This window comes from Budorcas taxicolor, chromosome 1, assembly GCF_023091745.1.
Source record: "Budorcas taxicolor isolate Tak-1 chromosome 1, Takin1.1, whole genome shotgun sequence".
NCBI lineage: Eukaryota > Metazoa > Chordata > Mammalia > Artiodactyla > Bovidae > Budorcas > Budorcas taxicolor.
The window spans coordinates 68,935,559-69,223,916 of NC_068910.1; the positions used below are offsets into that span (position 1 = coordinate 68,935,559).

Here is a 288,358-nt window from a genome sequence, read left to right on the forward strand (position 1 = left end):
CGCATCATTCTTGTGTTGGTGGCTCCTTGAAAGGAGTTAATGTGCTAGTCACTCAGTCGTGTCTGACTCCTTGTGACCCCGTGAACTGTAGCCCACCAGGCTCCTCTGTCCATGGGATTCTCCAGGCAGAAATGCTGGGGTGGGGAGTCATTCCCTCCTCCAGGGGATCTTCCCAACCCAGGGATGGAACGCACGTTTCCTGCACTGCTGCTGGTTCTTTACTGTCTGAGCCACCAGGGAGGCCCGACGGACCCTGAGGCTGCTTCCAAGTCTTGGCTATTGTGAACAGTGCTGCACTGAACATTGGGTGCGTGTGTCTTTTTGAAGTATAGTTTCTTTTTCCCCGGGGGTGGGATTTTAGGATCATATGGTGATTTGTTCTTTCTTTTCCTTCTTTCCTCACCGTTTTCTTTTACCAGGCATTTTTTAAAATGTGATTTAGCATTTAAATCAGACATTGAGTTAAAGCAGGTTATCCTCCGTAATGTGGGTGGGCCTTATCCAATCACTCGAAGACCTTAAAAGTAGACTGAGGTCCTCTAAAATGAAGGGATTCTCCTCCTGGGTCGTGTCCGACTCTGTGCGACCCGATAGATGGCAGCCCACCAGGCTCCCCTGTCCCTGGGATTCTGCAGGCAAGAACACTGGAGTGGGTTGCCGTTTCCTTCTCCAGTGCATGAAACTGAAAAGTGAAAGTGAACTTGCTCAGTCGTGTCCAACTCCTAGCGATCCCACGGACTGCAGCCTACCAGGCTCCTCCGTCCATGGGATTTTCCAGGCAAGAGTACTGGAGTGGGGTGCCATTGCCTTCTCCCATCCTAATAGAGGAGAGGATTAAGACAAGTTTTCAAATAACTGATTACTACAGGGATTCAGAGGAGAAGACTGATGAAGCATATCTTGAAAGAACAGAGCTTTGCAAAATTTTGCAAAAAAATGCTCCACAAAAAGAGAATTGATTTCTAACCACTCCATGTGCCATTTTATTTTGGGAGGAAGACGGGTATTTCATTTTAGAAAATCATCAGTTCACTTTAGTTCAGTTGCTCTGTTGTGTCTGACTCCTTGCTACCCCATGAACTGCAGCATGCCAGCCTTCCCTGTCCATCACCAACTCTCAGAGTTTGCTGAAACTCATGTCCATTGAGTTGGTGGTGCTATCTAACCATCTCATCCTCTGTCGTCCCCTTCTCCTGCCTTCAGTCTTTCCCAGCATCAGGGTCTTTTCCAATGAGTCAGCTCTTCACATCATGTGGCCAAAGTAGTGGAGTCTCAGCTTCAGCATCAGTCCTTCCAGTGAACAGCCAGGACTGATCTCCTTTAGGATGGACTGGTTGGATCTCCTTGCAGTCCAAGGGACTCCTCAAGAGTCTTCTCCAACACCACAGTTCAAAAGCATCAATTCCTCTGCACTCAGCTTTCTTTATAGTCCAACTTGCACATCCATACATGACCACTGGAAAAACCATAGCCTTGACTAGATGGACCTTTGTTGGCAAAGTAATGTGTATGCTTCTTAATATGCTGTCTAGGTTGGTCATAGCTTTTCTTCCAAGGAGCAAGCGTCTTTTAATTTCATGGCTGCAGTCCCCATCTGCAGTGATTTTGGAGCCCAAGAAAATAAAATCTGTCATTGTTTCCATTGTTTCTCTGTCTATTTGCCTTGAAATGATGGCACCAGATGCCATGATCTTAGTTATTTGAATGTCGAGTTTTAAGGCAGCTTTTTCACTCTCCCCTTTGACTTCCATCAAGAGGCTCTTTAGTTCCTCTTTGCTTTCTGTCATAAGGGTGGTATCATCTGCGTATCTGAGGTTATTGATATTTCTCCCGGCAATCTTGATTCCAGCTTGTGCTTCTTCCAGCCTGGCATTTCGCATGATGAACTCTGCATATAAGTTCAATAAGCAGGGTGACAGTATACAGCCTTGTCGTACTCCTTTACCAATTTGGAACCAGTCTGTTGTGCCATGTCTGGTTCTAATTGTTGCTTCTTGACTTGGATATAGGAGGCAGGTCAGGTGGTCTGATATTCCCATCTCTTTAAGAATTTTCCACAGTTTGTTGTGATCTACACAGTCAAAGGTTTTGGTGTAGTCAATAAAGCAAAAGTAGATGTTTTCCTGGAATTCTCTTGCTTTTTCGATGATCCAATGGATGTTGGCAATTTGATCTCAGCTTTCCTCTGCTTTTTCTAAATCCAGCTTGAGCATTTGGAAGTTCATGGTTCACGTACTGTTGAAGCCTGGCTTGGAGAATTTTGAGCATTACTTTGCTAGTGTGTGAGATGAATGCGATTGTGCGGTAATTTGAACATTCTTTGGCATTGCCTTTCTGTGGAATTGGAATAAGAACTGACCTTTTCCAGTCCTGTGGCCACTGCTGAGTTTTCCAAATTTGCTGGCATATTGAGTGCAGCCCTTTCACAGCATCATCTTTCAGGATTTGAAACAGCTCCACTGGAATTCCATCACCTCTCCTAGCTTTGTTTGTAGTGATGCTTCCTAAGGCCCACTTGACTTCACATTCCAGGATGTCTGACTCTAGGTGAGTGATCACACCTTCGTGGTTATCTGGGTCATGAAGATCTTTTTTTGTAGAGTTCTTCTGTGTATTCTTGCCACCTCTTCTTAACATCTCCTGCTTTTGTTAGGTCCATGCCATTTCTGTCCTTTATTTTGCACTTTGTTGCATGAAATGTTCCCTTGCTGTCTCTAATTTTCTTGAAGAGATCTCTAGTCTTTCCCAGTCTGTTTTTTTCCTATAGAAAATCATGCACATTAACAGTTTGTATGCCATTATTAATCTACCCCAACGCTCCTGTTCCCCCTAACCTCCTGAGTAGATCTTTGAGTAAAACTGACTCTCGTGCCTGTTGTTCTTTAGTCCTTTGGTTCGTGTCTGCTGGGTGTGCCAGGGGTGTGTGCATGTCATTTAGCGGTGCAGGACTGATGCAGTGGCATTCTTGAGGGACGCTGAGTGTGTCTTGCGTGTGGGCTTTCATGGTTGTAGCACCTGGGCTCAGTATCTGCAGTGTCTGGCCCTTGGGCACACAGGCTCAGTAGGTGTGGCTCATGGGCTTACTTGCTTCATGGCATGTGGAATCTTCCCGGACCAGGGATCGAACTCATGTCCCCTGCATTGGCAGGTGGATTCTTACTCACTGTGCCACCAGGCAAGTCCAGAGATGAACATGTATGAAGCCCTAAGTAAGTACAACTCGTATCCGACTCTTTGCAACCCCGTGGAACTCCATGGAATACAGTCCTTGGAATTCTCCAGGCCAGAATACTGGAGTAGGTAGCCTTTCCCTTCTCCAGGGGATCTTCCTAACCCAGGAATCGAACCCAGGTCTCCCACATTGCAGGCAGATTCTTTACCAGCTGAGCCACAAGGAGAGCGCAAGTAAATACGACAGAAGGATGTCTCTCACACATGGCCTCATTTTGTCCCCAGCACAGACCTACAAGGTAGATTTCCTATTTTGCAGTTGGAGAAGGTGGTCCATGGGGATGTTTATTGTTTCATTCAAGGTCATGGGGACATTAATGAGCAGATGAAGGCTGGTTCTGACTGCATCTCAACTCTGTTACATTTATGAATCTTGCTGCCTTTTGGGAGGGATCGTCAGTGTGGAAAGTTTTGATCCTGAATGGTGTGTTAGATTTGAGCTCACCCTATGGCTCACCCAACAGGCTCACCCTATGGAGGTGTCCAGAGGGGCTTAGGAAGAGGGATTTGTACTCAAATGGAGATGAAGGTAGATGACACTGTGGAAGGAAGTAAAGAAGTCTGTTAAAGAGGAAAGTACTCGGTCTGGAGAGTTAGGTAGAAGGCTGAGGGTAGAAACTACAGTTGGGTTGAGGAGGACATGTGAGAACTATATAAGGGAATCCACGGGGAGGGAGCATGGTTTTTACTTTTTAAAATTTTTTTAATTTTTTAATTTTTTAGGGGAAGAAATCAGCGAGGTCAAATGCTGATGAAGGGCCCCCAGTGAGAACTCCTTTTGTTACTTGTATTGGAAGCTAGAGAGAGAGAGGATTTCTCCCAGAAGAGGAAACTTTCATTTCCCACTTCAGGATGAAACTTTTGTTTAAAAATAATTTCAAAAATTCATTCATTGATTTCTTTTTTAAACTCTTTATAATGGAGTACAACAGATTAACAGTGTTGTGATAGTTTCAGGTGGACAGCATGGTTTTTATTTTTTTTTTAATTTTTTAATTTTTTAGGGGAAGAAATCAGCAAGGTCTAATGCTGATGAAGGGCCCCCAGTGAGAACTCCTTTTGTTACTTGTACTGGAAGCTAGAGAGAGAGAGAATTTCTCCCAGAAGAGGAAACCTTCATTTCCCACTTCAGGATGAAAATTTTGTTTAAAAATATTTTCAACAATTCATTCATTCATTTCTTTTTTAAACTCTTTGTAATGGAGTACAACAGATTAACAGTGTTGTGATAGTTTCAGGTGGACAGCACAGGGACTCAGCCATGTGTAGACATGTATCCATTCTCCCCCAAACTCCTCTCCCATCCAGGCTGCCACATAACGCTGAGCAGAGTTCTCTGTGCTGTACAGTAGGGCCTTGTTGGTTGTCCATTTAAACATAGCAGTGTCTGCCTGTTGATCTGAAACTGCCAGTACATGTATCCCTTCTCCCCCTGGCAACCATACGTTTGATATACAAAGGAATATTACTCAGCCCTTGAAAAGAATGAAATGCTGCCAATTGCAGCAACGTGGATGGACCTAGAGGTTGTCATACTGAGTGAAGTGTGTCAGACAGAGAAGGAGAAGTATCATATGACTTCCTTTTTGTGCAGAATCTAAAAAGAAGTGATACATATGAGTTTATTTACAAAATAGAAACAGACTCACCAAAACCTTTTTTAAAATAATTTTCCTTTGCATGTGTTATTGCTAGCCTTTATTCTTCCAGACTATATAACTGAGATTTCTTGGCTCCTTACCCTGGCTGTGTCTGAGAGTACTCACACTGAACAATGCAGTGATGGTTGCAAATGTGTTTTTGCTTACTGCTTCTTGGCCCATCGTTATATTGTCTTCCAGGGATTGGGGATGAGGAAGTTGCAAAAACGAGATCTTCCTTTTTATATCCTTCTCTTTTTCTGCACATGACATTGTTTTATTGATGACTAGTGAAGGGATATTGTTAACTGTCTTGATTGTAAAAACACAATTTAATGGGTCGTCTAGAGCTGGTGCTGTCAGCAGACAAGTTCAGAGCAGGCGTCAGTTTTCCGTATGTGTCTACTGACTTGGTCTTCTGAATGGTTGCATTCCCTTCTTGAAGATTCTGGGAGGTTTTGACACTGCTATACTACTGCTTCACAGTAAGCCTGAGATGTCGGTGAAGTTCAGGAGGCATCCCTATGCGTTTTCCACTGTCTTTCCTCATTTTTTCTTAGTTTCCAGATCGGCTTTCCCTGTCCCACAACAGTGGTCTTTACTACTGGGTATATGTGCAAGATGATTTCATGAGGGCGTAGGAAGGGAATTTCAGAATTTCTCTGTTATGCATTTAAATTTCTGCGTACTTCAGTTCAAATAAATGAGGAAAATTACAAACATACATAGAAACTGAAAATGTGCGTAACGTATTTGCACAAGAGCACATACATGTAATTTATGTGTTGATTAAATAAGTGACGACACACACTCACTCTGTTTTGGGGGGGGGGGCGTGGTCGGAATGGCTTCATTGGATGAGGATTCCCATTAGACCTTTTACACGTTAGTGCCCTGGATAGGGGAGAAGGCAATGGCACCCCACTCCAGTACTGTTGCCTGGAAAATCCCATGGCTGCAGGAGCCTGGTGGGCTGCAGTCCATGGGGTCCCTAAGAGTTGGACTCGACTTCACTTTCACTCTTCACTTTCATGCACTGGAGAAGGAAATGGCAACCCACTCCAGTGTTCTTGCCTGGAGAATCCCAGGGACGGGGGAGCCTGGTGGGCTGCCGTCTATGGGGTTGCACAGAGTTGGGCACGACTGAAGCGACTTAGCAGCAGCAACAGCAGCCCTGGATAGGAGTGTCCTCATTAATTCTTAGAAGGCACGGCCTGGTGTGTGTTTCACTCGCCTGGTGTGTGGTCTCATAGATATTACTTGGCAGTGAATGTCAAGCTTTTTAAGCTGGTTGCTGTCATACAGGGAACAGATTTACTTTGTGATTGTGTGTATCGGTTTTTTCTGGGGACTTTGATGTATCATTGTTTTAGAAATGTTCTCATGACCTCCCAGGAACCGTCTTTATGTTGAAAGACGTTGATTTATCCTCTTATGACTTCAGGGAGGGGCGTACGTGCTTTTTTTAATTCTTTTTCTTCTGCTTTCAGAAATCCAGTGTGCAATGACTTTGGCTGCTTTTTATTTCTCTTCCAATTTGTTATTTGGCTGGGATGAATATTAGTCATTATTCAGCCAAAAAGATCTTGAGTCAGCCTTTAAACTCAGAATTAGGGGGCTTCCCTGCTTGTCCAGTGGCTAAGAATCCGCCTTGCAATGCAAGGGATGTAGGTTCAGTCCCTAGTCTGGGAAGGTCCCATTTGCTACAGGGCGACTAAGCCTTTGTACCACAACTGCTGAGCCAATGCTCTAGAGCCCACCAGCCACAGCTGTTGGAGCCCTCAGGCCCTAGAGCTGCTGCTGCTGCTGCTAAGTCGCTTCAGTCACGTCCGACTCTGTGCGACCCCATAGACGGCAGCCCACCAGGCTCCTCCGTCCCTGGGATTCTCCAGGCAAGAGCACTGGAGTGGGCTGCCATTTCCTTCTCCAGTGCATGAAAGTGAAAAGGGAAAGTGAAGTCGCTCAGTCGTGCCTGACTCTTCGCGACTCCATGGACTGCAGCCCACCAGGCTCCTCCGTCCCTGAGATTCTCCAGGCAGGAGTGCTGGAGTGGGGTAGAAAACACTACAATGAGAAGCCCGCATAGTGCGACTGGAGAGTAGCCCTCGCTTGTCAAGACTAGAGAAAGCCTGCGTGCAGCAATGAAGAGCCACCATAGGCAAAAACAAACTAGTAAATAAGTCTTACAGAGAAAATAAAGTAAGGATTTGTTTTCTATCTTGAATTTCTGAAGTTTGTTTCACTGGTACTTGTTGCCTTAATTGAATCACCTATTTACTGTAAAAAGAATGCCCAGCAGAGAAAATCTCTTGATGGTTCCCATTATGATATTTATGGATTTTGACTTAAGCAACTTAAAGACTCGTGCAGTTCTTTTTAAGTATAGGGACCGTAAAAACTTCTGAATGATCCTCTTAGTTAAGTCGGATCGAGTTCTAAAGTTAGTAGCCCCATAGTTCATTGGAAGGACTGATGCTCAAGCTGAAGCTCCAGTACTTTGGCCACCTGATGCAAAGAGCTGGCTCATTGGAAAAGAATTTGATGCTGGGAAAGGTTGAAGGCAGGAGGAGAAGGGGTGACAGAGGATGGGATGGTTGGATGGCATCACCAATTCAATATATATGAGTTTGAGCAAACTCTGGGAGACAGTGAAGGATTGGGAAGCCTGGCATGCTGCAGTCCATGGGGTCTCAAAAAAAATGGACATGACTGACTGACTGAACAACAAATTAGTGTCTGTCTTTCCTGCCATCCCTCTGTCCCCTTTGCCATGTGCCCTGCTTGCGCCGTCTTTATCGTGGTCACTAGCAGAGCGTAAGCAACTTGGAACCTCACCTGAAATCTACCTGATGTTCACAGCTGTCAGCTTCTCATCTCACTCACTCACAGAAAGGTGAAGGGGTTGTCCTTAAATGCTACCTTTCTTGGAAGTGGTGCTCAGCCACACTTATTTATACAGTCCAGGCACATTCCACTGTGGTTTGTACAGTTTTGGAACATCAGCGTTGCAGTCAGTGATCTTATTTAAACTATAACCCCAATCCCAAGGTGTGAGTAGGGAGCATAATGGGTGTTCCTGCAGCCCTAGGGAGTTTTGGGGGCTGCACTCAAACCTGATTTACATTTTAATTTTGTGGTACCAAATCTGAAGCATCAAGCTTTTACTTTTGTGTGAAATTGTCTATGAATCCATTTATTATTACAGATCCTGGCTTGGTCAATAAAAGTATAGTGTGATAGTGTTTTTAACCTGTTGCCTCTCATAGGTTATGAGATATGTGGGTTTTGTTGTTGTTGTTGTTGATTTTAAGGTCTTTGATTGTAGTATTGGCCACTGTTTGTGTCTCTGTTTTGGTATCCTTCCTGATCTAAGCATTTTGGGAGGATATTTTTCTTACTTTCTTTAATGGCTGCATTGGTGTGTTCCAAACTCAGTTCCTTTGGGCTTGAGGCCTTGTGTGGAATGGACACCGAATTTCCTGTAGGACTGCTGGCAGGGACTTCCGGCCTTTCAAGTGTGTAATTTTGAATTGGATGTTCCATTTGTTCTCACAGTGGAAGGTGTTGTTGTCATCTTCTCTTTTGTCAGTTACTAGACCAGAAATGCCAGGAGTGTCTCTTCCTTCTTTTTCTCCTTCCCTCCTTATTTCTCACAGGGGTGTGTATGGTCACCAAGTCCTAGTGACTCCATTCATAGAACACAGTGACTGAGCAATGGGATACGGAGCAGCCTCATTTCTTATCCCAAGGCTCACCTGCCCATCCTAAAGGAAATAAACCCTGAGTATTCGTTGCAAGGACTGATGCTGAAGCGCCAATATTTTGGCCATCTGATGCGAAGAACGGACTCATTAGAAAAGACCCTGAGGCTGGATAAGATTGAAGGCAGAAGGGGAAGGGGACAACAGAGGATGAGATGGTTACATAGCGTCACTGATTCAATGGACACGAATATGAACAATTCTGGGTTATAGTGAAAGATAGGGAAGCCTGGTGTGCTGCAGTCCATGGGGTCACAAAGAGTCAGACATGATTTAGGGACTGAAAAACAACTTAATTTCTCCAGGCACTGCCTGATGCTTTGGTTGCAACAAGCTTCCACCTTCTCTTTCGTGTTACCCCAGAGGGTAGGGAGGGATTGGGGGAGAACATATTTGACCATGTAGCTCCCCTAATCAAATCCTATCACAGACTTCATTACACTTAATAACATCTAATTTCTCTGTGTTGCATCCATAACCCCAGCCTATCTTTCTAAAAGCCCCATCGCCTCCAGCCCCTTTCCATGTACTTCTGTACGACGTTGGGTTAATGCTTTCATGCCTGAGTCTTTGCGCTTTTTCTGGAACATTCTGCCCTTTTTTTGCAAGTTCTCTCCTATCCCTGTTCATTTCCTCCCATCCTCACAAGCCAAGCTAAATCCAACGAACCTTTCAGAACCAGATTGGACCCATAGCTCCCCTTGCAGAATTCGTCTGTTTCTTTCCATCATTTGCTACTTTAAAAAATTATTTATTTTTAAAATTGACAGATAGTTGATTTATATGGAGAAGGAAATGGCAACCCATTCCAGTATTCTTGCTGGGAAAATCCTACGGACAGAGGAGCCTGGTGGGCTATAGTGCATGGGGTCGCAAAGTGTGGGACATGCCTGAGCAGAGCACACAGTTGATTTGCGATGTTTCGGGCACACGGCACATTGACTCAGCTACACACACACACACTCTCTTTTTCAGATTGTTTTCCATCATAGGTTATTAGAAGACATTGAATGGAGTTACCTGTGTTATGCAGTAGGTTCTCGTTTATTTTATATGTAGTAGAGTGTATCTGTTAATCCCAAATATCCGATTCATCCCCTCCCCTGTCATTCACTGTTAATGAAGTCTGATTAGCCTTTATAACCCTATCTCAGAGTGGAAAAGTGTCCACCATTTCCTTAGGTTGTGGGGATATAAAGAACTGTCTGGTTTCCTTATCCCAAGCATCAAGTGGGTGCTCAGTAAATAACAGTTGAGTTGACCTGAATTGTTAACAATCAGTAGGTTCTTATGTAGGCACTCTGCCGTACCCCTGTAATTCACCAAGCAGTTATGACTGTCTATCTGTTTAAAAACCTGTTTTTATATCCTCTCTTTCATGACTTGCTAACCATTCTAAGACAAACCACTCTTATGTGCCACCAACCAAGAAAGAAAATGGTGCTAATTTTCATCACACCTTTGCAATCGTAAGATATAGTCAACTTCAGAGACATTCAACATGAAAAATGTATTTGTTAGAGTCAGCGACATAAGGACTTGTGTTTTTCCTGTTAGAGCTGTAGTCTTGAATGCCTAACTGGAAAACAATTTGAATTGATTTGAAAATATAAAACTGAGATCACTTTAAAAGATGTTTTTCGTTATAAAATGAGGAGAGCGTAAAGAGTGTTTTGGGTGAAGTACTCGGGGATTGACTTGGGAACCGTGGGCTGTCATTCTGGCTTATGACTGAGACTTAGTCTCTTTTCTTTGAAAAGATGAGGACTTACACGTAGAGATTCATCCCAGTTTTGAAAATCTTTGGGAGGAATTTCTTTAACATTTTTGTAAAAATTATTTTATTTGACTTTCAAGCGGATGATTCTTTCAGCGGAAGATTGAAACTTGATTAAAATCCTGTCTTCCCATGCGTGTTCTTTATGTCTGCATTTCTCTTCCTGCCCAGCAAATAGGTTCCTCTGTACCACGTGGATACAATGGGGGAGGGGAGGGTGGGATGAATGGGGAGATATATACACTACCATGTGAGTCGGACATGACTGAGCGGCTGTACTGAACTGTTGTGTGAAATAGATAGCTGATGGGAACTTGCTATAAAGCAAGGGGAGCTCAGCTGGGTGTTGTTCTGTGATGACCTAGATGGGTAGGAAGGAGGAGGGGTGGGGATGGGAGGGAGGCCCTTGAGGGAGGGAGCGTGTGTAAACACAGAGCTGATTCACTTTGTCATACAGCAAAAAGTAATACCACACTGTAAAGCAGTTATCCACACCCCGCCCCCCCCACTGCCCCCCTGCAAATCCTATCTTCCCACCAAAACACATACCGAAATTGAAGTTCCTAGTGTCCCCCTAGCAACAGTGTTGCAGGGGACCCCATTACAGCTTCCGTTTTTATGTCTGGTGGCTCTGTTTTCCAGCTGTCATACTTGCTCCTCGACTTTTAGTTATTAAATCCACTTGCTATCAAAGAGGCACACGTATGCACAAACTTATTGTTTCTAGCTGTTCTTCCTTCCTCTCCCTCCTTAGCATCCAGTCTACCAGCTCTCTCTGTAACCTTTTCTCCTGGAGAATTTTGCCATCTCACATACACCTTCCGCCAACACAGATCGCACAGTGGCAGGAACAGAACCCAAGGAGGATGGAGCAGGCATCCCGGGGGAGACGGGGCGTGATGCCCTCTGGGGGGCCCTTTAGCCTCAGAGTGCCAGGGATCAGCAGCACGAGTCGGACGCACCCTGGCCTGGTGGCCTCTCCCCTGTCCTCTGACAAAGACAGTCCCAGCCCTCCTTGCTGGCAGGCAGAGTTGCCACACCAGCCACCTGCATGCGTGGCCTCAGTCCAGGGAGCTCTTGTCTGATTCACAGAGTGATCCTCCCATTCTTAGTGGGAAAGGCAGCTCCTGGGCACACAGCGGTGGCTTGTGCGGTGGCGAAGGGTTGAAATCGCCGGGATGATCGGGTCCCACTCTGTTTCATGATGAAGAAAAAGAGGACTGCTTGACGTCCTGACTGTCTTTTGGTCTGAAAGACTTCCTTCTTGGCTGCTGGAGAACAGGTGAAGGGAGAGGCCAGGTTGTTAGGGGCTGGAGAGCGTCACGGAAATGGCCGTTTTCCTACGTTTGGGTCCTCTTGAATGAGCCTGGGGAAGAGTCTTTGGAGGCAGGCAGCCGCTGCTGGGTGCGACCATCCTTTCTCTTGTGGTGGTGCCCTTCCTCTGCGGGGCTCACTCAAGGCCAAGGCTGTGTCCTTTAAGATAGAGACACCCTGTCTCTGTTCAAGGTGCAACTTTTGCCTTGAAAACCAGATTCTCTCCCCTTGAGCTTCCATCTTGGATGGTGAAAGAGTAGCTACCCTCCCCCACTCTGTGTGGGGGTCTCAGGAAATGTGCCTGGAGAGGCTGATGGGGATATGGGGGTCATGTCTGCTGAGTGGCTTGGAAAAGATGTTGGTGATGCGATTGTATGTTGCAGTCTCTTCCAAACTCAGGCATTGATGTATTTTCAAGAAGATTGTTGGGGAGTGCAGTTTAAAGGTGAAACAGTCTGATACATTTTGCAGGAGTTACAGAAGCAGTTTCAACAGAGTACCATCCCCTCTCACTGTCTTCTATGGGATGACCTCCTTCTCTCACTAGGAGCTCTTAAGCCACGACATGGTGAAGTCGTGAAAGAAGGATTTCAGCAGTAGAAGTTAGCTGCAGTCAGGCAGCTCCATTCCCAATTTCTTTTGAGATCAGTTTTTTTCCGTGCTCTCTTACGATGACCTGGGCGTGCTTTTTTGATGTGACTCAGACTTGAAATTGAGCCGGGAGCCGGGAGTTGAGCTCTCTCAAGTCCTGTGGTCACTCCTCTTGGAACGTTGGGTGGAATTCTCAAGGGTTCAGTAGCTTCATGGCTTCCGAGGAGGAATGATGCTGCTTAGAATCTTGAAAAATTACATGATTCTTGGGGTCTGTCCTGAAAAAGCTGATCCATTTCAGTAAGCTGGGACTTCACTGGAGCCCCTTTCAGAGCCAGGCTGTGTGGGGGCGTTTGGAAAGGTCTGATGACCAGCTGTGTAACTCTGCCCTTTGGGACTGGTGGTTTCCAAACACTTCGTAGTGGGTGATGCAATGCTGGAGTTGAGTTGTACGCATTGGCAGTTGTCCGTGTCCAAGTATAGTCGCAAGATGATAAATACCAAGAACCAAGGGAAACTTAGAGAGTAGTATTTTGGTCTAAAGTCACTTACATGGTGCCAGCCAGATAGTAAGCATTCCATAAATGGTAGATCTCCCTGAGCCGGGGGAGAATATATTACTTCACTTTGCAGTGCACTGCCTGGACTCCTAGGAAACCACAGTCATGTCTGTTCCAGCTGAACCTGTTGGTTAAGTATTGCCAAAGATTCACTGTTCTAAAATTAAAGTTATCATTTCAGGGGAAATTTCCCAACTGACTTAGCTGGCTTAAGAATATCAATTCTATGAACATGTTTTTCCCAGTTACCTTGGGATGCATTTGGATATGCTGAGAAGTTGCTCAAAATCAGGGCAGTCTTTGGATAGGGGAACTTTTAGGAATTTTGTTTGGCCGATTTGGATGTCTATTTGTTACTCGCCTTGGAAAACATGGTTGGGCTAAAACCATTTCATCCAAACTTTAGGGAGGAGGAATTTGGAAACCCTGTCACGATTCATTCATCTCTGTTGAGATGAGGGGGGAGATGTGTGCTCAGCCGTTTCTGACTCTTGGTGACCCCATGGACTCTAGCCTGCCAGGCTCCTCTGTCCGTGGAATTCTCTAGGCAAGAATACTGAGGGGGTGGCCATTTCCTGCTACAGGGGATCTTCCCAACCCAGGGATAGAACCCCGGTCTCCTGCGTTGGCAGGCGGATTCTTTACCACTGTGTCACCTGGGAAGCCCTCCCATCTGTGTGGAGGGATTAGTTTTTCATGGAGAATCCTAGTCCTGCTCCAGGCACCCAGTAGTCACAAGGTGTACCTGATAGAGAAGGTGGGTTCCTCCTCTCTGTTCAGGAGTGCTTGTTGAGTCTTGGTGGGTTCCTCCTCTCTGTTCAGGAGTGCTTGTCGTAGTCTCAGTTTTCAGACAAGCTCACCCCCGATGGAATCGTCCCTTTATGCCAGATGAGGGGTGGCCAGGTGGCAGTAGCAACCTGCCACATTTGGGCACGGGCCCCCATCTCACTCAAGTTACCCCTCCTCAGCCCAGTACTCTGGAGAGCAAGCGTGCATCCCAAGAGATTTTGCTGGTAAGCAGCTGCTGCAACTCAGCAGGATCATACCTCTTCAGCCTTTCTGTCCCTGAACTGTGATTTTTGGTTTTTTTTTTCTTGAATCAATTATCAAGACAAGAAACAGTCATATGAAGTTTGTCTTTGAAAGGATGTGGTTCTAAAAATCTGACTCAGGGACTTCCCTGGTGGTCCAGTGATTAAGAATCTGCCTTCCAACGCACGGGATGAGGGTTCAATCCCTGGTCAGGGAATTAAGATCCCACAGGGTGTGGGAGCACCTCAGCCCACTGGCCAGAACTCTGAGCCTGCTCTCCAGAGAAACAGAAACCTGTGCACTGCAACTCGGGAGAAGCCCCCAGGCGCTGCAGCTGGAGAAAGCCCACACGCTGCAGCGAAGACCCAGCACAGCCAAAACCGAAAACCGAAACCCATGGCTCATTGTATCACAGTGGTCTCAAAGGGCCACTGGTGGAAGTTCCTGTCTGATCTTAGCACCTGGAATGTTTGTCCTTTTTCTGACAGTTGATTAGGACCTTGTGAGTCTTACAACTACTCTTTTACCCATCTGATTGGCTGTTACCAAAACTTTACAGTCCAGTTGAGCCAGCTGGGTAAATTGATCACCCAGGTACGTTCATTACCCTTATTCTGTTCCCTAGCACTTTGTCTCAATCTTTGGGTCCTTTTATTTTTCCAGTGATAATGTCTCCTATTCGATTTTAGAACATGCATCTTTGGAAGTCACTGCTAAGTCTTTTCTCTAACATGATAATAGTTAAGAACTGTCAGCAAAACAAAATGACTGATGAATTTTCTTTACCTTTAATTTCTGAACCAATAAAAAATTTTCAGTGTCCTAGATTCATCTCTCCATCTATTCACCCCAGGCTGATTTTTGGACTAAATGTCAATATTAAAATCTACATTCTTTTGGTGCTTATTGCATATAAAAAATATTCAGGATTTCTGATTCATTTAGGATTTTGACCCAGAACAACTACTCCCTTCCCACTTTAAGTTTCAGGGTGAAGGGAGATATTCTGATTCTCATTCATTTAGTAATTATGAAACACTTTGGGGGCACTTATTCATGATGAACAGAGTAAGAATGAACGTACTTCTGTGGTCTTTTATAGTGTTTCATGTTGAATCTCAAATTTCTGTTTTAAAACAAGCTTTTCAGGTAGACGTTAAGTAAAGCAGATAATATTATGCATCCTTCTTTTTTCTATTAAGTTTTGGAATGGGTAGTTTGCTTGCCCAAGATCACATAAGTTAGTAAGTGATAGAGCTTGGGGTGTAGATGTGGGTATTTTGATGGCAAGTACAATATCCTTTTCTCTGTACACTTTGATTCCTGGAACTTGCAAGGACTTAAAAGTGACAGGATGCCTCTCATGAGTGTTTTCTGAGGTGAAAAAGAAAGTTCTGTTGTGGCAGACACTTTAGGGAAAGCCATGGATTAACTGCCATGAACACAGTATTTCTGACGCTGTCCTATTTCGTCTCGGGTTGGAGTGATGAAACTTCTGAGCCCTGTCTATTTTTGAGGTATTTGAAGCCTGGGATTAGCTTGGTAATTCCCTCCCCTTCTCCAGCACAGACACTTCCCTGTGAAAACTGGTTATTTGACACCTGATGCAGAAATTGACTTTATGAGTTGAGATGAATCAGAATGAGACTGTAAAACTTGGCACACTTATCGTTCACTTCACTGGGGGTCATCTTAATGCAATGCAAGCTGTCCAACTGGTCCTGCCAGATTTTGTCAGCGTGGTTTGCGTGTATGCGTGCACTGTGGCAAATTGAGTCAAGCATGTCTTCCAGCTGGGTTAATGAATTCCCCTTTGGTCTCATGGCACATTTGAGGCGATTGGTTTCATCCAACTTAGACTGTAGACCCGGTTCAGTGAGATAGGTACCATGTTTTAAGGAATTCCCCTTCATAGTGGCCCTTCTTGTAGCATCTTCCTTATGGTTTACAAATGTTGCATGACAGTGAAAATAATCTAGTATTTTTATTGAGAGCTGAGCAAGGAGTTGGCACTGAAATAATCATGTCACATAGATGGTGTCATTTAACGCTTATTTCAATAGAATGGTTTAGGAGTTCTTGTCCCTATTTGTAGAGGGGTAAACTGATAATTAGCGTTTGCCGCAAATCACCTTGCAAGTAAGTGACAAAGCTGAGTTTTGATCTGAGTGACGCATGTAGTGGGACTCCAGGCTCAAGCTCCCATCACTGAGTTAGCTGTTTCCCTGCCGCTTGCTTGTTTATTTGTTTAGGCTGAGCTGGGTCTTTGGTGCTGCGCGGGCTTTTGTCTGGTTGCAGTGAGCAGGGGCTCCTTCCTCCTTGCAGTGTGCGGGTTTCTCCTTGCGGTGGCTTCTCGTGGGCGTGCAGGCTCGGTAGTCGTGAGCCTCTGGCTCAGTTGCTCCGTGGCATGGGGAATCTTCCCAGACCTGGGCTCAAACCTGTGTCTCCTGCATTGCCAGGCAGATTCTTTACCACGGAGCCACCCGGGAAGCCTGTCTACCTCCTGTTGAAGGTGGATTCTTTGCGGCTCTTAAGGAAAATCCGGAATCCTGATGGTTCTCAGGTTGTTGTGGTGTATATTCCTAAGGCCATGGTGGAGTTAGTCAGTCCACTGTGAACACTTGATACAGATTGACTCCTTGGTGACTCGCTGCAACCTTAGCATATTTGCTGATCACAAAGAGCAAATGTGTTCTCTTCATCTGTTTTACATCATGGGGTCAGTTCTACAGGTCACAGGTCAAAATAGTTTTTCCATCAGAATCAGCGGGAGAAAAAATGATCCCAGATCCCAGATAGACTGGGTTTTGTCTTCCTACATATTTTTTAAACAATGCCTGACAACTTTTCACTTTCTTCCCCATAGCGTTTTTCTGCTCAGGGAATAGAAGACTATAATAGAAAAACATTTCAGTTCTGGTAGCAGAATATGTACTTTTTTTGTTTTTTTAGTATAAAAAATGTATTATCAGCCTCTATGTGCAGGTGGAGGACAGCCGCCCGCAGGCCTGGTTTGCCAGCAAGAATCCAGCCCTTGCAAATTATTGGCAGCTGGCACCGTAATGAGTCCATTTCAATGTAAATGGGCTGTTGCTTATTAATTTCTGCCAGTTCCTAAGCAATTCAGGAATCGCTTTGAAAATTTTAAACTTTGCAGAGAGCAGCTTAAGGAGGATGCCTGGGAAAAGCAGCAGTTGGGGGAATTATGGCGAGGACATGTACTGGAGGGTAATAATGGCATATTGCTGAGAACTGGTGTTCCTCTCCCGGCAAGCGTGAGTCACCAGGTTCACGGCAGAGTAGCATATTTTCCAAGATAGGGTGAACGGTAACTTCACTTCCTATGCTATCTTATATGGATATGGATATTTATTTATTTACTGTCTTGATGTGACCACCTTCCACAACAGTACACAATTTTCTCTGTGTTTCTCTGCAAGCTGTTTGTCATCTTGAGTTCCGCCTTAATGAGGCTACCAGTTATAGGTGCTAGTCGTGGGCAGCCCCACAGGAATGACCTGTAGGAGAGGAATGAGAGGCAGCCACCCCCAGGAAGCCCTCGGGGCTTTCTCCTGTCTTATAGTTTAGTCATTAAGTTGTGTCCGGCTCTTTTGCGACACCATGGACTATAGGTGTCACCAGGCTCCTCTGTTCATGGAATTTTCTAGGCAAGAATACTGGAATGGGTTGCCATTTGCTTCTCCAGGAGATCTTCCCGACCCAAGGATTGAACCTGCATCTCCTGCACTGACAGGTGGATTCTTTACGGCTGAGCCAAATTAGAAGCCCCTCTCCTGTCTTAGCATCTCCAGTCTCACCAGAAGCCAGGTTTTCGAAAACAAAGACCACTCACAATGCCTGTTCATGGAGCTTATTTTGAAAACATGAGAATTCGTGAGCACGAATTCTCAGCAACACCCCGTGTATACGATGAGAAGGTCTATCATATTGAATTCGGTCTTTTGTTTTACCGTCTTTTAGCATCTTCTTCAACTTCTGTGATAGCTATAGCTCCGCTTTGAGAGTAACTGAGACTCCCTGATTTCCTGCCACTCGTTGCTGTTTGTTGAGAGGTTTGAAAGATTCAAAGGGAATCACGAGTGTAGGGGTGCAGGTACCTTTTGGAATTACGGTTTTCTCCAAGTCTCTGCCCAGGAGTGGGATTGCTGGGTATGGAAGTTCTAGTTTTAGGCGCTCCATGCTGTTCTCCACAGTGGCTGCCCCAGTCTGCGTTTCCACCCACCAACACCCCTTTTCTCCATGCCTTCTCCAGCATTTATTGTTTGTGTACGTTTTTGATCATGGCTCTACAGCAGAAACTAACACAACATTTTAAAGCACCTGTACTCCAATAACACTGTAAAAAGAAGAGAGAGCCTTGAAACCATTCTACCGGAATTGATTTCTGTTACCTGATACTTTCATCTGCAGAGACAGAATAAAATGATAAAATATTACTGAGTTTATAGAGCGGTTTATTACTGTAAACGTAAGCATGCTTGTGTTTATGGATTTATGCCTGTCATTTTAGACCTGTAGCTGAATGTTGTGTTGTTTGATCTGGGGTGTGCTATTTCACATGAAATGGATGTTGGAGAATTTATGTAAATGGGTTTGATGGAAAATTCCTGTTTCCTGTGTTCTGGCTGAATAGTGGCTTTCCTTTTTCTGCCCTCTCCAGGTTTTTGGCACAGCTGCGTAGACGCAGATGAGACTGTGATGGCCAGCTCCAGGGGCAGTTGCTGAGACACTTCCCAGCCACCGTCACTGTTCATCCTGACATCATCACCAGGCTCCATATCTCAATGCCACAGTGCTCTTGGGGCAAGTTGGGCTGGGAACCTTTGTTGCCTTGTAAGGTAAGTTTGTCAATGTGTGCTTGAGCCTGTGTATACCTCCATGAATTAAACATAATGCTTCAGAGGTGGTGAGACAGGTACCACGGCGTTGCCATGGTGTATGCAGCTTGTGGGAAAAAGAATTTGGACTCACTTTTTTGCATTAAGGTTACGCCCATCTAGCAAGTCAAATGTATTAACATTAAAACTTAAAAAAAAAAAAAGAAAGAAAAGAAAAAGCAGGTACCTACCTTTTTCCCTCTGTGAATTGCTCTCAGGGATCTTTGAAATTTATTCCCAAGCTTTACCATCTTTAGATGGGATTATGTTTGCAAAAGGTAAACCCGGCTTCAAAAATCTTCAGAACAATGATATGTTTTGTTTCTGGTTTGGATAATCTCTTAAAAAGCAAAATAAATGCAGTCAAAATAATAATCTTTCTAAATCAAAGATCATCTTTTATTTGTTGCAAAACTTTCCTGTTTAGTCTCCTGTGTTAGGGGTATTTGTGTGTGACTTGGCAAAACGCTTTTCATGGGTTTGTAAAGATTTAGCTAAAACTTTCAGAACTTTGTCTCAGTTTAATCTTAGCTTTCCTCCCCCCGTCTCCCCCCAACCCCCTTACCCTATCTTCAGGCTCAGCCTCCAGTAGCGAAAAAACAGGCTTGAAACCAAGCCCTCCCACTAGAATCTAATTTTAAATTTGCAATCTGTTGTCTTGTGATTTTTGCTTCAAATTTAACTTTGAAATAAATACATTTCATCCTTTCTCCTGCAATTTTGGAGGTCTGTTTTCAAATCATAGAAGGGTAATCATTACGTTTATTTTAATAAGTTCTGAAATACCTCAGGAGGGAGTGAAAAATTTTATTATTAACAATTATAATTTGTATACATCATTAGATGCCTTCTGCTCATATTCTACAGCACCCTTACCGACAAGAGAAACCTTGTTTTAATAGTTAACTTTGACTTGAATATAAGTTGGGTCATCTTGTGCCCACTTATGGGCTCTAATGTTTTATATTTTTGAAATAGTCTTGTTATAGACAATCTGAGAGATGAGCATCCCATTGAAAAAAGCAGTACTAAAACTTCAGTTCACTTAGATGGCCAATATAATAATGAGTAAGGCATGGTCCCTGCCATTGGGAGATTGTAATAAAATAAGAAGGGATTCATGCAAAGAAAGATAAGTGTGTCAAATAACCATGCCACAGATGGAATGGGAGGAGATCAAGCAGAGTGCCATTGGAATGTCGAGAAAGGAGGGTTAAATCCAAGCTCGGTACTATTTTCTTCTTTATCTTGGGTGATTTTCCCAAGTCATCTGCTTTAAGTTTGGGCTTGGTGCTTTTTTGCTGCAGCTGTCAGCCTGGTGTCCCCATCCTCACTGTCCGAGAGTTATCCAAGAAACCTGGGGACTTAAAGCAGTTATTCTTTTCTTTCCCGTAACGGAATTCTAGGTAAGGGACCTGCCTGGCAGTCCATTAAGGCTCTGTGCTTCCACTGAAGGGTGTGCAGGTTCTATCCCTGATCAGAGAACTAAGATCTCACATGCAGCATGGCCAAAACAGTGAATTACAGCTTTAGTGTAGTAGCTTAGGAAGATACGAAAAGCAAAGTATATTTTTGAAAATTAAATTACCCCATAATCTCTATCTAGGATGCTAACTTTAAAAATGTTTACACAGGTCTATATATTCTCTGTGTGTGTGTCTCTCTCTCCCTCCCTCCCTCTTCGTGTGTGTGTGTGTGTGTTTATGAGAGGGAGAGAAAGAAGGTAAAATATTAACATCTTTAGAATTTTAATCTCCTCAAAGCCAGTATCTTGGATATGCATCTCAAATGTAAGTTTTTACTTCCTGAGAATAAGAGTTTTGCTCCAGAGGTGATTGACCCTAATAATATAATTATCTTTTTGATTATCTACTTCTGAACAGGGCAAGCCCCAGCAAGCTGACCCACAAGGCTGGGCTTTAATCATGTGGAACTTTCCTGTTGTTCAGCTAAAGGGTGGGGCATTTTGCTGTCTGGAGTACCGCTTGAACTTCTGGTCTCATCTAGAGGATTAGACATCCTAAACCATAAAAATATTATCATAACCTCCTTAGTCTGCAAAGTGATGAGGTTATTTCTTGTTTCCCTTGTATCTTCTTTCTTTCCCCCTTTTTTCCTCTGAACAATCTGTAGTTATAGGAGTGTTTTTCTTTGTTCTCTCTGCCCAGAGACTTTGACCATGGGTGAGTTTCTGTTAACTCGAATGTTTTCTCATGCAATACCAAGAAAACTTCACATCTGATGATTAAAAAATGCAGCTTGTTTTGTATTTTGGATCAAATTAAAAATATTTTACCTGTCTTTTTAATTTGTATTCTTCTTCTCCACTCATGCATAATAATTGATGTTCATGGTGATCTTGCATGGATGTTCCAAGGAGTTAAAATTTTCATTTATTTCAGGAGTGTTTACCATTACTCAGAGAACACAGTTATACTAGTTGCTTTAAAAGCTTGATAATTCCAACATCTGGGCCACTTTGGGGTTGGCATCTATTGATTGTGTTTTCCCCTGAGAACTGATTAGATTTTCCTGGTTCTTTGGAATGCATTGTGGACACTTTGGAGTATTACATTGGGAGAATCTAGGTCCTGTTCAAATTATCTGAAGAATGTTGAATTTTCTTTTTTTCCTGTTTTAGTAAGCAGTCAACCTGGCTAGGTTCAGATGGCAAGTTCTGTCTGACCTCCTGTAGGTGGTAGGTCTGATGTCAGTTCAGTTTTCAAAGCCTGTGCTCCAGAGTTGTGGCTTTGTCCACTCATGCACCACCTGGGAGTTAGACTGTGAGGTGAGCTGTGTTTTATGTTGCAGCTCAGTTCGCCAAGCCTTTGCTGTCTCCCTCTGGGGCAGTCCCGGCACATGCGCCTGAGGAGTGCGCCTGGGGCTTGGGTAGGTTTATACACGGCATTAGCTGGTCTGCTCCTCCAGCTCTGTCTTCTCTGAGCTCGCCCTCACTCTGGCTTGCAGGGGTCACTACTCTCGATGTCTTTGGCCAGAAGGACAAGGCCTGTCTTGTGAATTTTTGCTGCTTTTGTCACAGAGAGGTGTGTGCTCAGGCTTCCCAGGTGGCGTCAGTGGTAAACGACCTTCCTGCCAGTGCGGGAGACAGAGAGATGAAGGTTCGATCCCCGAGTCAGGAAGATCCCCTGGAGGAGGGTATGGCCACCTGCTCCAGTATTCTTGTCTGGAGAATCCCATGGCAGAGCCTGGCGGGCTACAGTCCATGGGGTTGTGGTGGGTTACAGTCCACAGGGCCGCCAAGAGCTGGACACGACTGAAGTGACCCAGCATGCATGCACGGACTGTGTGCTCACCCTCCATGCAAGGCTGGAAGAGAAATGAGAATACTAAAAACCGAAATGGGAAACCCACTCTTGTTAGAGTGGCTTCTTCAGTTTTATTTGCTTATTTATTTTTGGCTGCACTGGGTCTTCATTGCTAGTTTCCACAGGTGGGGGCTTACTTGTTGCCTCTCTGCACGTGGGATCGTCCCAGAGCAGGTATTGAACCCATGTTCCCTGCATTGGCAGGTGGATTCTTAACCACTGAAGCACCAGGGAATACCTTGTGTTTCTTCTGTTTTTGATTCCCATCCCCAGCTTACCTGCTTTTGCTTACTCTTTGGAATCCTCAGGTAGTTGCTTTTTACCTTGGTTCAGGGTTTTTAAATCTTTATCATTGGAAGAAAGACCAGCCACTGTGTCTTACTTCATCTTGGCTGGCACCAGGTACCATAAATAGTATTTCAGTTTTGGTCACTACTGTGTTAAAGACAGAAGCCCTGTCCCTAGTTAACCAACCCTACTTCTCTAGTGAATCTTTCTTTGGACCCTTGTTTTGTGTTTGCTGTCTGTTTCCTGAGGACATTGTGCTAGATACTGCCCAGTGAGTGCTTGTTTTCTTTTGCATAATTTGTTGAAAAAGAGGATTCAAAAAAGCTTCATTTGGCAGCATCGTCACTTTTAAACAAAAATTTGCCTTCACCAGAAACTCCCAGTGAGTGACAGCTTTAACTTTTTATTTTGAAATAATTATAGACCCACGTGAAATTGAACAGAGTAAGCATACTCTTCACCTAGCCTCCCTTAATGGTTGCATCTTACTTAATTTCCACAAATTACCAAAGCCAGGGATTTGACACTTTTTTTCAAAGTGTGTAAATAGTTTTATATCATTTTATTACATAAGGCTTAGTAGGCTAATAAATCTATAAAAGCGGTCCCTGAGAATCACCTATCTGATGTATCTACAAACCGCCCTAATGACTGTACTTTCTTTGGTGTGTGTTAAATTGTGTTAGTTTAGGGTGTACAGCATAGTGGTAAAGGTATATTACTTTTCAGATTCTTTCCCCTTAGAGGTTGTATCAAAATATTGAATATAGTTTCCTGTATTATACAGCAGGTCCTTGTTGGTTATCTATTTTATGTATATATTCATCCCAAACTCCTAATTTATCTTTTCCCTCCTTTCCCCTTTGGTAACCATAGGTTTATTTTCTGTGTCTGTGGGTCTATTTTGTAAATAAGTTCATTTGTATGTTCTTTTTTCAGATCCAGCATACAAGCAATAACATAACATTTGTCTTTGTCTGGCTTACTTCCTTTAGGATAATAATCTCTAGGTCTGTCCATGTTGCTGCAAATGGCATCATTTCATTCCTTTTTATGGCTGAGTAGTATTCCATTGTCGGAGGAGGCAATGGCACCCCACTCCAGTACCCTTGCCTGAAAAATCCCACGGATGGAGGAGCCTGGTGGGCTGCAGTCCATGGGGTCGCTAAGAGTCGGACACGACTGAGCGACTTCACTTTCACTTTTCACTTTCATGCATTGGAGAAGGAAATGGCAACCTACTCCAGTGTTCTTGCCTGGAGGATCCCAGGGATGGTGGGCTGCCGTCTATGGGGTCGCACAGAGTCGGACATGACTGAAGCGACTTAGCAGCAGCAGCAGCAGCAGCAGCAGCAGCAGCAGCAGTGTTCCATTGTACATGCCCACCACATCTTTATCCATTCCTCGGTCAGTGCACCTTTCACCTGCCTCCATGTCTTGTCTCTTGCACACAGTGCTGCCTGTACTGACTGATAAAGTTCCTTTAAGTACTTTCACTGTGCATTTATTTTCATGGGAGTACTTTTTTACTCTTTCGATGTGTATTTACTTTGATGGGATTTAAAGGAAGTTGCTATGAAAAGTTTAACTGATGACTTAAGGAGAAAGGCCATGGTGTTGGGAAGAATGGAGAATTCATCCTCTCTCTCCTGTCCTTGGTCTCTGACCCTAAGAATCTCTTGATTTGTTTTTTTGGACCGCTTCTACTTTCCAATGATGCCTCCCCATCATGTCGCTATGTCTCCTTTGCCTGCATTTTCTCTGAATTATCTCAGGCTGCCCAGTCCTGAGCTGTCACCCCGACACGGAGGAGAGGTAGTCTCTCAATTCCAACCCCCTTTCCTAAACCTGCAAAAGGAGGACGGATGTAGGAATTAAGTGAAGTGAGACAAAGGCAAGGCCATGAGTCTCTGCCTAGGTGGTTGAAGGTTGGGGAGAACAGTGGAGCAGGGCAGGCCGAACCCATTAACTCAGCTCACAGAATCAGGGTGATCCCAAACCCAGTGGCCTGGGCTGAGGGACCTTCACCAGTCTGCAGGTGGAGGAGGCCTAGAGAACAGCACACAGACTGGAAACGGGTGCATTTTCTAGGCACTCTCAAGTAGGAGAGCGGGCATTTTTAAGGCCAGTGTATCTTTTATCTAGTTCACATTATGCTAACACCCTCATCGCTTTTCTCTTGCAGTTGTGTGAGTTTGTGTCTTTACATTCTAGGTTAAATTTTGTCATTCATTCATTCTGTATTTTCCCACTGAGCACCTAGTGCCTTTCAGGCAATGTTTTAGGCACCAAGAATATAGCAATACACTGGACAAACTTTCTGCCTCCCTGATGCTTCATTAGGTTCTAGTGGGGAAAGATATTGAGACAGTGATGACAAATGTTAAGGAGCCGGGGGGCGGGGGGAAGCAAAGAAGAAGGGTGGGAAGTGTTGAGCTCTGAGGGGTCATTTTGGACAGAGATGCTAGGAAAGATCTCTTTAAGAAGGTGACATTTGAGTAAGATCTGGAAAGAGCGAGCCAGGTGTAGATGCCTGAAGGTTGGAGAGTTGGAGGCCAAGGAAAGAGCATGAACAAAGGCTGTGGGGAAGCCGGGAAGCTGTATCTTAGAGGACTGGAAAGAAAGTTTAAGATTTGAGGTTTAAATTGGGACAGTTGTTCCTGTATTAGTCTTGCCCACCACCTCCTGCTTAATAATATGCCTCCCACTAACTACCCTCTGCAAGTACAAGCTGTTTGAGGCCACTCACATTTTCCATAAGGAAGTCAATAGGGAGTTGAATGAGTTTAAAAATGGGAACATTTTCTAGCTTGCCATCATGGAACCTGTATTCTGAGGCTCTGCTTTTCAAGTTGTTACAAATTGAGTTTGTTACAGTCTTGAATTTGTTACCATATTTCTTCTGTTTTATGTTTTGGTTTTCTGGCTTCAGAGGCATGTGGGATCCTAGCTCCATGACCAAGGATCAAAACCCCACCCCCTGTGTTGGAAGGCAAAGTCTTAACCACGGGACCACCAGGGGAAGTCCCTGCTTGTCCATTTCCAGCCCAGTTTTTGCATTTCACCCTGTCCTCTCCCGGCTTAATCTTTCACCTCTTTCCTAGTGACTGTGTGGTGATTATGTTGCCCAAGTACTGATCACTACCTCGTACTTTTGTTTCTAAAGTGCATGAGCATTTTTTGACTCCTTATGCATAGAACACTTCTAGTCTCTATGAGTGTGAGTGTTCACCGCTCAGATGTGTCTTGACTCTTTGCAACCCCACAGATTATAGCCCAGCCAGGCTCTTCTGTCCATGGAATTTCCCCAGGGAATAATAATTGGAGTGGGTTGTCATTTCCTTCTCCAGGGGATCTTCCCAACCCAGTGATCCAATCCAGGTCTTCTTTTACCTTCTGAACTATCAGGCAGGCAGATTCTTTTACCTTCTGAACTACCAGGGAAGCCCTCTCGATAGAGGCTTCAAAAAAGAAGTGTAAACCACTTTCTGCCGAAAGTTGCTTCCAGACTCAGAGAAACAAAGAAAGACTGTGTAAATGTAAAGTATAAACCAGGCTGTTTTGGTTTGTTATAAGTAATGATAAGGGTTAGGTAGGAGAGAGCCGGGGAGTGTGAAGATGGTGAAAGTAGCTGGCATCTGCCATTTGTGTGTGGAGAGGATTAGGGCTTTCAGGTCACCAGTGTTCTGGGGGTTGCCTGTGGGATGGGGTTGTCCCTGAAAGGGGAGACTGTGTCTGTTGTATGCAGTGAGCAATTTTCATTTTTCATGCTTGTGTTGTTTCAGGGCCCCCCACTGGCCCCCCACATGGGCCTTCATGAGTCTCACTGACCTTTGGGGAAAAGCTCTTAAAGGAAGGGGTGTTTCGGCAGTCCCTAGGAACATTTTTCTCCTAACTTGAGTTGCTTCAAACTTCCTGCTGACTCGACTTAGATCATCCCTTGAGAATCGCTCTTGGTAGGATTTAAGAGATTTGGCATTCATCTCTAAATTCTAGTTCTGAAGATAAAAATGGCTTCTTTCCTACCTTGGCTGGCTGAAAAGAATCTTGCTACTAAAAATGCTATTAATATAACAGACCCATCAGAGCGATGCAGGGAACGCTGTAATTCTTGAAGGTTGGCGCCATTTGCTTTAGGAAACTGCTCCTGAGGCTTTTAACTTGATTAGTTTTCTGTTGGCAGAAACAAGGCTAACCAGAAATTTGTTGTTGAGAATATATCTGTCAATTTATATTTGCAAACTTTTGTATACAGCAGAAGTGGGGCTCCATCCGAGCATATTGGGGGGGGTCCATTCGAGCATATTTGGGGTGACAGCTTTGCCTTTGTACACTGTGGTTTCTGTCACCTCCATTCTTTCCCTCTTTTGAGTTTAAATCTATGTGATTCTTAAAATGGGACTGTGGCTAATACTTTTTCTGAACTTTTAATTACTCTTTGGCAAAACATATGGATACATAGACACATTCAGGTGTCTCTCTTTTTTTTTCCTCCAGGTACGCTGGGTCTTCTTTAGACTGTGTTCAGGCTTTCTCTAGTTGCGCTGAGTGGGGGGTGCGCTTCTCTTCTTGCGGACTCGAGGCACGCATGCTTCGGTAATTGTGGTATGCAGGCTTCGTTGCCCCGCTGCATGTAGAATCTTAGTTCCTGGACCAGGGCTGGAACCCGTGTCTCCTGCATTAGCAGGCAGATTCTTAACCACTGGACTACCAGCGAAGTCCCCATCTATGTATCTTCAAGTGAAAGTCACTCAGTCGTGTCTGACTCTTTGCAACTCCATGGGTTGTAGCCCGCCAGGCTCCTCTGTCCATAGGATTTCCCAGGCAAGAATACTGGAGTAGGTAGCCTTTCCCTTCTCCAGGGGATCTTCCCAACCTGGAATTGAACCAGGGTCTCCTGCATTGCAAGCGGATTCCTTACCAACTGAGTTTTCAGGAAAGCTGTACCTTTAAAAAATCAAGAACCCTGAGACACTGGTCATGGCGTTTAGCCTTACTTTAGATGCTTGTTAAAATATTTTACTTGTAAAAATGTAGCACATGATATTCTTAGGAATATAGATCACATAAGTGGTCACACATGGACCATGAATCTTTCCATTTTCCCTGTACTGAGTTGAGTCTCTATTTTTTTTCTTTTTTTTTTTTTTGCTTCTTAAAGGTACCAGCCAGAGAGGTGTGAACTTATTGCTTTGAAGTATATTTGCTACTAGTAAAAGGACGATTCTCTTTCTTGGAAACTTTGCTCTCAGAATCATATGATGTGTGACCTGGTAGGGAATATTCCAGTATGGGAATAGCTTCACATCTGGTGTCTGTATGAGTTACCTCTGAACTCATCGGAACATTCAATGGAGGTTTTTCCCTTCTTCTTGCCACAAATTTCATTTCAGTAAAGATGTGCTTATAGGAGTTTAAGCAGCCTTTGAGACCGAAGAGTAGGACTGTAGAGTGGTCCTGGAGCATTGGGAAGGAATATATTATATTGCAGGGGGTTTCAAACTGTAATGGGTCCAGTAAATTTGTTCCTGTTTCCCTCTGTACCTTTTGCTTTTTTGTTTATTGTATCCCTTCCCTGGCTTGGAGTAGCAGTTTCATGAGAGTGGAGAATGTGTATCTTTTTTTCTCTGCTGTATTTCTGGTTTCTGGAACATGGTAGCTATGCACTATTTATTTTCTTTCTTTCTTTCTTTTCTTCTTTTAAACAGTTTTCAAGATTGCTCAGCCAGTCAAGGCAGAAGCTTGCATGAGCATCAGGGCTCCATCCCCACCTCTCTGTTTCAAAAAAAAAAAAATTATTTATTTATTTGGGTACATCAGGTATTCAGTTTTGGCATTCTGAATCTTTTAGTTACTGGCATATGGGATCTTAGTTGCCACCTGTGGGATCTAGTTCCCTGTGAAAGTGAAAGCGTTAGTTGTTCAGTCCTGTCTGACCCTTTGTGACCCATCCATGAACCGTAGCCTCCAGGCTCCTCTATCCATGGGGATTCTCCAGGCAAGAATGCTGCAGTAGGTAACCATTCCCTCCTCCCAGGGATCTTCCCCACCTAGGGATCCAACCAGTGTCTCCTGCATTGCCAGGGAGATTCTCTACCATCTGAGCCACCGAGTTCCCTGACCTGGGATCAGACCCGGGCCCCCTGCATTGGAAGCATGGAATCTTAGCCCCTGGACCACCAGGGAAGTCCCAGTATATATATTTTCTGAATGAATGACCATGTAGATGATTGTACACATCAACTCGGGGATGCGCTCAGCTATTCTATTTTTCTTCTCTCCTTTCTGACCTTGTTCATGTGTGTATCCTAAGTGTATACAGTTGAAATGGTCTAGAGAAACCTCACTGCAGAGCAAGGAGAATAAGGCTAAATAGAGTCATACTTGTCGAGCTTTGAGGATGTTTTAATTTCTCACTGTGGGTAACAGCCCTCAGACTAAGGAGAAAGACCAGAAAAATGTTAAGGAAAGGACTTGAATTAACCTGGGTAGCTCCAAAAGGCTGAATCACATTTAGTGATTTCATCATGTGAATTTCTGTGTGCAGGGCACTCTGTACCAGATTAATGTTCTTGGGTTGGATTTGCTCCCAGAAATGAACCCGTTAGTTTGCTGCTGGGCAGAGAGTGGGGTTTCTGTTTTGTTTTGGGCATCTCCCTCTCCCCCTCCCACTTTGCCTCCCCTCCCCTGTTAAGGTTTTCAGAAAGCTGTGGCATCGAAGGTAAAAAGCCCCTTTTTTTTTGACTTTATCAGGAAGAGTTAATTGGACTTCACCTCTTGAGCTTTGTGGGTTTTGATTGATTTTGAAGTGTAGATGAAGTCAGGATGAAACGGAAACCTATGGAGAGGAAGCGCCTTTATCCACGGCACCTCGGAATTTCGCCTGGTTTTTTGAAATATGTCATTTCAAACAGAACGTTACTCATTTGGAGCAGACACCTTGGTTTGTACTTTTTAGAGTTTTTAGTTGGTGGAGAGGCGTAGAGCTTTAAATAGACAACTCTAGAGATTAGGGAGAAGAAAGCAGGTGTTGCCAGCTTTAGGGAAGCAAGTCTGTGCCATGCCTGGAGCGCTGCTCCCCTCCCCGGGCAGAGACCCCTGTCATCCCCCATGACTTTATTTATGTTCTTATCTCCCATCTCTGCAGGAGTAGTCTCAGCAGGTGATGTTAGTTCTCACCTGCTGCCGCGTTGAGTCCAAGCGCCTGCCAGATGCATATAGGTGCCGCTGTTACCTGCCAAGCTGTCTGCCCTCCGTAGGTACCGAGCTTTCCCCGTTAACCGCCCGTACCCATGGGTGACTCAGTGATCCTCTCCTTTTTTTTTTTTCCTTGCTACAGACCATAAAACCATGGGAAACGCAGAAAGTCAAAATGTCGTGCATGAGTTCTATGGAGACAAGCACGCTGTCCTGGGGCGCAAGCACACGTCCCGATCCCTGCGCCTGTCACACAAGGCGCGGCGGACCAGGCACGCCTCCTCCGGCAAGGTGATCCACAGGAACTCCGAAGTGAGTACCCGATCCAGCAGCACCCCCAGCATCCCCCAGTCCCTGGCCGAAAATGGCCTGGAGCCCTTCTCCCAGGAAGGCACCCTCGAGGACTTCGGGAGCCCCATTTGGGTGGACCGAGTGGATATGGGCTTGAGACCCGTGTCTTACACTGATTCCTCCGTCGCTCCCAGCGTGGACAGCAGCATCGTCCTCACAGCAGCCTCCGTGCAGAGCATGCCAGACTCGGAAGACAGCCGGCTTTACAGGGATGACGCGACGTACTTGGCGGAGGGCGGCAGGCGGCAGCGCCCCTATGCCTCCAATGGGCCCGCGTTCATGGAGACGGCGAGCTTTAAGAAGAAACGCTCCAAATCCGCAGACATCTGGCGGGAGGACAGCCTGGAATTCTCACTGTCTGATCTGAGCCAAGAACACTTAACAAGCAACGAAGAGATCTTGGGTTCCGCTGAGGAGAAAGACTGCGAGGAGGCTCCGGCGATGGAAACCCGGGCGAGTCCGCGGCAGCTCAGTGCCTGTCAACGGGCCAATTCCCTGGGGGACTTGTATGCTCAGAAGAACTCTGGGGTGACGGCAAACGGGGGGCCCAGGAGCAAACTTGCAGGCTACTGTCGGAATTTGGTGTCTGACATCCCCGATCTCGCGAACCGTAAGATGCCACCAGCTGCAGCTGAAGAGGCTCTCCCCTACAGTAATTATAACACACTCCCCTGTAGGAAATCTCACTGTCTCTCTGAAGGTGCCACCAACCCACAGATTAGCCATAGCAGCAGCATGCAAGGCAGAAGAGCAAAAACCACTCAGGTAAAGTGCCTGGAACACGTTCTGGTTTTTTGGAAACTGGTGCATGACCTGAAGTGCATGATTGGGCTCTTAGAAGGTTCCCATCTTGCAGCTGCGTGTTAGCCACAGCTTTGCCCGGGTGGGTGCTGGCCTCTCTGAAGATTCGTCTGTCTGCTGCTTCGCCCCTCTTGCAGTTCTGTTGTTGAAGGGGTGGGAATTCAGGAAGAAGCCTCTGTGTGTGTGTGTGTGTGTGTGTGTGTGTGTGGGTGAGGTGACAGGAGTGGGAATGAAGCTGATAAGTTCGTATCGGGAAACTGCCTCTCCAGTTCAGCTCTGAGCAGCATCTCACCGGCTCTGCGCTTCCTTCCTAACGTGGCTTTCTCTCCCTGGACAGATGGGAATGGTGGGCTGTGGACTCTTGGAGCTTATTTCTTCTGCGCCGCAGGTGGGAAGAGGTTAGTCGGCAGGCGGCTCCTTGGAGGAAGCCTTTTTTGATTCGGGGCCGGCTCTGGTCATTTGTCAGCTTCCGTCTGAGGTTGGCAGGCTAACTGCCTTCCCGGGAGCTATTTCAATTTCCTGTTCCTTTGCGATGCTGGCCAGCCCTCTCTCTCTGGATGGAGGTGTTGCAAGGAATAACATGGGTGGGTTCCAGGTCTGCTCTGCAGCCAACTGGCTTCTGACCTTGGGCAAAACCCTGACTTCCAGGTGCTCTTCGGAACACTGGGGTGAAGATGCTTGACCCACCTGCTTCAGGGTCTGGGGCATGACAGTGTGTGTGTGAAAGTGTTTTCAAAGATTTAAAATGCGTCTTGCTAATGAAACGAAGACTGCCCTCGCATTCCCTAATCATTACTGATAATTATTGGGCGGGCCAAAAAGTTCATGCGGGGGTCTGGTCACCCCTGTACAAACTTTGTGACCAACCCAGTGTCATGAGGATAATGACATGTCAAGTAATCCTGCCTGCGTCAGTCCTTTTCTGGTCCTGGAGCAGGGTTCCAGGAGTCCTGGCTCGTGTTGAGGATGGGTTGGTAGTTTACAGGATGGTGTTTCAGATCAGGAATCCAGGTGGGGCTCCTTTGCCCTGAAAGGTGAATTGGTCCCCAGAGTGAGCAGTGAATACCACTGAGGTCAGCTGGAAATCAGCAGGCGTGCTCTGACCTGGCCAGCGGGGTGATGTTGCGCCTCTGGTCTTGCTTCCGTGCTGGTCAGGGGGTATTGTGAGGTTCAGCTGTCTTTGGAAGGGTGTCTAAGTATAATGGGCAGATGGTCATCTTGACCATTTTTCAGTGCGTGGTTGAGGGGTATTAAATACATTCACATGGTTCCTATAGCCATCCCTGTGCTTCATCTTCAGAACTCTTGTGGAACTGAACTTCATCCCCCTTAAACAGTGGTTCCCCTTTTACCCTCTCCTCAGCCCCTGGCAACTGCCGTTCTACTTTCTGTCTCAATGAATTTGACTCTAGATACCTCATCTAAAGTGAAGTCTTTTTGTGACAGGCCTATTTCACGGGCTTGCCTGGTGGCTCAGATGGTAAAGCATCTGCTTGCAATGTGGGAGACCGGGGTTCGATCCCTGCGTTGGGAAGATCCCCTGGAGAAGGGCATGGCAGCCCACTCCAGTACTCTTGCCTGGAAAATCCCACAGACTTAGGAGCGTGGTGGGCTACAGTCCATGGGGTTTCAAAGAGTCAGACACGACTGAGCAACTTTACTTTCACTTATTTCACTTAGGTTGATATCCTCAGGGTTCACACGTTGTAGCAGGTGTCAGAATTTCCTTCCTTTTTCAGGCTGAATAATATTCCACTAACACTTCACTTTCCCCAAACAGCGGCCCCCACCCCGCTGCCCCCCAGCCATTCATTTGTTGAAGGACAAGTTTGGCTGATGTCCAAGCTCTTTTTACCTGAGTTAGTTTGGGCACAATTTTTTAAGTCTCGAAGCCTTAATTTCTTAATCTGGCAAATGGGCAAAGTAATAAGATTTTTGAGGAAATGGAAGGTAAAGGCTAGTGCTTGGTACTTTAGAAGCCACTGGTAAGGGACAGTCTGTTACTTGTGATTTTCAGTATCCTGAATGGTGTTCTGTGAGTTGAGGACCCCAGGTAGTTTGGTGTTTGTATCAAACTTTGTGTCTTGGAAACAAAATGATAAAAAAAGGCTGATTCAGAGGTGTGAGAAGGTGAGCTGTGGATATTGCATTCAGATGCCCTCCTTGAATTTTGACCCATCTCTTTTCTTTTTAAAAAGTATCTTTAATTAATTAATTTATTTTTGAGTGTGCTGGGTCTTTGTTGCTGTGTGCAGGCTTTCTCTAGCTGCAGCGAGGGGAGGCTTCAGTAGTTGTGATACCTGGGCTTTAGTAGCTCAAAGGCATGTGGGGTCTTCCTGGCGGACTAGGGATCGAACCCGTGTCCCCTGCATTGGCAGGCAGATTCTTCAGCTCTGGACTCCCCGCAGGGGAGTCCTGACCTGTCTCTTTTCTGAAGCATGATTATAATGATAGAAATAACCCTGCTATGGTCCTTCTGCCTGCCCTGGGCAGGACTCTGCTTGCACTGGCAACTTGATGGGTCAGGACACAGGTGAGATGGCGGTCCTGTTAAAGGATCCCCTGAAAGGCACCACAGGCTTTGTCCTTTAGACATCATCAGATTGGCACTACAGGCCTGATTTGCAGAGATGGGCTTGGCAGCCTCACCAGCCTTCATTGATCCAGACTCTTTTAAAAGAAACCTCGCCTCTGTCACTTTTACCTGGAACAACGCTAAGTTAGAATCCATTCTATATAAGATTTGAGGGGGGTGCTGGGTAGCTCTCTGTCTCCGACCCTGGGGGACAGTTGGACTCCTGCTTCCCCCACCCCTCACTGATGGCACTGTGAGCCTTTGAGCCTTGGCCGCCCCCAGGAGAGGGGCACTGCTGGTATCCCGGGGAGTTCTCACGTGTACTTGTTGCATGCCACTTCCACTCTTTGGCTTGTTGCCTTCTAAAATTGTTAATATATGGAAGTGAGATCATTTCAGAGTGCTGTCTCGTAAAGCACTCTAGTAGCTTAACGTAGCACAGAGTACAGGGGACCGGGAGTCCTGAGAAGCACATTTGCTTCTGGCTCAGTCCTTATCGGCCAGTGACCTTAGATGAGTCATTTCATCACTGGCTCCTTGTCTGTCCAGGGTGAGTGACACCAGCCTCCGATGGGGCCAGGAGGAGAACCAAGTGGGATTCCATACAGAGAAGCCTTCTACAGAGTCTATAAAATGAACGGAAGTCTTATTTTGGTCTCAACATTACGTGTTGAGTGAGGATCTTTAATGACTTGAAACAAACCCCAGAATTATGCACAACACTCTCCACCCACCCACGCTTCCTCATCTTAAGTTTGGCGTGTTCATCCAACGCGATTTTTTGAGAACCCACTATGTTCCAAACAGTGTATTTTAAGAGACAGTGGGTGTGGATGCTTCTTTGAAAGTAATTCTTTTTTCGTTTTCTTTTGTTGGTGAAAGTTTCTGACCCAGGGGCCCTCTCCCGTGAGTTTGGATCATAGATATTAACAGTCTCCTTGTTTGCCCTGGTGATGTAGTCGAATCTGTAATAGTCTTGTCAGCAGTTTTTCTCCTCAGAAAAGAGTTCCTGGCAGGCATTTGGCCCAAGGGCCTGGCCTCTGAGCCTGGGAGACAATGTTTTATCTGAACAAACATGAAGAACATATTTTTATTTGCAAATGATCAAAACAGAGTTGGGAGCCATTCTTCCTACTTTTGTATTTGAGTAGTAGTTGGACATGTTCCTGAGCTATGAATCTGAAGGCAGCGGGGTTCACATTGCGGTTTTAAAAACTGGCGCATTTCATGGGTTTGCTACCCAGTAAGTGCTGAGGAATTCTATCTGTTGAATTCAGTACATGCGAATATGTGTGTGTGCCGTGTGCATAAGACAGTATCTTGAGAGTCAGACTGCTTCTCATTTGTTGAGGGGATTTACCCAGACTATGTAAAACAGTTTATTTGTATTGACTGCTGTGACATCCCAATAGATTGCCTCTTGATTTAATGAATGCCTCTCTGGTTTCTTGGCCTCAACTATACTCTCTATGGTTAAAGGATAGAGGAGGGGCAGCCTGCTGTTCTACAAAGAAGAGATTCTGAAGTCTGGCAGGTCTGAGCTTGCAAGTTGGAACCCTGTTCCTTGTTGGCTGTGTAACCCAGAAGGATCTCGGCGCCTCTTGAATAAGGCTAATGTGAGGGTTAGATACATGGAATGTAGAACTCCTGGCAAAATGTCTTGCATTTGATCAGTTCAGTTCAGTTGCTCAGGCATGTCCAACTCTTTGCGACCCCATAGACTGTGGCACGCCAAAGTTCCCTGTCCATCACCAACTCCTGGAGCCTCAAACTGATGTCCATCAAGTAGGTGATACCATCCAACCATCTTATCCTCTGTCATCCCCTTCTCCTCCTGCCTTCAATCTTTCCCAGCATCAGGATCTTTTCCGATGAGTCTGTTCTTCGTATCAGGTGGCCAAAGTATTGGCGTTTCAGCTTCAGCATCAGTCCTTCCAATGAATATTCAGGACCAATTTCCTTTAGAATTGACTGGTTGGATCTCCTTGCAGTCCAAGGGATTCTCAAGAGTCTTCTCCAACACCACAGTTCAAAAGCATCAATTATTCGGCACTCAGCTTTCTTTATAGTCCAACTCTCACATCCATGTATGACTGGAAAAACCATAGCTTTGACTAGACAAACCTTTGTCAGCAAAGTAATGTCTCTGCTTTTTAATATGCTGTCTAGGTTTGTCATAGCTTTTCTAACAAGATGCAAGCATCTTTTAATTTCATGGCTGCAGTCACCATCTGCAGTGATTTTGGAGCCCCCCAAAATAAAGTCTGTCACTGTTTCCATTGTTTCCCCATCTATTTGCCATGAAGTGATGGGACCAGATGCCATGACTTTATTAGTTTTCTGAGTGTTGAGTTTTAAGCCAACTTTTTCACTCTCCTCTTCCACTTTCATCAAGAGACTCCTCAGTTCTTCTTTGCTTTCTGCTTTAAGGGTGGTGTCATCTGTGTATCTGAGATTATTGATATTTCTCCTGGCATTCTTGATTCCAGCTTGTGCTTCATCCAGTCTGACGTCCAATGGAGTTTGGATATGGGGGATAGATTTCGTGTCTACTTAGGCTGTTTTTAGCCATCCTTGTCCGGAGAAGGCAATGGCAACCCACTCCAGTACTCTTGCCTGGATAATCCCATGGATGGCGGAGCTTGGTGGGCTGCAGTCCATGGGGTTGCAAAGAGTTGGAGACCACTGAGTGACTTCACTTTCACTTTTTACTTTCATGCATTGAAGAAGGAAATGGCAACCTACTCCAGTGTTCTTGCCTGGAGAATCCCAGGGACGGCAGAGCCTGGTGGGCTGCCATCTGTGGGGTCGCGCAGAGTTGGACACGACTGAAATGACTTAGCAGCAGCAGCAGTAGCCGTCCTTGTATGGCGATGGCTTCCAGGAATTCTCTCCCGTTACTCTTCCAATTTGCCCAGAATTTGTGACATGGATGTGCAGGAGCAGAAGTCACATCTCAGTGTGAATTTGCCCCATGGCGTCCAGAGTAGACAGTAGACACCACACTGTCTCCCCATGTTCAAACAGGTTTTAGCTCCTGTGCCTTCAGAGTTTAACATACAAACCCTCAGTTCTGGTACAGAAGCCCAAAGGGGTGGTGGGCTGAAAAGAAAAAAAAAGTAACTCTCTACCACCATGGCCCAAAAGAGTGGTTCCTGAGAGAGATCACCAAAGATGACTTCATTTTAATTTTTTTTTAATTGAAGTATAGTTGATTTACAGTTAATTTCTGCTGCTGCTGCTACTGCTGCTGAGTCGCTTCAGTCGTGTCCGACTCTGTGCGACCCCACAGACGGCAGCCCGCCAGGCTCCCCTGTCCCTGGGATTCTCCAGGCAAGAACACTGGAGTGGGTTGCCATTTCCTTCTCCAGTGCATGAAAGTGAAAAGTGAAAGAGAAGTCGCTCAGTCGTGTACAACTCTTCGAGACCCCATGGACTGCAGCCCACCAGGCTCCTCCGTCCATGGGATTTTCCAGGCAAGAGTACTGGAGTGGGGTGCCATTGCGTGCAGCAAAGTAATTCAGTTATATATATATACACACATACACACACATATTAGTTATATATTATGTGTGTGTATATATTTATATACATATTCTTTTTAAAATTCTTTTCATTATGGTTTATCATAGGATGTTGAATATAGTTCCCTATGCTGCACAGTAGGACCTTTTGTTTATCCATCATATATATAACAGTCTACACTGCTAACTCCTAATTCCCACTCCAGGCCTTACCCCCCACCCCAGCCCCCTGTCCCCCATGCCAGCAGCTACAACTCTGTTCTCTGTGTCCATGAGTCTATTTCTGTTTTGTAGTTAAGTTCATTTATGCCATATTTTGGATTCCTCGTATATCATACAGCATTTGTCTTTTTCCTTCTTACTTCACGTAGTTGGATAATCTCTAGTTCGTCCATGTTGCTGCAAGTAGCGTTATTTCGTTCTTTTTCATGGCTGAGCAGTATTTCATTGTGTATACACGACGTTTTCTATGTGCATTCTTCTGTCAGTGGATATTTAGCTTGTTTTCCGTGTCTTGGCTATTGTGAATAGTGCTGCTCTGAACATAGAGGTGCGTGTACCTTTTCAAATCATAGTTGTATCCGGATACATGCCCAGGAGAGGGACTGCTGCGTCATCTGGTAGCTTTATCTTTAGTGTTTTGAGGCACCTCCATACTATTTTCCATGAACTTACATTCCCACCAATAGTGTAGGAGGGTTCTCTTTTCTCCACACCCTCTCTAGCATTTTTCATTTGTAGACATTTTAATGATGGCCGTTCTGACTGGTGTGAGGTCATACCTCATCGTAGTTTTGATTTGCATTTCTCTAGTAATTAGTGGCCAGAGAAGGCAATGGGACCCCACTCCAGTGTTCTTGCCTGGAAAATCCCAGCAATGTGGGAGCTTGGTGGGCTGCCGTCCATGGGGTCGCACAGAGGCAGACACAACTAAAGTGACTTAGCAGCAGTAGCAATAATTATGGTGTTGAGCATCTTTTCACATACCTGTTCGCCCATCTGTATGTCTCTTTTTGGAGAAATGACAAAGATGGCTTTAGAAGGCTCTATCTCTGATAAGACTTTCTTGCTTGGAGAAACAGGTAATAGGATTGGTAATTTCAGCCAGACAGAGGGTGCAACATGGTCAGAAAGAGATCCTGAGTTCCCATAATAAACTGTGTTGGTGCTTAAAATTTTGACTTTGTCCTATACTTAGCTTAAATGGTTCAAAGATAATATGTTCCCTGAGCTGAGAATTGGCATCAGCTTCCAATAGATTCCTAACCTTTGGTCACAGATTCCTTTGAGAATCAGATGAAAAGAATGGATTTTTTTGGGTCAAACACAGGAACCACCCTGCTGTGTATCATTTCAGGGGATCCATGGGTCCTCCAGCATCCATCAAGAAGCTTCTGATTAAGAACCTCAGGTTAATTCTTCATGAAACAAAATATTTTTTTATACAGTCCACTTAAAACAACTTTTTCCTTCACTTCTCCTTTTTGATGCTTCTTTTTTCTTTTATCTTTCTTTTTCTGGCATGTAAGTTAAGCAATGAGATATTTATTTTGAAAAACAGCCCATCCATTTTCAACATGAATATCCATCTCCTTTGCCAAGATCTTCTTTTGAGGAGTGGGAGTAGGTAGCCAAGAGATGGCTTATATCAGCAGTTCTCAGACTCCTTTGTACTCTTAAAAAGTATTATAGACTCCAAGGAGTTTCTATTCATGTTTATATCTATAAATATTTATCACATTAGGAATTGAACCAGAAATGTAAAAAATACTTGTTAATTCATCTTAAAATAGCAGCAATAAAGCATTACATGTTCACATAAATAACTTTAATTGTTAAATTTTGTCTTCTAATATTAAGAGAAAGATCGAGAAGAAGGGCGTTGTTTCTTTGCTTTAAATTCATTTTGGTGGTGCTGGGTCTTTGCCGCTGTGCACAGGCTCTCTGTCGCAAGCAGGGGCTACTGTGTCGGGTGCGTGGGCTTTTTATTGCAGTGGCCTTTCTTGTTGCAGTTCCTGGGCTCGGCAGTTGTGGTGCCTGAGCTCAGTTGCTCCATGGCACATGGAATCTTTCCAGACCAGGAATTGAACCCATGTCCCCTGCACTGGCTGGCAGATTCTTATCCACTGTACCACCAGGGAAGTCCCTTTTTGTATTTTTGCAACTGTCTACAATTTCTAACCTATCAGAAGAGACTGGAGTCCTGCAGCTGCTCTGCCTTCACTCTTTCGTGATATTCTCTTTTGTTGGACTATTTGGGGAAAGTCTTGCTTAGAATAGGTAGTTGGAAAAGGGAGGGCTTTAGGGGCCCCCTGAAATTATTTAAGTAACCCCGATCCCCACTCAGAGAGCAGCTCATTTATGCTAATATAGCTTGGGGAGGTCCAAACCTCTGAAAACCACATTCTCTATTTAGTCCATGAGGAGAGGCGAGTAGGTGTCCCTCAACATAAATCGTGTCCTGCAATGCTCTGTAATTAATTACTGGTTTCTCAGTGTAACTGGGAAGGATAAAGTGCTGTGGTGGGAGCCTGGAGTCTCCCAACCAGCCTGCCTTGCAGCCCTGGGAGCGTCTCCACGGAGCCCGGGGCAGGGAACACCCACAAGCTTTTCACTCTGTGGTTGGGGCCCCATTTGCTTTGAACCTCCCGTTGACAGAATATCTAGTGTGGGCCATAAAACAGCCCAATATGTCTTTCTCACTTTCTCCCCTTTTAAAAAGATGAAAGAAAAAGCCATGTAAATGAGCTCTGGTTGTCTCCATAAAAGACATCATAAACCTGGATCTTTGCTGGAAGGTGGCGAAGTCAGGCTTTCCAGTTGTGACTTCAGCTGGAGTTGATCGTGAGCTGAGCCTGCAAATAACTAGATCTTTAAATCAAACTCAAGTGTATTCCATGAGAAACGATTTTCTTGTTGTGAGAGGAGGGTGGAAAATGAACAGCAGTGAAGTTGTTCAACAGTGTGGGTTTTTTTTTGTTGTTTGTTTGTTTTTAAAGTGCCTATGCCATGCCAAGCACTATTCTTGGCTCTTGGGAGGTGTCAAGAAAAGATCGCTGAGCTTAGGGGTGAAGTGCGGGTGTGTCCGCAGCAAACAGCACAACAAGTACAGGACATGCTATGGGAAAAGAGAGCAAGATGGGGAGAAGTGGGCAGTGGTGGACGTGGTGACAACTCCAGACCGCGCAGGCCCCCTGGAAAGGGCAGGCTTGGGTGGGGATTGGAAGGGGAGACGGGAGTCGACCATTGATTTGGAAACTGGGGTCACGCTCTGCACTTTTGAGAAAGAGCAAAGAGGCCAGTGTGCCTGGGGTGGTGGTGGGGTGGGTGTTGAGAAGTTTCATGGGGATAAAGGAGATTAGAAGAAGGCTTCCAGCTGAGCCTTGAAGGATCAGTATTCCTGGAATTCCTAGAAGCAAGAAGGGCTGGGAGCGTACACTGGCAGGAGTCGTTCAGTTTCACTGGTGGCAGGGTGCCTCCAAAGGTCTGGTGCTAAGGCTGGACACCAGTGAAGGGCCTTGATGGACAGCCTCAGGAGCCCTCCTCCTTGTTGCTGGGAGACTTACTGTACAGGATGGCTTATGGGAGGAAGGTAGTTAGAAAAGAGAGCTGATGACTGGAGATGTGAGATGAGGGGTGGGGGAGGGGGTGGGGAGTGAGAACAGGGACTGAGACACACACGTAGGAAAACAGATGAAAGGAGAGAAGATGACTCACTGACCTCAGCACAGTGCTGACTCCAGTCTGAAGTTACCTGGAGCAGCATTTCAAGCATTAGACAACTTCTGAGTCCCTTGTGAGCAGCAGTAAGAAATTCACTTCCAGCGGTTGTAATTGAGAGAAATTTTGAGTCACCCCTGTTGGGAATCATTAGCGCGGATGGGACTGAGTGCTGGAAACTTGAAAGGGCATGGAGTCTTTGCCTTGGGAGAGGAAGAAGTGGGAAATGGACCTGGTTTTTAGAAATGTCTCAGATGGAACCAGGACAGGTGTAAAGGGGTGAAGAGAAGGAGGCCCGGAGCTGAAATTGACAAACTTCTGAATCACAAACTCAAAAAGGCACTGGACATTTGTTTATAGAGTTGGGGCGGGGGGGGAATCTTACAATAATGGAAAACGGAGACTGCAATATTTTTGTAAATCAAGAAAGGTGATTATTGTAACAGTGCCTAGCAATTACTTGCAGCATGGGAAGCATCATTTTCTTCATTTACTGTGCAGTGTTATGAATGTGAAGAGGATTCAGAGGGATTGCATTGGCTCACGCCAACCTTGGTCTGCCTGTCTTTTTCCCCATAAGGCCTTGTTTTTCCCACATTCCTCAGCAACGCACTTTCTTCTGTATTAGTGCAGGAAGCTAGGAAGTGAGGTCAGGCAGTGACTTCCCTCCTTGGGCTGAGATGGACATGATCTGTGCAAGTGCTGTGTGCTGGGCAGAGTTCTAGAAAAGTGAGTTAACTCTATATCGTATCTTACAATGTGTCTTACAAAGTAGATATTATTGCCATTCCCATTATACCGTTGAGGAAACTGAGGCATGGATTGGTTCAGAATGACATGCCTAGACATGGTATTTGCTGTACTGAGATATACCATGGAGAGAGTGTTGGAAACCAAAGACATTGTGTACGTGTATGCATGTATTGGGGGGTGGAGGTACTCAGATTTGGGGGATAAGAAGATGATAAACCACAGGAGGAATATTTTAGAATTTAGTAAGTCAGAAATTGTTCCAGTTCAAGGCTTCCACAGGTCCACAGATATATGCCCAGGAGTGGGATCGCTTGATCATATGGTCAGGAAAGAATCTGCCTGCCAATGCAGGAGACCTGGGTTTGATCCCTGGGTTGGGATGATCCCCTGGAGAAGGAAATGGCAACCCATTCCAGTACTCTTGCCTGGGAAATCTGTGGACAGAGGAGAGAGGAGCCTGGTGGGCTGAAATCCATGGGGTCGCAAGAGTCGGACATGACTTAGCGACTCAACCTCCATCACCACCACAGGTCACAGTCTCCTCCCGTCACTGGAATCCCTTGAACTCCCCTCTACTGCGTTTACCGTCTCTATACAGGTGTATTGACGCAAAGCTGCATTCATCAGGGAAATTAAAGAAAGTGACCAACATAACAGTTTCTGATTGCATTCGACTTAAAACTTCTCCCAGGGCCCTTGAACTTTGTGGCTAATGACCTCTTCAGAATTGTGTCCACACGTCATTAGCACAGCAAACCTCTTCCTTTGGGTATTTCTGAGTCCCTGGTGGAAACGAGGTGAGCTTTGCCACAATGTGTCATTAGCCCGTGTTCATGCTGGGGGACCCTCTAGTTTTCAAGGCCATGCAAACAGGCTTTGAATTTGCCTCTCACTGCCTCTGCTTTAGTACCAGAGCTCATTTAAGCTTTGTTGCCTGGCTGAAATGACTAAGAAAACTTGCACTGTTGAATATTTTGGGCGACAGCTGGCCACTTGTACATCCAGTGGGAAAGTGCATGCGTTGATTTCGGCCGGTGGGATGGAAGCTGATGAGTGAAAAATCCGGCTTGGGAGGATTCATCCAGGAAGAGCAGGGCTTAAGAACCTCTATATTCCATGAATGTTATTTATAATTGGAAGCCTCTTCAGTGGAGTGGTTCTAACACGAGGAGTTTATTTTGAGCTATTTTCAGGAAATCTCTGTCCAGATCATGCATCATGCTGAGAGTTACTTCTCTGTTTAGCTAGGGTCTTACTATTTCCCTTGATCGCCTCTGACTTTTGCTTTAAATTTCAGTACATTTGGTTTGATATTCTGGCACTGATCATATGCTAAGGCATCTAACTAGATAAGAAGGAACATACCTTGCATTGGGAATAAAGACTCTTGTGCTTCCACGGAACTCTTCCCTGAAGTTGACCACTAAAAGAGTGGGGGTGGTTCACAGACACTTTTGAGTGTGGGGAGAATCAGATTTCTCAGGCATGAAGTGTCCTTGAGATGGAGGTAGTCGGAGGAGGAGCCCTTTGAAAAAATGCACCGGGATCGTTTGCATCACAGTGATGCTGTCTGTCTTCTGTGTGATTGGAAACCACAGGGCAGTGTATGCACCTGGCATTTGGGGAGGTTGGGTGTTTGGGGTGCAGCCTCAGAGTGATCTTGCAGTGTGTGAACCTAGAGCCTCTGTATCCGTGTATCTGACTTTGGTTTCTTCTAGAGCTTCTGTGACCTGTAGGCTTCTAACTGTTGTGTGGCACTTTGTTGTTCGTTGTTCAATTGCTAAGTGGTGTCCAACCCCATGGACTGCAGCACGCCAGGCCTCCCTGTCAACTATCTCCCGGAACTTCCTCAAACTCATGTCCATTGAGCCGGTGATGCCATCCAACCATCACATCCTCTGTCCTCTCCTCCTGCTGCCTTAGTCTTTCCTAGCATCAGGATCTTTTCCGATGAGTTGGCTCTTTGCTTCTGGTGGCCCAAGTATTGGAGCTTTAGCTTCAGCATCAGTCCTTCCAATGAATATTCAGGTTTGATTTCCTTTGTATTGACTGGTTGGATCTCTTTGCAGTCCAAGGGACTCTCAGGAGTCTTCTCCAACACTACAGTTCAAAAGCATCAATTCTTTGGCGCTCAGCTTTCTTTACGGTCCAACTCTCACATCCATACATGACTCCTGGAAAAACCATAGCTTTGAATATATAGGCCTTTGTCAGCAAAGTAATGTCTCTGCTTTTTAATATGCTGTCTAGTTTTGTCATTGCTTTTCCTCCAGGGAGCAAGCTGGATAAAACAGCCCCATTGTAGATGACTCCTTCATTGTATTGAAGTTGGAGATGGCTGGTATAGGGGATGTGGAGTCCTGTTGACCATTCAGGTCTTGAGTGATGCCTCTGGGGTGGACATCATTTTCCACAGTGCTAGAGGAAGGATTTCTGGGTATCTGGGAACATCCCATGCTTCATGGTCATATAGAGGCTGGGGCTGGACAGGCAGCATTTGTTTCCAGGCAGGCTGGGTCACAGATCAGAAGGGGGATGTGTACCACTGAGCCTGCTTAGCTGCTTGTGGAGACAAGGTGGAGCTGCCTTGGGTCACAGATGGGGAGCATTCCCTGGCAGTTACTCTCCCAAAGTATGCCAGCTCATCTGGGGCCAGCAGGCCTGTTACCTGGAGAAATCACTGCTCAGTTCAGTGACTGTCCCAGAGTTGAACATGCACAGCCTGAGCCACTGCAGAGTTGCAGCATGAGTTGGCATGAGCACGTGTTTAAGTATGAAAAAGAGGGGAGTGTCTATCGAGTCCTTAACTCTCAGTTCCAGTAGGGATGTCAGGGCATTCTGTAGGGGTTCATGGTTTGTGGGGATGTAGTAGATGTTAAGTGGAGAGGGGAGTGGCAATCCCATCCAGTATTCTTGCCTGGAGAACCCCACAGACAGAGGAGCCTGTCTGTCTGCAGTCCATGGGGTCACAAAGAGTCAGACACGACTGAGCAGCTAAGCCCAGCAGATGTTAAGAGACATGCCTGTCCATTCTCTGCTTGTTCCACTCAGATTCTTTCATCTCCCCCTTCCCCTTCCCGTCACTTTGGAGTTTGAGCTCTTTGCCGGAAGGTCAAGGCATACAGATGCCCACTCACGCAGCTTTGTTGGGAAACCCTAGAAGAGGCACTGTTGGCAGACAGAGGGGAAGGCATGGTGTTGACTGCTGAGACAGGACCCTATCAGGTGCTGCCTGCAGCTGAGCTATGGGGACGCCTTGTCAGAGTAGAAGAGGGCATTGGAGGCATGGGTTTCTCACCTCCAATCTGCCACCCACCAGGCCGTTGACTTTCTGAGTCTTAGCATCCCCAAGCATTCACTTTCTGAACCTTGCATCCCCATGCAAGGTTCCTTCCTGTTCCCCAGCTCTGGAAATTATCAGGTGCCTGCTATCAGTGTCTCCTTTTTTGTTCTGAACTCTTTTTCTTAGGACCCAGGGAGGTTACCCCTGTGTAGCTGGTCATTCCCTGTCTTACAGAGAAGCAGCTCATCATTTTTCATTTTTGAGGCAAATTTGTGGCTGATTTTTGTCCCGTCTCCCGGAGAAGGACTGAAATGTAAAAACGAGTCCAGATACTGGGGAGACTCATACAAACTCCTCATCTCCCACCACCCATGGTTATCTTGAATAATCGGTGATGACTGACTTTACTTATTATCATCAAAAGGGACATATGGTAAATGTTCCTGCCAGGAAGAAACGTGGGTTGGTAACAGCGCTCTCCTGTTTGTACTGGGAAGTTTTTTTACCCACTGGATCCCTGGGTTGGGAAGATCCCCTGGAGGAGGGCATGACAACGCACTCCAATATTCTTGCCAAAAAAATCCCATGGGCAGAGGAGCCTGGTGGGCTCCATGGAATCACAAAGAGCTGGACGTGCCTGAAGCGACTGAGTATGCATGCTCACTCAGTGGCACAATATATACATCGCATGCCTTCCATGTGTGCGTCCTTGATGACATTGGTGGTGGGTAACAGGCAGGCCAGCAGGTAGGATGACAGTCACAGGGTCTGCATCTTAGCTGTGTCCCTGGTTTCTTTGACCCTCTTGAGTCCCTCTGTATACCAGGGACCTAAACTCCATTGCACGTGTCATTGGTCCTTAGAAACTTGCTTCAGCACTTCCTGCTACTGTCTTCCCATCTCACCGCCCCCTTGTTTCTTCCTTTTTTTTTTTTTTCTAAATAAACTTTTTATTTTAGAACAGTTTTAGAATCAAGCAAATGTTGCAACATGGCACCAAGGGTCCCCGTGTACCCTGCACTCAGTTAACCTTGAGCACTTTGTCGAGGTAGTCCTCGGCCGGTGTCTCCACTGTCAACTTCGTGTGCTTTGCACACTGTACTTCCTTGTGTGTGTTTTTGTGTTTTTGAAGATGTACACTGTGGTGGTTTCAGTTCAGTCGCTCAGTCGTGTCCGACTCTTTGTGACCCCATGGACTGCAGCACGCCAGGCCTCCCTGTCCATCACCAACTCCCGGAGTGTAATGTATGTGTGTATTGTGAAATGATTGCCACCGTCAAGTTAATTAACACATCCATCACTCACGTAACCACTCCTCTCTTCCTCCCTCCCTCCCCTCCTCCCTTCCTTCCTTTTTCTTTTCTTTCTTTTCTCGTGGTGAGAACACTTACAGATCTGCCCTCCTAGCAGATTTCCAGGATACAATACAGTATCATTAGCTGGAGTCATCTGGCTGTATATCAGATCCCCAGGACTTAATTGATCTTGTAACTGAAAATGTATAGTCTTGACCAGGATCTTGCATTTCCTCTAGTCCCCTAGTCTGTCAACTACCATCCCACTCTCTGATTCTGTGGGTTTGGCGTTTTTACCTTCCACATAGAAGTGAATCCGACAGGATCTGTCTTTCTGTGCATCCCATGATGGTTTTCGTGTCTGGCTCTGCCCATGGTTTAGTTGCTAACTTAGGACCTATTCATGACGAAGGTGAACTCTAAAGGCCTTGGCTTAGAATTGACCACGTGAGATGTGCAGAGATGAGGGCACAGCGCCTGTTTGGGCCTCATGCAGGACAATGTGATTGGCTTGGCTGAGAAGTTCGTTCTGATGTTTCTGTAGCATCGTATGAAAACCTGGAATTAACGTTTTGGCCAACCCAATAGTTTGTGGCTTGGTTCATTCTGCCCCATTACCTGGCAGCAGAGATTTGAAAGCACAGCATTCAAATCATTTATATGGCAATTGGAATATCCTGTTAGCTTTTACATTTTCAAACCATAATGAACTATTTATGAGACTAAAGGCTTAAAACACGGTTAGGTCTCCAAACCACGTATTAGGTGCATGTCAGTTTCACGTTCCCATCCTTTCCCTTGGAGAAAAATCAGTCCCATTTCTTATCCCTGAGACTGTTTAGCTGTCCTGTTGAATTCTGCTTTCATTATTCTCCCTTGAGGACTACCCTTCTTTAATTATTGTTTGTGGAAATGCCTTTAGCACTTGAGAGCAATCCAGATTGTGATTTAAGAACAGACCTGTCTGTGTCCCGTCAAGCCTGAGAGCAGGGCCAGCGCTTTGGAAGTTCCAAATGTTTTTAACCGAGGGATGGATACCCCCCACATCTTGGCAGTTGCCTCGAGCTGTCACTTGGCCCCCGGGGCAGTGAGTAGCTTGCTCCGGCTCCTGGCATCCCAGCTTTGAAAGCGCAGGGTAATTGGAGAGTCTGCACTGGAGCCCTGGGCCCCACAGACTTGTTCAGCTCAAGTGCAGAGTGAGAAGCTGCTTGTTTTCAAGAAACAAAGCGGATTGGAGCATGAGGGCTCTCCCCTGCTCCTGGGCTCTGGGTCCTTGCTGGGTGAGTGGGTGGGGTGGTATGCTAGTTGTCTTTCTAGTCACCAGATCATAAATTAGACTCCTAACTCAGTGTTTTGTTTATTTATTTGCTTTTTTTTTTAAAGTACGAGCTACACAGACGTCATTATTCCCTTGGAACCCCCTCCCTCCGGAATAAACTACCTAATCAGCCAGCAGAGTTTCCTGGAGTGCCAGGCTGGCTGATGAGGACTAGGGTGCTGAGTTCTGTCAGCAGGGCAGTGGGGGGGATTCTGAATAGCTGATTTGCCCATTACTTAATTATCTAAGTCAGATCATTGATAAGTTCTTTGAAAAGTTTCTTGCTTTGTGTGTGTGTGTATTTTGAATGTTCTGAATTGTTGACATTCATACTGGGGTGGCTTCATGGTTTTCCTGAGCTGCTCAGCAGGCAAGTTGGGGTTGAAGGGTTTGGAGGTTGAGGGGTAATTGCTCCCGGGAAGGTGGGGAGCAGTGACACACTGCAGGTCGCCAGCGGCTCCACAGCCCCCGGCCGGAGCGACAGGAGCCCCGGGTTACTTCTCTGTGTGACGCATGTCTTCTTTCTTCTCCCTTTCGGCTACCAAGGATGTTAACGCAGGCGAGGGTAGCGAGTTTGCCGACAGCGGGATCGAAGGGGCCACCACCGACACGGACCTCCTGTCCCGGCGATCCAATGCCACTAACTCCAGCTACTCGCCCCCCACCGGCCGTGCCTTTGTGGGCAGCGACAGCGGCAGCAGCTCCACCGGGGACGCGGCCCGCCAGGGGGTGTATGAGAATTTTCGCCGGGAGCTGGAGATGAGCACCACCAACAGCGAGAGCCTGGAGGAGGCGGGCTCCGCGCACAGCGACGAGCAGAGCAGCGGCACCCTGAGCTCCCCGGGCCAGTCCGACATCCTGCTCACGGCCGCACAGGGCACGGTGCGCAAGGCCGGCGCCCTGGCCGTCAAGAACTTCCTGGTGCACAAGAAGAACAAGAAGGTGGAGTCCGCCACGCGGAGGAAGTGGAAGCACTACTGGGTGTCCTTGAAAGGTGAGAGAGAGAGAGCGCATCCTCCCTGCTGCGCTGGGTAACCCTGTGCTCCGTGGTAGCCCTTACACGTGATGCCTTTTAATTACATGGGATTTCTATCTCATGCTAATTTCAAAATTGTTATTTTATGGTGGTAAGAGTACTTAACGTGAGGCCTGCTCTCCTGGGCTTTCCAGGTGGCACAGTGGTAAAGAATCTTCCTGCCAATACAGGAGACACAGGAGACACGGGTTTGATCCCAGGATCGGGAAGAGCTCCTTCAGGAGAAGGTGGCAACCCACTCCAGTGTTCTTGCCTGGAGAATCCCATGGACAGAGGAGCCTGGCGGGCTGTAGTCCATAGGGTTGCAAAGAGTCAGACATGACTGAGCATGCACGCACACACACAACACACACACACACACACACACACACACACACCCTCTTAAAACATTTTTAGGTGTATGTTTCAGTGTAGTTGATGAAGGCACACGGTTGCACAGCACATGTCTAGAACACCTTATTGAGCTGAAACTTTATGTCCCTTGATAGTCACTCCCCATTCCTTTTCCCGTCAATGCTTTATAGTCTTTACTTTTTCACATGTAAGCTATTAGAGCCTCTCATGCCTTGTTTTCTTGTGTACAGCTCGTTGTGGTGACAGTTTCAGTGCCTTGAGTTCCAGAAAATATTTTTTTGAAATCATCCCAAAAAATGTGTCTCCCAGAGTAACTGTTTTGGAGGGAAAAATCAGTAGTTTGAATCTTATGAAATTGATTTTTTTTTTCATAAAGAATGATGCAATATTGTTAATTTCATAGAATTGACCTAGTGTTTAATGGGATGTCTGAGCCATCTATGTTTGTGAAAAAGTCACTGTTCTGCGGTCACACTTTGAATACTTGAGTGTGTGTGTATACATGTATACATGCATGTATATATATGCGCTGCCTTTTCATTGATGAGCACAATGCTTTGATGTGCTGCTGTTCATTAATGTTTTGCATACATTTTGGAAGTATGTGTGTGTGTTTTTGCCCATGTCTGCATGTCTTGATGGTATAGAAATTGGAACGTATTTGTGAGCTCTGTGTCTTAAAAGGAAAGACACTTCTCAAGCCTACTTAGAATCCTTAACAGAAGCTAGATTTGAAGCAGGTAAATGTATGGCCAGAGAGGTTAGAGAGGTTACTAAGCATGAAGGATGGGTCCCAGAGAAAGAAGCCTGAGCTTACCTGGTATGGTACACCCATTACACCATCTGATACTGGATTTTATCATCTGTGGCTGGTGTGGAATAACCAGTCCTGGAGGCACACAGCAGCCTAGAGCTCTGTGCAGTGATGTGCAGGTCAACCCCTGTGCAGGGTTTGGGTGGGTTGCATTACTTGTGGTGCCTACTGTTGCTTCAATACCTGGCCAGACAGGGAAGGAGCATATTAATTGGGCTGTAGGTCTTGTTGCACGTCACAGAGACCTATGGTGACAAAGCCTCAAGCAAGCCAGGACTTAAATTCCCTCCCACCTAGCAGAGGTAGGCCTTCTAAGGGTGATGGGGCGACTCTTTGCTGTGACATCATCCAGAAGCCAGGGTTCCTTTTGTCTTACTGCTTAACTGTACCCAGAGCATTGTTTTCATCTGAACGATCAGGAGAGCTCACTAGCAGGTCCAGTTCCAGTGGAAATATGGAGGTGTGGAAGGCGAATCCCTCTGTACTGAGAGTACAGCCTGGAAGTTGACTGAATCTCTTCTGCTTCCACTGCATAGGCCAGAAATGAGTCCAACCTAGCTGCAAGGGAGGCAGGGATGGACTCAGCCAAGCACTGGGGCTGCTATTACTGCAGAGGGAAGGAGGTTGGGCATGTTGGGGAACAACCAGTTGTCCCATAGAGGAGTCTTTGCACTTGTCAGCCAGTGCAGGGCAGTTTCCCCCTCCTTTCTGCCAGGAGCTTGTGTGTCTAATGTTCCTGCATGTTTAGCATAGGATGCTCTCTTTAGTCTTTAAGACTTGTTGGGTTATTACATCTTGTTGCTGCACTTCTAAGGATGTCTCGGAAAGAGTCAGGTTCTTCTTCTTTTCTTTTTTGATTAATTTATTTTAATTGGAGGATAATTACTTAACAATACTGTGTTGGTTTTTGCCGCACACCGACGTGAGTCAGCCACGGGTTCTTTTCTCATGTTCTCTTCTCGTTCTGAAAGTCTGCCTTAGTGATTTCAGAGTTTGACTAGATGTGGAATTCTGGTACCCATAGTATCGTCTGTGGAAAACCTCAGAAAATATTGATATTAAACTTTGAATTTTGGTGTCTATGCAGAATCGGATACCATACTATAGTCTACATAAAGTGCAGATACTTCACATCTGTGTTCAAAACACAGGAACGTTGGATTTGAGCTAATTTTACTGGGTGACACACACACACAGACACATACACAGAGCACACTTTGCTTTTCATTTTCCATTGTGAATTGCGAAAAGGCTATTTGATGTTGTGGTTCTGCTTGTGAAACACAGTTGTTCTTCCTGTGGGAGCATTTTGGAGACCTGCTACTGTTCTTTTTTGCATGAGACCTGCCTCGGCTTAATTTGAAGGCACTATTGGGTCATGTCTAAGGGGCCCTGGATCATATCCACTGTCCTGCTGTGAGGGATCGGATGAGATGACATCAGGGAGAAAGACCCCTTCCACCTCATTCTGCTCCCCAAAGGTCCACAGCACTGGACCCTGCAGCCTCTGTTCCCTTTAGCAGCCTGTCTTATCTTTCATTTTATTACTTAATGTTGAGTTTTTAACAACATGATTAGAAGACCACCTGCATCACAGTCGCCTGAGTCGCTTCCTGGGTTATATCCATACCTGCTGAATCTCAAAGTCTGAAGGTGGTTCAGTTCAGTTCAGTCACTCAGTTGTGTCCGACTCTTTGCAACCCCATGGACTGCAGCATGCCAGGCCTCCTTGTGCATTGCCAACTTCCGGAGGCTACTCAAACTCATGTCCATTGAGTCGGTGATGTCGTCCAGCCATCTCATCCTGTGTTGTCCCCTGCTCCTCCCACCTTCAACCTTTCCCAGCATCAGGGTCTTTTCCAGTGAGTCAGTTCTTCACATCAGGGGGCTGAAGTATTGGAGTTGGGGCCCTGTGTTAATTCCTGTATGGGACCTGCTATAACCAAGTGTCACAGGCTGGGTGGCTTCAACAGAAGAAATGGATTGTCTCACAGTCCTGGAGCCTCAAAGTCTGAGGTCAGGGTGGCAGCAGGTTTGGTGTTCTCTGTGTCCTCTGTACCTGTCTATGTCCAAATTCCTCCTTCTTATAAAGACAGTGGTCATAGCAGCTTAGTGCCCACCTGAACAACCTCCTTTTATTTTAATTACCTTGGTAAAGCCCTTGTCTCCCAATATAGCGAAGTTCTGAGGCCCTGGGCTATGACGTCAGCCTAGGAACCTGGGCGGATAGTATTCAGCCCATGACAGGCCCTGAATCTGTGGTTTAAACAAAGTTCCCAGGTGATGCTTAGACTCAATTTGAGAATAACACTGTTAATGGCATAGGATAAAAATAATTAGGTGATTTTTATTTTTACTTGGGACATGGAAGCGGGGGCTGTTTTGTTTCTGCTGTTCCTTTAGAGAATAAATGAACAAGGAAGGCAGGATGTGGGCACTCAGGAGCCCAGCCCACACGCCCATTAGAGGAGGGAGCCTTTACTTCCTTGGTGACCCAGATCTGAATGACACAGTCTGTCAGGATCCAGACGGGAACACACAGCTGCCGAGTCTTTTCCTTCTGGCTCATGACGGGTCCCATTATAGATTGACAAACTCGGGGCTTGTCCCTGCCACTCACAGGCAGGGCTCGCTGCTGACTCGGGCTTGGAGATGGAGAAATAAAAAGCAGGGTACTTGGAAACTGTGGGCTAGAGAATTCTTCAAAGATTCTTTCTCGTTCGACAGAATAATTAATCTTTTAAAAGTTTAAGAATTAGACTCTGGAGTGTCTCCATCCATGACGGAAAAACAAACAGATTACGTTCAAGATGAAGGTAAAGAAGATGTTACCAGAGAGCGCATAGTGCCCAGCCTTGCTGTTTCACGCTAGTCTTAAAGTTGAAACACATCGATAACTGAGGAGAAGCTGATTTTCAACCACCCACTGTCATGGGCGATTGTAAACCTAAGTTGAAAAATGATAGAAATGGCAATTTGGGGAGACATGAGTGTGTGGACGTTGCGCATCCATGATCCACAGGCTGCGGTTTCTGTTCTAACTATAGTAAAGCTGCACTGTCCCTTTTCTGTTAAGAGTCTGTTCATCATTAGCGTAATATTAGTCCTAAGGATTATTTAGAGTAAGGTTTCTCAGTAGCGGGACTGCTGACATTTTCTGGATAATTCTTTGTCATGAGGCTTGTCCTGGGCATTGTATGTTAGACAGCATCCTCGTCCAGTCAGTGCTCCCCAGCCTGTTTGGCACCAGGGACCGGGTTTCACGGAAGACAGTTTTTCCATGGGGAGGTGGGGGGGATGGTTTGGGGATGATTCAAGTTTATTACATTTATGGTGCTCTTTATATCTTTTATTGTATCAGCTCCACCTCAGATCATCTGTATCAGCTCCACCTCAGATCATCTGGCTTTAGATCCTGGAGGTTGGGGACCCCTGCATTACCCACCTACTTCTGTCCCCCACCCCCAAGTTGTGACAACCAAAAACGTCTCTAGACTTCACCAAATGTCCCTCATTCAGCAAAAATGTCCCCACCTCGGAAACCTCAGATTTCAAAGAAAATATCCTCTTCTTTCCATTTCTTTTCTGTCTCTGAATCTATGCTAGCTTAAGACGTGGAAAGAGGAAATTCAGGTTTCTGAATGTGAGCTCTGTGTTCCTGTAAAAACATGAGCTCTTCAAAATAAGAGGGATTATTAAAAAATATATATATATAGTGTTGGGGTAGTAGGTCTATAGTTAAATTATATGTATGTAACTTATACCCCCAAAACATAAAACCAAAGTAAAACCCTACTAAAATTACATAACACTGTATATTTCCAACAATAAGTGTCACAGAAAACATGGGGCTTTATCCTCGGGGTGGGGGCGGGGGAAAGGTGAATATAACTTGAATGGGTTAGAGGGAGAATTGAAACTCTTGAACTATGGATAGAAAGACAACAGTTATAAAATCGTGATGTTCAGCAGCACCACGCAGTAGACTCTTTGGCTGAGCTCGTGGTCAGGTGGTACCACAGGAAGCACCGGGAAACCAGCAGGGCTTGCCAGCCAGTGTGTGGTGTGCCTTTGTGCTGGAGGCACTACATCCAGCAGCTGTTCCATGCTCCTGTGAAATATTAGGTTAATTTCTTCAGTCGTATCTGACTCTTTGGCAACCCCATGGACTGTGTTCCGCCAGGCTCCTCTGTCCACGGAATTTTCCAGGCAAGAATACTGGAGTGGGTTGCCATTTCCTCCTCCAGGGCGTCTTCTCAACCCAGGGATGGAACCTGCATCTCCTGCATTGGCAGACAGATTTCCTTACTGCTGAGCCAGCAAGAAAGCTGTCCTGTGAAATATTAAGGGCTAGGGGAAAATGGCCTTTGCACTCGTGTGACTTTTCAATTGATCCCCATCATTGCACACTGTCAATTAGAAATTTGCTTTGCGGAAGTTCATATTGCAGCCGAAGAGATGGTACTTGGAAGGGCTTTGTGAGTCACATCAGCGGTGGCCCTTGCTTGTGGTAAGGAAGATGTTGAGAACTGACCAACTGGCTTATGTTGAAGTAAAAGAATTAGAAAGTTGGGCCCCAGCCTCCCCTGAAACTGAATTTGATGACTTGAGAGTAAGTCCTCAGTGAGTACTAATAAAGCGCACCTCACCTGCAGGCCATGGTTGGAGGGTATCTGTGGAACCCAGCTGGCCACAAATCTAGGCCAGGTTTCTACTCGTTTCGTAGTTTAATTAAGCATGACCCAGGCCTCCAGCTTCCCCTAGGCCTTCATGCATGTATCGTGTGTTTGTTCTTCCAGGAGGAACAAGCACTTGGCTCATCTCTAGGAAAGCATTTTATAGAGAAGACCTGAGACTCAAAAGTCCATCGTTTCTTTCCTTATCCCGAAAGCACCTGAAGTCAGTGCTGTGTTTTGTTTTCGCCAAGGGCACAGTCAAGAAACCCAATAGATGGTGTTTCCTGGTTGCATTTGCCGTGAGAGATATTGGGAGGAGGCTGTAGGGGGGCAGTCCCGACTGCCAGGCCTCACTCAGCACTGCTTGCTCTTTGGACCCATGGAGCTGAATTTGCAGCCACCCCGGGACCACAGAGTCAGGTAGTACCGAGCGACCGAGCGCATGGTACATGGTACTGGTCGGAGGAGCCTTCAGATCCCCGCATGCCTCTGAGGATACCCAGAACAAAACATTCTGAAGTGGAAAGTAAGATCGCGAAGAACTGGAGGGCACGTGTGATGACACAGATTTGAGTCTTAATGGGAGACTTCCCTGGTGGTCTAGCGGTTAAGACTTTGCCTTCCATTGCAGGCGGTGTGGGTTCCATCCCTGGTCGGAGAACTAGGAATCCCATGGTACCTCTGGGCCAAAACCCAAAACATGAAACAGAAGCAATATGGTAACAAATTCCAGGAAGACTTGGGGGGAAAAAAAAAAGTATTAGCACAACATTGTAAATCAGCTATACTTCGATTAGGGGGAAAAAAAAAGAAAGATCCTCTCTTAATACAAGCCTATCCAAGACTTAGTACAAGCACAGCCCCCTTCTCTTTACTTCCTCTGTTCCATGCTAATTTCCAGCTCTTTCCTAGTAACAGCACACAAGCCACAGTTTTCACTCCAGACTTTCTGTTGCACCAAGTACTCACGCAGACGCCGCTTTGTTTTCCCAGGGTGCACACTCTTCTTCTACGAGGGTGACGGCAGGTCCGGGATAGACCACAACAGCGTCCCCAAGCACGCCGTCTGGGTGGAGAACAGCATTGTACAGGCAGTTCCTGAGCACCCCAAGAAGGACTTCGTCTTCTGCCTCAGCAATTCCCTGGGCGATGCCTTCCTTTTCCAGGTGTGTGGCTCCTCCTTTGCAGAGCGTTTCAGATCGCTTGTCAGATACCTTCCTCTCCTGCCTGAGTATTTCATCCTGTTTTCTGTTGAGTTGGGTTGTGGGTGGTGGGGGGTGAGGGGGGTGGTTCTAGCTTTTGTACATTATAGAAGCAATAGGTGCTGTGCTCTTCACCACCCCATGGACCGCAGCACGCCAGGCCTCCCTGTCCTTCACTGTCTCCCAGAGTTTGCTCATGTCCATTGAGTCGCCATAATAAATGACGAAATAAACATCTCTGTTGAGTTCCAGGAATGATTGAACTCACCTAGAGGTCTCCTCGGTGAAGCCCAAGGGAGGGGTATAGATTGAAGGATTTTTCACTGAAATCTTGATATGATTTGTGTAGCACTTTAGAGCAAGGATCATGAATTCCTTAATTTAGACCTGATTTGCGCTGTCAAAATTTTTTATCATAATATGTTCTCTTCTAATATTACTCATAAAGTAAAATCATGACATCCTGGAAATAGTCTCTTCCCAACCAGTTTCTCTTCCTCATCTTTTCAGAACCTTGTACTTAAAGTTATTGAATTCTGACTGTTAATTGTATTAAAACATACTAACCTATGTATCACTTCAGGGTGAGCATTTGCTTTTATAGGGAATCCTTTGAATTAGGTCAGTTGTGATATACTTTTTGGGGTGTTGGTGCGTTAGGTAAGCTTTCTCCATTTTATAATTTAGGAATAATATAGGAAGTCCTCAAGCCTTTATTCCATGCTTCCTACGTCCTATGCATAGTGATATGGAAAATACCAAGAAGATTTTAGCATAGTCCCTGTGCTTGAAAGTGTTCACATATAATATGGGAGGCAGACACCGGAATACACGGAACTTTATGATGTGGTAAACCTTGACCATGAATGTTAAAGGAAAAACAGGGATGAATTGAGTGAAATTGATGGTGAGGATATGCCATGCGAGAGAGAGTTGAAATAAAGGCATGGAAGAGAGTAATAGGTTATTTTACCTGGGGCCCACCAGGCTCCTCTGTCCATGGAGTTTTCTAGGCAAGAATACTGGAGTCGGTCACTGTTTTCTGCTCCAGGGGATTTTCCTGACCCAGGGATCGAACCCGCGTCGTCTCTTGTGTCTGTGTTCATGATGCATTTGTCTGGATTTCTTTTGGTGTATACCCAGGAGCGGCAGTGCTGGGTCATGGGGTATGTGCACACAGTCAGGTGTACTAGATACTGTCCGTTTCCAAAGTGAACGAAATAGTCCTCCTTGCATCAGCAGCCCGGGAGAACTCCAGTTCGTTCTCATCCTTGTCCACAGGTGTTATTGTTAGATCTTTGTCTTTTCTTTTTTGAAGCTATCAGCATGAAGTTGAGCACCTTTTTCTGGATCTAATGACCACTGCAGTATCATCTTCTGTGAAGTTTTTAAGTCTCTCGCCTACTTCTCTACTGAGGTGTCCATCTCCTCGTGATGATTCACAGCAGTTTGTTACGTGTTTTGTACATCATCTCTTTGTTAATTCATTTCAGTTGAGTTCAGTCGCTCAGACGTGTCCGACTTTTTGCAACCCCATGAACCGCAGCACGCCAGGCCTCTCCATCACCAACTCCTGGAGTTCACTCAGACTCACGTCCATTGAGTCCGTGATGCCATCCAGCCATCTCATCCTCTGTCGTCCCCTTCTCCTCCTGCCCCCAATCCCTCCCAGCATCAGAGTCTTTTCCAATGAGTCAACTCTTCACTTGAGGTGGCCAAAGTACTGGAGTTTCAGCTTTAGCATCATTCCTTCCAAAGAAATCCCAGGGCTGATCTCCTTCAGAATGGACTGGTTGGATCTCCTTGTAGTCCAAGGGACTCTCAAGAGTCTTCTCCAACACCACAGTTCAAACGCATAATTATGTTCATCCAAATGTCATTTTTCCTCCCTGTGGCTTGCTTTCTACTCTCTTAAAGGTATTCTTTGTTAAACCAAAACTTTAATTTTAATGTAGTCTCATTTCTCAAGGTGGAAGGGAACTAGTGGGGAGTTCTTTATCCTATTGAAAAATCTCCATGCTCTGTCCCATGAACATACTCTCCTATATAACTTATAAACCATTGTGTTTCCAAATCTGGAATAGCTTGTTATTAATTAATTGGATATCTTGCAAATGATGAGATGCTTAACTGCTCTCATGATAACAACAGTAAACAAACATTTACTGAACCCTTACTGTATGCCACCATATTGAATATGTTTTACAGTGTGAGTCCACTTAAGTCTTACAGCAGTATCCATCTTTTAACCAGTTGTTACGGATTGTGTACCCCCTCTGTGGAAGCTAAGGCTACAAAGGCTGATAATTGGATGCCAGTTCATAGTAACTGAGTGTTGGGGCTAAATTCAAACCAAGCCTTTTGTTTCCCAAAGCCCCTTGTTGTCTAAGCGTATTACTTATCCCATTACTATGAATTTTTATGCTCAGAAGAACATGGGTGAGAATCAGTGATTATGATAAAAAGTGACTTTTTTTCTTTTTTATAATTGAGCCACTTACTTGGAATATTTGAAAGTTGTAACTTCATTTTGGCCATCCTTGCCTCACTGTACAAGTTAGATGATAATTTGGTTGATTTCAGGATGTTCTTCTTTTTTACCTACACACTTCTCATGTGAATTCCCTTTGAAAGGGCTTTCCTGGCCGTAAAATTGCTATTAGAATCTGAATACTCAATAAGTCACGTTGAATAAAATTCTTCTGTGGCAGCATAGGACCTTATTCATGAAAACCACTGTGTCCTCTTGATTTTGGTGAAATTTTTATGCTGCTTACGTGGGACAGAGCACAGAATGAACCTTTTCAGAGGAAATTGCTGCTCTTTGGGATCCATGAGGGCATTTTCCACCTTCTACTTATTGTAATCCACATGACTCTGGAGGGGCTGAATTTGAAAGGAACCTGTGTGCAGGGGGTGAGGCGAAAGCGAGGGAGAGGGAGCATGATTATGGAAATAATTTGTAGGTTATTTCAGCCCCGGGGCTCAATTCAGTGCACACAGTTTCCAGAGCCTGTGTGCTGCTGACCTGATGCTGTTATTCAGATTTGCTGCCCATGGAAAAGAGATTCGTGCTACCAGCAGAAGTAGAAAAGGGGTTTTGTGTCCAGGACGGGGGTGGGAATGGACATGAACGTTAGAGTTTATATAGGTGCTATGCTGTTTACAAAGGGGAAGCTAGAGCTTCTGCATTTCAACTATTGATATTTCTATTAGTGTTCTTCGCTCCAACTGGAAGCCAGAATCGGCAGCATCACCTACAAAGCACAGTTTCCTCTCGGCCCTTTCCTCATCCATTACTGGAGGATATTGCCTACCGTTCCAAAAATCTTGGTGACTTTTATGGTAACATATCCTAATATTAGTTTTCACCTTCTGTATTCAGTGCCTTGGGAACATAGTTAGCAGACAGAGTAAGAATGATGCCTGACTGGGTAGAAAATCATTTCGAATTATGTATCTGAAGAAGTGGCCCAGTGGTTAAGAATCTGCCTTCCAATGCAGGGGTGCTCATTTGCTCGGTTGTGTCCGACTCTTTGTGACCCCGTGAACGGTAGCCCGCCAGGCTCCTCTGTCCACGGGATTTCCCAGGCAAGAATACTGGGGTGGGTTGCCATTTCCTTTTCCAGGGGATCTTCCCGATGCTAGGGCCGTGGGACCAACCGCTTATGGGGAACTAAGATCCCATGTGCTGAGGGGCAGCTAAGCCCATGCGCCACAATTGGAGAAGCCCGTGCAGTGTGGCGAGGACCCAGCACAGTCAAAAGCAAACAGGCAAAAACCCAATGAACAAAAAAAGAAGTGTGGGAACTACTGTCTCTAAGGGGGCATTGCCTTTCCATAGAAAGTTTCTCAGCATCAGCATTTATAGTGTCTCTTGTATAGCATGCATATATATATTTTTTTTTCGATGCCAAACTCGTAACCTATAAAGCTCGCACAGTTTAAAAAGACTTAAAAAAAAAAATAGTATTTACACCTTATGTTGAATTGGGTATTAGATGTGGTAATGCAAGTCAAGTGTCTGATAGATAGCAAATGCTCACTAAATGTTATAGTTAGCAGTTTAACTAGAAGAAAAAGAGATTAGTTCCCTGTACTTCTCTAAAATAAGTATCTTTACAGAAGTTGAGTGTGGCTTCTCTGAGGAAAGACTAAAACTTTGAGTTTGATCAGCTTCTAAGCAATAATTACCTTCAAGTGCCCCATGTGACTCTGTGTATCAGACTCAGTGAAGATCAGTGTCATTTGCCCTGGACAAGGATAACCAAGTTAGAAAATGATCTGGAAATCACCTTTCACCAGGAGCATCAAGTGGACTTGTTAGAAGAGCCTGTAGAAGGGACTTCGTATTTGGACTTGAGTAGATGGAGAAGGAAATGGCAACCCGCTCCAGTGTTCTTGCCTGGAGGATCCCAGGGACAGGGGAGCCTGGTGGGCTGCCGTCTCTGGGGTCACACAGAGTCGGATATGACTGAAGCGACTTAGCAGCAGTAGATTGGCATCAGGCCTCCTTCTCAAGGCTGGTACCATTCCTACAAGGCTCCTGACAGCTGGCCAGTCTGGCCAGTCTGGACGGCTACCATCCCTGGGAAGCGCCCATCTACTTGGTTAGTTGGCTCCACGTTCTAGAGAGTTCTTCGTCGTGTCGTGATGATACATTCTTTCTGGCGACATTTGCCATTTCTGTTTGATTCCATGTTTTCCCCCAGAGTTTTAAGTAAGCCTTTCATGCTTATTCTTCCTGATAACTGTCTAACTACTTGAAAACCGCTCTCATTTCCCAGTGCCATGTCTCCTGTTTAGGTCCCTACCAGAGGTTTCCAAGCCAGGCTGCCAGTGGTCCAGCTCCTTTCCTGAGTGTTCTCCTAACTGTGACCCAGGACCCCACCCCCGGTCCTCGTGAGGCCCGCCCTGTGCCTCTTGCATTTCAGTCCCTGCTCTCTCATTTCTTCCATGATGCTGGTGTCAATTCCTGAATTTACTAGAAACCACAACAAACCGTTGACTCATACCCAGCTTGTGGTCTATAAACCCTCAGTGACAAGATCCTTGTCATCTTATTTTAATAGATTTCTGAAAACTCCAAATTGCAGAACTTAAACTTAGTTCTTCAGAATTCTATCTTTGTGGTTTTTGTCCTCCTAATGAAATCATCTAGAATGCTAATTTGATCTTCTGTGGTGTTTATATCCTTCTTAACTTTGAGTTAAAATATGCAGATATGACAGACTCCAAGTTTGGTCTTCGTTAAGTGTTGGCTTGGTTTCTAGCTAAGTCCTGTTCTCCCACCGCTGTAGATCATTTTCCTACCTCTAGCCAGCCACTTTAGGAATACTTCCCTTTGGTTTTGGCATAGGTTCGTTGTGACAAAGGGTCACTTCTAGCATCTGTGGATCCCCATGCCAAATTTTTTGAATCTTGGTGAAGGATTGTACCCAACTCAGATAAGCTTGTCAGTACTATTCTGGTGGCTCAGTGTCATGAAATCTGGTGAAAAGAAGAAATAGCAGGTATGACCTGAGCCATAGACTCATGTCCAAGAGCTCCTTGCTGTTGCTAAGTCACTTCAGTCGTGTCCGACTCTGTGCGACCCATAGACGGCAGCCCACCAGGCTACACCATCCCTGGGATTCTCCAGGCAAGAACACTGGAGTGGGGTGCCATTTCCTTCTCCAGTGCATGAAAGTGAAAAGTGAAAGTGAAGTCTCTCAGTTGTGTCTGACCCTCAGCGACCCGATGGACTGCAGCCTACCAGGCTCCTCCGTCCATGGGATTCTCCAGGCAGGAGTACTGGAGTGGGGTGCCATTGCTCCTTAGGGCCTCTTATTAATGCCCCATTTGGGATAGAGGGTCATAGAGCTCCCTGAAGGGGTGCCTGCTGGACCCTACCCATTTTATGCCCTGGGGAGGGGCCCTTTTCAAAGCATGAGGACCCGTTGGCCCAGCTCTAAGGAGAGTATTGTTGCAGAGTACGGGTGTTGAGGTGCAAAATAAGTGCACAGGCTGGCCACTGTTTACAGTGCATGCCCTGCTGTTAGTGTGTTCAGAGGTTTCTCCACATGTTAACAGCACAGAGGAGAGGTGCAGTTGTGACCGAGCTCCATTGCAGCCTAGTATACTATTATGTATCGTCCAAGGAATGTGTTACTGACCGTGTTCCGCTTCCTTTTTACAATATTTTAAATTTGTGTGAAGTTAATACAAACAGATAACTTTATTTATTTGAAGTATATTTAATTTACAATGTTGCATTTATTTTGAGTGCCAGCAGAGTGATTCAGGTATACATATGTATATATATGTATTCTTTTCCAGATTCTTTTCCATTATATTTTATTACATGATATTGACTACAGTTCTCTGTTCTACACAGTAGGACCTGTTGTTTATTTGGTATAGATGGTTTGTGTATATAATAGTCTGTACCGCAGACTCCTAATTTATTTTCCCCCTCCACCCTGCCTTTCCCCTTTGATAACCATGAGTTTGTTTTCTTTGTCTGTGAGTCTGTTTCTGTTCTGAATGCATAGTTTTGAAGAATTCAGTTAATCTTAAAAGACCTACAGTGAAGTGCTCTTCTTATCCTTCCTTACATGAAAATTTAGAATTCAGTCAGCAGTCCCTGTTACGCTCTTTTGACGTCCCCATGCTGTATGACCATATAAATAGTATTAGCTGCTGAGCCAAATAGTGTACTGTTATTTTATTTATTTGTTTGCTTGTAGTTGATGAATGTCTTTCTTTTTCTGCTTAATTTGCTTATTTTTTGGTTACTTCACTGTATTTTTAAAATTCTCCAGTTTATTGGGTAGCTGATGAATGCTGGGCTTTTCCCTGGAGTCTGCCCTCCCCTAGCACTTGGTCCTTTTGCTCTAGTCTTGTCTCTTTCAAGGCCCCATGCGTCACAGTCACCACGTGAACCCTTCCGTGTGCTTCGGTGTCTGCCTTTCATGCTGGAGGCTTTCATCACGTGATCCTTGGTTGTCTGGTCACATTTAAATACGAGGTACCAAAGAAGCACTTGGGTCTCATTGGTGCATGTTGACACCTCCTGGAGGCTTTTGCACCATGAACAGATGGGGAGGCTTTTGGTGAAGGGGGCCCCAGTTTACAATATTTGTTGGCCTTTCCTGAGGGTTACTCAGTTGGCCAGAGATGGATCCTGCCGTGGCCATTCACCGGGTCAGGTTTGCAGGTATTCCTCTGTTTTGCAGTAAACAGTTAGTTCCTTTGTCTTTTGGGGTCTGGTTTCCTGGGGCCTGAAGCCTTTCTTCTTTAAAGAGTTCACCTTGGGTGGGAGGGTTGCCCAGTTACATGACTTTTCTCCAGTAGATGAGATGAGCCTCAGGTTATAATTATGGGGTGATATCTATAATTTTCTTTATAAGTATTAGCAATGATAGTTTAATGAACCCTTATATAATAAAACTCTAAAATGTGTTAAACAGGAAAATCAATGAGAAAAAAGACTTTTTAGGAACTCACACAGGAACTTCGTTCCCAGTTAGCCTCTTAAAAATATGTAACTTTATTCTTTTTCCTTTTTGTTCTTTTAAAGTGGAAAAAGTTCAACCTACGGTACAGTTTTTCCCGCACTGCCATACACTCAAATGATGTGAAATGTCAGTTTCCTAGAGCTGGCGTATATTCTCGAGTCCTTCTCTTGTTTAGAATGAATTTCTCTTTTCCTGTCACTCACGTAAACCATTGATTATCTGAAATCACAAAGTATCCTCCATTCAGTTGGATAATTGAAGCTGGATCTTTTAAAATACATAATGAAGCCCTGAGCTTCATCTTAACTCTATGCTCAAACGGGGCTCTTATGCAGAATGCATTTTTTTGTTGATTATATTCCTCTTTTGGCAAGAACTCTACTATTTCCTTCATTGAACTTTATACAGTATTTATAGCATCCCCAGCAGGCAAAGTTTCAAAGCACACAGTTCCCTCTCTCTACCTGTCTGCTGCTGTTTGTTTAATGAGAGGTGATGTGTGTGGAGGGAGTTGAGAGGGTACCACTCGAGGGTCTCCTTCCTGCCTCTGATGGAGGGCTCTCAAGTGGACCTGGTGTCCCTGATTAAACTTGCCTGGTTCAAGAAGGTGATACAAAGTGAGCAGCTTTGGAAAGCTTTTTCTAGCATGTCAGAGTTTAGATCCTGGCGTGGCCACACTGGAAAATATTGGATCAAGTGAGTGGTTTGCTGTGATCAAGTCAGAAATGTTCAACCTGTAGTATGGCCAGAAACCATTTCCTTACTCTACTTAACTTGCTGTTGAGAGCGGTCAGCGTGGTCTGTGCCCACCCTCTCCTCCACATGTAGCCTTGTGTATGCCACTGCCAGGGACAGACTCTGCTGAAAAGCTCATTGAGTGATTGTCCTACTTAGAAATTGATTTGTCCTAATGATGGAGAATGGCAGAGACCACTGTTTTATTTAGACAGGACAGCAGGAGCAAAATTTCTCTCTAATGGAGCTTCCTTCCATCTCTGACAGCTTTCAAAAGCGGTTGGTGGCTTGAGCGTTTTTAATAGTTTAATGGGCTGCTTGTTAAATTTTTCATAAAGCTGTGATCGCATTTTCTAAACATCTTTCTCTAGATTATGAGATTTGGTAGGTTTTTCCCCCTTTTTTTAAAAATTTTGTCTTTTTTAGAAAAGCACTTCGGTTGTGATAGACTATACACAGAACATACCAACCGTTTCCAAGTGCCCAGTTCAGCAGCATTAGGTAATTCACAGTGTTTTGCAACCGTTACCACCATCCATTTCCAGAACTCGTTTCATCTTGCAGAACTGAAACCCTGTACCCGCTGAACTCTCCATACTCCCCTTTCCTGAACCCCTGGCAACCACCATCTTCTTTCTTTTAAATAAATTAATTCCAGGATAGCTGCTTTGTCAGAATTAAATATACACCTTTCAAAGGATGTTTGGCTTCATCAATTGGTGTCAGTTTCCTTCATTTCTACCTCTTAACTTGGAGGCAGATATAAACTCTCTGACGTGAGAATGGAGTGTGTTGCCCTTGACTGAGCTTGATGGAGAATCTCACATGTGGAAGGAAGATGGGATTCTCTTTTCATTAAGTGAAGAGAGTGAAAAACTGCAGAACCTATCAACCTATGGCTCCTCTTGGAGTATATGATACAGACTCTTAAAAAAAGCATTGGAATTGACATATATACACTACTGATACTATGTAAAGAATAGATAACTAATGAGAACCTACCATATGTAGTGATCTAAATGTGAAGGAAATCCAAAAAAGAGGGGATATATAGCCGAGTCACTTTGCTGTACAGTGGAAACTAATACAACATTGTAAAGCAACTGAATTCCAATAAGAAATTAAAAAAAAAAAAAGCATCACTTATTTCAAAATGAATTTCTTACTTTGCTAGTATATCAGTCAGGACAGGTTAGGTTATACTGCAGGAAGGAGCAACCCTCACATCTCTTACCATAACTTTTCGTTCTGCCATCTGTGTGATAAGACATTGGCTATGACGTTGTTCTCATCCTAGGCACTTAGACACCCAGGCGGATAGAAGCTTGTTCCTCCAGGACTTCCAGGACTGTAGGCCAAGGGACCAGAATAGGGTGAAGCAGGCTTTTGTTTACTAGTAACACGTTTACTAATAACGTTGCTTCTGTTGCCGAAACTCAGCCTCTGCTCACTGTTGCCGAATAGGAACACGGAAAACAAGAGTTTTGGGTGAAGTACAGGAGGAGCCTTTATTGCTTTGCCAGGCAAAGGGGGCCACAGGGGGCTAATTGCCTCGAGACTGTGTGACTCACCCTGGGGTGGGGAGGGGGATAGTGAGGAGGAGTTTTATAGTGTTCAAGGAGCAGGGTGTGATTAGCTTGTGGACGGTTCTCAGATTGGTTGATGTATCAAGGTGAAGTTTCAAGCAGCATCAGTCTTCTGGTTTCAGCCAGTCTTGGGTTTGCGTTTTTGTGTCAGCTATTTTCATCTGGAGGGAGGGTCTGCTTCCTGTAAAAACAACTTAGGAATGTGTGTCAGGCCTTTATCTAGATATTTCAGGGAACTGGGAGTTCGGGTGATTCTGTCCTGTGGCAGAATTTTAGTCTAAATTGTTACCAGTTTCCCCAGCCCAACAGCTATTCTTTGTTTCTACATTTTCCTCTTTCCCAATCATTAACTCATGAGTCAGCATTTTACTTCAAAAGACAAGGGTACGCTTCTGTTTCTGCGTCTCCATTACAGTGCTGAGTCACTTCCATTGTGTCTGTCTCCTCGTGAGCCTATGAAATGTAGCCCTCCAGGCTCCTCGGCCCTTGGGATTCTCCAGGCAAGAATACTGGAGTGGGTTGCCATGCCCTTCTCCAGGGGATCTTCCCCATCCAGGGACTGGACCTGCATCTCTTAAGGCTCCTGCATCAGCATGCAGATTCTTTACCACTGGCGCCACCTGGGAAGGCCCTGCGTCTCCATCGCTGCCCTGCAAATAGAGTCGTCAGTACCATCTTTCTAGATTCCATCAGTTCAGTTCAGTTCAGTTCAGTCGCTCAGTCGTGGCCGACTCTTTGCGACCCCATGAATTGCAGCACGCCAGGCCTCCCTGTCCATCACCAACTCCCAGAGTTCACTCGGACTCACGTCCATCGAGTCTGTGATGCCATCCGGCCATCTCATCCTCTGTCGTCCCCTTCTTCTCCTGCCCCCAATCCCTCCCAGCATCATAGTCTTTTCCAGTGAGTCAGCTCTTCACATGAGGTGGGCAAAGTATTGGAGCTTCAGCCTCAGCATCATTCCCTCCAAAGAACAGCCAGGGCTGATCTCCTTCAGAATGGACTGGTTGGATCTCCTTGCAGTCCAAGGGACTCTCAAGAGTCTTCTCCAACACCACAGTTCAAAAGCATCAATTCTTCAGTGCTCAGCCTTCTTCACAGTCCAACTCTCACATCCATACATGACCACTGGAAAAACCATAGCCTTGACTAGACGGACCTTTGCTGGCAAAGTAATGTCTCTGCTTTTGAATATGCTGTCTAGGTTGCTCATCACTTTCCTTCCAAGGGGTAACATGCGGTAATATGCAATCGTTGTCTTTCTCTTGCTGAGTGACTTCACTCTGGAGAGGGTGGGCCGAGTTGCGTGGAAACATGCATATTATCATGTGTGAAATACACAGCCAGTGGGAATTTGCTGTGCGACACAGGGAGCTCAGCCCAGTTCTGTGAGACCACCTAGAGGGGTGGGATGGGGTGGGAGCGGTAAGAAGGGTTCAGGAGGGAGGGGACGGGTGTGTACCTGTGGCTGACTCATGCTGATGTATGGCAGAGGCCAGCACAACATTGTAAAGCGATTACCTACCACAAAAAAGAACAAAAAGACGAGGGCACAGGGGCTTGTACTTTTTTCACTTCTACTCAGATCCATTGACCAGAGCCAAGTGATCTGACCACACCTAACTTCAAAGGCAGCAGGAAAATTCCATCCCCCGGTGTCCCTAAGGAGAGCTCAAAATAGGTGCGCAACAGCAAGGACCCCACAGCTAGGCTTTCAGAGCAATTGGTGAGAGCTGAAGGGGTCTGGAGTGGTGTATGTAACATGTTTAAAAAAAAAAAAAAAAGGATGGAAAGAGATCAGGGTTTATGATAAATGACTGTGTCATCCCTGCTTCGACCAGGCTTGAGTTTCTTCATCTGTAAAATCATCCCACGGACCCCCTTCTTGATGAATATATTATTTTAAAAAGTAAGGTTTGTAAATGGATTTAGCAGAGTTTGTATCAGGAATTTTAAGCTGTTTCTCACTGTTCGTTAGGTATTATGTCAGGGTTGTAGATATTTGCTTTTCTTCCTCTGGGGTGGGAGAAGGGAAGCAGAGATGTATGAAGATGGTCCTGGGGGAATAGATGCTGACCTTTCAGAGAGCACTGATGCACCAGCTGTTTTTACTGGAGACATGTCCTGTCCTCCTTAGTGACACGTGCTGCCTCTGCATGGATTCCATCTGAAAGAGCCCCACAATATCCTTTTCACATGGGTTAAAACGCCAGCTCCCTTCACATCTAAAAGCTCCTTGTTTCCATTGAGCTGTGCGTACAAAGGAGAAAAGCATGTTTTGGCTCAAGGGACTAGCTGTTTATCAGATGCTGCCAGGCACTTTGGAGGACAAAGAAGGTGATGCTGGAAAAGGTCATGCTGTTGGGAACTTCCATTACAACCCTCCAGCGACACTTTTTCCTGAAAAATAAGAATCGGAAGTGTGACATTTTTAGAATAGTTATAGAACAATTAGACTGCAATATTAGGGTGATATATCTGGGAAGGATCCTTTAAAATCTCTCTGTTAAAAAGTATAACGTATGCACAGAAAAGTACTCTTTTTGATGATGTTTCATGGGCATACCCGTGACATACACTCACATAACTGTCACCCAGATCAAGAAGCAGAATATGGCCAGCACCCGAGAGACACCCTGTGCTTCCTTCAAAATGCTACCTCCCCTCCGCCCCCCAATTCCCATCAAACAACCCTTCTGACTTCTCATAGTGTGCATTAGTTTTCCTGCGTTTGTACTTTATATAAATAGAGTATTGAAACTCTTTCGTGTTTAGCTTCTTTTCCTCAATCTTATGTGGGGCTGCCCTGGCGGCTCAGACAGTAAAGAATCCGCCTGCAATGCAGGAGACCTGGGTTTGATGCCTGGGTTGGGAAGATCCCCCGGAGGAGGGCATGGCAGCCCACTCCAGTGTTCCTGCCTGGAGAATCCCCTGGATAGAGGAGCCTGGCGGGCTGCGTCCATGGGGTCTCAAAGATGTGGACACGGCGACTAAGTGCACAGCACGCGTGGAACTTTACCCATATTGTAGCGCGTAATCACCGGTCTTTCATACCCGTGTCGTGTGTCACTGTGTGATTGTCCATGTGTTCCCTTCATTCTCCTGTTGACAGGTGTTGGGGTAGTTTTTAGTTTGGTCCTTTGCAAACTGAACTGCTGTAAACCTTTCAGGACATATGTTTTGGTGAACACAGGAATGCATTTCTCTTGAGAACATACCCACAAGTGCGTTTTGGGGGGTCACAAGGTGTGCAGACCTTCTACTTTAGGAGGTAGTGCCAAATCGTTTTCCAAGCCAGTTACACCACTTTAGCATCCAGCAGCTCATAAGAATATTCTGGTTGCTCCATGTCTTCGCCAATACTTGGTAGTTTCTTCCTGGAAATGTTTCTTTTCGAAAAGCATCCTTACTTGATTGTTTTCCCATCTGAACTGATTCCTTCTCTGCTGCTACTGCTACTGCCAAGTCGCTTCAGTCTTGTCTGACTCTGTGCGACCCCATAGACGGCAGCCTACCAGGCTCCCCCATCCCTGGGATTCTCCAAGCAAGAATACTGGAGTGGGCTGCCATTTCCTTTTCCAATGCATGAAAGTGAAAAGTGAAAGTGAAGTCGCTCAGTCATGTCCGACTCTTGGCGACCGCATGGACTGCAGCCTACCAGGCTCCTCCTTCCATGGGATTTTCCAGGCAAGAGTACTGGAGTGGGGTGCCATTGCCTTCTCCAGTAAAATGTTCTAAAGGGGCGGGGGTGGGGGGGATAACTGCACCTGCAAATTACCCACTGAGGTTGAGAAACCCAGAGACAGCAAACGTTTCATTTGCACTAGGCATGGGAAGCATGGTGGTTTTATATGTGGGAGGATCTTACACTCTGTTTCTCTGAAATAACTTTAAAGTGATACGTAAAGACAAAATGGAAGGTAATTGCTTTCTAAGAGGAGATTAAAGATAAAAAATTTGCAGCTCAGTCTTTAACTCTTAAAGAATTAAAGGGGGGAGTGGGAAGTAAAATGGAGAAAGGTAGTCAGTTACAAGCTTGCAATTATAAGATGGTTAAGTCCTAGGTGGGAATAGAAAGATGAATCTCATATACACACATTGCATTTTTCCCTTTCCCTACCTATAAGTATTTACCTTTGACTTCCAATATCTTTATCTCTTCTTCTTTTCCCACTGAGATGATTCCATTTGCTTTATCAGGTGCTGTTTCTTTAGGAGAATATCTAGCTTATTGAAGTCTTCCTTAGATACGGGCAAGTGTTTTGCTGTAAACATAACAACTGCCAGATTGCCTAGGTTAGCCTGGTGTGTGGTGTCTCTGCTGGCAGACACTGTAACATTTGATGCCGTTTCTTTTGTGGGATATGAATCTGATGAGATTCCGAAATAACATAAACTCTAGTGGTTGTGCCTTCACTTAAATTTCAGTTTTGTGGGTGGAGTCCTGTTAGTAGAATATATTTTCAAACCGTGGCTCAAATGAGTGAGAAAAGTAGGAAGATGCATCAGAGAGAAAATAAAAAAGTAACAATGTTTTGTGACTGAAAAATGATGCTGTTGGCCAGTTTAATATTGAAGTAGCCAAAGAGATCCTCTGTTCAGGCTGAGGCATGGTTGGGTTCTGAGCTAACTTCTGAGCGTTTACTAAACTTCTCTAAGGAGATGCTCATTGATTGTGTTCCTAGAGACTTAATCATAGCATATGGTGACACATGAGCTGTACCCCCAGCTTTTGCCTTTCAGAGCACCCGGAGTTACAGCAAGCCCACTTTGAAGTTATCTTTAGAGCCCCTTGACCTGGTCGCTCTTAGTGGCTGGAGTTCTCCTAGGTGGTCGCTATTTCTAGACTCTCCCCTGTGTTCCTGAGTTGGTAATACTTCTAGCTCCTGGATCTCTATCCCAGCCCTAGTTATGTTATGGCTTCTTGGCTTAGGCAGGGCACCTGAGGATTGGGGTCACAGCGGTTCACTGCAGACAGGGTTATCGCATTTTCCTTGTAATATCCCTTGGCTTCATTGTCGCCTCTGAACTGACCCATTCCCTCTGGGAACTGACCTTTGCTTCATAGCAACTGTCAATAAGAAACCAAGCTATCTGAAACACCTACTAAAAACCTTAATTTGTCTACTTATAAAAATAATTACATAGTGGAACTATGTGTCACTTTGTTCTATATCTTCCCAGTCTCCCATAAATGTGTTATCATACTTTCATTATTTAAAAAAATCAGAAGTTAAAAAAGAAACCAAAACTAAGCTCTCTGTATAGAACTGTCCACAGACTCAGTGGGCATGAATCGGAACAAATTTCAGGAAACAGTGGAAGACAGAGGAGCCTGGCATGCTGCGGTCTGTGGGGTCACAAAGAGGCGGACACGACTTAGTGATTAAACGACAGTGGCGGATAGAATTGTCACATATGCCAGTGCTTTGGTTTGGGCTGCTGTCAGAAACCACCCCAGACTGGGTGACTTCATAAACATTCTGGAGGCTGGAAGTGTGAGATGAGGGTGGGAACATGGTTGGGGTCTGATTGGGTGCGTTCCCTGATTCACAGATGGCAGTCTATGGAGCTCTGGAGCTAGCTAGCTCTCTGGCTTCTTTTTATAAGGGCACCGATCCCCTGTATGAAGCCTCCACTCCCATGACCTCATTACCTCCTAATACCATCACACTCAGAGAAGGAAATCGCAGTCCACTCCAGTATTCTTGCCTGGAACATTCCATGGTGGGCTTCAGTCCATGGGGTTGCAAGGAGTCAGACACGACTGAGCGCACAGCTCCATCACACTGGGGGTTAGGTTTTCAGTGTTTGAATCTGGGGCAGGGGGCTGGATACAACCATTCAGTCCGTTGCAACAAGTGAGCTCAATAAGTACATGAGTGAGCTGACATGGTGGCCTCATTCCCGACAGCCCTTGGGAGTGAGGGCTGGGTGGAATGGTGTCTGACCTGAGACGCCCTTGTTTTATCTGCTCTCTGAGCAAGGCGGTCAGAAAGGTTAGCCTTCCCCAGGGGGTGTGTAGAGCCGTCTGCTTGACCCCCAGCCAGGGCTTGCCTGGAAATGCACACCGGTTCTTCTCTGCTGACCTCCGTGGTGCCTGTTTCTTCTTGGGCCCCGCCCCGCCCCTCACAGACCACCAGCCAGACGGAGCTGGAGAACTGGATCACTGCCATCCACTCTGCTTGCGCGGCCGCTGTCGCAAGACACCACCACAAAGAGGACACGCTCCGGCTGCTGAAGTCGGAGATCAAGAAACTGGAGCAGAAGATCGACATGGATGAGAAGATGAAGAAAATGGGCGAAATGCAGCTGTCCTCCGTCACGGATTCAAAGAAGAAGAAAACGATATTAGATCAGGTAATTGTTCTCCTGTGTGCAGACGCGGGCCAATAATTAGGCCTTGAAAGGGGTGTTTCTGCTGCCTTGGAACCGAGAAACATCCTTGGTTATCTCCTCCTTGTCGGCCTGTCGCCCAGGCTGCTAGACTCTCTATTTTGACTGTCAGTTCTCCCCACCAGTGGTTCACAGTTGATTGTTATGAGCTGAAGGGAACAGTATTACGCTGGAGGAAAAACAGAAATCTAATGGAGGAGCCCTCCTCCTCCCTCCAGTGGCAAGCTATTCTCAGGGATCTGGGTAATTGGCATGTCTGCGATTTCATTCCCTGTGTTATCAGGTTGACCGCGTGCCCAACTGTGATGGGTCTAACTTCATCCCTGACTCCTCAATAAAGTTAAATTTCTATATTTAGTAAAGGTAGAGTGTGCTTTAACAATATGTGTATAATTACAGTATATGCAGGTAAGTGTATTTCATGCCAGAAAGGAAAGATTTAGTGAGATAACAGAGGACATTTTGCCTTCTATTCAGTTGTTTTAAAGTCAGTGATAGACTTCCCTGGGGGTCCAGACGTTAAGACTCTGCCCTTCCAATGCAGAGGGCACTGGTTCAATCCCTGTCAGGGAACTAAAATCCCACGTGCCATGTGGTATTGCCAAAAAGAAAAAAAAAAAATTAAAGTGATTGCCATTTAGCAACATTTTGAAACTTTGCCTAGTATGTAGGAAATAAGTATGTGAACTCAGACGGTTAAGCGTCTGTCTACAATGTGGAAGACCCGGGTTCGATCCCTGGGTCGGGAAGATCCCCTGGAGAAGGAAATGGCAACCCACTCCAGTACTATTGCCTGGAAAATCCCATGGACAGAGGAGCCTGGTAGGCTACAGCCCATGGGGTCGCAAAGAGTCGGACACGACTGAGCGACTTTACCTTACCTTAAATAATTGATCAGCATATGACATTCTGAGTTCCCCTCTGTCTGTTCTTTCCCTCGATTACCCTGTTCTTTGTATTTTTTAACCAGAGGTGAAATTTACATAACACAAACTTAACCGCTTTAAAGTGTAAATGTGTAATGCTGCTGCTGCTGCTGCTGCTGCTAAGTCACTTCAGACGTGTCCGATTCTGTGTGACCCCATAGATGGCAGCCTGCCAGGCTCCCCCGTCCTTGGGATTCTCCAGGCAAGAACACTAGAGTGGGTTGCCATTTCCTTTTGAGTAACCATTATCTCTGTCTAGTCCCAAATACCGTCTACCTCAAAAGGAAGCTCCGTATCTTTTAAGCTGTTGCTCCTTTTGCCCCTGGCCTTCTGTCTCTGGGTTTGCCAGTTTCGGATGTTTTGTATAAATGGAGTTGCATAATATGTGACCTTTTGTGTCAATGTCTTTGAGTTAGCGTAATATCTTACAGACTGGTCCACGTTGTGGTATGCACACTCCATCCCTTTCATGGATGAATTTTACTCCATCGTGTGTTTACACCACAATTTGTTTACCCATTCATCTTTTGATAGATATTTGGGCTATTTCCATTATTTGGCTGTTGTGAATAGTGTTATGAATATGTGTTCATACTAACACCGTATTTTAAGCTGAAGTAAAAAGGTAGCTGTCAACCACCGATTAATATCCACATCACAGCCAAGATCCCCGAGCCTTCACAATATAGCTGTTCCAACTCTTTCTCTTTCATTACTTTATTCAACCGTCACATCAGCCTCAGGAGGTGGGTATTATTTTGCCACTTTGAAAAATGTGGAAACATCTTGGATCTATTCTGTGATTGAAACTATGCGTTCCAGAATGTGGATCTTCACCATTAGTATTTTCGGTGGTCCCATCCTGTACTTTCAACCGCCCACCTGCTCCCAAAACTCTCGGCCTATTTGTCTCTGATTTGGAAATCACTTTGCCTTTCTTCTTCTCTATCTTCCTCTGAAAAACCAACCCTAGGTAAGTCATGCACTTCTCCAGGGCTGGAATTCCTCTGCTTTTTCACTTCTCCTCCCTCAGGTTTGTGGTTCTGAGCCTGGAGCTGATGGTCTGTCCTGGTTGCAAACATAGAATCTGTGATGGAAGGGAGCAGAGCAACTAAGGCTGTATGTTCTGTGTGTCATACTGAATGTATGACGTTAGCTCGCAGAAAAACAAGTCAGCTATGGCAACAGCAAAATGGGACTTGTTATTACCTAAGAAACGTAGGATACCTGCTGTTTACCTTTTAGGATTAAAATTAATACCTTTGCAACATGTGGACTTGTCACACTTACGAGGAATAAAAATGTTAACATTTGCCTTCTCTTTTTCTTCTTTCACTTTTTCCCTGTTTTCACCACTGTAGATCTTTGTCTGGGAGCAGAATCTTGAGCAGTTCCAAATGGACCTGTTTCGCTACCGCTGTTACCTAGCCAGCCTCCAAGGTGGGGAGCTGCCCAACCCTAAAAGGTTACTTGCCTTTGCAAGCCGACCAACCAAAGTGGCAATGGGCCGCCTTGGAATTTTTTCTGTGTCATCTTTTCATGCCCTGGTAAGTAGACGCTAATGTGTTTTTGATAAATATTCATCTTGACTATTAATCCTGAGCACGACTTGACAAGAGTCTCTGAAGTGGTTTTCCAGTTTTACTGTGTGGCTTTCTGATACGTCCTCTCTCAGCTGTGGATACAAATCTTCATTTGAATCTCTTTTGACATTTGTTACTAAGCTGGTCTCGATGGGGCCTAAATTATTGTGCAAAGAAAACATGAAAGGTATTACCTCAAGAGCTCTTCGCGTGGGGTTCTGGTGGATAACTCATGTCATTTTTAGGTGGTGTCATGCTTTCAACCCCAGTATGTATTTTTTCTGTTATTCTTGTGGCTATGATAAGTGGAGAGCTTGTTCCTTCAAACATGAGTGTGTTTCTCTCTCAGTTTTTCACATGAAGACACACACCACATATTGAGTAGATTTCTTTAAAAATCTTCCTTTTCACTTTTTCATCATAGTTTTGAAAGTGAAAGTGTTAGTCACTCAGTCATGTCTGACTCTTTTCGACCCCATGGACTCACCAGGCTCCTCTCTCCATGGAATTCTCCAGGCAAGAATACTGGAGTGTGTTGCCATGCCCTCCTCCAGGGGATCTTCCCAACCCAGGGATTGAACCCAGGTCTTCTACACTGCTGGCAGATTCTCTACTGTCTGAGCCACCAGGGAAGCCCCCATCATAGTTTTGCGTGACCATAAATACCTGATTCTTTTGTAGAAGGTCAAGACCTTTCTGTGTTTCTCAGCCCGACATAGGTCGTTGCTTGGGGAAGAGAATTTTCATCTGACCTCCAGGGCGGCAGATTGTGTAGCTGTATGTTTGCAATCTGTAATTTCATGTACTTGCTAAATTGCAAACAGCTTTATGTACTTTGGGTTCCTTTCTTCTCAAAAATTGCTATGCGAGCAACACGGTTTTTGCCTATCCAAATGAACACCCACTGAAAATGTACTGCACCTTAGCACATGTACTGTGAAACTGAATGTTAAGTCCCAGGTTCCAGAAACCGCCTTGGAGAAGCTTTCCTGTGGGGCTCTGGGCTCGCTGTGTCAGCTGCGCTCTTCAATTGATTCAGAGCTGTAATTCACTCAGAGGCGTTTGTGTTCTTTATAAGTAGATTAGCATCATCATTCAGATAATTAGGGTAGATTTACATTTTTAAAGAAGTCTTAAACCAATTTCTGGAGTTATTAGAACTGGCATCCTGATTTGTTCTACTAATTACAGCTCAGCTCTTGGTCTCCTGGCTACCACCTCTCCATACAGCTATTAAGTCTTATTTTTTTAGTGGCACTGGGTCCAAGGGCTGTGATCAATTAATTTTGCAAACGGTCTTCAGTTTGTGGCTCTTGGTCTGTTTCTGTGAGACCTGGACCCTGCTTTGTAACTTAACCAAATATTAGTTTGCTTGTTCTGCAAAATAATTGCAAGAAAAATTCTTGTTTACCACACTGTGAGAATGTCATCAATTGAAGGAGCAGTCTTATTAAGGAAAGGGCTTCCGTGGTGGTTCAGACGCTAAAGAATCTGCCTGCATGTTGGAGACTTCAGTTCGATCCCTGTGTCAGGAAGATCCTCTGGTGTAGGAAATGGTTACCCACTCCAGTATTCCTGCCTGGAGAATTCCAAGGACAGAGGAGCCTGGCGAGTTACAGTCATGGGGTTGCAAAGACTGGGACATGACTGAGCAACTAACACTTGATTTCACTTTCTTATGTAGGAAGTTTGATACCCATGATGGTGCATCAGGTTTATTACTGGGCTGGCCAAAAAGTTTGTTTGAGTTCTTATGGAAAAACCCTAATGAACTTTTCAACCAACCCAATACTAAATCCCAAGCCATCCAAATGGCTGTTTCCTTCTCCTGGGTTTGATAACCTTTGGAGAAAATAATCTTGCTGTCTACCTAAAACTTCTCTGTTTCTATTATTTTCTTCAAAGCCACTGAAGCTAACCTCTCCTGTGTGTGCTTAGTTGCTCAGCTGTCTCTGACTCTTTGCAGCTCTGTGGGCTATAGCCCGCCAGGCTTCTCTTGTCCTTGGAATTTTTCAGGCAAAAATGCTGGAGCAATTTGCCATTTCCTCCTCCAGGGGATCTTCCCACCTCAGGGTTCAAACCTGCATCTCTTGCATTGGTCAGGCAGATTCTTCACCACTAGCGCCACCTGGGAAGTCCCTCTAAAATGAGATGATGAAATAAAACCCACTAAATTATCCTTCCATAATTTATCTCCAGACCTTCTAATCTCCTCTGTCTCGATGTCTATGATTTGTGTGTGCTTTTCTTTTGATGGGCAGGCTTTTAGAATCTGACCAGCTGACAACGGGAGTGGAAGGGTTAGTGACTTTTAGCTCTATTCAGTCCATGATTTTAAAGGAGAATGTTTAATTCCATATGTGCCATTCTCTGTTCCTTTTTTGTTTTTGTTTTTGTTTTTTGCTAGCTACGTCTGTCTCATATATCTGGGTATTTGTGTGTCATTGCAAACTTCTCTTTTCCATGAGGGGTTTCAGTGGGACCAGACCAGTTAAGCAAGCCTGTTGGGTATCTGTTCCTATTTGTTGCTGTACGTTTTATAGAAGGTTCTGGGCAGGGAGTTTTTACTGTCTCATTTATTGGATACTTACTTTTTTTCCTTCTCTCCTTGTCTTTTGACCCCAGAGAATGTTCTTTTCCCTTGGGGTTGAAACACTCTTCAATTTAGCCTTTGTCCAGACTTTATTTTTTTTTCTTTCTTTTAAGTGGGGAGCATGGGAGGAGGAGGTGTCAGGGCAACGGGGCTAGGGGAGGAGATTCGAGCACAATTTAATTTCCATTGACCAGGACGACTTCACATCATGCTCAGCGATTTTCAGTAATTAACTGAAGGGTCCCCACTGTACTCTTTGAAAGGTTATCATTGTTCTTGTTTGCACAGATGAACAGAATGATAGAGTAATCAGGTACGGGCCACAAAGAGAGGCATTGTGTGAGCAAAGATCATTGAGAAACTCTTGAGCTCTTGTCCAACAGTTCTTTTGCCAGCTTTTTTTTTTTCCCCTTCCATCTAAATCTCTTTGCTCATTTTGAGTCATTATTGTCTTGGGAGTAGCAGTAACTTTCGCAGTTTAAGAGGTCCCCAACAGTTTAGAGTAGTTACTATCAGAACCTTAAATGAAACAGTCCATTTGTTAAACAGAATTAAACCAACTGGTCAGCTGGGAACTGAGCACACTTATGGTTATTTAGGTTTTTCTTCTGGACTCTGTTTGTCCAAAATTAGAAACTAGAGTTGCTGTTTACTTGTTGTAACTGTGTTATGTAGGATCTCTGCTTCTGCTTTTTCTTGTTTGTTTGTTGTTTATTTATTCATTCAGCTAACAAATAAATGGGAGTGCCTGGCATATGTCCGTACTGTCCTCTGATTAGGGTTATAGCGGTAAATGAATCCAGAGTTCTTGTCCTATTGGAGCTTATATTCTTGTGGGAAAGATGGATAATAAGTAAGCAATCAGATAAACACAACGGCTTCCCAGGTGTCTCGGTGGTAAAGGATCTGCCTGCAGTGCAGGAGACCCAAGAGTCGTGGGTTCCATCCCTGGGTCAGGAAGATCCTCCAGAGAAGGAAATGGCACCCCACCCTAGTTATTTTGGCCTGGGAAATTCCATGGACAGAGGAGCCTGGTGGGCTACAGTTTATGGGGTCACAAACGTTGGACATGCCTTAGCGACTAAATAGCAACACCAGATAAACACAAAAGTTCAGATATTGATGGGTGCTGTGATACATACAGACACCAGACACACACACACAAACACACACACACACAGACAGACAGACACACACACAGACACACACACACACACACACACACAGACTTGACCATTCGTTTCCGCAGGTTCTGCATCTGGGGATTCAACCAACCATGGATTGGAAATATTCAAAAAATAAATTCCAGAAAGTTCCAAAAAGCAAAACAAATTTACTCAACTATTTCCATAGCATTTACATTGTACTTACACCTGTTTACACAGAATATACATTATGTTAGGTATTATAAGTAAGTTAGTGATATTTAAAATACATAGGAGATGGTCTGTAGGTTATATAAGTACTATGCCATTGTATATAAGCTCTTGAGCATGGGAGGATTTTGGTTCCTTGGGGGTCCTAAAGAACCAGTTTCCCATGGATACTGATGGACAATTGTGTGTGTGTGTCCATGCATGTGTGTCTGCCTGTATATGTCCGTATATATATCTTTATATAAATATGAGACCACGTGAACATTTTTTTCTCTAGAATTTTTACCTTTCATACCATTTATTCAGTGGTTCTAAGCCTCATGTTGTGCCCATAAGCTTCACTGATTTTGACATAGTTATGTGAGCATCTTTGTATGTTAGCACATTATCACTTATTCCTTTTACAACTGTTGTTTACCTTTAGCTTAGAAAGCGATCAAATGGAGAAGAAGAAATGTTTGCATATTTAACATAAGAATGTGTCCTTTACGGTTGTGTGACTTTTGCTCCCCTAACGCCTTGAGTATATTTGTGGTAAGAGCTCTCTCTGGGGGAGTTTTCCCACCATTGTGTTGAGTGCCACATTTTTACCTGCCCCTGTCTAGGTTTGCTTCTGTCTGAAGCTGAGAAAATGCAAGACCTTTCAAGCTCCCTCGTCTTTTTTTTTGTTTGGGACCAAAACTTTCCCCCTAATACCCTTGCAGAGAAGGTGTTTTGATTCTTGTTTCTGATGGACGTTGGGGTCTTTGCCAATCTACTCAGTGGGGCTTCCAGAGTGTTTACCCTGTCAATGCTGAAAACCTCAGGAAGGTGTGCCTTGTAGCTAGTGTACTCACTGCTGAGGGGGCCCCCGGGTGTTACCCAACATTGTTCATCCATGAGAAGGCGGCCAGTTGGCAGCCATCACATGGGGAGTTGCCCGTGTGGGAATCTGTGACAAGTAGGTTCTGAGATATTTACCTCCAGCAACAAAGAGTGGGTGGGGAAGTTTCATTTCAAGCCCAACTCGCTGTACCTCCTGGCACTCCCTTGTTTGAAAGGAGGGCCCGTGGGTGGCCTCTTGAGACCTCCTGGCTTCTGCTGGGACTCTGCTCACCACCTGTGGGATAAAGTTCAAGCCTGAAGGATTGCCTGCAAAGAGCTCCTGCACCTACTGCTTGATGCAGGCGATCACAGCAGTGGATGTAGGTTTGGTGTGGCCCCTTTCTGAACATTTAAGTATTTGTCTGGGTTCCTGGCGGGTAGCTCAAGTGTAAGGAGTCTGCCTGTAATGCAGGAGATGCAGGTTCAATTCCCGGGTCAGGAAGATCCCCTTGGAGGAGAAGATGGCAAGCCACTCCAGTATTCTTGCTTGGAAAAATCCCACGAACAGAGGAGGCTGGTGGGCCACAGTGGGCTACAGTCCGTAGGGGTTGCAAAGAGTCAAACACAACTGAATTACTGAGCATGCACGCTGGCACCTTGCAAACATCTCAATGGAGGTTAGCTTCTTTTTTTAAAAAAATAAAAATACGTTTTCCTCTCCAAAGTTAAAGTTTGTTTTAATAAAAAGGTGAGTATCATATTTTAAGTGTAGATGACAGAATTGCCAAATGCTTTTAGTATGTTTCCATTTTTGTAAAAAGATGATATACATGTTTGCTTGGAAGTAAAGTCAGGAAGGATGTAACCAAATATTAACAGTGGTAGTTTTAATGTTTTGGGAAACATTTTTTTGCTCTCTTTTTCTGTGTAAAATATATCCGATAAAAATAAGGAGGAAAATGTCTTCTAGCCTTTTCTATGCCTGTTTGAAATTAAATATTTTACAAAATCATGATTGAGGAAATACAATCTTATTCCTCTTTCACCTAAACATAGGACATGAAGGTTATAACGTGGTTTCACCATCTTTCATGGACCTGGATCCTTTCCGTCTTATTCTGTAATCCTTGAAAATGCTTCCATCCAAATGTCCTGAACTAGCTAACATGACATTTCTGGAAAGAGTGGAGTGAAGGATAATGGAAAACCCCCTCCTTTTGCGGATCCTTCCTGGAAATTATAAATAACTTTTCTACTTCCCTTTGACCAGAACTTCATCAGTATCGCACACCCTGCTACAAGGAAAATAAGTCCACTTGGGGCAGCCAGATGCTCAACTGTTTTTGAGATTTCTCTGACTAAGGCCAAGGAGTGATTAATATTGGGGGACAACCATCACTTGCTTAATGAGGAATGTAATTTTATGTAATTCTGAGAAAACAAAATAGAAGAGATGGGTAAATTTAGATTCAGTACAAAATCACAGGCACCCAAATGTGCTGTTTTCACTGTTTTTGCTGACACTCGGTCACTATTTTTTGTTAGGGTATAGAAACAACTCTGTATCATTTAGAGAGAATCTCAAGAAACTATGGTTAGTTTAACTTGATGCTAGAGTTTGGGACTGTGACCAGAAGGATATCTGATTTCTTGGAAACCTGGTATACATTCTGTTACAGTTATTATGTATTTTTACTGAGCCGACTCATTGGAAAAGACCCTGGTGTTGGGAAAGATTGAGGGTGACAGAGGATGAGATAGTTGGATATCACCGACTCAATGGATGAAAGTCTGAGCAAAGTATGGAAGATAGTGAAGGACAGGGAAACCCAGTGTGCTGCAGTCCACAGGGTTGCAAAGAGTCAGACATGCCTGAGTAAGTGAACAACAACAGCAACTGATTATTTCAGACAGCGATCGAGTTTGCCAAGCTTTCGGTTATAGTTTGAATCTAGAAAGGACTCTCACAGTTCCCGTATATGTGAGTCATGGATGGAATGCTGTGGTTCGTGGGCTCAGTGTTGGCTGACATGAGACTCTTGGAGGGTGGGGCTTAGTGGGGACTTTGGGGAACAGGTCAGTGGTCCTGACTACCTCTTGTCGATGGCCCCTCTTGCCGTCCTCAGGTGGCCGCCCGCACGGGTGAAACTGGAGTCAGAAGACGTACTCAGGCCATGTCCCGATCCGCAAGCAAGAGAAGGAGCAGGTTTTCTTCTCTTTGGGGTCTGGATACTACCTCTAAAAAGAAGCAGGGACGCCCAAGCATCAATCAGGTGGGTTCCAGGGTGGATGAGAAGCAAGCGTAGGTTGCTTCCACGGACACGTCACTTGGGATGTGCATGCATGTGTGTGCTGTTCCTTGATTGATACCCAGTGTTACACCACTTCAGCTAGCTGAAGCAAAGAAGTTAGTCGTGCTAGGTGCTTTAAATAGATAATGTACACCCACAACGCTGAACTCTGCTATTAGTCTATCACCAAGCTCCCGTCCCCACCTGCATCCTTTCTAAGCCTTGCTTAATTACAGACGTACGGAAAGTGCACTTCTTCCTGAGTCTTCCGGAAAAAAGCAGGGCTTGATGATGAAGCCACGTGGGCACCTGACGGTCTTTTTATGCCTCCTCTGGCTTTGGATCAAAGGCCGCCTCCAGGGCAATCTGGTTATTTCTTTGCCCTTGACTGTTTGGGGTTGATGTTAAAATGGGTACCTACCAATATGAGGAACCAGGCGTCTGAGAGCGCCTACTCACCACCGTGACGTCCATCTCCCGAGGTGGCAGGGCTTGAAGGGGACCTGTCTCAGTGCATCCTGAGTGGTACCTCCTATGGTGCAGCATCAGTGGGTCTCTAATACCCAAATGCTCTGGCCTCATCACTTTGACTTTGACTATCAAAGACCACTTTCCTGCCAGAGTTACTTCTGGGGAACTCTCTTTCCATTGTCATTTCTTTTTGGCTTTGGAAAACAAGTTGCCCCAGAGCCACTTTGATGATAGGCATGGAAAGAACATAGGAGAGGAGGAGAATATCCAGTCCGTGAGCTGCAGAGGCACTGTGCGTTTTGAGGTCATGATTAGTATTGCCAATTTGACCTGTTCACTCTGAGCCCTTATGCAAAGTGAGACAGGTCTATTGACTGACTCAGTAAAAAAAAGATCTTGTTGATTCGGCTAGTTCAGCCATTAGTTTACTTAGGAGTGACGTTTAAAAGCGAAATCAGGCCTGAAGGCTGAGGTACTAAGTCCTTAGCTGCCCACCATGCTCATCGTTTCTACGATGAGCAGATGGGGAGAGCCTGAGCAGTCCTGCTCTTTGTTCTCTGGTCTTTGGGGAGCGAGGCGCGTCAAGTTGGCTGCCTGGGGTCTTGCTTCTGTGTAAATTCGAAGAATAAACTGGAGGAAAGTCAATATTTCAGCGGAAAAAGTCACACACAAGACTTGATGACTCTTGACTAAACGTGCAAAAAGGTGACCTTAGCAGTCAGCATTTCTTGCCTCGTTCTACGTGCATCTGTTGGCCTTACAGGTGACTCAGACCATCACTATAAATACCTGCCAGGAGTTGCAGTAGGCAACTCGAGTTGCATTTCTCTTCTGTTAAAAGCCTTATTTCAGGGACGTGGTCAAGACTCGGTGCTTTCACTGCAGAGGGCATGGGTTTGATCCTTGATTTGGGAACAAAGATCCCGCATGCATACGAGCAGCTGATAAATAAATAAAATAATAAAATAAAATAAACATCTTAAAAAAGGAGCTTTAGTTCATTTATATGCTTCTCCTTTATGGGTGCCCCCTTATGTTATAGTCCATTGCTGCTGAAATATATGCCTGAATTTAAACCAATCCAAAAGAAGTTTAGCTGGTTCTTTTAATCAAAGGATCATGTGGTGTTCTATAACCAATTCTTGTTATTCTCTCTTATTGTAAGAGTTTTAAAAAACCTCTTAGCCATAAGCATACCAACAGAAATTTACTTGTTAATTTAGGACTTTGAAACAGATAAAAATTGTATGTGTCTATGTATCTTACTTGCTTTGGAGCAAAACCTTTTTCTTAATTACATACTCTATACCAACAGTACACCATCAGTTGAGAGCCGGTATATAAAATTTCTCACGTTGACGTATTCAGGTTTTGACCACCTAGTGGCATGGGTACCCTGATGTGGTTTTAGTCATATCTTTTTAAATTGGATTATAATTGCTGTGCGATGGTGTATTAGTATCTGCTGTGCAACGAAGTGAATCAGCTAGATACATAAGGAGCTATATACATACGTATAGCTTTTGGACCTCCTTCCCATCCATCTCTCATCCCACCCATCTAGGTCATTACAGAGCACTGAACTGACCTCCCTGCATTATATGCCAGCTTCCCACTAGCTATTTATTTTCACACATGGTACTGTATATATGTCAAACCTCATCTCCCAATTCACAGTCATATCTTTAAGTTTGTAGAATTCATTAAATTTCCAAGGGTAGACAAGTTTCTATTTTTTAAATAAGAAACTTTTCCATGGTGTTGCGGTAACATAATTCTAAATGTATGTCTCAGGTTTTGCGGATTTTTAAGTTTGTTATTGATGTTTATTTTTAAATTCTTTGGCCACACCTCATGACATTTGGGACCTCAGATCTCAAACCAGGGATCAAACCCACGCCCCCTGCATTGAAATGTGGAGTCTTAACCGCTAGGCCGTCAGGGAAGACCCCTTAGTTCTGAGGATTAAAACATAAACTAATTATTATTGGTAAATATCTGATTAGATGTGTGGCACTGTAGTTGAAATTCTTCACTGTGAAAGAATCTGGTACATTGCATTTGTAAGCTAATTCATCTAAATTTATAGAAAAGAATCTAGCTCTAATAAGCCAATTTTAAAAAATCGTCTGAGAGTTGGGGAGTGATCCCGACAGAGGAATGGTTTTCATGGTCTGCTAGCCTGTAAATTGTTTTACCTACTTGAGAGTTTGATGTGAGAGCATGTGAAATTTTTGTAATGTTTTCTAATAGCCATGCCCATTTCCATCCCCTTCTCATGCTTCTTTTGCCCAAATTCCTTTTTAAGATGATACTTTTGTATATGCAGGTGTTCGGTGAGGGAACTGAGGCTGTAAAGAAATCTTTAGAGGGAATATTTGATGACACTGTTCCAGACGGCAAGGTAAAAATAAACACATGTTCCTTTTCTAAAAGTACCACAAATAACCTCAACATTACACAGTGCAATGGTTTCTTGGGATCCTAAAATTAAGTAGACTCAGTATTAGAAACTGAAATGATCAGTCCTTTAAAATTATGTAACTGGTCAGAAGAGATGGAAAACTTCTTTACAGTAAGACATTCACCCGCTGACATCACATTTTCAGTAATTATCATTTGAATGTTTGTTTCCATCTAGAAGAAGGGAGGAAAGTGGGGTTCTGGGTAGCAGAATATTTTATGCCATTGTAAGTTCCTCTCGTAAACAACTTCCTTCTCAAGAGGTGAGTTTGTACTGGTCTCCCTGTCTACCCACACGTGCTATTTGCTTCAATTAATTTCAAAGTACTATTCTAATGGTATGTTCTTTTAAAAATAAAACGTGCATTTGCCTCCCAAGACAAGCATCCAGTTATAAATCTCCAGACTTGGTTTAACCTTGTGCTTGGATTTAAAAGGATCTTTCAAACTGCTCTGATTGAAAGCCCATAAAGAATATTGATTTTTTTTTTCCCTCGGCTGCTATTTTCAGCCTCTAAATGAATGGACATCCCTCATTTGAAAGACCCTAATGGTGATACCAACAGGCTCTTTGTTGGGGGAAGGGGTGGGAGTTCTGATGTTGATAATGTGACCTTGGTATGATCCTTCCATTCCCTGACTCAGAATCAATATGACAGAGTTCAGCTTTCAGTCGCCATGCAACCAAGCAGTGGCTTGTCCCATGTTCTAGATAGAGCCGAGCCTCTGAAATCAGGGTTCTGTTACTGCGGGGAGTGGGGAGAATTGTGGTCACGGAAGGACCTTTTTCTCCCTTTGATGCCTAACTACTCCTGGATTATGTCATTGTGGATATCAAGATAGCTGTCCTTGGAAATACGCATCAATAACCGCTGTCTCTTTCTGATGAAATCTCATGAAGTTAAATCACTGTCCTTACGTGCAATCCAGGCACAGTTTCTGTGTTCATGTATTCATGTCTGAAGTTAGGTAATTCATCTTGAATATCATAATTAGTGCACTTTTAATGTAGGGATATTTTCCCCAGGCACACGAATCCTGGAAACTGCAAAAATTGTTCCATTGGATTTCTGTCACTTTTTTCATTTTTCCTAGATACCCTTTTATTTTTACTCCTTGGCTGGAATGCCTGTACTCAAAGAGCAGTTTAGATGCAAAATTTGGGCTGATCTAGTGCTAAGAGCATTTCTTTAAGGTGGCACGTGGGGACGGAGTGGGAAGATTCCAATTACAATTAATGGGATTTGGGCAAGTTTATTGCATTTTGACAGTGCCTTCCCTGGGGTTCAATTTATCTGTGAAAGCCAAGCCATTCAAAGGCAGAGCTGAAATTGTCTTCTCCATTGAAGAATTTAGGTTAGTAGCCTTTACAGAAACATGTCCCCTATTCTGGGATCTGATCTTTTTACATACAGAAGGTGTTACGTTACCACCTCTCAGGCTTCCGTTCGGAAACTTGTTTCTTCTTGTAATCTGCTCATGGCAGCACATTTTCAGTAATCTATGGGTACATATTTACCAATCCATGGATATAAACCAATATTCAAAGCTTTTTTCTTACCACCTGTTGAGCATCAGCATTATTTTTACCTTGCTAAAATCTAAAGAAATTATTTCTTTGCTTACTCCAGAGAGACTAGATTCCTAATATTTCATCAACCTGTGGAGTGTTTTTTGCTTTAGCTGTTTAGCTGGCTTAGCTATAACCCAGCTGCTGAGTATGTAGGTAGGGCATGGCTCCTCCCACTCTTGGAAACTTGGTACTATTCCCCGATTCAGAGATGGACTGATGGCAACCACCTGAGAAAAGGCAGAAAGCTCCCCTGTGGAGTTCTCTGCACCTCATAAGGGAAATGTAGCTCTCTGTCCCTCCCAGAGGTGTGCCAGAGGTTAAATGTGAGCACAGAAATGATGCTGGTTGTCAATAGCTTGTGTTGGAACACCATCTTTAAGAATTTCCTTGGAGCCTCCTGGTTGCCTTTGAAACTTATAGCTCATCAGGGTACAGAGTCTTGCCAGAGGACTCTCAGCTCTAAATTTGTAGTGGAAGAAATCATAGCAAGAAAGCCGAACTGAATGGATGGTCCATTTCTTTCTTTCTTCCAAACTTTGATACCCACTCAGTCATGCAGTGCCCACCTGTGGATGCCATGGGTCAGGTGTGAGGTCTGCGTCTCACCTGAGACATCTCGCTCACCCCCAGAAAGCTCCTTTCTCCATAATTTCTTCCTCTCTCTGAGAGTCCCCTCTATCCTTCACTCCTGCCACCACACTTCTGCCGCCGGACCCTTTTCTTCAGAATAGATAATCCCTGTGTGCTATCAGGGGGTCTGAGATCCCCAGAGACTGACTTGCTTCTCTGCTGCTAACTTTGTTTCTTATCCTAGAGGGAGAAAGAAATGGTCTTGCCCGCTGTCCACCAGCACAATCCCGACTGTGACATTTGGGTCCACGAGTATTTCACCCCATCCTGGTTCTGTCTACCGAACAATCAGCCAGCCCTGACGGTCGTCCGGCCTGGGGACACGGCCCAGGACACCCTGGAGCTGATCTGCAAGGTATGAGGCCACTTGGGGTTGTTTGCGTTCGAGGACTCCACGGACACTCAGCTGCGGGTGGCAGAGGAGGGTTCTTGAAAGAACACCTTCGTTTCATTCCAGAGTAGTGTTGGGTCCCCTTGTGATAATACGCTTAATGGATGGACATGAATTCTTCCACACTAGGAGGAGAGGGATTCTCTTAGAAGCTTCTTGCAACATGTGTTCTTGATAGATTTGTGCAAAGCCTATTACGTGCTCATTGCACAAGTTGTAGAGAGTTTAGGTAAAGAACAAAGCCGAAAATTAAGGCACCCTTGCTCACAAAATTCAGAAGTCACCTCGGTGAACATTTTGGTGTTTGTCCCTGCTTTCTGTTTGCCACAAGCACACACATACATGTATTCAGTGGCATCATATTATGTGCACAGAGCTTCCCAGGTGTCTCAGATGGTAAACAATCTCCCTGCAATGCGGAAACCCAGGTACAGTCCCTGGGTCAGGAAGATCCCCTGGGGGAGGGAATGGCTACCCTCTCCAGTATTCTTGCCTGGAGAATCCCATGGACAGAGGAGCCTGGCGGGCTACAGTCCATGAGGTTGCAAAGAGCTGGACACGACTGAGAGATCGACGCAACACTCTTGTTACGTGCACTATTTGTAACCTGCTCTTTGACAGTTTCTAATACACCATGGGCATCTTTAGGGTAGGAAAACGTTGAAATAGATGTCAAATTTGCAGTCCATGATGAGAAATTCTCCTCCCTGTGAACACACAATTAGCCTCTTTTTTCCTTTAAAGTGACAAGTGATTGAACTCCCTTCCTCTGCTTACACCTTAAGTTATAGAAACTTCGTGATCATTTTCACGGTAAGCCCAGTTTCATTTTTTTGATCCTCCTTGAGTGACAGCTAGATGAACTGGATTGCCTTTAGTGAGAGAATGGAAGGAGGAAAGAACGGGACTTTTCTTAAATGTCAGGCTTTTCTTTTACCTAATTAACAGCATTCATAATCTTATTTGGTAGTCATGTCGAGTCTGAGAAGAAATGGTACGTCCCCATTGTATAGATGAGAAGGTGAGGCTCAGAAAGCCCTTGTTCCTTGCCTGAGCTCACATCACGGTCATAGTTGCTTGCAACGGAGGTTTTTTTCTCCCCTTTCAGTACTTTTATTTGTTTATTTGCTGTTTGGCTGTGCTGGGTCTTCGTTGCTCCTTGGGCTTTCCTCTAGTTGCGGCAAGCGAAGAGTACTCTCTAGTTGCAGTGTGCGCGCTTCTCATTGCACTGGCTTCCCGTTGCGGAGCGGGGCTCTCGGGCTCTTGGGCCAGTGATTGCGGCTCCCAGGCGCTAGAGGACAGGCTCAGTAGCTGAGGCGCCTCAGCCTTGTTGCTCCGTAGCCTATGTGGTCTCTTCCCAGATCAGGGGTCAGACCTACGTCTCCTGCTTTGGCAGGTGGGTTCTTTACCACTGAGTCACCAGGGAGGCCCGCCAAAGGAGGTTTTTAATCTCTATCTGGCGGCTCCAAACTTGGATGGCTTCCTTTGTGCCAAGTAGATGGCTGCAAGAACTGTCAGTCATCTGGAAGGATGGTCCGTAAGGGGTGGAAGAGCCTAGAATATATTCTTATGAAGTTGCTCAGTCGTGTCCTACTCTTTGCTACCCCGTGGAGTATAGCCCACCACGCTCCTCTGTCCATGGGATTTTCCAGGCAAGAATACTGGAGTGGGTTGCCATTTCCTTCTCCAGGGGATCTTCCCAACCCAGGGATTGAACCCAGCTCTCCTGTATTGCAGGCAGATGCTTTAACCTCTGAGCTACCAGGGAATATTCTTAGGGGAGTGAAATTGCCTTCTCTGAGACCACTAAAGGGAAAGTGGAAACCTTGTCATAATTTTATCCTAGAAGAAGCTGGATGAATCCAATGATGTTTTGAACCTTCTCATTCAACATGCGCGTGCTAAGTCGCTTCAGTTGTGTCCAACTCTGTGGACTGGAGAGTCCTATGGGCTGTAGCCCGCCAGGCTCCTCTGTCCCTGGAATTCTCCAGGCAATAATACTGGAGTGGGCTGCCATTTCCTACTCCAGGGATCTTCCCGACTCAGGGATTAAACCCAACTCTCTTACGTCTCCTGCATTGGCAGGCAGATTCTTTACCACTACCACCACCTGGGAAGCCCTCTATCAATACAAGTGGTTTATAAATACGGTAGAACTTTCACTATCTCAACTAGTAACTCAGTTCTTCTGCGATCAGCAATTTTTGTACTTAACAAAAAGTACAAATGACTAGGACTTGGTAAGGGAAAAATCTGGCTTCATGTGAAGGAGAAATAGAACACTGTGGCTCAAATAAGCGTATCAGATCATCTCTCTGGAGGAAAAGTAGAAGGACCATTTGTTTCAGGGCAAAGCTGAAAATCAGCCCCCACATGGGTGTTAAAAATAAATGATACACCATTGCATGCTTCGCTTCCTTCATGTACACGAATTCTAGCTTTTTAAAGATAATGGCATTTCTGTTCACATTTTTTATTTTAATTACTTAACAAAATTAGTCTATTGAGGATTTCTGCATCCTTTTATTTATAGATTAGCACGATTCTTTAGAGACCCATTAATATTCTGCCGAGCTGTGGGAGTTATTCTCAGAACTGCAGCTGAAGGTGTCAGAAGTAGGACTCTGGGTTTTTCATATTAGCTGAACTCTGGAGGGGCCTTCCAAAGAGTAGCATTGCTCTGGCACCTCCTGTATGCACTGGCATTAGACTCCATCAGGAATTGGAGGGTGTGTTAGAGTTTAGCAATAAATATTGGTGAAAAATTAAACAGTGGGGAAAATAGTGATTTTAGGTACTTTTCAAGCTTTTGCTTTGATGGAAACTAAGGGAATGAAGGACAACTGTCAGGGCAACTTAGAGACCATCTTTAATTAATGAGTTAGACCAGCTGCCCTTATAAAGGGTTTTATCACTTGATGGGATTTTAATGGTGTCATTGTGACATATATCCCTTTCTCTAACAATAAAAGGGTTTTATTGTTTTTCTTGAATCCTCAGATTTTTTTTTTTCCCCCAAAAAAACATAGAACTAGAGATAAAAGCAATATGGTGTGGAACACTCTTACGTCTCTTGAGTTTAAAAACAGAAAACTTTGGTGTGTACTTCAAGAAATTGATGGTCCCCAGAAAAGCATTTGTGTAGGGTAAATTATATAGTGTGCCCAGAGCCAGGTGCCTTCTAAAGCTGAATGCTTCTTTAGGAGACACTTTATTGCAGTTAGTGGAGCTGATTTTATTCTTCAGACGGAAAGAGATAATAGAGAAAACAGTGCCACATGTTATTAATGATCTAATTAACATTGAGTGATGTCCCCGCCCCCCCCCCCCCCCCCCCCAGAGGAGGGTCCAAACAACAACGGTGATTGTCGGAATTGTCTGTCTTTTATTTCCTTATTGCTGTTCTCAGTGTTGGTGATGGGTGCTCTCGCTAATATTTAATAATCAATCTTTTTCCTCTGTCTCTCGCATTCAGCTCATTCTCTTTCCTATTCTGTCTGATCCACATCATTCCACATCAGTCTGTCATCTGCCATCCGAGCACCAGTCCAGTTCTGGTACAGTAACTGTTTCAAGATCTACATTTCATGTGCAGTTCATGCTTTGAATGTTATGAAAGTGACTGTTACTAAATCTAGCAGGAAGCATGTTGGCCTGTGGGTTGTGAATATATTCTGATCATTGCCATCACTCAAATAATTACAAAGAGATTCATTCATTCATACTCAGCTGTTACTATTCACGTGTGACCGTGGGCATCTTTCTCATGCCTTTACCATGTAGACCTGTGACTTTTTCCTAATGAATGTGGGCATTAAAAATAGAAAAAGAAAGATCATCTTGAAGGGCAGAATAAATATCCTTGGAAATTCTGCAGTAGCTCTGTGTGTGTGCACGCGCGTGCATGGATCTCTGTATGTCCTAACTGCATGCATTTATGTTTTCTGGAGAGGTTTGACTGAAATGGAAGAATATGAGCAGAAAAGAGCCAAACGTTGATGGATTTGAAGAGTATGGTATCTGTGTTAATGGGCTCAGATTACTTATTGAAAATACCTACCTTATGTTTTATATTTCATCCTTCGGAGGAGTCATAGAAACATGTAAATTTTTAAGAAGTATGCCAACTACACTAAATAATGGTATAATTTGCGGCTTCACTGTCTCAAAATGAATCAAATGCTAAGTAACTTAAGTAAGTAAATGTGGGAAAACTTCATGGGGTCTTGATCAACAGGAACAAATCCACTGGGAAATCTTATCATCATCATCAGTAAATATTTTGTGGACATTCCCAACAGAGCTGCCACTTAGAGAGTCTTCTGGAAACCAGACTGTTTAAATTTTTTCCTGTCTGAATTTCTCCCAAGTTAGGAAGTTTTCTCTTGAAAATTTTTTGAGTATAATACAGGGCACGGCTTAGTGACTGAAGAGGAACAACAACAAATAGTGCAGGCCACATCTTAGAATTACTGTCTTAAAATATTCATTAATATTTGGAATTCTTGCACATAGATGTGTTACAAACACGGTAAGTGGTTTTTTTTTTTTTTTTAAACACCTTGATATTGACTTGCAAATAGTGGAGGATCTTGAAATTCTTGAGAGTGCTGATAATCTTAGTTCATTAAGATATTCTCTTTATGTTAGACCAGCCATGACTCACTAGGGCTCATAATTGAGAAACATTTCCCAAAATGAGAAGACACACTGGTGTATTGATTGGAAGTCCCATTTTTAGGGTAACGATTTACTGATCGAATCACAGACTCCTGGGTTACAAGTAAGACCATTATCATTTTTGTGTTTGTTGTGTGTGCTCACTTTTATCTTTCTAAGTTATCAAGACGTTATTGTAACTCAAAGAAGTTTGAAAATACGGTGGAGGAGGGAAGGTGGTAAGAACCACCCTTTTACCGTCGTTCTGTTCTCTTTGTTAAACACTTCAAAGTGTGGGCTCTTGTTTATGGTTCTCTGTGCAACTGTATAAATGTTTTCAGCATGGTAGCATTTAAGGAATGGTGTCTCCATCAAAACCGCCTTAAGACCTTTGGTGTCTGCCAGTGGGCTGTCTCTCACGCTGAGGTTTCAGGAGTCTTGGATGAGGTTGCTATTCGGGTCTGGTTTCCAGAAGACTCTCTAAGTGGCAGCTCTGTTGGGAATGTCCACAAAATATATATTGATGATGATGGTAAGATTTCCCAGTGGGTTTGTTCCTGTTGATCAAGACCCCATGAAGTTTCATTTCTCTTTCCCTCCCACCTCAGTTGGAAATAGATGGCGAAGCAAAATATTTTGCTTCTATTAATAATTAAAGATTTCCGTGGGTGTCTTGGTCCATGGGAAGCATTTGCAGCTTCTGTCTCTGTGAGGTAAACTTTTCTTGCATATCACAGCTCTCTTAAGTATTATTACTTTGTTGTTTAACTCTGTGGCTCTCTGAGAAGTAGTAGCTAACACACTTTGAAGCTCCCCTGCCTTTGTTTCCTGGGTTTACCCATCCACCCTGGTTATTTTGCAAGAACAGTCTGGGTCTGGGAGTCATTGAGCATTTGCTTTTCAGCACCCACAGCAATGGAAAAGGAAATGGCACAACCCACTCCAGGATTCTTGCCTGGGGAATCCCGTGGACAGAGGAGCCGGGTGGGCGACAGTCCAGGGGGTTGCAGAAGAGTCAGGCACAACTGAGTGACTAAACTACGACAACCCACAGCAGAGCCCAAAAGCCTGTACATGGAAGGTGCTGGCTCCGTGGTGCGCGTGTTCAGGCTGTGGTTTCAAATCATCACATTATAGGAGGAGGATGCACACTGGAGGTTCCCAAGCATCACTTTTGAAAACATCTTTATCATTTGGCTAGGTGGATGCACGCTGGAGGTTCCCAAGCATCACTTTTGAAAACATCTTTATCATTTGGCTAGGTGGATGCACACTGGAGGTTCCCAAGCATCCAAGCATCACTTTTGAAAACATCTTCATCATTTGGCTAGGTGTTTAGCAGAGTCCCTCCTACTGTCTGTAACTCTGCTTTCTTGACGATGCAGGATCGATGTCTTGCGTGTATATTTATTTACGAAGCGAAGCCACCAGTGTCCCCACCTCCTATGTTCTGCATGCCCCTTCACACACTTCTGATGACTGCACTTAGGTTTTATTAATTGCCCTATTGGCATTGCTTCTCACGGTGTCTAGCACACTTCAGAGTTTGTTGGGTGTAATTGAATATTTATTGGAATAAATATCAGAAGTGTTCTTACTTTGGCCTTAAAGTTTTGGTTGAGTTCCATTTAGTCTCTCAGTCGTGTCCGACTCTTTGCAACCCCATGGATTGCAGCACACCAGGCTTCCCTGTCCATCACCAACCCCCGGAGCTTACTCAAACTCATGGCCATTGAGTCGGTGAGGCCATCCAACCAACTCATCCTGTGTCGTCCCCTTCTCCTCCTGCCTTCAATCTTTCCCAGCAAATTTTGGTTGAGGGAGAAGGTAAATAGAGTATTAAGCCAGTGAAAAATTAATGTCACTTACTTTGAAAGAATTCTCCTTGGTTGAATTTCTGTTGTGAAGAGATGATGTATTTATGAAAAATTTCAGACTTACAAAAGAGTACCCAGTCATGTAATTAACTCCTGGGTTCTAGAATATCAAATTATGTTTCATCCATTTACTCACTGACTCCCACCCCCTGCTTTGGATGGTTTGGGAAGCAAATTCCAGACATCATATCTTTATGTACTAGTAGTACTTTCAGATAAATCTCTAAAAGATAAGGATGCTTTAAAAAAGAAAGACTTGAGGGAAGCATTTTCTCTCTAGCAATACATTTTCATGTTGCCTTGTAACTTTTGAAGAACATTTTTCCCTCCCTTTTTCCTTCGCATCTTCTTGAATGTGAACTGAGGATGTTATTTATAAAACCAGAGAGCTACCATTGCCTTTTTCACAAAGTTCATTCACAAATGACTTTCTAGGTAGAGAAGAATGATTTGACCCATTCTGACCAGTGCAGGAGGCCTGGAGATTTCAATCCTGGAAAATTCGATCTGTTTTAGAATTGTTTTCTTTGGGCAAGTCATCCAGGGTGTTTCCCGAGTTGGACACACGCCTGTCTGCCGTGCCTGGAGGGAGTCTCACTTGGGGTGTGTATAAATAAGACTGAATCCAGATGCCTGTCTATACACTGACTCGCTTGCAAATGAACTGTTAACAACTATCCCCAGGGTCCCCATGTGGCTAAGAAAACAACTTTGCCTGGGCACAGCTTTCTTCTGTCACGGTAAATCCTCTCTGGCCTTTCTTGTTCCTTTTCTTCTCTAATCACCTATGTGTGTTGGAAATTATGTTTAAAAGCCTTTTGGACCTGATACATTTTCTCGCAAACCCGGTGTTGAAGAATGGAATGAATCAGATAAGCAGAAGTGAATATGTGGCTTATTTATTTCCAGTGAATGTAAGGTACTCATGAGATGTTATTAATATGTTCAATGAATATAATTTGGGTTTGGGATATAAACATTTTAATAAATACGGAAATGTTACTTCCCCCTCTAGTAATCAATCCCTGTTATTCTCAGGGATACATGACAATATGTCAGTGGAGAACTAATCATATCTATTTACTATTGAACAGACATTTTCTCTTCTCGTCTTTTTGGTTCTAGGCACATAAACTGGATCATTCTGCTCATTACCTGCGCCTGAAATTTCTAATAGAAAACAAAATGCAGTACTACGTGCCAAAGCCTGAGGAGGACATTTATGAGCTGGTAATGTTTATGACTGTTGTCCACGTACATTCTGTAGGAGACTATTTTAAAATTATATGTATGCTCATGCTAATTGTGGTTGGTGGAGTGGAACAAATTCTAAAATAAATGAGCCTCATTCCATGCTCTTATATTTGTGGAGATGGCCTTAACCTATCACAGTATTTTTTTTGCAGAGTGGAAATGCCACCTTAGTTTATGCAAGGAACAGTTCTGTGTTACCATGAAAAATTGAAATCCAGAACTGACTCTCAGAGAGCATTTTAGTTACTGTTCCTAGCTTTCCTTGCCGTGTTGACAGTCTTTTGTTTTAAATGGGTGACTCAAAGATGAGCTGGCTGTTGTCAGAGAAAAAGTCCTAGCTCCGATTTCGTATGACTTCCCCCTGCATGTTGAAATTGATGGGTAAAATCCTGTTAGGTGAAAAAAGCTGCTAACTAACTATATGTCCTGGCCTTCTGGAATTTCTGTAGCTTCTTAGGCATACTTATATAGGTTTGAGTTTCATGATGGGATTTGGGTTCTGAACTGGATCTGAATTTTTATTCTGGCTCTGCTGCTTAGTAATTATGTGGTCTTGGCCAACCCCCCCCCTCCCCCGCCCTCAACAAATGTAGTGACTAATACTTGGTAGGATTTTGCAAAGATTAAAGATCATGGTTCACATAGTAGATGCTCAGTAAACGGTGGTCATGGTTCTTTTTTTGTTAGTCGAGGAGTGCTTTTTTCAGTTCCAGAAAAGAAACATTTTGAGAGCCAGGCCCCTTCTCTTGGAGTTTGTTCTTTCCTGTACTTAGTCATTTCTCTGGGGGTCACTGAACTGCTTGCCATGGGTCTGTGAATGATAACAGTATGACTTCAGACAGCCTTTCACCACGGAAAACAGAACTGAAAATTTAGACCTGAAAAGTCTCCTTTTGAAAATGGGAAGCGTGATTTAAAATTTAGTCCCTTTAGTAGGGAATTGTGTTTCTAATCAACTTTTCTTGAGGTTTGCTTTCTCGGCAATAAAACATCAATTCTGAGCACATGGTTTGGTGAGTTTTGGCAAATGTATACAGACTGTTGTGTTTCCACCCCTACAGTCATAATTTATATTTCTGTCATCTTAAAAATTCCCCTTGTGTCCCTTTAAGTGTTTTTAATGAAATATAAGAGAGGGCGTGCTTTTTATAGCATTCTTATCATGTTATGAAATAGAAGAACAAAATGACCATTTTTCAACCATCACTTAAATCACGAAGTTTAATGCAGAGAAAGGTACTTTTAACAGGGGCTGATTTATTTTTTTTCTCTGGCATGGGGAAAGCCCTGACTTTGTGCTCTACGAGTAGAAGAAAGAAAACCCATTTTCTTACTTAAGAAAGGAAAGTGCTTTGCTGTTAACTCTGAAATAGCTGTTAGATCATATAGTTTGTATCTTGGAGTTAATGAATCTTTTATATCCTAAATGACAGGGATCAAGCCTAAGGAACTTCCATGTCCTTCATACCTTATACACAGGAGAGTGCTGAAGACATATCTTTTGAAATTATATTGACTTCCTTATTATTTTTAAGTCTTGGCCATTGTGTGGTCTCATCCAGTATAGGAGACTAACAAGCTTACTGTTTGTTAACTACAACTGCTATATACATATTATAATTGCCATTTAAAAACAAAACCCTGAAATACAGGAAGATCATGGTATTCTTTCTTGCCCAGTTGCAGAAGGTCTCCAGCTATGAGATTCCTGAGGAAGCAAATGCCATACTCTTACTCACTCTGTTGTTCAGACTGCGAGTGAGTACTGCTAATGGGCACCTCTATTTTTACCAAGATTGTAAACTTTTTGTTCTTAGGATATCTTTGGCAGCCTGGTACAGCCTGCAGATCCCATTTCAGAATAATGTTTTCAGTTCCATGAAATGGAGTACATGGGATTACCTATGGCCTAATTGTGTTGAATTAGTTATGAAAGATATTTAAAAAATTATAGATAATACACATGCTGACTTAATAGCTCATTAAATAATCAGACAGTGGTTGGTCTGACACCTGCCACTGTTCTGAAGTAGTGATGAGCATAAATAATATTTTGAGATATTAGCGGCAACTAGAATGTGGTGTAAAAATAACTGAGATTTCTGGCTGTGACAAAGTCACAGACACACTGCTCATGTTGCCGTGTTTGTTGCTTCCATTCATTAATAATTGAAGGAAATGCTACGTTTCAGTTACAGGTTAGTGAATATAAAAATTTCAGGCTTTTTCAGCTTCCCGGTTCACAGACCCCTTGAATTACACCCGTACATCCATGGTTTCCCATCTTGGCTTTTGGCCATTAAGCTGGGCGAGATGTCATTCCAGGGCAGAGGGTTTTTGAACACACGATGTTCTAGATGCTTTTTGAGATTTTACAGATATTTTATTTATCGACCCTTACTGAACAAGCATCAGACCACTCATGGCTAATTGGTTTCCATAACCCGCCTCCATTGTATTTCCCATGGATGAATGAAACTCACAGACATTTAGAGTCCTGTCCTGAAAAGTGACTCATTCATAGATGACTGTCCTAAAACATCTTATTCTCTGCTATTGTTTTGTCAAAAATTCTTAAGTTAGAAGATCAATATTTATTAGCAAAAGTGTGCACTATATTTTAAAGATCTTTTTTTGGGGGGGCATCTGGTAGCTTTATTTTCTGGGGCTGGGGATTCCTTTGCTTAAGAAAAGCCGTGAATAGTCCTCTAAGTATTATGCTTTGCTAATTGTGGGCTTCCCTGGTAGCTCAGCTGGTAAAGAATCCACCTGGAATGCAGGAGACCCCAGGAATTGTATCTGGGTCAATTCCTGGGTCGGGAAGATGACCTGGAGAAGGGAACAACAGCTACCCACTCCAGTATTCTGGCCTGGAGAATTCATGGACTGTATAAAGTCGGACACAACTGAGTGACTTTTGCTTTCACTTGCTAATTATGTTTTAATATAAGCAATACCTGCTTGGCTACTTTTTCATAATTAGTTGGTTATTGGGTCCAATCTGTAGACTGATAATGAATATGGAGGCACTGGGTTTTTTTTGAAAACCCATAATTAAATATGTTTTTCTTAAAAAGACAAGTAAGAATAGAGTTTGCAACAACCCTGATCAATCGATCGATTGATTCATCCAGCAAATATTTATTTAGCGTTTGTTATGTGCCTGGCACCATGCTAGCTGTTCTAGGCACTGAGAGCAACAGGAAAGTTTCTGCTCTTTATGGAAAATATATCCAGGTTGTGAAGACAGATATAAAAACATGTAAATATGTTGAGAAAAACAGGTAAATGGGTAGTCTTTCCGGGGATACTTAGTGCTGGGAAAGAAAAGGTTAGGACATAAATGGATAGAGAAAAATGGACATCTGAAAGTGATCATACCGCTCCTTTTCGACGTGATTTATGAGCAGGGTGGTGAGTGAGGTGAGAAGCTGAGTCATAGAGGTATTTTGGAGGAATGTGATCTAGGGTCAGAGAACAAAGCCGGGTAAGGCCTGGCAGGGGAAGGGGGTGGTGGTGGAGGTGGTTTACTGCGTTTGAGTAGCATCAGTGGGGACGGTGAGTGGGGATGGTGGTGAGGGGGTGTTGAATTCAGGAGGTGAGGGAGAAGGGGAGCAGGAGGGCTTGTCAGGCCCAAGTGAGAGGTGAAACCCCAAGAGACAAGGGCTTTATTTGACTCCTGTCTTAATAGGCTCACTGTGGCTAACGTGTGGCCCGTGAGCCTTGGGGAAGGGGCTGGGAGAGCAGGAGGCTGGTGAGCTGTTGTTTAGGCAATGCGTGATAGTGGCTTGGACCAGGCATCCCAAGAAGACCTGGTAAGAAATGAATGTGACATTCACTTGACAACTCAAGTTCCGGGGTAATCAGATCATTTTTTAACATCTGATGGTCTTTAATCTGGTTTTTGAAAAGAAGGATAATACGCATCATCGTTGATTTAATAGCATAGGGAATGTGTGTGATACTTTTTGCTAAAACTGTGGGATTTCAAAATTTCTGGTGTCAGATATTCTAATTGCATCAAAAATGTATTTAAAGTGCAGATCCTTCTTGGAATTATACATACTTTAGAGATTTAAAAAATCCAGTTTTTGTTCACCTGGCCTAAAGACCACACAGTGAAGGGCCTAGTGTTATATGAAGTTACTGTCTGAGACTGGTGAAAAAACGCAAAGATTTTCACACCAATTACAAAGAAGACTAGGAGGCAATATTATGAAAGAATAGGAGAGCTTATTTACGAAGCTGAATTCCCACTGGATCTGTAGAAAGCCATTTGGAACTTTTTGGAGATGGCTAAAACAAATGGTGATATAGTGCCACCTAGCGGGGAGAGTTTGGCTTTCAAGGAAATTGAAAAAAATCAAACAGGTTCCAAAGAAGTTGAAGTAATAAGTACATTTCACAACATTTTATTGAGCATTCCATGATACTGTAAAATACATCATAGCATTGATTACATTTGGTAATATATAATTTTGGTGACTGTATTTTCTGAACTAAAGATCAGTTGTTAGAACTGATGTTTTCTAAATGCAGAATGCATTGGTATGGAACTTTCTCTGAAGTATATAGATGGAAGTTGATGGAAGTTGCACTAAATTAGGGTGTTCTAGAGGCTCTGGGCTTGTAGGGTCAACATTTCCAGCCCCTCTCCCACCCCAGCCTCTTGGCTTAGCCTGTTTCCAGGCTCCTAATTCCTAAGCATTCAGCTCACCTCTCCTACCTGTCAACTGCCCTAAGAAAGTGAACAGAAAGAAACCTGTGGTTTTTTTTTTTCATACTTGGCATGAATGAAATTATTCCTGGACAAATGACTAAGATGGGAGCAAGTTTAAATAATCACTGAGACTTCTCCTCAGTGCTCAAGAAGAGCTTTCTCTTATTGACTTTGGCTCAAAAGAGATTTTCCTTTTGAAATTAAATGACAGTTTTAAGAATTCCATATGAGGCCTCTGACACATTTATTTGTTTTGGAACTTCTATCATAAATTTTCAGAGATGGCCTTTTGGCTTACTTACCTCGGGATTCCCTGGTGGCTCAGATGGTAAAGAATCTGCCTGCAGTGCAGGAGACCCAGGTTCGATCCCTGGGTCAGGAAGATCTCCTGGAGTAGGAAATGGCAACCCCCTCCAGTATCTTTGCCTGGAGAGTTCCATGAACCCTGGCAGGCGACAGTCCATGGGGTCACAAAGAGTCTGACACCACTGAGCGACTAACACTACAACTACTTGCTTACCTAAGAAATAAGATTTTGGGGGGGGGGGTATGGGGGAATATAATTGGTTTACAGTGTTATGTTGGTTTCTGCTCTGCAGCAAAGTGAATCAGCCATACGTATACACATATCTCCACCCACCCCCCTTCCCACCCGCCTAGGTCATCACAGAGCACCGAGCTGAGCTCTGTGTTACACAGCAGCTTCCCACCAGCTCTCTCTTTTACACACAGTAGTGTATATATGTCAATGCTGCACTTCCAATTCGTTCCATGGAAGTCAGGCTTGCACCCGTGACTGTGGTACCCCTGAGTTCCACCAGGAGGCAGTCTGCGAGGCATTATAGTGTAGCGGGGAGCACTTCAGTGCTGCTGCTGCTGAGTCGCTTCAGTCCTGTCCGACTCTGTGCAACCCCATAGACGGGCTCCCACCAGGCTCCCCCGTCCCTGGGATTCTCCAGGCAAGAACACTGGGGTGGGTTGCCATTTCCTTCTCCAGTGCATGAAACTGAAAAGTGAAAGTGAAGTTGGTCAGTCATGTCTGACTGCTAGCGACCTCATGGACCACAGCCTACCAGGCTCCTCCATCCATGGGATTTTCCAGGCAAGAGCACTGGAGTGGGGTGCCATCGCCCTCAGTGCTAGACAGTGAAACCTGCATTCAAATCCCAGCTCCGCCCAGGCTGGCTTTCTGATCTTAGGAAAGTACTTTCTCTGCACCTTTTTCTCTTCCTCTGTAAAATAGGGATCACATTTGTGAAGGGTGAGAACACGTGGTAAACAAAACCTCCGTAAGTTATGGCCCATGATGATGCTAAGTCCACACACTGAAGTGTGAAAGTGAAAGTTGTTCCCTTGTGTGACTCTTTGCGACCCCACGGACTATAAAGTCCACAGAACTCTCCAGGCCAGAATACTGGAGTGGGCAGCTGTTCCCTTCTCCAGGGGATCTTCCCAAGCCAGGGATCAAACCCAGGTCTTCCACCTTGCAAGTGGATTCTTTACCATCTGAGCTGCCAGGAAAGCCATTTATGGTTTAGATAACCCTAAAGAAGGCAGAGAGCCAAAGAAGTGATGCCTTCAAACTGTGGTGCTGGAGAAGACTCCTGAGAGTCCCTTGGACAGCAAGGAGATCAAACCAGTCAATCTTAAAAGAAGTGAAGTGAAAGTCGCTCAGTTGTGCGACTCTGCGACCCCATGGACTATAGTCTACGGACTTCTCCAGACCAGAATACTGGAGTGGGTAGCCGTTCCCTCCTCCAGGGGATCTTCCCAACTCAGAAATCAAACCCAGGTCTCCCGCATTGCAGGCGGATTCTTTACCAGCTGAGCCATCAGGGGAAGCCCATCGAAATGGGAAGTATCAATTAAATTAATTGAAATAAAATTTCTTAATAAACCACCAATTTCTCTTATCTCTTTTCCCATTTTTTTCTTGGGTTTCCAAGAGATTTGATTGATTTATATACTCAAGTTTTCTCAATACTTTTGTATAATTTAGTGACTAGGGGAGAATATTGTCATTTATATGATTTTCTGTCTGTTTCAGTGCTGTAATTTTTCTCTGCATGTTGTCGATTTTTTGAGCAAAAATGGCATATGAACAGAAGCACAGGGATTTCTCCTATTTCTGTGGATTCCATGTCAAGATCTTTATAACCTCTTCCTGATGTTAATATTTTTCCCTAGTATTGGAGATTTTTGATTACCTTAGCACTATTTTTCAGGTCTGTGATAGATATAGGGTGGGAAAAAATTGTATATACAAAGTATGCCAAGGAATCATTAAGAAACTGGAACTGTAGCTAAATTTGGGAATATAAGTTTTTAAAAGTTTCCACGTTAAGTCTTAATGGTGTCAGTTCAAGAAAAATACTGGGATGTGATGAGAATTTGATGTCAAGTGTCAGTTGTGAAAAAATAGATTTACAAATTGATGACTGTTTCTAATAAGTTATTTATAATGTAGTCCTAATTAGGTTTCTCTTTGTCATTTTCAGCTGTACAAAGAAATTGAAATTTGTCCAAAAGTCACTCAGAACATCCAGATTGAGAAGTCAGATACAGCTGGTGATAATTATGGTATGTTTATTTTTCTTTGATCTTTGGTGTTCTTCACGTGAAAATAATTCCTGCATAAACATGTACTTATTTACAATTCAATAAAACCTTTGGGGACCATTTAAAACAGATAACCCATCTGGCTTCTGTGCTTTGCAGCTCAGCCAAACTGAGGGGGGACCTAAAAAAGATGTTTACGCTCCATATGATGAAGACTTCAGCTTTAAATTTTGTAACTTTAATCTTCTTGGTTTTCCTGTCATAAAAAAGGAGTGGATTTATTGAGAATAGATTACTTTATATTATAACGTAGCCTAGTAATGAAGAAGGGCTTCCTAGGTGGCTCAGTGGTAAAAGAATCTGCCTGCCAGTATAGGAGACATGAATTTGATCCCTGGGTCAGGAAGATCCCCTGGTGATGGAAATGGCGATCCAGCCCAATATTCTTGCCAGGAAGATCCCATGGACAGAGGAGCCTAGTGGGCAACAGTCCACGGGGTCGCAGAAGAGCTAGATACAACTGAGTATCTGGACAACAATAACAAGTAACGAGGAAATTACCCTTTCGCACCTCTATCCCCCAGAAATGTCTTGTTCTCCATCCCTCACAGATGATGTTAAAGGAACTTCCTTTGATGTGAGTTGGGGTGCCCTAGACCATGGGGTCGCTAAGAGTCGGATACCACTGAGCGACTTCACTTTCATGCATTGGAGAAGGAAATGGCAACCCCCTCCAGTGTCCTTGCCTGGAGAATCCCAGGGACGGGGGAGCCTGGTGGGCTGCCGTCTCGGGTCGCACAGAGTCGGACACGACTGAAGCGACTTAGCAGCAGCACCAGACCACCCTTAGGTTTGCCAATTCACTGAGAAGACTCACTGCACTACGGTCGTGTTCATGGCCACGATTTGTTACAGCAAAACTCTACAAAATAACATCAGTAAGAGGGAAGGCACGTGGGGCGAGGTGCTCGGACACCAGGTGCAAACTTCCAAAAGTCCAGCCCCGTCACACGGCAAGTCCACAGTCCCCTCAGCAGCGAGCTGAGACAGTGCGTGTGAGCTACACTGTCTAGTAGGAGGTTTGTTAGGGATTCAGTGCCCAGCGTTTTGGTTAGGAGGCTGGTCACGTAGGCACCCTCTGCCTCGCATGTACCAGGATTCCAGCCTTCCAGGAGGAAAGCAGGTGTTCGGCATAACCCACAGTGTCTGTACAGATTTTTAGACATAGTGAGCCCCATCCCGGTGTTGGGAACCCTCCCAGAATCCAAGTTCTCAGATTTCAGGCAGGAGTCAAAGTTGTAAGCAGGCCTTTTTTCAAAGAGCAGCAGTCAGGCCCTCTCCGTCAGGGCTTTCCTACTCAGTTGTCCGATTCTGGTGGTGTTAAAAATGGAATATTTTCCATGGATTCAACACCGGTCTGCTTAGCATTACCCTTGATGACTTGGACCATAGAAGAGTTGCTGCTTGAGTATAACACGTAGGGAAGCCCATACTCTGTCGGGGTAGATTAGCCAGGCGGGGCGAGGTTAGCTGAGGCAGTGGCAGTCACCGAAGCTGTCTGGGTCCGAACAGCGGAATTCTCTCTCCTGTTCACCCTGCCGCCTCTGGGTTGGCCGTGACCCTTTCTCTCTGTTGTTCTCACGCCAGGACCTAGGTCTGGAGCAGCTGCCACCTGGGACATTGTCAGTTTCTTGGCAGAAGGCAAAGAGGGGAGGTGGTGAACCAGCCACTGGCTCATTCCCAGTATGCTCTTCAAAGCAAGTGACTGGAGCCAGGGATTGGGTGGGTGGGCAGAGAAGTGTAGGCCTACAGGGTGCTGGAAAGAAGGAGGACAAGGGGAGTTTCCTAGTGGTTAGGAATCTTCCTTGCAATGCAGGGGACCCTGGTCTGATCCTCGGACGGGGAACTAAGATCCCACACATACAGGGCAGTTAAACCTGTGTGCCGCTAGAGAGCCCACCTGCTGCAAGAAAGACCCGGTGTGGCCAAAGAAAGATATGCATGTTTTTTTAAAAAAGAGAAGGACTAGAAAACCATAAAGAAGGCTGAGTGCTGAAGAATTGATGCTTTTGAATTGGGGTCCTGCAAAAGACTCTTGAGAGCCTCTTGGACAGCAGGGAGATCAAACCAGTCAGTCCTAAAGGAGATCAACCCTCAATATTCATTGGAAGGATTGGTGCTGAAGCTCCAATACTTTTGACCACATGATTCGAAGAGCTGACTCACTGGAAAAGACCCCGATGCTTGGAAAGATTGAGGACAAGAGGAGAAGGGGGTGACAGAGGATGTGATGGTTGAATGGCATCACCGACTCAGTGGACATGAGTTTGAGCAAGCTCCAGGAGATGGTGGAGGACAGAAGAGCCTGGCGTGCTGCAGTCCATGGGGTCTCAAAGAGTCAGACAGGACTTAGCAATGAAGAACAACAGAATACCTGGTGAAAAGATACAAAGTTTACTGCATATGCTTGCTTACCCTTTCTCTCTGAATTAACTTATTGGGCTTTTTAGCGTTTGAAAATCTATAGACCCTTTACTAGGCAAGTACTTTGTCCTAATGAGAAAAACCTAACTTCCGACCCCTGGCCACTTGAGTTATACCTCCATGCTATTTTACTTCTTGACCTTAAAACGAAAGACATCATCAAGCTAGCAGATGTTTTTGATGGCAAGGGATAAATGTGTCTGAAAGGCCTATTATTGTAGCAGAAGCGTGACCTCAGTAGTAAAAGCAGTAATCGGTAGCAGTGCTACAAATAAATGTCTGGGTCCTTCGAGCTGAAATGCACCATGTCAGTTACTCTTTTCTCTCTGGTTTATTTGATTTCTCTTGAGTAAGAGAGGAACATAGCAAAAAACAAGAGATCTGAGTTTCAAAGTTCTTGGAGTCAAACTCCAAGATGGACTGGTTTGGGGGCCTCCGAAACAGAAACGGCCTAAAACTGCTATCTTTTTATGTTATTGTTCAGTTGCTAAGTCATGTCTGACTCTTTGCTATCCCGTGGACTATATAGCCCATGAGGCTCCTCTGTCTTTGAGATTTCCCAGGCAAGAATACTGAAGTGGGTTGCCATTTCCTTCTCCAGGGTATCTTCCCATAACAGGGATCAAACCCATGTCTCTTGCGCTGGCAGACAGATTCTTTACCAGTGAGCCACCAGGGCAGCCCATATTTTTATATTTTTAAAAATTTTATTTCTTTAAAGTTATTTCTATTTTTTTGGCCTTGCCACATAGCATGTTGGATCTCAGTTCCCCAACCAGGGGTCAAACCCACGCCCCTTGTAGTTGGAGTGCAGAGTCTTAACCACTGGAATGCCTGGGAGGTCCCTATACTTTTTATTAAAGTGACTGAAATAGTTACAGAACCTGTTTCCATTTCCATACTGAAGGGGCTACAGGACATCAGAAATCAACCCAGAAGGTATTGTCAGCTGTGCTTCTCCCATGACCTGACATAAGGAAGCAGGGGTCCTGTCCTGGACCTCCCCTGCTTTTGTAAATGACAGAGTCCCATGCTTGGAGGGTGTGGTGGTATCAAACGAGGAGTTTCTTGATGCTTAGTCTTGCTTTCCATCCTTGTGTTGCTGTCGGTTGCGTCCTGTCTGTACTACTTCCTGGACTTCACCTTGGACAGCCTCCAGTTCAGTTCAGGTCAGTCGCTCAGTCGTGTCCGACTCTTTGCAACCCCATGGACTGTAGTATGCCAGGCCTCCCTGTCCATCACCAACTCCCAGAGCTCGCTCAAACCCATGTCCATTGAGTCGGTGATGCCATCCAACCATTGCATCCTCTGTTGTCCCCTTCTCCTCCTGCCCTCAATCTTTCCCAGCATCAGGGTCTTTTCCAATGAGTCAGTTCTTTGCATCAGGTGGCCAAAGTATTGGAGTTTCAGCTTCATCATCAGTCCTTCCAGTGAACACCCAGGACTGATCTCCTTTAGGATGGACTGGTTGGATCTCCTTGCAGCCCAAGGGACTCTCAAGATGCATAGCTAATAAGCTCAGCTAACCCATCTACTCTCAGTGCCCGGTTCGTGTTGGCTTAGGTGTTTCCACAGAAGTTAAAGAGTCCCCCGGTCCTAAAGGTACTCAGGAGTCTAAAGTCAGCCCATCTTTCTCCGACATTTGCATCTAAGAGCAGCTTCCTGCTATATCAGTTTCAGTGTATGTAAGTTCCTAGCACACATCAGCATACAAAACCAGATACTGCTTTCTATTGTAGAACACTTCAGGGAGGAAAATATGACTTAATAATCCCACTGACGAAACAAATGGAAAGATTTAGCACTTGCCTAATTTCTCATCCTTCCCTCCACCTCAGCCCTCAGGAGTCTCTCAGACCTTGTTGTTGAAGTCAGTTCACATAGTTTTGTAATAGACTAAGCATGATCGTCTAGGCAGCCTTGAAGTGGAAGAATGCATCATTTCAGCAACTGAGTATTTGTTTTTCTCTGGGGACTTCTTAGACTATTAGATTTTTGGTCTTGCGTCCCCTCTATGTCAGCAGGCATGCCTGCTCATTGCTAAGTCATGTGCAGCTCTTTGCAACCCCATGGACTAGAGCCCACCAGGCTCCTCTGTCCATGGGTATTTCCAGGCAAGAATACTGGAGTGGTTTGCCATTTCCTCCTCCAGGAGATCTTCACAACCGGAGGTCGAACCCACATCTCCTGCGTTGTCTGGCAGGTTCTTTACCGCTGAGCCACCCGGGAGCCCCCTTTCTCTGTGTCAGTGGAGTCTGCATTTTTCTCACTTTCTCCATTTCACTGTGTCCTGGATCTGGTTTTGAGTCCGTCTGTTTTGTTTACTGTGTTGTCATGATTTTTCTTTGGTCCTCAGTTTCAGTATGAAGAAGCTTCTGGTTATTCAGGAAATGAGTCTGTCTTTTTTGGTTTCTTCACTTGGTTTTAATCACCTCCTTCATTTTCATGACCGTATGACATGCATGGTGCCTCCTGGTCTCTGTAACTCTAAGCCTTTCAGTGGGGTGGGCGCTTTGGCTTTACATGGACTAACTCCTGTATCCTGTGGCCGTCAGTTTAGACGGTATTACATGTGTTTTCTCGGAATTAAATTGTTGCTATCGGTAAAAACTAAAAATAGAACTACCTTGCACTGTGCTGTGCTTAGTTGCGCAGTTGTGTTGGACTCTTTGCAACCCCACGGACTGTAGCCCGCCAGGCTCCTCCGTCCATGGGGATTCTCCAGGCAGGAATACTGGAGTGGGTTGCTATGTCCTCCTCTGCGGGATCTTCCCAACCCAGGAATCAAACCTGCTCTCCCACATTGCAGACAGATTTTTCACTGTTTGAACCATCAGGGAAGCCCAAGAATACTGGAGTAGGTAGCGTCTCCTTCTCCAGGAAATCTTCCTGACCCAGGAATCAAACCAGGTTCTCCTGTATTGCACGTGGATTCTTTGCCAACTGAACTACCTGGGATCCAGCAATCCTACTCCTGGTTATATATATCTGGAAAAAATGAAAACTCTGATTCAAAAAGATACATGCACGGCAGTGTTCATAGCCGCAGTATTTACAATAGGATAGAGATACAGTGAAATAATACTCAGCCATGAAAAAGAACGAAGTATTTCCATTGGTAGCAACATGGCTGGGCCTAGAAAATATTATGCTTCGTGAAAGAAGTCAGAGAGAGAGAGACAAATACAGTGTGATATCACGTATATGTGGGATCTAAAAGCTAATACAAATGAACACATATTTCTTACTGTAGGAAATGGTTAAAATGCCCACCTACCCCACAGTGTGCAGACTGCTGACATCTTGAAATAGAGACTGCTCCTTGGGACTCTGGACACCTCTAGTGGTAAAGAAAGAAAGCCACAAGTGAATAGCTCAGCCTTCTGCTCTGACTCTGGTTTAAGGTGGCTTGCTGTAGGCTCTCAGCACATCACCCCTCCAGACAATGTGTTCATTTTATATTTAATAGAAGAAAATTTGAATTAGAAGTATAATTTAGAAATTTGGTCTCGGCATTTTATAAAATGATAGCATGTTAGATAGGAAATGCCTGTATTTTAATGGGTTCTATTCATCCTTTCCCTGATCCAGTCCTTGATTCAGTATCTATTCTTACAGATAAAAGGAAAAGAAAATCTCTGTGGAAGTACACATAAATACCACTGTGTTAAGGCTAATGTCATCTAAATGGCTCATGTCTAAAATGATTTTTATTTGAGGAGAACTTAGTGTTTTTAACATTCCTCCCTTTCATTCTGGCTGTGTTGGGTCTTTGCTGCTGTTCAGCTGCTTTCTCTGGTTTTGGAGCGCGGGGCTACTTTCTAGTTGTGATAGACAGGCTTCTCACTGGGGGGCTTCCCTTGTTGTGGAGCAAGGGCTCTAGGCAAGCAGCATTCTGCAGTTGTGGCTCCCAGGGCTAGTTCCTTGAGGCATGTGGGATCTTCCCAGACAAGAGATTGAACCTATGTCCCCTGCATTGCACGGTGGATTCTTAACCACTGGACCCCCGGGGAAGCCCTGAGTGGGACTTCTTGAAGAGTCTTCTGAAAGTTAGAAGTTGCTGTAAGAATGGAATTTAAAATACGAGACTAAAATAAAGACTCTGGAAAGTCCTCAGGGGTGAGCTTGTCTTGTTCTCTATCTGAGGGAGTTATGGTCCCCACGTGGGTGATGGCATTCGGCAGTTTTGCCTGCCTGTGGGTATCTATTTCCTGCTTCTGTGAATGGTACAAAAAGAAAACGTGTTCACTTGACACAGTCTGAGAAGTCTCAGTGAATCCCTGGGCCCCAGTCCCTTAATTAATTATTCTATTTTGTTCTTTGCTTTTTTAAAAAACCACTATATTTTTCTCTGCCTAAGCCTTATTTTTCACCCAGAGCAGAAACCATGTCCGATATTTACAGTTGCATTAATTTCCATTGCCCTTTTAGGCTTATCTGGCAAAGTATTTTATCCTGAGGGAAAGTAGGTTTTGGTTGTGGACTTTCCATTGATTGATCAGAAAGAGTTTTATATGAGAAACAGAAGTGACCAAGGCATGTAGCCATGGGATTGGGAGCACTTAGAACTTCAGGGCCTTGTTCTGCCTTATTTTTTGAAGGATGTCGCAAAGCCCAAGGTTAATTAACTAACTGAGCTCTGGAAGCCTGGATGAGTATAAGATAATCTTATGATCTGACACCTGGAGAATGTGCGATCCATCAGTTTCAATATGAAAAGGATTTGTAAAACGTGTCGCTACTTATCCCGTTTGGTGCTAGCTGAATTTTACTAAATTAAAGCAGTGTCCACACGGCACTATATAGGTGAACACACACTGTACAGGTGTTCTGTTCTGACATGTCCTGGGACATAGATTGACTAATAAAAAGGTCAAGGGGACCCAAATGAGATAAGCTAACTGTTTCTCTTTTGTGTGGCAGAGAGAACAGTAAAAAAAAAAAAGAAGCAAAACTGGCATTAACTATCAAGCAAGGCAAAAAACAAGGTCATTTTTTTCCACTTGAGTTGATAGTTGGTTGTATGGAGATAGATGTACTTGGTAATATTAATTTTTATTGTGGCTTCGTTTAGTTGTCTAAAAATACTTTTTTCTGCTTTGTGACACAGTACAAACAAGGAAAGACTATAACCCCAAACAGTGAGCATGCCAGGCTCACCCCGGATTCTCTCTGTGTTTGCTCCACACTCAGAGGGTATGAGTGTTACCCGCTGTCTCACCCTGCTGTCTCTGTTTCCCAGGGTTTTCACTTTCTTCTGTGGAAGAAGATGGTGTTCGAAGGCTCTATGTGAATAGTGTAAAAGAAACTGGCTTAGCTTCCAAGAAAGGTAAGTTGTTAACCATCTTGTCTTGACTTGTCTGTCTTCAATTCCCTTTTGGATTTCTCTGGTTGGTGAATGAGAAATATCAGCTCCTAATGTTCACCTCTGAAGAGTGTTTTATGAGTGTTTTTTCCATCAGCTCAATTGTGCAAGGAATGTTGCCTTCCTGAATTTTAAAGCTAATTCTGAGCCCATTTCCATGGGGTTGGTGGGAAATCCCCTTCGACTCAGAAGGGGTTGTCTTTCCCTACCATCTCGGGTGGAATGAAAGTCTTGGGAGTCTGGTTGGAGCTGCTCGGAAAGACCCCTTTGTGCTTTGGTGCACACTGCTCAAAGCTGACACTGATCTTCACCTTAGCTTGCAAAGCTCCTTCATGTTCTGTTGCTGCCATTCATGGGGGGATCTTTGTAGAAGTTGAGAATCTCGGGGTTCCAGATCCAGGCTTCCTGCCCTCCGTAGAGAGCTCTTGTCTGCTATGCCTGCCTGCCCCTCTACAAAAGCTCCTAGTACTGTCTGTCTAGGCTACTTGTGGAACCCCAGCACTCCATCCTTTTTCTACTGAGAAAATCTTTTCTTCCTAGATTTTCTTTTTTTTTTTTTTTGGCTTCCTATATTAGTTTCCTAAGACTGCAGGAATAAATTACCACAAACTGGGTGATTCAAAACAACAGAAGTGTATTCTCAGACAGATCACGAGGCTAGAAGTTTGAAATCCAGGTAGTGGCAGGGTCATTTCCTTCTGAGCCCCTGCAGGAAGAATCTCTTCCATGGTCCTCTCTAGATTCTGCTGGCTGCTGATAGCCCAGGGCATCCTTGGCTTGTAGCCGCATCACTCTGATTTCCTCCTCTGCCCTTACAGGGTGATCTTTCCTGCGTGTCTCCCTTTCTTCAGATGACATTCACCAGTCGTTGGGTTTAGGATGCGCTCTACTCTAGTATGGCCTCATCCTGACCTGATTACACCTGCAGAGACCCCCTTTTCAAATAAGGTCACATTCTGAGTGGACATGACTTTTTGGGGAGACATTCTTGGGCTTCCCTGGTGGCTCAAGTGGTAAAGCATCTGCCTGCAGTGCAGGAGACCCGGGTTCAATCCCTGTGTCGGGAAGACCCCCTGCAGAAGGAAATGGCAACCCACTCCAGGATTCTTGCCTGGAGAATTCCTTGGACAGAGGAACCTGGTGGGCTACAGTACATGGGATTGCAAAGAGTCAGAAACAACAGAGTGACTTTCTTCTCGCTTTTTCTTCAAGTCACTATGCTCATTGTAAATGGATTGGGCAGGTAGGTAGGGCTTAAACTCCACCTTCGCTTCATCTTGCTATGGAATTTTGCCTTCTTTCAGGCAGTGGCAAATTCACACCCACTGCTTGGACGTGATACCTGTGTCTAGTTCTTCTCAGGGATGGCTGAATGAAGCAGCTGGGAATGGATGGAAGGCAGACTGACCTTTCTCCCTCCTTCCACGTGCTGGGGCAGCTTAGTTCTGGGTGTTCAGCTGGCAAGGCCCCTGTGCTGCTGACCTAGCCCTGTGTTGTCAGCATCAGAGAAGCGCTCCCTGCAGTCTTGGCTCTGCACAGAGATGACAAGGGTGTAACCCATGGGAAATAAAGTCCAAGTAATGTACCTGCTGCTAACTGCCACGGGTGTGACTGTTCCTTCATTTTTCTTCCGTGTTTTCAAGACCAGAGGCAGCCAGTTTGGTTCCCTCACTGAGGGTATCTCAGCTAAGAGCAGAGGTGGTGGGGTTTATTCCCCTTTGAACCCCAAACTGATTTTTATCTCTTTCAGCCCTGCAGTGACTGTGCTGGGTGCGGGGGTGGGGAAATACGCTGCCCTGGTTTCAGTCACATCCTGTTTTAGTCCTTTGAATCCAAGAACCCTGGTGTTAGATGAAAACGACGGTTGAGTGCTGCAGCCCCCTTTTCCCCTATGACGCTCTTCTCTACAGATGCAAGAGGGATGTCCATTCGCCCACGTGGGTAACAAACTATCCCAATACCCAGCCTGCAGAGGACTGTGTTGGGAGAGAGATTTGGGGTTGTGTTGGTTGTTCAATTGTGAAGTTTTGTCCAACTCTTTGTGACCCCAGGGACTGCAGCACACCAGGCTCCTTTGTCCTTCACTGTCTCCTGGAGTTTGCTCAGGTTCGTGTCCCATGAGTCAGTGATGCTGTTGTGGTACTTGGGGTTTTTGATGTTAAAGCATAGCCTCTATGTGAAGGTGATGGAGAGCTCCCCAGTGCTGGAGAGCTCCCGGTGGACCGTACAGACTCTGATGATAAAACATCCTTCTCCTTCAGCTTCCATTCTCCATTTAGCCTCCTTCTTTATAGCCAGCCAGAGGAGTTCATGATATTTGTTGTGTTACAGCTGCTAAGTCTTTTCCAAATTTGACCCTTGCAGATCCTTCAACAATTCATTAGAAGGTGGAGTAAACTCTGGTCATTGCCTTCTGGACACCATCCTGATGCCAGTGTTTTTTAAAATGTCCAGAATGTGGTACACACCAAGGGGAGTCTGGTTGGTGGCTTGCAGACTAATTAGAACTGAATATTCTGTCAGTCACTGAGTCTACACTTTATTATTGTTAGCCACCATGGACTTTTGGCCTGGAATGGGCTGACGATTAGTTCCCATATTCCTGCTCTCTCTCTCTCTCTCTCTTTCTCTCTCTCACCCCCTGCTCCGTGTTGGATCTCACACTGACTGTCCTTGTAGAATTGACTTTTGAAATCAGAGTGCGTTTACCCGTGTCTCTGTTCACCTTGGGCCCGTTGTTCTGCTCTTGGAATCCTCTGAGGTTGGGATCGGGCATCTTTTATTGCCATCTAAGTGTCTTCCTGATGGCTCCATAAGACAGAACCTGGCTGAGAAGGCATTGCTCTAGAACTCTCTAGACAGATGGGACATTTCACAACTTTTACCCATGGGCAAGTGGGGAGTATTTTTGAATAGGTTCAAAGTGAAAAACAAAGTTTTCCTCTTTCTGCTACCAAACATTAATAATGAGAGTTACTGTCTGTTGAACATCTTCAACATGCCAAGTGCAACATGAGGAGTTCTACATGGATTATTTCGTTTAGTCTCATTTAAACCATTACCGGTATTCTTGCCTGGAGAATCCCCATGGACAGAGGAGCCTGGCGGGCTACAGTCCATGGGGTTGAAAGAGTCGGACACAACTAAGTGACTAATACACATTTTTCAGGAAACAGAACTGTTTTCTGCCACAGTTCTGGAGGAGAGTCTGAAGCTGGAGTGTCTGCAGGGCTGGGGTCCCTGGGAGGCTCTGGGGGGGCGTCGGTGGGTAGGGCCCTTTCTTGCCTTTTCCTTCTTCTGGTGTCTGCTGGCCTGTGGCAGCATCACTCGCTCTCCATCCTCCCCTGACTTTCTCCTCTACTTTCTGTGTCTTTCTTTTGTGTCTGTCCCACAAGGATGGTTGTCACTGGGTTTAGGACCCATCAGATAATCCAGCATGGTCTGATCTCAAGAGCTTTTACTGAAATACAGCTGCAGAGATCCTATTCCCAAATAAGGTCCCATTCCCAGGTTCCGGAACACGGACATACTTTTTCAGGGGTTGCCCTTTAACCCACTATACACTCATTCAGTCATACAAACCTAGAAATTCTTTTTTAAAAGTTATTTAAAGAAATCAATTTATTTTTTGGCTGCATGGCTTGTGGGCTTTCGTTCCCCAACCAGGGATTGAACCCAGGCCGTTGGCAGTGAGAGCGTGGCGTCCTAACCACTGGACCACCAGGGAATTCCAGCCAACCTGGCGATTCATTTTAAAAAACAAAACAAAACTTGCAGATGTTTTTAGTTTTTGTCCTTTCTTCTTTTTCTCCTTCTATTACGGTCTCTGATGCCTAACCAAAGGAGTTGTCTCCAAGAGAAGACTTCAAAGATGACAACTGCCTTTCACATGTGGAAGTTTGGTATTTTCAATTCAAATGTTGTAATGCCAGAATCTTTCACCCAGAAGTGGAATGGTTAGTCTCCTAGAATTCCACCTCTGGCATGGGGAGAAATTTTCGTTTCTCTCCCATTGCCTTCTCACCCATGATGTTTCCTCGAGTATTTTTATGACAGAGAGTTGATTTCAAGTGTTTTGGAAACCTGAGTAAAGCTGGCCTAGAGGTACGACCCGGGGAAGGTGGGAAGTGAGAACTTCTCTGCGGAATCAGAGTGAGACTTGCGGATGCCTAAGGGGCTGTGTGGCTTCACACTGGGTGAAGATCATCCTTTGCCTTTTTGCCCTTCGGTCACACCCTTTTTACAGATTTGTTTTTCCACATTAGTCTAGAAAATAAGAATCAACCTCTTTCCTTCTTCTTAGCTGAAAGGACCCCGTGTTTTGTCTCCCGTTCTTTCCTGACCTCTCCCTTTCTTACACTGCTGCAAAGTTCTTTAAATGTCAGGCAGACCTGCCCCGAGTCAGTCGCAAGTTCCTGTTCTCCGAGGCTAGACTGGTTCACGGCTACTCCTCTGGGTCCCAAGCTTTGGCAGCTCCCCAGAATGCTTTGCAAAAGTAGCAGAACCTTTTGGGACCTTCAGAAGGCCACTCACCCCAAGTTCCTGATGTAGTTTTATATGAAAGGTGGTGGTGGTGGTTCAGTCCCTCAGTCGTGTCTGACTCTTTGTGACCCCATGGACTGTAGCCTGCCAGGCTCCTCTACCCATGGAATTCTCCAGAAAGAATACTGGAGTGGATTGCCATTTCCTCTTCCAGGGGATCTGCCCGACCCAGGAATTGAACCTGAGTCTCTTGCATCTCCTGCATTGGCAGGTGGATTCTTTACTGCTAGCACCAGCTGGGAAGCCTGTATAAAAGGTGGTTGGAGGGGGGGACAGGGTGTGGGGAGCAAATATGATTGCATTTGGTTCTGTAAACTCTTATCCCTGAATGTATTTTGAATGAGATGACCTTCAGTGATTGCAGCCGAGGAGAAGCCTGCATTTTGTTTCCATAGCAACGATTTTTAGGCTTTAGCTGACTGTGCACACGTGTCCACAGTAGACAAGCATGTACATGGCACACACATTGCTGAAATCAGGGCGCGTTGCCACGTTTCCCCTCGAAATGGGGGGACAATAACTAGGATAGAACACTTGGGCTTCCCTGGTGGCTCAGATGGTAAAGAATCTGCCTGCCGTGCAGGAGACCCAGGTTCGATCTCTGGGTGAGGGAAGATCCCATGGAGAAGGGCGTGGCAACCCACTGCAGTATTCTTACCCAAAGAATCCCATGGACAGAGGAGCCTGGCGGGCCACAGACCATGGGGTCACAAAGAGTCAGACTAACAGTAGAGCACATAGATTCAAGAAGGGATATGGTTGTTTGATCAGTGTGTTCAGGGCAGCTCAGGCCTGCTGTGATATCCCAGTCTAGAACCTTCCAGAACCGAAGCCCGCGTGGTCACCCGAGGAGCCCCTTGGCGCACACCAGCCTGTGTGCAGCAGCGGCACCTCTAACGGGCAAGCTCGGTGTGCCCTTTAGAAGCCCGGCTCCTCTGCTGCTGCGACCTGATTCAACGCTGCCGCTGCTTTTATGTGTGTATGTGTGTGTGAGAGATTAAACATTTTTCCATCTCGCGTTGGCAGGCCTGAAGGCGGGAGATGAGATTCTCGAGATCAATAAGCGGGCTGCAGGCACCCTGAACTCCTCTGTGCTCAGAGATTTCCTCGCACAGCCGTCCCTGGGCCTCCTGGTGAGGACCTGCCCCGAGCTGGAGGGAGGAGCAGAGCTGCTGGAGAACCCGCCCCATCGGCTGGACGGCCCGGCCGACCTCGGCGAGAGCCCCCTCGCCTTTCTCAGCAGCGACACAGGTATGGCTGTGCCCTGGGGCTGCCCCTCGCGGCCTGCGTCTTTCTGTGGATTTCCTGCCCCTGTGAGATGCCTGAGGAAGATGAACAGATTACTGAGCTCCCACGTCGAGGTGTAAAGGGGCCGGGAACTTACATGCTGGTGGAATTGCCGCTTGGCTACAATGGAAAGCTCTGTCGTGCTGCTGCTGTTTGTCCTCTGGGGGAAAGACAGGTAGATGGAGCCCACTGTCTCTTGACTGTGGGCGGAGATGTAGAGATGCCGAAGTGCCAGGAGTCACTGAAGATGCTGGGCTTTGGTCCTGCCCCTGCTTCCGTGGCACATCTCCTGTGTCGCCCCGGTCCTGTGTCTCCTTGTGTGGAAGGGGAGAGGATGTGGACTGAGAAGCCCGGAGCGGACATGTGCCCAGAGCGGGCGTTCGGTCTGCTTTTCCCTGGGGCTCTTCTGACCTGGAGTCTGGAGATGAGCCCATTGGCAGAAACCCCTCCCCTGCTCCATCTGCTGTTTTTCCTGCTTATACCTTTGCTTCCACTCCTTCTGACAACCTTATGCTCGCTCTAGAAGGAGCAGCTTGGATGCTACCTGCCCCAGGAAGCCTTCTGGGACCCCCACTGAGCTCCATCCTCTGGCTCCCCGGACATCTTTCACGCGGGCTCTCTTCCTGCAGCACTGTTCTTGCTTGCGTCTCTCCATCTCCTGAGTTTGTTTCCCGGGACTGGGCTTAGAGCTTCTTCACTTTTAGGTGCTCATTCTTGTTCAGCAGGAGAATCTGGGAACAAGCCCACAGGTGAATAGATACGGCTCTTGCTTAATCTCGCCGTGATCTGTTCCAGAGCTGGGGTGGCTTTTAGTAAGCTGGGACTGGGGACTTATTTTTAAAAGTTGGGTTAAAAAAGGTCTTCCTTTCCCACTTCTGAGTGTAGGTACTATGAGTATTCTTGTTTTGCAACGTCCCTTCTGAAGCTCGGTCAATAAGAATAGATCACACCAGATGCCTGCTGATAGTTCATCCTCGTAATGAGTGGTTCCCTGGGAGAATTCGACAAGTTGAGTCTTGAGAGAATCAATCCCAATCAATTGTAGTACCCATATGCCCATCATATCTTTAGGAAAGCATTCCAGGGAGCTGTGTCCCTTTTTGTTTGTTTAATTGAAGTATAGTTGAATTACAGTGTTGCATTACTTACCACTGTACAGTAAAGTAACTCAGATATATATACATTTAGTGTGAGTGCTTAGTCCTGTCCGACTCTTTGTGACCCCATGGACTATATAGCCTGCCAGGCTCCTCTGCCCATGGAATTTTCCAGGCAAGAATACTAGAGTGGGTTGCCATTTCCTACTTCTGGGGATCTTCCCAACTCAGGGACTGAACCCATGTCTCCTGCATTAGCAGGCAGATTCTTTAGCATTGGGGCCACTTGCTGCTGCTCCTGCTGCTGCTGCTAAGTCGCATTAGTTGTGTCCAACTCTGTGCGACACAGATGGCAGCCCACCAGGCTCCCCCGTCCTTGGGATTCTCCAAGCAAGAACACTGGAGTGGGTTGCCATTTCCTTCTCCAGTGCATGAAAGTGAAAAGTGAAAGTGAAGTTGCTCAGTCGTGTCCGACTCTTAGCGACCCCATGGACTGCAGCCCACCAGGCTCCCCCGTCCCTGGGATTCTCCAGGCAAGAGCACTGGAGTGGGGTGCCATTGCCTTCTCCAATGCATGAAAGTGAAAAGTCAAAGTGAAGTTGCTCAGTCGAGTCCCACTCTTATCGACCCCATGGACTAGCCTTCCAGGCTCCTCTGTCCGTGGGATTTTCCAGGCAAGAGCACTGGAGTGGGGTGCCATTGCCTTCTCCACTTGGGAAATGTAAATATATAGGAGGCCTGGCGTGCTGCAGTTCCTGGGGTCACAAAGAGTTGGATATGACTGGGTGATTGAACAACAACATACATATATATATGGATACACATATACGTGTGTATATATATATATAACATGTGCATGTATATATATTCTTTTTCACATTCTCTTCCGTTATGGCTTGTCACAGGATATGGAATATAGTGCCCTGTGTGCTACAGTAGGACCTTATTGTTTATCCATTCTGCATATGCCCGTTTGCATCTGCTAGTCTGAAACACCCGCTCCTACCCTCTCCCACCCTCCGCCCCTGGTGGAAGATAACCACCAGTCTCTTCTCTGTCCCTGATTGTGTTTCTATTTCGTAGATAGGTTCGTTTGTATCGTATTTTAGATTCCACATATAAGTGATATCAAGTGGCGTTTGTTTTTCTCTTTCTGACCTGGGAGCTGTGTATGCGTAAATGATAGGGAGTGAATACCAGCAAGGCTGTTCTTTTACGTGGCCACAAGATGGCAGGCTCAACCCCATAAAACTTGGTTCACGGTGGTTTCTGTAAAATGACCCAAGTGAGGCATGTTGGGTTACATTAGGTTATTGAAAGGGTTTTATAAGGTCTGGGTGTACATACTACAAATCACAGTGTGTGCTCAACCATTTTTTGGATGTTTTCTCCTGTCTCAGTTTTTTCTGTAGTTTATGGGTAAAAATTAGGGGTTGGCAAATTAAGACGCACTGGCCAAATCCAGGCTGTGGCCTCTTTTTATAAATAAAGCTTTATTGGAACACCGTCACACCCATTCATTGATGTTTTGCCTCTGGCTGCTCTCCCATTTCAGCGGCGGATATGAGTAGTTATGACTGGGATGCATGGTCTGCAAAGCTGAAAATACTATCTGGCCCTTTACAGACCTCTCATATAAGGTGTGATTGACATTGCTCATGATTTGTTCCTTTAAACACAGTCACTGTTTTGATGTATTTCTTTCTTTTGAGAAAAGATTGGTGTTTGTCTCTGTGTATATGCATATACACAGTTTGCGAAGTTTTAAGACTTTTCATTAAAAATTTTTTTATTTTAAAGATGTGTTTGTACATAGGTACCTGTTTTGAGAATATCTGGGTATATTCTGGGTACACAGCCTTACCCTGTTGTAATCAGCATTTAAGTATTTGCTCTTAATAATTAAGCTGGTTGCTGAAAGTTATATTGTTGACTGTGACATGCTTCTGTCCTTATGGTTGAACATTCTAGTGTAGTTCTTCGTTCTTTTAACTGCTTCACCTTTTACTATTTTGTAGTGATCAAAACCCCTTCAGAATCAAGTGTGCTTGGTCAAGTTAGATAATCAACCTGGTTCAGAAATACAGCGTGAAGGTAAAGTCACAGTGTGGGTTTCCTGGATGTTTTCTAAATTGGTTTCAACATTATTAAGTTCCAGAAGCATTCTCAAACGCTCTCAGCAGCTGTAGCTCCATCCCCTTGGCCAGAGGGAAGCAAGACACTCAGGCCCCCACCTGGGTCCCAGCCTGTTTGCTTTCTGGTTGTTACCATTTCCTTGTCCACATTTGACCGTGGAAGATAAAAGAGGGGGCAAGTAAACAGGATAAAATAACCTGAAAGATGGTCCACAATGAAGCAGAGATAAAGCAGTGTCCACAGACAGCTGCAGTGACGATAGAAAACAACAGAGAACCTGTGTACAATGCGCAGGCTGGACTATAGCCTTAGTCTAAATTTAGAAGTAACTAAAAATAAGAAGCATCCTGAGTGACAGATTTGAGATTTGATGTGGAGACCATTTTAGGGTGGTCATAGTGAATGTGAGGCCATGTGGACAGAGGGCCTGGCCGTGTCCACAGGCACCCCGGCTGGTGCCTCTCTGCAGGAAGTTTTACCCAGCGAATTGCCCCTTGTAGCAAGTCCAAGTCTGCGAGCTTGGCCCTGATCCTGCCCTGAGAATTCTGATGGAAAGATGTGATTAACTTTCAGGGCTGGATTCTTTCTGAAGCCTTTTTTCATGGAGAGGTTTGTTTCTTTGATGTAGAAACCTCACTGCCTAATGGCTTAAGTGGGCTGTGGAACCAGGTTCCTTGGGAATGAGTCCCATGTTGATCTTTATTAGCTTCAGGACTTTACACAGATTATGGTTAAGCTGTGCTCCGTGCCCTCAAGCCTACAGTGGGGATCGTGCCACGCTGCTATCAAATGAGGCTGTTGTGAGGAATGACTGAGTGATTAAAGTGTTCAGAATAAGTCCTAGGAGGTGCTCAGTGAATATGCATTCAAAGCACAGTGTCTTAACGGTGGCGGGAAGGTTCTCTGACTTGTAACCAGGGGCTGCTGGGTGTTTTTCTCCTTACTACTCCACTCCACTTCTGCCTACACCAGGAGTATTGTCTGAACTACGTTTATGAAGTATACTTAGAGCAGTTTCCTTCCCTGGGTAGAAAGAAGTAGATTCTACTGTCTAGATGCTGAGACCGCTGGGCCCCTTTTCAGAAATAGTGATTCCCTTGGTCTGGGGCAGGGCTTGGGTATGCATTTGTTAGGGTGCGTGGTTGCTTAAAAACCTTCAGGTGATTCTAATGTGCAGTCAACATGGGAGGTTGCTCTCTTAGGTCACCAGCTCTCTCCTTGGTTCTTGGTCCTGTTTTTTGTCCGGGTGAAATGGTAGGATGATTGGAATGTTACGGTCCCATGCAGACCATAACTGGGGTGTTTGTGGATAACTTTCTGTTGTCTGCTTCATTGAGATTTTTGTAATGACAGCCTGCTAGGTGATCTTTATCCTCCTCTTCCTCAGTATGGGAAGGACACTTCCCAGTGTGGGTTGCTGTGTTGGTTTGGAATGTCAGGGACTGGAAGATAGATTCCATCCTCAGTTTCCATTCTTGGCCATTGGCCATCCATGTGTCCTTGTGGAAATCTGCCTGGGGCTATTGTTCGTCTTTTTTTTTTTTCCAACAGTTGTTGAGGTCCATACCGGTACGAAAATGGGGGAAGGAGGTCCAGACAGAAAGCTTGTTGCTTCAGTGGCTCTTGTTTTAGAAAGAGCCTTGAAGTAAAGGGGAAGCTGGCATAGGAAGTTGCAAAACTGTAGTTTCTTTGAGCTTCCCAGAAAGCCTCTCTCATGCTCCTGTGTGATTTATTTTGAATTGTGATCTCATCTGGTGCTGCTGCCGTTTTGGACCAGAAAATTCTTTGTTGTGGTGGGCTGTTCTCAGCCTTGATGTTAGTAGTTTTCCAACAAACCACTCTCAACTAGTCCTCATAACCCTCTTCCCCAAATTGTGTTAATAAAAAATAATCTTCAGACATTGCTAAATGTTCTTCCAGGGCGAAATCTTTCCAGGTGAAACCACTGGCCTGGTTTATTAGAATGTATACCTTCACTCCTCAGTTAGCGAAGTATTATATGAACATCAATATAGGAAAGCAAATCTAATCTAAAATAATTTTTGAAATAACTTCGATAAAACAAAAGCCCCTGATATCATGCCAGCTATAAGAATCATAATTCAGAGGGCATCTTTGATGTCTTTCCAAGATTTCAAAACATCTGTTTGTCTCTCTTACTTTAAGTTCTGTCCTTAAGGTTCAAGTACATTTGACTTTTGTGATGGAGGCAGCTTGGCTTTATCATCCCTAAAATTCACTTGACCAGTTGGCATAAAACAGATGCCCTTGCTTAGATCAGTAAATAGTTTATGATATTACAATGAAGGGCTTCCCTGGGGGCTCAATGGTAAAGAATCTGCCTGCCAAAGCAGGACACAGGTTCAAGCCCTGGGTCAGGAAGATCTCCTAGAGAAGGAAATGGCAACCCACTCCAGTATTCTTGCCTGGGGAATCCCACACACAGAGGGGTCTGGCAGGCTCTAGTTCGTGGGATTGCAAAGCATCAGACACTACTAAGCGACTAATCAACAGTTACGATGAAAGCTCAGTGAACTAAAAGTGTTAGTCACACAGTTGTGTCCGACCCTTTGTGAGCCCATAGACTGAAGTCCGCCAGGCTCCTCTGTCCGTGGGATTCTCCAGGCAAGAATGTTGGAGTGGGCTGACATTGCTTCTAATTTGAAAAATGGCCTTTCCAGAAGTTGAGCTGGGTGGGTTAAGTGGCTGTGGCCCGCCCTAGCCCCTACCTGTTAAAGGCAATTAGGGTGAGCCTTGGGTTTGGAGAGTCAGCCCCCTGGGTCCGAAGCTGAGTGGAAAGATGGCCATCTATGGTGGGCACCGGTCGCCCACCTGCAGGAAGTAGATTAAGCAGCCTTTGCTGTAACAGGAAAGGCTTCTGTGATAGCCAGGAGAGTCAGGGCATCTTGGTCAGAGTGGGGGAAGCCGTTCTTTGATTGGCCCAGCAGTGCAGGCTTCCCTGCTGTGCCCGTGAAATGCAAGGTTCTGTTTCTGGTTGACATTCCATGCACATTGTGTGCAGCTCCATTCTGCAGACAGTTGGGAGGGGCAACATAGAGAGAGGAGCTGCCCAGACTTGTCTTCCCGCAGACAGGCAGGGTCGCGTTCTCCAGACTCCCAGATAGCCAGGTGCACGTGGCCTTCTAGGTGTCTGTTGGGAAAATGTGGAACCGTGTGCGTTTTGTAAACTGCTGTGTGCGATGCTTACTGTCACCCAGCACAGGGCCCGCTCCCTAGGGCCCTGCTGGGGAAACCCCAACGCCTAGTCCTGCCTTCCGGCTGGTTCTGATTAATGACACCATCAAGTCCTGAGTGTGGAAAAACAGGGTTGCTTCGGAGATTAAAAGCCTCCATTTGTATAATTTTAAAGAACATTAGTGGATTATAGTTTGACTTTCACAACAAGCTGATAGGGTTGGGAGGAACTATATGTACAGTTTTTATGGATTAAAAAGCTGTTCTGTGTAGAGAAACAGACTCTGGGATTTTGTGAAACATGGTTGGAAAGAAATTGTCTTTCAAGTTAAAATTGCAGTGTTTTTCCTCCCCTGCCTTATAGAGTTTATATAGCTCTCCTGAGGGTTTTTTTCCCCCCCTTTATAATTGTTTTGATTTTATTTTCTTAGCTTGAGGGAGGGGTGAGTATTTATGTTGATCTTATATATTATGAGTGTTTTTATGGAATTCTTATATGACAGTAAAGTGGCTGAAAAGCAAAGCAAAATCATAGCGTAAGGATTGGGTTCCAGCTCAGTGTCTTTACTGTGTGTGTGTGTGTGTGTGTGTGTGTGTGTGTGTGTGTGTGTGTGTGTGTGTGTGTGCATCCGTGCACATGCACACTTAGTTGCATCTGACTCTGCGACCCATGGACTGTAGCCCGCCAGGCTTCTCCATCTATGGAAATATCCAGACAAGAATACTGGACTGTGTTGCCATTTCCCGCTCCAGGGGATCTTCCCAACCCAGGGACAGAACCCATGTCTCCTGCGTTGGGAAGCCCCAGTGTCTTTACTGGCCAAGTCTAACCTTTCCTTTTCCCCTTCCCTTCAGTTGTTTTTCACTCAGAGATCGAAACTCAGGTGTTAATAAAGACCTTTCAAAAGTCAGTTATGATTGGTTCTTCTTTGGAAATGTTTGGGGTATCTCTTAGTTCAACAAACATTGTTAATATATCTCATAAGGCAAAGATCTTTTTTGCCTTCCTCTGTTAAGTCTCTAATGGGCTTGAATGGAACCTGAGTGAATGTACCTCATCCGAGTAAATTAATAGAAATGTAAGCTTACATGCATGTGTTTGTACTTCTCCTAAGCTCATTGTTTTCTCTCCTGATAATGGTGAGTGGGACGTGCTAGCAGCAGAGGTTTCCTTGGTTACAGAAACAGTTCCATTATGATGTGAAAATAATTTTAAGAAGCAGAGAAATGATCACACCTGTTCACGACATTGAATGTTATATATGGCAGCTTTTGTGATGGCCTATGGGTTCTGTCCTGCTGGGCTCAGCTCTGCCCTGAGGTTCCCCATTCTCTGAGGCTGCCCTGTGCTCGGTCACTCTGTCGTGTCCAGCTCTCGCAGCTCACCAAGCTCCTCTGTCCATGGGATTCTCCAGGCAAGAGTACTGGAGTGGGTTGCTGTGCCCTCCTCCAGGGGATCTTCCCGACCCAGATCTCCTGCATTGCAGGCGGATTCTTTACCGAGCCACCCGCCCTGCTTATCCTGTGTTTAACAAGTGGGGTGTGATTGACGCATAACATCAGTTTCAGGAGCACAGCATAACGAGCCTAAGTTTGTATGCATCGCTGTATGACCTGCACTGTGTCTAGTCACCATCCACCAGGACACATACTTCCTTTTTTCTTTCCCTGATGATGAGAGAGGTTTACTTTCTTAAAATGCAATACAGTATTATTAATTAGTGTGTGTGTATGTGTGTGTGGCTTGCCAGGTGGCTCAGCAGTAAAGAATTCGCCTGCAATACAGGAGACATGGGAGGCGCAGGTTCCACCCTTGGGTCCAAAAGATCCCCTGAAGAAGGAAGTGGCAACCCACTCCAGTACTCTCGCCTGAGAAATCCCATGGACAGAGGAGCCCGGCGGGCTGCAGTCCACGGGGTTCGCAAAGAGTTGTACATGACTTTGCGACTAGACAACAACAAATGTTGTACGTCTCCATGACTTATTTATTTTCATAACTGCATTTTTACCTTTTTGCCCATTTCACCTACCTGTCCCACCACCCCCTACCTCAGGCAATCTCCAATCTGTTCTCTGTGTCTGTGAGGGCTTTTGCTTTTAGATTCTACATATAAATGAGATCGTACAGTATTTTCTCTCTCTGACTTATTTCACTTAGCATAATGCCCTCAAGGTCCATCCATGTTGTTACAAATAGTAGATTTCCTTTGGTTTTTAGGTCAGTTCAGTTCAGTCGCTCAGTTGTGTCTGACTCTTTGCCACCCTATGGACTGCAGCATGCCAGGCTTCCCTGTCCACCACCAGCTCCTGAAGCTTGCTGAAACTCATGTCCATCGAGTCAGTGATGCCATCCAACTGTCTCATCCTCTGTCGTCCTTTGGTTTTATAGCTGAATAATTCTCCATTGCCTACCCCCACTCATCCTTTGTCTCTTTAGTTTTGGCTCTGTTCCGTCTCTGTGGTTCCAGGTATCACTGGCATCTCCTTTGTGCCATGTAGTGAGGTGCTGGGTGCTGGGAAGAGTGAAGGTGGGACAGGCAGTTTCCCGTTCTTCTTGCTTCTTCAGCCTGCTCTTAGCCTGTCTTCAGTTCTCTGGAGCTGTCTGCATGCGCACTGGTAAGTAAATGGGGACAAAAAAAATAATTCCTTCAGTGTCTGCTGTTAGAGGAAAAGTCTCTTGTGGTGAAGGAAGCTAGAGTAGGAAGCTGCAAAATTCTGTTTCTATGGGGTTGCGTAGAAACTCAACAATGGTGTTCTATAAACCTCTTCCTCTGGGAGGTGTTCAGAGAAAACCTTGAAGTGTGGGAGCAAGAATGTGGCTTTTCCTGGTTTGATTCCCTGTTCCTGCCATGCTGGTATCTCTCTTCAGCTCTCTTAAAGGGCACCACTGTCAATTCCTGCCTCTCTGGCTTTCTTTGATGACTTAAGTTCCACTAACCACGTATTGGTTATCTACTGCCTTGTAACAAACCGCGGGAAACCACCATTTAATTTGCTCACTGCGCTCAGCACTTTGGGCTGGGCTCAGCTGGGTGGTTGTTCTGCTCTCCTTGCCTCAGTCACTCTCGTGGGCTGTGCCATTTGGGCTTGACTGGGACTGGGTTAAACTGGCCTTTCTGACATATTTGGTGATTGGCTGGCTGGACCCCCCTTTCTTTGAGGTCTTTCATTCTCAAGAAGCTCCATTGGGGGTTTCATCGTGTGATGGTCCAGCATTCCTGGGGGATCAGACCCGAAACTGTACAGCCACATAAGACCTTAGCTCAGAATTCACATATCACCACTTGGGTCGCATGCTGCTGTTCACATCAAGTCACAAGACCAACCCAAATTCATGGGGGTGTGGAGAGAGACACAGAGATCCAGGTTTAAAGGAGCAGGAAGAATCATCACTGTCGTCTTTGCTGACTGTCTAACCATTGCCTTTCTCTTCTTTTATTAATTTTTATCTTCAGTTAAGGGCAGAAGCAGAGCCAGAGGGGTAAAAAAGAATATATGTTTCAGAATCAGATAGACCCACACTTATTGAGTCTCAGGACTTCTTTTCTATTCTAGATATTCATACTTTTGCCAATTATATGTGTTGAAGATAACCTTTCTCAGTGTACAGTGTATCTTGCTGCCTTCGTGTTGCCTTTTGGCAAGGGAAGGTTTTTAATTTTAGTAAAATCTGATTTTCTGTTTCCTAGGATTTGTGCTTTTTTCTCTCTTGTTTAAGAAATCCTTCTCTCTCTCCCCTGGGTAACAAACATTTTCTTCTGTTATTTCCTGCTGAGAGATTTATATTTTGAACTTTTCCCTTCTTGGTTCATACCTCCCTGGCACTGATTCTTGCAAATGATGGGAGTTAGGGTCCTGCTCTTTGTTTCCCCACGTGGGTAGTCTGCTGTCTTAGCTACATTGTCAAACGTTCCATTCTTTTCCCCCGGATCTGCAGTACCACATCTGCTGTGCATCACACTTCCACACATGGGTGGGGCTGTTTCTGGGACTCTCTGTTCTGTTAGCCTGTCTTCTTGCTAATTCTGCACTGCTTTGTATTACTGTTAACTTTAAATGCATTCTGATATCTGGTAGGGAAAGTATCCCGGTCTTGCTTTTTCTTTCCCCACCCCGCCCCTCTAAAACTGTCTTTGGTATTACTGGCCTTTTGCTCTTTCATAGCAAATTTTGTTCCAGAAATAACGCTGCCAGTGTGGTCTGTCTGAATTCAGATCCCTCGCTATTTGTTGAGATTTATATTATAGCCTCATATGTGGCCTGTTTGCCTACACTGCTAATCTTTGGAAAAAACATGCATCCTCAAATTCTTGTGCATAGGGTTTAAAATACACTGGTGGGCCAGGCTCAATAATTCTTGATGTTTGCCGCTTCTGTAGTCTAACTAAGTCTATTTTGTCTGGCATTTGGAGAGCATTCTTTACATTTGCCTGATTTTCTACCCCGATACTTTCAGGCTTCTTTGTCTTTTTTGTTTAGTCTATTTCTTATGTATAGCATGTAGGTGAGGCTTTGTGTGACATTATTTCGGTTTTTATCTAAACATGAAGTATAATATTGAGTTTAGTCTACGTCACATTTATTTAGAAGACCCATGTATCTTGGCTCGTTTCTCTCATCATATTTTGCCGTCTTGATCTTGTTTATCCTTCCTGCCCTTTCTAGGCCTCTTTTGGGTTGAACTTCTAAATTCCACTTTCCCCTTTCAACTTATACAATCTATTCTATTCTATTCAGTGGTTGCCCTTAATTTTTGTTTTTTTTTTCCCTTAAAATTTTAACATCCCCTGAGGCATAAAAGGATCATGAAATGATTTAAATACAGTCACCCACCACTGCTTTAGTTTCATCTTGTGTTTTTGGAACAAATGCCTTGTGGGTGTGTGTGTGACGAGTTGTGACTTGCCTGTTTGTATTGTGGTGTTCAGCCGCTCAGTCGTGTCCAGCTCCCTGTGACCCTGCGGACAGCAGCACACCAGGCCTCCCTGCCCTTCGCCATCTCCTGGAGCATGTCCTGTGTGTATATCAGCTCTGATTTATCATTTCACCTAGTCTACCAGATTATGCGTGTGTGTGTATACGTATTTTCCCACCCAAAATACATCCTTTAGAGAATCTTTAAGGAAAGTTCTGTATTAGTAAGCTTTCTCACTCTTTGTCAAATGTTTCTTGTTGTAAATTTTTCTTCTTGAATACTATTTCGACTTGAAATTATGTCAGTTTTATGTTGACAGTTTGAGAATTTGAGGATGTCTATGCTTTAGTGAGGTAATGTCTTCAAATAGGCCTTTCAAATGTCTTTCTTCAGCTGTTATTCTTATCCACTGAGTGCTTAATTTCAGTGTTTATAGCTCTTATTTCTAAAAATTTTACAAATTTACCTAATCTTTTTTGAAAGCCTCTTTTCTGTTGTTCCTTTTTCTTTCTTTCTTTTTTCTTTTTTTTGAAGCATACTCATTTGACAGTCTGAAAATTTCAGTATTATTCCTAGGAAATCTCCTTCTCCTTGTTGTGGCTGCTGCATCTCCATCGTGGGGAGCTGGTTCTCCTTGTGTTCTATAATGATGGATTGTGGTTCTTGGTGGACCAAGCTTGTGCCTGACCATTAATATGAAACCATCATCAAGGGTGATTCCCTCCAGAACAGACTTGTTTTTTGCCTTTTGCCAGACGCTCTTGGAATACAAATTCAGAGAGACTTTAAGGCAATTTTTCATCTTGAGTATCGTGTACCGAATGTTTGCGTTCCGCCAGAATTCCTGCATTGAAGTCCTAACCCCCACTGGGAGGTTTATTAGGAGTTGGGAGCCATTGGGAGGTAGTTAGGTTCAGATGAAGTTACCGGCCGGGGACTCCCATAATGGGATTAGTGTCCTTGTAAGAAGAGGAAGAGAGAGCAGGGCTCACCCCTCTCACCTTGCACACACAAGGAGAGGTTGTGTGGGTACTGGGGAGGTGGCAGCCATCCGACAGCCAGGGGAAGGGCCTCGCCATGGAAGGAATCCACTGGCACCTTGCTCTTTGACTTCCAGTCTCCAGAACTGAGACAAATCACTGTCTGTTGTTTAAGCCCCCCAGTCTGCGGTCTTAGTTACACCAGCCTGAGTAGACGAAGAGGTCGGCGTCTCCAGAATGGAGGACATAGTGTACATTTGAATCTCCAGCACCCCTGGGGCCAGCCTGTGGCTCTCATCTCCAAGAAGAAGCCTCTCTCTCTCTCTCCCTGCTCTTGTATCCCAGCGTATAGGCAGAGTTAGATCAGCTTCTTTTTCTTTCTTTTTTCTCTTTCACATGTGAGCACTTTCTTTAATTTCTTATCTATTTTTAAATTTTTGTTGGAATATAGTTGCTTCACAGTGTTGTGTTAGTTTCTGCTGTATAGCCCAATGAAGCAGCCGTCCAGAAACATGTTGACATACCCCTCCCTTGTGTGTCTCCTGCCCACTCAGGTCACTACAGCGCATTAAGTAGGGTTTCCTGTGCTATACAGCGTGTTCTCGTCAGTTGTACCTGTTTCATACATTTGTTGTTTGTTGTTCAGTCGCTCGGTCGTGTCTGACTCTCTGCGATCCCATGCACTGAAGCACGCCAGGCTTCCCTGTCCTTCACTGTCTCCCAGAGTTTATTCAGACTGATGTCCATCAAGTCGGTGATGCCATCCAGCCATCTCATCCTCTGTCGTCCCCTTCTCCTTCTGCCTTCACTCTTGCCTAGCATCAGGGTCTTTTCCAGTGAGTCGGTTCTTCACATCAGGTGGCCAAAGGATTAGAGTTTCAGCTTCACTCCTTACAATGGAGTACACAGTACTTAGAAAAAAAAAAAGTTTTTCTGTCTTTTCGGGGTGAGAGTATAGCCCTTCTAGAGAACCCTATGAACGTGAGAGATTTGGTTCTAACTCTCTGACTTGTACTGACCCAATACCTGTTTTCTGTCTTATCAGTTCAGTTCAGTTCAGTTCAGTCGCTCAGTCGTGTCTGACTCTTTGCGACCCCATGAATCGCAGCACGCCAGGCCTCCCTGTCCATCACCAGCTCCCGGAGTTCACTCAGACTCACGTCCATCCAGTCCGTGATGCCATCCAGCCATCTCATCCTCGGTCGACCCCTTCTCCTCCTGCTCCCAATCCCTCCCAGCATCAGAGTCTTTTCCAATGAGTCAACTCTTCGCATGAGGTGGCCAAAGTACTGGAGTTTCAGCTTTAGCATCATTCCTTCCAAAGAAATCCCAGGGCTGATCTCCTTCAGAATGGACTGGTTGGATCTCCTTGCAGTCCAAGGGACTCTCAAGAGTCTTCTCCACCACCACAGTTCAAAAGCATCAATTCTTCAACGCTCAGCCTTCTTCACAGTCCAACTCTCACATCCATACATGACCACTGGAAAACCCATAGCCTTGACTAGATGGACCTTAGTCGGCAAAGTAATATCTCTGCTTTTGAATATGCTGTCTAGGTTGGTCATAACTTTCCTTCCAAGGAGTAAGCGTCTTTTAATTTCATGGCTGCAGTGATTATAGTTTCTTAGAGCTCAGTTTTACGTTTGAAAAGGATTCAGGGGCCTTCCCTTGTGGTCCAGTAGTTTCCACTCCCTGCTTCCACTGCAGGGAGCACAGGTTCGATCCCTGGTTGGGGAACTGCCCACGTGCCATGCAGTGTGAGCAAAAAATAATAATAATAAAAATTAAGTAAAAAGGATTCTGTTGTATTTTACTCAGCATTTGTAAGTGTTTCTGTAGAGTTAGGGTGGGGGGTTGCTTCCTTTTCCGGATAGCTGGCCTGTGTTACCAGTGAAAATCCTTTCGTTCATTTTCCCACAGTTTTGTGAGCGTCCTCTGACCCCAGGCATTATAATGTACAGTGGGAGCATGCAGGGTCACGGCATCTGGCTGTACAGAATGGGGGTTGCCGTTGTGCAGACTGCTGCACGAAGGTGACCTTGTGTGTCGTACAGCCTGACCGTCAGCTTGCTGCTCAGGGAGCCATGGTTCCTGCCATTTCAGAGCTTAATGCTGTTCAAATCTTCCCCTTCTCTCTAGCCCCAGCATCTAGATCATTGCCCCCGTTTCAAGTATTCAATCACGATTTTTTCCCCACTCTGGTGGTGACAGTATGACATCGTTGATGTCCACCAAGTTAACTGAACTTCTTTCTTTGGCGGCTTCCATTGAGTGGTGGTGGTTTAGTTGCTAAGTGGTGTCCAGTTCTTGCGATCCAATGGACTGTAGCTCCCTGGCGCCTCTTTCCATGGGATTTATAGTGAGTTAGTAATTAAAAGAAGTGCAGGAAAATTGTAGAGACAGAGCAAAGGCGCAGGAAGGGTGGGCACAGATAGCAACGTACAAACCACGCAAGCTCCGCTTCCTTGGTGCCGCCTTCCAGAGGAAGGGAAGGGGACCATAGGATGCAGTTCTGGATCAAGGTTTGCTCAGGGATTGGCTTCTTCCCTTAGTTTCCCAGTCAACCTAGAATCTGATCTGAATGTGATGCCGAACACAGGCTTATGACTGTGATGGTGTCACTGGAGTAAGGTAGCCTCTTTTCAGACTGACGCTTCCATCCCGGGAGTCAGAAAGTGGCTCCTTCTACCCATGTTTCTTCTTTCTTCCCTTTTCTCTTATCTGGTTACAGTATGGTGCTGTAGTCCCTTACCTAGTGCCTGGAATATTCTAACAGTCATCAAACCAATTTCTTATCAGACTAGTAGAGGTTTGTAAATATCCGAGAGACTTGTTGCTCCTAGTCTGGTCCATGGACCTGCAGTGTTGATTGGTATCATGGAGCGTGTAAGAAATGCAGAATCATAGTTCTGACCCTATTCTGTTTGAATCTGCATGACAGAAATCCCCAGGCAGCTCAGATGCTCTTTAAATTTGAGAAGCCTCCCAGAGGAAAGTGATCTTAATGTTCTCTTCCCCAGCACAGGGCTTACCATAGCCAACCATTGTAGTCAACGGTTTAGTCACTAAGTCGTATCCGACTCTTGCGACCCCATAGACTGTAACCCACCAGGCTCCTCTGTCTATGGGATTCTCCAGGCAAGAATATTGGAGTCGGGACTTGGTAAAATAGGAAAGAAAGTTGCCTGTACTTTTGCATGGACTATGGTGGAAAGAGTGGGTGTTATGTTTGAAATCTGCCAGATAATGTCTATGAAGCAGTTATTAGTTTTTAAAAATAATTTTATTCATTCATTTTTGGCTGTGTTGGATCTTCATTGCTGCGCAGCTTTTCTGTAGTTGCAGTCTGTGGGGGCTACTCTTCATTGCAGGGCACAGGTTCCTCATTGAGGTGGCTTCTCTAGTTGCAGGACATGGGGTCTAGGGCGAGCAGGCTTCATTAATTATGACACATGGGCTCAGTAGTTGCCACTCCCAGACTCTAGAGCGCAGGTTCCGTAGCTGTGGTGCATGGCCTCAGTCGCTCCACAGCACGTGGGATCCTCCCAGCCCAGGGACTGAACCTGAATCTCCTGCATTGGCAAGCGAATTCTTAACCACTGAACCACCAGGGATGCCCCAAAACAGTTATTTTTAAAATGTTCTTCTCAAAATGCTTTATTCAGTTGTCCTAGCAATTAATTGATCCGACAATTAATTTGTCAATTATAAATCAATCAAATCACCTAATTTAATTTTATTTAAGTTTTATTGTATGTGTTATGGGCTTCCCCGGTGGCTCAGTGGTAAAGAAGCCGTCTGCAGTGCGGGAGCTCCAGGAGACATGGGTTCTGTCCCTGGGTTTAGCAAGATCGCCTGGAGGAGGGCATGGCAACCCACTCCAGTATTCTTAGCTGGAGAATCACATGGACAGAGGAGCCTCCTGGGCTACAGCCCATAGGGTCGCAAAGAGTCGGACACAACTGAAGCAGCCTACCATGCACGCGTATATATTATATTGTCTTAGCTGGGCCTGTGGTGACAGACACCTTGGACTGAGTGACTTAAACAACAGACATTTATTTCTCATAGTTTTGGAGCTGGGAAGTCCAAGCCCAGGCTTGTTGCTGAGGGCTGTCTTCCTGGCTTGCAGGTGGCTATTTTCAGTGTCCTCACAGGAGAGGAGGGGAGTTCTGGTTTCTCTTCCAGTGACACTAATCGCATCACGGAGGTCCACTCTCAAGACCTCCTTTAAGCCTGCTTAGCTCCCAAGTGCCTCATCTCCGAATACAGTCCCACTGGGGGTTAGGGCTTTACGTATGAATTTGGCGGGGGTAGGGGGAGCGGTAAACATTCAGTTCAGTTCAGTTCAGTCGCTCAGTCGTGTCCAACTCTTTGTGACCCCCATGAACTACAGCACGCCAGGCCTCCCTGTCCATCACCAAGAGTTTACCCAAACTCATGTCCATTGAGTTGGTGACGCCATCTAGCCATCTCATCCTCTGTCATCCCCTTCTCTTCCCGCCTTCAATCTTTCCCAGCATCAGGGTCTTTTCCAGTGAGTCATTTCCTTGCATCAGGTGGCCAGAGTATTAGAGTTTCAGCTTCAGCATCAGTCCTTCCAGTGAATATTCAGGGCTGATAAACATTCAGTCCACAGCAAATATTGTGTATTATAAAATATATATTATAAATAATAAAAACATATTATAAAGTAATAATAATAGTGGTAATGATAAAGACAGCTAAACTAGCATGTATTGAACCAAGGTCATGGCGCCCATATTGGAGGGTTTAACAATCCATGGACACATCATAAGCTTAAAAGTCTATCCAGCTGGCTTGGTACCAGGGAGATGGTGGTTCCATCCGTAGGTCCAGAAGATCCCCTGGAGCCGCAGATGGCAATCTGCTCCCATATTCTTGCCTGGGAAATCCCATGGACAGAGGAGCCTGGCGAGCTGCAGTCCATGGGGTCGCAGAGTGGGACACGCTGAGCACACGTGAGCTTGACGCCACGCTCTCTTGCCCTGGTAGCGGTGGCTGTATGTGCTGACCCGTGTGTCCTTCTGATTTCATCTTGCAGGCCACAGCCTCTGCAGCGAGCAAGGCAGCAGTGCTGAGGCTGCTCCGGAGGAGGCTGAAGGGCCGGACTTGGAATCCTCAGATGATACTGATCACAGCAGCAAGGTGAGAGATTTCCATTTTCACATCCCATGTCTCGAACCACTAAAGAGTCACAGCTGACACGTCACCTCTGCAGCTGTGTGTGGCGGGAAGGCCCCTCCATGGGACAGAAGTGTTTCTACTTCTGAGAGGTCACTAAATAGGATATGGCATCCTAATGATAGCCGTGAGAACAAACCCAGATGTGACAGTATAAGCCAGAGCTCACTGTTAATGAACTGAAGTCTGTGTCCATCCTGTTTCCTTCTTATGTCCTCCCTTTCTGTCTGAGGAAAAGGCATCCAAAATGAGTGTAACTGGGTCAGTTATACTTTCCTGCTACTCAGGGTTTCTATAAGGAACTGCATTTGCGTGGCCTCTGTTTAGCTCTTGTGAAGGGCGAACATCTTCTACATTAAAGGGGAAGAGACCATCGATTTGTCCATCCAAATACAGCGTGCTCAGCTGGGTGAGCACCGTGACGATGTTCTTATTCTGACTCTTGGGTGCTGCTATGAATTTGTTTTCCATAATTCATCATGCTTTATTTCCACTTCCTAAAGAGTTCCATGTGTCAGTAACCTCTTTTTATCACAGTGTCACAATTTAAAACCTCTATTACCTATAGCCGAAAGACGCCTCTGCAGCAAAAAGCGTGTGTGATTATGTCCGTATTTATTCATCTTTTTTTGGAGAATGTAGTTGACGTATTTACGTTGGTTCCCTTGCTTATCTAATATTGCTTGACGTTTACCGTCATTTAACCTGAACAAATCATGTAACTTTAAATTATACTTTTGTTTTCTCATCTGCAATATCAGGGTGCTTCTTGCCCTTGTCCAGTGACTGGATGATGCAGTGGGTCAAAAATATAACTGATACTGTTAATGGAATTAGACTTCAAATATGAAAGATTGTTTTAAAAACCTGCATTTCTACGTGCATATGTTTGTGTCTCTTTTTGTCTTCATGTATCTTTGTAGGACTTTCTTTTTTTTAAAGATTTATTTATTTTTTAATTGAAGGATAATTGCTTTACAGAATTTTCTTGTTTTCTGTTGAACCTCAACATGAATCAGCCATAAGTATACGTGTGTCCCAGTAGGTATACATAAGTCCCACATCCATATAGAGGACTTTCTTGAGTGCCTGTGTCTGACTCTCTTGAGTATCTTTTTTTACCGATATGTTTCTCTTTTGCCATCCTAGGATCGAACACTGTAAATTTTAGTATTTGAAAGTAATTGTAACATTTATAAATTTAATATTTATAGGGTGAAAGCCTTTATGTTGTCAGTTATTAATTAAAAAGCCAGAGAACGGAAATATATGTTTCATTTAAAGCCAAAAACACAGACAAAGGCTTGTTTATAGTTCCTTTTTATTTATGTGGCCTTTCACCTACTTTCTTGGGAAGGTGGGGGGAGGGTGATGGCCTTTGAGAGAAATAGATATTTCCATGCAAGACATTTTGAAGGCTCTTTATTAAATCATTCTGTTATTAAGCTAAATATGTTCTTTTCAGTCTCTGATTTGGGAATACAGTTATTTTTCCTGTATCTAAGACATTCATTTTTGAAGACTTTTAAACTGGGATCGCTTTTACCTCGCTCCAGTAGCCCAGTGTTCCCCTGCCTTTGTGGATTTTAAGAGACTGTTTCCGTTTTAAATGCAGTGAGTCACGGAGGCCTTAGCAGGGCCCTCTGTAATATGACGTCCTGGCAACAGGGAGGAAGGAAGAGGCCCAGGGCTTTGTCGCCTCATCCCAGGTGCCTCTCTGGCTTCATGGCTCTCTCTCCTGAGAGCAAGGCCCTGGAACGTGCCTGGAGCAGACAGGGTCAAATAAAGCAGCAGGAGATGCTATTCCTGGAGTTCACTGTAGAAAGGCACAGTCGGCGCTCATAAAAGAGAATTTCTTCAAAGTTATTGACAAGTTTGGGTGATGATCTGAGTATTTTTAAAGATCATACAGTGGCCTCATTGACACCAGAGGTTAGGCTCATAGTCCTTTTTTTCCAGGTTGGGTGTAGGAAGCACCATGATTCTGTACTTGAACATACTACTTCCTAGTGTGGAGTTGACTTCAGATTTTATGTTTATTTGAACAGTTTTGTTATTAGTAGTAAATGAGAGCTAATCCATGGGATCGCAAAGAGTCGGACACAATTGAGTGGCTGACACACAATACTTACGTGTATTAGTGCTAGCTGTTCAGTTGTGTCTGACCCTTTGCGACCCTATGGACGGTAGCCCGCCAGGCTCCTCTGTCCATGGGATTCTCCAGGCAAGAGTACTGGAGCGGGTTGCCATTCCCTTCTCCAGGGGATCTTCCCCACCCAGGAATCAAATCCAGGCCTCCTGCATTGTGGGCAGATTCTCTACTGTCTACAGTATCTTGTATATATTGGGTGTTATTCTGTATTAATCAATCTCGTCCTCAGAATACCCCTGAGAAAGAGATACTGTTATGCCCCCTATTTGATAGATGATGATTTGGGAACAGAAAGGTTAAGCAACTTACTGAAGGTCACACAGCTCTGAGAGGGCAAAACATGGCTCTGTGTTGTTTACTGCTTTGCTGAAAGGACCTCCTGGCCAGATGGGCATGGTCTGCTGGTAAATACCAGGATTCAGAAAATGAAGGAAGTAGTTAATGGCTGAAGTAATTAATTAATTAATAAGCCAGTTTAGATACAGCTGAACCTTGAACAACACAGGGTTGAACTGGGAGAGTCTGTTTATAGGTGGATATTTTTCCAATAGTCCATAGTACTACCAATCGGGGTTTGATCTACAGATGCAGAACCGTGGATGCGGAGGAAAAATATGGATATGTAAGAACTATGTTTATGGGGGTGACGGGAAATGTAAGTTATATGTAGATTTTTGACTTTGAAGATGTTTGGCACCTCTAACCCCTCAGTTGTTCAAGAGTCAACTATATACTCATTAGCCACTGAAGTATTTTTCTAATGCTTATTAAGCTTTGTGAATATCTTCTGTCATGATTTAAAGTAACAGCAAGTGTATATTTTAAGTTTCTTGATTAAGGTTAAATATTCTTTTAATATAGCTCCTATAGCATTGTGTGATTTTTCTTGAGAAAAAAGCGAACATTCATTTTTAAGTTGTTGTTCAGTTGCTCAGTCGTGTCTGACTCTTTGTGACCCCATGGACTGCAGCATGCCAGGATCCCCTCCCTTGCAAACTGTCTCCTGGAGTTTGCTCAGATTCATGTCCATTTAGTCGGTGATATCATCCAACCAATGTATCCTCTGTCCTCAGTCTTTCCCAGCATCAGGGTCTTTTCCAGCGAGTCGGCTCTTCGTATCAGGTGGCCAAAGTATTGGAGCTTCAGCTTCAGTATCATCCTTCCAATGAATATTCTGGAGTGATTTCCTTAGGATTGACTGCTTTGATCTCCTTGCAGTCCACGGGACTCTCAAAAGTTTCCTGCAACACCACAATTCAAAAGCATCAAAATATAAGTTGTAAGCTGCCTAAAAGTGGAAGGACAACTTCGCCTTAACTTGAATGCTCCAGAATGGGTGCAGAATAGAAAAGTAAAGAGAAACAAACAAACGAACAAGTGAAATGAAACAAGTAATCATTTTTTGAAAATTCTGGCTGAATACATGAAGGCTGTTGATTCGTTTTTGCTGCTCTTCCTAAGTGAATTGTCTTAATGAAAAAGTGGGCAGGATAAGGAGAATGCGTGTTGGAGTTTTGTTTTTACACCTTTTTCTGATCGCAGTTATTGCTTTATGTGGTCTTTTGGGGTTGAGCAAATAGGTAATTGTGAGTTTTGTTGTTGAGCGGTGGTAACAGGGGAATGTCACATCCATGGGGAGGGGGAGTGGGACTTTCACACTGCAGGGGCAGCCTGGTGGCCTTTCTCTCTGTAAGCCGTCTGCTTGCTCTTGTGACTGTGGGTGACAACCTCAAAGGGCCTCCTCACCACCACCTCTGCCCCCCACTTCTTTCCCTGCTTCTAATCAAAAACTCTTGTCCCTTGAAATGAATGCTAATTAGCTCTGGGCAGTCCCGTCCTGCATTCCAGACGCCTGTCAGCTGCGATTTTAGTAACTGATGTATGAGAGTCATTCGTTTTCAGAGCATTTCCGATGGGAAAGCCTTCTTTTATCTTTTTAACTCACAGTGTGATTGTCTTGGAAATGTTTGCTTTTGTAACAAAGCGTTCAGGGAAAACATGAAAACATCAATTTTTTTTTTTTTTTTTAAATAATAAATTGGGGTTTTAGTGCCTGCTCCTGACTTGACTCTCTGAGGGGTGTCTTCGAAGTTGTTTGAACCGGGCGGGTTTAGTATTCCTGTGCAGTGCAGGCTGCTGGCCAATCAGCTGATCTCAGTCTGCAGAGTAGAGATGCTCACATGCCAGAGAGGCTTTTTTTTTTTTTTTTTCCATTGTTTTCTTGCCTCTTGGCGCTCCATTTCTGGAACTTCTGCTGTTTAGCCAGGTGAAATCAAAGCTTTCTCATCCATCGGGTAGCCTTTGTCACCCTCCCAGAGGGCACTGCTGGGCAGCGGGAGCTGCTGCTGGGACTGTGCTGCTGCTGTCCTCTGTAAAGAGATGCAGCTGTAGGTAGGTCCTCGTGGCAGAGCCGGCATGGGCTGTCTGGATGAAGGATGCTTGCTCGGGAGCACGAAGGCACTAGGTACTCTCCAAGTGTTTAAGAAACTCCTGTCTCTTTGCTGAACGTGTCAGGAGGTAGAATTATCATGAGAATACCTTCTTGATGATGTCTGCATTGTGGAAAATAAAGCGCAAGCCCAGGATTGAAAACAATGGCAAGTCCAGAGATTCTGTATACCGGACGCTTCATCTGGTGAGCACTGTTTGAATTCTGGCTTTCTTGCCAGCCTTTGTTTATGTTACGACTTTCTAGCTGGTCTGTTTCCCAGTTTGAATGATGGTGATACGCTTGTCCCATGTCTGCATCCTTCATCCTTCTGCCCTTTAGATCCCTTTGTTGAGAGAGAATTATCTCTTTTAGCATGGGGGTGGGGCATCAGTAGTTGGTGTGAAGTCAAGTTTGCCTGCAATCTTTACGTGTGTCTGGTTTTTCATTTTTAAATGATGGAAAGATGGATTGCTATTATTCGTAATGATCTCAATTGCTCCCTCTTTCTTTTGGATGTTGAGAGTTAGAAGATGTTTGTCTCCCTTTCCCCCCTTGCCCCCCATAAGTTAGCCTAACTATTCAGCAAGCATTTTAGAAGATGGATGTTCAGTTTGTCTCCTATAAAATTTTAAGCGATTTTGACTATTTCTGCTCACTCGAGAAGGAGGTGGATTTATTGGTGTTGGCTCAGGGTATGTGTTAATGATTTAGCATCAATTGACCTATATTGTGTATGCCAATTCCTATGGTAATTATTGCCTCTTTTCTAAATATAATTTATGTTGGAGTATTGTTGCTTTACAGTGTTATGTTAATTCTGTTGTATGGGAAAGTGAATCAGTTTTATACACACACACACACACATATATATCCACCCTGTTTTTTAGATTTCCTTCCATTTAGGTCAAGACAGCACAGAGTAGAGTTTCCTGTGTAATATAGTAGGTTCTCATTAGTTGTCTGTTTTATGCATAGTAGTATATATATGCCAATCCCAGTCTCCCAATTTATCCCACCCTTCCTTACCTCCTTAATAAATATTTTTGGTGTGTTAATGGGGAGGAATAACTTAAAATCAGATCAAGCATGGTAATGGTTTACTATTCATATCAGAGCCTACTGACTGTTAGATTTTGTGTCATGTACTGAAATGTGAACTTGAACAGTGAGTACAGCTGCTTTACTCAAATAAGCCTTCACCTTCTTGAATTTTTCTTCTTCAGAGTTTGTTCGAAAGGAGACGGAAGAGGTAACAGAGAACTCGAGGGACTATCATTGTATATGATGGTCTCTGAAATGATGGAGTATGTTACTTTGGTGTTTGTTTGTCACGAAAGCTTAAGTAAGGCTGCAAGATTTTAGGCCACCCTGGCCCCTTTTAAACCTGTGGGGAGTGTTAAATCAGGCGGACTCAAAGGACAGTTTTAGAACTCTGAACTCATCCTGAGATAGAAATTGCCTTCAGTGGTTGCATAACAGGAAGAGCTTTAACAGCTGGGTAGCCCAAGTTGATAGTGTGCACTTAAAAGCCTACCCCCTCTTTTTGTACTTTCTTTTCATCTCCCACAGGAAGAAAGAGATATTATAAACACTGCACTTCAAGCAGACCTCAGGAAAGTAGCCCGTTTCTTCCTGCCACTGTCCTGTTCATTTTCGTACCTTGGGTGGATAATTCTTCGTCCTGACAGTGGGGATGGCTCTGCCACCCTTTAACAGGTTTAAACGGGCAGCTTGGAAATGCCCAGAAGAGCTTTCCGTTTCTAAGGTGGCAGTCCTCAAGCAGGGGAGACAGGTTTGGATTCAGAGAAACCGTGTTTGTCTTCTCCTTTCCAGCAATTCTTTCACTACTTGTACCAGTTCTGGGAAACTTCGACTTTAGGGGTGTGTTGAAGACCTCACCTGGCAGCTCTCTTTCTGGGCTGTAGAGCTTGATGTATAAATGATCAGGATGCCACATAGCACTTAGCAACGGAGCGGGGAAAGCACCGCATCCGACTCCTCCTGCCTCCTGTGTCCTGGCTGAGCTACCTTCTGGAGAAGGTCCTATCAGAGTTTGATGCAAAGAAGTTTGACCCCAGTGTGGGGACAGGGAGACTTAAGACCTGGGCCACCATGTGGAAAATCCCTAGATTCAGTTCAGTTCAGTTCATTTGCCTAGTCGTGTCCGAGTCTTTGCGACCCCATGAATCGCAGCACGCCAGGCCTCCCTGTCCATCACCATCTCCTGGAGTTCACTCAGACTCAAGTCCATCGAGTCAGTGATGCCATCCAGCCATCTCATCCTGGGTCGTCCCCTTCTCCTCCTGCCCCCAATCCCTCCCAGCATCAGAGTCTTTTCCAGTGAGTCAGCTCTTCGCATGAGGTGCCAAAGTACCGGAGTTTCAGCTTTAGCATCATTCCTTCCAAAGAAATCCCTAGATTAGAGGTATTCTAAAGACGACCTGCAATAGGGGAGAACCCGGTTTGATTCCTGGGTTGGGAAGATCCACTGGAGAAGGGAAGGGATACGCTGCCCACTCCAGCATTCTTGGGCTTTCCCGGTGGCTCAGCTGGTAAAGAATCCACCTTCAATGTGGGAGACCTGAGTTCGATCCCTGGGTTGGGGAGATCCCCTGGAGAAGGGAAAGGTTACCCATTCCAGTATTTTGGCCTGGAGAATTCCATAGACTGTATAGTCCATGGGGTTGCAAAGAGTCGGACATGACTGAGCAACTTTCACTTTCAAAGACAACCTGCATTTCATACTTCCTTCTAAGGCTTTTTTGGAGAGTGGGTAATATTTTAGTGAAACAGAGTTCTCAAACTTGATGACATCCTTTGAAAATAATTGTTTCCAAGCAAAAATTTCACTAAGAGCTTTATAAATAACACCCCTTGGCAATATCTCACTACTGCCACCTGGGAAGCCCATATGTACAATATAGCTGGTTAGTCTATGTATTCTTATTTAAGTTTATTTTATTAAACTTATTATTTAGTTAGATAACCTGGAGTTGTATGGCTATGTTGACCCATTTCCTTGTGAGAAACCTGAGAGTTTATACCTTGAATCAGAGAATAGGGTTGCCAGTGGAGAAACTGTCCCCGTTCCCCCCTGCAGTCAACTTCAGAGACTCTAGTGGATAAATCTGTCTTAGCATAGAAAGAAAGTGTCTTATAAGGAAGGGACGCCTAAGGCTCTGAACTCTCAGAAGAGAACTCAAGGAAATTTGGAGGTGTCTTCTGGGATGCTAAAGGTATTTCCTTTCCTATTATAACCCAGGATCTGGCTCAGGAGGGGTGTGTCAGGAGGAAGGTGAGGAAGCTGGCTGTTTGAGGTGATATTGGTAGGAGATGGCTAGGTGTAGAGCACCAATGCCCTGGCCTACATGACCAGAGCTTCCCCAATGGGCTTGATTAAAACTCAGGGTACCAAGCCTTAGAGGTGGTGAACTTGACATAGGCCAAGTCAGGACCTCTACTCACACTCTTTCTTTTTTTTAATATAAAATAAACAGCAAGAATTTATTGTATAGCCCAGGGAACTATGGGATTCCCAGGTGGCTCAGCGGTAAAGAATCTGCCTACAATTCAGGAGCCACACAAGAAGCAGGTTTGATCCCTGGGTTGGGAAGACCCCCTGAAGGAGGATATGGCAGCCCACTCCAGTATTCTTGCCTGGAGAATCCCATGGACAGAGGAGCCTGGCGGGCTACAGTCCATAGGGTTGCAAAGAGTCAGACTCGACTGAAGCGACTTAGCATGCATGCACGCACATATATATGTATAATTAAATCAGTTGCTGTATACCTGAAACTAACACAATATAATTCCCTGGTGGCTCAGATGGTAAATTGTCTGCCTGCAATGCGGGAGACCTGGGTTCGATCCATGGGTCCGATCCATGGGTCAGGAAGATTCCCCTGGAGAAGGAAATGGCAACCCACTCCAGTACTCTTGCCTGGAAAATTCCATGGACAGAGGAGCCTGGTAGGCTATAGTCCATGGGATCGCAAAGAGTCAGACATGACTGAGCAACTTCACACACAAAAAAAGTCAATTTTTCATGAAAAGAAGATTATCGTGAGAGTGTGGACCATGGGATTGAGAAGGGAGATGGAAGTGAAGAGAGACAAGGGTACAGGTTACAGAAGGTCTAAATGGTGAGACGTGTGTCTTCTGATGACCTGCTGACAGTGGGTCTGCAGACCTGGGACCCAGGGAGCCTGGGGTTCGGTCAGCTCTACCGTCAACCAGCAAAGCCACAGCAGGCTCATCACTTCTACTCTCATCTTCTCAGTTCCCATATTGGTATGAGCAAGCTGACCCATCTCCTAGCAGCAGAGACAGGAATTCAAGCAACCTGGGCCCCCACAGAGCTCAGATGCGAGGACAAAGTATGCTGTTCTGCTCTCTGAAAAGCAGTCATCACCTGGATGACCGACCCTCCTTTAAACTCGCATTCCTAAAAATGAAAACCTCTGAGTATTTATGAAGAAGCGGAGGGAATGAAAACCCAGAAACTCCATGTCATGCTTTTCGTTATTATAACCAAATATTGCTAAGAATGGCAAGTCTGCATGGTGTGAATTGGGGGTACCAAGGGAAGTGTCCTGTTTTTGATGCGTGTCAGAGTCCCCAGGTTATAACTTGGCATGGGGCATCTTAAGGCCTGGGGCATCCTTGGTATAATTGATGAGGACATTGGATTTTGCATGACGACTTGTCTAAATGATTAAACTGCAGAAAGGTCTACCATGTCTCTGATGGGAATACGGTGATGGATTTACATATCATGAATAATAGCTAGGATATTAATTTGCATGTAAATGGCAGGCAGCTGCAGTTAGAGCTGGGACAGTTAGAAAAGCATTGTGTAAGCGAAGGTGCCAGTTATACATTTGTTGTGTTGGCGAGTGACGAATCAAAGTGACACAGGAGAGTTTGGGATCAGCTGGAGGGCATGGTACTTAAACTGTCAGCTGTGATCATTCTCTTCCCATGGAATTTTCATTTTAGTGAGGCTCACCCTCCCCCCTTCCATAATGTCTGTGTTATAATGCCTATTATAATTGCCTATTACAGTTACCATAAGATTATCTCAAAGATGTGGACATTTTTGTCAAAATGGATTTACTCGTTCCTTTTTAATTATTAAGACAAATCCATATTTTACGGTTAATATTTAATGATGACATTGAGTTTGTAAAATCCTAACATAACTAGATAAAACTTTATTTCTACTGAAACAGGCTTTGATGAAAAACTAGCAGTCTTTCTTTTTTTAACAGCCTTATTAGAATATAATTCACATGTCATAGAGTTCAGCCCATTTTGATGAGCTTTTCATCAGTCACCAAAGGGAGAATGCTTTGGGGCATATTCAGTGTTGGAAACATTGATTCCATAGGAAGCATTTAATAGTGCCCTTGACAGGTGACTGATATATCCTGGCATGTAGGACCAGAGTTTGTGCTATCAATAAATAAGCTATGTAACCTGAAGAGATTTGGATCAATAATCATGTGGATTTGGGTCCTGGCTCTGCCCTTTCCTGTCACAACATTGCTACTAATGCATCCTTGTTAGGTTCTGATTTCCCATGTCCTTGTCCTGTCTTTATTTCGGGCTTCCTTCCCGTTGGGCTGTGCTAATAAGCGGAAGGCAGTATGCTAACGAGGCAAAGGCAGTATGCTAATGAGGGGAAGGCAGGTTAATGTTAGCTGCTGTAGCCTTTCTCTGTGTTTAACAATTGTGTATATGTACCACAGCTTTCTTATCCATTCGTCTGCTGATGGGCATCTAGGTTGCTTCCATGTCCTCGCTATTATAAACAGTGCTGCGATGAACATTGGGGTACACGTGTCTCTTTCAGTTCTGGTTTCCTCAGTGTGTATGCCCAGCAGTGGGATTGCTGGGTCATAAGGCAGTTCTAGTTCCAGTTTTTTAAGGAATCTCTACACTGTTCTCCATAGTGGCTGAACTAGTTTGCATTCCCACCAACAGTGTAAGAGGGTTCCTTTTTCTCCGCATTCTCTCCAGCATTTATTGTTTGTAGACTTTTGGATAGCAGCCATTCTGACCGGCGTGAGATGGTACCTCATTGTGGTTTTGATTTGCATTTCTCTGATAATGAGTGATGTTGCCTCCATGGGATACACTTGGTTTGGCTCCTGTGCTCTCCACAAAATGCCAACCATGACTTTCAGCTCTGTGTACCCATGGTCGTTTTTGGAAGCATGTTCTTCTCAGAATGTTCACTCTTAGGAGTGAGTAGATGGGTGATAGAAAAAGTAATTCTTTATTTGCTCTATTGGAAATACTTTGTATTTCCTGGGGGTAAACTGGACAAGAGAAGCAGGAAAGAGAAGTCCAAGAAGGCAACCACCAGTTTCAAAGAGATATGCATCAAACATCTCTAGAGTGGTACATTTTGAACAAATGTTAATAAACTATCAATAGATTCTGTGCTACAAAATAATAGCCTGTAGAGTAATACCATGGAGAGCTTTAAAAGATACAAACACTTGCACATCCCATCCTAGAAATTCTGATTTTTAACAAAATTTTTGGCTGCGCTTGGTCTTCGCTGCTACACGCGGACTTTCCCTAGTTGCGATGAGCAGGGCCTACTCTCTGGGTGCGGTGCTTGGCCCTCTCATTGCAGTGGCTTGTCTGGTTGTGGAGCACGGACTCCAGGGCATTCAGGATTTCGTGGTTGCAGCACACAGGCTTAGTCACCTCATGGAGTGTGGGCTCTTTCCAGACCAGGGCACAAACCTGTGTCCCTTGCCTTGGCAGGCGAAATTCTTAACCCCTGGAGCACCAGAGAAGTCCCCAGAGACTCTGAATTGATCTGGAGGGTGTGCTGGGCATTGGGAGCGGTTTAAGAGCTCCCCAGGTGATTCCTCCAGCAGCCAAGGTGGAGAGCTACTGATGCCCTGGGGTTTTCAGTGCTCTGTCTTCGGCCCTTGCTTTGAAGAACTGTTTTGCCTAACTTGGAAACTTGGAATTTTCGAATTCTAGAATCCCGAACTTCTGCTTGACCCATCCTGGACAATTGGGTGGGGACTGAGCTGTGGAGGTCTTGTTCAGGGCCCAATGCCCCTTAGTTTTAGCTGGAGGAGTGGGGAGGCAGGGGGTGCTGGTAGCAGTAGTGGGGTTGGTCGTGGAATCTTTCTGCCTTGGAGAAGCTGGAGAGGTGGAAGCTTTAAAATACATATATACGAGTATCTATGGTTATCTTGGACTTCCCTGGCAGCTCAGACAGTAAAGCGCCTGTAGAAAGTTGCTTCCATCTCAGTTTTTAATAGAGACAGGGAGACGCCAAGCTTATCAAATCATCTTCCAGCTTTGCAATGTAAATATGTATAGCGCACTGAACTGAGAGTCCGGTAATGAATTAGCCTTGTATTTTGGGTGAAATGCCTTTGGCTGTATCTTCCTCTGGTTGGTGAACTTGCAGGGTAGTTAAGAACACAGACTTTGAGCCATGCTGCCTGTTTCAGGTCTGAGCTGTGCATTCTTAGATGAGTTACTTAACTACTCTGGACTTCCCTTGTCTCAACTGTTAAGTAGGTATGATCACAGCCCTTACTTATGAGCAGATTAAATGCATCAAACCAGTGCCTAATAGGCAGTGATCACTCAGTCTATGCCAGGAGTTGTTATTATGGTTGTTTGGAGCATTCAGTGAATGCTCAGATGTGTGGAGCAATCTGGGGAAATGGGCGCTGTGATTCATGAGTGGCAGTTCGTTAACCAGGCTGAACGTCGTCAGAAGGACAGGTGTCCGGCAAGTGTCTCCGGTGAGGAATGACTTCGTCTGTCTTGCCTTTCCAACTGTGCTCTGAAGAGCACGGAACAGGTGGCCGCGTTCTGCCGCAGTCTGCACGAGATGAAGCCCTCTGACCCGAGCCCGTCCCCCCAGGACTCCACTGGGCCTCAGCTGGCCGCCATGAGACAGCTCACGGACGCCGATAAGCTGCGCAAGGTTATCTGCGAGCTCCTGGAGACAGAGCGCACCTACGTGAAGGTGCGTCTCCTGCCCTCCCTCCTGCGTGCTTCCTGTTGTCACTGAGGGATGCGTGCTGGGTGTTTATACGCCGATGTCGGCTGATGACAAAGCCAGTCCACGGCCATGAAGGGTGTCTTGTCTCTCCTATGGAACTGGCCTTGATTCTGAATGTTACAGTTTCCTTCTGTGTTTTAGGGAGGCATGCCTATTACAGCAATTCATTGATGGAAGTAGCTGATTGATTGACTCCGAAAGGAGATAATGGTGAATATTAAGTGAACCTTCTGACCTTTCTAAATAGGCTGTTGAGCTCATACTAAAATTGAATTCAGTTTTGACAAATTAAGTAGTGGTATCTTCACAATCTACTTTGAGTCGAGGCAGAAGGGTATCAGGTCTCTTTTGTGTTATAATTTGTTCTGACATTTAGTTATACTCTCCGAACTAGATCTTGTGTTCCTATATAATTTATAATATATACAATGGTTGTTTAAAAATGATTAAAGAAGACAGCTTGTAAGTGATACAAACAAACTTTATTTAAAACTTTATTCATGAATTGGACAGTCTTTTGTAGAATTGCAAGATGGGGCAGAAGGCAAGATGCTTTTGTAACAAAGAATCAAGAACAAGGAAGAGAAAAGAAGAAAATATTTAATTGGCTAGGGCCACAAAGTCAACCTTGGTTGGGGTGAAAAGACCCAGAATTGGCTTGGCGTTTGGATATTGGTTAACTAGATATATACTACATTTCTGGTCAAGTGGTATATTGACAGGGACATAAAAATCATTTAAATTTTGCTTTACTGACATGGCACCCCAGGCAAGAGAGGCTCCATCTGGGGCTTAGAAAGTTATTTCAACACTATATACTGCAATATATTCCTATAATGATATAATTAACCTAACTATGATCATTGTATGATCATATACATATACCTCTGTATAATTTAGTTATGTTGAGTCTATGTTTCAACTGTGTGATCTATTTTTAATGATCTATCTTAGTCTTTAAGTCAGAGGTTAGCAAGTATGGCCCTTGGGCCAAATCCGGCTCTCTGCTTTTACAAATAAAGTTTTATTGAAACACAGCCACATGCATTTATTTATGTGTTGGTTTGGCCAAAAAGTTCATTTGGATTTTTCTGTAACATCTCATGGCCATTTTTTTGGCCAACCCAGTATCATTTATACTGCTTTCCTGCTGCAGCAGCAGAATTAAATAGTTGTGACAGAGACCATATGGCTACAAAGCCTGAAATATTTTGAGAAGAGGTTGGCTCACTTCTGCTTCAGTGAACCTCAGTGACCTAAAGACTGAAATATTAGCCTTTGGGACATAATTATTTATTTTTTTTCTTTTAGATTCTTTATAGACTTTCAGATGTGCTAATCTGATATTCTTTCAACCCTTAGGACTTAAACTGTCTCATGGAGAGATACCTAAAACCTCTTCAAAAAGAAACGTTTCTCACCCAGGATGAGGTACGGTGGCTATCATCTGAACGGTAACTTGACCTGGTGATGGGGAAGAATTGAGGACCTCACACAATACTGAGCATTTTGAATTCATTTAGTTGTAATAAATAGGTCAAGTTATTGCCTGGCGAGCTCTTGGCATGCACTCCAAGAGGAAAGAGTTGGCTCACCTTCTGATGGTGGGAGCATTACCATATGGGTAGAAAAACTTTTAAATCAGAAGCAAATGAAGGATCCACACACTAGTGAAACAGGCGGTTGATGACATTGTTTTGCATTTTCCAGCTTGATGTGCTCTTTGGAAATTTAACCGAAATGGTAGAGTTTCAAGTAGAATTCCTTAAAACTCTGGAAGATGGAGTGAGATTGGTACCTGATCTGGAAAAGCTTGAGAAAGTTGATCAATTTAAGGTAAGTCTCTTCCTGAAATAGTGTCAAGCTGCCTCCTAATGTCAGGAGTGAGGTATCCTGTAGGTCCAGTTGAATCTCCTGAAAACATATCACAGGAGGCATTGTTGCTGTGGTATTGGGTCTTCATTGGATATCCAGTGGGGTCAGTTCCTAAAGGGAGTCGGAGAGGGGAATGGACTGTGCTTGCTGGTCTGGCTAAGGTGGAACCAGTGCCATTGATTTCCATTTAACTGGAGTATCTACTGACTTCTATTTAGGAAGATGCACCTACCTTTTGTTCTGTTTATGTGGGGGCCTTCGACACTTGCTGTTAGCAAAATTCGACTAGCTGTCTTAGTTTTCCGATAAACAAATTAATTTATCTTGTTCTGGGGAACTGGTTAATAGAAATGCTTATCGTTATCCAGGAGGAAGACAGTCTTCCAGCACACAGCGTCCCTGTAGCCTTAATGAGGATTTATGACTAGAGCACTCAGTGATGGTGCTTACAGCAGGCTTCCTCTTCCTTGGTTGGTTTCCCCTTGCAGAGATTTTCTGCGTTGTGTTTCCAACCAACAAAGCTCATTGATTCATGCACAATGGTTTTGGCTTATGTGTCACCCTCACAGACGTTTAAAATGCAAAGGTATAATTGACATACAACACACTGCTTATATTTAAAATGTACAGTTTGATGAAATCTGACATGTGTACACCTCTGAAGCCGTCACTTCAATCAGGATAATGGGCATAATTATCACCCCCTAGTTGTCTTTCCTGTTCTTTTGTGATTCCTCTCTTTTTCTTCTGGCCTCTCAGCCACAGGCAACTGTGTCTGCTTTCTGTTACCATAGACGAGTTTGCATTCTGGAATTTTATATAAACGAAATCATATAGCCCAGACATTTTTTTTATGTGGCATCTTTTACTGCATAATTATATTGAGCTCCACCCATATTGTTTCATATACCCATAATTCATCCTTTTTAATTGCTGAGTAGTACTTGCATTGTGTGGATGTATCGGTACTGTTGATATACTTTGTGATCCTTTCTCCTTTCTTGGGAATTTAGGTTGTTTCCAGCTTTTGGTAATTACATGTAAAGTTGTTGTGAACATTTGTGTGCAAGTTTTAGTATTAATGTATTAAGAGACCCATGAAATTAAGAGATCCATGGAATTCTCCAGGCCAGAATACTGGAGTGGGCAGCCTTTCCCTTCTCCAGGGGATCTTCCCAACCCAGGGATCAAACCCAGGATTCCCGCACTACAGGCAGATTCTTTACCAGCTGAGCCATGAATATATGCTTTTATTTCTCATGGATAAATACTTCGGAATGGAGTGGTTGGATCGTATGGAAAGTATATGTATAACTTTTTAAGAAGCTGCGGAACTGTTTTCCAGAATGACTGTGCCAGTGTGCAGTTCCACCAGCTGTCCCTCCTCTTTCTTTCAGCAGGGTCAGGTCACTCTTTTTAAACTTAGCCAGTTTAGCAGATATGTGGTGACCCTTCATTATGGCTTTATTTTAATTTCTCTAATGATATGATGATGAATATCTTTCTTTGTGCTAATTTGCTTTCATTATAGCCTCTTTGGTGAAATGTCTGTTCAGATCATTCACCCATTTATTATATTGGACTGTTATCTTATTATTGAATCTTGAGAGTTCTTTGAAAATTTTGTGTAGAAGTCTATTACCATATATATGATTTGTAAATATTTTCTTTTGTCATACAATATCTCTCAAAGAGCAGAATTTTTTTTTCAAGTTGATTTCTTTTTTTAAATTGAGTATAGTTGATTTATGTTATGTTAGTTTCAGGTATATAACAAAGTGGTTTAGTTTATAAGTGAAAATCGCTCAGTCGTGTCCGACTCCTGCAACCCCATGGACTGCAAACTGCCAGGCTCTTGTGTCCATGGAATTCTCCAGGCAAGAATACTGGAGTGGGTTGTCATTTCCTTCTCCAGATTTAGTTTATATATAGACATATAAGGAGAAGGCAATGGCATCTCACTCCAATACTCTTGCCTGGAAAATCCCATGGACGGAGGAGCCTGGTAGGCTGCAGTCCATGGGGTTGCTAAGAGTCGGACACGACTTAGCGGCTTCACTTTCACTTTTCACTTTCATGCATTGGAGAAGGAAATGGCGACCCACTCCAGTGTTCTTTCCTGGAGAATCCCAGGGATGGGGCAGCCTGGTGGGCTGCCGTCTCTGGGGTCTCACAGAGTCAGACATGACTGAAGCGACTTAGCATAGACATATAATCGTTTTCAGATTCTTTTCCCTTATAGGTTATTACCATATATTGAGTATAGTTCCCTGTGCTATGTAGTAGGTCCTTGTTGGCTATTATTTTATGTGTAGTAGTATATATATGTTCATCTCAAGCTCCTAATTTATTCCTCCCCACAGAAGTTTTATTTAAAAAAATTTTTTTTTGGCTATGCCGCATGGCATGCAGGCTCTTAATTCCCTAATCAGGGATCAGATCCGCACCCCCCTGCAGTGGAAGCCTGGATTCTTAACCACTTGATCTCCAGGGATGTCCCCAGAAATTTTTGTTTTTCAATGAAATCCAATTTTTCAAATTTTTTCTTTTCTGGGTCATTCTTTTGGTGTCTTATCTATGAAATCTTTGCCTAAGGCAAGGTCATAAAGTTTTCTCCTAGGGAAGTTTTGTGACTTGGGGACTTATATATTAGTCTCTTATCTGGTGTGATGGGTGAATCTGAGTCAGTTTTTTGTATATGAATATTTAATTTTCTAGCACTGGGTTTTGAAATGACTGTCTCTCGATCTTTCTCCACTGAGTAACTTTTGCACTTGTGTTGCCTTGGGCTCAGTTGTCCGCTCAGGTGTGGCCCCCGTACTCTGTGACTGTCTTCTAACAGGTGCGGAAATCCGGCTGTGTCATGTTAGTACCCCTGATAGGTTTGTAGGGTGAGAGGAAGACTATCCTTCGATGTATTTTTGTGTGTGTCATCTCTTCACAGTCCCTCTCTGCAACAGGAGTCATTTAGAATGCACATACACTTTCATACACATAAGCTTATGGACCTATATTTATATATAGTTCTCTATTTTTATTTGGATATAATTTCAGACTTACAGAAAGGTGACAAGAATAGCACAAAGAATTCTAAGCTATCCTCCCACGTTTTCCAAATGGTAACATTTGACCACATTTGCTTTATCCTTTCTCTGGCTACCTAATGTGTATGTGTGTGTGTGTGTGTGTGTTGTGTTGTGTTGTGTGTGTCTGTGTGTACAAAAGGTATAATTTTTTCTCCTGAAAGATTTGAGTAAATTACAGGCATAATACCCCTTTATCTACTAAATATAGTTGGGTTTTTTGTGTGTGTGTGGAATTGCTTGGGTTAGTTCATTTTTTCTCTCCTCAGGGTGATTGGTGATACTGTCCATTTGAAATACAGCTTGGCTCATTGGTAGATTAATTAATAGGACAGTGTTAGAACACCATGATAAGGGCTAGTAGTTTGTCAGTTAATCAAAAAAGTTGCTTACTGTGGAACATGATAAAGATGCATACGGACCTGAAAATGCTTGGTTTTAATCTACAATACCTAACATTCATGGTCTTCATTCAGCGTGCTTTTACTGTGGCATCAGTTCTTTGTGTTTAGATTCTGTTGATCACTTTAGGTATGTTTAACTATCAGAACTGTGATACAAACATGATGGTGTCACAAGCAGAGGTGTTATTCTAGGGAGGGATTAGCGCATGATCCGTTGAGCAAGTTCACTCCAGAGCAGTCACTGTTGTAAATAGCATTTAAGTGGAACCCTCTTCTCCGACCTTCATTTCACTGATTTCCTGCATTATCTGACAGTCTCCACTCCATCTGTAAGACGTGACAGTTGATGCTCGCTGAATATTCTCGGCCCCAGGGCTGCTCTCTGGCACTTTTGAGTTGGTTTCTCAGTCGGTGTTCATCCCTAAGCCTGTTGCTCTTGGTTTCTGTGATCGCTGTTTCGTTTAAATCCTGATTATATATTTGCCAAAAATTAAAAAGCTTGTTAAAAAGGTGCAAATTGTGTTGCATAGAACACTAGCCCTACAACAGGATTAGTAAAAAAAAAAATTGGTTCTGAGATCAAATAAGTTTTGGTAAAATTTCCTCCTGGGAATTTGCAGTGTCTGTCAGCCAGTGAGAGGCTCTGTGTGGTCCTACTGAATAGAGACACAGGGTAAATGCAGTCTTTGTGTGCACACCCACCATATTTGTGCTCTGAGATTATTTTTTAAGGCTGGAAGAATAAATGAACACGTTAATGTTCTATCTGTGTTTCCTATATGGTAAATGCCTTGAATTTATATCAAGTTAAACAAATGAATGACTTGACGTGGCTAAAGTGAGGGGTTACATTTAGACCTTTTTCTTACACAACTTGTCTCATTTAATTATTGGATATGGTTCAAAGGATGACTGTCTGTACAGGGTCAGGGGGATGAGATCTGGGGAGGCGTGTAGCTGAAAAAGTAAAGGAGGGAAAGTAGAACATGTAGGAAATGAATTTAGGCCTCTAATTACCAATTATGTGTGGTTCATAATAAACCTTTGTTTTCTTTTAATTAGACTATCAGAATTTTCTATGTTGTTAATTAAAATAAATTGCATCTTGTGGAACTCAATTTATCACTCGAATCCAAAGTCTTATTTATTTATTTATTTTGGCTTGGAATCCAACTTTAAAATTCTAAACCTAAATAAGGCATACCTCTTTCTGAACTAGACTAGATCAGTGTGAAACCTATAGAAGATATTTTTCTAAGGCCTGTTTCATATATTTATAGAAAATGTGTAGGATAAAAAGTATCCCAGCTGAGCTATATTAAATTCCTAATAGGGAAGAAAGTGAAAGTCGCTTGCTCGTGTCCAACTCTTTGCGACCCCATGGACTATATAGTCCATGGAATTCTCCAGGCCAGAGTGGGTAGCTTTTCCCTCTCCAGGGGATCTTCTGGACACAGGGATTGAACCCAGGTCTCCTGCATTGCAGTGGATTCTTTCTCAGCTGAACCACGAGGGAAGAAGCCCAACAATGCTGGAGTGGGTAGCCTGTCCCTTCTTTAGTGGATCTTCTTGACTCAGGAGTCAAACCGGGGTCTCCTGCATTGCAAGCAGATTGTTTACAAATTGAGCTGTCAGGGAAGCCCTAATAGGGAAGCCCTCCACCTAGTTTTGATCCAGTTCAGGCAGAGGCTATGGGCTGGGAGATGTTACCTAATTCCCATAAGTGAGTCTGTTTCTCTGTTCTCATCCACTCCTGCTAGAAAAGAGTATGGTGTTGGAGAGGGTGGAATTAGTGATCAGGGAAAGGTGTTTTCTATTTTGGGGGATTTATGCATTTCTTGCCTTTGTTTGGTTTGTCACTTCTACATTCCAACAGAATCTAATGAGGGAATTCAGGAGATTTCTGTCTTTTCCAAAATGCCATATCTACTTTCCCGTTAACAGTCAGACATCCCAGCTCTAGGTCATTGAAAGACACAAGCCAGCAAAACCAGTGACACTGGCTGTGATTACCGAGAGAGCCAAATACAGCGTCTGTTACACGAATAGGTGAGCCCATAGACTTCCCAATAGGCCATCAGTGAGCAAAGACAGGCGGTGACGGGTGCGAATGGTGCCAATTTGTGGGGAGACTCGGGCAGCTGTGAGCCCCTGGCTCCATCCTGCTGATGTTCCTGGGTGAGGAGGACCGCAAACTAACTGCACTGTTTCTCACTGTGTCCAGAAAGTGCTGTTCTCCCTGGGGGGATCCTTTCTGTATTACGCTGACCGCTTCAAGCTCTACAGTGCCTTCTGCGCCAGCCACACGAAGGTCCCCAAGGTCCTGGTGAAAGGTAAGGCCTAGGAGGCCCGGGCAGCAGGTGGGCATGTTAATTGTCAATTCACATTTGTGTGGCTGACCATGGTCGGGGGCTTTTGGATGGAAATCTAAGAGTCATTGTTGTGCCAGATAGATATTCTACAAGTGAGAGTACACTTGTCTCTCGGTGTCTGTGGGGTATTGGTTTTAGGGTCCCCCATGGACACCAAATTTCCGGGACGCTCAAGTCGCTTATGTAAAATGCGTACTGTTTGCACATAACCTATGCATATTTTCCCCTATGTGTGTGTGCTTAGCTGTTCAGTCGTGTCCAAATCTTTTGTAAACCCCTGAACTGTAGCCCGCCAGGCTCCTTTGTCCAGGGATGTTTTCAGGCAAGAATACTGGAGTAGGCAGCCATTTCCTGCTGTAGGGGATCTTCCCAACCCAGGGATCAAACCCCCAAGTCTCTTTATCACTAGCACCACCAAACATCGCTAGGTTACTTGAAATACCTAAAACAGTATGTGCATGCATGCCAAGTCACTTCAGTCGTGTCCGACTCTTTGCGACCCCATGGACCATAGCCTGCCAAGCTCCTCTGTCCATGGGATTCTCCAGGCAAGAATACTGGAGTGGTCGCCACGTCCTCCTCCAGGGGATCTTCCCACTGCAGGCATCGAACTTGTGTCTCCTGCACTGGCTGCTGCTGCTGCTAAGGCGCTTCAGTCATGTGCGACTCTGTGCGACCCCATAGACAGCAGCCCACCAGGCTCCTCTGTCCCTGGGATTCTCCAGGCAGGAATAATGGAGTGGGTTGCCATTTCCTGCTCCACCCACATTGGCAGGTGGGTTCTTTACCACTAGTGCTACCTGGGAAGCCCTGATATAGTATGTGTGTGCTGTGCTGAGTCGCTCAGTTGTGTCCGACTCATTGCAACCCCGTGGACTGTTGCCTGTCAGCCTCGTCTGTCCATGGTGATTCTCCAGGCAAGAATGCTCAAGTGGGTTGCGATGCCCTCCTCCAGGGGATCTTCACAACCCAGGGATCAAACCCAGGTTTCCAACATTGTGGGCGGATTCTTTACCATCTGAGCCACCAGGAAGCCCAGTACAGTATAAGTGCCAAGAATATAGTTGTCAATATGCAGCAAATTGAAGTTTCACCTTTTGGAACTTTCTGGAATTTTTCTCCCAACTATTTCCTCTTCATCGTTGGTTGAATCCACAATGCAGAACCTGTGGATATAGAATCCTTAGATATGGAGCGCTGACTGCACTGAGAAATTAAATGCATTAATATCTTGAATTAATGATGGTGTCAATTTTCTTATTGTGAAAGTTTTGACTCAGCTCTTCAGGGCCAGAATTGATAAGTCAATTTTCCAATTATGCAAAAACATAGGGGATTTAGAAATTCCCTACTTTATTTGTATTTTCATTAATTTCATAATAACCTACCACACTTCATGTACCTTTTTGTGTCATTTCATCTTTCCCTCACCGATTTTTGCTTCCAGGTGAGTGATAATAGTTACCACCATCACTACTAAAATTCCTTTAATTATTTACAAAAGTCCAGCTGTAATTCTGTTTAGCACAGAGAAGAGAAGTTCTATATTGGCAAACTCCTGTTCCTAAGTGTTCTAAGAAGATGGTGGGTGTTCTGAGAGTCACTAAAAAGCTGTTTCTCTTCCATAGTTCTGCGTGTGACTTTGATAGGTTAAGGGACAAGGGAAATGTAGCCTTGGTAAACAGTAGAATCTATAGAAAGTTCAGTTTCAAAGGATCTCTGGAAATCAGCCTGCTCTTCCTTTTACACCTTACCAGGTGGCTGCCATGCAAACAACTGCTGAATATGTAAGTAATTTACTTACATTTGTGTTTGCTGCCAAAGAGAACTAGCTTGATTTAATTCAAAACTTATAATAAAGATGAATACAACACAGGTCTCTGGATAGCAAAAGATCCTGCCCCAGATAATGACATACTTAATGACATACTTAATGATAGTTCCAGTCCATGCAAAAGAGTTCTGCTTCAGCAGAACCTGGGAATTTAGTCCAGCTATATGACAAGGAAATTGTCCTGCTGTGTGGTTTTATATAAGCTGCACTGGTCATATAGTTCTGTGTATGTATTTCTTTTTAAACTCTAACTGAATGCTGTGTTATGAGAGTGTTAACAATTTCAGAGCACTTTGCTCTCTGGTAAAATTATATACTCATCACAGTCCTTAAAGCAGTTTGTGTTATTTTTACTCACTTGATTAAATTCTGCCCCTGTAGATTTTCAAAAATTCAAAATCATTATATTTTGCACCTGAAAAATCATCCCTTAAACCGTTAGGTATGACCCATATTTTTCTGATGGCCCAATGTGCAGATAGAATGAAGAGAACTCTTTGAGAACACGAAGTACCCGCCTGGGCTGCTTTGCAACCACTGCATTTCCAGTCTCCTTTCTCTTCATGGATTTGGTGGCTGGATCCATGGAATCTGATTCCTCTTGGTGGGCCTTAAAATGGCTGAGAAGATGGTAGTCTTTACAAGGCCTTTCCCCACGACTGCTGTTTTTCTTAATTGAATAAAGAGAGTGAGAAGACTCGCTCTATGATTTCACGATATCCTTTTACAGTCCCTTCTGTTCTTCTTTTCCTTCGGCTGTGCTGGGTCTTCCTTGCTGTGCGAGGACTTTCTCTCGTTGTAGTGAGCAGACTTCTCATTGCAGCGGCTTCATGAGTTGCAGAGCATAGGCTGTGGGTGAGAGGGCTTCAGTAGTTGCAGTGCGTGGGCTCAGAAGTTGTGGCCATGGGGTTAGTTGCCCCTTAGCATGTGGGGTCTTCCTTGACCAGGGACTAAACCCATGTCCCTTGCATTGCAGGGTGGATTCTTAACCATTGGACCACCAGGGAAGCCCTATCTTTTGTTCTTAGCTTACATTCCTAATTTTTGGAGATGGAAATATATTTTATCAGAAGCTTAAAAAAGTATATGCCTACAGTTAGCCATTTTAATATATTGTCCATTCTTCTTCCCATTTTTGCCCTCAGTTCAGCCTCTCTTTCCACCATTTCCTTGGAAAGACATGATGTGTCTTCCCGACTGTCCACTGGCAGATACCTTTCTGATTGTCTGGGGGCCCACAACTCCCCAGGGCTGATTTTCAGTCTAGCTGGGACACAGATAAAAGCCCAGCTCGTGAGGAAATTGCTGCCTGTGTTACTTTAGGTTGGTTGTATGTTTCCCTCTGAGATAAATCCTGATAGCTGGTAGCACTGCATTAACACAGAACAGATCTTAAAAGGCATTCCCTGCAGGAGACCAGCACCGCTCCACTTACCCGGCTGCAAGATACTGCTGCTGCTTTTTTTTTCCTTCCTCTTCTCAAAAGAGGTTCTATCAGCAATGAAATGATTGAAAGATTAGAAGAACTGGGGTAAGCAGTGTTGGAAGATGCAGGCTTTTGTATTATTCAGAGATGGCGAGGCCAACAGATCAGGAGACAATTACCATCAGAAGTTTCTGGGACTTCCCTAGTGGTCCAGTGGCTAAGGCGCTGCACTTCCAATGCAGGGAAGCAGGTTCGATCCCTGGTCAGGGGTCTAGATCCCACATGCCACAGCTAAGAGTTTGTATGCTGCAACCAAAGATCCCAGCACAGCCAAATAAATAATTTTTTTAATTTAAAAGAAAGATTGTGTGTTATTCACGGTTGCCAAGAGGAGAGGAGAGGGTCACTCAATGCAGGGCCATGAGATGAAGCACCAGGGTCCACCAGGAGGCAGAATGAGTGAAGGGAAGACACAGGCAAGATGCTCTGTTGTGGCATCTGCAGGAAGGAATGGGTGAAGCAGGGCAAGTGGGTTTAGGATTGGCTAATTTGAGTAATCTCAGCAGGCTCTGGGGTGGGAGAGCTGTCCTGAGTTCTCTGGGACCTGGCTCTGGGATGCTTAGGGCAGGGGCAGTATCGGCCTAGAGTTATAAAAGCCTCATAGAAGAGAGATGGAGGCAGAGGTTCTGGACTGGTTGGTTTATGTGTAAAAGGCATGCTTCCAGGTGATTCCTGGGCTGTCTGTAGGGACTGACTCGCTCAAGGACAGGCTGTCCCGGGTCTGTAAGGCCTTTGATGTCAAAATATCAGATTAAGAAGGCAATGGAACAGCAACCCTTGAAAACCTCCGTGCGTAGGACTTACAGACTCTGTCATCTCTCAGCTCAGGGGTCATCAGCCTCCAGGATCTAACGCCAGGTTATCTGAGGTGGAACTGATGTAATCATAATAGAAACAAAGTGCACAGTAAATGTAATGTGCTCGAATCATCCCCAAACCATCCCCTCCTCCCCAATCTCGGGAAAAATGGTCTTCCTCAAAATCAGTCCCTGGTGCCAAAAAAGGTTGGAGACCGCGGCTAACTCATTGGAGCTCTGCTCACTCCTCCTAAATAAACAGAGAAATCTGATGGGCAGGCCTTCTCTGACCACTCACTGTACTCTGAATCCTGTGAAAAGGCACCTTGGAATTAGTGAGTGAAGTTGTGAGAAGGGAGTCATTTGGATGTTCCGCTCAGTCTGTATTTAAACTCTTTCAGCCAAGACGGACGCAGCTTTCAAGGCGTTCCTAGACGCCCAGAACCCAAAGCAGCAGCACTCGTCCACCCTGGAGTCTTACCTCATCAAGCCCATCCAGAGGATCCTTAAGTATCCGCTTCTGCTGAAGGAGCTTTTTGCTCTGACGGACGCAGAGAGTGAGGAACATTACCACCTGGATGGTGAGCCAAGAGCCCCTGAGAACTGCCCCTTGTTCACATCTCTCCCAGAGCCTTTAAATGGTCTTTTCATTTATTTCATGACCTGTTTTCCTCCAGTGGCCATTAAGACTATGAACAAGGTTGCAAGTCATATCAATGAAATGCAGAAAATCCATGAGGAATTTGGGGCTGTGTTTGACCAGCTGATCGCTGAACAGACTGGTGAGAAAAAAGAGGTAAGGACCCCTCTTCTGCCCAGCATGCTTGTCCGTAGAGCTGGGTTGGTTTGTTTCTTTTTAAGGTGTTATTTATAAGTAAAATAGTAACAATGATAGTGTTTTCGTTGGTGGCATTTTTTTTTGATTGAAGCATAGTTTATTTACAGTATTGTGTTAGTTTCTGATGTGCAGCAAAGTGATGCAGTTTGCATATATATATTCTTTTACAGATTCTTTTCCATTATAGTTTATTACAAGATATTGAATATATTGCCCTGTGCTGTACAGTAAGACCTTGTCATTTATCTATTTCATATGTAGTAGTTTCTATCTGTTAGTGTCAGACTCCTAATTTATCCTTCCCCTTTCCCCTTTGATAACTATAAGTTTGTTTTCTATGTCTCTGAGTCTCTTCTTCTTTCATAGATAAGTTTATTTGTATCATACTTTAGATTCTACATATAGGTGATATCATATGATATTTGTCTTTCTCTGATTTACTTCAATTAGTATGATGATCTCAGGTCCATCCATTTTTGCTGCAAATTGCATTATTTCATTCTTTATTATGGCTAAGTAATAATACACTGGAATAGTATATATATTATATGAGTGTATATATGTGAATATATTAGAGAAGGCAATGGCACCCCACTCCAGTACTCTTGCCTGGAAAATCCCATGGACAGAGGAACCTGGTGGGCTGCAATCCATGAGGTCGCTAAGAGTCGGAGACGACTGAGCGACTTCACTTTCACTTTTCACTTTCATGCACTGGAGAAGGAAATGGCAGCCCACTCCAGTGTTCTTGCCTGGAGAATCCCAGGGACAGAGGAGCCTGGTAGGAGGCCGTCTGTGGGGTCGCACAGAATCACACATGACTGAAGCGACTCAGCAGCAGTAGCAGCATGTGTATATATATGTATACATGTCTTCTTACCCATTCATCTGTCAGTAGACACTTAGGTTGCTTCCGTGTCTTGATTTTTGTAAACAGTGCTGCTATGAACATTGGGGTGCATATCTTTTCAAATTAGAGTTTTCTCCACATATGTGCCTGGAGTGGACTTGCTGGACCATATGGCAATTCTATTTTTAGGTTTTTAAGGAACCTCCAAACTGTTTTCTGTAGTGGCTACACCAATGTACATTCCCACGTTGGTCGAACTTCTAAGTGTGAGAGTGAATTTCCGTGACCATGACTTGGACTCTTTCTCTAAACACTGTTAAAGGTCATGGCTGTATCTCCAGAGACCAGACTAATAATTGACATGTAGTAGGCGCTCAGTGAATATTTATTGAATGAGTGAAAGTTTCAAATGACTCTGAATCTTTTTTTTTTTAAAGTCTGCCTGAAACTGTGCTTAGAATAAAGTCACAGGAACAGATACACTTGAGAAAAATGTAAAATGAGCTCTAAGTTGTGTCTGAGCCACTGAGGAGAGCTGATGTGAGTGCAGTGTAGATAGTACTGAGATGGATCAGACTGATGTGCTGCGGAATGATACTCACCAGTGCCGCTGTGCCCCCTGGTTTGATTGGAGTGTTGTCCTCATTTTCCCTTCTCCCTCAAAAAAGGCGACAAGCCAGCAGGAAACTATGAAGAGAAACTCTCTTGCTATGATTGGATGGAAGGAAAGGCAGAGGGCTGGCGGGGATAAGACCTGGTTGTTTAGTCTGGAAAAGAAAACAGTCTTCTCTTTGGAGGTGTAAAGGGTTATTCTCTAACGGGTTCCCATTTATGTCCTTGGTGAAACAAAAGAAGTTTTGGACTGTAAAAAGATAATTTTCAGAAAAAGGTAAAATCATGACATCTCATAGAGATGTAAAGCGAACACATATGAAGATGTGTATTTTACTCAGATGATGTGAGGGAACCCGACAGTCAAAATAGAAGGTGTATGTACAAAGTGAAGAAATGGCGAGATGATTTGTAAATGCAGACAAATTGGTTTTTCCACAGCGGGAGGAATCAATTAAAGTCACTACCAGGCTGGAGAGAATGTACACATTTATCTGTTTCCTGCACCTTGCAAAGGAGTTCAAAGACACGTAGATACGGAGTTGGACTCTGATAGCCCAAGAGGGTGTGCTGTAAAGGCTGCTCAGTTTTCCACTGAAACACGATTTTTATTCACCATGGTATTGCAGAAAGAGTATGTGAATATTCTCTGTCTACCAGGCAGACAGTTTAATCTATCAGAATGTGGAAAAGACAGACGTATCTCTCTGGATTTTGTTTTCATTTTCTTGTGAAATTTTATAGTAAGAAAAATGCACTATGTTTATTAAAGAAAAGAGCAGGCTACAGAAAAAGGCAAGAATTAAAACTACCTACAATCTCAGAACACAAAACTTACCTCTTGATGTTTGGGTGTTTATTTTTTAAAAAAATATATTTATTATGTACTTGAATATAATTTCATATATGTTCTTGAATATTTTGGAAATTATTTTGTACCTTGAGTTTTTCTATGTTGAACAAAGAATTATTTAATTTTCACATTATTATAAATGATTCAAAAGGATCATTGAAGTGATTGTGTAATATTTTACTGTGTGATTGAACAATGACTTGCTTAATTCCTATTGTCAGGTACTTCTCTTGGCTTCATTTGACGACTATGAATAATACTTCGAAATTATAAGGCTTCTATCCTGTACTTTAGTTTATTTCATTTTGACAGAAGTGAATTTTATTGAGTCATGGAAATGAACAATTGCAGTGCATTTCATTATATTCCAAATTGATTTCTGAATTTTAATGATCTTGAGAGCAAAGGACTATTATGCCAAAGACTAGAAGGTAATATGGGTAGCAGATTGCAAAGACTTTAGACAAAAAGCTGCATATGATTCACAAGTCAGACTATAAAAGGGCATATGGCTTTGGTGGAACTGCCCAACCTCCAAAATGAAATTCTGTCAACTAAGTACGAAATCTTTCCAGCAGGGAACAAAGAGATGTAGTGCTATGCAAAACAGCCTCTTGTGAGCAGACATTTTGTTAGCGTAAAAATGTGCAAAAGATGAAGGAGGGACCTTTGACCACATACCAGTAGTTCATGGTGGGAAAGTCCTATATCAATAGTAGGATGTCTGAAGATCACAAAAATGAAAGCTTGGAGAAGATGCAAAGAGAGCAACAGAAGATTATGTCTTAGCACTACAGGAAGAATAAGAAAAAAAAAGACCACTACCGGGGGCTAGAAGTATCATAAGCAAAGACATTTGATGACCCAGAGAAAATGGCTCAAATCCACTTGATGTCTTTTTTTTCTCCACTGAAGAGAATGGTCTTCAAACTGGAAAGGATGGAGTGATCTTGAATCCACAAAAGTAAAACCCTAGGGAGAATGGTCCTGGGGAAATAGTGGGTCCTGCGCCAAGATCAGTGATAAGTCTGTAGCAATACTTAGAGAAAGCAGTATTGTTCCCTTAGTGGTTACTGCCCCCTGGGGGTGTGGTTGACTAGTTACTTAATATGAAGAAAGTAATATAATTGCTTAATGTTTTTAACCACTGACCATATGACTAATCATGTAGCTCACTAGTAATTAGAGTAATTATTATTACTATAATGATCTTGATCATTATAATGGCAATAGTACCACTCTGTTGTACACTGCCGGAGCTCCATTTCCAGCATTGCGGCCCAGAGTGGTGATTAAATGGCGCCATGCTCGGTGGAGGGCTGCTTGGTGGCTGGCATATCTAGAAACTCGGTCCGATCGAAAGCAGCAAAATAAACCAGAGCCATCTGTCCTTGAGAAATTCAACATCAAGTTTTCAAATATTCACATTGCTGCTTTGAGGGAGAAGGTCTCAGGCTTGCTTGCTGTGGACACAGAGTAAAAGTGAGAGGCTGGTGGCGAGGGCTCCAGGGAGGCATACTGGGAGAAGACCCTCCCCACAATTGATAGGGTTGCCCAGTGGATGGACCTTGGACTCTGGTTGTTGCAAAGCCTCGTCCTCTGACATGTTAGCACAGGGAGCCGCTTGGAGGGACCAAATGATCCTCGTACCTGTGATTAGGTTGCTCAGTGGGGAGGGTGGGATTTTGATAGGCGTGGAAGTGGTCAACAGCTCCAGTGAAAAAGACACACAGGACAGTTGTCGGGCACGGACACTGGTGGAATCTGAGGATTATCACGCTTCCGTAAGGAGAAGAGGACCTTGTCCATCTGAGATGGCTCAGCATTTGACCTTTGAGGCTGTAAGAATAGACCTTGCGGTTTCTAAGGACCCCAGAGCTCACATTGTAGAAGCTTAAAGAACAATCTCCCAGCACCTCAGTTGGCTTCTTTTTCCTCCTCTAAAGTGAAATGAAATCTTGGTTAAAATGAGTCAGAAGAAGAAGAAATGAAGTAAAGATTGCACTGCTTCCCAGAAGACCCTTGCTGCCAAGGGACTTAAATTCACAGGTGGCAGTGTCTGTAGTTTCCTGGATCTTTGTCATGGATGACCGTTGTTTCCCCTTGGGTAACTATCTATTTGAACACCAAACCTCTGTGATTTTATTCATCAGTTTTGACAGGTCTTTTGTTGTTGAGCTGCTAAGTTGTATTCAACTCTTGCGACCCCATGGACTGTATCTGCCAGGCTCCTCTGTCCATGGGATTTCCCAGGCAAGAATACTGGAGTGGGTTGCCATTTTGTTCTCCAGGGGATCTTCCCAACCCAGGGATCGAACCGAGCCTCCTGCATTGTGTGGGCGGATTCTTTACTGTTGAGCCACTAGGAAAGCCCTTTGAAAGCTTTACTGCAAGTGAATTTCAGAAGCCCTATTTGTATCTTTTGGCCACCATACTCTTGGAATTCTGATACGCAAACACAGAATAAAGGGAGAAAAGATGACCAGATGGAAGACATTATTTAGAGGCATTTTTCTTGAAGTCATATTGACACCAGCCTGTCGAATTTTAAAATGTCATGAATATCTTGAGTGTTTATGACATTACCCAGTAAGCTTTGCCCTGGATTTCAGGTTGCAGATCTGAGCATGGGAGACCTGCTGTTGCATACCACCGTCATCTGGCCAAACCCACCCGCCTCGCTGGGCAAGTGGAAAAAGGAGCCCGAATTGGCAGCGTTTGGTATGTGTCACCAAAGGGCTTGGAGGGGCAGAGGGAGGCTGGCTTATTTTTTGAAATAAGTTAACATTTCTTTTCCAAGACACAGTTTATTAAAGTATAATCATGTAAGTTATCTGCATTGTCTTCTTGATGTGGCCGCTAGCATGTCACCAATACTAAATTACACCTTCCAGCTAAGTACAACCAACGTGACCCCCCCTGTTGTGTTGTGTCTCACCCGGGTGTAGACACATAGGCAGGAAAAGATGTTTTTTAAGCTGCTGCTCCGAATATCATTTGAAAATGATGAAAGAAAAATCAACACATCAAAACTGTCTCTGTATCTGAGCCCCCCAATCCGAGATCTTTTGTTCTCTCCCTGACTCTGTGTTGCTGTTTGTGATGCCTGGGTTCAGGGCATGGTTCTCAGCTCATCTGTTTTGGCGCCACTGGGTGCCTTGATCAGTTGTAAGGTGCTTGTCAGTCACACTGGTATTATGAAGGATTATTTTCTTTTATTTATTTTGAATTGAAGGATGGTTGCTTTATGATATTGTGTTGGTTTCTGCCATGTTGTTGTTCATGACTGTTGCCTGGTTGTGTCCGACTCTTTGCGCCCCTGTGGACTGCAGCACGCCAGGCCTCCCTGTCCATCACTGCCTCCCAAAGTTTGCCCAAGTTCATGTCCATTGCATCCATCAATATGAATCAGCCATAGGTATACATATGTCCCCTCCCTCCCACATTCCACCTCTCTAGGTTGTCACAGAGTCTCGATTTGAGTTCCCTGAGTCAAGGATTATTTTGTCAATAAACTAGTTCTGATGGATGTAGTTGCCACAATTAGAACTCTCATGTTGTTGTACTGGAAAATGCTTTTTTGAAAGAGAAAAACAGTGAGTTAGCCCACTGTACATAATTCAGGAAATATGGCTCATTGTTGTGTGTAAATGCTTGCACAGCATGAGTGGTGTTCTTGAGTATAAAATGATCAGCCATGATCAGCGACCAGTATTCTTGCTTTTGTTTTAGGCTGTGTCATTTCTTAGCCTCCCCCTAGAAGATTCATAGGCGAGTAATAGTATAAATGAAATCTAATATTAATATTTCCATTCACCTTCCGTCTCTTATCTTTCTTTGGATGGAAGAGGGAAAGTTTTGCTGTTTACTTTTTTTTTTTAATTTTGTTTTTTAAATTTTATTTTTTTTAATTAAAAGATAATTGTTTTATAGGATATTGTTGTTTTCTGTCAAACCTCAACATGAATCAGCCATAGTTATACATGTGTCCCCTCCCTGTTGACCCTCCCTTCCATCTCCCTCTTCATCCAGCCCGTCTAGGTTGATACAGAGCCCCTGTTTGAGTTTCCTGAGCCATACAGCAAATTCCCATTGGCTATCTATTTTACATATGGTGATGTAAGTTTCCATGTTGCGCTTTCCATATATCTCACCCTCTTCTCCCTTCTTCCCGTGTCTATAAGTCTATTCTCTATGTCTGTTTCTCCACTGCTGCCCTGTAAATAAGTTCTTCAGTACCATTTTTCTGGATTCTGTATATATGCATTAGAATATGATATTTATCTTTGTCTTTCTGACTCACTTAACTATGCATAATAGGCTCTAGGTTCATCCACCTCATCAGAACTGACTCAAAGGTGTTGCTTTTTATGGCTGAGTAATAGTCCATTGTGTATATGTACCGCAACTTCTTTATCCATTCATCTGTCGATGGGCATCTAGATTGCTTTCATGTTCTAGCTGTGTAAATAGTGCTGCAATGAACAATGGGATACATGTGTCTTTTTCAATTTTGGTTTCCTCAGGATATATACCTAGGAGTGGGATTGCTGGGTCATATGGTGGTTTTATTCCTAGTTTTTTAAGGAATTTCCATACCATCTTCCATAATGGCTGTATCAGTATACATTCCCACCAACAGTGTAAGAGTGTTCCCTTTTCTCCACACCCTCTCCAGCATTTATTGTTTGTAGACTTTTTGATGATAGCCATTCTGACTGGTGTGAGGTGATATCTCATTGTAGTTTTGATTTGCATTTCTCTAATAATGAATGATGTTGAGCATCTTTTCATGTGTTTGTCAGCCATCTGTATGTCTTCTTTGGAGAAATGTCTGTTTAGGTCTTTTTCCCCACTATTTGATTGGGTTGTTTGTTTTTCTAGCATTAAGTTGTATGAGCTGCTTGTATATTTTGGAAACTAATCCTTTGTCAGTTGTTTCATTTGTTGTTATTTTCTCCCATCCTGAGGGTTGTCATTTCACCTTGCTTGTAGTTTCCTTTGCTGTGCAAAAGTTTTTAAGTTTAATCAGGTCCCACTTGTTTACTCTTGTTTTTATTTCCATTACTCTAGGAGGTGGGTCATAGAGGATCTTGCTCTGATTTATGTCATCAAATGTTCTGCCTATGTTTTCCTCTAGGAGTCTTATAGTTTCTGGTCTTCCATTTAGGTCTTTAATCCATTTTGGGTTTATCTTTGTGTGTGGTGTCAGGAAGTGTTCTAATTTCATTCTTTGACATGTAGCTGTCCAGTTTTCCCAGCACCATTTACTGAAGAGGCTGTCTTTGCCCCATTGTATATTCTTGCTTCCTTTGTCAAAAATAAGGTATCCATGAGTGCATGGGTTTATTTCTGGGCTTTCTATCTTGTTCCATTGGTCTGTATTTGTTTTGGGGCCAGTGCCATACTGTCTTGATAACTGTAGCTTTGTAGTATAATCTGAAGTCAGGAAGGTTGATTCCTCCAGCCCCGTTCTTCTTTCTCAAGACTGCTTTGGCTATTCAGGGTCTTGTGTGGTTCCATATGAATTGTGAAATTTTTTGTTCTCATTCTGTGAAAAATGTCATTGGTAATTTGATAGGGATTGCATTGAATCTGTAGATTGCATTTGGTAGTATAGTCATTTTCACAATATTGATTCTTCCTACCCAGGAACTTGAAATATCTCTACATCTGTTTATGTCATCTTTGATTTCTTTCATCAGAGGCTTATAATTTTCTGTGTACAGTTCTTTTGCCTCCTTAGGTAAGTTTATTCCTAGATATTTAATTCTTTTAGTTGCAATGGTGAATGGGATTGATTCCTTAGTTTCTCTTTCTGATTTTTCATTGTTAGTATATAGAAATGCAAGTGATTTCTGTGTATTGATTTTGTATCCTGCAACTTTGCTGAATTCACTAATTAGCTCTAGTAATTTTCTGATACTGTCTTTAGGGCTTTCTCTGTACAGTATCATGTCATCTGTAAACAGTGAGCGCTTTACTTCTTCTTTTCCGAACTGCATTCCTTTTATTTCTTTTTCTCCTCTGATTGCTGTAGCTAGGACTTCAGACTTCCAGAAATATGTTGAATAATCGTGGTGAAAGTGGACACCCTTGTCTTGTTCCTGATCTTAGGGCAAATGCTTTCAGTTTTTCACCATTGAGAAAAATGTTTGCTGTAGGTTTATCATAGATGGCCTTTACTATGTTGAGGTAGGTTCCTTCTGTGCCCATTTTTTGAAGAGTTTTAATCATAAATGGGTGCTGAATTTTGTCAAAGGCTTTTTCTGCATCTATTGAAATTATCATATAGTTTTTATCTTTCAATTTGTTAACATGGTGTATCATACTGACTGATTTGCATATATTGAAGAATCCTTGCATCCTTGGAATAAACCCAGCTTGATCATGGTGTATGAGCTTTTTGATGTGTTGCTGAATTCTGTTTGCTAACATTTTATTGAGGATTTTTGCACTATGTTTATCAGTGATGTTAACCTGTAGTTTTCTTTTTTTGTGTTGTCTTTGTCTGGTTTTGGTATCAGGGTGATGGTAGCCTCGTAAAATGAGTTTGGAAGTGTTCCTTCCTCTGCAATTTTTTGAAAGAGTTTTAGAAGAATAGGCATTAGTTCTTCTATAAATCTTTAATAGAATTCTCCTGTGAAGCCATCTGGTCCTGGGCTTTTGTGTTTTGGAAGATTTTTGGTCACAGCTTCCGTTTCAGTGCTTGTAGTTGGGTTGTTCATAATTTCTATTTCTTTCTGGTTCAGTCTTAGAAGATTGAACTTTTCTAAGAATCTGTCCATTTCTTTAGAATATCCATTTTATTGCCATACAGTTGTTCATAGCAGTCTCTTATAATCTTTTGTATTTCTGCATTGTCTGTTGTAACCTCTCCTTTTTCATCTCTAATTTTGTTTATTTGATTCTTCTCTCTCTTTTTCTTGATGAGTCTGGCTAAAGGTTTGTCAGTTTTGTTTATCTTCTCAAATAACCAGCTTTTAGTTTTATTAATCTTTACTATTGTTTCTTTCATTTCTTTTTCATTTCTTTCTGCTCAGATCATTATGATTTCTTTCTTTTTACTAATTTTTGGGTTTTTAAATTCTTTTTCCAGTTGTTTTAGGTGTAAAGTTAGATTGTCTATTTGATGTTTTTCTTGTTTCTTGAGGTAGGATTGTATTGTTATTAACTTCCGTCTTAGCACTGCTTTTGCTGCATCTCGTAGGTTTTGAGTTGTCATGCTTTCATTGTTATTTGTTTCTAGAAATTTTTTGATTCCCCTTTTGATTTCTTCAGTAATCTGTTGGTTATCTAGAAACATGCTGTTTAATCTCCATGTGTTTGTGTTTCTTACATTTTTTCCCCTTGTAACTGATATCTAGTTTCATCGCATTGTGATCAGGAAAGATGCTTGATACGAATTCAGTTTTCTTAAATTTACTGAACTTTGATTTGTGACCCAGGATGCAGTCTATCATGGAGAATGTTCCGTGTGCACTTGAGAAGAAGGTGCATTCTTCTGCATTCGAATGTTGGTGTGTTTGATATTGTCCCAGAGGTCTCTGAGACTATCCTCAGTTCTTTCCATTCTTTTTACTTTATAAGTTATTTCCACCATTTTATCTTCCAGCCCATTGATTCATTCTTCTGCTTCAGATATTCTACTATAGATTCCTTTTAGAGTATTTTTAATTTCAGTAATTGTGTTGTTTGTCTCTGTATGTTTATTCTTTAATTCTTTGTTAATTGATTGTTACATTTTCTCCATTTTGTTTTCATGAATTTTGATCATCTTTACTATCATTATTTGAATTCTTTTTCAGGTAGTTTGCCTATTTCCTCTTCATTTATTTGGATTTCTGTGTTTCTAGTTTGTTCCTTCGTTTGTGTAGTATTTCTCTGCCTTTTCTTTTTTTTTTTTTAACTTATTGTGTTTGAGGTTTCCTTTTCCTGGGCTTCAAGGTTGAATTCTTTATTCCTTTTGATTTATGCCCTCCTAAGGTTGGTCCAGTGGTTTGTGTAAGCTTCCTGTAGGGTGAGATTTGTGCTGAGTTTTTTTGTTTGCTTGTTTTTCCTCTGATGTGCAAGGCTGAGTGAGGTGGTGATCCTGTCTGCTGATGATTGGACTTGTATTTTTGTTTTGTTTGTTGTTTAGATGAGGTGTCCTGCACAGGGTGCTACTGGTGGTTGGGTGATGCTGGATCTTGTATTCAAGTGGTTTCCTTTGTGTGAGGTCTCACTATTTGATACTCCCTACAGTTAGTTTTCTCATAATCTAGGGTCTTGGAGTCAGTGCTGCCACTCCAAAGGCTCAGGGCTTAATTTCTGATCAGGAATGAAGATTCCACAAGTGTTTTTTTATGGCATTAAGTGAGATAAAACAGATACCCCAAAATGAGAGTCCAAAGATGAACCCCAAACAAATGGTAGTTACAAAATCAGGCAAATAATAATTTACATATACATATACACCCATTAGCAAAGTCAAAACAGTCCAACAAATGTAAAGTGCAATAGATTGACCTGGTGAACAAAGGAAACCCAAAATTATATATACCAGTTAAGAACAAAACTAACCAAAGCACAAACTGGAAAAAATAAAAACCAAAAACTGAAGCACGGTGCCAATTGAGGAATAAAGCTATGAAAATAAAGCTAACAAATATATTGAGAGGAAAGGAAAGAAGGAAAAAAAGGAATAGCTATGCAAAGTTAAATAGAGGTAGATAAAGAAGATTCATGGACAGTTATGACCAACCTAGACAGCAACCTAGACAGCAACCTAGACAGCATAGATCATGGCATCTGGTCCCATCACTTCATGGCAAATAGATGGGGAAACAGTGCAAACAGTGGCTGACTTTATTTTTCTGAGCTCCAAAATCACTGCAGATGGTAATTGCAGCCATGAAATTAAAAGACACTTACTCCTTGGAAGGAAAGTTATGACCAACCTAGACAGCATATTAAAAAGCAGAAACATTACTTTGCCAAAAAAGGTCCGTCTAGGACCTTCAAGGCTATGGTTTTCCCAGTGGTCATGTGTGGATAGGAGAGTTGGACTATAAAGAAAGCTGAGCGCCAAAGAATTGATGCTTTTGAACGGTGGTGCTGGAGGAGACTCTTGAGGGTCCCTTGGATGGCAAGGAGGTCCAACCAGTCCATCCTAAAGGAGATCAGTCCTGGGTGTTCACTGGAAGGACTGATGTTGAAGCTGAAACTCCAACCCTTTGGCCACCTGATGCGAAGAGCTGACTCGTTTGAAAAGACCCCAATGCTGGGAAAGATTGAGGGCAGGAGGAGTAGGGGACAACAGAGGATAAGATGGTTGGATGGCATCACCAACTCTATGGACATGGGTTTCGGTGAACTCCGGGAGTTGGTGATGGACAGGGAGGCCTGGCCTGCTGTGGTTCATGGGGTTACAAAGAGTCAGACACGACTGAGTGACTGAACTGAACTGAATATATATTAAAGATTAACTGCAAGGTGAAAAGCACAATAGGAAAAGCAAACAAAGGAATAAATGTAGAAAAAATAATAATAGGTTTAAAAAATTAAGAATTAAAAAAAGAGAGAGAAGAAAACTCCACAGAACTGCAAATCTCCAAAGTAGAGGCAGAGTTTATAAAAACAACAAAAAATGTGGCAAAAAAAAAAAAGCTCAAAAGCTTAGATTTCATAGTGCCAATAAAATTGACAGCTACAACAGAGAGGGGGGAAAAAAGAAAAAAAAAATCCTGAAGAATCAACAGAACAAGTAAAAACAGAAGAATAATAAATGTTTTTCTTGTCACTGCTGTCAGAGTCCTTTCCCTCGCTGGGGGTCACAGTCCACCTCACCTCCCCAGGAAGCCCTCCAGCACTGTGCTGATCTCTGGATCTGCTGTGGGGTCAGCTCAGATGCTAATCTGGTCCTACTCCTGTGTGTTCTTCCCTCCAATGTCCACAGCTATCAGAACTAGTGCGTTTTCTTTTGTGGGAGCTCTCAATGTCCTTTTATATATTCCATAGACACAGGGTCTGCCTAGTTGATTGTGTGGATTTAATCTGCAGCTTGTACAGCTTGTGGGAATGTTTGGGTCTTCTTCCTTAGTCACACTGCCCGTGGGTTTCAGTTGTGGTTTTATTTCCAACTCTGCATGTGGGTCGTCCACTGGGGTTTGCTCCTGCCCTGGAAGACTTGGGTGTGCCCCGTGGGGGCCAGCTATGGCGGTAGTGCAGCTGCTTGGCTCACAGGGGTTCTGGCAGCACCAGGTGGGCAGCAGGAAATATAGTGCTCTAAAAAGGTATGGAAACCAGTATTGGCCAGTACACTCTAGGATTCTTGCCTGGAGAACCCCCCTGACAGAGAAGCCTGGCAGGCCACAGTCTACAGGATCGCAAAGAGTTAGACACGACCAGAGTGACCCTACATGCATAGGCACGAGACTATTTTTGCCTGTGGCAGCTCTGCCCCGGTGAGAACTGATGAGCATGAAGGTGGTGCAGCTGCATGGCTTGGGGGGACCCTGGCGGCTCCAAGTGTGCAGGGACACAGACTACCTCTGCCACAGGAGTTATGGCGCTATCAGAGTCCTTTCCCAAGCCTGTTGTACCTGGTGATCAGAATGCTTCTTTGGCCAGTCTTTCCCCATAGCTCCACCAGTTCAGGCACTTAGAGGGTTTCCTTGCCTGGGGTCCTTCTCTGTTGTTTGGTGCATCAGGCGCATAGAGGGGCCTCCCTGGCTGGGGTCCTACTCTGTAGTTGGGTGTGTCAGGCACTCAAACGGGCACCCTTAGTGGGGTCCTGCTCTCTAGTTCAGCGCCTCAGGCGTTTGATGGGCCAGCCTCTCTGTTGTTCAGCAGCTGGCCTGTTGGGGGAGAGAGGCTGTAGTGATGGCTCCACCCCCCTACGCTGACTCAGCAGTATCGCCTTGCTTCCATGGCTGCCTGGCTTTCCTACACTGGCATTTCCCACCACAATCTCCTCCCTCACATCCCCTCCATCTGTCTCTGCGCAGTCAACAGCAGCCCTCGCCCTGCTCCACAGAGAGCAGGATCGCTCCACAATCCCTAAACTCCAGCTCCCAGCCGCTGCACCTTCCAGGGGACCTGCGTCCCTGTCTGGGGTATGCATGGCTGTGGAAGGACTGTCTGCTTCTCATTCCATTTAGGCTGCCGCAGATCAGCTGTTTCACTCTCACCCTTAAATGTTTCTCCTCCGACTTAGACAATTGCCCTGATATGAGGATCGGACCCCTGCCTCAGTTCCCCCACCCGCCAAGGGCAGATCCAGTCCTTCTAACGCTCCTGTTTTTCCCCCTAGTTCCTTCCTTCTACCGAGTTTTGCGTGGTTCTATATATTCTTTTCTGCTGGTCAGGTACTCCTGTCCGCTCTCAGCTGGTGTTCTGCACGCACTTCTGTGTCTGAAGGTGTGTTCCTGATGTATCCGTGGAGAGGGATGAACTCCACATCCACCAACTCCTCCGCCATCTTGTTCTCTCTGTTTACTGCTTTTTAAACTGAACTCTTCTTTTCTTGTATGATGTGAACAGCTCATCCCCAAGTGGAACATCCCAGTGGTATTAAAATCAGAACGTCTAATACAAAGATTAATTGCATTTCCCAATTAGATCCCTCAGCCTTCATTGAAAACCTTAGTGACATCCCTAAAAATTCCAAAGAGCCATTATTGTAGCTGTTGATGCCATCTAATTGAAAGTAATAGGCATATAAGTGTAAAGGAAAAACATGTTACTAAGTATGATAGTCAAAGGAGTTAGTGGGGTAGTTTTACATGCTGGCGTTTTTTGATAGGAGTGGGTATTTCTGGCAGGGGGAGGGATACTGTTTGGTTCATTTCCCATCCTTCATAGTTCTGTTTCTAATATTGCAGTTTCTTCCTTCCTTTTTTTTAAAGTGTTTATTTCTTTTTGACTGCGCTGGGTCTTTGCTGCTGTGCAGGCTTTTTCTCTAGCTGTGGAGAGCAGGGGCTGCTCTCTAGTTGCAGTGCGTGGGTTTCTCATTGCGGCGGCTTCTCTTGTTTCAGAGCACGGGCTCTAGGGGGTGCAGGTGTCAGTATCTGCAGCTCTCAGGCTCTAGACCGAAGGCTCAATCCTTGTGGCACGTGGGCTAAGAAGTTCCTTGGCATGTGGAATCTTCCTGGACCAGAGATTGAACCCGTGTCCCCCTGTGCTGGCAGGCAGATCCTTATCCACTGTGCGGAGAGGTCTGGGAGCTTTCTGATACTTCTTAGTAGGTCATTTATGGGATATAGGATTCTGAAGGAAACGACCTAAACCATCTCTCTCCCTGTCTGTGATTCTGGGCACAGATGAACCATACCAGAGGTTAGCATTGAAAATTTTCATACCTATCTCCTATATTTTACAGATTCCCTGCTGATAGAGCCACTTCCCTGGTGGCTCAGATGGTAAAGCGTCTGTCTACAATGTGAGAGACCTGGGTTCTATCCCTGGGTCGGGAAGATTCCCTGGAGAAGGAAATGGCAACCCACTCCAGTACTCTTGCCTTGAAAATCCCATGGACGGAGGAGCTTGGTGCAGGCCACTATCCATGGGGTCGCAAAGAGTCGGGCACAACTGAGCGGCTTCACTTTCTTTCTTTCTGCTGTTAGAAATAAACAGATTTAGAATAAGAAAATCATATGAGTGGGAGAAACCAGGAGATTGGCAACTTACTCTGTGAAAGGCCACAGAGTAAATATTTTAGGCTTTGCAGACCCAGAGGCCATATGTAGCCAGAGGCAGCCATAGACAGTATGTGAACAAATGGGCACCACATTGGTGGGCTGAGCAGAAGCGGGTGGGCCCTAGCTTGCCAATCTGTGATAGAAAAGGTCCAGGAAAATGCCGATTTTAAGGTTTGGGGCTTTTGTGACACAGGCCCAGGTCAGGGGCAGTGTGTGTGTGTTTGGCTCTGGAGGAGGGCATGGCAACCCACTCCAGGATTCTTGCCTGGAGAATCCCATGGACCAGAGGAGCCTGGAGGGTTACAGTCCATATGGTCACAATGAGTCAGACACGACTGGAGCGACTGAGCACGCGTAAACAGACTATTGTCATTATAATGAGCTATTTTTTTGTTACGATTCCCAGTCCTTAAAAGGTGATATGTTGGCAGTTTCGGTGTGATTTTTAAGTAGCAAGGCAGAACTAACAGAGCCTTAGAAATGCATTTTTGAAACAAGGAAGAGTTGCTATGAGGGAAGTAATTAGCACTGAGCAGGCAGCTTTGGGGTTAAAGCATGGTTGTCTTGTTTCCGTTGGAACCTCTGATCTCAGGAAATGGTGCTGCTTTTCTTCTGAAACTGAAGTTGACCGGCTGCCAACAGAGCACCTTGATGTTTTTACTCCCAGGAAGGCTAGTTTGTGCTCAGGGTTGATGATCATCACCTTTAAAAGAAGAACAGACATCGTCTGTTCAGGCTTCACCCTGGAAGGGTGTTAGATGCTCATCCTTTGGGATATGGAGCGAGTGTTTTAGGCTGGCCAGGGCAGCCAGGAGTTTTGAAGGTCAAGGCTGTGCCTGAAGGGATGGGCAACACTTGGAGTTGGTTGAGTGAGCGTCACCTCATGGATCAGGGAGGGATCGAGGCAGAGATATTCACAGGCCGGGCTGAGGTCCACTCTTGTCCTCCCACGATGATGCTAGATGGTCCAGGTAGACCAAGGCAGGCTGGTAGTATGGCAGCAGTTTCACTGAGCTCTGGTCCCAAGGAGGTGGTGGGTCTTTGGAGATGAAGGTCACTGGCACCCTCGCCCTCTCCTGGAGGGGAGCTCCCTCACTTTTAAAGGGACCTGCTGTCCTGGCCACTGTGATTTCTGAAGGTTTCGTGGTCAGGACCAAGGGCCTCCTCAGGCGCTAGTACACGTCCTCTGTCAGAGCTGCTGTGGCCTCCTGGGGTCAGTGGAAACCTCACGGTCTAGCCTCTGGGGTGTTTATGAAGTCAGGTGCTTAGGCAGCCCAGACTCAGTGGCTGGGATCCCTTTCTTTGTACCCTATCCCCTCTTTTCCCACCCCTGACCCGTCCGAACTGGGTAGGATGAAAAGGGAACCAGACAGATTGGGTTGGTCTGTAGAGAGCCCGGAGGCCTGTCCCTGAGAATTCTCTGTTTCTGGAACCCAAGGGTTCCCCCTCTCTGCGACTGACGGGGTCCCTAGTGTGACTCGGGGTCAGAGTGTGAAGGGAGACAGAGACCCTGATTCAGAGAGCCAGCGACGGACTGGGGTCACCCCTGTTGTGCTGGCCACTGGTTCTTCTTCCAGGAGGAGTTAGAATCACCGAGTGTTAAATGTGCTTGGCGTTGCTTAAGGTATTCTATGGAAGATTATGCATAACACCATTCTACCGCCTCCCCTCCACCTCGCCCCCAAAGAATATAAGAATAAAACAACACACTCCTAGCTTCTAAAAACAGCTTCGTTTTTTTTTTTTAATGTGGACAGTTTTTAAAACCTTTTTTAAAAGTTTATTTTTAATTGGAGGGCAGTTGCTTTACAATGTTTTGTTGATTTCTGCCATACGTCAACATGTATAAGCCATAGGCATACATATGTCCCCTCCGTCTTAAACTTCCCTCCCACCCCATCCCACCCCTCTAGGTTGTCACAGAGCATAAGGTTGAGCTCCCTGTGATATATAGCAGCTTCCCATTAGCTCTCTGTTTTACATATGGTAATGTATATATCTCAGTGCTACTCTCTGTTTGATCCATCTTCTCCTGTCCTCCATATTTTTAAAGTCTATTCAGTTTGTTACAGTGTTGTTCCTGTTTTGTGTTTTGGTTTTTTGGCCATAGAAGCATGTGGAACCTTAGCTCCCCTACCAAGGGTAGAACCTGCACCCCTTGCAGTTGGAAGGCTAAGTCTCCACCACTGGACTCCTAGAGAATTCCTGAAATGGCTTATATGATTCATCCTGTTTGGAAGAAGTAGAACTGCATTCTTCTTAGTAAACCAATTTTTATTTATTCAGGTCTAAAAGAATTATATTTTCTGAATTATGAGCACTGTGTAATATCATTTTGATTTACAGGAATAGAAATTACCTTAAGCACTATTATTATTATTGATGTTTGCATTGCTCCTTCAGCTGCTAAACTAGTACATTTTTGTTAAATGTGTATAAGCTGAAGTTTGAAGCTTGAAGAGAGAGCATAGTTGAAAGATATATTTACCCCCAAAGTTTCCAGTGGGGCAGGAGGGTTTATTTCCATCTGTATAGGCTTCCTGTATTATCTGGGACCTGGAAAATTTTGCCTGAACAGGCTTTTGTGTCTCTCAGATGTGCTGAGGGAGTGGAGGGTGGAAGGGGAACTCATTCATAGGGACTGTCTGTCCTCTTCATAACTGTAGTGTTTGTTACCACAAGTTATTGAAGTGAAGGGGAAAACCCAACGCCTTACGTGCCATAACCGCCTTCATTTTATGTTTTTCCAGTCTTCAAAACTGCCGTGGTCCTTGTCTATAAAGATGGTACCAAACAGAAGAAGAAACTTGTAAGACTTTTTCTTTCACCCACAGTTTCAAAGCATCTCCCCTTTCTATCTGCTTCTCAGTTGGCTCTGTGTGATTATAATTCTGAACCTGTGTCAGGCCTGAATGTTTTATGATCTTTTCTTTTTTTTGAGGTGTTAACTGAGCATTTGAGGAAATTGCCCATCCTGTAGGCGGCTCACATTTAGAGCATAAAATACTGGGTTAGCCAAAAAGTTCGTTGGGGTTTTTCCATAACATGGGGAAACCTGAGTGAACTTTTTGGCCAACCCAGTAAATAACTATTGAACCTACCTTGGCCAGAACTTTCCAACACTAGTTTTATCCCCTCCCTGTTCTTCCTGTCCCCCCTCTGTCCTTGTTTTGGGTTCCTCCCCTCCTTTTCCTTGTGTCTCTCTTTTGCCTGAATTTGGTTAGCAAGCTCATTTGCACACCCTCAGCAGATTTTCACCTGGCCTCTGGCTTGCTGCTGTGGGTGAACAGAAGTGCTTGTGGGCCTAGTAGGGCGGGCAGCCCAGGATTCCAGCATTGCTGTTTTTATTTTGAAAATTAAAACAATTTAATTTTTTAAATTAAAAAAATTTAGTTTTAGTAATGTTTTAAGTTTCATTATTTTTTGAAGTACAACTGAGTTTACAGTATTGCGCCAGTGTCTGCTATACAGCAAAGCGACTCAGTTATATGCATATAGACATTCCTTTTTTTATTCTGTTCCATATGGTTTATCACAGGCTATTGAATACAGCTCCCTGTACTATATACTAGGACCTTGTTGTTTGCCCATCCTGTATATAATAGTTTGCCTCTGCTAACCCTACACTCCTAGTCCCTCACCCCCTAACCGCAGGGCTGCTCTGTGTCTGCAGCGTCACTGGTTTAGAAAGTGTGCGGGTCTGGTCCAGACTGAGACATGGATCTCATGCACCTGGTTCCTTCTCTCCATACAGGTAGGATCACACAGGCTTTCAATTTACGAGGACTGGGACCCCTTCCGATTTCGACACATGATTCCTACTGAGGCTCTGCAGGTTCGCGCTTTGGCAAGTGCAGGTAAACTCTGAAGTGGGCTGGGTACATCTTTCTATGTATCAGCTGTTTCTCTGAATCCATGCTCTTGGCCCCAACCACTCCACTGTCCTTTTTCTTCTTTGCTTATGTCTCCTTTCCCTCAATCTCTTCATTGTCTCTTATTTGCCCAGCTATTTGTTAAACGATCTAAGTGAATGGACGTCATGCCTTTACTGCTGTTCCAAGGAATTCTATTTATTCTGTTATATATATTAATAACTTTACAGTGGCACACCTAAGTAGCAGTGAGTCTTGTACTTCCGGAAAGAATCTTTGAGACCATGAGCAGATAAAGCCCATGTAAATGACTTACTGGGACTTTTAACTGAGAGACCCCGAAAGGCCTCCAAAGCACAAAAAGAGCCATTGAAATACACTTTTTTTTTTCCCTGAAGCATTAAAAATCTTTATCTTTGTATAAGCATGAAATGTCACTTCTTCTTCTATTTCCCAAATATCCGTGAAGCCAGTTGTCAGTGATGAATGTATTGGGTTGGCCAAATGGTTTGTTCAGGTTTTTCAGTAAGATGCTATGGACAGTCTTGAACGTTTTGGCCAACTCAGTACTTGATTAGATGGTGCTTTAGTGCATGAGAAGAGAGGCGAATGTCAGCATGGTACTGACTTAGAATAGCAGTGTTTCTGTGACTCGGGGCCCATCCAGGGCTTCATTTGAGGCTGTATTAGGAAGGAGCAATTAGTGGTGGTTCTCCCAGGCGCACCCTGGAAGGAGCAGCTTTGGAGTCAAGTGGAAACTCTTGGAACACTCTGATCCCTGTCCCACCTGGACAGCAGGTACAGCTCTCTGGTGGTGAAGAGAGGCTGAGAAAGTGGACCTCCGCAGGTACACAGTCATCTGGACTTCTGTTTGGTGTTGCTGGTGTCGACGAAAAAGTATAGTCACAACCTGAAGGTAGAGAGTTATTTTATTTGGTGGGAAAGTTTAGGACTCTGAGCCTAGGAGACAGCATCTCAGTAGCTCTGAGAAACCTGCTCCAAGGAGGCAAGAGGGGAAGTCAGGCTATATACAAGTTTGCCACGGAAGCAGGCCGTCTGAACATCAAAGATCAGGTATCAGGTTAAGAATTTAGCATTCTGTGTATGGGAAGAGGCAAGCCTCTGGGCTCACTGAATGCATTCCTTTCCTATGCGCCTCAGCTATCTGGGGTCAACCCTGTTTCCCTGTCCACCTTGCTTCTTGCATTCCCCCAGCTCCTCAGCAGTCACTGTAGGGGCTGGCAGCATCCTCTGGAATGCAGTTTTGGGAGCCCTCATTCACCTTTGGAGGCCAGAAATCACTGATGGCTATGACATTTCTTGTTTATTGACATGGCAAGAGATATTTTCATTTCACACTGGCATCTAACATGAGCGCACAGTTCTTTGTGTCTGATTGGCATCACTCATCTTCTCCCCGTTTGCACTTGTCCCCTCCATCAGCCATAAAGTTGGCTCTAGTCCTTACAGAGGGCTTCCCTGGTGGTGCCGAGGTTAAAGCATCTGCCTGCAATGTGGGAGACCTGGGTTCGATCCCTGGGTCTGGAAGATCCCTCGGAGAAGGAAATGGCAACCCACTCCAGTATTCTTGCCTGGAGAATCCCATGGATGGAGGAGCTTGATGGGCTCCAGTCCACGGGTCGCAAAGAGTCGGACATGACTGAGCGACATCACTTTCACTTTCAGTCCTTATAGAACCAACTCTTTCCTAATCCAGTGTCTTGAGGACAAACCATCTGCAGTATTTGGTAAACCTTCAGTTACTCATTCAAGTTAAACTAGAAATCGCTTCCTTCACAGCTCTTGTGCGTCACACAAAGAGAACTCAAATGCAAAAACCACGACTGGTAAATGCATTGGGGGTGACTATTTGCCTTATGAATATTTGTCTGGCAAACCTTCTGGTCCAGACATTTACCCTGTTGCTTTTTCACTCTGATTTGATTAGTAAAATTGATTTACAGATGAATTTTCAGGAACCTAGAACTCTTAAGTCTACAAACAACTCTAATAGTATTTTGAAGTTTGGGCTCTTAAATACTAGTGTTGTCTTACTTTACAACCCTAGGTTGTGAATTTTCTAGTTCCTGTGTTTCCTTGTGCCTGGTTTATATCTGGAAAAGCCCATGTTTACAGCATACTATAAAGGCCCGTCTCAGGCAGGAATTTTGCCTTCCGTGAAGACTGTACGTGAAGATCATAAGTTTGGAAAACAAAGCCATCTTTGTGAATGTGACATTCCATTCTCATCCTCGGGTTTTCACTCAAATCAAGTTTAAAATCATCAAGATGAAGCTTATTTTCATGGAGTTGTAAAGACTAGCCAACACATCTCCTTATGAAGTACATGCCAGTGGATTTGAGAATCAGAAGATGGATATTTCTAGATTTTTGTCTGCATTTGGGAGAACTTGTGAAACTTAGTTTATATGGGTCCTGCTAAGTTGTTGCTGCTAAGTTGCTTCAGTCGTGTCCGACTCTGTGCGACCCCATAGACGGCAGCCCACCAGGCTCCGTGGTCCCTAGGATTCTCCAGGCAAGAATACTGGAGTGGGTTGCCATTTCCTTCTCCAATGCATGAAAGTGAAGAGTGAAAGTGAACGGTTGGGTTTAAATAATGTGGGTGTGATGAGGGTTTGTTGTGACCAAGGTGTGGAACCACTAGGTCAGCATGAGACTTCACAATGTGCAGAGTTCAGTGGGCCTGCAATGAACTGTCTCTTTTATAAACACTAATAATGAATAACATGGTAAAATAATATGATATTCAGGCACTGAAAGACTTAGAAATTACTGCTAAATATAGCTTATTCTTACCATCTCAGATACCATTTTTGCTTCACTCAGATTGGACTCTATGGGTAGACTGAGAGAGAAGAGCCCCATTTATTCCCAGGACATGCCTGTCCAGGGCACCAGGCCTGTTCACAGTGGGAAGGCTGTCCTGCTGGGAAAAGGCCTGCCTCTCTTTATCACTGGCCTAGATTGGAATCTTGGGCTCCATCTCATCCAACTGTTGCCAAAACAACAAATTACTTAATTAAAATAGTTCAGCCAAACGGGCGGTGAAGCTAAAGGGTCAGTTCTTCCATCAGTATGATTGACTGATTGTCCTTTTAGACCATCCAGAGGGAGATTTTAGCAACTGGAAATTTTCCAAGCGTTCTTTTCTTTTGCACCCATTAAGCTCTCAATCACTTGGCCTCTTGAGATCACAGGACAGGAATGAAGTTGCTTTGGTCTTAGGCGGCTCTGCACTATTTAATCTTGACACCAAAGCATGCAAGATGCTTTTATAAAAACGCAAGTAAATTTCTTTGAAACATACTCTCCTTCATCCTTGTTTTAATTTACCTAGATGCAGAAGCAAATGCCGTGTGTGAAATCGTCCACGTGAAGTCGGAGTCTGAAGGGAGGCCGGAGAGGGTCTTCCACCTGTGCTGCAGGTGAGCCTGGAGCCGTGAAGTGCGGGCTGTGCTGCTCAGGGGAAGGGGTGTGACTGTGCTTGGTGTCCCCAACCCCTCTGGGTTCTCTGGACCAGCCTGTGCATCCTTAGAAGCTATATCCTTTTTCCTGTACATTTGAGAAAGTACTTAACACTTAATTGAGTAAGAGTCATTGGATCAATTAATTTTATTAGAATACAGACAGTAACCTGGTCAATTTAGTATCGTTCTAAGAGGAAATTGGAATTTTCATACATATCCAACATTCGAATGAGGGCGTCCTTCCCGTGTGTACATTTGGCGGGTTAGAAGGACATGGTTGTCTTAATAACGCTTGGTTTTGGGGTTTGGGTGCAGTTTGTACTGTAACATCTCTGAGATGCAACAGGTGGGGGAGTCAGCGGGGAGGAGGGGAGTGTTACAGGGATTCATCATCACGCAGAGAAAGTTCAGCCTAGGGAGGCTGGCACAGGTGACTCGGATTCACCTGCAGGTCTGGAGTGGAAGCTGAGCTTATGATATGGGCTTCTACTTATTTCTTCTTATTCTTACTCGCCCCTCTCCATTCCCCTCTGCTCCTCCTTTTCTTTGAGCTCTTGAGAATTTGAGAATTGTACTCTTCTCAAGTGCAGCCCATACTGTCTACAGAATAAATATTTTATGGTTGTTAATAATATTTTACAGTGTGACTGCTGACATAGTAAGAAGACACATTTACCAAACACCAACTAGGCTAAGCACCTTTCCTGCATTATTTCAGTTAGTCAGCCTGAGGTATTTATTCCATTTTTATAAATGAGGTGTCAAGGCTCATAGAGGCTACTTTGCTGAAATCTTACAGCAAATGAACTCTGAGTTCAAGCTCAGTGCGTTTGACTTCAAAGCCTGTATTCTATATTTCTGCTTTACCTGTCTGTGTTGGATGACAGGGAACAATAAATCCAAATCCTGGGAACCTGCTGGAACTAGAACAGAAATTTTTTTCAAATAACCTATGTGTGGTTTAGCACCATCCTTACCACATGTAGCGCTCCCTTACCACATTATCTAGCTGGAACCAAGATTGCCGGGAGAAATATCAATCACCTCAGATATGCAGATGACACCACCCTTAGGGCAGAAAGTGAAGAGGAGCTAAAGAGCCTCTTGATAAGTAAAAGAGGAGAGTGAAAAAGTTGGCTTAAAGCTCAACATTCAGAAAATGAAGATCATGGCATCCAGTCCCATCACTTCATGGGAAATAGACGGGGAAACAGTGGAAACAGTGTCAGACTTCAGTTTGGGGGGCTCCAAAGTCACTGCAGATGGTGACTGCAGCCATGAAATTAAAAGACGCTTACTCCTTGGAAGAAAAGTTATGAGCAAACTTGTGATTTTGTGGTTTTTGTTGTTAAATCAACAGGGTCCAATGAGCCTGCCCCAGAGACGCCATATTCATTGTTAATAGGGAATACCAGGTAAAAACTTACCTGGGTAAAAATATTGAGATCTTAGCAAGAAAAATAACTGACCTAGGATGTACTTTGGGAATTGGGACTTGGGAAGATTTTCCAGTTCTTAACAATGTAGCTTTAATATTTTCATGTTGGCATGTGCCCTGGGAGGCATTGATATATTTAAAACATTACTGACCAGAGATGTATTAATAGGTCTTTTTTGTTGCCCAAATGTTATTGACTGGAGTTGTTTCAGTTTTTGCTTACATGATACTGAGTTGGCCAAAAAGTTCGTTCAAGTTTTCTGTAAGATACGATGAAAAACCTGAATGAACTTTTTGGCCAACCTAGTAAATCACTGGCCACAGATGTTAGGTTCTGTAGAAATTCCCCAGTCAGTAATGCGTTAACAAGGAGGCCAAATTAGAGGAAGCTCAGGGTGTTGGAGCATTATTTCAGGGGCGCTGCAGAGCTGCAGGAATCTCTTGGTTCCTTTGTCTGTAAAGATGCTATAGAATGAAAGGCTCTGCCTTAAGTACTGAGAGCAGAATCTGGCAACTCTGTCCATAAAATCCATCTCTCCATCAATCTATTCAGTAATGGGGTGCTCTGTCCCAAATTGGTTGCAGGAGATGAGTCACAAAAGCATAAAGGGAAAGGAATACGTGTTCTTTATCTCCAGCGATGAAAATGCTCCTTGGCAGTGAAATTGGAGTGGTGGCCTCCCATCTTTAACTTTGGTCCTTGGGATATTTGTTTGACTGTACCTGATAGCATCAGAAGTTCACCATGTGTTAAGTGCTGTTTCCCCAACACGTGTAAATCTTCTTTTCATAGCTCCCCAGAGAGCCGAAAGGATTTCCTGAAGGCTGTGCATTCCATCCTGCGAGATAAGCACAGAAGACAGCTCCTGAAGACCGAGAGCCTTCCCTCGTCCCAGCAATATGTCCCTTTTGGAGGAAAGAGGTTGTGTGCGCTGAAAGGGGCCAGGCCGGCCATGAGCAGGGCAGGTACTGTGGGGATTCAGACATTCAAAATCCCCGTCACCCCCGCTCCACTGTAGAACTGACGTCCTTGTTGAACAAGACTTAGATGTGGCCTTGTGGGGGCTAATGTTGGAGCACATTCCTCCCTGGTGTGAGGTTCCCTGCCTTTGCCTCCCTCCGTTGATTTAAGCCTTTCGCCCTCCCTCAAGCTCTCCCTTGGCTGCCCTCCTCCTCCTGGCTGGTGAGCTCCCCCTCTCATTTGCTGAGCCAGGAAGTAAGCACCTTCTCCTACTTGGAGGGGCTGTCTTAGCCTGCTTGCCGAATGAGAGTTGCTGCTTTGCATGACAGCCAGCTTTGTCCAGCAAAAAAAAAAAAAAGCAGTGTGTGATGTCTCAGCAAGGTCACAGCCCACCGTTCTGAGAACACGGTGGCTTTGTCCTCTAGAAACACAGCCAGGCTTGTTCTCAGTAGGGAGGCCATGTTTGGTAGATCAGATGACCCATCAGATGTTACCCTCACCTGTGCCTGCAACTTTAATTTTAGCTTCTGTGTTGATTTGGGGCAGCCTTGAGCTGCTATTAGAAAAGAAGAATCTGGAATTTAAATGGTCCCAGAGTAAATACTCTTTTAGGACTTATTATATCACCTTAAAGCAGTAAGGATCAATACTACCACCTGTAAATGGCATTAAAATCTATCTAGGAAGAAAGATATTTTCATAACACTTGGGTATTAAAGACATCAAGATTTAACATTTTTATCACTCCTTCCTTAAGAAGCAGTCCAAAATTTTGCAGGGAACATTCCAATAAAAGAGGCTTCCTTTGCATTCGCCAAAAGGCCTTCTGTTCTGGTGAATTTTCTGCCTGTTCTCAATTGTGTTGAAGAGGCAGGTATGGCACTGTGAATGGTTGAAGGTTTTCATAGGCAAAACCTGCCTAGCTTGATAGGGTATATTACATTCTAAGTACCTTAAGTTTAGCTGATGTTAAAGGGGCTAGTTACATCTAGTCTTCAATCAGTTGCCAAATGTTTATTGGAAACCTGGTACGGTGAACACCTAGCACTCTTCTGGGCTTGCCAGTATCTGTACTTCCCCATCCACGATTTCTGCTGGAGTCCTCATGTATTAAATAGCTTTGCTCATCCCTTTAGAGCTCATAGCAGAGAATTTCACCTTGGAATTATCTCATTTGTTTCTTTCACTTTCCAGATATATTTAATTAGGATTGGGACTATGTGTCCCAACCTCAGGAAAGCCCACCTGTCATTGGCCAGGTGTTACTTGTTAATTGATGAACCTAAAGTTAGATAGAGCTCCATTCACTTTGAAACTAAGCATTTGTAGTCTGTGGGACACTCAGGAGTTTTCTCGCTGAGATCCCTTTGGAAAGAAGACAAAGTTGCTACAACCTACTCTGTCATCTTGAAGATCAAGAGAGAAAGCCTTGATGTCAGAGCCTAATGGCTCATTTTTGGCTGAAGAAAGTCTTTATCACTTTGCTTTTGAAGTTCCTCACTCTCATCATTCACATTAGATGATTTGAAAATGGTGTTTGAGTGGGTCAGCACTGTACTAGCTAATCAGTCTTAATAGTGAATAATGGCAGTACTCAAGTCAAAGATTGTCTCTTGGAACCCCATAAGGCTGGCTAGGTTATTATGTATTCTTTTCGTAAAGGATCGATTCTTATGCTTCTTTGCTCATTGTTGTGATTCACGACACCCAGCTAGTTTATTTTTCCTTTTGCTCTTGTTTGAATAGAACAGTAAAGGCAAATATTCTGCCTCCCTTCACCAAATGTCTGCCAGTGATCCAACTACAAATTTTTTTGTTTTTCAACATTTTCTTATGGAAATTCTTAGACATATAGAACAAATGAAAGAATTATACACATTCCTACCTGCTGTCTGTAATTAACATTTTTATATATTTTCATTACCACATATCCATCTATCATCCATCAACTCATCTTGCTTTTGACACGTTTTCGGAATACAGACATTAGCACTCCTTACCCCTAAATACTTCAGCCAGCACATCCTTGACAAATATTTCCAGTATCCCAGTTTGGAATTAAGGTAGTTCTAATATAGTGATTGGAGAGTCAGGCTCCACTGTGATGATATCGAGCTAAAATTGAACAATAATTTTTGCTTCTTTCCAATGGAATAGTACTATTTTTTTATTCTTTCTGTTTTCTGTTTTTCCGGGAGTGCTTTTCATTCTCTACCTTGAATGAGAGGAATGATGTCGGAAACACAGGGATCTGAGACAGAGGATGGTCAGAATGGGAGCCAATTTAGACCATCATCCAGCTTACTGACCTTGCACCTGCTTTATTTGAAGTGAAGGCTATATTTGTCAGTAATTATGAATAGTCATCTTTCTTCTTGTAGCCCTGAAGCAGCTTAATGAATTTTGGGGCACAGATTTCAGGAAAGCAGCTCCTTATTGGTGTCTAGGCTCCCCACCCCCATGGGAAAGCACATGGTACATTTCACTGTTTGTGGAGGATGTGTCTTTAGTGTGTGTGTGTGTCTGTGTGTCTGTGTGGTTATTTGCTTGACTGGGTGGCATATTTTGTTTGTTTTTAGTAATACTGACTTCCTAGAGGGCAATGAGGTGAAAATACAGAATACAGAGATTTGTTTTTCTTAACTGTTAGTCACTTTATTTTGCACTTTGCTCATCAGCAGCTTGAGTGTTGTATTATTCCTTTCTCATTCCACTCAGGCACTAGTAGTTTAATCGCTTTGTGGAAGAGAAATTGGGGATACATAGAACAGAGTCAGGAAGGGACTAAGGCTCAAAGTTGCTTTAGCCTCAGTTTCACCTGAGGTTTTGTCAGAAAGAGGACTTGACGTCTCTGAGACCCAGTCTTTTCTGTAGTTTCTCCAGAAACGATGGTGCGCCCTTAAGGTACCTGCAGATCCTCAGGAAATGTGATGTTCAGAAAGCAATGTAACTTGGACCAGTATTTTTCCCTCCTTGGTACAACATGGTGATTTCTCTAAAGACAGTAAAATGCTGAAAGCATCTCCATCCTTGCTAAATGACTCTAGGAGAGCCCCCGGGGATCCTCAGAGCACTGTGCCGCAGGCCATGGTCAGGAAGGAGGGCGCTAATTAATCCCAGGGTCAGTGGTGGACTTGACAACAGCAGGAATCTGTATTACCTGCCTCCCAGATGCACTGGTAGAGAATTGGATTATTTCACAGGGAGTCAAATCCCCTTTTCCACATAACCTACAACCCACCCACGTCCCTATCACCACCCCCAACCTCCTTTCCCTTCATTCAGTGACTAGAATATCCTCTTAAGTCCAGACATCTGTCCCAGGTAAAGCCCCCCTCCCCGCCCCATGAGACAGACTGGACTCTAAGCCCCAAATGATACCCAGGCCCCAAATGCATATCTCGTAGTCTTTTCCTTTCCTTTAGCTTGTATTTGCTTTCTGGATTTTCATCACACATAAAGCATGTGGGGGTTTTATTGTTATATTTTTGTGTGTGTGTGCAGTGTCCGCCCCAAGCAAGTCTCTTGGGAGGAGGAGGCGGCGACTGGCCCGAAACAGGTTTACCATTGATTCCGATGCCATCTCCGCCAGCAGCCCGGAGAAAGACCCCCAGCAGACCCCCGGTGGCGGGGACACTGACCGCTGGGTGGAGGAACAGTTTGATCTTGCTCAGTATGAGGAGCAGGATGACATCAAGGAGACAGACATCCTCAGTGACGATGATGAGTTCTGTGAGTCGGCCAAGGGTGCCGCGGCGGACAGAGACCTGCAGGAGCGGCTTCAGGCTGCCTCCATCACTCAGCGGGAGAGAGGCCGGAAGCCCCTGGACAGCCACGCGTCCCGCATGACGCAGCTCAAGAAGCAAGCCGCCCTGTCGGGCATCAACGGAGGCCCGGAGAGTACGAGCGAGGAGGTCATTTGGGTTAGGCGCGAAGACTTTGCCCCCTCCCGCAAGCTGAACACTGAGATCTGACTGTGTCACATTCTCCCCATCCGTAGCGAGTCCGTGTAGATACGTCTCCTGCCCCCCCCACCCAACTCCACCGCCCCCCCCTCCCCCAACGGGACCCACGATGGGGGGGGGGGGGGCGGGGGGAGAAAAGCTCCCTGTAAGTCGCACTCTTGCACAGTTTTGGCAGCTGACTTTGTTCTGAAGCCATGTAGCCACCCAACTTGATCACTTTTAACCACATCGGAAAGAATTGTTCAAGAATTCCAAATCAGCTTGAGCTTCTGTATATTATTACTAAGGGCTTTTATTTATTCTCAATTAATCAGGGCCTAAAAGAGTTTAAAAAAAAATAAAGAAAAATTCTATAGCACTGGAAAGCAAATTACCCCAGGAGTTGAACTATGTACAACAGATTAGCTTAAGGGATAGCACACGAAAAATTAATAAGGACTCTATCTGAAATTAATCCAGGAGCCACTTCCTAGTTGGGAAAACAAAGCAACTGTACAGCTCGCAGTGTTCTTTCTCCTTTCCCTCTTATATGTCTGAGAATATCTGTGTATTTTAAGAATGTGTGAAGAGAGGGTGAAGCTTTATGTTTTGATGAGCCTTTTAAAATTCTTCCGTTTTTTCCTCTTCTGTATTAGTCTATGGCTGGTCTTACTTGATGTCGGTATTCGGAAGTTCTAGTTTTGCATAGAATTATAAAGATGCCAAACTCCTTGAAAAGAGATCCAAATTTATCACTTTAAAAAAACACTATTTTTTGTATTTTATCTGAGATGCAGGGGGTCACAAACAGATGAGACTTTTACAGTGTTAGTGTAACTCTGAGTTTAAAGAATGAGGATTTTACCTTTTACAGAGAGAGTGAGGTGTGGTGATTTTATATTTATATATGAAAGGCCAACAAGATGCTTAGGAGAAGCTTTTTTCCCAAGAAGCAGTTTTTCTTTTTCTTTTTTTTTAATGTTTGAATCTCTATTTGAGATGGGAGCTTGGTTGGATTAAACGTGACACCGGAATGGGCAGTGTGTGTGTCTGTTGCACATGGCGGGGGAGGGGAGACTCCTTTTCACGGGGTTGCCATGGTGATCATTGGTTTTCCCATCATAGTTACGTCTCCATCCATAGATGACCTACCCCTTCCCTGATAGTCCATAACCAAACCTCTTAACAAAACAACCTTTTCAAAAACATGTCTTGTATTTAACACTTTCTTCATGCCAACAAACAGGGTAAACATGCTAAAAAAAAAAACAGAAAACAACTAATGTTCTAAACAGATTTCCAAACAGGATGAACAAAAACAATTTAAAGCACTTTCAATTTTTTTTTTAAAGGTTTATAGCTTTTTTTTTTTTTTCCCATTTCACAATGTCCACTTCCTAAAAAAGGTTTCAATAATATGAAAACTTTCTTTTTGGGGAAAATATCTATTTGGTGTTTGACACATCAGTAGGTACTTTAAAGACCTGAATTTTATATAGCTTTAGGAATTATATTTTATAAAGATCAGTTATGAATTTATATTTCCAGACAATAGAGAGTTCAGAACATCACGCTCTTGTGCCCCTGCTTGCTTTACCTGCTTCCCCACCGTGTCCCTTCCCTTTCGGGTTTCCAGGGCTTTGAGCTTGATCTTTTGAGAGTTTTATTCTATTAAATTTTTGCTATATCTTCTGATTTTCTTAAAGAGCTTTAGAATGGTTTCTATACCCTTTGTATCACTGCATTGTTCCATATCATCTCTAATTCGATTGTGTCTGGGTGGAAAACTGAAGCGGAGGCTTCTAATAGGCCCACTGACCAGTCCCAGTGCAACGGGTTTGTCTGAAAATGCTGGAAAGTCTGGTGCTTGGAGAGGGTGCCATTGTCTCTTGTACATAAGGTCATGACGTGTCTATGTCAAAAGTTCTTATATATTTCTTTTATAAGCTGAAAGAAGGTCTATTTTTATGTTTTTAGGTCTATGAATGGAACGTTGTAAATGCCTGTCAAACAATAAAAAAATATTGAAAAGTGGACGGTCCTGTGCTTTTTTGGATGGAAGGATGGATGGAGTTTGTGGGAGAAAATACTTAAGGGTGCCTTTTTGTTTTCCTAAATAATTATCATGACCATCAAGGGAAAGCTGACTTGGGGTCCTTTAAGTTTTTTAGTGTATGTTTAAATTGAAGTTAATTGACGTATAACTTTATGTTAATTTTAGGTACAGAGCATAATATGTGTATTGCAAAGTGATCACTACAGTAAGTCGTTAACATTATCACCAGCTATAGTTATAAAATATTTTTTCTTGTGATGAAGACCTTGAAGATCCACTCTCCTAGCTACTTCCAGATAGGCAATATAATGTCATCAACTGTGGTCACCATGTTGTACAGTGCATCCCCATGACTCATTTTGCAACTGAAAGTTGTACTTTTTGATGTCCTTTACCTGTTTTGCCCATCTTCCACCCGACCTCAGGCAACCACCAGTCTGTCCTACGTATCCATGAGCTTGGTTTATTGTTTGTTTGTTTTTTAGGTTCCACATACCCGTGAGATGATAATGGCATTTATCTTTTGCTGTTGATAGAGCTCGAGACTTTAAAAAAAATTGTATTGGTGTATAGTTGGTGTTGTGTTAGTCTCCAGTGTACAGCAAAGTGAGTCAGTCATACACATATTCATGCTGTGTAAGCTTCTTTTCCCTTATAGGTTATTATAGAATACTGAGTGGAGTTCCCAATGCTTTACATTAGGTCCTTGTGAATTGTCTATGATTATGGGCTTCCCTTGTAGCTCAGTCAGTAAAAAAATCTGCTGCAATGCAGGAGACCTAGCTTCGATCCCTGGGTCGGGAAGATTCCCCTGGAGAAGGGAATGGCAACCCACTCCAGTATCCTTGCCTGGAAAATCTCATGGACAGAGGAACCTGGTGGACTGCAGCCCATGGGGTTGCAAAGAGTCGGGCACGACTGAGCGACTAACACTTAGTGTGTGTATGTTAATCCCAAGCTCCTAATTTATCCCTCCCTGTCACATTTCCCCTTTAGTAACCATACATTTGTTTTTGAAATCTGTGAGTCTGCTTTGTAAATAAGTTCATTTGTGTTATTTTTTTTAATTAGATTCCACATATGAGTGATATCATATGATATTTGTTGGTGGAGTCTGAAGCTTTAACAGGAACAAAAAAACATTGCAGTTCCTCAGCATCTCAAGTCTCCACATGCTCACATAGTGCTCATCTGTTTAGCCAGTTACTCTCAGGTCGGGCTTCCCTGGTGGCTCAGGTGGTAGAGAGCCCACCTGCAATGTGGGAGACCTGGGTTTGATCCCTGGGTTGGGAAGATCCCCTGGAGGAGAGCATGGCAACCCTCTCCAGTATTCTTGCCTGGAGAATCCCCATGGACAGAGGAGCCTGGCAGGCTACAGTCCATGGGGTCACAAAGAGTCAGACACGACTGAGCAACTAAGCACAGCACGGGGGAGGCATGGCACATGTTTAAAAACCTAAATCCAGGATTCTTCATATTTTAAAATCAGGAACCACCGTAGAACATAACCCTGACTTTTCATGTAGTTTCAATGTGCTCTGTACTCAGACCAGACCAAAGTTGGGTTTTTTAATCCAGTGGGATCCTAACAGAGTTGCTCCATCCTCTTTAGCTTCAGGACTTAATCTCTTTTTCTGAGAGCCATTTGGGGTTTCCTGGGCTGTTCCTAAGAGCTCCCTTATTTCTAATTTCAGTGTCTCCATCTTAAACAGAACATTCTGTGTTCTAATCTCTGCTGGTGTTTTCTGCCTGGTATCCTTGCCTTGAGCTTTAGACATTGGTTAATTATTACACTCTCACTTTCAATTAAGATGTTAGCATTTTGGCTTGTGAACTCCTGACTAGGTTCTTGAATATAAGCATGTATGCAGACACACATACACAGTGGGTTCATACTATTTATTAATTTATACTGTTTTATTAATCTGAATTTTATCTTTTATGATACAATTTGTGGACATTTCCCTATCATTATAAATAGATCTGTATCACTCTGAGTCATAACTACATAGTAATTCATCTTAACGGATGGACTGTGATTTACTGTAATTCATATACCCAATTCCCTGCTGAAGGACAGTAAGAATTCTAGTTTTTAATCACTAAAAATACCATGAACATTCATGTTGCATATTCTTTGTGCAGGAGTCCAGTTATGTCCATAGAGTACAGTCCAAGAAATAGCTTTGTGTACATTTATATGCATTTGAAAGGTTTTGATGCACATTTCTGAATTGTAGGACACTGTACACCTGTTTGGCTTCTGGTGAGTCTTCTAATCAAAATTCTAATTCCTACGTGGTGTCTTCTCTTCGTCACAGAAATGCCTATGGCTTTGTCGTGGGAAACTGGCTTTTTCCCCTGAGCATGTATTTAGATTCTTGGGCTGGATATGCCTGGTGAGCTTGACCTTCTCTGTGTTCCATCCTGCTTCCTCCAGCCCACATGCAGTTTTACTGGAATATTTGGTCATTAGTCTACAGGATTTGGGGTATTTAGGGTAACATGAGTTGAACATCAAAGCACTCCCCGTTTCAAAACCCCAGGAATTGTAAATATCCTTCACCCCATACATGCAGCTGCTTGTTTTACCTCCAGATTTAAATGAAAGTTGAGCTTTTATAGTGGTGATAAAATCAATTTTATATCACAGACATGCTTGGGCAGTCCATTCTTCCCAGCACATCCTAATGGATGAAATGACATTTTGAAAGAAACAAGGGCGTATAGACCTTTTCTTAGGTTTAAATAAGACTTAATAGTTGAAACGGAGATGTCACAGGATCAAGCTCTGTCTCAAGTGGACAAGAATCGAACAACTCATTAATGAATTCTAGCAGATGGGAAAGTGGTTACAACTCCAAGAACAAGATTCCTTAAGTTTGGGGAATGAATAGAAAATCATGGTAGGCATGGGTGGCCAGATGAAGTTTTTTTTCGCTTGCAACAAATCATGATGTCTTTTAAAAAGCCACTGTGGAAAAAGAAAGTTTTTGTTTGTTTTTTAGAACGGGGAAGGGGCAATAACTGGTGGATTTCACGTCTCAGGGAGTTTCTCACCACGAGAGACAGAAAGATGAATCTGATGCAACAGAGCAATGAGCAAGGCCTTTCCTCTAAGCATGTGTGAAGGGAGCTCCGTTTCTCTTCTGTTAGTGCCCTTAATAGGCACTGATTCTCTCACAAGCATCCCACCACCATGAACTAATCTAAACCTGATCACTTCTCAAAGGCCCCACCTTCTAATACCATCACTTTGGATGTTAGGGCTTTAGCATATGAATTTCAGGGGCTTGGGGTGAGAGTGGGGCTGCTGCTACAGCTGCTGCTAAGTCACTTCAGTTGTGTCCGACTCTGTGGGACCCCATAGATGGCAGCCCACCAGGCTCCTCTGTCCCTGGGATTTTCCAGGCAAGAACACTGGACTGGGTTGCCATTTCCTTCTCCAATGTGTGAAAGTGAAGTTGCTCAGTCGTGTCTGACTCTTAGTGACCCCATGGACTGCAGCCTACCAGGCTCCTCTGCCCATGGGGTTTTCCAGGCAAGAGTACTGGAGTGGGTTGCCATTGCCTTCTCCATAGATATTCAATCTATAACATATGGTGGTGGCCTCAGGGTTTCAAAGTGCATGGGGGCCAAGCCCCACTTGCAAGCCCCTTCCTGACTTGTTCGCTTCTATCCCATTGGCTAAAACAAGTCATGTCACCAAATCCAGAGGCAGGTTGGGAAGGATCTGCCCAAATGTTTGGATCCAGGGAGGTGAGACTCATTAGGGACCATTGCTGAAACAATCTACGTAGCCAGAAATGACATCCTTTGAAATGATTTAATAATGGAAAACATTTAGATGTCAAATAGGTTACATGAATTTTGAAAATTGTCTTGGGAAGCTGCTGTGAAAAAAAATTGAAAACAGTTGCCTGAGAAACTGGGATTATTTTAGAGGGCACTCCACGCTTTCTCACTCTTCCCTTTCCACTGAGCACCAGGGAAGCTGGATGGATAGAAAGTGATGGATTTTGGCACAGATGCCTGTGTGCTGAACCCTGATATTTTTGTCTACCACCTGTATCTTCCTGGGCAAGACACCAAACACTTCTGAGTCTGTTTCCTCTCTAATGTGGGTTAACAATACCTACTTTATCCTGTAACTCAGTTAATGGTCACTTTCTACTTCCTCCTTCTCCTTAGCCAGGACCTCAGTCAACCTGATGTACATAGCAATTTATCAATGAGATGGTGACCTTGTACCAGTGTGCTTTGAAACCTTCAAGTGAAAAATGATCTTTGTAGAGAAGCATCTGGAAAATGTTTTTATTAGGGATTTGTATTCACTTGCAAAGTTATTCATCATCCTGTTCAATATGTGAAAGTAAATTTAGACCAACTAGTATATCAGAAAGTTTTTATATAGAACTTAATTGGAAAAGCTACCTAGAAAGTGCATTTAATTTATGTACTTGATTTTTGAAACAAACACAGTAGCTTTGATCAAAATAGCAATTAGTGGATGTAACCTATGGGAAGATCCACTGGAGAAGCAAACAACTTAGAAACTAAACAAAAAAGTCCTATGCCACTTACTATATTACTCAGTAATTCATATTTGGATGGCTGAGTCTGATACACCCTGATTTTAAGGTTAAAAGAGAATGAAGACCCGTTGCACAATCTGTCTTATCTAGGATAGGAAAAAATTTACTAAAATCTTTCTTCTGCTTGACTTTTATATTACTCAGATAATTCTACACATATGAAGAAATCTAAAACACAAATATGCAGAGAATTCCACACACTAATGTTTTTCCTTCTTTTTCTTACTAAATCTTATCCAGGGCATATGTAATTTCTCTCAGTTAAAATCCTATCCTTGACTCAATTTTTATAAGAAACATATTTAGGAATTCTACCATAGTTTTATTGATACTTTGCTTCCCCACTTTTTTCCCCCCAAAATCTTCAAATCAGTTGATGGTTCTTGAAATTATTACTTTATAATTGATAGTCGAGTTTTAAAAATTGCAGTTGACTTCACTTCTACTCATTATTCCTAATAACCTGGAAAAGATGATGTGGTTTTGTTTATGGAGAGCTGTCTTCTGAAGACTTACCCCCTCCCGCAATATCTTCCCTAGTGGCTCAGAGATGGTAAGGAATCGTCTGCAATGCAGGAGAACTGGGTTCAGTCCCTGGCTTGGGAAGATCCCCTGGCGAAGGGAATGGCATCCCACTCCAGTATTCTTACCTGGAGAATTCAATGGACAGAGGAACCAGGCAGGCTACAGTCCATGGGGGTAGCAAAGAGTCAGACACGACTGAGCTACTAACACTTCTGGGAGTGGAAATTCGTGTGTGCCTGCACCCTCTGCCTTGGATCTTGTTTTCATAAGTAAGTAAACAGTAATGCCTTTCCTCTAGGAAATGTCCCTACTCTACCTTGATGGATAGTATATGTAAGAAATCTTGACATTACAAAAATAAAATTCCCTTAGGGAGGTGGAAAGAAAGCTGTATCAGGCTGGAAAAGGCCACATTCTTTGTTAGGTTCTAGAATGACAAACAGTTTTGCTTTACTAATTATCTGAGTACTAGATAAGAGACACACACTTGGAGTTTCTGAGAGGGAGAGGGATGTTCTTAAAAGTGATTTTTAAAAATTGAGCTATAGTGGATATACAGTCAATTGCACTACATAAGTGAATTGATTTTCTTATATTTATCCTGCAATATCACTGCTCAGAGACCTGGGTTCCACCCCTGGGTTGGGAAGATCATGTGCAGAAGGGAATGGCAACCCACTCCAGTATTCTTGCCTGGAGAGTTCCATGGACATAGGTGCCTGGTGGGCTAGAGTCCATGGGGGTCACAAAGAATCAGGCATGACTGAGTGACTGACACTCACTTTTTTTTTTAACCACTACTCAGAGCAAGATATAGAACATTTCCTGCACCTCATAAAGTTCCCTTTATCTCCTTCAGTCAAAACCTACCTCCTTCCTCAGGTCACCAATATTATGACTTCCATCATTGTGGGGACTGAGTGTTTGTGTCTCTCCCCCACCCCCTGCACCCAATCGTATGTTGAAATCCCAGTTCCCAACAGGATGATCTTAGGAGATGGGGCCTTTGGGTGGTGATTAGGTCGTAAGGGTGGGACCCTCATGAATACAATTAGTGCCCTTATTAGTGCCACAAGGCATGAGCTAGATCATTTCCACCACTTGAAGACCCAGCAAGAAGATGTGTGTGCATGTCAGTCACTTCAGTCGTGTCTGACTCTGTGATCCCATGGATTGCAGCATGCCAGGTTTCCCTGTCCTTCACCATGTCCTGGAGTCTGGCCAAAAGAATGGGCACAAGACTAATACAAATACTTCACTACAGAGGTACAGGGGCTTCCCTGGTGGCTCAGTGGTAAAGAACCCACAAGCCAGTGTAGGGAAATAGCCATCTGCAAACAGAGAAGGGAGCCCTCACTAGACACCAAATCTGTTGGCACCTTGATCTTGGGCTCAGCCTCCAGAACTGTGAGAAACAGGTTTTTATTGTTTAAATGACCTGGTCTCTGGTCTTTTGTTGTAGAAGCTGTCACAGACTAAGATTGTCATCATCAATTAGTTCTGCTTGCTTTTGAACATAACGTAAACAGGAGCAGATAGTGTGCATTCTTTGGTGGCTGGCTTCCTTCACTCATCCGAAGTTGGTGAGATTCATCTGCGTGTCCTAGTCGTACATTCTGGACATTGCTGCTGCTGGATTTTATTGTGTGAATAACCCCAAACTCTATCCATCAGTTGATGCGTCTTAGGCTGCCCGAGTGAATGGACGACACCCGCCATCAAGACTACAAAGTGACTCATGGGACTAGATTCCACTGCCTGCCTCAGAGATGCAATTCATCTATTTCACAAATATTTATTGATTTTTTAAAACCTGAAGTATAGTTCATTTAAAATATTGTGTTAGTTTGAGGCATACAATAAAGTAATTTGGTTACCTATATATAGTTCCAAATAGGAAAAGGAGTACGTCAAGGCTGTATATTGTCACCCTGCTTATTTAACTTATATGCAGAGTACATCATGAGAAACGCTGGACTGGAAGAAACACAAGCTGGAATCAAGATTGCCGGGAGAAAAATCAATCACCTCAGATATGCAGATGACACCACCCTTATGGCAGAAAGTGAAGAGGAGCTAAAAAGCCTCTTGATGAAAGTGAAAGAGGAGAGTGAAAAGTTGGCTTAAAGCTCAACATTCAGAAAACGAAGATCATGGCATGCGGTCCCATCACTTCATGGGAAATAGATGGGGAAACAGTGGAAACAGTGTCAGACTTTATTTTTTGGGGGGCTCCAGAATCACTGCAGATGGTGACTGCAGCCATGAAATTAAAAGATGCTTACTCCTTGGAAGAAAAGTTATGATCAACCTAGATAGTATATTCAAAAGCAGAGACACTACTTTGCTGACTAAGGTCCGTCTAGTCAAGGCTATGGTTCTTCCATTGGTCATGTATGGATGTGAGAGTTGGACTGTGAAGAGGGCTGAGCGCCGAAGAATTGATGCTTTTGAATGGTGGTGTTGGAGAAGACTCTTGAGAGTCCCTTGGACTGCAAGAAGATCCAACCAGTCCATTCTGAAGGAGACCAGCCCTGGGATTTCTTTGGAAGGAATGATGCTAAAGCTGAAACTCCAGTAGTTTGTCCACCTCATGCGAAGAGTTGACTCATTGGAAAAGACTCTGACACTGGGAGGGATTGGGGGCAGGAGGAGAAGGGGACGACAGAGGATGAGATGGCTGGATGGCATCGCTGACTTGATGGATGTGAGTCTGAGTGAACTCCAGGAGTTGGTGATGGACAGGGAGGTCTGGCATGCTGCGATTCATGGGGTCGCAAAGAGTCAGACATGACTGAGCGACTGAACTGAACTGATATATATATATATATATATATATATATATATATATATATATATGGTTTTTTTTTTTTTTACATTTTAAAAATAATATTTTCCATTATAGGTTGTTGCCGTCTATGGGGTCACACAGAGTTGGACATGACTGAAGTGACTTAGCAGTAGCATAGGTTGTTACAAGATATTGAATATAATTCATTGTGCTCTAGTCACTCCTTGTTGTTTATCCATTTTATATAGAGAGTAATTTGTATCTGTTAATCCCACACTCCTAATTTATCCCACTGCCTTTCCTCTTTGATGACCATAGTTTGTTTTCTAAGTCTGTGACTCTGTTTCTGTTTTGTAAAGATTCATTTGTATTATTTTTAGATTCCACATATAAATGATATCATGTAATATTTGTCTTTCTCTGCCTGACTTACTTCACTTTGTATGGTAATCTCTAGGTCCATCCGTGTTGCTCCAAATGACAATATTTTATCCTTTTTTATGGCTAAGTAATGTAATGGAACATGACTTAAGCATACGTAATTCCCTTATATATGTATATGGAATATATATACACACACACACACACACACACACCGAGTCTTCTTTATCCGTTCCTCTGCTGATTGGCATTCAGGATGTTTCCGTGTCTTGGCTATTGTGCTGCAATGAACTCTGGGGTACATCTTCTAACATACTTTTTAAGGGAACTCTCCTACACTGTTGGTGGGAATGTAAGTTGGTATAGCCACTGTAGAAAACAGTATGGAGGTTCCTCTAAAATCTGAAAATAAAATTACCATGTGATCCATCAGTCCCACGCCTGGGCATATATCCAGACAAAACTGTAGTGCTAAAAGATACACGCGCCCCTGTGTTCATAGTGGCACTATATCAATAGCTAAGACATGGAAATGACGTATATGTCCATGGACAGATGAATGGGTAAAAAGACATGGCACATGTATACAGTGGAATATTAGTCATTAGAAAGAATGAAATAATGCCATTTGCAGCAACATGGATGGAACTAGAGATTATTATACTAAGTGAAGTAAGAAATGCAAGAAAAAGAAATGCAAAAAAGCAAAATGGTTGTCTAAGGAGGCCTTACAAATAGCTGAAAAAAGAAGAGACGCTAAAGGCAAAGGAGAAAAGGAAAGATAAACTCCTTTGAATGCAGAGTTCCAGAGGAGAGATAAGAAAGCCTTCCTCAGTGTTCAGTGCAAAGAAATAGAGGAAAACAATAGAATGGGAAAGACTAGAGATCTCTTCAAGAAAATTAGAGATACCAAGGGAACATGTCATGCAAACATGGGCTCGATAAAGGACAGAAATGGTATGGACCTCACAGAAGTAGAAGATATTAAGAAGAGGTGGCAAGAATACACAGAAGAACTGTACAAAAAAGATCTTCATGACCCAGGTAACCACGATGGTGTGTTCACTCACCTAGAGCCAGACATCCTGGAATGTGAAGTCAAGTGGGCCTTAGAAAGTATCACCATGAACAAAGCTAGTGGAGGTGATGGAATTCCAGTTGAGCTATTTCAAATCCTGAAAGATGATGCTGTGAAAGTGCTGCACTCAATATGCCAGCAAATTTGGAAAACTCAGCAGTGGCCACAGGACTGGAAAAGGTCAGTTTTCATTCCAATCCCAAAGAAGAACAATGCCAAAGAATATTCTAAGTACCGCACAATTGCAGTCATTTCACATGCTAGCAAAGTAATGCTCAAAATTCTCCAAGCCAGGCTTCAACAGTAGGTGAACCATGAACTTCCAGATGTTCAAGCTGGATTAAAAAAAGGCAGAGGAACCACAGATCAAATTGCGAACATCTGTTGGATCATTGAAAAAGCAAGAAAGTTCCAAAAAACATCTACTTCTGCTTTATTGACTATGCCAAAGCCTTTGACCGTGTGAATCACCACAAACTGGAAAATTCTTAAAGAGATGGGAATACCCGACCACCTGACCTACCTTCTGAGAAACCTGTATGCAGGTCAGGAAGGCACAGTTAGAACTGGACATGGAACAACAGACTGGTTCCAAATTGGAAAAGGAGTACGTCAAGGCTGTATATTGTCACCCTGCTTATTTAACTTATATGCAGAGTACATAATGAGAAATGCTGAGCTGGATGAAGCACAAGCTGGAATCAAGATTGCTGGGAGAAATATCAATAACCTCAGATATGCAGACAACACCACCCTTATGGCAGAAAGTGAAGAGGAATTAAAGAGCCTCTCGATGAAAGAGGAGAGTGAAAAAGTTGGGTTAAAGCTCAACATTCAGAAAACTAAGATCATGGCATCTGGTCCTATCACTTAATGGCAAATAGATGGGGAAAAAAATGGAAAGTGAGAGACTTTATTTGTTGGGCTCCAAAATCACTGCAGATGGTGACTGCAGGCGTAAAATTAAAAGATGCTTGCTCCTTGGAAGAAGTGTTATGACTAACCTATACAGCATATAAAAAAGGAGAGACATTACTTTGCCAACAAAGGTCCGTCTAGTCAAGGCTATGGTTTTTCCAGTAGTCATGCATGGATGTGAGAGTCAGACTACAAAGAAATCTGAGCACCCAAGAATTGATGCTTTTGAACTGTGATGCTGGAGAAGACTTTTGAGAGTCCCTGGGACTTCAAGGAGATCAAACCAGTCCATCCTAAAGGAAATCAGTCCTGAATATTCATTGGAAGGACTGATGCTGAAGCTGAAACTCCAAACATTTGGCCACCTGATGCAAAGAAGTGACTCATTTGAAAAGACCCTGATGGTAACGATAACCCTGTATTCGAGACAGCAAAAGAGACACAGATGTATAGAACAGTCTTTTGGACTGTGGGAGAGGGAGAGGGTGGGATGATTTGGGAGAATGGCATTGAAACATGTATAATATCATATATGAAACGAGTCGCCAGTCCAGGTTCGATGCATGAAACTGGATGCTTGGGGCTGGTGCACTGGGACGACCCAGAGGGATGGTACGGGGAAGGAGAAGGGAGAGCGGTTCAGGATGGGGAACACGTGTATACCTGTGGTGGATACATGGTGATGTATGGGAAAACCAATACAAGAAAAATAAATAAAATCAAAGGGTAGTTATAAACCAAAAAAAAAAAAAGAAAGAAAGAAAAAGAAAAGACCCTGAGGCTGGAAAAGACTGAAGGCAGGAGGAGAAGGGGACGACAGAGGGTGAGAAGGTTGAATGGCATCACCGACTCAATGGACATGAGTGTGGGTAAGCTCCGGGAGTTGGTGATGGACGGGGAGGCCTGGCGTGCTGTAGTCCATGGGGCTGCAAAGAGTTGGATGACTGAATTGAACTGAGGTGAAGTAAATCAGACAGAGAAAGACCATAAAGTATAACTTACACGTGGAATCTAAACTATGACTAATGAACCTATGTATGAAACAAATGGCGATCCACGCCAGTATTCTTGCCGGGGAAATTTTCTTTCCCGGGAAATTTGCCTGGGAAATTCTTGCTGTGGACTCAGGAGCCTGGCAGGCTATCGTCCATGGGGTCGCAAAGCAGCTACTAAGCATGCATGTATGCAACAGAAACCGATTCGGAGACACAGACAAGAGACTTGTGGTTGCCAAGGGGAAGAGGGCTTGGGGGAAGGATGAGTTGGGAGTCTGGGGTTAGCAGATGCAGTCTGGTATATACAGAATGTGTAAACAAGATCCTACAGTATAGCACAGAGAGCTATATTCAATATTCTGTGATAAACCGTAATGGAAAAGAATGTGAAAAAGTATACGTATGTATATATAACGGAGTCACTATGGTGTAAGCAGAAATTAACATTGTCCATGAACTGCACTTCAATAAAAATACATGCATCATATACTTTTTAGGGGTTATAAAAATCTCTTTTGAATGGTCACACCACTAATGCCCTCGAATACTTGCTGAAAAAAATGAGAGTCTCTAATTTGATAATTTTGGATGTTTGAGTTGTTTATGTTTTGGCTAATTGTAAATAAAATATTGTGAAGTGACCTTCACCTCTAAAGTATTTTCATCTGGCATTTGCATTCCTTTTATACGTTTCAGAGCATCTTGTTAGTTGTTATTCTGCCTGACCTTTGCAAAAAGTCCTGTGAGATGGTTTGGGCAGATATCTTTACTGCTTTATTAGAAGTGAAAAAGAAAGCTCAAAGGAATTATGACTTGCACCCTAGCAGCTTTTCTGTTATGTGTTAATGACCAGGATTAGAACCCACAAAGAAAGACAGATAGGCAAATCCATGGATTTCCAGCCAGAAAATTCATTGACTGGCTGTAATAACAATAATAGAATTACAGCGATCAAAGCCACTGTTCCTGCTTTTTGAAAAGGAACAAACAAAATGTTTTAGCCTCTTAAAGTCTCCAATGGCATTTTCTTTATGGGTTTATCTTGTTAATAAGGATGATAACAGAACAGGGTCTATAGTAACCCCCTTTTAGCCAAAGCAGCTTTGAATGTCCCATGTATACACCACTGCCCCCTGCTGGAGACCTGCAGAATGGTCTCAAATTTTTCTTTTGTAGGATCAACAAAGGGAGGAGCTGAACTTGATTTAGCAACCAGACTGTGAGATTGAAGGAGTGAGGTAGGGGTGGGGGAGTGAGAGGTGATTGAGGGAGCTGGAATGTGTCCCAAGTTCGTCTTTCAGCTGAAGGGAGAGCTGTGTCTTTAGAATGGGTTGCTGTTGCTCTGGGTTGGGATTCAGTTCAGTTCAGTCGCTCAGTGGTGACTGACTCTTTGAGACCCCGTGAATCGCAGCACGCCAAGCCTACCTGTCCATCACCAACTCCCAGAGTTCACTCAGACTCACATCCATCGAGTCAGCGATGCCATCCAGCCATCTCATCCTCTGTCGTCCCCTTCTCCTCCTGCCCCCAATCCCTCCCAGCATCAAAGTCTTTTCCAATGAGTCAACTCTTCGCATGAGGTGGCCAAAGTACTAGAGTTTCAGCTTTAGCATCATTCCTTCCAAGGAAAGCCCAGGGCTGATCTCCTTCAGAATGGACTGGTTGGATCTCCTTGCAGTCCAAGGGACTCTCAAGAGTCTTCTCCAACACCACCATTCAAAAGCATCAATTCTTCGGTGCTCAGCCTTCTTCACAGTCCAATTCTCACATCCATACATGACCACTGGAAAAACCATAGCCTTGACTAGACGGACCTTAGTTGGCAAAGTAATATCTCTGCTGTTGAATATGCTATCTAGGTTGATCATAACTTTTCTTCCAAGGAGTAAGCATCTTTTAATTTCATGGCTGCAGTCACCATCTGCAGTGATTCTGGAGCCCCCCAAAATGAAGTCTGACACTATTTCCACTGTTTCCCCATCTATTTCCCATGAAGTGATGGGACTGGATGCCATGATCTTCGTTTTCTGAATGTTGAGCTTTAAGCCAACTTTTTCACTCTCCACTTTCACTTTAATCAAGAGCTTTTTATTTCCTCTTCACTTTCTGCCACAAGGGTGGTGTCATCTGCATATCTGAGGTTATTGATATTTCTCCCAGCAATCTTGATTCCAGCTTGTCCTTCTTCCACCTCAGCGTTTCTCATGATGTACTCTGCATAGAAGTTAAATAAGCAGGGTGACAATATACAGCCTTGATGTACTCCTTTTCCTATTTGAAACCAGTCTGTTGTTCCATATCCAGTTCTAACTGTTGCTTCCTGACCTGCATACAGATTTCTCAAGAGGCAGGTCAGGTGGTCTGGTATTCCCATCTCTCTCAGAATTTTCCACAGTTTATTGTGATCCATACAGTCAAAGGCTTTGGCATAGTCAAGAAAGCAGAAATAGATGTTTTTCTGGAACTCTCTTGCTTTTTCCATGATCCAGCGGATGTTGGCAATTTGATCTCTGGTTCCTCTGCCTTTTCTAAAACCAGCTTGAACACCAGGGTTCATGTATTGCTGAAGCCTGGCTTGGAGAATTTTGAGCATTACTTTACTAGCATGTGAGATGAGTGCAATTGTGCAGTAGTTTGAGCATTCTTTGGCATTGCCTTTCTTTGGGATTGGAATGAAAACTGACCTTTTCCAGTCCTGTGGCCACTGCTGAGTTTTCCAAATTTGCTGGCATATTGAGTGCAGCACTTTCACAGCAACATCTTTCAGGATTTGAAGTAGCTCCACTGGAATTCCATCACCTCCACTAGCTTTGTTCATTGTGATGCTTTCTAAGGCCCACTTGACTTCACATTCCAGGATGTGTGCCTCTAGGTGAGTGATCACACCATCGTGATTATCCGGGTCATGAAGATCTTTTTTGTACAGTTCTTCTGTGTATTCTTGCCACCTCTTCTTAATATCTTCTACTTCTGTGAGGTCCATACCATTTCTGTCCTTGATCGAGCCCATGTTTGCATGAAATGTTCCCTTGGTGTCTCTAATTTTCTTGAAGAGATCTCTAGTCTTTCCCATTCTGTTGTTTTCCTCTATTTCTTTGCATTGATCACTGAAGAAGGCTTTCTTATCTCTTCTTGGTATTCTTTGGAACTCTGCATTCAGATGCTTATATCTTTCCTTTTCTCCTTTGCTTTTCGCCTCTCTTCTTTTCACAGCTATTTGTAAGGCCTCCCCAGAGAGCCATGTTGCTTTTTTGCATTTCTTTTCCATGGGGATGGTCTTGATCCCTGCCTCTTGTACAGTGTCACCAACCTCATTCCGTAGTTCATCAGGCACTCTGTCTATCAGATCTAGGCCCTTAAATCTATTTCTCACTTCCACTGTATAATCATAAGGGATTTGATCTAGGTTGGGATTAGGGCATCAGTATATTTAAAAGCATCCTAGGGCTTTCCAGGTGCCACTAGTGGTAAAGAGCCCGCCTGCCAGTGCAGGAGACCTAAGAGACACGGGTTCCATGCCTGGGTTGCAAAGGTCCCCTGGAAGTGGGCATGGCAACCCAGTCTAGTATTCTTGCCTGGGAAATCCTATGGACAGAGGAGCCTGGTGGGCTGTGGTACCTAGGGTTGCAAAGAGTCGGACATGACGGGAGCAACAGCATGAATGCACAGTGATTCTAATGTAACAGTAGAGCTGTGATCTACATTTCTGTATCAACCACAGACAGGAAAGCGAATCCCTTTATCCTTGTCTGTTACATAATTGGACTGAAACTTACTGGAGCTGATTTACTTTGAAAGTGCACACATCTAACGGATTCCAGGGCTTCCCAGGTGGCGCTGGTGGTAAATCCAGGTGCCATGTAGGAGGCAGAAGAGACGAGTTCAATCCCCGTCTGGGAAGATCCCCTGGAGAGGGAAATGCAACCCCCTCCAGTATTCTTGCCCGGAGAATCCCGTGCACAGAGGGGCCTGGCAGGTTACAGCCCATGGGGTCACAAAGAGTCGGGTGCAACTGAGCACACAACTGACTCAAGCTCTGGCTGTGAAGAGCAGGACAATGTTTTCCCCCTTAACAAACTGATAAAGGTAATAGAAAGTTGGCTGCTAGTGCTGTTTATTGAACTTTTTTTTTTTAGAGCTGACGATTTGTTTGAGTAAGGAGGGTGTGGAAGGACTGCATTCCAGTTCTCTCTTTTTAAAAAATATTTATTTGGCTGTGCCAGGTCTTAGTTGAGGCTTCCCATGTAGCTCAGCTGGTAAAGAATCTGCCTGCAGTGCAGGTAGTCCCCGGTTCGATTCCTGGGTCAGGAAGACCCGCTGGAGATGGGATAGGTTACCCACTCCAGTATTCTTCAGTTTCCCTTGGGGCTCAGCTGGTAAAGAATCCGCCTGCAATGCTTTAGTTGCAGCATGTGGGATCTAGTTCCCTGACCAGGGATTGAGCCCAGGCCCCTTGCATTGGGAGTGTGAAATCGTAGCCACTAGACCACCAGGTAAGTCTCCAGTTCTCTTTTTACCTCCACTGCAGCCTCCCGTGTGTCTTCTGGCTGGATGAGGGCACTTCCATCGTAGCCCCGTGTGAGGGCACCTCTCCATGTAATAGGGAAAAACAAACCTGAGTGCACATTGGATCTGTTCCCTTTTAAAAAAAAAAAGGAAACTATTGAATTTCTTTTTAAAAAAATGATTTTATTTATTTTTCGCTGCACTGAGTCTTCATTATTGTGAGTGGGCTCTCTCTAGTTGCAGGGGGGGCCTATCTCTAGTTGCAGTGTGCACATTCTCATTGCACTGGCTTCTTTTGTTGTGGAGCATAGGTTCTATGTGCACGGGCTTCGAAAGTTGCCGCTCACGGGCTCTAGAACTCGGGCTAAGTAGCGATGCATGGGCTTAGCTGCTCTGAGGCATGTGGAATCTTCCTGAGGCAGGGATCGAACCTGTGTTCCCAGCATTGGCAGGCAGATTCTTTTTTTCTTTTTTGTATTTTATATTTTACTTTTTTTTATTTTTAAAAATTTTATTTTAATTGGAGGTTGATTACTTTAACATATTGTGGTGGTTTTGCCATACATTCACATGGATCAGCCATGGGTGCACGTGTCCCCATCCTGACCCTCCCTCCCACCTCCCTCCCATCCCATCCCTCAGGGTCATCCCAGTGCACCAGCCCTGAGCACCCTGTCTCATGCATCGAACCTGGACTGGCGATCTGTTTCACATGTGATAATGTACATGTTTCACTGCTATTCTCTCAGATCATCCCACCCTCGCCCTCTCCCACAGAGTCCAAAAGACTGTTCTAAACATATGTGTCTCTTTTGCTGTCTCGCATACAGGGTTATCGTTACTATCTTTCTAAATTGCATATATATGCGTTAGTATACTGTATTGGTGTTTTTCTTTCTGACTTACTTCACTCTGTATAATAAGCTCGTTTCATCCACATCATTAGAACTGATTCAAATGCATTCTTTTTAATGGCTGAGTAATATTGCATTGTGTATATGTACCACAGCTTTCTTATCCATTTGTCTGCCGATGAACATCTAGGTTGCTTCCATGTCCTGACTATTGTAAACAGCCCTGCGATGAACATTGGGGTACACGTGTCTCTTTCAATTCTGGTTTCCTTGGTGTGTATGCCCACCAGTGGGATTGCTGAGTCGTATGGCAGTTCTATTTCCAATTTTTTAAGGAATCTCCAAACTGTTCTCCATAGTGGCTGTACTAGTTTGCATTCCCACCAACAGTGTAAGAGGGTTCCCTTTTCTCCACACCCTCTCTAGCATTTATTGTTTGTAGACTTTTGGATTGCAGCCATTCTGATCAGCGTGAGATGGTACCTCATTGTGGTTTTGATTTGCATTTCTCTGATAATGAGTGATGTTGAGCATCTTTTCATCTGTTTGTTAGCTATTTGTATGTTTTCTTTGGAGAAATGTCTGTTTAGTTTTTTGGCCCATTTTTTCATTGGGTCACTTATTTTTCTGGAATTGAGCTGCAGGAGCTGCTTGTATATTTTTGAGATTAATTCTTTGTCAGTTGCTTCGTTTGCTATTATTTTCTCCCATTCTGAAGGCTGTCTTTTCACCTTGCTTATAGTTTCCTTCGTTGTGCAAAAGCTTTTAAGTTTAATTATGTCCCATTTGTTTATTTTTGCTTTTATTTCCATTACTCTGGGAGGTGAGTCATAGAGGATCCTGCTGTGATTTATGTCAGAGAGTGCTTTGCCTATGTTCTCCTCTAGGAGCTTTATGGTTTCTGGTCTTACGTTTAGATCTTTAATCCATTTTGAGTTTATTTTTGTGTATGGTGTTAGAAAATGTTCTAATTTCATTCTTTTACAAGTGGTTGACCAGTTTTCCCAGCACCACTTGTTAACGAGATTGTCTTTTCCCCATTGTATATTCTTGCCTCCTTTGTTGAAGATAAGGAGTCCATAGGTGCGTGGATTTATCTCTGGGCTTTCTATTTTGTTCCATTGATCTCTATTTCTGTCTTTGTGGCAGGTGGATTCTTATCCACTGCACCGCCGGGGACGTTCTGGATCTGTTCCTTTTGTTTTAACCTTTGTATTCCACTGCTTTGGCTACAAGTTAATCACTACAAGGATGTTGCCTATAAACTTAAATTATACCTAATGGCCCACCTCTGGGAACCATGCCTCCCATGTAATAAGCGCTAAGCTAAAATACCTTTGTTTAGCTCACAGGAAATAACCTGACCAGCCCCACCTGGTAATGGCTGCAGAAAATAGAAATTAACACATCTCCTCCAGAGGCTGAGGGGAGGCAAGACTTAACACCCTCCCATCTTAGTATAAAAGAGTGTGAATTCTTACTTGGAGAAGATGGTTCTTTGGGACACTAGTCCACCACCTTCTCGCTCTATTGACTTTCCAAATAAAGTCTGGTAGCTCAGCTGGTAAAGAATCTGCCTGCAATGCAGGAGACCCTGGTTTGATTCCTGGGTTGGGAAGATCCCTGGAGAAGGGATAGGCTACCCACTCCAGTACTCTTGGGCTTCCCTGGTGGCTCAGACAGTAAAGAATCCGCCTACGATATGGGAGACCTGGGTTCTTACCCTGGGTTGGGAAGATCCCCTGGAGGCGGGCATGGCAACTCACTCCAGTATTCTTGCCTGGGAAATCCATGGACAGAGGAGTCTGGTGGGCTGCAGTCCATGCGGTCACAAAGAGTCGGACACGACTGAGGGACTAAACACAGCACACATTGCTTGTCCCCAGCAGCTCGGCTCTGCATTTATTGACCTGTTGTGCAGGGAGCCGTATGAGCTTAGACTCAGTGGCATCTGGCGCCCCCTGGTGATGGATTAGTGAAGTGCCCAGTGTTACTCTGGAAGCAGAGCTCAGTGAACTATGATGGACGCTCGGAGGCCGTCTTTTCTACTGCTGCTGCTGCTGCTAAGTCGCTTCAGTCGTGTCCGACTCTGTGCGACCCCATAGACGGCAGCCCACTAGGCTCTGCCGTCCCTGGGATTCTCCAGGCAAGAACACTGGAGAGGGTTGCCATTTCCTTCTCCAATGCATGGAAGTGAAAAGTGAAAGTGAAGTCGCTCAGTCGTGTCCGACTCTGTGCGACCCCATGGACTGCAGCCCACCAGTCTCCTCCATCCATGGGATTTTCCAGGCAAGAGTACTGGAGTGGGGTGCCATCGCCTTCTCCCGTCTTTTCTAACCTGCTCTCATTTCACAGACGAGGAGCTGAGGCCATGAGCAGTGGTGTGGATTTCCCAGGCCCACACACGTAGTAATTGAGTTGTGTGGGTTTAGCTAGGGTGCATTGTTCATGGGTAGGAGGCAGTGACTCAGGCCTTCTGGGGACCAGAGCCTTGGAGATGAGAATCAGGGGGTGATGATGAGTTAGAACAGCTCCTGGGGGAGGTGGTCACACACAAGCCCCCCACTGGTGATGCTTGGTACTACTCATTCAGCCTGAAAATCTGAAAACGTTTTGAGCTATGGACCTGCCAGTCCCTCAAACTGTTCCCCAAAGTGATTCATTATCTCCACCCTCACTTTATCTTTCCTCCACCGTGTATCCTCTTAGTAGATGGCATCACCTTCTATTGGGCTGATCAGGCTGGACACTATTATGTATCTGTCATCCACTCCATCACTGAGTCCTTCTCTTGAACTTCGTTTTTTGTAAAACACATTTTTTTTGGAAGTCTTACTGAATTTGTTACAGTAACACTTCTGTCTTATGTTTTGGTTTTTTGGCTGAGAGGCAGGTAGGATCTTAGTTTCTCAACCAGATATTGAACCTGCACCTCCTGCATTGGAAGGCCAAGTCTTAACCACTGGACTGCTGGGGAAGTTGCTTGAATTTTGAAAAAAAAAGAAAACAAAAAACACAACAAACCAATTTAGTGTCTTAGTTACCACTTCCTACATCAGCTTTCTTGTCTTATATGTGGGCCTCTGCTTCCAGGCAGAATCGGCCCAGGCCAGCCACTACTGTCCAAAACTCCTGTGCTGGCCTCGCCAGCTCATCATAGAACTGACTCTATGTAGAGTAGAAAAGACTCTACTTGGAGTCTTTGCTTGATCTACAACAAAGCAGTTGTTTTTGCAAATTAAGAAAGTGAAAAGACAAACTACAGAATGAGAGAAAATATTTGCAAATCATAACTGTTTAATATCCAGAATATAAAAACACCTACAACTCCACAACAAAAGATAAACCTCACTTTAAAAATAGAAAAAGGACTTGAATAGACATTTCTCCAAAAAACATATATGAATGGCACGTGAAATTAACACATGAAAAGATGCTCAACATCTTTAGTTATTAGGGAAATGCAAATCAGAATCATAACAGGATACTACTTCACACCTGCTAGCATGGTGAGACTCGAAAGACAGAAAATAACCAGCAAGAACGTGGGTAGAGTGAAACAGTTTGTATGCTGTGGATCAGTTCAGTTCAGTCACTCAGTCGTGTCTGACTCTTTGTGACCCGGTGGACTGCAGCACGCCAGGCTTCCCTGTCCATCACCAACTCCCGGAGTTTGCTCAAACTTATGTCCATTAAGTTGGTGATGCCATCCAACCACCTCATCCTCTGTCATCCCCTTCTCCTTCTACCTTCAATCTTTCCCAGCATCAGGGTCTTTTCAAATGAGTCAGCTCTTCGCATCAGGTGGCCAAAGTATTGGAGTTTCAGCTTCAACATCAGTCCTCCCAATGAACACTCAGGGCTGATGTCCTTTAGGATGGACTGGTTGGATTTCCTTGCAGTCCAAGGGACTCTCAAGAGTCTTCTCCAACACCACAGTTCAAAAGCATCAATTCTTCGGCACTCAGCTTTCTTTATAGTCCAACTCTCACATAAGAATGTAAAATGGTGCAGATGCTGTGAAAAATAGTTTGTCAGTCTCTCAAAAAGTTAAATGTAGTAGTGCCATTGCTGTTCAGTCAATAAGTTGTGTCCAACTCTTTGCAAGCCCGTGGACTGCAGCATGCAAGGCCTCCCTGTCCCTCATCATCTCCTGGAGTGTGCTCAAGTTCATGTCCATCGAGTCAATGATGCCATCCAGCCATCTCATCCTCTGTCATCCCCTTCTCCTCCTGCCTTCAATCTTTCTCAGCATCAGGGGCTTTTCCAATGAGACAGTTCTTCACATCAGGTGGCTAAAGTATTGGCGCTTCAGCATCAGTCCTTCCAATAAATGAATATTCAGGAATGATTTCCTTTAGGATTGACTGGTTTGATCTGGCAGTCCAAGGGACTCTCAAGAGTCTTCTTCAACACCACAGTTCAAAAGCATCAGTTCTTCAGCATTCAGCCTTCTTTATGATTCAGCTCTCATATCCATACATGATTACTGGAAAAACCACAGCTTTGACCAGACGGACCTTTGTTGGCAAAGTAATGTCTCTGCTTTTTAATATGTCTAGGTTGGTCATAGCTTTTCTTCCAAGGAGCAAGCGTCTTTTAATTTCATGGATGCAATCAGCAACTGCAGTGATTTTGGAGCCTAAGAAAAGAAAGTCTCTCACTGTTTCTGTTGTTTCCCCATCTACTTGCCATGAAGTGATGGGACCAGATGCCCACACTCTACACAAAAAAGAAATGTAAAAGAGATGTTTATCTTCAGTTTTTTTTTTAAAGATTAAATGTAAAAGCAGAAGAGCTAATACACAAATGTCAACTGTACAATTTAATTAATTATAGCTGTATTTTACTCAGTGATAGCCACCCACACAGGCAGGGGATTTGCCTCACCTTGCCAAGATTTTCCTACCTGGCTAATGCTTCACAAACTCTCTCATGCAGTCCTCAGAAAACCTTGAATAGGTTACTCTGCCCATGTTACAGTTGGGAAAACAGACTGTTAAGCCTTGGCCTCACGTTTCCTATTTATATAATCATAGCCCTTAAATCTAACTGTGAGCCACTGTGACCTCCTGGCGACCTCAGATGTTCGGCCACTTGGAACAGTAAGTGTAGTCTTTACTCCTGAAATATGCTTTGGAAAAGTTGTTTTACTGTAAGATGATAAATTTGTTCTGGCTTTCTGTAGTTTAACAGGAGGAAGATCACTATGAAGACAGTTAGATTGTGAACAAGATCATATCTAAGCCTGTTTTCTCATTGGATTTGTTGGACCCCATCACCTTCTGGGCACTGACTGCGAGAGGGCTTCAGAATGCAGACACACTGAAACCATAATCACAGAAAACTAGCCAATCTGATCGCACAGACCACAGCCTTGTCTAACTCAATGAAACTAAGCCATGCCCTCAGGGCAACCCAAGACGGGCGGGTCATGGTGGAGAGGTCTGACAGAATGTGGTCCACTGGAGAAGGGAATGTCAAACCACTTCAGTGTTCTTGCCTTGAGAACCCCATGAACAGTATGAAAAGGCAAAATGGTAGGATACTGAAAGAGGAACTCCCCAGGTCAGTAGGTGCCCAATATGCTACTGGAGATCAGTGGAGAAATAACTCCAGAAAGAAGGAAGGGATGGAGCCAAAGCAAAGACAATATCCAGTTGTGGATGTGACTGCTGATAGAAGCGAGGTCCGATGCTATAAAGAGCAATGCTGCATAGGAACCTGGAATGTCAGGTCCCTGAATCAAGGCAAATTGGAAGTGGTCAAACAGGAGACGGCAAGAGTGAACGTTGACATTCTAGGAATCAGTGAACTAAAATGGACTGGAATGGGTGAATTTATCTCAGATGACCATTATATCTACTACCGTGGGCAGGAATCCCTTAGAAGAAATGGAGTAGCCATCATGGTCAACAAAAGAGTCCGAAATGCAGTACTTGGATGCAGTCTCAAAACCAACAGAATGATCTCTGTTCGTATCCAAGGCAAACCATTCAATATCATGGTAATCCAAGTCTATGCCCCAACCAGTAATGCTGAAGAAGCTGAAGTTGAATGGTTCTATGAAGACCTACAAGACCTTTTAGAACTAACACCCAAAAAAGATGTCCTTTTCATTATAGGGGACTGGAATGCAAAAGAAGGAAGTCAAGAAACACCTGGAGTAACAGGCAAATTTGGCCTTGGAATGCGGAATGAAGCAGGGCAAAATCTAATAGAGTTCTGCCAAGAGAACACACTGGTCATAGCAAACACCTTCTTCCAACAACACAAGAGAAGACTCTACACATGGACATCACCAGATGGTCAACACTGAAATCAGATTGATTACATTCTTTGCAGCCAAAGATGGAGAAGCTCTATACAGTCAACAAAAACAAGACCAGGAGCTGACTGTGGCTCAGATCATGAACTCCTTATTACCAAATTCATACTTAAACTGAAGAAAGTAGGGAAAACCACTAGACCATTCAGGTATGACCTAAATCAAATCCCTTATGATTACACAGTAGAAGTGAGAAATAGATTTAAGGGACTTGATCTGATAGATAGAGTGCCTGATGAACTATGGAATGAGGTTGGTGACATTGTACAGGAAATAGGGAGCAAGACCATCCCCATGGAAAAGACATGCAAAAAAGCAAAATGGCTGTCTGGGGAGGCCTTACAAATAGCTGTGAAAAGAAGAGAAGTGAAAAGCAAAGGAGAAAAGGAAAGATACACCTATTTGTGTGCAGAGTTCCAAAGAACAGCAAGGAGAGATAAGAAAGGCTTCCTCAGCCATCAATGCAAAGAAATAGAGGAAAACAATAGAATGGGAAAGACTAGAGATCTCTTCAAGAAAATTAGAGACACCAAGGGAACATTTCATGCAAACATGGGCTCAATAAAGGACCAAAATGATATCGACCTAACAGAAGCAGAAGATATTAAGAAGAGGTGGCAAGAATACACAGAAGAACTGTACAAAGAAGATCTTCACGACCCAGATAATCATGATGGTGTGATCACTCACCTAGAGCCAGACATCCTGGAATGTGAAGTCAAGTGGGCCTTAGAAAGCATCACTACGAACAAAGCTAGTGGATGCGATGGAATTCCAGTTGAGCTATTTCAAATCCTGAAAGATGATGCTGTGAAAGTGCTGCACTCAATATGCCAGCAAATTTGGAAAACTCAGCAGTGGCCACAGGACTGGAAAAGGTCAGTTTTCATTCCAATTCCAAAGAAAGGCAATGCCAAAGAATGCTCAAACTACTGCACAATTGCACTCATTTCACACGCTAGTAAAGTAATGCTCAAAATTCTCCAAGCCAGGCTTCAGCAATACGTGAACTGTGAACTTCCAGATTTTCAAGCTGGTTTTAGAAAAGGCAGAGGAACCTGAGATCAAATTGCCAATATCGACTGGATCATCAAAAATGCAAGAGTTCCAGAAAACATCTATTTCTGCTTTATTGACTATGCCAAAGCCTTTGATTGTGTAGATCACTATAAACTGTGGAAAATTCTGAAAGAGATCAGAATACCAGACCACCTGACCTGTCTCTTGAGAAATCTGTATGCAGGTCAGCAAGCGATAGTTAGAACTGGATATGGAACAACAGACTGGTTCCAAATAGGAAAAGGAGTACGTCAAGGCTGTATATTGTCACCCTGCTTAAGTTGCTCAGTCATGTCTGACTCTTTGAGACCCCATGGACTATATCCTACCAGGCTCCTCTGTACGTGGAATTTTCCAGGCAAGAGTACTGGAGTGGGTTGCCATTTCCTTCTCCAGGGGATCTTCCCAATGCAGGGATTGAACTCAGGTCTCCCGCAGTGCAGGCAGACGCTTTACCCTCTGAGCCACCAGGGAAGCCACCGTTTAACTTATATGCAGAGTACATCATGAGAAATGCTGGACTGGAAGAAGCACAAGCTGGAATCAAGATTGCTGGGAGAAATATCAATAACCTCAGATATGCAGATGACACCACCCTTATGGCAGAAAGTGAAGAGGAACTAAAAAGCCTCTTGATTAAAGTGAAAGTGGAGAGTGAAAAAGTTGGCTTAAAGCTCAACGTTCAGAAAACGAAGATCATGGCATCCAGTCCCATCACTTCATGGCAAATAGATGGGGAAACAGGGGAAACAGTGTCAGACTTTATTTTGGGGGGGGCTCTAAAATCACTGCAGATGGTGATTGCAGCCATGAAATTAAAAGACGCTTACTCCTTGGAAGGAAAGTTATGACCAACCTATATAGTATATTCAAAAGCAGAGACATTACTTTGCCGACTAAGGTCTGTCTAGTCAAGGCTATGGTTTTTCCAGTGGTCGTGAATGGATGTGAGAGTTGGACTGTGAAGAAAGCTGAGAACCAAATAATTGATGTTTTTGAACTGTGGTATTGGAGAAGACTCTTGAAAGTCCCTGGAGTGCAAGAAGATCCAACCAGTCCATCCTAAGGGAGATCAGTGCTGAGTGTTCACTGGAAGGATTGATGCTAAGGCTGAAACTCCAATACTTTGGCCACCTCATGCGAAGAGTTGACTCATTGGAAAAGACCCTGATGCTGGGAAGGATTGGGGGCAGGAGGAGAAGGGGACGACAGAGGATGAGATGGCTGGATGGCATCACCAAGTTGATGGACATGAGTGTGGGTAAACTCCAGGAGTTGGTGATGGACAGGGAGGCCTGGCGTGCTGTGATTCATGGGGTTGCAAAGAGTCGGAGACGACTGAGTGACTGAACTGAACTGAACTGATCACCTTCCGGGCATTGACTGTGAGCTCAGCTTGCTAGTTTATGGAGCTTATTTTAGAGCGCAACAACAGATTTATTAAACTTTGATTGCAATTCTTTTTCAGTGTAGTAATTCATCCATCTTTGAAATTAGACCTTTTTGGGAGAAAAGTTCTTGAATTTTCCTTTATTGACCAGACGAGGGCGCTCTTTCACCATGTATATTTTAATGGTCCAAGACAAACTCAAGGAGTGTTCTGACCAAAAATTATCCTTCTTATTCTCATTTTCTCTCTCCCTTCTTTCCTCCACCCCTTCTTCCAACCACCTCTCCCCCTTTTTTTAATCCCTCACCTCCATTATGTCAGTCAGTCAGTATCAGATGTGATAGCAGGATGTGTCTGTTCATCACATTCTCTGAACACTTACCTCTTGCTGACCAAGTACAGTTCTGCCTAGTGACAAACTCGAGGGAAAGCGAATGGCAGAGACACTGAACCATCCCATTTTCTAACTTCTAGGGATGGAAATGGGTTTTCATTTTTATATATGAACAGTGGAACACCCACGTCGCTGAGGTTCAGTGTTTCTTTTTCTCACTGTCCTGGCCTTAGAGAGGGCAACGGTGGGAGGTATTTAGAAAAATCCTCTGCCAAATCTAGGAAACCTGAGATTTTGACATTTGACCGGTAAAACTCATTTTTTCTGCCTGGATACTAGCTTTCTAGAAGTTGTTTTGTTAAGCAATTCACAAAATTAGGTGAATTGAAAATTAGGTGTTTTTTTTTTTTTAATTAATCATTTTAGAAAAAATATTTTTCAGTGTTTTTTTTTTTTTTTTCCACTCAGGCTTCTGTTTTTTTCCATTTCTCCACCTGAGTTATTCAAGAAACATATCCACTTAAGGTTTCAGTTGGGAGTTTCATCAGTCAAACTCAAATTTGATCAGGTAGAAGAACGTGAGTGACAGTCGCTGAGTTGTGTCCTACCCTTTGTGACCCCATGGACTGAATTCTCCAGACCAGAATACTGGAGTGGGTGGCCTTTCCTTTCTCCAGGGGATCTTCCCAACCCAGGGATCCAACCCAGGTCTCCCGGATTGCAGGCGGATTCTTTACCAGCTAAGCCCCAGGGAAGCCCAGAAGAACGTGATTAAATACTAAAATAAAAAGAAATTTGGAGCCTGAGAAACAAGGGAGCAGATGTGTGTGTGTGTTAGGGGGTGGGAGAGGTGTGTCGTGAATACAAATGTCATCTGTTCTCTAAATTACCTTGGTGTGGGGAAGAGTAAGTATTTAAGTGTGAGGTGATCAGAGTTCCAAGGAAGTGTTGCCTGTCTGCAGAGGTGCCTCATTCTCACTTGGTTAGTGAGACCTTGCACGGACTTGGTCCTTGTGTCCTGGACTCCGCAGTTTGTTTTTTTTTTAAATAGTTGCTTATTTATTTGGCTGTGGCAGGTTGCAGCGCTTGGGATCGTCAGCTGTGGCCAGTGGGCTCTAGCTGGGGGACCAGGGATCAAACCCAGGCCCCCCGCTTTGGAAGCGCAGAGTCTTGGCCCCTGGGCCACCAGAGACGTTCCTGGACTCCATGGTTCCCAAGGACATGAAATGTCCTGGGGGTGGGGGTCAGGAGGGAGACAGGCTTCCCTGTTCTAGTCAATTCTATCCCTGCTTTTCCTTCCACATAGGCTGTTTAAACCTGCAAGGGGATCCTGCCCACCAAATGGGTCTCAACTGAATTGTCCGCTGCTTAGTGCACTCCGGGAGTTGGTGATGGACAGGGAGGCCTGGCATGCTGCGATTCATGCAGTTGCAAAGAGTCGGACACAACTGAGTGACTGAACTGAACTGAACTTTGTGACCTGGAGCCAGTCTCCTCCTCTGCCCAGGGTTCAGCTGTCCCAGGCATGGAAGGCCATGTGGACTCATGGCATCTGATCAGGGTTTCAAATGCCATGTTAGGAATCTTACTGCCTTAGTCTTTGTGGCACCATGATCTGGCATCCGATCTACTATCCCAATTGTATTAGTTGGGGTTCTCCAGAGAAATGAATGAATAGGAATTTTATATATATTTATAAATAATTGTATATATTATATATAATATAAATGTTATAAATACATCATATACATATATAAATATATAATACATATAAGTATTATATATATATATAAGTATTATATATATATTGACTTCTCTGGTTGCTCATACGGTAAAGAATGTATACATATATATATAAAATGGGGGCTTCCCAGGTGGCTGAATGGTAAAGAATCCACCTGCCAATGCAGGAGACACAAGATGGGAAGATCCCCTTGAAAAGGGAATGGCAACCCATTCCAGTATTCTTGCCTGGAGAATCCCATGGACAGAGGATCCTGGCGGGCTATGGTCCATGGCGTTGCAAAGCATCAGATGTGACTGAGTGAACTGAGAAAGCACATATATAATATTATGTAAGTATATGTATATTTCCCACACAATTACAGAAGGTGAGAAGTTGTTTGATACATTGTTTTCAACCTGGAGACCCAGGAAAGCTGGTGACATAATTCAGTTCAAGTTCAAAGACAGAGAACCAGGAGCACTGATGTCCAAGGACAGGAGAAGACGGATGTCCAGCTCAAGCAGAGAGGGTGAACATGCCCTTCCTGTGTCTTTTTGTTCTTTTCAGGCCCCCTGAGGATTGGACGATGCCTGCACACAATGGGGAGGACCATCTGCTTACTCAGTTCACCAATTCAAATCTCTTCTAGAAACACAGTCACACCCCGAAATAATGTTTTACCAGCTGTACCTGGACACCACTTAGGCCAGTGAGACTGATACATGAAATTAACCATCACACCCAGCAGCTGTCTCACATTAGGGTAAAGGTGGAGGTAACAATCAATTGCAATTTTTCTCTGTGAACACATACAGTAATTTACATTTACTTAGAATCCTTCATCCTGAAATGCGCTCTATTTTGTCATTGCTTTTCAGTGGCTAAGTCGTATCTGACTCTTTGTGACCCCATGGACTGCAGCATGGCAGACTCTCTATTTCTTTATAATCTGATTGCAAACTGTGTATAGGACTCTCCCACCTGAAATAGGGCAGCAACAAAACTATTACAATAAAAAATACAACTTATAAACAGGTAGAGGAAAGGAAGGAATTAGTATTTTTTTTTACTTGTTCCTATATGGTCTTATGCCTATAGGATTGGAGAATCTGTGTTGACCAAATGTCCCCGCACAAAACAGGAATAGAATCTGCTCTGAAGGAGATGGAGGTATGTGAATTACTTCAGATGAATCCATGTGCATTTACTCATTGTGAAACCCCTGTTAAGAGAGAACATGAAAGGAAAAAAAGGCGCAGTTCTTGCCCTTGGGAGCTGACCAGTGAACGTGTGTGCATGCACGCGGGCTCAGTTGCTCAGTTGTGTCCAACTCTGCGACCCTATGGACTGTAGCCCACCAGGCTCCTCTGCCCATGAGATTTTCCAGGCAAGAATACTGGAGTGGGTTGCCATGCCTTCCTTCAGGGGATCTTCCTGACCTGGTGAGTGAACTCGCCTCTGCCTGTGTCTCCTGCATTGCAGGCGGATTCTGTACCCAGTGAGCCACCTGGGAAGCCCACCAATTAAATGTACTGTATTATAACTTAACACAACCTTAACACTTAAACCAATGAAAGACAGGCAACTTTATATAAAAGCAGTGTAATATATTTCAGTCTGTCTGTCTATCTACCATCTCTATCAGAAACATTTCACCATTCTTTTCTCTCTGAATCCCAAGGGCTAACAGAGCACCCGGACAGCAATGCCTAGAGCTGACAGCTTCCCCAGGCTTGCTGCCCTGTCAGAAAAAGGGCTTTTGGAGAAAACCATAAAGAGGCAAAGCTGGAGTGGGAAGAAATGGGTCTCAGACTAGCAGTAATCACGGTATCTGTCTTTGCTTTTCTCTTGGTTTTGGAAAACCTTTTCCAGTTATGCCAAGATTTTATTTGGACAGGAATGGAAAAAAAAAAAAAAAAGGAAGAAAGTGAATCAATAAAACGAAAGATCAAGAGCAGATCCTTGAGGCCCAACTTCCTGGGTTTCAATGCTAATTCTCCCATTTATGATCCCACAGGGCACACTCTAAAATTTTTTTCTCATCTCAAAAAATTGGATAAAAAGATCACCTTGTGGGGTTGTGGAGAAGAGATTATTTAAATTTATATGTTTGTGTTTAATAAGTGATGACAGCTCTCACCACAATAATTATTATTCTTGCCAACTTTTAACTATGCTTTTTAGGAGATCAGCCTCTTCCTGCTCACTTAGGAGCTGTCAGAAGTAAGGACATTAATTTCTGTGAAAAACACGGTCCTATACCCAGGTTCTTGCCTTCATAAAATTTATCATCAAGGTGAAAGGTAAGCTCAACATATTAGTAATTCTAAACAAATAGTCTGAGAGGAGGCTGTTGCAGGACTGTGTGTCAGAGGTCACAGGTCACACTTGTGGGTCTCCTGTGATGGCAATTTTGCTGATATCCCTTCAGAGAGCAAGAAGGCCAGGGGGAAGAGGAACTGGAGTGAACCAAAGCACCAGGTATTAAAGACTGAAGACCATGCAATAAGATAGGAAAAGATATTTATGCAGTATGTTGTACTGATATATAGTCATAATACACATCTTATAATATATTAATATGTATCTGGTAGTGTTAGTTGCTCAGTCGTGCCTGACTCTTTGTGACCCCATGGACTGCAGTCCACTAGGCTCCTCTGTCCATAAGATTTTCCAGGCAGGGATACTGGAGTGGGTTACCATTTCCTTCTCCAGTGAATCTTCCCAACCCAGGGATCGAACCTGGGTCTCCTGCACTGCAGACAGATGCTTTACCGACTGAGCTACAAGGGAAGCCCATGTATCTGATAAAGAATTATCAAATCAATATGAGGGAAAAACTCAAACTAAAAAATGGACAAACTTTCAAATTGGTGATTCACTAAAGATGAAAGCTAAATGTCTAGTCAACATGAAAGGATCTTCAACCTCGCTAGGAATGAGGGATAAACAAATTATTTGCACAGTGAGATAATACTTCATGCCATCAGTTGAGCAAAAAATAAAGGCTGATAATACCAAGTGTTGACAAGGATCTGGACAAATGGGGGTCATTAGTAACTTCAGAGAGATATTTGAAATGATTTAGCAAAGTTAAAGGTCTTCTGCTCTTCAACCCAATCAATCCACTTCTAGGCAGGGATGATACTCGACAGACTTATCCCAGAGGGCAAGCCACCCACTAATCAGAATTTGCATCTTCTCCAATCAGAATGGAGGCCTCCTGTCCCCAGTGGGTGTATGTTTCTTGCTCAAGATACAAATATCAGCCCTGCTTCTTGAAATATTCCCTAGAAACTTCACACATTGGATATGCAGAGAGATAAATGTATAAGAATGGAGAAAGAAATGGCAACCCACTCCAGTAGTTTTGCCTGGAGAATCCCATCGACCAAGGAGCCTGGCAGCCTACAGTCCATGGGGTTGCAAGAGTCGAACATGGCTTAGCGACTAAAGAGAGAGATTGCAACACTGTTTGTAGAAAAAGAGATCATAAAGCAATCTAGCTGTCCAAAAACAAGAGTGAATAAATACATATTGGTTTATTATCCAATAGAATACAGTAATGAAAAGTGGATACAGCTCAGAAACCTAAAGTTTAGGGAAACAGCAAAGACAATGCCATATGTAAAATTTGAAACCAAAACAATGCTATATTTACATGTAATAATAGTTAGGAGCATGCGTGGGAATGGCCATCAACGTTCAGAATATTGGTTATTTCTGGGGAAGGAGAGAAGAGAGGGTGAGGGTTGGGGGGAGCCTCAACCTCATGACTTGGGTCTTAAAAAGATGGGGAGCAAGTATGGAAGACTTAAGATTTGATTGACCCAGTGGTTGGTCCCAGATGTTCAGTGTGCCGTCCTTTCTATTCTGTATGATGGAAATATTTTACAATGTAAATTAAAAAAAATCAACATAAACAAGATCATGAGCTGCAGATCAGTGTTCACTGCTCTCTGTGCAACCGGCCTGCAGTGCCCTGCAGGAAAGACTTCCCCTTCTGCCCTCATTACCCCCTGCCTCTCAGGACACAGCCTGTTTCTTTTTGCAGGAGTCAGTCACCCTGAGGATGAGGCTGGAATGCCATTTTTCGGCTCTTCGACTTCTAAGAGTGCCTCTCTACCCTTCTGCCCCACTCGGAGACACCAATTATCCAATGGTGCTGTCCTTGAACTTGGCACAGATGACTCCAGAACATTGGTTATCACAACGATCTTCATTAACTTGAAGTGTCAACCTCTCCTCCTCAGCCAGCCTTCGCAAACCTGCCTGGAAAGCAAATGGTGTCTTTCGTTGGCATCTTACATGGGAGGCTCTGCAGCCCACAAGCTGACATCCATCTGATGGACACTCTACACATAACATTTATGACTCCACTTGAAAGCCTGAGGCTTTGGAGGAAGAAACAAGGCAAGTATAGCTGCTGCTGAGTCACTTCAGTCGTGTCCGACTCTGTGCGACCCCATAGATGGCAGCCCACCAGGCTCCCCTGTCCCTGGGATTCTCCAGGCAAGAACACTAGAGTGGGTTGCTATTTCCTTCTCCAATGCATGAAAGTGGAAAGTGAAAGTGAAGTCGCTCAGTCATGTCTGACTCTTCGCGACCCCATGGACTGCAGCCTATCAGGCCCCTCCACCCATGGGACTTTCCAGGCAAGAGTACTGGAGTGGGGTGCCATTGCCTTCTCCGATAGCTGATGAGGCACCTGCAAAAGCTCTAAGATTTTGCTTAAAGGCACTAATTTCTTCCAGAGATAAGCCTTTTCATGTTGCTTGGGCTTCCCTCATAGCTCAGTTGGTAAAGAATCTGCCTGTAATGCGAGAGACCTGGGTTTGATCCCTGGGTTGGGAAGATCCCCTGGAGAAGGGAAAGGCTCCCCACTCCAGTATTCTGGCCTGGAGAATCCCATGGACTATACAGTTCACGGGTCACAAAGAGTTGGACAGGACTGATCGACTTTCACTTTTCTGGTGTAACAAAATCCACCCTCTCCCTCCCTTTGAATTGGTTAGACTTAGCAGTGCTCCCAACGCATCCAAAAGGATTGATTGGAGTTCATTTCTTAGCTGAAAAAGGGATGTTTATATTTGGGAATTCTCCTGACCCATGTTCCCCAGCTTCTAATGTGAGGTGAGGGAGCTGTGTGTGTGGGGCAACGTGGTCTAGCAGATCGAACGTGAGCTCTGCAGTTAGACCCGCTTTTGATCCGGGTTGTGTGGCTTTGGGTAACTGACTTTACCTCTACGGGCTTTGAGTAGATGCAAAGTGCAGGGGGACACCCTCCGTCAAGAAGCTGAGTCAGCATTAAATGAGATGATGGCGAGAAGGCGGCCCCCGCTCTATGGGGTACCCGGCTCATTCCTCCTTTCCCCAACCTTCCCCAAAGCACAAACACTCCAGCCCCCTGGGGCCCTGTAGTCTTTATTCTCTTCCTCACTCACCCTCCTGCTGGTAGGAGGGTTTTAACTGGGAGCAGGTGGGAGAAGGAAAGGGAGGAGTGAGGCAGGAAGCTGCAGGGAGGTTGGTGTACAGGTGGGGGAAGGAGGCTGTGCGGGTCTGCCTGCTGTCACCCAGTGGCCCAGGTTTCACAGAAGCTAATCTCTAATTATGGACTCAAAGGCTCTCTTGCTCCAGTTCCTGGGATGGTGGGTGCTGGGGACAGCGGCCTTTCCCAGCTATGGACTCATGGCCCAGCATGATTCCCTTGTCATCTGTTGTTCAGTTGCTCAGTCGTGTCTGGCTCTTTGCGACCCCATGAACCGCAGCACACCAGGCCTCCCTGTCCATCACCAACTCCTGGAGTTCACTCAAACGTCTATCGAGTCAGTGATGCCATCCAGCCATCTCATCCTCTGTTGTCCCCTTCTCCTCCTGCCCCCAACCCCTCCCAGCATCAGGGTCTCTTCCAATGAGTCAGCTCTTTGCATGAGGTGGCCAAAGTACTGGAGTTTCAGCTTCAGCATCATTCCTTCCAAAGAAATCCCAGGGCTGATCTCCTTCAGAATGGACTGGTTGGATCTCCTTGCAGTCCAAGGGACTCTCAAGAGTCTTCAACACCACAGTTCAAAAGCATCAATTCTTCAGTGCTCAGCCTTCTTCACAGTCCAACTCTCATATCCATACGTGACCATAGGAAAAACCATAGCCTTGACTAGAATGCTCAAACTACCGCACAATTGCATGCATCTCACTGTCTCCCAAGGTTTGCTCAAACCCAGCGTTCATTGAGTCGATGGTGCCATCCGACCATCTCATCCTCTGTTGCTCCCTTCTGCCCCTGCCCTTGTCATCTATACGTGTAATCAACCCCATCAAAAAAGGAGAAGGCCTTTATAAATGACTTGGGAGATAGCTGAGTGGAGGCAAAGCTTCATTGTTCTCTTTTTGAGGCCAAACATGCAGAAGTGAGATTCACCGGTCGTGCTTTAAAGGAACAAGTCCTGTTTTGGAAGGAGAGCTGCTTGGTCTGTTGACTTTTCAAAGCCGTAGTTGCCTCATCTGTAACAAGGCAGGATGCCATTCTGTCCCAGCCTACCGCTAGGGATGTGGAATGACAAAGTAGACGAGAAAGCATTTATGAATTATAAGTATGCATGCATGCTCAGTCGTGTCCAAGTCTTTGCCACCCCAGGGACTGTAGCCCACCAGGCTCCTCTGTCCATGGGATTCTCCAGGCAAGAATACTGGAGAGGGTTGCCATTTCCTCCTCCAGGGAATCTTTCTGACCCAGGGATCGAACCTGTGTCTCCTGCATCTCCTGCGTTGGCCGGCAGATTCTCTACCACTGAACTACCTGGGAAGCCCACAAAGTGCTGTATAAACCCCCCAAAAATCATTATACCTTTGTCTGCAGCCTGGTCAGATAGTTCCTCTAGGGAAGAGGAATGTGGCTTGGTCCCTGTTTCCAGCAGGACGTGAGGCAGTGTTCTTACCTAATTAACTCAATGTTCTGTGCGCTCTGCTCTCATGTCAACAAAACTATTATTTTGTACAGCATTTCCCCGAAGCCTAGAGGAATGGTTTAGAGATGCGGATAGGAGTCAGATTTAATCACTGACTTTGAGCTCCAGAGATGGAACAGCTCAGTGCCTTAGTAGCCTGTACTGGGGTGTGAAGTCATAGGAGACTGTGCCACAGGGAAATGAAGGCTTTGTTCTCTCACTTTTTCTTTGTCTAATTTTAAAACCACAAAATGATGTGTATTCTTAATCAAATGAATAATGGCTTTCAGGCTGTTCTCACAGACAACATCAGCTATTTATATTCTTGGGATTTGGGTTTTTGAAAGAATTTTATTTATTTATTTGGCTGCACTGGTCTTAGTTTCATCCTGTGGGACCTTTAGTGACAGCATGTGGGATCTAGCTCCCTGACCAGGAATCGAACCCAGGCCCCTCTGTACTGGGGGCGCAGAGTCTTAGCCAGTGGACCACCAAGGAAGTCCCAGATCTGGGATGTTTAGAGTCCAGAAGTCGTCAGTTGCAAACGAAAGTTGATCAACTCAAAGAAAAGAGAAAATGTTTCCCACACTTCCCAGGAAAGCTCAAGGGTAGATAAGCAGGATTCAGGGGCTCCAAGGGTGTCTCAGGGCTTGATCTGGTTCCCTCACTCCCTGGGTCATCTCTTTCCATGTCCCTCTGAGGTCCCAAGAAGGCTGCCAGCGACCCCATCCAGTCACCTGTTGCACTGAACGACAATTGCCTAAGACACTCCCTGACACCATTCCTTACAGGCAAATAAGGAGAAACTGCATGTGATAACCTTGTCAGGGTCTCCAGGAAAATTTAGGTCCCTACAATGACGCAAAGGTCCTCCCATGTGACAAGAGTGCTAAAACACCTGTCTGCCAATGCAGGAGATGTAAGAGACGCCGGTTCGATCCCTGGGTGGAGAAGATCCCCTGGAGGAGGGTAGGGCAACCCACTCCAGTATTCTTGCCTGGAGAATCCCATGGATGGAGGGGCCTGGTGGGCTACAGTCCTTGGGGTCGCAGAGAGTCACGCACGACTGAAGCGACTTGGCACACAATAACACAGCGCTCAGAAGCCTGCTGTTCCTGTAAGTATCTGTATGTAGAGTTGCATGCTTCATTTATCATGAATTTAAATTTTCTCCCATCCCAGGCTGGTCATCATTTCCTAAGAGTTGCTCATTTCGCCGGATGAAAGAGAATCTGCAGCTCACCTGTTTGCACTGGGGCAGGTGAGGCCAACACGGCTGAGCAGCAGGTCACTCGCATTTTATTTTCATTCAGCCACTTCGTGCCGAGCCGCCTGCACTGACTTTGGCGTCTTCACTCTCGCTGCTCCTCCCAGTTCCCTGTGGTTCTGTGGTAATTAGCAAGAGCACCTGGGAAGCGCTAAGTGCTCCTTGAAACTTCAAGTGCCAAGTGATATCACTCTGTGACTTGAAAGGAAGGCGGATAACAAGGCGGGGCTGCTCTTGATGCCTCACGCGCCCTCCGCCTCTGGGAATGGGCCACTTCCTCACCACGGATGGAAAGTCTCGCCTTTGTCTGCAGCATTTGGGTGAGTAAGGTCTTGGGGCAGGAGCTTTGCAGGGCCCTGTGTGTGCACAGTCAGCTAAGATGAGTGACTGAGGAATGAGGTCCTCCTCAGTGGCCCTGAGCCATCTGTGTTTGCTCCCAGAAGAACCTTGGGGCCGTGGTTCACTCTTTCCGCCACCTTGTCCCCCACGGTCAAGGTATTAAACCTGCCAGTGCCCTGCCTTCTTCCACATGGACTGCAGAAGTCTCACAGTCTCTTTGTTGTCTCTGCCCCTCTTCTTATTGGGAATTCCCTGGTGGCTCAGTGGGTAAAGACTCTGCCTGCACTGTCGGAGACCCAGGTTTGATCCCTGGGTCAGGAAGATCCCCTGGAGGAGGCCATGGCAACCCACTCCAGTATTCTTGCCTGGAAAATCCCATGGACAGAGGAGCCTGGTAGGCTATAGTCTAGAGGGTCCCGAAGAGCTGGACACGACTGAAGCAACTGAGCACCACCACCCTTCTTATTACCACAGAAGGATTACCTTCTTCTGTTATTATTTATTTTCATTTGGCTGTGCTGAGTCTTAGTTGTGGCATGAGGAATCTTTAGTTGTGGCACGTGGGATCTAGTTCCCTGACCAGGGATGGAACCTGGGTCCCCTTGAACTGGGAGCGCTGAGTGTGAGCCACTGGACCACCAGGGAGGTCCTGGCTACAGAAGGATTATCTTCTGAAAACGTGTACACAGGTCATTCCTCAGCAGATGACCCTCCCCTGCTGGCCCCAGGGCTACCAAATAACAGCCCAACTCTACAGCCTGGCTCTGAAGACCCTCCTGAGTCTGGGAGTTACCATTCTCTTAAAAGTACCTTTTTCTTTTCTCCTTAATGAACTCTCTACTCTCCTACGTTATTAGGCTCTTTCTGCTACTTTGAATGACCCTTCACTAACTGTGTGTCACTTTCCTTGCTTGTGTAATAAGGTAACAATAATCGCACTTGGAAAAAGCAGTCGGGTAAATGGAATAGCTTATAGAAAGAGTCTAGTACAGTGCCTGGAGCATTCATGTGCTAGCAAAACAGTGGTCGTTGTTATTACAGTCTCTCCTTCACGGCTCGGCCTGAGAACTGTTTCTTTTTGGATGGTGTTCTCTTTGGGCTGATGGGCTGCCCTTGTGGCTCAGCTGGAGACCTGGGTTCGATCCCTAGGTCAGGAAGATCCCCTGGAGAAGGGAAAGGCTACCCACTCCAGTATTCTGGCCTGAAGAATCCCATGGACTGTATAGTCCCTGGGGTCGCAAAGAGTGGAACACAACTGAGTGACTTTCAACTCACCCTTGGTCCTTGGCCTTGGGGACTTTTTCCTTCCACTGAAATCTCAAAATGTTCAGTCTCCACATTACAATTGTGTGCTCAGTCATGTCTGACTCTTTGCAACCCTTTTGACAGTAGCCCTCCAGGCTCCTCCATCCATGGGATTCTCCAGGTAAGAATACTGGAGTGGGGTGCCATTTCCTTCTCCAAGGGATCTTTCTAACCCAGGGATTGAACCCGCGTTGCCTGTGTCTCCTGCACTGCAGGCAGATTCTTTACCTGCTGAGCCATCTGGGAAGCCCCCGTTATAATTTAGAATTATGTTAAAGTTATCCTCAACTTAGAGTTTGTATCAAGTCCAATTTATGTGTTTTTTTTGTTTTTTTCTGATTTGTTAAGTTTCAGATTCCCTTGTGCTGTATCTTTACTTTTTCTTTTCAGTATGTCTCAGACCACAGCTTCCTCTGTGGGAAGAGCTCTCTGGGCTCCCGGCTCACCTTGGCCGTGGCTCTAGAGCAGAGCTGTTGTGACCGCCAATGTGCTCATGGAAGCAAGAGTCAGGGCAGATTCCAGGCTCCAGGGATGCAGAGACAGCCCCTTGGCCAAGAAGGGACCAGATGGAGACACAGCCTAGTTTTTCTGGTAAAGAGTTGTCTTAAATAGCTGAAACCCTGAACGTAGTCACCAGAGTTAGGCCAGGGCAGTCTGTGGTCCCAAGCCCCGACCCATGTCTGTCCTGCAAAGGTGGCCCTAGAGACAGAGGGTTACAGAGTTTGGACTTGGAGCTGGTCGAGACCAGACTCGCAGGACACTGCTCTGTTCTGGGTCTGTTGAACTAAGAGGAGGGACTGATGACATGAGATTTGCTGCCCGGAGGGGCCAGGTGACACAATGTGAGTGAACTTGGACCAACAACAGGCAGGAGGCAGGAATGAGCCTACAGATAAATTGTGCTCCTTCCCTCCCTCATCTGGTTCTTGGTCCCAGTTTCCATGCAGCATCGGGAGACGGTCCCTGCCAGTGGGCAGATGGACTATTTAAGTAAAAGTCTACTTTCTACTTGGCGTGTTTTCTGTTCCACTCTCCTTTCCCCCGCCCTCTGACTGCCAGTGCATTTCATTCCCCAGGTAAACATGCTGCAAATTTTGCCCGTTTGTTTCCTAGGGAACCCCATCAGAAAATTCTACTCTTTTCATACTTCTCTTCTTTCCTGGCCTCTCATCTCCTCTGTTCTTCGTGTCTCCTCTGTTCCCCTCAATCCCTTTATTTTAAACAAGAATTCTGGGGAGGAGTCCCAGTGCTTCTTCATTTTGGGGGCTGAAGTCCTAAGTAGCTTTCTGAGTGGGATGCAGGATGCCAAGCTTAATAAAATAATGTGAGTGCACTCAACTTGAAGCAATCCTTTGTATAAAAGCTCATATTGGCCCCAAAGAGTAATTGAGAGTCATTCTTTTCTTTACCAAAGAGTTCACACAAACTTTTATCACGTATGATGATTTGATTCATACGTTTTCAACTGTCGGTGGGCTTTGCAGCTGTAACCCTAGTACAAGAGACCAGGAGGAGGTTGCTACTGTCTGAGGGCTGCTGCCCTAAAAATAAGGCAGAGATGCTCTTCCTACTCCTCCCTGGAAGGTGCAGGGGGTGCTGGTTTTCCTGTGCTCTCACAGTGCCTCTGTAGTGGGAGCTGTGCTAAATACTCTAAAAAAAATCCCTTCCGTTTCAGCACTGGGGCCCTTTGTAAATGTGTGATGTGGCTACATAGCCACTTGTGTGTGTGTATGTGTGTGTATGTGTGTGTGTGTGTGTGTGTGTGTGTGTGTGTGTGTGTGTGTGTAGGCCATTAAAGAGGTGAAGGAGGCAGTGTGGTAGGTAGAATAATGGCCTTCCAAAATATCTATGTCTGAATCCCTGCAACCTGTGACTTAAGCTTACACGGCATAAGCGGCTTTGAGGTTTTGGTTGAGTTGAGGGCCCTGTGATGGGAAGGCTGTCTTGGATTGCTCAAGTAAGCCCTAAATGCAATCACAGGTGTCCTCCTGAGAGGGAGTCAGGAGTATGAGAGTGAGAGAGATTTGATGGTGCTATGCTGCTGGCTGTGAAGATGGAGGAAGTGGCCATGAATCCATGAAGGCAGGCAACCTTTAGGAGTTGGGAAAGACAAGAAAACTTTCCAGGCTTCCCCTGAGTGTCTGGAATGAACATACCCAGCTTCAAGAACTCCCTGTACCTTATAAATGTGGACACAGACTAGAGGTAGGTCAAGATGGCTCCACAGGCTTACTAGCTCCCACCACAAACGTGGGAAGGAAATCCTTCTCAAAGCATCCCACTCACCTCATTTTTATTCCTCCAGCAAAGCATCACTCTCTGTGCCCTAATCAGCTCTGTGGCCCAACTGTGCTTCTTTGCTTTATTACGTCCTTGGACCTTACCTTGGACTTTATTTTTGGGGGCTCCAAAATCACAGCAGATGGTGACTGCAGCCATGAAATTAAAAGACGCTTGTTCCTTGGAAGAAAAGCTATGACCAACCTAGATAGCATATTAAAAAGCAGAGACATTACTTTGCCAACAAAGGTCTGTCTAGTCAAAGCTATGGTTTTTCCAGTAGTCATGTATGGGTGTGAGAGTTGGACTATAAAGAAAGCTGAGCATCGAAGAACTGATGCTTTTGAACTGTGGTGTTGGAGAAGACTCTTGAGAGTCCCTCGGACTGCAAGGAGATCCAATCAGTCCATCCTAAAGGAAATCAGTTCTGAATATTCATTGGAAGGACTGATGCTGAAGCTGAAATTCCACTACTTTGGCCACCTGATGTGAAGAGCTGACTCATTTGAAAAGACCCTGATGCTGGGAAAGATTGAGGGCAGGAGGAGAAGGGGACGACAGAGGCCGAGATTGTTGGATGGCATCACCGACTCAGTAGACATGAGTCTGAGTAAACTCCGGGAGTTGGCGATGGACAGAGAGGCCTGGCGTGCTGCAGTCCACGGGGTCGCAGAGTCAGACACGACTGGGCAGCTGAACTGGACCTTAGCAGGGTCTGAATGGGAGAGGAGGAGCCTTGGGCTCCCCCTGAGGTCAGAATGTGTATGGCCACATTCTATGCTAAGTGCCCTGAGAGACTCCTGAAATTTCAGAGGATGAATGGACCCCTGGAGTGGGAATGTATCAGGAGGTCGGTGGGCCACCGAAGCTTTCATGAAGTGAATGACTTGTGCTCAAAGGACAGGGAAGTATAATTGAGCAGAGATGAGGGTGTGTGTGTTCACAGGTACAAAAGTGAGACTCTGTAACACTTAGTGTCCTGATCCTAAACTATTTTTATCTGACTCTGCAAATGCATATTTTCTTATCTGATTTGAGTCTTTCTGAAAACATGACTATTTATAGGATAGTTCTGTAGCTGACATATTTAGATGGAGCAAAACATGATTATGCTCAGAAATTGGGGACAATTAGGGTATAGATATGCTCTTAATCCTTTTTAATTGGAAGCCCCCGAGGGAATACAGCTGTCTCCACTCCTTTATTCACCTTCAGATTAAATGGACAGATATTAATTGAATAATGAAACATCTGCAAGGTGGTGAGGGTTGTGGAGGTTCGCTATAATTTTACTATCTATGGGCTAAGATGATAACCAGCAGCAGGAGATAAAGCAGATGGACTCAGATCCCAAAAATTTATTCTCTGAGTAGTCTGCAATAACACCTGCTCATTAGTAGTGAAAGGGTAGATGGTTAGTAGATTTTTCCTCTAAAAAATTTGAATTAAACCCCAATACATCTGAGTGTGGATTTCCAGGTGGCTTATCTCCTGTCAATACAGGAGATGCAGGAGACTCAGGTTTGATCCCTGAGTCAGGAAGATTCCCCTGGAGGAGGAAATGGCAACCCAGTCCAGGATTCTTGCCTGGGAAATCCCACAGACAGAGAAGTCTGGTGGGCTACAGTCCATGGGATCGCCAAGAGTCGGATACAACTGAGCACACACATGCACGGCACATCTGAGTGTGGAAGTGACCAAGTCTAAGTTGTAAGTAAAATATTCAGTAATTAAGAATCTACATAGAGAGATTCCCTGGGTGTGAGATTTCATAAACTAGGGCAATATTCTGGGGCAGATTGTCCGGGATAACGCTGTTCATATGACAGGACAGTAAGTGTTATAGATCGTGCTGGAACAGGTTTTTATAGAGCAGTCTTCTATAGGTATTTGCCTTTCTTTTCCTTAGTGTATGTGTGATCCCACTTTTCCTTGTCTAGTTTCTTGGGTTTCCTACTGAATGAACGTCTCTTTCAGTAGGGGATGCAATCTGAGCTACTGTGAATCATGACCATTTTTTTTCAATGGGCTCAGCTGAAAATGGCAAATCGGTATGGGAAGAGCACACCTGCAAACACGGGTAAAGGAGTCTGGCATCCGGGAGAGAAGGAGCATCGGAGCTCAGTGTTGGCTGTGACAGGAGAATGTGACTGCGGCCTCACATCATAGTTCACGGCTGGGATGGCTTGTCATTTCAGGGACTTCGGTGGCTGGCAGCAGAAAATGACTGCAGCTAGTAAAGGGGGAATGTATTGGGGAGATATGGGATGCCCACAGAACTAGAGGAAAGGATAAAGTAAGTCATAAGCAGGACAAGCTCTGAGCAGAGTTGGAGAAGTGATAGGCAGTGTCGATGGGGGCATCTTTGGGTTAAATCTATTGTTTCAATTGTTTTCTCTCTTTGAATCTCTCTGCACAAAATCTGCAGAGAAGGCAATGGCCCCCCACTCCAGTACTCCTGCCTGAAAAATCCCATGGACGGAAGAGCCTGGTGGGCTGTAGTGCATGGGGTCACAAAGAATCGGACATGACTGAGCGACTTCACTTTCACTTTTCACTTTCATGCATTGGAGAAGGAAATGGCAACCCACTCCAGTGTTCTTGCCTGGAGAATCCCAGGGACGGGGGAGCCTGGTGGGCTGCCGTCTATGGGGTCGCACAGAGTCGGACACAACTGACGTGACTTAGCTGCAGCCACAGAAAATCTGAGTCTTGAGTAGGAGTGGGGAGAACCTGGCTTTGGTGTATCTCACCTTGGTCCAGGGAGGGAATGGGACCTGGAATGATAAACAGCTTTGTCAAAAGCATCAGCCCCAGACAACTTCTATCCCAAGGGAGGAGGGAAGGCAAGGCTTTGCTCCCAAAATCGGTGAGATGACAGACACCATCTCCAGATAGCTAGAAGTCCTCTAGTGTTTCAAATGGGAGCCCAGTTTTGTCTACTCACTTTCATCATAAACTTCAGGGTTTCTGAACAAATTTGTCAAGGCTAAAGCATGAGAGTGCTTGCAAACTGGGTAATAAACACTAGAGCAGAGGCTGTTATGACTCTGATTCATGACTTTATTTTCATTCTGAGGCGCAGAAAGGTAAATGACATCTTATGTAACAAGTTCCAAGTTTCTAAGAGAAATTTGCATCAGACTTTACACAGAGTCAATGTATTTTAGTGAGAAAAGCCTGGACTTTTGGGGTGGAGGGATTTATCAAGCTGAGTTTGTTTTTTGGGATCAATTCTTTCCTTTATAATATGAAATTCAGAATAGGAAATGATATTTCACAGGGACTTTGTAAGATATGTGAAGCTCTTGGTATATATTAAACCTTTAACAAATATTAGCTTCCTTCTCTCCCACTGTGTATGTGTGTATGTTTCTCTTTTTACATGAATCATATGTACTAATGTAGCTCTCCTTTTCCTGTAGTGAGCTGAAAAGCAATTCCCTTCCATTTTATTTTTCTGCTTTAGAGCTGTTGTTGGTAACTGGTGCAAATAGCAGATGAGGCTGTGTCTATCCCAGGATTAATATTACAAAAATACAATAATCTTTCCCTTAATTGTAGATGAGGCTATATATATACCGGGTTGCCTTAAACATCTCAAATAGCAATGGCCAGCTATAGTTTAAAGGCAAAATGAAATCCTCTGTGGATTTTTATCATACCTAGAAGCAAAATCATCTAGTTATGAGTGCATGGTTGGCTAAAATAAAAGAAATGTCTTAGAAGACCTAAATTGCACTGAATGGAATTTTGTGTCATTCATCACAGTTTAAGCATACTAAAAGATTTCTTTTTATTTGCTCAACCAGTGCCTTGTTGAGGTAAGTCTCCCAAATGTTTATATGAGGCTGAAAGTAGCAATTGGCATAGAAATAAATAAGAAGCTGTTTACAGAAGCCTCTGGAGGGAGAAGAAGGAGGAAATAGTATCAGGACATGCAGGAGGAAGAATGAGTCATCTTGGGAAATAAACAAAATTCGCCCCTCAGCCCCAGCCCGTGGCAGAAATTAACCCCAGGGGACCTAGAGCATGGTGAATGGCCTTCAACACTGGAATACAATAGAATTTGAGTTCTAGCCTTGATACATTGGCTCTGGAGGTATTTCTCAGCCTCTCTGATTTTCATTGTTCTCATCTGTAAAATGAGGCTCAATATTAATAATAACTATTTACAGGGTTATTGTGAGGATTAAGTGGGAAGGTAAGGGACTGGAGTGATCAGAAGAGGCAAAACATTGATAACTGATGCCATGGAACTAATTTAATACATGAAATAAGATATGTGTTCTAGGATATGAAGTATGCATTCATTAAGAATATACTTGAAAATGATGCAATTGCACATAATTGATAATCTTACTAGTTTTCCGCATACTAATGCTGAACCTTAATGTGATATAAAAGAAAAAAAACAAGGACTCTTGGGGGCAGACAGATTTCAGCCTCTTCTGTTTGGGAACTGAGGGGTTTAGGCAAGTCAGTATAGCTTGCTGATCTCAGAAGGGGATAAAAAATCTTAGAGTTTTGGGATGATTATGAAATAACCAATGAAAATTGTCTGAGTGTATGGATGCTGCTGCTGCTGCTAAGTCGCTTCAGTCATGTCCGACTCTGTGCAGCCCCATAGATGGCAGCCCACCAGGCTCCCCCGTCCCTGGGATTCTCCAGGCAAGAACACTGGAGTGGGTTGCCATTTCCTTCTCCAGTGCATGAAAGTGAAAAGGGAACGTGAAGTTGCTCAGTCGTGTCTGACTCTTTGCGACCCCATAGACTGCAGCCTACCAGGCTCCTCCCTCCATGGGATCTGGTAGGTGGCCTGGATTAGGTGCTGGTCAGTGGGTCAGTGTATTAGTAAGGGTTCTCCAAAGAAACAGAACCAATAGGAGAATATATGTGTATGTATATATTATGTATGTAATAAGTATATGTCAGATATGCAGATAACACCACCCTCATGACTGAATGGAACTGAACTGAATAAGTATATACATAATATACTTATAATATAGAAATGTATATATAGATTTATTATATATACATATATATGTTTGTATATAGAGGTTTATTATAAGGGCTTGGCCCACATAATTGTGAATACTAGGAAGTCTAAAATCTGCAGTCTGTCAGCAGGCTTGAGACCCAGGGGAGCTGATGGTACCATCCCAGTCCTAAGGCAATCTGCTGGAGAATTTCCTCTTTTCAAAAGTTCCTCAACAAAAAAGGCCAGTCTTTTTGTTCCGCTTAGGCCTTCAACTGATTGGATGAGGCCCACCCATATTATTATCCCCTAAAGGATACAAAGACTCATTGGTCACTTAATCCATCTCCAGGTGATGTTATTCCTTTTCAAGCTGCATCATGCTCTTACTTTGATATGAAAGTGAAGTTGCTCAGTCATGTCTGACTCTTTGCAACCCCATGGACTGTAGCCTACCAGGCTCCTCCCTCCATGGGATTCTCCAGGCAAGAGTACTGGAGTGGGGTGCCATTTCCTTCTCCAGGGGATCTTCCCGACCCAGAGATCGAGCCTGGGTCTCCCGCATTCCAGGCAGATGCTTTAACCTGAGCCGCTGCTTCCCAGTCAACCCCCACCCCCAAGAAAACACTCTGGTGATTTCCACCATCAAAGATTAGTTTTGTGTGCTTCAGAATCCCATGTAAGTGAATGCATGTCGTACACACTCTTTGGGGTCTGGCTTCATTCGCTCAGCATCACGTTGCTTTGTGCATTAGCAGTTTGTTCCATTTTGTTGTGTTTTATGAAAATTGTGCCCTTTGATGGACCAGCTAGAATGGGGAGAGGAAGAAGGAAATTGTAAACACCAGTCAAGGCCGCCTGAGTTGTGATAGAAACACAGTAATTTGAGCACTGCTTTTCTTACTTTGGTATAAATGTTTATGCATATATTAACCAATTATTTCCCCCCCTCTCATTACCTTAATATCTATCATCAGACATTCAATAGCTGCTTAGCCTTTTATCTCAGTATTTAACTTACAGTATATCAAATGAAGCCAGAAACCAAAGAGTATGTACTACATGATTTCATTTATATGGAATTCTAAAACACACAAAATTAATCTTTGATGGTAGAAATCACCAGTGTTTTCTTGGGGGTGGGGGTTGACTGGGAAGGGGCAAAAGAAAAATTTCTGGGTGATAGAATATTCTAAGGTTAAGTATACAGTTTACACAGGTGTATGCGTTTGTTAAAACTAATCAAACTGCACTATATGTAAATTATATTTCAATAAAATGAGTAAAAGTTCACCCAACTGGTGTGAAGGAGAAGGCAATGGCACCCCACTCCAGTACTCTAGCCTGAAAAATCCTATGGACAGAGGAGCCTGGTAAGCTGCAGTCCATGGGGTCGCTAAGAGTCGGACACGACTGAGCGACTTCACTTTCACTTTTCACTTTCCTGCATTGGAGAAGGAAATGGCAACCCACTCCAGTGTTCTTGCCTGGAGAATCCCAGGGACGGCGGAGCCTGGTGGGCTGCCGTCTCTGGGGTCGCACAGAGTCGGACACGACTGAAGTGACTTAGCAGCAGCAGCCTCGTTCACTGTATTTTACTCCAATAATGTCCAAATAGGCACTTGCTGAGGTGTCCAGCGGATGAGTCGAGAGAGCCCGAGTCAAGAGCTCCCGGGAGTGGGGTAGGAGAAAGCCACCGAGAGTTGTCTGCTTCCTTTCTGTCTGCCTCCTGCCTCTGTCCAAGGTGGACTGGGGCCTTCTGGGACAGAGCTCAGGGGCCTAGAGACCTGAGTTGGATCTAGAGGAAGTCAGTCATGGAGGCTGACTCTAGTTGCCTCTTCCACCCAGCAAGACAATGAACCCCACCCACTGTCATAAATCATTCCAAGGGAGAAAGGGGCTGGAGAAAAGGCTTGGTATGACCAAGTTTAAATCTTGAATTGTTGCATTTAAAAATGGCAGTGACAGATTTCACCTTGAGTGGCAAGAGTAGGTGTTTCAACCACCAAAGAGAATTGAGCTTTCAGGAGCCAAGCTGATTTTACTTAAAGAGAAGTGAGTAAAATTATGCTCCTGTTTATCTCAGGGGTTTACTCATTACATGGGGGTATGCACTGCTCACACCTGGTCCACTGTAGATGCCAATGGTCATTTAAGACTCTTCCTCTCTCTTTCCTTCACCCAAATCAACTGTAACAACTTACGACTATAAATGTAAAAGAACATCACCTGCCATTAATAACGTGGGCTCAACTGAGGCCACAGGGAAGAACACCAAGACAGCAAATGTGTAGGTTTACAAAAATTAAAATGCAATGACATTTAGAAATATGAAATTACTCATGGAAAGCAATTCCTGCAGTTGTAAACTGAAAGATGATTTTTTTCCCATTAATTTCAGGATGAATGAAATCTGGAAAAACGCAAAAATTAAAAGTAAGAATTCATTTGTCAGCAGCATCTTCAGTTCAGTTCAGTCACCCAGTCGTGTCCGACTCTTTGTGACCCCCATGAACCGCAGCACACCATGCCTCCCTGTCCATCACCAGCTCCCAGAGTTTACCCAAACTCATGTCCATTGAGTCGGTGATGCCATCCAGCCATCTCATCCTCTGTTGTCCCCTTCTCCTCCTGCCCTTAATCCTTCCCAGCATCAGGGTCTTTTTCAATGTGTCAGCCCTTTGCATCAGGTGGCCGAAGTATTGGAGTTTCAGCTTCAACATCAGTCCTTCCAATGAACACCCAGGACTGATCTTTAGGATGGACTGGTTGGATCTTCTTGCAGTCCTAGGGACTCTCAAGAGTCTTCTCCAACTCCACAGTTCAAAAGCATCAATTCTTTGACACTCAGCCTTCTTCACAGTCCAGCTCTCACATCCATACATGACCACTGGAAAAACCATAGCTTTGACCAGATGGACCTTTGTTGACAAAGTAATGTCTCTGCTTTTTAATGTGCTGTTTGCTGCTGCTGCTGCTAAGTTGCTTCAATTGTGTCCGACTCTGTGCGACCCCAGAGACGGCAGCCCACCAGGCTCTCCCGTCCCTGGGATTCTCCAGGCAAGAACACTGGAGTGGGTTGCCGTTTCCTTCTCCAATGCAGGAAAGTGAAAAGTGAAAGTGAAGTCGCTCAGTCATGTCTGACTCTTAGCGACCCCATGGACTGCAGCTTACCAGGCTCCTCCGTCCATGGGATTTTCCAGGCAAGAGTACTGGAGTGGGGTGCCATTGCCTTCCCTAATGTGCTGTTTACGTTCGTCATAACTTTTCTTCCAAGGAGCTTTTAATTTCATGGCTGCAGTCACCATCTACAGTGATTTTGGAGCCCAGAAAAATAAAGTCAGCCACTGTTTCCACTGTTTCCCCATCCATTTGCCATGAAGTGATGGGACTGGATGCCATGATCTTCGTTTTCTGAATGTTGAGCTTTAAGCCAACTTTTTCACTCTCTTCTTTCACTTTCATCAAGAGGCTCTTTAGTTCTTCGCTTTCTGCCATAAGGGTGGTGTCATCTGCATATCTGAGGTTATTGATATTTCTCCTGGCAATCTTGATTCCAGCTTGTGCTTCTTCCAGCCCAGTGTTTCTCATGATGTACTCTGCATCAGGCTTCCCTGTCCATCACCAACTCCCAGAGTTTGCTCAAACTTATGCCCATGGAATCAGTGATGCCATCCAACCATTCTCTGTCAGGTCAATCCCCAGCTAGGTGATCTATATTTAATAGTTTAAATGATTCATAGTATAAAAGTTAATGACATAAAAATAAGGAAATTTTACCTGCAGAGCTAGAGTAGGGTCTTCTATTTTTATTTATTTATTTTTCAGACAAATTCATTCATTCCTGAGTTTCTCCTATGAAATCCATTATTATTTTTCTAAATGGGACTAGTTTACTTTCTCCTGAAAGTTCCTTATAGATGTTTGAATCACCCTGCAGGAAGAAATGAAGTAAACTGTGACATTTTAAGCACTAGAAGGACAAAATTTCCAGCAAGTGGACAAAGGGGCTGTATGGTGGAGGAACACCTTGACACTGACTGTTTTCATGTACCTATGGTCAATTAATCTACTACAAAGGAGATAAGAATATATAATGGAGAAAAGATAATGTCTTCAGTAAGTAGTGCTGGTAAACTGTATCAGTTCAGTTCAGTCACTCAGTCGTGTCCGACTGTTTCCAACCCCATGAATTGCAATACACCAGGCCTCCCTGTCCATCACCAACTCCTGGAGTTCACTCACACTCACGTCCATCGAGTCAGTGATGCCATCCAGCCATCTCATCCTCCTTCGTCCCCTTCTCCTCCTGCCCCCAATCCCTCCCAGCATCAGAGTCTTTTCCAATGAGTCAACTCTTCGCATGAGGTGGCCAAGGTACTGGAGTTTCAGCTTTAGCATCATTCCTTCCAAAGAACACCTAGGACTGATCTCCTTTAGAATGGACTGGTTGGATCTCCTTTCAGTCCAAGGGACTCTCAAGAGTCTTCTCCAACACCACAGTTCAAAAGCATCTATACTTCAGTGTTCAGCTTTCTTCATAGTCCAGCTCTCACATCCATACATGACTACTGGAAAAACCATAGCCTTGACTAGATTGACCTTTGTTGGCAAAGTAATGTCTCTGCTTTTGAATATGCTAGCCAGGTGGATTAGAGCCCACCTTAATAGTGTCAGGAAACCATCTCCAAATACAATCACATCCTGAGGTACTGTGGGTTAGGGCTTCAACTTAGGAATTTGAGGGGACACAGTTCAGCATATAATCATGTTCACATGGCTGTGGGCTGTGTAGGATCAAGGATCACCCCGGGACAAGAGGAATCCAAATAAAATCATAAATTCCCCTGTCCCCTTCAGGTGTTTTTTTTGAAGCTTCTGGCTCCAGATTATTGCCCCCCTTCCTTTGTTCTCTGTTTGGCAGGATGCTGCACTCCTGGATGAGGTCAGAGCCCTATGGGGTCAGAGCCCTCATGGGAGGGCTGTGCCCCTTGTACTCACTGGTAGTGAGGCTGGGCAGCATGAAGTGGCCCAAGTCCTGTTTGGAGATGACCCTTGAGGGCCCTCGTCCATCCAGGGTCCCTGTGTGGGCCCCAGTCAGTGGCTGGTCTCCCATAGGTGGTGGCATCCCTGGCTGCATACTTCAGGCCCGACTCCTGCAGTATTTGCTGCATCCGGATTTGGTCATCAGTCACATCCTACAGTTTGGTGGCACCTTGGAAGGGTCCCACGGTAGGAAGGCCAAGGTGCAGCCCACGACCTTGTCTGCACCATGGGTCTTCACGGCTGCCACAATATTCCGGCACCCTCAGACATCACTGTGGTAAGGACCTGCTTGCACCGCCAGGGCCAGTGTGGCGAGCCCAATCTTGCTGGTGGCACGGAAGATGGCAACCTTCTTGACAGCCATACCACCAGGCATAGGGGCATGAGGCCTTGGAGTCTCAGGACACTCCAGAAGGCCTGGGCTGCTGAGCCACCCTCCAGCCCTTCCTTAGAGGGAAGGACAGGGAGGGGCTGCTCAGAGGGGCACACCTCAGCCCGCCTCTAGCCTCAGACTGTGGTTGAGGGGCCAGGCCCAAAGGCCCTGCCTCTCCTTCTGTCCCTTTCTATATAAGCTTTTCACACTGGGAAATTTGGTTAGAATTGCCCAACAGGAAAGAGTTGAAAGGTTCATCGTGAAAGGAACAAATCCCAGCTGATGAAACCACTTCTTCCTCTCCTCTACCCCCCTTCTGCCCCTCTGAGATGCTTGCTAACCAAGCACTTACTCATTTGTTTATCCAAAGATTATTTACCTCGTCCCTGATTGTACTACCTTATGGCAGACAGTGAAGAAGAACTAAAAAGCCTCTTGATGAAAGTGAAAGAGGAGAGTGAAAAAGTTGGCTTAAAGCTCAACATTCAGAAAACGAAGATCATGGCATCTGGTCCCAACACTTCATGGGAAATAGATGGGGAAACAATGGAAACAGTGGCTGACTTTATTTTTCTGGGCTCCAAAATCACTGCAGATGGTGATTGCAGCCATGAAATTAAAAGATGTTCACTCCTTGGAAGCAAAGTTATGACCAACCTAGACAGCATATTCAAAAGCAGAGACATTACTTTGCCAACAAAGGTCAGTCTAGTCAAGGCTATGGTTTTTCCAGTGGTCATGTATGGATGTGAGAATTGGACTGTGAAGAAAGCTAAGCACAGAAGAATTGATGCTTTTGCACTATGGTGTTGGAGAAGACTCTTGAGAGTCCATTGGACTGCAAGGAGATCCAACCAGTCCATCCTAAAGGAGATCAGTCCTGGTGTTCATTGGAAGGATTGATGTTGAAGCTGAAACTCCAATACTTTGGCCATGTGATGCAAAGAGCTGACTCATTTGAAAAGACCCTGATGATGGGAAAGATTGAGAGCATGAGGAAAAGGGGATGACAGAGGATGAGATGGTTGGATGGCATCACTGACTCAATGGACATGGTATGGGTGGACTCTGGGAGCTGCCGATGGACAGGGAGGCCTGATGTGCTGTGTGTGGTTCATGGGGTCGCAAAGAGTTGGACACGACTGAGTGACTGAACTGAACTGAACTAATTGCACTGAGGCAGTTTGCTAGATGTTGAGAATATACCAGCATACACCTGTTTGCATGGGGCTTCCTTTCCTTGTTGGGGCGACAGAAGGTAAAGGGCACAGTAATTACCCACTTGGATAAGCGCTGTAACTGGGTGGGTGGTGGAGGATGTGTTTGAGGTCAGTGGTTGGGTATGGTTTCTTAAGGTGGTGATGTTTAGGCAGAGACCTGAACCATGAGAAGGAGCTACCTCCTGAAAAGTTGAAAGTTGATGGAAGGTTTCCAGACCTCTTCCATGGAAGACCTCTTTGATGGAAGAGGAAACCTCTTGGTAAAAGCAAAGTCTTTCAGTAAGAAAGGAATGTTCTAGGAACAAAGAGCAAACCTGGGTGGTAGTGCTGAGTGAAGTTGGAGAGAAAAGCAGGAGAGAGAGCTGGAAACCAATGGCTGTGGCCAAAAAATCCCAAACTGGGGACTATAACCCCTTTAACAAAACCCATTCTAAGGATGAGCGAGTACAGATTAGACCTTGCTTGTGTAGTAAGATTTGAAGGAAGTACTGAGGGATGTCCTCCCCAGAAATTTAGCTTTCACAATCGTCAGCATCTTTCTGTAGCGCCTGCCATTCTATCGTGAAGCATCCTTTATATTTTAAGTCCCATTTCTTTGTCTAGGAAGAGGCTCCTGTTTAAGTACAGATAACCCTGGAAACCTCTCATTAGACTTACCCACAGTCTGACAGCTGGAGGGGAGCAGCTTGTCGGAGAATAATGTATGTACTGGGTTCTGCCCGTACTGTATCCAACCCTGAAACTGGCCTCTTTGATGATGTCACCTACTCTTTCCCTTGGGTATCTCTGATATTCTTTTCCCTGTCTCCCCATCTCTGCCAAGTCCCCCTCCCTCCGACTTCAGACCCTTCCCCACGGCCCCAGTCTGCCCCCTCTCCCTTCTGGAGTTAGTCAGCTCTGCACACAGCCTGGACTCAGTGTGTACACATCGCAGCCCTCATGTCAGTCTCGAATTTGTCACCTTGTAAACTTTAGTCACACTCATGGTGCAGACCCCAGCCCTTGAGCAATCAGATCATTTCTCCATCCTGGCTGTGGTTTCTGAGACGCACTGAAGAAAATCTCTTAATCTTGCTAATTGGCTGTGAGACCCACCCGCAATCCCCACTGATGGTACAACTTTGTTAGCTGGACCACTGCCCTTTATTCTAAACTTTATTTCATTGCTTAACACATTTCTCTTCTTTAGGTTTCTTGGTACCTACAGAGAAATAACCCATGCTTGGAAATCACAGATGTGGTTTCCAGATCTCACCCTACTTCTTTGCTTATAGCTGGTGGTCTTTGCCATGTTATTTAGCTTCCCTGAGCTTCTGCTTCCTTATTGCCAAAACAAGCCCCTTTGCACTGTTGATGGGAATGTAAATTGATGCACCCAACATGGAGAACAGTAGCGAGGGTCCTTAAAAAACTAAAAATAGAACTACCATATGATCCAGCAAACCCACTCACAGGCATATAGCCTGGGAATACCATAATTCAAAAAGATACATGTACCCCAGTGTTCATTGCAGCACTATTTACAGTAGCCAGGACATGAAAGCAACCTAAATGCCCACTGACAAATGAATGGATAAAGAAAATGTGGTACATATATACAGTGGAATATTACTCAACCATAAAAAGGAATGAAATTGGGTCATTTGGAGTGATGTGGATGAACCTAGGGTCTGTCATACAGAGTGAGGGAAGCAGAAAAATGGTATTGTATATTAATGTGACTGCCACACATGTATATGGCATGTATATGGGACCTAGGAAAAGTGGCATTGACAAACCTATCTGCAGGGCAGGAACAGAGGCACAGATGTAGAGAACAGACTTGTGGACACGGGGTGAGAGGAAGGAGAGTGTGGGACAAATTGAGACAGTAGTGCTGACATATATGTGCTACCATGTGTAGTATAGATAGCTAGTGGGAAGCTGCTGTGTAGCTCAGGGAGCTCAGCTCAGGGCTCTGTGATGACCTAGAGGAATCGGGAGCGGGGAATGGGAGGGGATTTCTGTATACATATAGCTGATTCACTTTGTTGTACAGCAGAAGCTAACACACATTGTAAGCAATTGTACTCCAATGAAAGAAAACCTATTCACTGTGCTCAGTACGAATGACATAAACTGTTCAGTGTTTAGTTTGGTGACTAGACTGATAGATGACAGGCAATGTAGATTCACTTCCTTTTCCATCTCAGAGCAGATGCCACATGAGTGGAACCTTCTGACCTGCCCCCCCCCCACCCCCCAGGGAACATTACGCAGCCTCTTTAGAGGAAGCCTGGCCAAGTCCTGCCTGTGAATCCCATGTGATGGCCGACATCAGAGGCAAAGTTCTTCTTCCTTCATCAGCCCCACTCTCCAGAGCAGTGTCCAGTCTCCAGTACCAACAAATCATGTCTCAGTCTCATAAATTCAAGGAGCACTGCTAAATTTGCTTCTCTTTTCACCCAAGGCCAAAGTCCTTGTTGAATTTAATCAGGATGGAAGTGGAAACAGGAATAAGCAACCTGCAAGACATATGTGCAACAACTAATAAACACATTTCAGTACAGCTTCTCTGCCTGGAGAGGCAAAGCAACAACAGAGCAATGACACCATTAAAAAGAAAGGAAAAATAATGAATGGCAATGAGTAGAAAATAATTCCAATGTAATCAGGTTGCTCATGACCCATAAGCTGGAAAAATTAAAGGACATTTTTCCTTCCCCCCACCCCCCAAGTAGGTATCAAAGACAAAATGCAGCTAAAAAGTATAGGCAGTCTTTTATAATGGCTACATGCTCATCTCGAAATTACTCTTTAATATAGGGAGGGAGGAGGTTGACCAGAAAGCTTATATTAAACAAGTGGTGCTTTAGTACCTACTATGTGTCTTGAGTAACTTCTGAAAACAAACAAACAAACTGAAAGTCAGTCAGTTGTGTCCAACTCTTTGCGACCCCATGGACCATACCACCCATGGAATTCTCCAGGCCAGAATACTGGAGTGGGTAGCCTTTCCCTTCTCCAGAGGATCTTCCCAACCCAGGGATCAAACCCAGGTCTCTCACATGGCAGGCAGATTCATTACCAGCTGAGCCACAGGGGAAGCCCAAGATTACTGGAGAGGGTAGCCTATCCCTTCTCCAGGGGATCTTATCAACCCAGGAATCGAACAAGGGTCTCCTGCATTGCAGGTAGATTCTTTACCAACTGAGCTATCAGGGTCAGAGCATGCAAAGAGTTTCCATAAACCTGTCTGTTATCTTGACATGAATGTAAACACAGTGAATATTGTCTGTTACAACTCTTCAATATTTTGTTTTAAAAATCAGTTGTGTCATAACATTCATAACTAAATAGCAATCCATTGCACAAATATAGAATGATTTAGTCATTCCACAATTGATAGACATTTAAGTAGTTCCATTTGGGATGACTCATAGCTATGTTTCTCTTCTAGGAGTAAGAGTATATTTAGTCATAGAATTTAGTATATTTAGTGTAAATTTAGTCATAGAATTTCACCTGAATTCCAAGCTAACTCAACAGCTTATTTCACTTTTACTCACCCTTACTTTGCACGGGGTTGCGAAGAGTCAGACACAACTAAGCAACTTTCACTTCACCTACATATGTAAGAGGTAATTTAAGGTCAGGATATTTGATCAACCTGTTGCTCTCAAAATTTTCTGGGCCTGGGGCATTTCTACATCAGTAACACAGTCAGTGGCAAACTGAGCCCCTTGGTTAAAATATGGCTTCTCTGCATCCTTAAATGTCATTTCATAAGCAGAGTTTCTCTTAAACCATTTTTCAAAGAAAATTCTCTTAAAAATTTTTCCAAAGGAGAAGCTAGTCCCCTTCAAACACTTATGGTTTTCTTTTTAACCCACTATTAATATGATTTTGGGTCATTTACTTTTTTTTTTCTAGCCAAGTGTATTATATGAAATCTAGTTAAATTCAGCAAATTTTTATTTAGTGACTATGATGCAGTGACAGACTATTTTCTTGGGCTCCAAAATCACTGCAGATGGTGACTGCAGCCATGAAATTAAAAGGCGCTTGCTTCTTGGAAGAAAAGCTATGACCAACCTAGACAGCATATTAAAAAGCAGAGACATTACTTTGTCACCAAAGGTCTGTCTAGTCAAGGCTATGGTTTTTCCAATAGTCATGTAAGGATGTGAGAGTTGAACTGTAAAGAAAGCTGAGCACTGAAGAATTGATGCTTTTGAACTGTGGTGTTGGAGAAGACTCTTGAGCATCCCTTGCACTGCAAGGAGGTCAAACCAGTCAATCCTAAAGGAAAGCAATCCTGGATATTCATTGGAAGGACTGATGCTGAAGCTGAGGCTCCAATACTTTGGCCACCTGATGTGAAGAACTGACTCTTTGGAAAAGACTCTGATGCTGGGAAAGATTGAGGGCAGGAGAAGGGGACGACAGAGGATGAGATGGTTGGATGGCATCACCGACTCAATGGACATGAGTTTGAGTAAACTCTGGGAGATGGTCAAGGACAAGGAAGCCTGGTGTGCTGCCAGTCCATGGGATCACAAAGAGTTGGACATGACTGAGCGACTGAGCAACACCAAATGATACCTACTGAATACGCTGCAGATGGTGCAGATGGTGACTGCAGCCATGAAATTAAAAGACGCTTACTCCTTGGAAAGAAAGTTATGACCAACCTAGATAGCATATTCAAAAACAGAGACATTACTTTGCCGACTAAGGTCCGTCTAGTCAAGGCTATGGTTTTTCCAGTGGTCATGTATGGATATGAGAGTTGGACTGTGAAGAAATCTGAGTGCTGAAGAATTGATGCTTTTGAACTGTGGTGTTGGAGAAGACTCTTGAGAGTCCCTTGGACTGCAAGGAGATCCAACCAGTCCATTCCAAAGGAGATCAGTCCTGGGTGTTCTTTGGAAAGACTGATGCTAAAGCTGAAACTCCAGTACTTTGGCCACCTCATGCAAAGAGCTGACTCATTGGAAAAGACTTTGATGCTGGGAGGGATTGGGGGCAGGAGGAGAAGGGGACGACAGAGGATGAGATGGCTGGATGGCATCACCGACTTGATGGACGTGAGTGTGAGTGAACTCCAGGAGTTGGTGATGGACAGGGAAGCCTGGCGTGCTGAGATTCATGGGGTTGCAAAGAGTTGGACATGGCTGAGCAACTGAACTGAATATGCTGGGTGTTGTGAAAGACATCAAGTCACACAAAACAGAGTCCTAGCTGTCATGAAGCAAATCTCTTCACTAAGAAAATATTTAAGCCCTTCCCTTTATTCAAAGAATATGAAATATTACAATTCCACCTCAGTCTTCCAAAGTCCAGATATTTCATGACTTTGTTGAGGACTCAGCCAAGAAGCAAACTCATTGTAAAATAGATGCCACAAGATGCATGCATTACATACAGGATTCCCTGGGTGTTTACACAACCTAGTCATGCTTTTTATGTGACCACAATCTTTATCAAGCTCGCCATCTGGTTTAGCAACCCACCACAGATCAGGACTCACAGATAAAAAGAGGCAAGCAGGGTAGGAAGGAGAAGTGACAGCAAACTTGTGACAGCCAGGGGTAAAAACCAAAGAGCATGAAAACCAGATAAGCACGCTGACATTTTATGCAGTGGACACAAGGACAAACTGGCCTTCATGAATCAATAGGTCCTGGGGCACTTCTGCATTTCATCAGAGCTCAGGAAGGAACAGCTGTGCCAATTACTGGCCTTGGCACACTGAGATAAAGTCAACTCAGTCTATACTAGGTAAGAAGGAAAATGAATGGTGTAATAAATTTTTAAGAATTTCTATCAAAGGGTTACACTGTTTAAAAGCTCTGAGGCTTAAATCAGCAATATTTTTTTCTAGGTCAGAAACTTAGGTACCTCTTACCTGTTATTTCTTAAGTTCTGTTATGTGCTACAAGTGTATATATAAATATTCATGTACCTCAAAGAGGAAGATCATTGTCAATACTAAATTGAGATTCAGAGAAGTTGAGAAATTTTCTAAGTCATGCATCTGCTACTTGATTGACCCAAGATACAAACGCTTGATTTTCTAACTCCAAAATCCCTGTTATGTCATTATACCACACAGCTTTATTTATCTGAGTCACCTTCCTCAGGGTTACTTTAGGATTGATATATATACACTACTGATACTATGTATAAAATAGATAGCTAACAGGAACAGATTCTACAGCACAGGGGACTATACTCAATGCTCTGTGGTGACCTAAATGGAAAGAAATCCAAAAAAGAAGGGATATATATGCATACGTATAGCTGATTCATTTTTCTGTAGAGCAGAAATGCACACAACATTGTAAAACAATTATACTCCAATAAAAATTTTTAAAAAGATGCCTTTTTTTCCATGAAGATATCCTAAAATGAAGTGTTTAAGTATATAACCCAGAGTTACCAGCATGCTCGATTGACTTCTTTGCCTCAGGGAATAATTAGATATCCAGGTTGCTACTGTGTTTAATTTGTACCTACCATATGCCCCGGTGCCCTGTAGAAGGACATATGAAGAAGTCTTTCAGCTGACTGAGGACTTCTCTGGATTCCCAGGTTCAAGCACTGCTGGGAGACAGGGGTGGGCTCACACCAGTGCTTTTGGAGGTCAGCCTGGCAATGAATGAGGGACAGTGTCTTATCTAACCTCAACACAGAAACAGAGGCTGCATCACATGGGCATATCGACTTGGCAAATGAAAAGACCTCCGAGTTTTGTTCTAAAAAGCAGTTTGTAGGAAGAACTGGGATAGGAAGCTCTTGGGTACATCCAGGGACATCCTCTGGAGGAGGGAGAAGGGCCAGATCCCTGCAGGCCACGTCTTGCAGACAGATGTTTGTGAAGAGCAGGACCAGAGCTAACAGGGAGCCCAAGACTTTGGAATCAAAATAAAAAAAACATTTGAATGTGAGACTTTAACAAGTGAAAATTAATACAAAAGTTCATGTTGCACAACATATCCAAAGGTAAGTAAAAACAGGATGAGTGTTACTGCTGTTTCCTTTGTGTCAGGATTTACTTTGGGCAATACCAACAGAGAGTTAACAGAAATGTTCTTTTTTGTTCTAATTTGTTTTTTAATTGGAGGAAAATGGCCTTGCAATGTTCTGTTGATTTCTGCTATGCGACAGTGTGAGTCACATTATACATATATGCTCTCTCTCTTCCCACCCCACCCTCTAGGTAGACACAGAGTGCCAGGCTGGGCTCCCTGTGTTACGCAGCAACTTCTTACTAGCACAGGGTCGTGTATATGTCAATGCTGCTTTCTTCCTTTCTTTCTTATAAAGAAAATCAGTCTTTATTGTGTGATCACAAGAGCATTATAGGCTTTTTGGTTTAAAACAACAGAACATTACAACAAGGAAAGTTGCTGAAAATCCCATCTCCTTAGAAAACCACCATGAACATCTGATCCAAAGACTGCTGTGCACACGCACACAGGAGCACACACATGTGCAACCAAATGCGTCTATATTTAGATGAGAGCTTACTACACACATTCTTTAGCAACTCCGCCCTTCTCACATAATCAGGCATCTTAGGTATTAGTCAGCTCTTGCCACAATATTGCTGATTAACAGGATGGTCCCCCAAACTCAGAGGCTTAAAGCAACAATCAAGCTCATGGTCTGTGGGTGAGCATGGTCTTTCATGGTGGGTCACCAGCATGCAAGAGAATGCTCCTTTCTTAATTTGTCCAACTTTCTCGTTCCTTGGTTGTATCTATAATTCCATTCTACATCTGCGTCTCCATTCCTTCCCTACAGACAGGCTCATTAGTACCACTTTTCTAGGTTCCATGTATGAAATTTCTTTTTTTGGATATTTATTTATTTTGCTGCACTGGATCTTGGGTGCAGCACGTAATCTTTGATCTTCCTTGGGGCAAGTACACTCTTAGTTACTGCCTGTGGGATCTAGTTCCCCAACCAAGCATTGAACCTGGAACCTCTACACTGAGCATGGAGTCTTAGCCACGGGACCACCAGAGTAACAGTGTTCTTTAAAAAAGAAGGGTGAAAACATGGCTGCAGGAAGATGGTGATTTGGGAGATTATTTTTAAATTACAAGGTTCACTAGATGGAGGAAATAAAAATTACCTTGGAGTTTTTAAGTGTGGGAGGGAACTGCAGCATGGGACAGCAATTCTCAACTGTGCTTTTGCTCAAAACACCACCAGGGAGCACCAGAGCCAAGGGAAGCAGCTTAAGAGCATCATTAGATTGCAGAGCCTGGTCTTGCTGGACTTGGCCATATGACTTACTTTGGCTTGTAGAACACAGGAATAAGTGAAATTGTGATAAGCTGAGCCTAGCCCTCAAGAGACATCACATGTTCCCACTCACTCTTCTTGCAGTTCTATCATTGCCATGAAGAGAACTTGCCCCAGGTAACCTGCTGGTCCCAAAAGAGTGAGAGTCACATGAACCCATGATAAACTAAACCCATTGCCTGAAGCCACACTCAGCCAACCATGTTGGAAGCATTAGGGCTGCCCAGTCTCCCTCAGAGATGCATGAATAGATGATGCTTATTCAGTTCAGTTCAGTTTAGTCGCTTAGTCGTGTCCAACTCTTTGCAACCCCATGAACCGCAGCACGCCAGGCCTCCCTGTCCATCACCAACTCCCGGAGTTTGCCCAAACTCATGTCTATTGAGTCAGTGATGCCATCTAACCATCTCATCCTCTGTCGTCCCCTTCTCCTCCTGCCTTCAATCTTTCCCAGCATCAGGGTCTTTTCAAATGAGTCAGCTCTTCGCATCAGGTGGTCAAAATACTGGAGTTTCAGCTTTAACATCAGTCCTTCCAATGAACACCCAGGACCAGTTTCCCTTAGGATGGACTGGTTGGATCTCCTTGCAGTCCAAGGGACTCTCAAGAGTCTTCTCCAACACCACAGTTCAAAAGCATCAATTCTTCAGTGGTCAGCTTTCTTCACAGTCCAACTCTCACATCCATAATGACTACTGGAAAAACCATAGCCTTGACTAGATGGACCTTAGTTGGCAAAGTAATGTCTCTGCTTTTTAATATGCTGTCTAGGTTGGCCATATCTTTTCTTCCAAGGAGTAAGCGTCTTTTAATTTCACGGCTGCAATCACCATCTACAGTGATTTTGGAGCCCAGAAAAATAAAGTCAGCCACTGTTTTCTCATCTATTTGCCATGAAGTGATGGGACCAGATGCCATGATCTTCGTTTTCTGAATGTTGAGTCTTAAGGCAACATTTTCACTCTCCTCTTTCACTTTCATCAAAAGTCTCTTTAGTTCTTCACTTTCTGCCATAAGAGTGGTGTCATTTGCATATCTGAGGTTATTGATATTTCTCCTGGCAATCTTGATTCTAGCTGTGTTTCCTCCAACTCAGTGTTTCTCATGATGTACTCTGCATATAAGTTAAATAAGCAGGGTGACAATATACAGCCTTGATGTACTCCTTTTCCTATTTGGAAATAGTCTGCTGTTCCATGCCCAGTTCTAACTGTTGCTTCCTGACCTGCATACACGTTTCTCAAGAGGCAGGTCAGGTGGTCTGGTATTCCCATCTCTCTCAGAATTTTCCACAGTTTATTGTGATCCACACCGTCAAAGGCTTTGGCATAGTCAATAAGCAGAAATAGATGTTTTTCTGGAATTCTCTTGCTTTTTTGATGATCCAGCGGATGTTGGCAATTTGATCTCTGGTTCCTCTGCCTTTTCTAAATCCAGCTTGTACATCTGGAAGTTCATGGTTCACATATTGCGAAGCCTGGCTTGGAGAATTTTGAGCATTACTTTACTAGTGTGTGCTGCTGCTGCTGCTGCTAAGTCACTTCAGTCATGTCCGATTCTGTGTGACCCCATAGACGGCAGCCCACCAGGCTCCCCTGTCCCTGGGATTCTCCAGGCAAGAACACTGGAGTGGGTTGCCATTTCATTCTCCAATGCATGAAAGTGAAAAGTGAAAGTGAAGTCGCTCAGTCATGTCCGACTCTTTTCGACCCCATGGACTGCAGCCCACCAGGCTTCTCCGTCCATGCGCTCTTCCAGGCAAGAGTACTGGAGTGGGGTGCCATTGCCTTCTCCATACTAGTGTGTGAGATGAGTGCAATTGTGCAGTAGTTTGAGCATTCTTTGGCATTGCCTTTCTTTGGGATTGGAATGAAAACTGACCTTTTCCAGTCCTGTGGCCACTGCTGATTTTTCCAAAGTTGCTTGCATATTAAGTGAAGCACTTTCACAGCATCATCTTTTAGGATTTGAAATAGCCTACTGGAATTCCATGACCTCCACTAGCTCTACTAGAGATCTCTTCAAGAAAATTAGAGATACCAAGGGAACATTTCATGCAAAGATGGGCTCGATAAAGGACAGAAATGGTCTAGACCTAACAGAAGCAGAAGATATTAAGAGGAGGTGGCAAAAATACACAGAAGAACTGTACAAAAAAGATCTTCACGACCCAGATAATCATGATGGTGTGATCACTTACCTAGAGCCAGACATCCTGGAATGTGAAGTCAAGTGGGCCTTAGGAAGTATCACTATGAACAAAGCTAGTGGAGGTGATGGAATTCCAACTGAGCTAATTAAAATTCTAAAGATGATGCTTATTATTGTGGGATTTTTGTGGTTGTCTGCTACACAGCAATAGCTGACTGATGCATTGTCTACAAGTCAAAACATTCAGCAACTTCTTAAGCCTTTGCATAGATCAGTGATTATCAACCCTAAGTATACAACATAATTGCCCAGACAGTTTGTTAAAAATAGCCAATGCCTGGATCCTCACCTCAGACCACTTCTTTTAGAATCTCTAGTGATTGTTCTTGGGCACCAGACATTTCAAGAGCTCCTTGAGGGATTTCCCTGACTGTCCAGTGGTTAAGACTGCACTCTTCCAATGCAGTGAACACAGGTTCGATCCCTCGTCAGGGAACTAAGATCCCACATGCAAAAAAAAAAAAAAAAAAAAAAAAAAGCTACTCAGGTGATTTTCAAATGTGCAGCCAGGATCAATAATACTGATGTAGATACAAAAATCTTATCACCAGCATGAAGAATGACATGAGCACATGAGCTCACTTAGTACTGGGTGTGGCAAGTGTAAAGCCAGTCCTCAGAATTCAAAAGTTCATCAAATTGTATCCAGATATTGGAAGACTTATAAACACATTGCTAGCAGGCATTAACATATATTAATACAGTGACCTGAGCACACCTCTACCTGGAAGCTATTTCAGGATCATTTGGGGGAATCTGAGAGTATGCAGATTCCTGACCCCACAGGCTGATACAGTAGGTTGGGGTCTTGGGTATATTCAGGATTTTTTTTTTTTTTTTAAATACCACAAGGCATTTTGATATGTAGTCAGGTCAGGAAATTATTGCTTTGGAATGTGCCAGGTTGATCTTATTAAGATGTGGAATCAGGACTCAATCTGAGTTAAAGCTCATAAGCTCCCCTTAGAGTGTTCAATGAGATTAGGGCAGCTGTCTGCTCTGAGCCTCTATCAAAATTCCTTTTCTAGGAGCCTAGCAAAAGGACTTTAGACCCTGAATATGGCAGAAATGATTTTTAAAAGTTAGAGATCTTTTAATTAGATGGTGCAAAACCTAAGTTTGAAAGAAGAGATTTTTACCACCCCCTCCTCTGTCACTAGAGGGGTTCTTAGTGACTAGAGAGTACGTTCCAGAACCAAAGCAGAGAGAAAATGTAGAGTGAAAGTGAGATGAGACAGGTTGGTGCATAAATGCGGCTCTGGAAAGTTCCGAGGGTGGAAGGATATTCCAGGTGTGCATTTCAAGCAATAACCAGGCACGAGATCAGAGTGTGAGGTGTAATACACTCTCCCTAGCTGAGAATCCCAGGGACGGAGGAGCCTGGCGGGCCGCTGTCTATGGGGTCGCACAGAGTCGGACACGACTGAAGCGACTTAGCAGCAGCAGCAGCAGTTGAGGTTTCTAATGAAGACCTGGCCCTTGGATATTTGTCTGTCTTTTTGGAGGATTCCCAGATCCCCAAGATAGTGGTTGGCCCTCCACCACCAGCTCAGCAAGAGTCCCTCCCCTGCTGCTCCCAGGACTCACACCCTTCACAGGAGACGGCACATCCCATGTGCCCTGTTGTGCAAATTTCACTGCTGTTTTTGTGTTTCTCTCTGTGTCTGGTTTTGTTTGTGACAGCTTTCTATGCATTGTCTAGATAAATAAACTAGTAGGTAAACCAGCATTATTGGAGAAGGAAATGGCAACCCACTCCAGTATTCTTGCCTGGAGAGCCCCATGGACAGAGGAATGTAGCGGTCTACAGTCCGTGGGGTCGCAAAGAGTCAAACAGGACTTACTGACAACAACAAACCACCATCATATCCTGGTGGCTTCCTTGGTGGCTCAGACGGTAAAGTGTCTGCCTACAATGCAGGAGACCTGGGTTCGATCCCTGGGTCAGGAAGATGCCCTGGAGAAGGAAATGGCAACCCACTCCAGTATTCTTGCCTGGAAAATTCCGTGGATGGAGGAGCCTGGTAGGCTACAGTCCCTGGGGTCGCAAAGAGTCAGACATGGCTGAGCAACCTCACTGGTTCACTGGATTATATCCTAATGGAGAGAATCATTGTCAGTTTCTCTCATGTAGGAAAGAGAGAGTTCCTATATACTAGGAGACTTTGGGAAAATCTTTCTAAATAGTAAATTCATTCAACTGGGTTTATTCAGGCCAGCTGATATCAGGAAAATTATGACGGAACACCTATGAATCATTAGAGCCCATTATTTGGAAGTAGGAGTGGAGGAAGAGGAACAGAAACATCTCCTGGCCAGATGAAGTCCCTTCTCATGACCACAACCATCCATTGTAGGGGAGCCGAACTCTCAAGCCTCCTTCCTCAGAGCCTACCAAAATGTTCCAGACTCCCTATTTTTTTTTTTAATGCTTTAGCTGTGGACCATTAAAAAAATCAGACTTTTAATTTTGTATTAGAGGATAGCCGATTAACGATGGTATGGCAGTTGCAAGTGGACGGCAAAGGGTCCCCGCCATACGAACACATTTATCCTCTCTCCCTCAAACCCCCTTCCCATTCAGGCTGCCACACAATGTTAAGCAGGGTTCCCTGGGCTGTTCAGCAGGTCCTCCCATTGCTGGTTATCTGTTTTAAATATAGCAGTGTGTACTTGTCCATTTTTAAAGTCCTTATTAACTTTGTTACCATGTTGCTTGTGTGTTACATTTTGTTTTCTTTTGGCGGGTGAGGCATGTGGGATCCCAGCTCCCTGACCAGGGGTTAAACCCACACCCCCTGCTTTGGAAGGTGAAGTCTCACCCACTGTGCCAACAGGGAAGTCCCTCCCTGTCTAGTTTTGAGCATTAAACCCGTGAAAGATTCCAGGGGTCCTTTCCTGGTGAGATTTCCTTCCACTTCCCAGGCAGGACATGGGTTACATGGAGGCTGGTCCACAGTCAGAACTGATGCTCAGTGACTCCCAGGCTCTCATTGCACAGGCTTCCTGTACAGAGCCAGATTTTCTTCACCTGGGAGTGCTCTGAAGAGATATGTAGCTATCTTAAGGGAATACTCTAGCTTTTCATTTAATGGTTGCCGAGAGCAGCAACCTTAGAAGTGTTGTTGTCAACTCTCCAAGGAGGCTTCTTCCAAGATCAAAAGGGCCCCGAGGAGCTGACTCTCCAACGTGTTGAAAGAGGCTGTGCTGGGCTCATCAATCATAGAGAAAAAGGACATCTGAATTTCCCTCTGGGAGGCCGTGATCTTGGCTGTCTTATCCACACTTTGTTATCCATTAAAATAATTAAAATGTGAACAAATAAAATATCAGCAGAAACAGATAAAATAAATATTTCAGTAGCGTTTTTTCAAAGCACCAAGTCGGTGATGAAGTTCTCCAACTACATAAGACGTTGGAGATCAGCTCTTTGGAATCCAGGAGACTGCAGATCCGGGTGCAGAGTGAACAGGGGTGAGAAATGGGTTGAAAACAGGGGATTTGAGAATAGTCTTTACTCAGAACGATAGCATTCACTGGCCGTTGTACCTTGATCACCTACCTCCTCTCAAGGCTGGAGATATAGGTTAGTTGCAGCGAGTGGGCTTTAGTTGCTCTGCTGCATGGAGGATCTTGGTTCCCTGACTAGGGATTGAACCCATGTCCCCTGCCTTGCAAGTTGGACTCTTAACCATTGGACTACTAGGGAAGTGCCTGCAGATAGTTTTCAACTTCTTGCATCAACTGCAAGACAACTGCAGAACACTTGATGATGTTTGTAGGACTACATAAATGTTAAAGATTATGGCAATGGTAAGAGAGGAGAGGAGAAATACAAAGAGTATATAGGGAGGGGGTTGTGATAAACTTTCAGTTAAATTCAGTTCAGTCGCTCAGTCATGTCCAACTCTTGGAGACCCCATGGACTGCAGCATGCCAGGCCTCCCTGTCCATCACCAACTCCTGGAGTTTTCTCAAATTCATGTCCATTGAGTCAGTGATACCATCCAACCATCGCATCCTCTGTCATCCCCTTCTCCTCCCGCCCTCAATCTTTCCCAGCATTATTGTCTTTTCCAGTGAGTCAGTTCTTCTCATCAGGTGGCCAAACTATTGGAGTTTCAGCTTTAGGATCAGTCCTTCCACTGGATATTCAGGACTGATTTCCTTTAGGATTGATGGTTGGATCTCCTTGCAGTCCAAGGGACTCTCAAGAGTCTTCTCCAACACCACAGTTCAAAAGCATTAATTCTTTGGCACTCAGCTTTCTTTGTAGTCCGACTCTCACATCCATACATGACTACTGGAAAAACCATAGCTTTGACATAGCTATGTAATAGCAAAGTAATGTCTCTGCTTTTTAAATTGGTCATAACTTTCCTTCCAAGGAGTAAGCATCTTTTAATTTCATGGCTGCAGTCACCATGTGCATTTTGGAGCTCCCCAAAATAAAATCTGTCATTGTTTCCCATGAAACACTTCCTATTTGCCATGAAGTGATGGGGCCAGATGTCATGATCTTAGTTTTCTGAAAGTTGAGTTTTAAGCTAACTTTTTTGCTCTCCTCTTTTACTTTCATCAGGAGGCTCTTTAGTTTTTTTCCCCTTTCTGCTATAAGGGTGGTATCATCTGCATATCTGAGGTTATTGATATTTCTGCCGCCCATCTTCATTCCAGCTTGTGCTTCATCCAGCCCAGCATTTCTCATAATGTACTCTGCATATAAGTTAAATAAGCATACTCTGCATATAAGTAAGTTAAATAAGCAGGGTGACAATATACAGCCTTGACGTACTTCTTTCCTGACTTGAAACCAGTATGTTATTCCATGTCCAGTTCTAACTGTTGCTTCCGGAACTGCATACAAATTTCTCAAGAGGCAAGTAAGGTGGTCTGGTATTCCGATCTCTTGAAGGATTTTGTCATCAATTTGTCATGACCCACATGGTCAAAGGCTTTGGCATAGTCAATAAATCAGAAATAGATGTCTTTCTGGAACTCTCTAGATTTTTTGATGATCCAGTGGATGTTGGCAATTTGATCTCTGGTTCCTCTGTCTTTTCTAAACCCAACTTGAACATCTGGAAGTTCATGGTTCATGTACTGTTGAAGCCTGGCTTGGAGAATTTTGAGCATTACTTTACTAGCATGTGAGATGAGTACAATTGTGCTGTAGTTTGAACTTTCTTTGGCATTGCCCTTCTTTGGGATTGGAATGAAAACTGATCTTTTCCAATCTTGTGTCCACTGCTGAGTTTTCCAAATTTGCTGGCATATTGAGTGCAACACTTTTACAGTATCATCTTTTAGGATTTAAAATAGCTCAACTGGAATTCCATCACCTCCACTAGTTTTGTCTGTAGTGATGCTTCCTAAGGCCCACTTGACTTGCATTCCAGGATGTCTGGCTCTAGGTGGTACAATTTAGGAAATGATAAAAGCAAAGCACTACACTGTTATTCAAAGTTGCAGCTGTGACCAACAGAAGTAGAATGATAATTTTTTTTTTTTTAAAGAGAGCTGAGAGGGAAGGGAGAGAGGGGATCACATAGTATGAGTGAGCTACATGAGATAAATAAAACATGAGATAAACAAATCAATAAGTTGCCTCTATTTTTTTAAGTCTAGCAATTATCTGGAGTTGTGAAGTTAAACAGATCTAAAGCAAAAATGATTAAAAGAGCTTTTCTTTGAGGAGTAACATCCCTAGTTAGAAAGGGGGTAGAGGTGAAACCATTGCTGTGTTAATCTCTTTAGTATCATATCATTGTACTTGTGCATATATATGAAGTGATGCTTCCCAGGTGCCACTAGTAGTAAAGAACCTGCCTGCCAATGCAAGAAATGTAGGAGATGTGAGTTCGATCCTCGGGTTGGGAAGGTCCCCCGGAGGAGGAAATGGCAACCCACTCCTGTACTCTTGCCTGGAGAATCCTATGGACTGAGGAGTCTGGTGGGGTCTCAAAGAGTCAATCATGACTGAAGTGGCTTAACACACACAGCACACATGAAATGATGATGCAGGTGAACTCTGGAGGCTGTAACATGTATGATTTTAGGCAACTTCACCTAATTTCTCCATGCCTCAGTGTCAGTGTATATAAAGGCAGGATTAATAATAATGTATACCCCATATTGTAGGAAGAATTTAATGGGATGATGTAATTAAAGCATTTAATGTAATGACTGAGTAACTTGTCAATAAAGATTGGTTATAATAATAATTATTATCATCATCACTTGTAACTTGCTTTTATCCACTTAGTACATCTTTAACAGCTCTACAAATTGAGACACATAGCTCTAAGTCACTGTTTGGTAGCTGCATTATAGTCCACAGTCTGGGCTGCCATACTCCTTCAGCCTTTTAACTGCTAAGGTCCAAACATGCTCCTTTTTGAAACCAGGGTTTCTCAGTCTCAGCACTATTAGCATTTGGGGTCAGATCATTCTTTGTTGTGTGGGACTGTCCTGGGCATTATCACATGTTGAGCACCATCTGTGGCCTCTGCTCAGTAGATACACCACCTCCCCCAAATTCTAGCCACCAGAATGTCTCTACATGTCACCAAATGCCCTTGGTTGCAGTGGAGAAGAGGGATAAAATAACCCCATTTAAGAGTCACTGTATTAAACTAACATGGCTAAAATCCATCCCAGTGATTTCAGTGACTGCCCACCTAGAGCCAAGTTTCACTTCATAGGAAACCATCCTGCAGCTAGCTACAGGCAGATATAAAATGCTGCAATCCCCTTTGGGCAGTGGTCCTCAACAGTTTTGGCACCAGGAACCGATTTTGTGGAAGACAATTTTTCCATGGACCCGGGGTGTGTATGTGATGGTTTCGGGGTGATTCTGGAGCATTGCATTTCTTATATCATCGTTGATCTGACAGGTGGCAGAGCTCACGTGACAATGCAAGTGATGGGGAGTGGCTGTAAACACAGGTGAAACTTCACTCACTCACCTGCTGCTCACATCCTGCTGCACAGCTTGGTTCCTAACAAGCTACAGACATGTAAGAGCCCATGGCCTGGGGGTTGGGGACCCCTGCTTTTGGGTATTACTCATCTGAAATTCAAGATTAGAGAGACAGCTGCATTGTGTCTTTAGTCTTAGTTGCACTTTATAAGACTTTGGAAAAGAAGCAAGGAGTATTATTCAAGGTCTAATATTAACCTCTTCAATCAAGCCAACCAATGGCAGACTATTAGAATGATATCATTCAGCCTCTTGGATCTTATGAACTCCATCATAAGTTTATCACAGAAGAAACTGGGTACAATTTTTGAAGAAGTAGTTAATAGCTAATTTAGCGTAAAGCAGTGTGTTTTTCCACAAATTTTCCTTCTAACCAAGGCTAATAGCCTTGCCATGGAATGCCAAGGGATCCAGCAACTCCATAAAGGCCCAGTTCAATGATTAGGTGAGGACAAAACATGAAATCCACATCCAAATAACACTAGCTCAGAGTTTACCTTCATAAATGCATGAGAACGAATAAATACAAGTAGAATCCCATGATTACATGCCATTTTAATTTAGAGTTGTGATTAGCAAAAGTACATCCATGTCTTTGGGGATAGTTTATCATAGCAGTACTTTGCTGATGTGGTTTCAGAAAATTATTTTAAATGAAAAATCCTGTAGAACAGTGTGTTCACAAGTCCCTGTCCACATTGCAGTGGATCTGCTTAATGAAAACATGGTTATGGCTCAGAATTAGTGCTTTCTACTGTATCAGTATTGTTATATTAGGGACCTAGAGGAGTAAAGGAGGTTGAAAAGAAATGAGAGTGAGGAAATTGTCAGAACTAGAGGTCAGGGAAAGAATATCTCCAAGGAAGGTACTTTAACATGGTGCAGAGGAAAGGAGATGAAAATGAAGAAAAAAACGGAAAAACCAGGACATGAAAACAATGCCGGGTTTATTTAGATAAACCAAATTCAACCCAGTAGCACCACCTCTGTGCTCGAATATAATTTCATTTAAATATAATTGGAATGTAGCAATGCCACTTCCATCTCTCTCAAATTTATTGAAATGAGATTTTATAAGTATTCACAAGCTATTCCTTCTTCAAATCATCCTTGTACCAGGGGAGTCCTAAGACTACTTTGTTTTCAGAAGTCATTGATTGAAATTCTATTTAGTTCCTCTACTGTTCAGCCAGCTTTGGAATAATTAATTGTTTATGCTTTGTCTCCAAAGCAAGCAAGAACAATCCCATTTGAGGATTTGCTGCAGAGAAGCTGTCTCTCTCTATAGCGCTATGGACTGATTCCTGCTCCCCCTAGAATTCATATGTTGAAGCCCTAATCCCCAGTGCAATGGTATTAGAAGGCGGGGACTTTGGAACTACTTAGGTCATGAGAATGGAGCCCCCATCATGGAATTAGTGCCCTTATAAAGATGACGGGGCTTGCTTGCTTCTTCTCCTCTTTCCCTTTACTTCTCTTTCTCTTTCCCACTCCCATTCTCTCTCCCCCTCCCTATTTCTCTCTTCCTCTCTCTCCCTTTCTCCCCTCAACATGAGGACATAATAAGAATACATCTGTCTACACTCTAGCAGGAAAGCCCTAATCAAGAACCAAATCAGTCAGCACCTTGATCGTGGACTTTACCACTTTCAGAACTATGAGAAATTAGTCTGTTGTTTAAACCATCCAGCTCCTGTTACTGTGTTATGGTAGCCTGAGCTAACACATACACGTGTGTAACACATTTTTCTTTTTGTTTTGCTTGTGTTTACATGTAACAGAAGTCAGCCAGCAAGATCCTTGTTGCTAGAGAGCTATACTTTCAGTCAACATGAAGCCCAAAGGCCATGTACACCCTATTCATCCTGAAACCACAAAGAAGGCAAATTTTATCTGATCAAAAATAAGAAAACTTTGAGGAAAGCCAGCAATTTAATTTTGGGTGATGAAAGAGGGGGCTGATAACAATAAAGGTAAACCTTGGAATGGATAACACTGGCAGTTTTAAATGACACAACAGAAAAAAACATTAATTTATTCTTGAATGTTAGTTAACTCAAGCTAAGAACTATCAAAAGAGCTGAGATTTTAATCAAATAGCATGCCTTTTTCTTAAGAGGCCACCACACCCATTTCTAACTTTAGTAGTCGAGTTTCTTTTTCTTTTCTTTTTATTAATCACTTGGAATTATCTTTAATTAGGTACAAAGACTTTTCCAATCACATCACATAGAGATCATTTTATCCCCTGCTCTGTTTGGCTGCCGGTCTCTTGTCTCTCTCTTCAGCAGTGGTAAGGCAAATACCCTTTCCACGGGGAAGAGAGATCCACGGTTTGTTGCCTTTGCCAATAAGGAAGACGTTTGAGAGCCATGTGGCAAAGCTGTTGCCATTCACATCTTTCACATGAACTACATTAAAGGAACCTGGATGTCTCTCCTGGTTGGTAATCACACCAATTCTTCCCAGGTTAGCACCTCCAGTCACCATGCATAGGTTACCAATGTCAAATTCGACAAAATCAGTGGTCTTGCCAGTCTCCAAGTCAAGTTGAATGGTGTCATTCACCTTGAGGAAGGGATCAGGGTAACGGATGGTGCGAGCATCATGGATCACTGGATGAGGGACTCCTTTTGTCCCCACAAAGATCTTTCTTACTGTACAGTTTACACTTGGCCTCCTCAGGTGTAATACGATGAACAGCAAAGCAACCTTTGGTGTCGTAGATCAAACGAAAATTCTCTCCAGTCTTATCAGTGCTGATGACATCCATAAAACCAGCAGGGTAGTTATATCGGTGCAGACTTTGCCATCCATCTTAATGAAACACTGCATGCAATCTTCTTTACTTCATCTCCTGTTAGGGCATACTTAAGTCTGTTCCTTAAGAAAATGGTTAGGGGGAAACATTCCCTCAGCCTGTGGGGCCAGGTAGATGGACGAGCGGCAAACACACCAGTCACTCTGTCCAGCATCCAACGTTTTGGAGCTGCTACACACTTCTTGGGACCGTGAGTCATGGCTGCACTAGGCAAGAAAAGAGCGACTTTCTTTTAAAACATAGAAAGTTTAGACCAAAACTGGGAAAATACTTCTCGTTAAAAGGAAGGTAAAAGAAACATTTTCATAAAATCTATCTCCTTTTTTTTTTTGGCTTTCACAAAGTTGTATTTAACTTTGAATTGTATTTAAATGTGAATTAACTTTGACAAAAAAGAGAGTTTATTTATTTTTTTAAAAGTTTTTATTTTTACTTTATTTTACTTTACAATACTGTATTGGTTTTGCCATACATTGACATGAATCCACCATGGGTGTACATGCGTTCCCAAACATGAACCCCCCTCCCACCTCCCTCCCCATAACATCTCTCTGGGTCATCACCGTGCACCAGCCCCAAGCATGCTGTATCCTGCGTCGGACAAAGACTGGCGATTCGATTCTTACATGATAGTATACATGTTTCAATGCCATTCTCCCAAATCATCCCACCCTCTCCCTCTCCCTCTGAGTCCAAAAGTCCGTTATACACATCTGTGTCTTTTTTGCTGTCTTGCATACAGGGTCTTCATTGCCATCTTTCTAAATTCCATATATGTGTGTTAGTATACTGTATTGGTGTTTTTCTTTCTGGCTTACTTCACTCTGTATAATCAGCTCCAGTTTCATCCATCTCATCAGAACTGATTCAAATGTATTCTTTTTAATGGCTGAGTAATACTCCATTGTGTATATGTACCACAGCTTTCTTATCCATTCATCTGCTGATGGACATCTAGGTTGTTTCCATGTCCTGGCTATTATAAACAGTGCTGCGATGAACATTGGGGTACATGTGTCTCTTTCAATTCTGGTTTCCTCGGTGTGTATGCCCAGCAGTGGGATTGCTGGGTCATAAGGTAGTTCTATCTGCAATTTTTAAAGGAATCTCCACACTGTTCTCCATAGTGGCTGTACTAGTTTGCATTCCCACCAACAGTGTAGGAGGGTTCCCTTTTCTCCACACCCTCTCCAGCATTTATTGCTTGCAGATTTTTGGATCGCAGCCATTCTGACTGGTGTGAAGTGGTACCTCATTGTGATTTTGATTTGCATTTCTCTAGTAATGAGTGATGTTGAGCATCTTTTCATGTGTTTGTTAGCCATCCGTATGTCTTCTTTGGAGAAATGTCGATTTAGTTCTTTGGCCCATTTTTTGATTGGGTCGTTATTTTTCTGGAATTGAGCTGCATAAGTTGCTTGTATATTTTTGAGATTAGTTGTTTGTCAGTTGCTTCATTTGCTATTATTTTCTCCCATTCAGAAGGCTGTCTTTTCACCTTGCTTATATTTTCCTTTGTCGTGCAGAAGCTTTTAATTTTAATTAGATCACATTTGTTTAATTTTGCTTTTATTTCTAGTATTCTGGGAGGTGGATCATAAAGGATCCTGCTGTGATTTATGTCGGAGAGTGTTTTGCCTATATTCTCCTCTAGGAGTTTTATAGTTTCTGGTCTTACATTTAGATCTTTAATCCATTTTGAGTTTATTTTTGTGTGCGGTGTTAGAAAGTGATCTAGTTTCATTCTTTTACAAGTGGTTGACCAGTTTTCCCAGCACCACTTGTTAAAGAGATTGTCTTTAATCCATTGTATATTCTTGCCTCCTTTGTCAAAGATCAGGTGTCCATATGTGTGTGGATTTATCTCTGGGCTTTCTATTTTGTTCCATTGATCTATATTTCTGTCTTGATGACTGTGGCTTTGTAGTAGAGCGTGAAGTCAGGTAGGTTGATTCCTCCAGTTCCCTTCTTATTTCTCAAGATTGCTTTGGCTATTCGAGGTTTTTTGTATTTCCATACAAATCTTGAAATTATTTGTTCTAGTTCTGTGAAAAATACTGCTGGTAGCTTGATAGGGATTGCATTGAATCTGTAGATTGCTTTGGGTAGTATACTCATTTTCACTATATTGATTCTTCTGATCCATGAACATGGTATATTTCTCCATCTATTAGTGTCCTCTTTAATTTCTTTCATCAGTGTTTTATAGTTTTCTATATATAGGTCTTTAGTTTCTTTAGGTAGATATATTCCTAAGTATTTTATTCTTTTCGTTGCAATGGTGAATGGAATTGTTTCCTTAATTTCTTTTTCTACTTTCTCATTATTAGTGTATAGGAATGCAAGGGATTTCTGTGTGTTGATTTTATATCCTGCAACTTTACTATATTCACTGATTAGCTCTAGTAATTTTCTGGTGGAGTCTTTAGGGTTTTCTATGTAGAGGATCATGTCATCTGCAAACAGTGAAAGTTTTACTTCTTTTCCAATTTGGATTCCTTTTATTTCTTTTTCTGCTCTGATTGCTGTGGCCAAAACTTCCAGAACTATGTTGAATAGTAGCGGTGAAAGTGGGCACCCTTGTCTTGGTCCTGACTTTAGGGGAAATGCTTTCAATTTTTTACCATTGAGGATAATGTTTGCTGTGGGTTTGTCATATATAGCTTTTATTATGTTGAGGTATGTTCCTTCTATTCCTGCTTTCTGGAGAGTTTTTATCATAAATGGATGTTGAATTTTGTCAAAGGCCTTCTCTGCATCTATTGAGATAATCATATGGCTTTTATTTTTCAATTTGTTACTGTGGTGAATTACATTGATTGATTTGCGGATATTGAAGAATCCTTGCATCCCTGGGAGAAATCCCACTTGGTCATGGTGTATGATCTTTTTAATGTGTTCTTGGATTCTGATTGCTAGAATTTTGTTGAGGATTTTTGCATCTATATTCATCAGTGATATTGGCCTGTAGTTTTCTTTTTTTGTAGTATCTTTGTCAGGTTTTGGTATTAGGGTGATGGTGGCCTCATAGAGTGAGTTTAGAAGTTTACCTTCCTCTGCAATTTTCTGGAAGAGTTTGAGTGGGATAGGTGTTAGCTCTTCTCTAAATTTTTGGTAGAATTCAGCTGTGAAGCCGTCTGGACCTGGGCTTTTGTTTGCTGGAAGATTTCTGATTACAGTTTCAATTTCCGTGCTTGTGATGGGTCTGTTAAGATTTTCTATTTCTTCCTGGTTCAGTTTTGGAAAATTGTACTTTTCTAAGAATTTGTCCATTTCTTCCACGTTGTCCATTTTATTGGCATACAACTGCTGATAGTAGTCTCTTATGATCCTTTGTATTTCTGTGTTGTCTGTTGTGATCTCTCCATTTTCATTTCTAATTTTATTGATTTGATTTTTCTCTCTTTGCTTCTTGATGAGTTTGGCTAATGGTTTGTCAATTTTATTTATCCTTTCAAAGAACCAGCTTTTGGCTTTGTTGATTTTTGCTATGGTCTCTTTTGTTTCTTTTGCATTTATTTCTGCCCTAATTTTTAAGATTTCTTTCCTTCTACTAACTCTGGGGTTCTCCAATTCTTCCTTTTCTAGTTGCTTTAGGTGTAGAGTTAGGTTATTTATTTGACTTTTTTCTTGTTTCTTGAGGTATGCCTGTATTGCTATGAACTTTCCTCTTAGCACTGCTTTTATAGTGTCCCACAGGTTTTGGGTTGTTGTGTTTTCATTTTCATTAGTTTCTATGCATATTTTGATTTCTTTTTTGATTTCTTCTGTGATTTGTTGGTTATTCAGAAGTGTGTTGTTCAACCTCCATATGTTGGAATTATTAATAGTTTTTCTCCTGTAATTGAGATCTAATCTTAATGCATTATGGTCAGAAAAGATGCTTGGAATGATTCCGATTTTTTTGAATTTATCAAGTTTAGATTTATGGCCCAGGATGTGATCTATCCTGGAGAAGGTTCCATGAGCACTTGAGAAAAAGGTGAAATTCATTGTTTTGGAGTGAAATGTCCTATAGATATCAGTTAGGTCTAACTGGTCTATTGTATCATTTAAAGTTTGCGTTTCTTTGTTGATTTTCTGTTTAGTTGATCTGTCCATAGGTGTGAGTGGGGTATTAAAGTCTCCCACTATTATTGTGTTATTGTTGATTTCCCCTTTCATACTTGTTAGCATTTGTCTTACATATTGCGGTGCTCCTATATTGGGTGCATATATATTTATAATTGTTCTATCTTCTTCTTGGATTGATCCTTTGATCATTATGTAGTGGCCTTCTTTGTCTCTTTTCACAGCCTTTGTTTTAAAGTCTATTTTATCGGATCTGAGTATTGCCACTCCTGCTTTCTTTTGGTCTCTATTTGCATGGTATATCTTTTTCCAGCCCTTCACTTTCAGTCTGTATGTGTCCCTTGTTTTGAGGTGGGTCTCTTGTAAGCAGCATATAGAGGGGTCTTGTTTTTGTATCCATTCAGCCAGTCTTTGCCTTTTGGTTGGGGCATTCAACCCATTTACGTTTAAGGTAATTATTGATAAGTATGATCCCATTGCCATTTACTTTATTGTTTTGGGTTCAGGTTTATACACCCTTTTTGTGTTTCCTGTCTAGAGAATATCCTTTAGAATTAGTTGGAGAGCTGGTTTGGTGGTGCTGAATTCTCTCAGCTTTTGCTTGTCTGTAAAGCTTTTGATTTCTCCTTCATATTTGAATGAGATCCTTGCTGGGTACAGTAATCTGGGCTGTAGGTTATTTTCTTTCGTCACTTTAAGTATGTCTTGCCATTCCCTCCTGGCCTGAAGAGTTTCTACTGAAAGATCAGCTGTTATCCTTATGGGAATCCCCTTGTGTGTTATTTGTTGTTTTTCCCTTGCTGCTTTTAATATTTGTTCTTTGTGTTTGATCTTTGTTAATTTGATTAATATGTGTCTTGGGGTGTTTCGCCTTGGGTTTATCCTATTTGGAACTCTCTGTGTTTCTTGGACTTGGGTGATTATTTCCTTCCCCATTTTAGGGAAGTTTTCAACTATTATCTCCTCAAGGATATTCTCATGGTGTTTCTTTTTGTCTTCTTCTTCTGGGACTCCTATAATTCGAATGTTGGAGCATTTCATATCATCCTGGAGGTCTCTGAGATTGTCCTCATTTCTTTTAATTCGTTTTTCTTGTTTCCTCTCTGATTCATTTATTTCTACCATTCTATCTTCTATTTCACTAATCCTATCTTCTGCCTCCGTTATTCTGCTATTTGTTGCCTCCAAAGTGTTTCTGATCTCATTTATTGCATTATTCATTATATATTGACTCTTTTTTATTTCTTCTAGGTCCTTGTTAAACCTTTCTTGCATCTTCTCAATCCTTGTCTCTAGGCTATTTATCTGTGATTCCATTTTGATTTCAAGATTTTGGATCATTTTCACTATCAATATTCGGAATTATTTCTCAGGTAGATTCCCTACCTCTTCCTCTTTTGTTTGGTTTGGTGGGCAACTCTCCTGTTCCTTTACCTGCTGAGTATTCTTCTGTCTCTTCATCTTGATTATATTGCTGCGTTTGGGGGTGGCCTTTTTATATTCTGGTAATTTGTGGAGTTCTCTTTATTATGGAGCTTCCTCACTGTGGGTGGGGTTCTATCAGTGGCTTGTCAAGGTTTCCTGGTTAGGGAGGCTTGTGTTGGAGTTCTGGTGGGTGGAGCTGGGTTTCTTCTCTCTGGAGTGCAGTGGAGTGACCAGTAATGTGTTATGAGACGTCAAAGGTTTTGGAGTAACTTTGAGCTGCCTGTATATTGAAGCTCAGGGGTGTGTTCCTGTGTTGCTGGAGAATTTGCGTGGTATGTCTTGTCCTGGAATTTGTTGGTCCTTGGGTGGAGCTTGGTTTCAGTGTAGGTATGGAGGCATTTGATGAGCTCCTATTGCTTAATGTTCCCTGAATTCAGGAGTTCTCTGATGTTTTCAGGCTTTGGACTTGAGCCTCCTGCTTCTGCTTTTCAGTTTTATTTTTATAGTAGCCTCTAGATTTCTCCATCTATACAGCACCGATGATAAAACATCTAGGTTAAAGATGAAAAGTTTCTCCACACTGAGGGACACTCAGAGAGGTTCACTGAGTTACAAGGAGAAGAGTAGAGGGAGGGGGTAGTTAGAGGTGACTGGAATGAGATGCGGTGAGATCAAAAGAGGAGAGAGCAAGCTAGCCAGTAGTCACTTCCTTATGTGTGTTCCATAGTCTGGACTGCTCAGAGGTATTCATGGAGTTATACGGGGAAGAGGAGAGGGAGGAAGTAGACAGAGGTGGCCAGGAGGATAAGAGAGAGGAATGAGAAGGAGAGAGACAAATCCTGCCAGTAACCAGTTCCTTAGGTGTTCTCCACCATCTGGAACACACAGAGATTCACAGAGTTGGATAGAGAAGAGATGGGGGAGAAAAGAGACAGAGGCCACCTGGTGGAGAAAAAGGAGAGTCCAAAGGAGGAGAGACTGGTCAAGCCAGTAATCTGGCTCTCAGGTAAAATTGGGTAGTGAAGTTTGGGTTTTTAAATGTACAAAATTGATAACAAAAATCAAAGAGCAAAGATTAAAAATCTAGAGTCGAGGTTTGATTTTCAAAAATACAAAATTAAAGAAAGGAAGCAGAAGGAAAAAGGAAAAAAGAAAAAAAAGAAAAGAAAAAAAAAAGCCACAAGAATTATTAAAAAAAAAACCAAAACACACCAATAACCACCTAAAGACTATATATGGTGTTTGCCTTAAAAAAAAAAAGTCGTTTTTTTTTTTTGAATAGTAATAATAGGTTATAGAAATAAAAATTAGAGGAGAAATAGAAGACTTAACTATTAAAAAAAAGTTAGAAAAAAAAAAGAAAAAAAAAGAAATGATTGTAAAAATAGTAAAGATATATCTGGCCCTTCTCTGATGTTGTGGGCAGTGTGGGGTCACTTCCAAGGCGGTTCCCTCTGTTTAACTTCTTCTTTATGCTGGTTTTTTAGGCTCACTAGTTCAGTCGTGCTGTGGGGAGGGGGGATGCTGCAAACAAATAGCGCTGTCGTGTGCACACAGTGTCTCAGCCCCGCCTGACCTGTCCCTGCTCTCGGCACACAAACCGCTCCGGCTCTACGATGCTCAGCCGGGAACTGTCTAAGGCCGGCCCTAGGCTGCGTGCACTTCCCTGGTCCAAGCCGCTCAGGTTCGGTGCTCAGGTAGCCCTCAGAGGCACAAATTTGGTTGGGACTGCGTTTTGTGCCCTTCCCAGGTCCGAGTAGCTCAGGAGTTTGGCGAGCGCGATCGCTGCAACTTGTTGCCTTTTCTGCCTCTGCTGCTCAGTTTTCTGGGTGTACTGCTGGCACCCCTTGTGAGGCAGATGGTGACTGTCCAGCACCCCCAGAAGTCTTAGCAAACAAGCCTGTTTGCAGTTTGGTAAGTAAAGTCTCTCCGGGTCTGCAATTGCCCCTTTCCAGCCCTTACGGCTCTGGCTGCCTGTCCCCGGCGGGGGATGGTCTGCAGCCAGCTTTTTCTGTTCCATCCTTTGTTCTGTGCTCGGTCCTGGCGGTGTCTTATGTTCGAGCTTTTCGTGCGGTAGCTATCCCACAGTCTGGTTTGCTAGCCCAAGTTAGATCGTTCTGGTTGCACGTGGGGCGTTCCTGCCCGATTCTTACAAAGCACTGCAGCCCGCGCCTCCCGCGCTTCCCTGCCCTGCCCCCACTTCCTAGTGGCGGATGCAGGCGTCTGTGCTGCTTTTCCGCTGGGGGAGTTACTGTTGGGCTTGTAATCTCCTGGTTTTAATTATTTATTTATTTTTCCCTTCCTGTTATGTTGCCCTCTGTGTTTCCAAGGCTCGCCACAGACTCGGCAAGGAGAGTGTTTCCTGGTGTTTGGAAACCTCTCTTCTTAAAACTCCCTTCCCGGGTCGGGCTTCCCTTCCCGGGAAGGAGCTCCCTCCCCACCTCCTTTGTCTCCTTTTTCATCTTTTATATTTTTTCCTACCTGTTTTTGAAGACAATGGTCTGCTTTTCTGGTTGCCTGATGTCCTCTGCCAGCCTACAGAAGTTGTTTTGTGGAGTTTGCTCAGCGTTGAAATGTTCTTTTGAGGAATTTGTGAGGGAGAAAGTGGTCTTCCCGTCCTATTCCTCCACCATCTTAGGACCCTATCTCCTCTCCTTTTTTTTTTGCATGCATGTTCAGTTGAGTCTGATTCTGGGAACCCATAGAGCGTAGCCTGCCAGGCTCCTCTGTCCATGGGATTTTCCAGGCAAGAATACTGGAGTGGGTTGCCATTTCCTCCTCCAGGAAAATCTATCCCCTAAGACATTTCTAAAGTGATACTGACTCTGTATTTTCTTAGAAACGACCTGCAATAGAGGTTATACTGTTAGTTGCTTTCAAAATTATTGAAAAAAAAAAAAAAGCAACTGTCTTATCTTGATTTGCTGATGCAGGTAGCAATAGAGTTCCTTTAGATTCAGCTTGATTTGTCTTTTATCATTGGCTTTATTAAAAGATATTAACATATGTATTTTTTATAGTTTGCAATGCACATACATTATTATCCTTAATCTTTTCAATGATCCTGTGAATTTAGTAATATTATCATCGCTATTTTATTTTTTTCAGAGAAGTAATTGGCTGCTAGAGAGGGAAAGGAATTTGCTAGATGTTAATCAGTACAAAAGTGGTACAGCTAGAATCTTGCAGAATCCACAGGCTTTTATAGATTTCTTCTTGTTTTCCCCACACAAATGAAGTGTGGCCCTTTCTCAACAAACACACACGTACACATAAAACATAACTTGCTTTAGAGACTGATTACAATTGGCCACATATATGAGAAAACTTTCACAGACTTGGAGTCCTTCATGACGAATTTTCTCCTTACAGGCTACAATCCTCATTTTGATTAGTGACTTGGAGATTAGATGGAAAGTAAAACACTCTGCTGGTTGGAGGCCTATTGAGTTCCCAAAGGACAATCAGACTCACCATGTCCCCAGTGGACACATCCAGTCAAATAAAGCCTTCTTTCTTCACCCTCATTTTAAAAAACTTTTTGGAAGCCTTCCTGGGATGATCAATTTGCCTGCTAAAATTATGTCACTCAAGAATTTTGAAAAATGTGTGTTGACTTATATTGAAGATTGCTCAGCATTTTTCTGTCCCTCTGATTCCAGACACCGCCTTGAAGACAGGTTCTAAATGAGAACACCCTGCTAAACTGTCTAGACCTTGTGGAGAACACTCAAGCAGAAACAGTACAGTGGGCTTCCCTGGGTGTGTAAGTGAGAAACCAGCCTTGTAGTTAAGTGTACCATGCTAGAATGAGGTCACTTGGATTTGCATCTAGGCCCTGCTATTTTCACTAAAACTGAGGATTTGGCTAAATTATTTAATAGTGTTGAATATTTAACTCATTGCTGTATCATGAGAACTAAATGAGTAAATAGAGGAAAGTACTTCAAAAGTATCAGGCACATAGAAACCACTATTAAAGTCTTAGCTATTATCATTACTATCAGAGGATGAGATGGTGGATGATGTCACTGACTCAATGGATGTGAGTTTGAGCAAACTCTGGGAGATGGTGATGGACAGGGAAGGCTATGTGCTGCAGTCCAAGGGGTCACAAAGAATCAGACATCAATGAATGATTGAACAACACCAATTGCTATCATCGCCATATAAAAATTCTTCCTCTCGAAATTTTAGGGACGAACAATAATTTTTAAAACAGTTTTATGATCAAAACCCACTAATTTCCCCCTGTTTTTGTTTCCAAGTCAGAGCTCTGCAAACCACAGCACAAGGAGCAAATCCAGCCCACTATTGTTTTTGTACAACCAGCAAGCTAAGAAAGGCCTTGCCATCTTAAATGGTTGAAAAAATATCGAAAGAGGAAGCCATTTCATGACACATGATTGAGAATAGAAATATGAGACTTTGGGTGAAACATGAAACTCAAAGCCCAACTTTTCCCAAAGAAATCCCTCCAAGTTTCAGGCTCTTCTGCCCATACCATGATCTTGGTCTCTTTCCCAGCCTGGAGTAGGCGGCCAGCTGAGAGTCACAAAACAGGGTTTTGACTCTCCTTTACAAGTCCTGACTAGGGGGTCCAGTTGCTCACTTTGGAATGTGGGAAAGTTTGAGACTTTTTACCTGGGGATCTCAACCAAAAACGAGACAAGAAAGAGTCCTAATAAAAGAGAATTTATTTGTCCCATACATACAATTTACCTTTGCATTTTATTTCAGGATGAATACCAAAAAAGCAAAAGAGAGAAAATTGGTTTTCTTATAATGTCTTTAGTTTAACGGCATTTAAAATCCTTACTCTGACAAGTAAATTATACAGTAACCCATTTAAGCATGTTCTTAAAACAAGCCAACAGAACAAACACCTTTGAGGTGTGGCTGAAATCTGGAGCTGTGATGAAATCTTAATCTCATTTTCTTTCCAGTCTCTAGGCTTCTGTCCTTTACTTTGATCCACCCTGTATAAAGCTACTGGCAAATGTTTCACTGAATTTGATGTTATAAGTTGTACATAAATTCACACACCCTCACATTTGCCTTGTAACAGAAATGGCAACTTGTAAATGATGACATAGCAATGACTCAGCAGTTTGAAGCCCTCCCAACAACTACCTCACCTCTTTATATGGAGCTTTATCCACACTTCTTCCCTGAGAAGCTTCCTTGATTACCAAGGGGATCAGTAGACAGACAGGCATCTGCCTTCCATATGTACTGGCAGACATCACCTGTGGAGAATCCCAAAGATGAGGGGAAAGGAAAATAAATAAGAAATAAATATGGGGCACAGTCCAGCAAAACTTGGTATCTGAATAAGCATAAAACAAAGGTTGACTACCAGATCATGGTGGGCAATATCCTATGTGTCTGGTCCACCACCTGATCATCTTGAAATGTAGAGAGATAAGGAAAATAATCCCTAAAATTCTGGGATCCTAACTAGGGTTGGCTTCCCAGGTAGCTCAGTGGTGAAGAATCAGCCTGCAATGCAGGAGATGCAGGTTTGATCGCTGGATTGGGAAGATCCTCCCAGAGAAAAAAAAGGCAACCCACTCCAGTATTCTTCCCTGGAGAAGCATATGGACAGAGGGGCCTGGTGGGCTAGAGTCCATGAGGTCACATAGAGTTGGACGTTACTTAGTGACAAAATCAACAACAAGAACAACAGCTAGTGTTGAGGCAATTATGTCCCCCTTATGTTTGTTTTCATTGAGTACCAATTCTGACTAGGTTAGATTCATCAGTATACATATAAGGGACATCCCATAAGTGTTCCCTACAAAAGGGACAGAAAAACTGTGGCCCACCAGCCAAATCTGACTATGGCCTGTTTTTGTACAACCTGTGAGCTAAGCATGATTTTTGTTTTCAGATGACTGAAAAGAATTAAAAGAAAGCTACTATTTCATGACCTGTGAAAATTGTATAAAATTCCAGCTTCAGTTTCTATAAGCACAGTTGAATGGAACCCTGCCACACTCATTTGTGTTGTCTACGGCTGCTTTCACACTACACGGCAGGGCAGAGTAGGTTGGGTAGAGACGAAAGGGAGCACAACACCTAGAATGTTTATTCTGACCCTTTGCAGAAAAAGTTTTCCAACATTGCTCTGTGGTCATTAAGAAGAGCATGGATAAGGAGGCTGCCTCAGTATGAAGGAGTAGGCTGCGTCCCAATTCCCTTCCTAAAACCGTGATGTTTTGCTTAGTTGCTCAGTCATGTGATATCTTCAAATTGGCACTGGCATCTGTCTTCTGCTCAAAATGAAAACATTCCTGGGAGGTCTCTTTAGTACTCCAGAAGAACACAATAAGGTGGGGAGGGGAGATGGAAGAAGAATAAAAAAGTGATCAAGGGAGTTGTCTTTTTATTTCTCACATACTAATGATCCAGAGGTTGAACAGTAGCCTTCTGGTAAACTTAAGGGTTGAGCCAGATAATCTGTGCTTCATTCTAGGTCTAAACTGCTCTGATATTCTCTCTGTTTTTATTCTCTTTCAGGTCTCAAGAGTTTCAAAATCTTACCCTTATCTTATTAAGTATAAATATGAAAATAGAAGTTGGCCTTATAATATTAGGTTAGGGGTATCAGAGACTTTTGTATAGGGACTGAAACCTTTAAAGGATATGACCTTTCCATATTCAAATGCTTACTTCCAAAGATTTGTCAGGAACACACATACGCCAACAAGGAGTTTATACTTGTGGCTGACTACCAACACACAATTATCATTAGTGTATAAGCTTCCGAATGAAACTGGGACTTCCTGTCATTAAATAGATAATTCCTCAAAGGCAGAATGCACATCAGCTTCTGCTGTCCTCAAAGGGCCTTGTATTTAGTAGGATGACACCATAAACAGTGGTTGAGCAAATATTTTATTTATTCAGACAAGTTTACATTTTCATTTCATGTTGCATTTGTATGTTAACTCATAACATAATTTTGGATATTTTGATACATTTTAATATGGTAATATTAAGTAAGCATTTGCATGCACACATCACTATTAAAAAGCTGGCTTAAAACTTAACATTCAAAACACTAATATCATGGCACACAGGCCCATCACTTCATGGCAAATGGATGGGGAAAAAATGGAAACAGTGACAGACAGTTTTCTTGGGCTCCAAAATCACTGCAGATGGTGACTGTAGCCATGAAATTAAAAGACGCTTGCTCCTTGGAAGAAAAGCTATGACCAACCTAGACAGCATATTAAAAAGTAGAGACATTACTTTGCCAACAAAGGTCAGTTCAGTTCAGTTCAGTCACTCAGTCATGTCTGACTCTTTGGGACACCATGGACTGCAGCATGCCAAGATTCCCAAAATGAGTAAGTTTTTTGAATCAGGTGAAGCTTGATCGAATCAAGTATTGCAGCTTCAGCTTCAGCATCAGTCCTTCCAATGAATATTCAGAACTGATTTCCTTTGGAATTGAATGGTTTGATGTCCTTGCAGTCCAAGGGACTCTCAAGAGTCTTCTCCAACACCACAGTTCAAAAGCATCAGTTCTGCGGTGCTCAGCTTTCTTTATGGTCCAACTCTCACATCCATACATGACTACTGGAAAAACCATAGCTTTTGCTAGATGGGCCTGTGTCAGAAAAGTCTCTGCTTTTTAATATGCTGTCTAGGTTTGTCATAGCTTTTCTTCCAAGGAGCAAGCAGTCATGGCTGCAGTCACCATGCAGTGATTTTAGAGCCCAAGAAAATAAAGTCTGACACTGTTTCCACTGTTTCCCCATCTATTTGCCATGAAGTGATGGGGCCAGATGCCATGATCTTAGTGTTTTGAATGTTGAGTTTTAAGCCAACTTTTTCACTCTCTTTCACTTTCATCAAGAGGCTCTTCAGTTCCTCTTTGCTTTCTGCCATAAGGGTGGTATCATCTGTATATCTGAGGTTATTGATATTTCTGCCGCCAATCTTGATCCCAACTTGTGCTTCATCCAGCCTGGTATTTCATAGGATGTACTCTGCATAGAAGTTAAATAAGCAGGGTGACAATATACAGCCTGAATGTACTACTTTCCCAATTTGGAACCAGTCTGTTGTTCCATGTCTGGTTCTAACTGTTGCTTCTTGACCTGCATAAAGATTCCAAGGATTCCCATCTCTTGAAGAGCTTTCCACAGTTTTTTGTGATCCACACAGTCAAAGGCTTTGGCAAAGTCTATAAAGCAGAAGAAGATATTTTCCTGGAACTCTCTTGCTTTTTCGATGACCCAACAGATGTTGGCAATTTGATTTCTGGTTCCTCTGCCTTTTCTAAACCCAGGTTGAACGTCTGGAAGTTCTCTGTTCAGGTACTGTTGAAGCCTGGCTTGGAGAATTTTGAGCATTACTTTGCTAGCGTATGAGATGAGTATAGTTATGCAGTAGTTTGAACATTCTTTGGCATTGCCTTTCTTTGGGATTGGAATGAAAACGGAAATTTCCAGTCCTGAGGTCACTGCTGAGTTTTCCAAATTTGATGGAATCAAACAGTGGTCTCCTACATTGCAGGCAGATTCTTTACCTGCAATGTAGGTAAAGGGAAACCCCACCAAGAAAAGTCTATAGTCAAAGCTATGGTTTTTCTAGTTGTCATGTATGGATGTAAGCATTGGCCCATAAAGAAGGCTGAGCACTAAAGATGTGATGTTTTTGAACTAATGTTGGAGAAGACTCTTGAGAGTCCCTTGGACTGCAAAGAGATCAAGCTAGGCAATCCTAAGGGAAATCAACCCTGACTATTCATTGGAAGGATTGATGCTGAAGTTGAAACTCCAATTCTTTGGCCACTTGATGGGAAGAGCTGACTCATTGGAAATGATCCTGATGCTGGGAAAGATTGAAGGTGGGAGAAGGGGACGACAGAGGACGAGATGGTTGGATGGCATCACTGACTCAATGGACATGAGTTTGAACAAGCTATAGGAGTTGGTGATGGGCGGGGAGGCCTGGCGTGCTGCAGTCCATGGGTTCAAAAAGAGTTGGACATGACTAAGTGACTGAATAACAACAACAATCACTATGTAATACATAAAAGTTTCAGCATGCACAAATGAAATAGAATAGACACACTCAGTTCAGTTCAGTTCCGTCACTCAGTTGTGTCCAACTCTTTGTGACCCCATGAATAGCAGCACGCCAGGCCTCCTTGTCCATCACCAACTCCCGGAGTTCACTCAAACTCATGTCCATCGAGTTGGTGATGCCATCCAGCCATCTCATCCTCTGTCGTCCCCTTTTCCTCCTGCCCCCAATCCCTCCCAGCATCAGAGTCTTTTCCAATGAGTCAACTCTTCGCATGAGGTGGCCAACACACTGCTGCTGCTGCTGCTAAGTCGCTTCAGTCGTGTCCAACTCTGTGCGATCCCATAGATGGCAGCGCACCAGGCTCCCCTGTCCCTGGGATTCTCCAGGCAAGAATACTGGAATGGGTTGCCATTTCCTTCTCCAATGCATGAAAGTGAAAAGTGAAAGTGAAGTCACACAGTCGTGTCCGACTCCTAGCGACCCCATGGACTGCAGCCCACCAGGTTCCTCCGTCCAAGGGATTCTCCAGGCAAGAGTACTGAATCCCTAAAAACCATTCCAGACTTTTGGGTCACATAGACCAAAATAACATTCATTCATGAAGTGAGAAACTTGTCATACGAAGTGAGCACTATGAAAATAAATCCCCAAAATGACAAATAAATATATTCCATTTGTAAATATACAAGTAAGAAATTTGTAGGGAAGCAACACAGATGTTTTTTAACTATTGAATTTGGTAAACATTTGGGGACAAGACAAATAAAAAATACATCTCCTAAGTAATTATGAAGACACACTTTGGATAACTCTCTTCTATAAGTTATTATTTTCCTTCCTAAAGTCAAGAATATTTATAAAAATTTTCTCATCAGAGCATGAATTCATAGGCAATTGCAGCAGGGTTATCTACAAAAGTCATCATCAGAGCCCACTGCAGTAAGAATTCAGAGGAAGCTTGTACCATCAACATTTGTATGGAATGTACAATTAGCCACTAAGAGCACAAAATATTAGAATAATAGAAATACAGTGACTAAATGTCTCTGTGCTTCAGGGACTTAACTGAAAATATAAATGTTCACTGACACAAAGACTCACTCCCAAATTCAAAGAAAACTTTCTTTTATTGTTAAGAAGAGATATTGGGCCAAATAGATTCTACTAACATTTGTCATCAATGTCCTGGGTCCCAGAATGATGGCACTATTCAGGGTTCTTGGTTCCATATAGTGGAAACCAACTCTGATTACTTCAAAGCAAAAAGCAATTTTTCCTAAGGATGGGGAGTGATTTGCAGGATTCGGGCAGAGCTAATCAACCAGGCACAAAAGTGGGCAAAATGAAGGGAGGCCAGAACCACAGCCAAAATCATTACAATGGAACTCTATGTAGGACCTTATTGTGGCCACATTATTCCAGCATCACTGCTAACCCTACCACCAGTAGACAGTGGAAATCACTGCAGCCACTACAAGATGAGTTCGAGAATGCCCCTCTATTTTATATCACTGCCCCAGAGTCAAAGCCCGAGGGAGGAGCACAGTAGACTTTGCTGTCCTTATTCAGTTGCTAAGTTGTATCCGGCCCAGCAACCCACTTTGTCCATTCGGATTTCTCAGGCAAGAATCCTGGAGTGGGTTGCTGTTTCCTTCTCCAGGGACAGTAGGCTTTGCTTTGGTCAGATATTTATTCCCTACCTTGCATCAGGGGAATGGGATAAGAACATCCTTTTTTTTTTTTTTTTAAGAAATCTTTTTTTAAGATCTTGAAATAAATTTCCTTAATGAGAATCAAGGTCCTGCTCACTCTGATCTTTTTTTCCCTTATATTTTAAATAATTATTTATTTATATTATTATTTATTAATTAATAATATTTATTTAATTATTATTTAAATAAATATATATTTAGTATTTATTTATTTAAATGATATTTATTTGTATGGGATCTTAGTTGTAGCATCTTTCATTGCTACATGCAGGCTGAGTTGCTCTGCAGCATGTGGGATCTTAGGTCCCTGACTGGGTATTGAACCACATCCTCTGCATTGGAAGGCAGATCCTTAACCTCTGGACCACCACGCTTCCTCTTATCTTAAGGTTTCTTCAAAATAAGGATGGTTATCAGATATGAGATGAATGTCATTTTGGTTGCCCTCCCCTTTTGCAAGAAGTGCAAAATAAACACAGATATCACTATTACACATGAGAGGGAATAAATGACAACACATGATGAAATATTATAATTCTAGAAACATACAACTGTTCCACGGTCAATCCTAATGGGGGAAATAGCACTTTACTTCACTTCTGCGTGTTGCTCTAGTTCTTCTATAATTGAAACCAATGAGAAAGATCCTGAAGTTAGTTCCTCACATCCTTCTGCAGCCACCTGCTGTGGGCACCCCAGTTCCACTTGGCTGTGGCCTTTGGGTAAGTTTGGGAGGACAGTAGAGGATGGCAAGTGGATCCTGTCTCAGGGAAAGGAGGAAAGGTTGCAATGTCCACATTCACCCAACAACGAAGTGTGTGAAGAGAGTTGTGTGGGGACTTTAGCTTCAATTAGGGACAGGGAGATTCATAATGGGAACATCCCTAACTAATGAGACAATTACAGATGGCCAGAACCACAATATTGTCCATCAGTTCCTAACCAGTCCAGGTATGGAAGGCTAATTAATGACACCATTATGGGAGGCCAATACTCTGACTTTGACTTTGAACTAGGAGGCCCCAGACTCCACAAGGGACCCTCACAGTGCCAGGGTCCATCAAAATCTAGAGCCATCCAGCTTCTTCTCCTTTTAAAAAATTATTTATTTATTTTTTATTGAAGGGTAATTGCTTTACAGGATTTTGCTGTTTTCTGTCAAACTTCAACACAAATCAGGCATAAGTATACAGATATCCCCTCCCTTTAGAACCTCCCTCCCATTCCCCACCCCCATCTCACCCCTCTAGATTGATACAGAGCCCCTGTTAGACTTTCCTGAGCCATACAGCAAATTCCCATTGGCTATCTATTTTACATATGGTAATATAAGGTCCCATGTTACTCTTTCCATACATCTTACCCTCTCCTCCCTTCTCTCTATGTCCATAAGTCTATTCTCTATGTCTGTTTCTCCACTGTTGCCCTGTAAATAAATTCTTCAGTACCATTTTTCTAGATTCTGTATATATGCCTTAGAATATGATATTTATCTTTCTCTTTCTGACTTACTTCACTCTGTATAATAGGTTCTAGGTTCATCTACCTCATTAGAGCTGACTCAAATGCATTCCTTTTTATGGCCGAGTAGCATTCCATTGTGTATATGTACCACAACTTCTTTATCCGTTCATCTGTCGATGAACATCTAGGTTGCTTTCATGTTCTAGCTATTGTAAATTGTGCTGCAGTGAACAGTGGGATACATGTGTCTTTTTCAATTTTGGTTTCCTAAGGGTACATGACTCTTGAGAGTCCCTTGGACTGCAAGGAGATCCAACCAGTCCATTCTGAAGGAGATCAACCCTGGGATTTCTTTGGAAGGAATGATGCTAAAGCTGAAACTCCAGTACTCTGGCCACCTCATGTGAAGAGTTGACTCATTGGGAAAGACTCTGATGCTGGGAGGGATTGGGGGCAGGAGGAGAAGGGGATGACAGAGGATGAGATGGCTGGATGGCATCACTGACTTGATAGATGTGGGTCTGAGTGAACTCTGGGAGTGGGTGATGGACAGGGAGGCCTGGCCTGCTGCGATTCATGGGGTTGCAAAGAATCAGACACGATTGAGCGACTGAACTGAACTGAAGGGTATATGCCTAGGAGTGGGATTGATGGGTCATATGGTGGCTTTATTCCTAGTTTTTTAAGGAATCTCCATACTGTCTTCCATAATGGCTGTATCAATTTACATTCCCAGCAACAGTGCAAGAGCATTCCCTTTCCTCCACACCTTCTCCAGCATTTATTGTTTGTAGACTTTTTAATGATGGCCATTCTGACTGGTGTGAGGTGTAGTTCTGTAGTTTTGATTTGCATTTCTCTAATAATGAGTGATGTTGGGCATGTTTTCATGTATTTGTTAGCCATCTGTATGTCTTCTTTGGAGAAATGTCTGTTTAGGTCTTTTCCCCACTTTTTGATTTGTTTTTCTGGCATTGAGTTGTATGAGCTGTTTGTATATTTTGGAAATTAATCCTTTGTCAGTTGTTTCATTTGCTATTATTTTCTCCCATTCTGAGGGTTGTCTTTTCACCTTGCTTATATTTTCCTTTGCTGTGCAAAAGCTTTTAAGTTTAATCAGGTCCCACTTATTTACTTTTGTTTTTATTTCCCTTACTCTAGGAGGTGGGTCACAGAGGATCTTTCTGTGATTTATGTCGTCGAGTGTCCTGCCTATGTTTTTCTCTAAGAGTTTTATAGTGTCTGGTCTTACATTTCGGTCTTTAAATCCATTTTGAATTTATCTTTGTGTGTGGTGTTAGGAAGTGTTCTAATTTCATTCTTTTACATGTAGCTGTCCAGTGTTTCCAAAACCATTTATTGAAGAGGCTGCCTTTGTCCCATTGTATATTCTTGCCTCCTTTGTCAAAAATAAGATACCCATAGGTGCATGGATTTATTTCTGGGCTTTCTAACTTGTTGCATTGGTATATATTTCTGTTTTTGTGCCAGTACCATACTGTCTTGATGACTGTAGCTTTGTAGTATAATCTGAAGTCAGGAAGGTTGATTCCTCCAGCCCCATTCTCCTTTCTCAAAACTGCTTTCACTATTTGGGTTTTTTTTTTATTTGTTTGTTTGTTTCCATATGAATTGTGAAATTTTTTGTTCTAGTTCTGAGCCATTCAGCTTCTAATTGCTTCTCTTTCATAACTGAAAAGAACTAACTGTATTTCTAAACTTCTTTAGAATGCTTTGAAAACTTTAGGGAATATTTTGCTCACTCAGTGGCTCAGCTGGATTGTGAAGTCCTGACAATTCATGCCAATGGATAATAAGACAAGAAGCATGGTTTTTGTTTAGAAAAAAATGGCACTGTTTTAAAAAAGATGTATATTTACTGACACAATGTACATTACAATATGATAAGCACCTCCGCTATCTTATTAAAAATACCTTTAAACTATTCATATGCTTTTGATAGAATTATTTCCTAGTGACTGAAATGAGAAATGTTTGTCAGATTCAAGGGAAGGAGGTGGTCTTTGCTGCTGAGAAAAGCAATAAGTACTCAATCCTTATAGCAGAAATGGTAACCTGGAAAAAAAAGGCCGAATACAGTCCTGGATCAGGACAGGATTTACTTGGTTTGCTTTCTATTCTCAGGGCATAGGGGTATCCGTGATGAACTGACACCAATGAGTCCATGTGCATTCAGCCCAGTAGGGGAAGGGACTGGACCCGCCACCCCAGAAGCCAATCCTTTTAAGGCTTGGCCAAAGCATACTGTAATTAGGCATTAACATCTAAAAAATAATAAGGGAATACAATTATAAAGCATGGGCTTCTCAGGTAGCATGGAGGTAAAGAATCCTCCTGTCAATGCAAAAGATATGGCTTTGATCCCTGGGTGGGGAAGATACCCTAGAGGAGGAAACTGCAACCCACTCCAGTATTCTTGTCTGGAGAAGCTCATGGACAGAGGAGCCTGGCGGGCTATGGTCCACGGGGTTGCAAAGAGTTGATCACGACTGAGCATGCGCCATGAATATAAAGCACTTTGCAAAATGAGGAGACTACACGAGTATCCATCATTCATAATAACGATGCTCTAGGTAATTGCAACATTCAGGAAGCAGTTTAGTCCTAGGCAGCCTTGGCAGGGAGACCACTAATGTCCGAAGGGCTGAGCACTAAATGCTTCAATTCCTTCCCTGGCTGGAAGACTGCCCAGCAAAGAAGGCAAGCCTACAGAGCTCTTGAGATGATTTCTGAGAGCTCCACTGAAGATGCAAACATTGCCAAGGAAAAATCATTACATCTCCTTAATAGATATTTGGAGCAGCAGCCTCATTTTCAGATTTACAAAATAGGTCCCCTTCAGAGTCCTTAGAAAGAAGAAACTGAGAAAACACATAAATAAATCAAGGACTCAGCCACCTTTGCAACCACCTTCAAAATCACAATTAATTCAAAGAGGAGGTTAAAGGGCATATGCTGTCCTTTAGGACAATTTCAAAAATTTCAATTCCTTTATATTCTGGTTATTTGAATGAATTATTTTCCTTAAGTCATCATGACATTTTGCAAAGACTTGGATTTTTATTTTATATTTTATTTCTAATTATACAAACATTTTCTTTGTAGCCTTTATCCAAATCTGGCAGTCTTTTTTCATTTGTTCATTCTTTGAATGTCTACAGCACTGAGAGTTGAGAGTGGTAGATGTCACTGTGCGGAGAGTATTTTTTGTTTCATTACAGTCTCTAATTGTTATGTGCATTAGATTTTTCATCTCCATGATAAACCCCTAGAGACCAATGACAATATGCTGGGTGCTGATTTGGCTTCCCTCTGGACTGACAGCAATGCTCCCTAGTGGATCGGTTTGTTGTTGTTCAGTCGCTCAGTCATGTCTGACTCTTTGTGACCCCATGGACTGCAGCATGCCAGGCCTCCCTGTCCATCACTATCTCCTGGAGTTTGCTCAAACTCATGTCCATTGTGTCGGTGATGCCATCCAACCATCTCACCCTCTGTTGTCCCCTTCTCCTCCTGCCCTCAATCTTTCCCAGCATCAGGGTCTTTCCCAGTGGGTTGGCTGTTCGCATCAGGTGGCCAAAGTATTGGAGTTTCAGCTCCAACATCAGTCCTTCCAATGAACACCCAGGACTGATCTCTTTTAGGATGGACTGGTTGGGTTTCCTTTCTGTCCAAGGGACTCTCAAGTGTCTTCTCCAGTACCACAATTTGAAAGCATCAGTCCAATGAAAAGATCCCTCATTAGAGCAATTTCATCAGGTAACTGATCCACTTTTTATACTCTAGATTGGTTACATGATAAAATTGCTCTAATAAGGGATCTTTTGATTGCACATTTCTATTGTTAACATTTAAAACACCTCAAGCAACTTTTTAGATGTAATTTAGGCAGCAGTGAGGTTCACCTTTGCTTGAAAGTCCCTCCTTCTTAATAGATTAATTAATCATCTCAACAGCATTGCAGGGAAGAGCATTCAGTACCTGTGGACAAATCAAGTGCACTCAAGAACCTCCCAAGTTCTCATCTGTCTGACAGTTGACAGGTCACTCTGGCTCACTTAAAGGGAAGAAAAAGACCAGTAGTTTTTTTCTAACAAAAATTTTTGGAACACTTTGAGGCCTTCCTTTTTGAGTGCTTTTCATAAGAAATATCTACCTGAATTTTCCATTTATCTACAAATGCAATACAGAGTCAGTGCCCCCAAGCAACCAACACAGACACATTAAAGGAAAAAAACTGAAGAAAAGAACTCATTCTTGTCTATTCCTAGATATCCGGTGCCAACAGTTTGAAATATTCTTTCAAGGTTTTTTCTGATGCTCAAAAATATCAAAACATGTTTATTCACATATAGTTTTGCTTCTTGTTTTGTTTTCAAAATTGAGATCATATGACACATATTCCTTTGTAAACTTGCTCCTTTTGTACTCAGCAATGCATAAGGGATGTTCCTTCAAATCAGTGAAATATTAATTCTTCTTCTTTCTATTAATTGTGTTATATTCCCTTGTATGAGGCTTCCCAGGTGGCTCACTGGTAAAGAATCTGCCTGCAAAGCAGGAGATGCTGCTTTGATCCCTGGGTCAGGTATATTCCTTGGAGAAGGAAATGGCAACCCACTTCAGTATTTTTGCCTGGGAAATCTCATGGACAGAGAAATCTGGTGGGCAACAGTCCATGGCATCACAAAAGGGTCAGACACAATTTAACTACTGAGCACACACATAGTTGCAGATGACAACACCCTTACGGCAGAAAGTGAAGAAGAACCAAAGAACCTCTTGATGAAAGTGAAAGAGGAGAGTGAAAAAGTTGGCTTAAAGCTCAACATTCAGAAAACTAAGATCATAGCATCCAGTCCCATCACTTCATGGCAAATAGATGGGGAAACAATGGAAACAGTGGCTAACTTTATTTCTTTGGGCTCCCAAATCACTGCAGATGGTGATTGCAGCCATGAAATTAAAAGACGCTTACTCCTTGGAAAGAAAGTTATGACCAACCTAGATAGTATACTGAAAAGCAGAGACATTACTTTGCCAACAAATGTCCATCTAGTCAAGGCTATGGCTTTTCCAGTAGTCATGTATGGATGTGAGAGTTGGACTGTGAAGAAAGTTGAGCACCGAAGAAATGATGCTTTTGAACTGTGGTGTTGGAGAAGACTCTTGAGAGTCCCTTGGACTGCAAGGAGGTCCAATCAGTCCATTCTGAAGGAGATCAGCCCTGGGTGTTCATTGGAAGGACTGATGTTGAAGCTGAAACTCCACTACTTTGGCCACCTGATGCGAGGAGCTGACTCATTGGAAAAGACTCTGATGCTGGGAAGGATTGAAGGTGGGAAGAGAAGGGGACAACAGAGGGTGAGATGGCTGGATGGATCACCGACTCAATGGACATGAGTCTGAGTGAACTCCGGGAGTTGGTGATGGACAGGGAGGCCTGGCGTGCTGCAGTCCATGGAATCACAAACAGTTGGACATTACTGAGCGACTGAACTGATGCACATAGCTATGCTGTCCCCCTGCCCCACCAAATGTTTCCTTTCGTTGAACATTCAGACTTTTGCCAGTTACTCAGGTGACATCTTTTCCCTGACCCTCAGTTTGCACTGTAAGTTTTTCTTCATCTCTAAAATTTGGAATTTACTTGACATGAAGTCCAGTTCTTTAAAATTTTTTCCCCTAAAGTTATAAATATTTACTTAATTCAGTTTCTTGAAACTACTTTGAATTTGAGCTTTAAAACACTGTGATAGTCCTGAGGCACATGAGAATATTCTACAATCATCCTTGATACTAGGGAATGTTCACACTTCTGAAATTCCTTTCAGTTCAGTTCAGTTCAGTTCAGTTGCTCAGTCGTGTCTGACTCTTTGCGACCCCATGAATCGCAGCATGCCAGGCCTCCCTGTCCACCACTAACTCCCGGAGTTCACTCAGACTCAATAATTAAAATAAGGAGTTGAAAGTTCTGGCACAATTCTATTACTATGACCCAGAAATAAATATATTTCTATACAAACATTTTCTACCAGCTGTTTTGGGTAACACTGTCCAGGGAAAAGCTAACAGTGATTAAACATGTTTAGGAAAATGCTATTTTAAGCTAAATATGCAATTTTAAAAATTCTGATTTTTTGGGGTGTGTGTGTGTGAAGGTGATTATTTCCTTATCTCTTTTCCTAGTTTCTCCTTAGGCAGTGAAGGTACCTCTTCAGACTGATCATGGCAAGACAGAGAACCTCACTCTGCAGTCTCTCTATACCATATATGTAGAGTTCCTGGGAAGATGCCTGTAGCATCTCTAGCATCCTGCCCACCCCTCCCCCAGCTCCTCTTTATCCCATGCACATGTCCTTGCTGAAACAGTAAGCAATCAAACAAGACAGAACTAAAAAGTCATCCTTCTCACTTAGTCTGTGCCCTCAATCTTTTTTTATTCTTTAAATCTAAATGAAAGTGACATTTGGATTCACCTGTTAATCATTCATGAGAAACCATCTGCAAGTACAGGACAAAATGGCTTAGTTTGAGCTTAGAAATCAGAATGCACCTTAAACACAGGCATTTGACAAATCGGTTCTCACCCCAAGCAACAGAGTAAAATGAGGCCTGGCCTTCATGTCTGCACATCAGGGAAACTCAAGGCCCACCCTGGGAATTCAAAGCGGCCTCGGGCCATTTCACAAAGCCCAGTCTGAGCCCTCCCGCCCAGCCACCCACCCCTACTCACTATTCAATACTTACCTTACTTTCACAGTACATCAGAGGAATTCATAGGAATTAATAAGTCACAGGAATTATCTTTTTCTAACCAGGTGATATCCAACATATTTGAGTATACTTCCCCATGGGGATAACTGTGCTAGAGACTGAGAAAAAAAAGAAACTTTTTCTCAAAGATTAACTATCTAGAACAATAGACCAATTCCCCAGAGAGAAGGGCCACAGGATGCTAAGTGACAAAGGCCAAGAAGGGTCATCATTATTATCCTCAGAAATGACAGCTCCTGCACTTTCCAGAACAAAACCTCTTGGGCAGACAAGAGGACCAACTCAGTAAGAATTACCCTGGGCTTGGTCTTTTTTTTTTAAGGACTGGCCTGGCCCAGACTTGCCTCATTGGATCATAAACATGTGTGTTCTGAAATCTACCCCTTTTGCAAGCATCCTAGAAGATTCTGATGGATACAACAACTTTTAAAACCATAGGATTTCCCAGGCAAGAGTACTGGAGTGGGTTGCCATTTCCTTCTCCAGGGAATCTTCCCAACCCAGGGATCAAACCTGAGTCTCCAGCATCTCCTGCATTTGCAGGCATGTTCTTTATCGCTGGTACCACCTAGGAAGCTCAGTAGAAATCATAGTGACACTCTAGCTGTGGTCCATAAACCAGCAGCATCCAGAGCACATGGATCTTATTACATATAGGATGGATAAACAAGTTGCTACTGCATAGCGCAAGGAACTCTATCCAATTTCCTGGGATTCACCATAATGGAAAACATTTTAAATAAAAAGAATGTGTGTAACGGAGTCACTTTGCTGTACAGCAGAAATTAACACAGCATTGTAAATCAACTATATTTCAATAATAATAATGATAAAGAACCAAAGCACCTGGGTCTTGTTAGAGATATACATTCTGTACCACTACAGATGCGCTGATTCAGAAATTCTGGTCAAGGCTCAGCAATCTCTGCTTAAGAAGCCTTCCAGGTGATCCTCAGGTGTGGCAAAATTTGAGAAACACTGCCATAGCACACTTCTGTGGGACTCAGTTTGGAAAATATTGGAATGGCCAGTGAGAACACAGGAGTTTAAAGATGGAAGCCATTTGAAACTGTGATAACATGCATTAGTGGCTCCTTAAGAGAGGAGCTCACCTTTAGGGCAGAGATTTAAATTATGGATGATTTAGTGGAAAGAAGGAGAAAGGGCACTTGAGACAAAGGGACGAATGGGAGAAAACTGTAACAGGCAGAAATACGGGTCTGTCCAGGTCTATAATCAGTTCAGCAAGGATGAAAGCTTCATGTCATTTTTGAGTTGTGGGAATTATAGTTGGAGAGGTGTGCTCAACTTGGGATCTGGGAGAGCTTAAAAGGAACAATAAAGAGTGTGGACCTTCTTGTTCAGGCACTGGGGATACACCATAGGATGATGAGGTGAGGAATAAATACCAAGCTACAAGACTGTGATTAGGAAATATGATTATGCATTGGTGAACAATGGGAAGCACAGTGGGGAGGCTGAAAGTGAGTAATGAAAAATCTTGCAAACCTCCCTGGTGGTCCAGGGGTTGAGAAACTGCTTGCCAGTGCAGGGGACATGGGTTTGGTCCCTGGTTGAGGAACCTTCCACATGCCGCTGGGCAACTAAGCCACAGTCCTGAAGCCTGTGCACTCTATAGCTCATGCTCTGCAACACGGGAAGCCACCACAGTGAGGAGTCCATATGCTGCAACTGAAGAGTAGAGAAGCCACAGCTAGAGAAAACCCTCTCACAGCAACGAAGGCCAGTGCAGCCCACCCCGCTGCCCCCAAAAAAGTCTTGCAGTATTCCAGAAATAAAGTGATGAGGGTTTGGGTTAGGGTGATGTCTGTAAGAAGCAAAGTAATCAAATAGATGTGAGTCTTCAAGAAGTAAAGATAGGCTGTACTTGGTGTTTGGATGGGGTAGGGAGAGAGTGAAGAAAAGAAGGAGAAGAAAGGGAGGAGGGAAAAAATTAAGTGACCAAGGTTGACACCCCAGCTTCAAGACTAATAAACCAGAAGCATTAATGAACATGGGAAGTTCTGAAGGGGGTGCAGGTTGGGGGAAACAGAGATTGGGTCTTTTGATTGTTTCTCAATCATCTCTACTCTTCACATCACTAGCAGTTCTCAGAACAAATCAATCTGCTGTGAAGAAAAAGACAATCATTCTATGAGACATGTAGCAACTGAATATCAGTCCTTTCCAGCTGACAAAGTTTAAAGTTACAAAGAAGTTTTTGTTTCTTCATATAACAGCTGAAGTACAACTGTGATTGTCATCCTCAACTCTTCAAGGAAATTCCTCTGGGAAGCTGGGATTCTGGCTTTCATTATGGCTAGCTAAACACGCCCTGGTTAATTGGATATATGCCTGACCCAGATTACCTGGAATTTTGAATTTGCCAACAGAAAGCTTGTCTTTATTTCCTTTGCTTTCTCTCGAGAATATTTCAGTGAAACAGGCCAACTTTGAAGAATTCTGGAAGCATGCTTTTGTTTCTGCCTCCTCTTATTAATGCTATGCAAGGATATGTATAAAACATAGGATAAAACGTGTAAAATCTATCCATGGAGTTCTCCAGGCAAGAATACTAGAATGGGTAGTATTCCCTTATCCAAGGGATCTTCCCAAACCAGGGATCCAACCCAGGTCTTCTGCATTTCAGGCCAATTCTTTACCCTCTGAGCCATCAGGGAAACCCCCCTAACTGGGGAGGGGCATAGGAAAACCTGCACGGTACCAGCCTTCTGACTTAGTTTTCTTCTTCTTGGCAAGCTTTCTGGATTGTAAGCAATGCTAACATTCTTGGGTGTACTGATGGGTGCCTGAATTGTTAAAGAGCAGTAAAACATTAAAGGTCATTTTTTTGGTTTAGGATTTGGAGATGGCTTGGCCCTGTGCAGAAGTGACTCAGAGACTCTGCTGAGCAGGGTGAGGCCCTGCACCTCGGAGAGGGTTCTCAAAGAACCAGCAACACACACCAGGGTGGGAGGTATTGACACCTGGGGAAAACTGCTGCCGCCAACTAAGAGAGTCCCCAGGGACCAGAGCCATAAACTAAATACTTTAGTGCTGGATCATAGAAATAAGCTCATAGATAAAAATTATATATGGGTTACAGGAGGCCCCCATCTTGGAGAACTTTCAAAGATGTGAATGTGTCCCTGTACGCCAGCTGTTGGATTGTACTACTGTAATTTTCAAGGTACTGTACCATAAGATTAAAAATGTTTTTATTTTTTGTATTTGTTTTTAATGTATTATTTGTGTGATAAGTATTATAGACCTATTATTATTCAGTATTATGTAGCCTATTGTGTTGG

At 43.8% G+C, this 288,358-nt stretch overlaps 1 protein-coding gene, 1 non-coding gene and 2 pseudogenes across 2 annotated transcripts; 1 reads left to right on the forward strand and 3 right to left on the reverse strand.

Moving 5' to 3' along the window:
- Positions 1-29,768: 29,768 nt before the first annotated feature.
- TIAM1 (TIAM Rac1 associated GEF 1) lies at positions 29,769-186,959 on the forward strand. The gene is made up of 25 exons (XM_052639711.1): positions 29,769-30,731; positions 47,782-48,229; positions 55,109-55,281; positions 71,273-71,497; positions 73,821-74,006; positions 80,942-81,088; positions 83,907-83,981; positions 86,428-86,598; positions 94,296-94,400; positions 101,643-101,724; positions 109,430-109,516; positions 115,121-115,345; positions 132,770-132,873; positions 145,327-145,506; positions 146,905-146,973; positions 147,253-147,378; positions 153,129-153,237; positions 157,795-157,974; positions 158,071-158,189; positions 163,159-163,267; positions 175,977-176,035; positions 176,981-177,083; positions 180,457-180,544; positions 182,818-182,990; positions 186,490-186,959. The coding sequence occupies exons 1-25, from the start codon at positions 29,769-29,771 to the stop codon at positions 186,957-186,959; spliced, it is 4,776 nt and encodes a 1,591-aa protein (XP_052495671.1).
- A 32,227-nt stretch (positions 186,960-219,186) lies between these two features.
- On the reverse strand, positions 219,187-219,258 carry TRNAC-GCA (transfer RNA cysteine (anticodon GCA)). The gene has a single exon. It is a non-coding gene; the product is annotated as a tRNA-Cys (tRNA).
- A 19,277-nt stretch (positions 219,259-238,535) lies between these two features.
- On the reverse strand, positions 238,536-238,991 carry LOC128052078 (flavin reductase (NADPH)-like; annotated as a pseudogene).
- Positions 238,992-259,952: 20,961 nt separating this feature from the next.
- LOC128049567 (40S ribosomal protein S4-like) lies at positions 259,953-260,731 on the reverse strand (annotated as a pseudogene).
- Positions 260,732-288,358: the final 27,627 nt, after the last annotated feature.

What these genes read in the sequence shown, in the direction of transcription:
- TIAM1 (XM_052639711.1), top strand. Translation starts at nt 29,769, where the DNA reads ATGGGAAACGCAGAAAGTCAAAATGTCGTGCATGAGTTCTATGGAGAC. An exon ending in CCCTGGAGCTGATCTGCAAG is followed by an intron (nt 86,599 to 94,295) that starts GTATGAGGCCAC and finishes TTTTGGTTCTAG; the next exon opens with GCACATAAACTGGATCATTC. An exon ending in AGGAGGACATTTATGAGCTG is followed by an intron (nt 94,401 to 101,642) that starts GTAATGTTTATG and finishes TGTCATTTTCAG; the next exon opens with CTGTACAAAGAAATTGAAAT.